This window comes from Hemicordylus capensis, chromosome 3, assembly GCF_027244095.1.
Source record: "Hemicordylus capensis ecotype Gifberg chromosome 3, rHemCap1.1.pri, whole genome shotgun sequence".
In the NCBI taxonomy this organism is placed as follows: domain Eukaryota; kingdom Metazoa; phylum Chordata; class Lepidosauria; order Squamata; family Cordylidae; genus Hemicordylus; species Hemicordylus capensis.
The window spans coordinates 354,937,945-355,224,894 of NC_069659.1; the positions used below are offsets into that span (position 1 = coordinate 354,937,945).

At 47.8% G+C, this 286,950-nt stretch overlaps 5 protein-coding genes across 13 annotated transcripts; 4 read left to right on the forward strand and 1 right to left on the reverse strand.

Annotated features, from left to right (window-relative positions):
• The first annotated feature begins 51,268 nt into the window (after positions 1-51,268).
• On the forward strand, positions 51,269-56,122 carry LOC128351081 (receptor-transporting protein 3-like). Its single transcript, XM_053310210.1, has 2 exons — positions 51,269-51,551; positions 53,746-56,122. The coding sequence occupies exons 1-2, from the start codon at positions 51,376-51,378 to the stop codon at positions 54,311-54,313; spliced, it is 744 nt and encodes a 247-aa protein (XP_053166185.1). The 5' UTR covers positions 51,269-51,375; the 3' UTR covers positions 54,314-56,122.
• Positions 56,123-58,946: 2,824 nt separating this feature from the next.
• Positions 58,947-62,666, forward strand: LOC128351794 (receptor-transporting protein 2-like). The gene is made up of 2 exons (XM_053311663.1): positions 58,947-59,254; positions 61,581-62,666. Exons 1-2 carry the CDS (start codon positions 59,094-59,096, stop codon positions 62,152-62,154), a joined length of 735 nt encoding a protein of 244 aa, XP_053167638.1. The 5' UTR covers positions 58,947-59,093; the 3' UTR covers positions 62,155-62,666.
• A 2,795-nt stretch (positions 62,667-65,461) lies between these two features.
• On the forward strand, positions 65,462-88,134 carry RRM1 (ribonucleotide reductase catalytic subunit M1). 2 transcript variants are annotated; one of them, XM_053312130.1, is made up of 19 exons: positions 65,462-65,961; positions 68,645-68,733; positions 69,783-69,960; positions 70,915-71,015; positions 71,668-71,727; positions 73,571-73,610; positions 74,948-75,110; positions 76,083-76,224; positions 76,401-76,484; positions 77,369-77,530; positions 78,270-78,349; positions 79,032-79,233; positions 80,156-80,305; positions 81,730-81,951; positions 82,930-83,006; positions 84,285-84,420; positions 84,782-84,904; positions 85,727-85,915; positions 87,103-88,134. In XM_053312130.1, the coding sequence occupies exons 1-19, from the start codon at positions 65,943-65,945 to the stop codon at positions 87,286-87,288; spliced, it is 2,403 nt and encodes an 800-aa protein (XP_053168105.1). In that variant the 5' UTR covers positions 65,462-65,942; the 3' UTR covers positions 87,289-88,134. The 2 variants fall into 2 exon arrangements, with proteins under 2 accessions (XP_053168105.1, XP_053168106.1); XM_053312131.1 differs by having other exon boundaries at positions 65,465-65,961; positions 84,809-84,904.
• A 2,072-nt stretch (positions 88,135-90,206) lies between these two features.
• On the reverse strand, positions 90,207-208,084 carry MASP1 (MBL associated serine protease 1). Of its 8 annotated transcripts, XM_053309739.1 has the most exons (18): positions 207,851-208,084; positions 207,585-207,682; positions 203,920-204,145; positions 158,818-158,995; positions 157,735-157,866; positions 155,262-155,458; positions 154,390-154,537; positions 148,975-149,093; positions 147,462-147,540; positions 120,182-120,319; positions 118,790-118,864; positions 109,721-110,248; positions 103,650-103,784; positions 98,655-98,768; positions 97,862-98,047; positions 96,635-96,702; positions 93,442-93,541; positions 90,207-92,150 (listed from the first exon to the last, which is right to left on the reverse strand). In XM_053309739.1, exons 2-18 carry the CDS (start codon positions 207,629-207,631, stop codon positions 91,960-91,962), a joined length of 2,661 nt encoding a protein of 886 aa, XP_053165714.1. In that variant the 5' UTR covers positions 207,632-207,682; positions 207,851-208,084; the 3' UTR covers positions 90,207-91,959. The 8 variants fall into 8 exon arrangements, with proteins under 8 accessions (XP_053165714.1, XP_053165716.1, XP_053165715.1 ...); XM_053309741.1 differs by lacking the exon at positions 207,585-207,682; XM_053309740.1 differs by lacking the exon at positions 207,851-208,084 and having other exon boundaries at positions 93,481-93,541; positions 207,585-207,824.
• Positions 208,085-239,060: 30,976 nt separating this feature from the next.
• Positions 239,061-251,520, forward strand: SST (somatostatin). Its single transcript, XM_053304728.1, has 2 exons — positions 239,061-239,322; positions 250,989-251,520. The coding sequence occupies exons 1-2, from the start codon at positions 239,182-239,184 to the stop codon at positions 251,199-251,201; spliced, it is 354 nt and encodes a 117-aa protein (XP_053160703.1). The 5' UTR covers positions 239,061-239,181; the 3' UTR covers positions 251,202-251,520.
• Positions 251,521-286,950: the final 35,430 nt, after the last annotated feature.

Below are 286,950 nucleotides of genomic sequence, written 5' to 3' on the forward strand. Positions count from 1 at the left end.
CTCCCCGCTTCTCGCCAGGGCAGTCCAGGCATGAGGTTGCCTACACAGGGGCATCCACCACTGCTTGCTTCCTCTTTCCAGGTGAGGAGTGGGTTCGGGTGGTGTATTTCTGCAGGGCCATCCTTGGCCTTCTAGGTATGGCTCCTGGTTAGTGGTGGTGTGATCTTCCGGTATTTGCTCTTGGCTTGGCCTTCTGTGGAGGAGGCATCTGGACCGCCACTGGGGTCCCTTCCCCCTGAGTCTTGTGTGGGGGAAGCTGCTTTATACTAGGGATGTGCACGAAGTTTCTTCAGCACCAGCGGGGGTAGCCCTTTAAGGGCGGGGGAGGGTGCACTTACCCCTCCCGCTGCATATCCCCCGCTGGCGCTCCGTCACTGTTAAGCCCCTCGGGGCAGCAGCGTTCCTCCCTGCCGCCCCATTTCTGTCATCGGCCGGAAGTGGCCGGAAGAAGCAAGCGCGTGTGCGCCCGTCGTGTGCACGCACCTGCACGGCAGACGTGCGCATGCACGCCCGCAACGGGCGCACGCGCGCTTGCTTCTTCCGGCCACTTCTGGCCGATGACAGAAACGGGGCGGCAGGGAGGAACACTGCCGCCCAGAGGGGCTTAACAGTGACGGAGCGCCGGCGGGGGATATGCGGCGGGAGGGGTAAGTGCACCCTCCCCCGCCCCTAAAGGGCTACCCCCGCTGGTGCTGAAGCACCGAAATGGCCCCCGGAGCCGAAATGTTTCGGAGGCCTCCATTATGGCCTCCGAAACGTTTCGAGCACAAGCCTACTTTATACCATTGTCAAAGCATTGGTCCATCAAGCTCAGTATTGTCTACTCTACACAGACTGGCAATGGCTTCTGCATGGTGGCAGGCAGGAGTCTCTAAGCCCTGACTTGGAGATGCTTCTAGGGAGGAAAATTAGAACCTTCTTAATGTAATCATGCAGATGCTCTTCCCAGAGTGGCCCCATCCCCTAAGGGGAATATCTTACAGCGCTCACATGTAGTCTCCCATTCAAATACAAACCAGGGTAGACCCTGCTTAGCAAAGGGGGACAATTCGTGCTTACTGCCATATGACCAGCTCTCCTCCTCGATATGATATCTGCCCATGATTCGCACAGGGGTTGAAGCCGGCTTCCCTGACACGAAAACAGGGCTAGCAGACCCATGCCCAGAATGTGCACCCGGTTGGGGGCATCTAAGGGGAGTTTCAGGCATGGAGAATACATGCCCCGCCTGTTGTGCCCTTGCCGTGCCCTGGGATGGGCCTGGGGTGTGTGTGGGCCGCTGCAAGCTCCTGGAGGGGAACCATCACATGCTCCTGTTGTATGGGTGTGTGTGTGCAGTGGGGGTGCTGGCATTCATATAGGCCCCTGAAATGAGCATCTGGGCACTTTCCAGATTAGACTCTGCAATGGGGTCACGGCAAATTTCTGAAGTGTGCTTCCGTACTTCCTGCGTTGTGACACCGCAGTCCCTACGCAGTCAGCAGGGTGCCGTTCGCATTTCGGATGCCTTGTTTCGGATTCAGTGGCTGCAATTTATTGCTATAATGTTGTATGTCCGGCGTAAAAAGGTTGCTGTTTTTCCAGGTTGTTAGTTTCCGCGAGACAGCTCCCCCTGCTGGTAGCTTTGCTATTTATGCTTTGAATGTGATTTGCCCGAACCGAAGCATGTTGCCGCTGTTGAGTGCCTAATCTGGAAAGCGCCCTGGTGCGGGTAGATTGGTGAGAAAGGCTTACAGCTGGTTTCCCAGCTGCTCAATGGCGCCTACCATACATTCTAGGTACCCTGTGTACCACTCAAACCGCACCTCTGCAGCCTCATCTCAGCATTCGAGGGTGCTCACCGTCTTCCTCACTGTCCACCCACCACCTCCTGTACTGCGCTCTTGTCCTTCCTGTGGCCGCCTCAAAGACCTGCCATTCCTCCTGATGCCATTCCCCCTTCCTCCCATCCAATTTGCTCAGCACCTTGCAGGTGGCCGGGGAGGTCTCGGCATGCTGTGCCACAAGGTCCTTTGCCAGCTGGAGATGGTCCATCTCCCTCCGGTTACAGAGCTGTGCCACGCATTGTGCGTTGGTGAGGGGTCTTGGCGGGGCATCAGGTCCAGGGGCTGGCTCGTCCAGATGGCTGTTCCACCGGCAGAAGCAGCGGCTGAGCAGGGTCTCCCCTCGGCAGTGGCTCTGGTGAGTGGGGGGGGTATGGGGCGGAAGAAGAGTTTTAGAGTTGGGGTCCTGCACAATATCTACCCCAACACAACAAACCAGAGCCCTGGCAGGATGCCCATTTCAAGCCAGCACCCACAGCAGCACACCTATCACTGCCCTTAAGACACCCAACATACTCCCCCCCACCACAAAAGCCACTCTTAGCCATCTGGCCACCCACCCGTAGGGTTGCCATATTCTGGCTTTCCAAATCTGGTTGCCTAATTTACATGTCATGTAAATTGGCTTGAAAATAATTTTTGAGCAGAAGAGTGACGACACGTTTTGCTCCATAACTTCGCTTCTCCAAGGGCTGGAGCTCAGCTTTTTTCTTTTTTCCCCTTTTTTTACAAAAATGAAAGCTGAAATCTGGGTGAATCTGGGTGAGATGCTTAAAATCCAGGTGAAACCTGGAATTCTGTGGGGGCACGGAAACTCTAGCCACCCGCCAGCAACCCTGGGCACCTTAAAGAAAAGAGCTGTGTGACTCTGCACTCACTGGTTTGATCTGGCTCAATGTCAGGCTCATCACGATCAGGAGAACCAGCCCAAGGTCTTCTGTTCAAGCTGCCATTGAAGGTGCAGGTGTGAATAACACATCTGACAACTTTAGATTTGATGGTTCAGATCTGGAACTGGCCCTGTTTGGGCTTTTTGGAGTCTTAGGAAAGCGTCCAAACGGTCAGTTTTCATGAAAAGCATTCTGGGAAGGTAAATAATATTGCATTGTAATAGTGCAAAATGCCAACCTTCTGCACTAACACCCACTCTTAACAGTCTGTAGAAATAATCAGTTGGAAAGAATCTTTTTATCAGGCAAGGGATCTCTACTTGATTTATAGTTGTTCTGTGAAAGCTCACATTGTTACAAACAACTGTTCCTTTTGTTTTATTCAAATGTCAATTGGGAGTGAAAGCAAGAGCCAGTAGTGAGAAAATCCTGCTGATCAGAGAGATGCTATCAGATGTGAACTCAGGAAGGGGAGCTGCTGCGATCTCTTTCTATTCCTTTTTGATATCTTGCAGAACCTCTGGTGAAAATGACAGCATGCATTTCTTTCAAGTTTTGTTAGCTCAGGTTGCAATCCTATGTATGCTTACTTGGGAGCAGTGGACTTCATGCAACTTGCCCCTGAGTACACATGCATAAGATTGTGCTGTTAGTCTCTTTCTTAAGGATGGTGGATATTATGGATGTGCGTGAAACAGATCTTGCGTTTTGTTTTGAGCTCAAAACAAAATGAGGATGGCCGAAATATTTTGCCGAAACAGCGATTGAGCCAGTTGTTTCAACGAAACAAGACTTGAAACGTTTCAAGTGTTCTGGCCAGAGGGAGCATTGGTGAAACTCAAAACACTCCATTGTTCCCCATGGGTAGCTTCTAGGGACACCAAAGTGGGTTTGTTTAAAAATGTGTTTAAAAGTGCCTGCTTGCCCATTTCTTTTGTGGGTTGGGTGGTAGGTAGCACACATCGTGCCCTACTACCCAGCCCAGTTTAGTGTCCTTAGGAGCTACCCATGGGGAGCAATGGGGTGCTTCAAGTTTCCCCATTGTTCCCTATGTCTGGAACAACCTGCACTCACAGAGTGCACACAATTTGCAATGCCAGAAGGCCTGCAACAGAGGGAGAGACCACCTGCTTCCTGGACAGCCCCCAGGGTGAAAGGCTGGTGTTGGCTATCTGTTGCTGCTACCCTTGAGTGCCTGCCTGCAGGAGAGGGAGAGGGTGAGACCACCTGCCAGCCCCTGCTTGACCTGTGGGACTGTGGCCACTCTGTGGGGAGTCTGTGCAGGATCAGGGCTCAGGAGTGACTTAGCAGTCTCTGCACACCATCTGACCTATCTGGGCCTATAAAGGGATGCTGCTTGTGGTGGTCGGCCCGCCACTGGCCAATTTTGCCTCTTTGGGGGAGACACTTCAGGGGTTAATGAGGGTGAGGGCCAGGCATCCTGGCCCAGGAACCTGGTAGTGGTGGTTGAGGGGGTGGATATAACACCTGGGCTTCTGTTTTAAGCATTCCTTGGGTGAGACATGTTAAATGTGCCTAGGGCTGTCTGAAGATGGGGAGATAGGGGGCATATCCACTAATTATGGGGTGGCAATTCTGGTGTGGGGGGGAACAGAAGTAATGTTGGCAGGTCAGCGGGCCATTACAGGGGAGGGGAATTGGAAATCTAATAGCTGTTTCCCCTTCCAGCTGTCCTGCTAGCTCTTTGACCTTGGGGAGCAGTGCCAACCACCCTTGGAACTTACCTTGCTCCACTGTAATGCCAGGTCGGTCCAGAACAAATCAGAAACCATCCATGATCTGATTCTGGATGAAGGTGCTGACCTGGTATGTATTACGGAAACCTGGCTGGGGGAGGCTGGTGGTCCGGTCTGGTCCCAGCTTCTCCCTCCAGGGTACTCTGTTGAGGAGTGGGTGAGGGACCGAGGGCAGGGAGGTGGAGTGGTTGTGGTCTATCAGAATAACATCTCCCTTACCAGGTTCCCTGTTGAAGTGCCAGACCATATCGAATGTGTGTACTTGACTTGGGGGGATAGATTGGGACTTCTGTTGGTGTACTGATCGCCTCTCTGCTCAACAGAGTCCCTAACAGGGGTGTGCATGGAACTGGCTGGCCCGGTTCGGTCTGAGTCCAGACCGGACTCGAACCTGACTGGCCAAGTCTGGTGCAGCCCCCCATTGAGCTCCCTGCCCCCAGTCCAGTCAGGGCGGGACAAGACCGCAATTTTTTTTTTAAAAAAAATTGTTTAGATAAATTAAAAATACCCCTAGCCCCTTTGGGGGTCTTCCTGTAGGCTGGGGGGTGGTGGGTTCCATGAAGGTTCCCCCTTCCCCACCGGCCTCTTAATTCACCACCACGGCGCAGGAAAATGGTTGTATTTGGCCTGTTCAGGCCTCTGTTAGTGCGCTTGGTGGCCATTTTGGCCACTGCTGTGCAGGCGTAAATGGCCCCTGCAAGCCCTGGCATGACCCAGGGCCTCACAGAGGTCATTTGCACATGTGCAGCGGCCAACATTTTTTTTAAAAAAAAGTTCATGTACTTGTCCGGACCGGACCGGACCGGACCGGGGGGTGGGGGAGTTCGATGGGGGCTGGACCAGACTTGGCTGGTCAGGTTCAAGTCCAGCCTAGACTCGAACCAAACCGGGCCGGCCGGTTCCATGCACACCCCTATTAGGGAATCTGTTGAGCAGAGAGGCGATCAGTACACCAACAGAAGTCCCAAACCTCCGAACCTCCAGACTGAACCCTCGAACCTCTGGACCAGTCTGCACATCCCTAGTCCCTAACTGAGCTGACAGACTTGGTCTCAGGCTTGGTGTTGGGAGTCCCCCAGGCTTGTGGTGCTGGGGGACTTCAATGTTCATTTCGGGACCAATCTGTCTGGGGCAGCTCAGGAGTTCATAGCGGCCATGACAACTATGGGCCTATCCCAAGTGGTCTCGGGACTGACGCACTTTGCTGGTCACATGCTAGATTTGGTCTTTTACTCTGATCAGGGTGGTGTTCCGTGGGTGGGGACTCCTGTGATTTCCCCATTGTCATGGATGGACCACCATCTGGTTAAGGTTGGGATCACAATCACTGCCCACCTTTGCAGGGGAGAGGGGCCTATTAGGATGGTCCACCCGAGAAGGTTATTGGATCCATCAGGATTTCAAGAAGCCTTGGAGGGATTTAGTGTTGGCTCTGACGGCGATCCTGTTGATGTCCTGGTGGAGAACTGGTACAGCAAATTCACTGGGGCAGTAGACATGATCGCTCCTAAGCATCCTCTCTGACCCACTTCAAAACTGGCCCCTTGGTATACAGAAGAACTACGGGGCTGAAGTGGCGAGGTTGATGACTGGAGCGCAAGTCGAGAAAGATTCAACCCGAATCTGACTGCAACATGGAGTGCATTTGAAGATCTATGCTCAGGCAATGTGCGGCAAAGCAGTGATTCTTTTTTGCCCATATTGCATCTGCATGTTCACGTCCGGCGGAGTTGTTCAAACTTGTGAGATGGCTAGTATGTGCCCCTCCTCCCTTGAATCAGAATCTGGAACCATTGATTACCCACTGTGTCATATTTAATGAATTCTTTGTGGGGGGAAATCTCTCGTATTTGGGCCTACTTAGACTCCGTCTCCACAATTACTTCAGTGTCTGAACTGAAGGTGTCCAGCAACTCCTCTTGTGTGGTTAGGTTGTATCAGTTCCAGTTTGTGACTCCTGAGGATGTGGACGAGCTGATTGGAATGGTACGGCCTACCACCGGTTCTCTTGACCATTGCCCAACATGGCTTCTACTGTCCGGCAGGGTAGTTATTGTAGAAGACCTGGTAGAGATTATAAATGCTTCTCTGAGGGAAGGCAGAATGCCTCCTTATCTTAAGGAGGCAATTATTAGACCACTTCTGAAGAAGCCTACTATGGATCACTCAGAGTTGAGCAACTACAGGCCTGTCTCCAACCTTCCGTGGCTGGACAAGGTAATTGAGAGGGTGGTGGCCTCCTAGCTCCAGACAGTCTTGGAGGAAACTGATTATCTAGATCCATTTGAGACTGGCTTTCAGGCAGGCTATGGGGTGGAGAATGCCTTGGTTGGCCTGATGGATGATCTCCAAATGGGAATTGACAGAGGAAGTGTGACTCTGTTGGTCCTTTTGGACCTCTCAGCAGCTTTTGATGCTATCACATAGTATCCTTCTGGAGCATCTGAGGGGGTTGGGAGTGGGAGGAACTGCTTTGCGGTGGTTCCGCTCCTACCTCATGGGCAGGTTCCAGATGGTGTCCCTTGGAGACTGTTGTTGTTCTTCCAATCTGCACTTTGGTATGGTGTCCCTCAGGGCTCCGTATTGTCTCTGATGTTGTTTAACATCTACATGAAAACGCTGGGAGAGATCATCAGGAGATTTGGTGCAGGGTGCTATCAGTATGCTGATGACACCCAAGTCTATTTCTTTATGAAGGCATAACCTCCCTAAGTGCCTGCCTGGAGTCAGTAATGGACTGGATGAAGGATAACTAACTGAGACTGAATCCAGATAAGACGGAGGTACTCATTGTGCGGGGTCAAAACTCGGGTGATGAGTTTGATTTGCCTCATGAGTTTGATGAGTTTGTTTTGGATGGGGTCGCACTCCCCTGGAAGGAACAGGTACACAGTCTGGGGGTGCTTCTGGATCCAAGCCTCTACCTGGTGTCCCAGGTTGAGGTGGTGGCCAGAAGTGCCTTCTATCAGCTGGGTCCATTTCTTGAGATGAACAACCTCAGAACAGTGGTACATATGCTGGTAACCTCCAGACTGGATTCCTGCAATGTGCTTTATGTGGGGCTGCCCTTGTGTGTAGTCTGGAAACTGCAGTTGGCCCAGAATGCGGCAGCCAGGTTGATCTCTGGGTCATCTCAGAGAGACCATGTTACTCCTGTATTGAAAGAGCTACAAGTTGTTCTCTCTCACACAGAGTTATGACTCCTTCCTTCCTAGCCTTGAAACAGCTGCCACAGCAGCACCCTTAGCAGCAAGCATAGTCATAAGCCAAACTAGAGCAACTTCAGCCACATTTTGACTGAGTACACTTTGCAATGCAGATTTCAGAGCAGACCAGAGCTATCAGTGAAACACAAGTTAGTCTCAATGCTACACATGGAGCTCATCACAGCAATCACCAAGAAATATCACACACACACACACACACACACACACACACACAGCTGCCCCTGTCCATTTCTTGCCACAACACTATCTCACAAACCAAGCCACAACTTGAGGAAGGCAGGCACCCAAATTCTGCCTTTGTCAATCTGAGGTCCAGCAAAACCAGATAGTTATAGGAGCAATAGCCCAGAGTTGTGAGGGGATTGACTCAGGTCTCCTCCTTTCTGAATTTAGATTTGGATTTTTCATCATCCTGCTGTGATGCTAGTAACAAATTTGTTGCGGGTAAAATCTCTTACATTTGAGCCAACTTGGACTCCACAGTTATGGAGGGATCAGTTGTAGAGGTGTCCAGTAACTCCTCTGGTTTAATTAGAATGGATCTGTTTCAATTTGTGACTCCTGAGGATGTGGACAGGCTCCTTGGAGCTGTTTGGCCTACCACTTGTCCTTTGGATCCATGCCCAACATGGCTTATAAGCTAGCAGGGTGGCTGTTAGAGATGGCTTAGTTGACATCATAGTTGACCCACCCAAAGACGTGAGTTTTGGGTGGTATAGAAGTGTGTTAAATAATTAAATTAAATTAAATTAAATTAAATATTTGAAGGAGGCAACTGTGAGACCTTTGCTTAAGAAGCCTGCCCTAGAGCCCTCAGTGATGGATAATTATAGGCCACAACCTCCATTGAGTGGGCAAAATAATTGAGAGGGTGGTGGCTGATCAGCTCCAGGCAGTTTTGGATGATACTGATTATCTAGATCCATTTCAAACTGGTTTTAGAGCAGGCTATGGGGTGGAGACAGCTTTGGTCGGCCTGGTGGATGATCTCTACCAAGGAATGGACAGAAGGAGTGTGAATCTGTTGGTTCTTTTGGACCTCTCTGTGGCTTTCGATACCATCAACCATGGTATCCTTCTGGATCGCTTGGGGGATTTGGGAATAGGTGGTACTGCTCTGAAGTGGTTCCGTTCCTATCTCTCAGGTAGATTCCAGATGGTGTCACTAGGAGATAGTTGCCCTCTGAAATGAGAACTATTGTATGGTGTCCCTCAGGGCTCCATCCTATCTCCAATGCCTTTTAACATCTACATGAAACCACTGGGTGAGATCATCAGGAGATTTGGAGCAGGGTTTTATCAATACGCTGATGACACCCAAATCTATTTCTCCATGATTTCATCATCAGAAAATAGCAAAAAAACCCTAAATGCCTGTCTATAGGCAGTAATGGTCTGGATGAGGGATAATAAATTGAAATTAAATCCAAACAAGATGGAGGTACTCATGGTAAGGGGACATACTTTGAGGGACGTGATAGATCTTTCTGTTCAGGATGGGGTTGCACTCTCCCTGGAGGAACAGGTATGTAGCTTGGGAGTGGTTCTGGACCCAGGCCTCGCTCTGGAAAGCAACATGGTGATGGAGTAACAGTTTAGTCAGACAGCTCCTGCATTTTCTTTATCCTCTAATGTCCAAATTGTGTTGAAAAGAGTGATTTTTGGCTCTCCAGCTGTTGTTGGACTACAACTCCCATCATCCCCAGGTACAGTGACCAGTAGTCAGGGATGATGGGGACTATAGTTCAACCCACCTGCAGGTACTTGATGCAATCAAGATGCTGTTTGAATAGCTCCACATGGAGGCTTTACACACAGGGCTTCTGCCCTGAATCTCCTTTGGGACAGAGTGTGTGTGTTCACACACACTAGCCAAACTTACCCTGAACTCCCAATGAGATCCTTGGACCCAGTCCACACACAAGTTGGGCATTGTGATGGGAATTCTAGCTTATCTGGACGTATTTACAGATTTTTTAAATGCTGGTTTTGAGCTACTTTTTCTGAAAATGTCGGGGCAGATGGGAGAGGCACTGACGTAGAATCATTAGCATGATAAGAGGCATGCTCTCTTCAGAAATGCAGATCTGTCTCTGCAGGGAACTCCCCTAGGAAAACACTGACGCCTGCCTGCCGTGTGGACTTGCAAAAACGAAAGCCGAGAGCAGAGGGGAGGGGCTGCTTCCCTCAATACCGCGAGTGTGATTCGAAGTGGCTTCACTCAACATTTACCACGGAGCCTGAAGCCAAGTGTGAATAACCTCATGCGCTTGATCCTCCCAGACCAGTGTGTTTTGGTGGCTAGAGCAGCTCCTTGAAACTGAACGCCTCATTTAGTTCTCTTTTTCAGTTGTTTCTTCCCTGAACCCTTTCTTCCCATTTGGACAAATGATTCACTCCTCCCATTACTTCACCCCCTGCGTGCAACTCTGCCTTTCTGTGTCCTAGTCATTGTGGGAAGAGGAGGGATCATATAGCTATGAGTTATTTTGTGATGCTTGAACAGATGAGCTATTTATTCCTCGTGCTTTGACCAAAAAATACCAGTGCTTTTGGGGCCTGTTGTTGATCATTGCAGTTGCTGCTTCTCTTTCCACTGCACTCATTACAGTACCGAGCTGGAAACAAGATTATCTTGTGGGAGCAAGCATGAATTGTCCCCTTTGCTAAGTAGGGTCTGTCCTGCTTTGCATTTGAATGGGAGACTACATGTGTGAGCGCTGCAAGATATTCCCCTTCGGGGATGGGGCCGCTCTGGGAAGAGCACCTGCCTGTTTGCATGCAGAAGGTTCCAATCCCCTCCCTGGCAGCATCTCCAAGATAGGGCTGAGAGATTCCTGCCTGCAACCTTGGAGAAGCTGCTGCCAGTCTGTGTAGACAATACTGAGCTAGATAGACCAATGGTCTGACTCAGTATATGGCAGCTTCCTATGTTCCTATTATTCTAAGTAATGAACATGTTTTTAGGGAGTGAGGTTTGAGGCAAAGTGTGTGTGTGTGTGTGTGTGTGTGTGTGTGTGTGCGCACACGCACGCAAATGTCCTAGAGAGTCTCTAGCACTACTGGGCTGGTTTAGATGAACACCCTCCCACTTTGCGCGAGAATGAGGACAGAGTTGTGCTCTGAGTGTGCCTGCCCTGCTGACATTAAAGGATGTGCCAACATGATCTCAGCACATCCTTGACTCACCTATAGTAGGTAGGTGATTCAGATGATCACCCCTCCCGGGCGAGTAAAGGACATGTTGCTCCTGCACCGGCATGCCGTTGCATGACTCCAGGGTGGGCGCTCACAGGTATCCCTGTCCTCCTCATGTGTCATGGCCCTTGCTCATCTGAGCCATCCCTTTATGAAGTGTACGGCTGTGTATGTACACAGATCTGTACATGCATGCACTGTGCACAGACTGTATGGGTGTTAAGCATAGCATGTGAACAGGGATTCTGTTTCACACAAAAGGGCTGTTTCACACAAAATGCAGGTCAAGGCTTGCCATTACATGCACATTAAACAGAGAGCTGCACGAATCCTGGCTCCCTGAAGAGCATGCTCATATGGTAGTTTGCAAATGACTGTGTGTCAATCATGATTCCTATTTTTGTGTGGGGTGGTGGTGGTAAGTATGCACTTTAAAACATCTTAGGACCCAAGTAATGTTCAGGGCAGGGGAAGGTGAATTGGCTCAGGGCAGAGTGTTTCACCCCTCTCCTCCCTCTCAACTCCTGTTCCACGTCCTGGATAGAAATGAGAAATTACTCCCTTCCTGAAGGCACGGTTGGCCTCACTGTGTGGGGGAAAAAGCACAGGTGGCTTGCAGAGTAAGCAAGCTGCAAAAAACTCCAGAGGCTATTTTGATCCTCCTGTTCTAGGTGGGGCCACATTTCCCCAAAAGGAACAAGTCCGCAGTCTGGTCTGGATCCACACATCTCCCTGGTATCTCAGGCTGAGGCGGTGGCCAGAGGGGCTTTCTAGCAGCTTCAGCTGATATTCCAGGAGGCTTTGCAGACAGGACCTTCTACCCCAAATCTGGGAAACATACCAGCGGGGATTTGAACTTGCAACCTCTGGCTTGCTAGTCCAGTCATTTCCCCACACCACCCTTAGTATTTAATGCCCTGTGTATTTAAAAGATTGACTTTTTCATTATGAGCTCCAACCCATCTCTTCACCCAAGACTTTTCAGCTTTGTAAATTTTAAGTTTTAATCTGTTTCTACTTTTAGATTTTCTAAATTGTTTTAAGATTTTTGTGTGTGTTATAACTTGTTTTATGTTATCGTTAACCACCCAGAGACTGAAGTTTGGGGCAGTGTACAAATTTGATAAATAAGTAAGTAAGTAAGTTGGGTGGAGGCGTGAAAAAGCAAACCTGTCACTGAGCAGCTGCGTCCTTCTGTGATCTCATCTTTTCTTCTACCAGCCTCCAGTACGGCACATGAAAATGCAGGCAGCATCTGCTCTTATTGGAAACAACTCAATAGGAACCTTCCTATCGACTCAATAGGAACCTTCTTGCTTGTTTGTGTACTTCTCTTTCGTGGTCTTTTCCTGCACGAGCAACTGAATCATCACATTGTTCCTAAATAAGGGGAAAGAAAAGTGTCACCAGTTGGTGGATGCTACAAAAAGAGAACTCTTGGCGTCTTTTTAAAAAATAAACTGACAAACCAAAACTAAAATGATTTTATTAAAAACCAGCAACAATATATGCACGCACGGTAGCGAAATAACAGTTCAACTTGCTTGATCATCAGGAGAGGTCCGTCTCTATTTGCCACCGGCTCGTCTGGTGGCTGTTTAGGGATGGGCCTTCTCCGTTGCTGCCCCGAGGCTTTTGGAATGCGCACCAGTCGTTAGTGAAATAAGAGCCTCCCCATCTCTGACAACTTTTAAAAAGTCTTTAAAGATGCATCTGTTCACCCAGGCTTTTAACTGATACTGTTTTGATTGTTTTAAATGTTGTTTTAGAATATTGTTTAATTTTTTAAAAATTGTTGTGTTTTAAATTTCTTGTTTTTATTTTTAACTAATGTTTTAATGTTTTTATCTTGCTGTAAACTGCCCAGAGATGTAAGTTTTGGGCGGTATAAAAATATGTTAAATAAATAAATAAAATAAATAAACTGGAGCACTGAAATCTATATAGATTATTGTTATACATTTTAAAACTGTCTTATTAAAAACCTTGGAGTGGATAGAGAGCCAGCGTGGTGTAGTGGTTAGAGTGCTGGACTAGGACCGGGGAGACCCGAGTTCAAATCCCCATTCAGCCATGATACTCGCTGGGTGACTCTGGGCCAGCCACTTCTCTCTCAGCCTGACCTACTTCACAAGGTTGTTGTGAGGAGAAACTCAAGTATGTAGTGCACCGCTTTGGGCTCCTTGGAGGAACAGCAGGATAGAAATGTAAAAATAAATAAATAAAATAAAATAACAATAAATTTAAAAAGGTGTGCAACAAACAGTTACTGTATAATTGGGGCTGGCAACTAATTCAAGATTGTATAGTTGGTGTACCAATTGCTGTGCCAATTCCCCATCTGTCCCCAGATGTTGTTGGTCCACAACCCACTTCATCCCTAGCCACAATGGCCAAAGGTTAAAAAAAAACCCAACTTCATGCATGTACTGATGGGGCCTGAGCTGTCAGTGACCAACCAGGCAGCTCTTGGGGTCGTTGTGGACAGCTCATTGAAAGTGTCCACTCAGTGCATGGCGGCAGTGAAAAAGGCAGATCCCATGCTAGGGAGAATGATATTCTATCTATCTATCTATCTATCTATCTATCTATCTATCTATCTATCTATTTTTATTTATTTATTTATTTATTTGACTAACATATTTTTATACTGCCCAAAACATACATCTCTGGGCAGTTTACAACAAGATAAAAACAAAAGTAAAACATTAATTAAAAACAAAACGAAGAAATTCAAAAACAAGAAATTTAAAACACAACAATATAAAATTTTAAAACAATATTCTAAAAACAACATTAAAACAATCAAAACAATATCAGTTAAAAGCCTGGGTGAACAGATGCGTCTTTAATGACTTTTTAAAAGTTGTCAGAGATGGGGAGGCTCTGATTTCACTAGGGAGCGCATTCCAAAGCCTCGGGGCAGCAGTGGAGAAGGCCCGTCCCTCAGTGGCCACCAGACGAGCCGGTGGCAAATGAAGATGGACCTCTCCTGATGATCTCAATGGGCAGTGCGTTCATAATGAAGAAGATGTTCTCTTAACTACCCAGGGCCCAAGCTGTTTTGGGCTTTATAGGTTATGACCAACACCATACTGGGCCCCCAACCTCTCCCAGCCAGGTCTCTGTAATACATACCAGGTCGGCACCTTCATCCAGAATCAAATCATCGATGGTTTCTGATTTGTTCTGGACCAACCTGGCATTACAGAGGAAGAAGGTGAGGTTCCAAGGGTGGTTGGCACTGCTCCCCAAGGTCAAAGAGCTGGCAGGACAGCCGGAAGAGGAAACAGCTATTAGATTTCTATATCCCCTTCCTCTGTAATGGCCCGCTGACCTGCCAACGTTACTTCTGTTCCCCACCACGACCAGAATGGCCACCCCACAGTCAGTGGACACTCTGGATTTAAGATGACCTCCTTAAAAGGTAGAGTTTAAATACAGGTTATACCAGCATTTACTCAAAAGGAACAGGATGCTGAATTTAGGACTACCTCCCGATTTCTAATATTAAAAAAAAAAAAACTTGGGGGAAAACCTAGTCTTGGATTCAAGTAAATATAATTGATAAAAACAAGCAAACCAATCCAGCCCCAATAGAAAGATATATGAATATGATGAATATTTATATACCACTTTTCAACAAAAGTTCCCCAAGTGGTTTGCATCGATATAAATAAAATGGCTCTCTGTCCACAAAGGGCTCACAATCTAAAAAGGAAACATAAGATAGACACCAGCAACAGCCACTGGAGGGATGCTGTGCTGGGGGTGGAGAGGGCCAGGTGATCTCCCCTTGCTAAATAAAGAGAATCACCACTTTTAAAAAGTGCCTCTTTGCTCAGATCCCACAGTGCTTCTAGAAGATGTTCATGCCTGAGCTTTTGTGTGTCTCCATCCACAAGCCAACTTGCCCCCTTAGGCCCCCGTTTGCTGACCTCTGAAATATCACATTGGCTACATCCCCCCCATCTACTAATCCAGAGATAGGTACAGTGTAGGTTTGGCATGGTTAACTAGCTCAGCACATGGGTTCTTAAATGCCCTTGCTGATATTAAAAGAATCTGAAGATGGGTTTTTGGAAAGGGTATTTAAAATAAAATAGCAGTCTCTCTCCTTGGACTTTAACAGGCATCATGCGGTTGAGTGTAAATATATTGATGCCATTCATAGTGGAGCATTATGCAAATTTATTATTCTAATTTCTGAGAAATCATTAAGTGCATGGAGTGATGGCTATGAATCATATCCTGTTAACTGCACCATCAGCCTTTTCTTGCTGAAGGAGTCACTTCCTTTTTAGAGAGTGAAAGAGAGACACTGGAACACGCATCTGCTCTTGATTGGCCACAACATATTATGGTATACTATCTCTGTAAATGGAGGTTTTAGTTAGCTATAATAACTAACAGCTGCTGATTTAGACCTTATGAACTAGGCCAATCCTTAAAAAGCCATTATGTTAGATTCCTTCCACACTTTCCATTTAGGCTGGGATTTTTCAGACCTTCTTTCACTCACTTTCCATGAAGAACAGACTTCCTTACTCTCTCTCTCTCTCTCTCTGTGATTTCCACCTATTGAGGCTTTTTAGGGCCACTATCTCTTTTAATTTTTTTTAAAAAATGTCCTGTCCTCTGGAACTCCATCCCGCACGAGTCTCTCCTAGTCTATCTGGGTCTATCTGGATTTTGTGTTGATTTCTGTGGCATATTAATTTTTTAACATCTGCCTGCCTGCTGCTTTGAACAACTGATTTTTCACGTTGCTTTTTATGTTTGTTGTTTAATGGGTTGTTTGTTATAAAGGGGGCAGCAGCTACAAGGAGAAAGCGGCTGGATAATCCCCAGTGCAATAAGAGCCTCCCCATCTCTGACATCTTTTAAGAAGTCCTTAAAGATGCATTTCTTCACCCAGGCTTTTAACTGATATTGTTTTGATTGTTTTAATGTTGTTTTTTAGAATATTGTTTAAAATTATAAATTGTGTTTTAAATTTCTTGCCTTTAAATTTTTTGGTTTTTTGTTTTGTTTTTTAATTAATGTTTTACTTTTTAATCTTGTTGTAAACTGCCCAGAGACATAAGTTTTGGGCAAATAAATAAATAAAAATAAATAAATAATGTTGCAGGGGATCTTTACTGAGCAGGGCTGGCTTCTGAGCACCAAACTGCCCCTGTGGTAGCAAGCATGACATGTCCTCTTAGTTAAGCAGGATCCGCCCTGGTTGCATTTGAATGGGAGACCAGAAGTGTGAGCACTGCAAGATATTCCCTTCAGGGGATGGAGCCGCTCTGGGAAGAGCATCTAGCTTCCAAGTTCCCTCCCTGGCAGCATCTCTAAGATAGGCTGAGAGAGATTCCTGCCTGAAGCCTTGGAGAAGCTGCTGCCAGTCTGTGAAGACAATACTGAGCTAGATAGACCAATGATCCGGCTCAGTATATGGCAGCCTCCTATGTTGCTATGTACAGTGAGGGAAATAAATATTTGATCCCCTGCTGATTTTGTCCGTTTGCCCTCTGACACAGAAATGACCAGGCTATAATTGGAATGGTAGGTTTATTGTAGCTGTGAGAAACAGAATAACAACAAACCCTCAAAAGCCCAGTGCCCAAAAGTCAGCGAGTCCAGATGTTGTTGGAGTCTACAACCCTCTTTGGCCATTGTGGCTAGGGGTGATGGGAATTGTAGTTCAACATCTGGGGACCCTATGACCACGGTGACGAACTTTTCAACAAAAGTTCGCAAACGGTTTACATAGAAAAATAAAGGATAAATAAGATGTTTCCTGTCCCAAAAGGGCTCACAATCTAAAAAGAAACATATGGTAGAAACAGACAGCACCTTCAAAAGGTGCCTTGGGTTAGCAGGAGTTAGTTAGACCTAAGTTTGAGATCCCCTAGCACAGAGGCTTGTCTTTACTCATTAGTAACAGCTGTGGACAGCTCCATTTAAGGGTGGGACCATAACAAAGAGGTAGAGGTATTTTATTTATTTATTTATTATTATTGTTTACATAGTCAGGTGTTATTGACTGGTTTGTTTTATCCAGACATCGAGTCCTTCCCAAGGACCTGGGATGGCTGAATTTTATTTTCAGTATTGTTGCTGTTGTTATAGATATCGTCGCAGAATATAGGCTGTTCCCAGTAAAGTTGCTTTTTGTAATTGGCTGATGGTGATTTCTGTGGCCCCGATGGTGTTGAGGTGCTCTTCAAGGTCTTTTGGAACTGCACTCAGGGCACCAATTACCACTGGGATTATTTTGGTCTTTTTCTGCCACAGCCTTTCAATTTCAATTTGTAGATTTTTGTATTTGGTGATTTTTTCTATTTCTTTTTCTTCTATTCTGCTATCCCCTGGTATTGCTATGTCGATTATTTTGACTTGTTTTTCTTTCTTCTCGACTACAGTGATATCTGGTGTATTGTGTGGCAGATGTTTGTCTGTCTGTAGTCGGAAGTCCCATAATATTTTTAAATCTTCATTTTCTTCAACTTTTTCAATTTTATGGTCCCACCAGTTTTTGGCTACAGGTAGCTTGTATTTTTTGCAGATGTTCCAGTGTATCATCCCTGCTACCTTGTCATGCCTTTCTTTGTAGTCAGTCTGTGCAATCTTTTTACAACAGCTGATTAGGTGGTCCACAGTTTCATCTGCTTCTTTACAAAGGCGGCACTTGCTGTTTGTGGTGGATTTTTCGACTTTTGCTCTTATTGCATTTGTTCTTAGTGCCTGTTCTTGTGCAGCCAGTATTAAACCCTCTGTTTCTTTCTTCAAGTTGCCATTCTTAAGCCATTGCCAGGTCTTGGTGATGTCTGATGATGATGATGATTTATTTGATTTCTATACCACCCTTCCAAAAATGGCTCAGGGCGGTTTACACAGAGAAATAATAAATAAATAAGATGGATCCCTGTCCCCAAAGGGCTCACAATCTAAAAGAAACATAAGACAGACACCAGCAACAGTCACTGGAAGTACTATGCTGGGGGTGGATAGGGCCAGTTACTCTCCCCCTGGTAAATAAAGAGAATCACTACATTATAAGGTGCCTCTTTACTTAATTTATCTCTTTATTTAACTCATTACATCTGTTTCATTTCACTACTAAATGTCCCCACATTCTCCATAGGGTTGCCATGTCCCCCAGAATTTAGGGTAGCCCCTGGATTGTGGCTCCTCCACCTGGCTGCTAAATTCCACCCGGGTTTACATGGATTTCATATGTGGTGCCCAGATTGCCCAGATTTTACGCTGGATCCGATCATATGGGAGGGCAGAGAAGGAGGGGAAAGTATACAAACCTGTCAAATACATACATACATGCAAATTAGTTGCTGCATAATTTGCATAACATGCAAATTTAACCCTTAATTGGCATAATATGCAAATTCGGCCACCTGGATTTGGGAAGCTTGAATATGGCCATCCTAATCTTCCAGCATTTCAGTGATGGAAATAGGCTGTCTTATAACATCTTTATTAGTTTACCACTAAGGATGACTTCATGAGTCACACGTTTTCCCCTGTTACACAGTGGGCCGAATGGAAGACTGCTCATGCAAGGGGAGTGGGTTAATACTCACACCAATCTCCCCCTTCCTTCTGCTGTCCTTTGGATCCCCCCGCCCCCACCAAGTCTGCTCTTAATGTTCTCCCAGCCCTCAGGGACGTATTTCCAGGGGACACAGGAGGCTGCAGACAGATGGAGGGAGCCATGAAAATGGCTCCTTGTGCTAGCAGGACATCTTCCATTCATGGAACTGCTAGTCTGGATGCTCTCTTTGCTGGCATCTCTTTACTGCCTGTTGTACGATGCTTTCATTGGCTGCAGGGATTCTCCAGCTTGTTTTCCCCAAGCTGGGTCTCCAACCTTCCACCATTGTGGATGACGGGAGCTGTAGTCCAGTAACATCTGGAGACGCAAGTTGGGGAATCCCTGGTTTATCAAGACTCTGTAACAGCCCACCCTCAGCTGACTTTAATGCCAGGAGGGCAATTGTTCTTTTGGTCAAGATGGACAAGAAAAGCACCATTAATTATCCTACCATACGATATCAAGGAATGCAATATATATGCCGCACAACATCTGCAGTGTGTGGAATGTCAGGCTAGGTACGGCTAGTTGCCTTTGAGCAGGGGCCCCGCAGTTTCTAGGCACCGGCTTGCCAGGTCTCCTGCATATGTAAGCATTGTGCCAGAGCCAGGCAATGGATGGTCTCTGGGTCATCTAGGAGAGACCATGTTACTCCTGTGTTGAAGGAACTACACTGGCTGCTGATATGTTTCCGGGCAAAATACAAGGTGCTGGTTATTACCTATGAAGCCCTAAACAGCTTAGGTCCCAGGTATTTAAGAGAACGTCTTCTTCGCCATGAGCCTCACTGCTTGCTAAGATCATCTGGAGAGGTTCGCCGGCGGTTGCTGCAGCTACTCAGGAACGGGCCTTCTCCATTGCAGCCCCTGGACTTCGGAATGCGCTCCCTGTTGAAATAAGAGCCTCCCCATCTCTGGCAACTTTTAAAAAGGCACTGGAGACACATTTATTCACCCAGGCTTTTAATTAGATTTGTAGTTTTAATATTTTTAAATGTTTTCAGTGATTCTAATTGTTAATTGATTTGATGTTTTAAATGATTTTAATGGTAAACCACCCAGAAACACATGTTTTGGGTGGTATAGAAATATTTTAAATAAATTTTTAAAAAATGGGTGGTATAGAAATATTTTAAATAAAATTTTAAAAAATGAATGAATGGATGTGACCAGAAGGCGGAGTGAGCCATCAAGGTGGGGCATGTGTGAGTGGCTCCCTTGGTCTTTCTGGTCACATCTGTCTGGCACGTGATGGATTGACATGGCCAGGAGGAGGAGGGAGGAGCAGCAGCACACTCCCACTTTCCCCTCGTCCTTCTGGACATGTCGGTCCATCACTTGCCTGAGCCGGATGCGGCCAGGAGGAGGAGCAGGCAAGGCGGGGAGCGGAGTCCATGCCCCCCGCCCCCAGGAAAAGCGGCAGTCTGGCTCCTAAGTGTGGCAGCTGGCTCCCAGAGGCAAATAAAATGTGCCAAGGCCTGCTTGTAGTATTTGTGCGCATGGCAGTGAGGCTCTCACCCCTGGACTTCTGGGCTGAAGTCCAGCACCTGCATACCCCCTGGGGACCCCCAAATCCACACCAAGTCCCGAGTAGTGTGGTCACCACTGGCCTGCACTGTGCCAGGCAGGCGGCCAAATGTGATTGTGACCTGTGTTGGGTGCTTTAGAGATAGAGGGCTGGGGGTGGGGAAATAAATATGTGGGGTGGCAATATGTGATGTGTTGAAATGTTTCTGCTAATGCATATTTGCATAAATATTCCTGTTTTATATACTTACATTCTTGTGAGTTCAGTTCTCTTTGTGCCCTCAAGAACCCATGTGTTAAAAATACTGTGTGTGTCTGTGTGTGTGAGTGTAGGGGGATGATGCAGTGGGGACTTGCAGTGGGGGGGGCGCTTTTAGGTCCAGGCTCCAAAATTACCTCGTCGCACTTCTGGCACATGCATATGCACTTTCATGTGTGACTCAAACAGCATTTCAACAAGGCATTCCCCAAATGCAAAAACAAGGTCTGTGATTTTACCAGGGCCCGGAACCGGAAAACAGGGACTGTCCCTGCTAAACAGAGAGAGAGTGGAGGGTCAGCATTTGCTTCCCAAAGTGGTTGTTTCACCCTGAACATGACGTTGATGGACTTTACCTCTATTAATCTATTATATACTTTGGAAGTTTTGTTTGTGAGTGTATTTGTGCCACAGAGAGCCACACTTCCAATTACCTACAGACACCAAAGTTTGTGTAAACAATGCTGTCCCTGAAGTTAGTTGAACGCAAGGAATTTTACACCAGAATATGCTGGGTGAATGGTTTATTTATTTTTTAAAAAAAGAATAAATTCTGAATGTAATCATTTTAAGTATTTTTTTTAACTATTATTTTTCTCAACAGATTTTTACACTCAATTATCAGATCAATAATTCTCCTTTCTTTCTTTCTATCTATCTATGTAGCCAGAGGTTGCCGCTTCAAATCCCTGCTGATATGTTTCCCAGACTATGGAAACACCTATACTGGACAACAGCGATACAGGAAGATGCTGGAAGGCATCATCTCATACTGTGCAGGAGGAGGCAATGGTGAACCCCTCCTGTATTCTTCCAAATACAACTACAGGGCTCTGTGGTCGACACTGACTCGACAGCACACTTCACCTTTAAACCTTTGGGACCTTTTGTTGAAAAGTGGTCTATCAATAAATATTCGTCGTATTCATATCTGTAAAAGCAGCATCATGCCCAGGGGAAATAAGATCTTTCTCAGATTCAAATTTACGATGATTCAGATTCACTATGTATGGTAATTATTCAATAAAATGAATAATGTTTGAAGTTGAAACCCTACAAATTTCAAACTGCTCTTTTACTTCCCTTTTGCAAGCATATTAATAAAAATTATCTTACATATATAGACACATTTTTTTATTATATACTTTTAAGAGTTTGTGGATTTGTTTGTGCAAAATAAAGTCACGCTTCCCAGTTACCTGATTGATTGATGATTGATTAAGTGCCGTCAAGTCAGTGTCGACTCTTAGTGACCACACAGATAGATTCTCTACAGGATGATCTGTCTTCAAATTGGCCTTTAAGGTCTCTCAGTGGTGCATTCATGGCTGTCGTCATCGAGTCCATCCACCTGGCTGCTGGTCATCCTCTTCTTCTTTTCCCCCAGCATGATGGACTTCTCGAGGGAGCTGGGTTTTCACATAATGTGTCCAAAGTATGATAGTTCCCCAATTACCTACAGATAGAAAATTTTGCTGAAACAATCCTGCCACTTACAAGTAGCTGAATACATTACTTTTTACACAGGGATATGCAGGGAAAAATTGGAAATAACATTTTTTAATGCAAAATTACTTTGCGTGGTCAATGATGGGCCTCAGTTTGTCACATTTATATTTATTTATTTAAAATTTCTTATATACTGCCTCCTCCAAAGACTCTAAGCCGTGTGTGTGTATCTACCTACCTACCTACAAATAACTTTTTGTTTAAAAGCAGTGTGTGTGTGTGTGTGTATATATATATATATAAAAATTATAATTATAATTATAATTATAATTAATAAAATGTGCTACTGTGGCATTTCCAGAGTTAAGAGGGCTTCCTTCAGAGCGCTGCCATTTTTGCCAGGAAGAACTCTTGGGTTTCATACTCGCAACATTTGCACTGTAGTCCTGATCCAAACTGTAGCCTTGCATGACAGCAACTCATGAGTAATCTACCTACATGATGATACATGATCTAGTTTGGCCCTAAGCAACTATTATAGTAGGCTGTCTTGACCACATGAATGGGCACTGCTGCATACATGTAGCACTACATTTAAGTGCCACATTGAATCTCCATTTAAATTCCCTTTCTAGCTGATTGCAGAAAATCAATGCCTCGGCCCTACTAAAGATCTGTAGCCAGCAACACCACACATTATGGCCATGCATTTAATAAACCGATTAGGCGGTATCTAGACAACTTTGGGCACCATCCCGCCAACATTAAACCCTTAAGGCAGAGATCCTGTTGGGACCCAAGGTTGGGAACCCCAGAGTTAGAACAAACCATGGAGTTAGAACAAAAACCATGGACTACACTGGGACCAGCTATAACTTAAGGAACTTGTTCCTCCAGTTCTCAAGCAGCGACTTTGTCTATTGGTCTGTTCTGGGTACAATTCCAGCTTTGCTGGTGGATCACCTTTGAAGCCCTAAACGGCTGGGGACTCATGTATCTGAAGGACTGTCTTCTTCCATAAGAACCAGCCCCAAACACTCCACTAATCTTCAGAGGCCCTCTTCTGCACCCTGCTTTAAATTTTTTTTAAAAAAATTCACATGGATAGTGACAAGAGCAAGAGATATCTGAATTCTGATGTGCCATCTCTGGAAAGACTTCCCCAGGGTGGGGAAAACTGGATGTCTTTTCAAAGCTGAGCAAAGCCCTTTATATTTCCCCCCAGGCTTTCCAGCCTGCTAGTAGAATTTTGGTCACTGAATCTTAAGAAGGACATTGTAGAACTAGAAAAGGTGCAGAAGAGGGCTACCAAGATGATCATGGGCCTAGAGCACTTCCCTTATGAGTCAAGGCTACAGCATCTGGGGCTTTTTAGTTTGGAAAAGAGGCAACTATGGGGAGATATGAAAGAGGTTTATAAAACTGTGCATGGGGTAGAGGGAGTGGACAGATCTCTATCTCTATCTCTATCTCTATCTATCATAACATTAGAACCAGGGGACATCCCATGAAACCAATGGCCAATAAATATAGGACCAACAAAAGGAAGTACTTTTCACACAATGCATAATTAATCTATGGAATTCTCTGCCACAGGATGTAGTGATGGCTGCTAGCTTGGGTGGCTTTAAAAGAGGCTTAGACAAATTCATGGAGGAGAAGTCTATCAATGGCTACTAATCTGGTGGCTATAGGCCACCTCCAGCCTCAAAGACAAGATGCCCCTAAATACCAGTTACAGGGCAGCAATATCAGGAGAGAGGGCATGCCCTCAGCTCTTGCTTGTGGGCTTCTCAGAGGCATCTGGTAGGCCACTGTGGGAAACAGGATGCAGGACTGGATGGGCCTTGGGCCTGATCTTCTTTTATTCTTATGCTAGCTAACTGGTTTAAGAAGCAATGGTTTGTATTTTCCCGCCACCCCCCTGTTCCGTTGTTGTTCCTGTGGTTTAAAATTGTTTACTGTAAATTGCATAGACATTTGAAAAACTACTGGCAGGTTTTAATGACGATCATGACAATTCTGGCGGAAGGGAAACGGGGAGATTTCTGCCGTGTGTGTGCTCCTGGCTTCCCATAACAAGAACCGGGAAATTTTTGTCAGTGTCAGTTTGGCACTGCACCAACTTGACATTTAATGGAGATCCTCCACCACAGATCAAATCCCAGATGACCAAACTCTGTTACATGTTGGATTAGCATGGTGCCAACCCAACACGGGCAAAAATTTCCAAGTTCTTACAATCAGAAATGGGAAAAGTAGGTTCTCCTGATTCCCTTTTCTGCTGGGCTCATCATCATGATCATGAGAATATACACATTGTTGTATTTATCAATTTTTGTTTGCTACTCTGGGGGGTCTTCAGCTGAAAGAGATTATATTTCTAAAAAATACAAAGAGAATAATTTATCCCACACCAGACTATCCACCATGCTGTTGATTATCTGTGAAATGCATCAGGTCTTTCAAAAAGGAGGCTTTTTAATGCTCCGTTTTTGGTTATATCTGGTAGGTTCTTTCGCTTTTAGTTTTTATAACTTTCCGTTTTTAGCTTTTGAAATATTTTGTAATAGGAACTTTATACTAACTGTGGTTTTTAACCTGACTTTTAACTTGTGTACTCAATTTGGTTAATTGTACTACTTTTATTGTATATTGTATCATTTTACTGTTGTGAGCCTCCCCAAGCAGTAGTGTACTGGAAGGGTGGGGTATAAAAATTTCCAATAAACAAATAAAAATAAATAAAACCAGCTGGTTTGGTTTCTGTTCATGGAGGAACGGCCAGGTGGGGAGAAGTTCCTCTTTTCTCCCTGCCGGGTGGCTTCCTGTGTGAGCAGATGCCTGGGGTGCCTCTCACCAGAGCTGTTCAGATGTGCCGGCGCAGCAAACAGCCAAGCTGTGTGGGCTTGAAAAACACACAGCGTGGATGTTGCCTCCTCTGTGTTTGTGGTCTCGTGCTGCGTTCCGCTCTTCTGGCTGGGGTGCTGTTGTCGTTTCCTTTGAATGCACTGAGTGTGTGAAACTGGGTGTCGTGGGAGGCAGAGGAAGAAGGGGGTAGGAGGCCACTGGGGGTTCCCTGGCAGACAGAGATGGCTCAGTTCTACCCAGGCTGCCGTGGGGCCAGCACTGGAGGGAGAGTGGCGCAAACGCAAAGGCCACCTCGGCGGATGCCCTCGGCCAGAACATCGTCACCTGCTGATGCTCCTGAGGCTTCAGGCTGGCTGGAATGCCAGGACAGGCAGGTGGAGCTGAAGGGGGCCCATGAGTGGCTCTTGCAGAAGTCACAATGGAGAAGCAGCCGCAGGCGGTCTTGCTTAGCACCTGCGTGTTGCTGCTGCTTTTCTGTAGGTCTGCCCTGCAGGTCCAGGTTGGCCAATCTGGTAGGTAGCAGCAGGGCGGCGGGGGGGGGGCTCCTTTGGAATTAGGATGGTGCTGCTTCTTGCGCCCCGGGGCCAGGGGTGGACATGTTTGGGGAGGAGGGGGCAGGTTGCGCAGTGGCCGCTCTCACCAAGTTTGATTGATGATTGTTTTGATTTGCTTATATGATTGTAGGTTTTAATGGTTGTTGGGTTTTCATTGTAAACCGCCCGGAGATTTTATATGGGGTGGTACAGAAATACGATAGGTCTACCTATCTAGCTAGCTAGCTGTCATATTTCTATACCACCTGATATGTGTATCCCTGTTTTGGTGGTGCACATAATTTAAAATACAAGGAGGATAAAACAGGATAAAGGTGTTAAAACCATTTTACAAAATAAAACAAGCAGTTCAAAAGGAATTACGTTAAAGTTAAGTTAAAATGAATTAAGTTAATTAAGCTCAGCTGGTGGCCACATGGGGACGGGCCTTCTCGGTTGCTGCCCCGAGACTGTGGAATGCGCTCCCTACTGAGATACGATCCTTCCCGTCTCTGGCAATTTTTTAAAAGCACTTGAAAACCCACCTCTTCACCCAAGATTTCTCAGCTTTTAAAATTTTCAAGTTTTTAATCTGCTTTCGACTTTTAGATTGCTTAAACTGTTTTAAGATTCTTGTGTATGTTTTAACTTGTTTTATGGGATTGTTAACCACCCAGAGATGAAAGTTTGGGGCGGTGTACAAATTTGACAGATAGATAGACAAACTATTAGCCATGTTAACTACATGTTAAGAGGAACTGGGTCTCTGAATGCCAGTTGCGGGTGGATAGGGGAAGAGCGGCAGTGGAGGGAGGTGATGGCTCCTGCCTCCATGCTCTGCTTTTGGGCCTCCTTGCTAGAGGTCTCTTGCTTGGTCACAGTGGGCAACAGGATGCTGGAATGATGGATGTTTGGTCTGGAGGAGAGAAGACTAGGGCTGGGGGTATGGTAGCCGTCTTCCAAGATCTGGAGGGCTGCCCCATGGATGGGAGAGCAGGCTGGGGTCAGGACCGGAGCCAATGAGCTGCATGACAGGGAAGCTGATTTTGGTGAGGCATTAGGGGGATGTCCTGTTGCAAGGGCTGTCTGACAGTGCAGGATTCTGCCTCGTGCAGTGGCGGGCACTCCTTCACTGGAGGTTTCCAAAGGGAGACTGGATGTTCATTTACAGCAGATTCCTGCACTGAGAAGAGGGTTGGATTAGAAGATCTCCGGGGGTGCCAGTGGCTCTTTGCTACAATAGCTAAAAACAGAAGCTCCAGCAACAGGAGATGGTGTCTCCATCACATCATGAGCTTCCCAGGAGTATCTAGCTGGCTACTGTGGGAGACGCATCACTAAAAGCCCTTTGATCTGATCTGGCCTTTTCCTGAATGGAAATGCTTCCTGCATAGCAAAGCTACAACTTTTGACAATGGCCCTCAGCTTCTTGCCCCTGACAATAGGGTCAAAATAGTAAAGCACTTTTTGTACACTGAAAAATGTCCATAGAACTGACAGGTGCAATGAAAAATGTCACAGAATTGAGAAGGAAGAATGCCCAGAACCTGCCAGAACCCTAACTGGGGTATTCCTAGGATTGTGCATTTGAGCAATCAAATATTTAAATGCATTTATTTGATTAGAACACTGAAAAGGATACTTCAGTAATCAGCAAGTTGTATACTCATGCCAATTACAAAAACAAAGTACCTATTCCTGGGAAACAATGAAATTTACTTAACGAATAAAGAACTATTAAGACTTTTAACAATGTTACCCTTAACAATGTTAGGTAAATTTTCTGTGAATTGAATGGTTCTATGGTCAGCGCTTCTCTTTGGCTTTTATCCTGGAACATCAGCATAATCCCACAATTACAATATTTTAAATGAAATTTCAAATAGAAATAAAGTGAAGTAACTGCGACTATTAAACAACAAAAGTCAGTTTTTAAGGGGAGTTTTGCTAACTAGGCAGCAAACATTATCAACTTAACGGCTTCATAGAAGGTTTGACAATATTTTAATGCCGTCAATAATGTCGTATTCAGACATTATGCTATATGAGTGTACAGATGATTGTACATTTGTACATATGTTTGTGTGAATGACTGTACCTGTGTTTATTTTAAAAGTAAGCTTGGATACAGGCCCTTCAAATGCATGGTACAAATAGGAAGTGTACTGCTGTACCTTTGTTCAACATAACATGTACTGGGATCCGTGCTCTTTAAATTGTTCATAAATGATCTAGAAGTTTGGGTAAGCAGCGAAGTGGTCAGATTTGCAGATGACACTAAGCTATTCAGGATAGTGAAATCCAAAAGAGATTGTGAGGAGCTTAACTTTTGTGCTGGGTAAATTGATGGAAATCATACTTAAGGACAAAATTGTTAAACATATAGAAGAACAGGCCTTGCTGAAGGAGAACCAGCATGGTTTCCACAAGAGCAAGTCTTGTCTCACTAACCTTTTGGGGTTCTCTGAGAGTGTCAACAGGCATGTGGATAAAGGTGATCCAGTTGACATAGTACACTTGGACTTCCAAAAAGCTTTTGACAAAGTCCCCCACCAAAGGCTCTTGAGTAAATTTAGCAGTCATGCAGGGGCGTAGCTAGAGAAGAGGGGACCCTTGTTCACCCCTCTCCCTGGCGGCCGCTCAGAGTAAGGGGAATAATGAAGATAATAGGGAGGGGTGGGCCTGGAGGGGGGCAGGTTCTTTGAACCCATTCACTCAATTATAGCTACACCCCTGCAGGCATGGGATAAGTGTACAAGTACATGTGTGGATTGCTAATTGGTTGAAAGACAAGAAACAGAGGGTAGAATAAATGGAGAGTTTTCACAATGGAGGGAAGTAAGAAGTGGGGTCCCCCAGGGATCTGTACTGGGACCAGTGCTCTTTAACTTGTTCATAAATGATCTAGAAGTAGGGGTAAGCAGCGAGGTGGCCAAATTTGCAGATGATACCAAACTCTTTTGGGTAGTGAAATCCAAAACAGATTGTGAGGAGCTCCAAAAGGATCTCGTCAAACTAGGTGAGTGGGCGACAAAATGGCAAATGGGGTTCAATGTTGGCATGTGTAAAGTGATGCCCATTGGGATGAAAAACCCCAACTTGAAGTTTACGCTGGTGGGATCTGAGCTGTCGGTGACTGACCTGGAGAGGGATCTTGGGGTCATGGTGGACAGCTGGTTGAAAGCGTGGACTCAATGTGCGGCAGCTGTGAAAAAGGTCAATTCCATGCTAGGGATCATTAGGAAGGGGATTGAAAATAAAACTGCTAACATTATAATACCCTTATACAAAACTATGGTGCGGCCACACCTGGAGTACTGTGTACAATTCTGGGCACCGCATCTAAAAAAGGACATTGTAGAACTGGAAAAGGTGCAGAAAAGGGCAACCAAGATGATCAGGGGCCAAGAGCACCTTTCTTATGAGGCAAGACTACAACACCTGGGGCTTTTTAGTTTAGAAAAAAGACGACAGCGGGGAGACATGATAGAGGTCTATAAAATCATGCATGGTGTGGAGAAAGTGGAGAGAGAGAAATTCTCCCTCTCCCATAACACTAGAACCAGGGGTCATCCCTTGAAATTGATTGCCAGGAAATTTAGGACAAGCAAACTCTTTTGGTAGTGAAATTCAAAACAGATTGTGACGAGCTCCAAAAAGATCTCGCCAAACTGTGGGAATGGGCAACAAAATGGCAAATGAGGTTCAATGTAAGCGTGTAAAGTAATACATATTTCGGCAAAAAAAACCCAGCTTCACCTCTCTACACTCATGGGATCTGAGCTGTCAGTGACTGACCAGGAGAATTTCCAGATGGGGCTTTTAGTTTGCTTCTCCTCTGGAATGGAGGGTGTGTGTTCACATATTGATTCACTCCAAGATCCCTGCAAGCTATTGGAGAGCACTATACACACAATTTGGATTTTTTATTAGGCATTGGAACGTAGCCCAACTTATGTCCAGGGTAAAAATATCCACTTTTTGTGTTGGGTTTTTTGGGCAAATTTGAATTCGCAGTAAAGGCTCGCAGTAAACCCACAGTAAAACCTGCTGTGTGGAAATGCTCCAGGAGAGAGATCTTGGTGTTGTGGTGGACAGCTTGTTGAAAGGGTCAACTCAGTGCGTGGCAGCTGTGAAAAACATCAGTTCCATGCTAGGGATCATTAGGAAGGGGATTGGAAATAAAAATGCTAATATTATAATGTCCTTATACAAATCTATGGTATGGCCACATTTGGAGTACTGTGTGCAGTTCTGGTCACTGTTTTTTCACTGGAAAAGGTGCAGAAGAGGATAACCAAGATGATCAGGGGCCTGGAGCACCTTCCTTGTGAGGCAAGGCTACAGCATCGGGGGGCTTTTTAGTTTAGGCAATCAGTTTCATGGGATGCCCCTGGTTCTATTGTTGTGAGACAGGGAGAAAAACGTGCTCTCCACCCCATGCATAATTTTATAAACCTCTATCCTGTATCCCCTTAGTTTTTTCTAAACTAAAAAGCCCCAGATGTTGCAAGGAAGGTGTTCTATATCTGTCTGTCTGTCAATTATATTTGTACACCACACCAAATTTCCACCTCTGAGTAGTTTAGAAATCTAGCCCCCTGATCATCTTGGTTGCCCTCTTTGGCACCTTTCCCAGTTCTATAATGTCCTTTTTGAGATGTGACCAAAACTATACACAATATTCCAAATGTTTTTGTACCATATATTTGTATCAAGGCATGATAACATTAGCAGTTTTATTGTTATGCACAGATAATTATACATGCATAATTTAGCATAACACATACATAATAACATAAGAACAGCACTGCTGGATCGTGCCCCAGGCCTATCTAGTTCAGCATCCTGTTTCCCACAGTGGCCCACCAGATGCCTCTGGGAAGCTCACAGGCAAGAGATGGGGCATGCCCTCTCTCCTGCCAATGCTCCCCTGCAACTGGTTTTTAGAGGCATCTTGAGTCTGATGCTGGAGGTGACCCATAGAAACCAGACTAGTAGCCATTGATAGACCTCTCCTCCAGGAATCTAAGCCTGTTTCAAAGCTATCCAAGCTGGTGGCCATCACCATATCATGTGGCAGAGAATTCCATAGGTTAATTATGCACTGTGTGGAAAAGTACTTCCTTTTGTTGCTCAGTTTTGGCCATCAGTTTCATGGGATGGCCCCTGATTCTAGTGTTGTGAGAGACAGAGAAAAATTTCTCTGTCCACTCTCTCTACTCCATGCATAATTTTATACACCTCTATCATGCCCCCCTGTAGTTACCTCTTTCTTAAACTAAAAAATCCCAGATGCTGTAGCCTTGCCTCATAAGGTGCTCCAGCCCATGATCATCTTGGTTGCCCTCTTCTGCACCTTCTCCAGTGCTACAATGTCCTTAAGATACAGGTGAAACTCGGAAAATTAGAATATTGTGCAAAAGTCCATTAATTTCAGTAATGCAAATTAAAAGGTGAAACTGATATATGAGACAGACGCATTGCATGCAAAGCAAGATAAGTCAAGCCTTAATTTGTTATCATTGTGATGATCATGGCGTACAGCTCATGAAAACCCCAAATCCACAATCTCAGAAAATTAGAATATTACATGGAACCAAGAAGACAAGGATTGAAGAATAGAACAATATCGGACCTCTGAAAAGTATACAGTGTACTGTGCTTGATTGGCCAGCAAACTCGCCTGACCTGACCCCATAGAGAATCTATGGGGCATTGCCAAGAGAAGGATGAGAGACATGAGACCAAACAATGCAGAATTGCTGAAGGCCGCTAATGAAGCATCCTGGTCTTCCATAATACCTCATCAGTGCCACAGGCTGATAGCATCCATGCCACGCCGCATTGAGGCAATAATTGCTGCAAAAGGGGCCCAAACCAAGTACTGAATACATATGCATGCTTATACTTTTCAGAGGTCCGATATTGTTCTGTTCTTCAATCCTTGTCTTCTTGGTTCCATGTAATATTCTAATTTTCTGGGATTGTGGATTTGGGGTTTTCACGAGCTGTACGCCATGATCATCACAATTATAACAAATTAAGGCTTGACTTATCTCGCTTTGCATGTAATGCGTCTGTCTCATATATCAGTTTCACCTTTTAATTTGCATTACTGAAATTAATGGACTTTTGCACGATATTCTAATTTTCCGAGTTTCACCTGTATGGTGACCACAACTGAACACAGTACTCCAAATGTGACTGCACCATAGCTTTGTATAAGGGTATTATAATATTAGCATTTTTATATTCAACATAATGGCGTGGAACTTTGCTGTGCAAGTCTAAATGAAGTGAATTGCTGTGCTCTTGCAGATCTCTTATTAAATTCTATAGGTCTTGTACAGGTAGAGAGAGTGGGCAGTGAGAAAATTTTCTCCCTCTCTTGCAACACTAGAAGCAGGGCTCATCCCATGAAACTGATGGCCAGGAAATTTAGGACTGATGAAAGGAAGTACTTTTTCACACCACGCATAATTAATCTATGGAATTCTCTGCCACAGGATGTGTTGATGGCCACTAGCTTGATTGGCTTTAAAAGGGGCTTAGACAAATTCATGGAGGAGAGGTCTATCAATGGCTACTAGTCTGGTGGCTATAGGCCACCTCCAGCCTCAGATGCAAGATGCCTGTGAATACCAGTTGCAGGGGAGCAACAGCAGGAGAGAGGGCAAGCCGTTACTTCTTGCCCTCTGTGGGCTTCTTGGAGGCATCTCGTGGGCCACTGTGGGAAACAGGATGCTGGACTAGATAGGCCTCTGGCTTGATCCAGCAGGGCTGTTCATATGTTCTTAGGAGAGTTTTCCAGGGGATTGTACCTTAAAGTTTTAGCTGAGTAGTCTTCCAATTACACTGAGTAAAGCTTGCCGTGCTTATTCAGTCTCTCTTTCCAATTTTTTTGGCAGTAACCTTTTCACCCGTTGAGTTAACCAAACCCATTGGCATGGCCGCTGTCTTCAACTGCACCTTCTCCCATGTGAATGTTTCTGTTCCTACCTGCAATTTGTACAAATCCGAGAATGGCCATCCACGGAAGATCAGTGAATTCACAGCCAAATGGGGCGTTGGAGACAAAAAGTACCTCATTAAACGTGTGAATCCGCAGACGCTAGAGATGAAGATCTTGAACCTAACAAAGAATGACAGTGGGACATATTACTGTGGGCTCATCTCATTTTCTTCAGACCGGACAATACACGAAAGCAACCAAGCCGAGCTCATAGTGACAGGTTTGACAAAATTGTTCTGAATTGTTCCGGAGTGTCCCGTTTCCCCAAGGGCAGTTACATTTGACTCTGTCTTGCCAGTACGCTCTTATTTCCTCTCTTCTGCACTCATTTTCTCCCTTTTCATACTTCATGCTGAGAATGACTATCCCAAACATTTCTGCAGAAAGCAAAGGTTTTCTTCTATACCTAAGATCCAAATTATATGTGACATGCAGTCATGTGTATTTTGTCACTGACTTTTCCCATTTAAACCCCAAAGCATAAGACATAAGAAGGACATGCTGAATCGGACCCAAGGTCTATCTGATTCAACATCTCCTTCTCACAGTGGCCAGCTGGATGCCTCAGACAACACAAAGGCAATAGCCCTTTCCCAGCAACTGTGATTCCGTGGTAGCCTGCCTCTGAACATGGGGGTTTTCTATAGTCAACAGTCAACTAGCCAGGGATAGAATTCAATTTCCTTGAATTTTTCTACTTTCCTTCCAAAGCCATCTAAGCCTGTAGCCATCACCACATCCTGGGGCAATGAATTCCATCAGATAGCACTGCATTACATGAAGTAGTAGTATCCTTTGTCTGTCCTGAATCCCCTGCCAGTCAGTCAGTTCCTGCCATGGAGGCTGCAGTCTTTGTTCAAAGAGGAGATCTTAATTCTTAAACCTCCAGCCATTATTCCATTCAAAATTTCCCCAGTTGCTTTTTGCCCCATTGGAATAGCTTTTCTCTTGTGGGTGGAAATGCATCTGGGAACTAAGATGAGCAGAGAAACGGTAGGAGGCAAAAGGGTTAAAGCAGCCCCTTCCCCACTCCTGATCGGTTCTCTGCTCCAGCTTGCAGGATCTGCACTTACTTTTTAAGGGGAGAGGGAAGGAGAAGGAAAGGAAAGGAGAAGGAAAAGGGCAAGGAGGAAACACCCAGAGAGCAGCGGAGAGAAAGAGCAGTTTTGCATTCTGGAGGCAGAAGGCATTTTGGCTTCTGAGACAGAAAATGCAAGTGGTGCTCTCCATAAGTAAAACTGAAAGCCACATCCAATGACTGACCATTTGCGGCCCTCCCCAAACCTTGCTCTGCCGATTGGCCACCCCATTGCAGACGTGAAATTTGGGCTGCAGGACTTCCCAGACTGTACTTTTAGCAGCGACACTCTGTGCAATTTCTGGAAATCACTTTTGTGTGGTTCTTTGTCTTGCAAGAAGAGTGCTGGGCATTGTGGGTGTAATTGCTACCCCAGCTCTTTCCGGAAACTTACAGTTCTTGCCTGAAATACCCCAGCCTTTGAAATAAATTGTAAACCATTTTTAAATGATCTGCTAGTTCTTGTAAAAGTCCCAAGCATGATCTTATTCCCCATACACGCGCTGCTGTAGCCTCCTGCACTACTTCTCAGCACAGTCTTACCCTCTGTAAATATACTCAGCAGGGAACTCACACGATTTTTACAGTGCCACCTGCTGGCCAGCTGTTGCATTCTGAATCCATCCTTTCTCCTAGTGGCCACAGAAGTAGTAATGAAGAGGAACAGGTTCTTCTTGGAATGCAAGAACTGGCTGACTGGTGGTGATGTGAAAATCACAGGAGGTTCCCTGCTCGGCGTGTGTGCAGAGAGCAAGGTTGTGCTAGGAAGTTGCGTGGAAGCCTGCAGCAGTGTGTGTACAGGGAGTAAGATTGTGCTTGGAACTTGTGTGAGAGCTTTGCATATCCCACACTTGGTTGCCATATGGAAGCGCCCTTTGGGCTGAAAGGACTCCAAGGTAAAAGTGAAGCAGATGCCAAGCTACAGGAAATGCAGGAAGGGATGGGTCTCAGGAATGCCCCAGGTCAAATTAACACCCCCTGTGTATCAAATGGCAGATGAATAGAGCAATGCAGCACAAGGGTTATGATGACAGAAATGTTGACTCTTTCGGCATAAAGTATTCCTCCAGCTTTGCACAGCCACTTATGTGTATGTCTGAATGTGCCAAAACTAAGGTACTAAGTTGGTGCTGGCCCAGCTTTTTAGCACATGTGCCACAAATCAAGTCCAAAACATGAGGCAGTGCCCTCCGTGGGTAGCTCCTCTGTGGCTTGAGGTGGTTTTGCCTCCACCAGCTGTCTGCTGAGCTAGGCAGCAGCACACTGCAGAAACAGGCCAAAATGAAAGCCTGCCTTTGTCCCATAAGCAAACCCAGGAGGTTTCCTGCACCTTCCATCCACATCTGTCCTGGAGGCTATTCACACATGGCTTTATGCCTCGGGGTGTCTGAAGAGTGAATCTGCTTCACAGAAGATTCGCTAGGTGTTTAATTCGGGGCATTAAACGGACAGTTCACATAGTGTCGGCTTCTCTCCGCAATCCCTGGCAGATCTTTTTCCTGTGTGTTCCTACCAGCTGCTCCTGGGCTTTTCCTCCAACCATTCCTTGCAGAGGAGGAGGTGAAAGAGCTTTTTGTTTTGTTTTGTTGTTGTTAGTTTGAAAGCACTGAGGAAGAACAGCATGACGAGTTGCCAAGGGATCAAACAGCAGAACGCTTAACCTAGCCTGCTGAACCTGACCCAAATCTTTGCTGATTTTTAGAATGATCTTGCCTGTGGGAGTGAATGCCTTCATCATCTCATGCCCCCCCCCCCCGCCCCCAGAGGCAGGGAAGTTGAAAGTTTAACCATTGCTTTCTCTGTCATTAAGAAAAATGCAGGTGAATCAGTTAAAAAAAGGGGGAGGCTCACTCAGGTTACATCAGGCTGTGGTCTCCATTCTGCATATCTAAAGCCTAGGTTTACATTTTGCAGTTTGTGCTTGCATTTAACTCGGGAATTTCTCCCTCCCCATCCTCTGGACTCCGTCCACCGAATTTCACCAATCTGCTAAAGACCCTCCCCCGCCGTGCTTGCAATTGCAAATACTCAGAGCAGACCATCCCCAACAGCTGTCAAACTCCCCTTCAAAAACACCACTCCACACATGAAAGGAAATTGGCAGGGCATAACAGGCTTTTTTCAAAAGCCACTGGAAATAGAGGATTATTTTAAGTCGGGCATAAATCGGGCTAAGCTAGAATGTGCAGCCTCGATTCAGGGGGAAACAGAGTTCTGTCTATACTGGTCCCTGATAGCCCGAAGGGACTTCAAAGTAAAGGCAGCTGATATGTGGACTCACCATCCCAAAGGAGATTCAAACTAAAAGCCATGTGTGAAAAATCTCCTGCCAGTTTTGTCCCTTGTGACAAAGTGCATCCTTGGCGCGTGTGTTACTACTGCCCTCTGCTGGATCAATTAAGAGTGTCAGGCTGTTTCCCACTTCTCAGTTATAAGCAGGACTACAGCCACATTTAACCCTCCTGGCGAGAAGGTTCTTAAAATATGAAATGATTATGATCAAAACTGAAAGACTCTAACCTTTCATTCAGGTTAACCCACTCTGCCCTTTGGGCCTGGCGACTGAACTTAGCAGGAGGAGAAGCAAAGCTCTTCTCGCTCATTCTGTTTTTCCCCACTTCCTCTTTCGTTTGCTACTGAAGAAGCCAGATGGGACACGAGACAGCCACCAACAGGTGACCTGGAAGAGGCACCTGTCTGATGCACCTGTCTGAGTTCAGTTGTTTGCTCCCTCCCTCCCACATTTTTTATAGAAATCGAATTAATAACAACAACAACAGCAACAATAATAATATCTTATTTTAGGTTTGACAGTTTTAAAATTGCTAAACATTGTTCAAATTTTCAATCCACAAATGCGGATGATTCATTACTTGCACCATGTAATTTATTGACTTAGTTTTTGGCATGGGAACAAGCCTTTCCTCAGTGCTGGATAATTGATGGATATTCTCAACATGTCTTGCTTCTGAACATTTCTGTGGCATCTGGCTGGACATCATCAGTAGATACAATGGCCAGTCTACATCTGTCTCCCATTGGTTTGACTTGGCGTAAATTGTCTTTGAGTATTGGGCCATGCAATTCTGTAGGCTCCCTTGGGTAGAGGTCCTCAAAACTGGGTCCCCAGATGCTGCTGGACTTAAGGTTGCCATCTTCTGGCTTTCCAAATCTGGGTGCCTAATTTGCATATTATGTAAATAGGCTTGAAAATAATTTTTGAGCAGAAGAGTGATTGCACGTTTTGCTCTATAACTCTGCTTCTACAAGGGCTAGAGCTTAGCTTCTTCTTTCTTTCTTTTTAAAATGAAAGCTGGAATCCAGGTGAATTTGGGTGGTCTAAGCAATCTGGATGAGATGCTTAAAATCTGGGTGAAACCTGAACTTGCAGGGGGCATGCAACTCTAGTTGGCCTACAATTCCCATCTTCCCCTGCCACAGTGGCTAATGGCCATGGTGGGAGTTGTAGCCCAACAACATCTGGGGACCCAAGTTTTGAGAGCTCCTGTGTTAACCTGTTGGATTTGCTTTGGGATGCAAGGGAATCAGCAGCTTTGCCTCTCTGCCTCCATTCCCCAGAAAGAGCCAATATCACAACTGAGCCTGAAGATGAGGAGGAGGAGGAGGAGGAGGAAGAGGATGGAGGGAGAGGCCATGACAACAAAATCCCTCTGGCCATCATCATCGGAGTGGGGCTGCTTTTGGTCCTTGCGTTGCTGTGTTACTTCCTCTCCCACCTCATCAGGAGAAGGCAAGGTATGCATTAGGGCTGCTGACCTGACCAGCCTCACCCCTCCCTCCCTCCCTCCCTCACACCCTTGCTGGGCTTCTGTGCTCACCAGTGCCTGCGTTTGTTTTGGAGTGCATTGATTATGGATTGCAGGGACAGTCAAACTCATCTGGGCAACTGGGGTTGTGTCCCTCTCAACTCCCCACCTTTTGGCAGAGAGCTGGTCTTGTGGCAGTAAGCAGGAGCTGTCCCCTTTGCGAAGCAGGGTCTGCCCTGGTTGCATTTAAATGGGAGACTACATGTGTGAGCACTGTAACATCTTCCCCATAGGGGATGGGGCCGCTCTGGGGAGAGCACCTGCCTGCTTGCATGCAGAAGGTTCCAAATTCCTTCCCTGGCAGCATCTCCAAGAGAGGGCTGAGAGAGACTCCTGCCTGCAACTTTGGAGAAGCCGCTGCCAGTCTGGGTAGACAATACTGGGTTGGATGGACCAGTGGTCTGACTCAGTATACGGCAGCTTCCGGTGTCCCTTCTTCCAAATGGTCATGGAATGCCTTGAATTTCTGAATGGCTAATGGCTGTTTGGAAATTCCATGCATTCCGATGGCCCTTTGGAAGGAACCAGGGCTTTTCAGTGGGCATTCCCTGTCATTCATTTTAGTCCATTCTAGAGCATCTGCTTTGATGACGACTGAGGCGGCTGTAGGCCTCTGGTGGTCAGATCCCGAAGCCAAGCCTCAAGAGAAGGGCCTCTCCTTCATGCTCTCCTTGTGAGCTTTGCCAAGTGTCTGACCAGCCATGCCTAGAGATGGGATTCTGGACCTTTTGATCTGACCCTGCAAAGCAAGCCTTGCAGTCGTGCTAGAGCCATTTTTATTCCACCCTTCCTGTTATTTTTATTTATTCAGAAGACATGAAACACTGGCATAATAATAATAATAATAATAATAATAATAATAATAATAATAATATTGAATCCCAGTAGTAATTGGCGCCCTAGGTGCAATTCCAAAACACCTTGAAGAGCACCTCAACACCATAGGGGCCACAGAAATCACCATCGGCCAATTACAAAAAGCAACTTTACTGGGAACAGCCTGTATTTTGCGATGATATCGATAATAACAGCAACATTGACAATAAAATTCAGCCCTCCCAGGTCCTTGGGAAGGACTCAATGTCTAGATAAAACAAACCAGTCAATAACACCTGTCTGACTGTGTAAACAAGAAACAATACATTGCAAAAATGGTGCTCCTTGTGGTTGCTGTAGAGGGGACTGTTTGTATGTAATGCGATTTGCTGTCAAGGAGATGGCTTCTTCACGGACTCACTGAACAACACATTATGTTGTGAGCACTCTGGTGAATGTGGATATAGATTTGATTTCCAAACACTGGCTGACATCCAGACTCATTGACTCAAAGGAGCTACTTAGGAGGAGTGTTTAATTTGAGCAAGACTTCTGTTGAGCAATGTAGTCAGGATGCCAGCCACAGGAACCACGAGACTCTCGGGCACTTTTGCAGCAAAGTTGAAAGCAAGCAGTATTGATACCGTTGGATGGTTGTGGTAACGTTCTGTTGCGAGGGCCTCTTGTGTAAGCAATTAATGCAATCTGATCACCTGTGTTTTGCAGCAGAAAAGGAAGTGCAGGAGCAAAACGCCCCCTTGGTAAGTCCTTTCCTTTCCTCAAAGTTGTTGCGGGGTGGGGTGGGGCTGATGCTTCTAGAAGTGGTTTCCTTCATGTGGACTTGGACCTTTGCAGCCTGCAGAGCTGCAGCCCAGACACAGGCTGACTGCTTCGGTGCCCACGAGGTCAGAGTCTGCGGTCTGAGGAGGCAAGGCAGAGCCTCCTGCCTTTGGCCAGGCGGCTGGAAGGCTGCCTTCGCACTCGGGGCCCAGCTAGATGTGACAGGAGTAGCTATATTTGTGGTTGGCGTGTAGGTAACCTGGGGCGGGGCGGGGCTGCTTGAAAGAGACATATTGCTGCTACCGGGATGCTTCGTGCCGGGTTTGGCCTCGACTCAGCGAGAAGCTTCACTCTCCGAAGACAGATTCTGAGCTTTAGGCAGGCACAGAGTTCCTTAATAATCTCAGGCCGAGGCGAGATCTTTCTCAAGAACAAGTCTTTGAGGCTGTTCTCACAAGCAGCACAAGCAGCCAAGGGTTTCGGCAACCAAGCGTGGGCTTGGCTGCCCGTGAGAACCACGGGGGTCCATGTGGATTCCCCCTGCTGCCCAAAGCGGAACCTGGCTTTCCAGCCAGGCATTTAGCTGGGGTCAACGAAGCAAGTGCTCTGTTAACCGTGGTCAGCGCGGGTGGGTTGCAACCCATTTGGATATAGAGAGGGGTGCCTAGAGCACCCGACCCCCTGGGGGAAACCGCCCCCCCCAATGCACTGTGTGCGTTGTGGGATACCCCGGCCTCTGGAATGCCGTATGTGTGTGGTGGTGCAGCACGGCTGCGGCCAGTCTGAGATCGTCTGCGGGGAAGGGAGGCTTAACCCTGCCTTCCCCACATCTGCCCGCCTGCATGATTGTGTGAAAGGCCCCTAATTTCAGAACTGGCCACAATTCAAGCTGAAAGCCACAAGCTACCCATTCTCAATGCACAGGGCAGAAGAGGGACAGGCTGGTAGGCAGACGTAGGAACAGCCCTGCTGGATCAGGCCCGAGGAGGCCCATCCAGTCCAGAATCCTGTTTCACACAGTGGCCCACCAGATGCCTCTGGGGAGCCCACAGGCAAGAGTGCCCTCTCTCTTGCTGTTGCTCCAGGGAAACTGGTATTTAGAGGCATCTTGCCTCTGAGGCTGGAAGTGGCCTATAGCCCTCAGACTGGTAGCCGTGGATAGGCCTCTCCTCCGTGAATTTATCTCAACCCCAATTAAAGCCATCCAAGCTAGTGGCCAACACCACATCCCGTGACAGAGAATTCCGTAGATTAATTACATGCAGTGTGAAAACATACTTCCTTTTATCGGTCCTAAATTTCCCAACCTTCAGTTTCATGGGGTGACCCCTAGTTCTAGTGTGGTGAAAGAGGAAGAAAAATGTCTCTCTGGCCTTGTTCTCTATTCCATGTATAATTTTATACACCTCGGTCATGTCTCCCTTTAGTCGCCTCTTTTCCAAACTTCCAAACTTTTGTAAAACACCCTGAGCCATTTTTAGAAGGGTGGTATATAATTGAATGGATGGATGGATGAATAAAAAGACCCAGATGCTTAGCCTTGCCTTATAAGGAATTCCTTGGAATTAGAAAACCAACACATCAAAGTCAAAAGGGAGAGGAGATGCTTAACTCTTTTCTCTGCCCACCATCTGCAAATGCTCAACAGCTGTTTTTAATAGCCCCCCCCCCACAGCTGGGTTCTGAAATCAGAAGAAAACTAGCCCCACCTGCTCCTTGCTGGTCTCGTCTTCTACCTGCAGAGCTTGTGTTGTTTTTACATAAAGTGCAGGTGGTTTTGCTGGTCCAAAGGATGCCCATCTGCCCAGCATTTCCATTCCAACAGCAGCCACTTGTACATCTAAGGGAGCCGACCAGTAAGGCACAAAGGGCGTTGCCTTCCCTGTCTCTTGTCCCCAGCATTTGAGACTCAAAGATACACTGCCTCTGTACACGGAGGTTCTGTAATGATCCTTATTAATAACCATAGATGGACCTTATTGTCTATTAATTGTCATATATATGTATTTTTTTTCTTCTTGTAAGATTGAGCATCCCTTTGGGGCAGGGGATAATCTTTTCATTTCTTTCGCTTTGCAAAGTGCTAGGAGAACTTCTTTGCTGAAGAGTGACCCCAAAGCAGGGGTTCCTAACCTTGAGTCCCAAGGTGTTGTTGGACTACAAGTCCCATCGTCTCTTTTGCCTTTGGCCATTGTGGCTAGGGATGATGGGAGTTGTAGTCTAATAACATGGGGGGGACCCTCAAGGTTGGGAACCCTCGTTCTGAATAATAAAAGAAAGATGCGATTTAAAAATCGCATGAACATTTATCTGCATGCATCCATGAAACTCTTCCTCTCTTGATTTAAAGGAAGAAGACCCCCCTTCGCTGACGGTTTTCACCGTGGATTATGGAGTGCTGGCGTTCCATGCAGCCGAGAGCGGGAGAGCCCCTCATACTTGCTTCCCATCAGAGAAGACGGAATACGCCACCATCATATTCCCACCACAAAGGCCAGTCCCTGCTGACATGGACAAAAGGAAGAAAAAACAGGGCAGAACAGAGTGGCGCTGAAGGGGACCCCCAGGCAAGACCACCAGATTCCTCTTGGCTTTGGTTCCACTCCTGCTCCGGGATCTTGGGACAGGGTCATGAATGCCAGGGGTGCAGGGTGCGGCCAGGGGCCAGTGTACAACCCTGGACCCTTCCAGCCACCTGGGAAGCCCCTCCTCTGAAGGGCAAGCTCTGCCTCAATGGGAGGAGTTCCAACAAGTGCTCAGAGGCCCTCCCTTCGCATTGGGTGCTTCCCGTCTTCTAAGACTGAACAGGAAAAAGCTACAAGCCTATGAAGCTGGTCCCGATTGAGTAGGACTGTCGGCCTCAGGCATTCCCAACCTTGGGTCCCTAGCTGTTGTATGGGCTGTAACTCCCATCACTCCCAGTTACAATGGCCAAGACTATCATGGTTAGCTGCATGCAGGGAACAAGAAAGACCTCCATGGGACTAAGACCTTGGAGGGCCACTGGCTGTCAGAGTAGAGACCAGGGGTGGTGGTTGGACTACAGCTCCCTTCATCCCCAGCCATGGTGGTTTTGGAAATTGTGGCTGGGGATGAAGGGAGTTGTCGTCCAATCAGCACCCCTGGTGTACTCTGACAGCCAGTGGCTCTCCAAGGTCTTAAGTCACATGGAGGTCTTTCTCGGTCCTAAATTCCTTGTGTGCAGAGGATGTGCCGGACAGCTCAGCTATAGGCTGTCTTGATTCCAGCTCAGCTCACATCAGGGGCATCCTGGACTTTGGTCATCCATGTCCTGGACACATATGTATGTTTAGCTTATCCTGAGGGTTTCAAGAGGGCCCAACCCATTTTGTTACTCCTGTTAACCCACCAAAACTGGGGACTGTGGAGTTGCCCTTGGAGAGTGTTTGGAAATTGCTGCAGAATATGCCCACCTATCCTCTGATGGAGGTGGGATGATGAGAACAGATAACAGCTGATGCATGGGGATTTGACGGATGCCAAGTTGCTGTGCACATAGTTCAAGGTGCTGTTGAGAAAGCCTTCTTTGGCTAAACTAGCTTGTATCTCCAAGCAGAAGTGGGCAGAATTTACACAGCAACATAAGAAGCTGCCTTATACTGAGTCAGACCCTTGGTCCATCTAGCTCAGTGATGTCTGCTCTGACTGGCAGCGGCTCTCCAAGGTTACAGGCAGGGTTACTCTCTCAACCCTACTTGGAGATGCTGCCAGGGATCGAAAAACCTGGGACCTTCTGTATGCAAAGCAGATGCTCTTCTCCACTGAACTACGGCCCCCTCTCCAAGATAGATTGTTGCCCTTCCTCGCCGACTTCCTGAAGCCATTGTTTGGGTTGGACGTGGCTCCCATGACTGAAGAGAAATGGAGAAGAAGGGGGATGAAGGAGGGAAGAGAATGGAGAGAGTCAGGGAGATGCTAAAGAAAAGGGGTCTTTCCACCTCAAACAAATCACTCTCTACCCCACCTGTGGAATTCCATGGGGAATTACCTCGTCTAACACCTAGTTGGGATTCCATTGTCCCATGAAGTGGGATTGGACTGAGGTGACATCCTGGACTCCAGAGATGAGCAGGGCGTTTTTGATCATAGCTAAGCACCCCAATTCTGGACCAGGAGTCACTTCTGCAAGAAGCCTGCCAGAGCCTGATGGACATGGCAGTTGTTTTAGAAAAGCTCGTTTATTCAGATAGGGTTTGGGGGAGTTATTCTGATTGCTGCTGGATTCTGTTTTACAGAGTGTACTTTATGTTCTGTGTATTTTAATTGAATTATTTTATGAGTGTATTACTCTATATAAAATGTATATGTTTTAACTACCTTCAGCTTTCTAGCAGTGCAAAGGCAGGAAATAAATTCCACCAATAAAAAAACCTCACAAGTCTCTCTGGTGCTGAGTTTATATATAAGTTCAGATGCCACTCCAAACCACGGTCTGTTGTGACATCTGAACCAACAAACCCTAGTTTGGGACCACCTTGCTCCACCCTCAAAGACCACTTCTGGATATCATTCAGGGATTCTCTGGGCAGGCAGGAGAAGAAGAAGGACACTGCACTGACCATGCTCTGCCTTTATGTCGGGAGACTGGAACACAAATCACAATCTAAACTCTGGTTAGTGCAAGCCATTTTCGGTGTTTTGTCTGAACCAGCCCATAGTTTGTGCATTGCAGAAAGGACTCCAAGAGGCTGTTCTCATGGCTCCTAGAGAAAGGACTCTTAGAGGCTCGTAGACTCTAGGAGCTCCTAGAGGACTCCCATAAAGGACTCCTAGAGGCTGTTCTCTCGCTGTCCTAGCCAGGCTAGGACAGCCTTGCCCGCTCTAGGTGATCATGTGGAGCGTCGGGATCCATGTGGATCCGGTGCTCCTGCCCAGCCTAACCCCACTCCCAAGCCCAGCTCGTAGCCGAAGTTAAGAGAGCAAGCACTCCCTTAACCCAGCTGCCAGGATCATGTGTCTCCTCGGGCTCCATGGAGCACGAGGAGACACAGACAGGGGCCTAGAGTGCCCATCTGATGGGATAATCTCCCAAGGCACCACCCTCATCATGCGGTACCTTGTGGGGTATCCTGAGGCTGGGAAAACGAGTCCTGGCTTCTGTTGATCCGTGCTGCCAGGAGCAGCACAGATTGCTCTGTGCTACTTCCGGCAGCACAGGCCGTGTGGGTGTATGGCTCGTGTGCCGAAGAATCGACTATCAGTCATCTGGGGGAAGGTAGGTTGAACCCTGCCTTCCCCCGCCCGCCCACATGGTCATGTGAATAGCCCCCTAGTTCTTCAGGCACTTCTGTGTAATACTCACCTGTGTGTGTGAGGAGCTTCCCAAATCTACCTGGCTACTGGCCGCTTCCTCACAGGCTTCAGCGTTAGAGGGGTGGACCCTGCTTAGCCAAGGGGGCAATTCATGCTTGCTACCACAAGGCCAGCTCTCCTCTCTCTTCCCACCTTTCCAGGAGCCAGTTCGTGGGTTGGAACCCAGTTCAAGAAGAGGAGCAGAGAGCGAGTGGATTGTGGATGGATGAAAGAGGAAAGGGTGGAGCAAGTGGAAGTGCACGGGAGCAAGAGGAGCTCCGAGGGGAAAGGCTCTTCCACAGGGGCATAGCTATAATTGAATGAAAGGGTTCAAAGAACACGGGCCCCCAGCTCCTGAGGGCCCTCCAGCTCCACCCCTCCCTATTTTCTTCATTGTCTCCCTCACTCTGGGGGGCCACCCAAGAGAGGGATGAACACGGGCCCCCTCTCCCCTAGCTACGCCCCTGCTCTTCCACTCCCCCTTCAACAAATCAGCTCCTTCCCCAACTGTGAATTTCCAAGGGTGATTACTTGGTCTAAAAATATTTGGGATTTTGCTAAAGATTTAACTCAGTCATGCATTCTTAAAGAACATGTCTTGAAACCTTGATGTTACGCATTGGTAGAGTTGCCAGTTAAGCAGAAAAAGTCCACTTTGCTTCACTTGTGTCTTTAGCAAGTGCCTGGGAGTTATCCACATTTGGCTTCAGGCTTCGGGGTAAACGTTGAGCAAGGCCACTTTGAAGTACACCCGCGACATTGAGGGAGGCAGCCCCTCCCCTCTGCTCTCAGTTTTCTTTTGAAACAAGTCCACATGCAGGGATCAGTGTTTTCCTTCTAGCCAATGGGAGGTGAGGGGGATAAAGAGAGCTCCTGCAGACATGGATCTGCATTTCTGAAGAGAGCATGCCTCTTATCATGCTAATTATTATACACCCTCCTTTTGTTGGGGGAGGGCGCCTTGCACTGCACCGCCCCCCTTCCCCCTGTTCCAAATTTTGATCTTTCAGCTTTGCCGTTGAAATAGTCACAGATGCTTCCTGAAAATGTCGCTCAGAATCAAAGCTAAGCTTTGCAAGACCTGATCTTGCGAGAGCCAAGCAAAGTAGAGTCTTCTGCCAGGTAGTTAAAAATGAGTCTCGTAAAAGCTGATCTGCGAGAACCAGAGCGCTTTCTCTGTCTTGCAACTAACTGTTTTAGTATTCTGAATAGCAGCAGAAGGAAGAGTGTGGGTCAATAAGATGTGTGGGGCCCTAAAGTATGACATGGGGTCGATGGAGATAAGTATTCCTCACATCATTGAACAGAATGCACAAATACAGATGTTCTGGCAAACTCCACCAGAAAGGGTCTGGACGGTCTCCAGAATCCAGTGTTCTGAGTCTTTTCCTTGCTTGTCATTTTTTAGAGCAAGTTTCTAGACCTTATAGCTAAGCTTACAAACATGCATTGAGGATGCCTGATGGGTCTCTCAGCGGCTCCAGATTGGCAGTGGACAGGGACTTTCTCTCGCTTGATGGCTCACAAAAACAGAAGTATGCAAAATAAACGTAGCAGATCCATGCAATATGCATCACTTCTTCGACATACTGAATCCTGCTTTCCATAGCATGGAATTCAGGCTGCATCCAGCCCTGGTGGTGCAGTGGTAAAAACTGCTGCCCTGTAACCAGAAGGTTACAAGTTCGATCCTGACCAGGGGCTCAAGGTTGACTCAGCCTTCCATCCTTCCGAGGTCGGTAAAATGAGTACCCAGAATGTTGGGGGCAATATGCTAAATCATTGTAAACCGCTTAGAGAGCTCTGGCTATAGAGCGGTATATAAATGTAAGTGCTATTGCTATTGCTATCCAGCCATGGGCCTTCTCTCCATGCTTTAAGCTCCTCTGTCCCAAAGATCTGGCTTGGCAAGGTACTGAGCAAGTACAGCTGAATAATTCTAACAGGCAGGAGGTGTCAAAGGTGGTGACCTGTTGTGGCTGCTGCTGCTGCAGTAGTGGAAAATGCTGACATGAAAAATCTCCAGCTGCTTCTCAGAGCTGTAAAATCTGCACCCCAGGTGCACACTTTCCGAAGTCTGTGTGGGCAGACGGGACTCTTGCCCAGGCCCCGCTGCAACTGCCAGTACACATCTGAGGTACTAGTGGTCGGAAGCGGTTGTTCTGCTAGACCAAAGGAAGTGCAAGAATTTGATGGTGGTGCGATCTGGTTTCTCTGTAATAACTGAGTGAACGAAGGATGGCCAGTCTAGAGAAAAAGGCTGGTGTGTGCAAGCAGACTGAGGAAGGGGTTAGAAGCCTACCTGCCAGGGGCGTAACTCTAATAGGGCAAGGGGAGACAGTTGTCTGGGGGCCCACTTCCTTGGGGGGCCCCCCAGAGGCAAGTCACATGACTGACTCCCCCAGCTGTGGGGTTTCTTCAGTTGTATTCATCCTCCGAAACTGATGGGAGTGTTCAGACCTGGAGCTACCAGAACAGCATGTCTTTCTCTAGTCCCATTCAATGACTAGCATCGTCCATAATTTACAAAACCTTTGCAAAAATAATTTAGGGTGATCTATTGTGGCACAAAGGTTCTATCTATCTATCTATCTATCTATCTATCTATCTATCTATCTATCTATCTATCTATCTATAAATATATAAAATTTACTATGCTTTTTGTTACTACTATTCAGCCTCATTTAAGATTTCTTTACTTGAGCTGATTTCTTTACATGAGCTGAGCTTCAGTGAGCGGGGGGCGGGGAGCATTTTAAAATCTTGCCTCTGGGCCCACTCCAACCTTGCTACGCCCCTGCTACCTGGAGATGCTGCCAGGGATTGGCAATCTGGATTCTTCTACATGCAAAGGAGATGCTCTTCCACCACTGAGATTCATCCCCATCCCTTCCACCTCCTCCTCCATGTACTGTGCTAGAAAAAGAACCCTCCCTTGCTTTTGCCTTCTGGCAACTCATAGCCAGTGGCATACTGCAGAAGTGTAGGTACCCACCAGCTGTCAAATTCCATGTGCGTTTATTTACAAACAGAAGCACATGGCTGGGGAATGACATCATGGCGCCCACGTGGGGTGCTGATGTCATGGGAACTGTCAAAATGTGCTCACGTCACCGGAAATGGTCAGAGGAGACCCCTACATGACCGGAAAGGGTCAGAACTAGGGGTATGCCCTCACCTCTAGAAGTTTGGCCCCTCACTATTATGGCTTCACGTGTATACCCAGACCCCCCATATTCAAGAGGGGGTATCTGCTCCAACAGTGTCCCCACAGTGTGGGCACTGTATCTCAACCGGTCCCACTTCCATTCCCCAGGAAGATCCCGGGACTTTGCTAATTGGGTAGTAAAGGCCGAATTAGTGTTCTTGCTAGCATTACAGGAAAGGGTAATGTAAAATTGCCTGTCACCCATTTATAGCAGTTCCAGGGGTTTAAGGGCAAAGTGGGCACAGTCCCAAAGATCTCCACCTGCAGGTGGCCTGTTACCCACCTTTGCAGGCATCATTTTGAATTCAGTAACATATGCACCCCTCTGTCTCTCAGCTTTACTGCTCCAGGACCTGCAATTTGTGTGGCTATGGTGGGGCTCCAGCTTTTGCTGGGAGCTTTTCTCTTTTCCTTTCCTCCCAGCCGCTTTTAAAATTTCACTAGCAAATCTTAGTAACATTCAGAGATCTAGAACGTGGGCGGGGCGGGGGTATGGTGGATTGACACTTCTTCTGGGGAGTTCTTTTCATAACAAGCAGCCACCTCCTTTCTTGAGTTTCTTCCTCATTCTGGGGACTTTAAGGAAAGCCTGTTGCTAGCTCCCTCAGCTTTCTCTTACTCGGTCTCCTCTTGGGTGTTTTTTGGTGTTTTTTTTTTTTAAATGCATAATATTTTAACTGAAATTACTAAATGGACAATTTCAAACCTATCCTGTCTGATATGTGTCTTTAAGACAGTAATACTTGTTTTTAATTTTTAAGAATTCTGACATTCTTGCCTTCTATTTATGAACCAACCTAACAGGCACAGCTTAGAAACCAGGCAAGCCCAAAATATTCAAGTCGCTGCACCTCTCTCTATAGTCCTCATACCAGTTTTTGTTTTGTTTTGTTTTGTTTGCTGTTTGCTGGTTATTATTATTATTTTTTTAAACTTTGGTGACTGATAGTAGTATTGAAAGGAGAGATCTTCAGCATAAATTTTGTCTTTATAGTAAATGTTGCATAGAATTGCAGCCAGGGTTGATAGAAACCAATGATATATACTGTATCCCAGAAATGTTTATATTGTGAGACAGAGAGAAAAAAATCTTGCTTTAAAAAAAGTGTGCATGTGCGTATTTGTGAGAAGAAAGGAAATTAGTGGGCTTTGGTGGAAACTTCTCATCATCAGAACCTGTGCTAATAGAATGCTTTCTTGGGCTAGGTTTTACAACTGTCAGTGGTACAAGCTGGCTCCAATGATCTCTCTGGGGACCCCCTGAGTCTGCAAAAACAAGATGGCTCAGAGGGACACAGCCTATTCACCTGCCCCTTGCATTTCTTTTGCCAGAGTTTGTGTTCCTTTCTGTTCTCTTCATTTGGGCAGGCCTTCCAATTTCGGAAGGGAATCTTCTTCCCCTCTAAAGCTTCCTTGACTTTATTTGTTAGCCATGCTGGCAAAGTGGTGGGGCCTTGTTCATAGGCCCTGGGTGGTGGGTTTTGTTCATAGAGGGGACACTTGACGCCGTTTGGGCCAATAAAGTTACACAAAATGGCCGCTGACCCATTATCACATCTGTGCGGCCGGGCCTTTAAGGCTCTGAAACCTGTTCCTATTGGTCCAGGATGGAGTGGCGTGTTCATAGAGGAGTCACATGCCCACCTTTGGGGCATGCCCGGGCATATTCTGGGGTAGGAGTGGAGGGTGAGGGGCCAAACTTCTAGGGGTGAGTGTGTACCCCTAGTTCTGACCCTTTCTGGTCATGTAGGGGTCTCCTCTGACCATTGCCTGTGACGTAAGCCCCTCCTTTGACCATTTCCAGTGACGTGAGCGCATTTTGACAGCTCCCATGACGTCAGCACCCCACGTGGGCACCATGACATCATTCCCCAGCCATGTGCTTCTGTTTGTAGACAAAAGCACATGGAGTTTGACAGCTGGTGGGTACCTACACTACTTACTGACCTTGAACATGGTGGCTCATTGAGCTATAAGGGCTAATTGCCATTGATATAGCTATCCCCCTGAATGGGAGAGAATTTGGAGTTTAGTGTTCGAATGATGGGTCAGAACGGAGCTAATTCTCCTACCTTGTTAGCCTCTCAGGCTGTTCACACAACCGGAAACTGGGTAGGGCAAGTGTCCTTCCCAGGTTTGGGAGCTGTGTGCGCTCCCAGTTTCCAGTTGGGTGGGAGCAAACAATTAGGGAAGAGGAAGGAGACATGACTGTGTGGGAGGCAGGAGCTGGGCAGGACCGCTTTTCCTCCAACCTTGGTCAAGGGCTGGGTATGAAAGCTGGGCAGGATACCTCTGTCCCACCCAGCTTCTGCCTCCCACACAGTCACTTCTCCCTCCTCCTACCTAGTTATTTGCTAGTTGTGTGAACAGCCTGTCTGTTTTTAGGAGGCCACAGGGGGCATGGCTGAGCTTAAACTGAGGGGGGGTCAGAGGCTTTGAACTTCATTCAGCCCTCCTAACCTTTCTTCCACAATCTGAGCAGTGTTTGGGCTTCAGTGTTGGCAGCTTTTTAGCTCCTTGAAACACACACCTTGGCTTGAAATGAAAGATTTCTCTGTATTGTTTTGAGGGGAGTTTTGCCCCGAGGATACGGCTGGCTATAAACAGAAATGAAACTACTAAAATACCAAGGAGTGCTCAGTGACTCAGAAGGGCAACAAGAATTCATTCATTCATTCTTTCATCCATTTATTTTTATTTAACATATTTCTATGCCACCCAAAACGCAAGTCTCTGGGTGGTTTACAACAAAACAATAAAAACAACAGCTCAAAAGATTAAAACATTACAACTATTTAAAAATTAAAACATTAAAACTATTAAAAACACAATCAAAACAATATCTAATTAAAAGCCTGGGTGAACAGACATGTCTTGACTGCCTTTTTAAAAGTGGTCAGAGATGGGGAGGCTCTTATTCCAGCAGGGAGTGTGTTCCGAAGCCTCGGGGCAGCAACGGAGAAGGCCTGTCCCTGAGTAGCCACCAGATGAGCTGGTGGCAACTGCAGACGAACCTGTGAATGAAGTCTGGATGACGGGGTGTTCTCTTGCATTACTGATCTGTTTTTGACCTTTGGCATAGCTTTGTCTCCTGGCTTCTGTCTTGACTTCCGGACTGGATGACTATTTGGTTTGATCCTCTGAGTGCTCCTGAGCCCTGACTCCTATCTCCGTCCTTGGCACTGATTTCTGATGGATTACATGGCTTCATCCTCGGCATGTGTTTGATTTTTGACTCCTGTCTCAACCCTCCAGTCCTGAGTCACCCAGCCGGCCAGCTCCGGATTCCTGATGCTCTCAGTCCCAGCTTCGGGGCTCATATCTCCAGATACTGCTGAAGCCAAGGAGCTCATTCTTTCAAAACCATGGAGCTGGAAGGCAGCAGATATACGGGACCCACTGTTAACCTTCAGGTTTGCAGCTACATCATCAGAAGAGAACCACAAGTTGTGCAACTCTGAACATCTGCTCAGCTATGCAATCATCTTGCATGTGTGCAATTTTGTCTGTTACCCTACCATTAATGTGGATTTCAGCTGTTGGACTGCAACCATTTTATGATAACGAGAACTGGATTCTTTGTAATAACCAAGTGCACAAAGCAAGCATGCCCATTCTGAAGGAAAGCAACTTGAGGAAGTGGATAAAGTCATTCACTTCTGCACATGTGGCACCAGCAGCTTGTGGCTTATAGTCTGATGAAAGCTGAGCATGCAGGAACAAAAGAGACACACAAGTCACAAGTCATAATTTAATTGAATTTGAACTACAACTGGAGAAAGAAATCCAAACAGTTTGAATCCTCCTATTCAAACTCTTCTTCCTCTGAGCCCATTATCTTTAAACTTCAATGCCATAGCTAAATATATGTGTGTTGTAGCCTGGGATGTTGACAAATATTGCTTGCCCAGCTGTATAGGGGTCATCACAGAAAAAAGCCAGGCTCAAGCAGCTGAGAGACTTTGTGGAGGAACTCCGGGTGGTTGACTGTGCACAGAAGGAAGTGCAGCATGATAAACAGAACACAGCTGCCCTTCCTTACTGGCCATAGGTTGTCCACGCCCACGTTTGGAGCTTAGTCCAAACAAACAGATTCAGGCAGAGAGAAAGAGCTGAACAGCCCATCTACAATGAGCTGGGAGAACCACTCCTTGTCTTGAAAATAAAGTTACCAAGTGGGAGCTCGGAAAGCAGCAACTGACAAGATGCCGACCTGGTGGACGGAGGAGGAACATGACAGTCCACCAGACTGGAGGAGGGAGTTTATTAGGAAGATGAAGGAGCACAAGCCACAAGACAACTGGGTCTTGACTACTGAGCTAGAAATCAGCCAGACACCAGGGGGATGGTACCAGTATGAGCAGAAGCGTCTGTTTGCCAGGTGAGTTGCTGGAGGGCACCAAGGCAGGGAAACCTCTTTAGCCACAAAGCCTGAGAAGGGGGGTGTAGGCGGCAGTGCTGGAGGAGTGTCTGTCCATCCCTCTTCAGGGGCGTAGCCACCGTTGTGCCAACGAGTTCAAAGACCTTGGCCCGCCAATGAAAAGGGCCACCGAAGCCCCATGGCTCGGGCTCTGGAGGAGTCCAGAGTGAACTCACCCCTCCCACGCCCAGGCTGCCGAGAGCCCAGGTGAACTCTCTGTCAGTTATTTCAGACAGCGCCGGCTGCCCGGTAGGACATTTTTCGGTAGGGAGAGATAGGGGAAAATGTCCTATCAGGCAGCCGGCACTGCCTGAAATGATGAGCTGAGAAATAACAGGTGGAGAGTTTGCTCAGGCTCTTGGTAGTCTGAGAGGGAAGGGGGAGTTCGTTCTGGACTCCTCTGGAGCCTGAGCCACACCCCCATGCACGTGACGTCACATGCATAGGCGTATGTGGAGGGGGCCGCTGAGTGGGGCTGGATCCAGGCCACTGTTTGGCTGGCTCTCCGGCTGCCTCTTTTACCTTTTCTGGGTTGCCATTCAGCATTGGGGGAAAGAGGGTGTGCCCAATGTGTGCTCCCATGTGCCTGCTAGGTCCTTGCTCCCCACTGCCGCCACCCCGGTGGTGCTGGGCCACTCAAGAAAGGCAAAGGGGGAGCAGATACTAGCTGGTCCTGCCTCAGTGCTGCTCCAGCACCAAAGAAAGAGCATCCAAGATGCCTTTGTGCTGGAGGCCTCCTCACACAGGTAAGCAGGAAGCAAGGTGGCAGAATCTGTCTTTAGCTTGCCTCCCAGTTATGCTTCAGCCATAGTTGCCTTGATAAAGCCGTGAGAAAGGAGATATGTGGGCCAGCCAATCTCTTCTGGCAACAACGAAAACAGCGGGTGGCTCCTTGGCAACCCCTGAGCCAGGTATGAATTCTTAACACAGATACAGGAAGGAGTCTGTTGCCTTGCTCATTGGAGTGAAATGTCTTCAAGCCAGAGAAACAAAATGGGAGCTCTGGCCTGGGTTGAAAGGGAACTCTGTTCTTCACACTTCCCATCAGTCCTTGTGACCAGGGATGCCAGGGGTTGAACCTGTGCTATTCTGCATGTAGAGCAGGTGAGCTGCTACTCAGGACATGGCTCTGCCCCTGCCTACACCTGAAGGCATTCCATTATGAGCCCCTGGTGGCACAGTGGTAAAACTGCCGCCCTGTAACCAGAAGGTTGCAAGTTCGATCCTGACCAGGGGCTCAAGGTTGACTCAGCCTTCCATCCTGCCGAGGTCAGTAAAATGAGTACCCAGAATGTTGGGGGGCAATATGCTAAATCATTGTAAACCGCTTAGAGAGCTTCCAGCTATAGAGCGGTATATAAATGTAAGTGCTATTGCTAAGTGCTATTGCTATTATGGTTTGGAACAGCATTGTGTTCCCACCATAGCCAGCATGGTTTGGGGTTGCAGAAAGATCTGAGGCCAACGGCATGGCAAATAAATGGGGATGCAGCTGAACTTGGTGCCTCATTCCTGGCTCCTTTCCCCGACTACCTAGTTGTTGGAAGTTCTCTGTGGTGAGAGAATCCCTTTCTCATTATAGCAGAGTGCACAGAAGCACAACACAGCGGAATTTACTTAGGCATGTGTGTATGCTGAGAGTAAAGTAACTTGGAGCCGATTCATAGTTTCAAATCAATATATAAGGCATTTATTAAGGAACTCTATTCTAGATAGGAAAGTGAGGAGTTAGGATCTCTAATCTATCTAGCTGGATGCAGATGGATTCTGCATCTTCTCTGCACACATGGTGCAGGGAGAGGAGCTTGCCATGTTGCAAGGTAGAAGGACAGGTAGGGAAGAGAGAGAGGAAGGACGTTAATCCCTAAGAGTACCAATCTACATTTCAAAGGGATAGTGTCAGAGCAATAGAGAAGGGATGACCAATGTCTTGACCCTCTAGCCCTCTGACTTACTAGTCTGTCCTCCACTGTCTGAGACAAGAGACAGCACAAAGTCCTTTAACTTCCAACACTAGTAAGGCTATGCCAACTTCAGTTCCATATTCAGGCTGCTCACTCAGCTTTGTGCCTGCTTCAGCCTCGTTACTACGGGGATGTTTGAGTTCTCAGGGCTGCTCATATAAGTAAACTGTCTCTGTCTCGTCTCCCCTCAGCTTCAAGTGTTCAAATTGCTCTCGTGACTGGAAATCAGCTCAGGTGGCCGTTGTCTTCCGCATGCGCCTGGAAAGGAACAGGAGACAATGGGACCAGGGAGAGGGCCAGGTGAAGATGAAAGCGTTGAGACAGAAGTGTAACAAGTGCCAAGGTCGGTACCAAGAGCCCATCTTCAGCGAGAAGATGGTTCAACTTGCCCTCCACAATTTGGTGGTGAAGATCCTTGAGAAATGCTATAGAGAATCCAACCGAAAAATGGTCTTGCAGGAACCTGAGCCTGAGGAAGATGTGGAGGGCCCACATGATAAAGCCAACTGCGAGGCTTGTGAGCTGGGGCTCTGCTCCGTGAGATCCACTTCCTGGGGTCAGACTGTTCGGCCGGAGTGTAGCTTTATAAGACCCGCCTCCCTGGGTCAATCTGGTCTGTGGGAACAAAGTTTTCAAAGACCTTCTTCCCTGCCTCAGTCAGAGAGGGGGGAAAGCATGGAGAGTTGTTGCAAAATGTTGCTGTTCCTTTTTATTGTGGCAGTGGTTTTATTCCTTTTTGCCTCCTTCAATAGGAATTAGAGGGAAATGCTCGCACCCAAAAATGTTTTTCCTTTTTTCACTTCATTGTTACCCAATAAAATGTCTTTAGGCCCAACTTTTGCTCTTAATAAACATAACGATGAATTGGCCCAACTCCAGGCAATGAAGGGATCCTTGTAGCGTGATGTAGGACCATCCACCTCACCACCATTCAATGCATTCAAACCACAGTGGGGTCTCCTTGGTGTGTAACATACTGCAATCCGCTTGCATGAAGCAGAGCTCAGATTGAGCAAACATTTGAATAATCTGTGCCTTCACTGCTCAAGTCTATGATCATACCAATATCATAGATCCTCAGCATCTGAAAAGTAGCCATGTAGAAGCTAGCCCCTCTACTGAGAATCAGGGGGCATCCCCCAAAGACAGGCAGAGGAACCTAGAGGGCATCACAGAGCTTCTGGTTGCCCTTCTCCATCCATGCTTATCCTTTTCTCTATCCATCCTTATCCTTTAGCAGCCCCCCCTTTTTAGGGGAGGGAATAGATGTAATCCCCAGCTAAGCAGAGATAAGAGAAGCAAAGCTAGAGAGAAAGAGGACCTACAGTTTCCACCAGCCTCCCCTGCCTACAGGGAGACCTTTAGGGTTGCCAGAAGTTGGAGCCTGCCTGACATGTGGCTACATTTCACAGTAGAATACACAGCCCGGATCTCTTTATCTGCTTATACTACTCTGCCTGTCACAAGGTTGGGTCAACTGCGCAGAAAAAGTGGGGCTGTTCACACAACCGAAAACTGGGTAGGACAAGTGTCCCAATTTTCGGTTGTGTGGAAGCAAACAACTAGGCAGGACGGGGGAGATGTGACTGTGTGGGAGACAGGAGCTGGGGAGGGCAGCTGTTCCTCCTACCTTGGTCAAATGCTGGGAATAAAGGCTGGGTAATACGGCACTGCCCTACCCAGCTCCTGTCCAGTGTGCCTTGTAACAGGGATTCCCAGACGTTGTTGACTACAACTCCCAGAATCCTCATGCAAAAGCCATTGCAGTTGAGGAGCCTGGAAGTTGTAGTCAACAGCAGCTAGTAATCCCTGTTAGAGGGAACACTGTTCCTGTCTCCCACAAAAGATGGGAGTTGGACTACAGATGTTGTTAGAGTTGGACTACAGATGTTGTTAGAGTTGGACTACAGATGTTGGACTACAGATGTTGTCAGTTCCCATCAAACCCAGCCACAATGGCTGAACTGGAGCACAGATGTTGTGGGAGTTGTAATCCCACCACATCTGGGACCCACAGCTGAAAAGTCCTGACCTATGACTTTTGGAAAGACTGCAGGTCTTTCATGGCATGCAGTGGGGAACGCTCATTCCCTTCCTGCCCACAGTCAGCCATTCACACAAGGCTTAATGTTTGAATGGCGTCTTCGCATCTACAGTCTGGCATGTGTACGATCCATGTGTTGGATTTCTGTTTAAAAACTCTGGCCAGAGATTCACTGGCTCATCTTGGGCTCGTCCCTAAATTGCCGCGCTTCACCTTTCCTCAGCACTAAAATGGGACCAATATCTTGGACGTGGCATAACTTGTATTTGCAGCTAAACCTAGCTAAGTGTAACTGAAACAATGCCTTGCCTTTCTTCTGCTGTCTTCCCTGTGTGGAATTTTAGATTGTAAACCTCTCGGGGCAAGGACCTGTCCTCATGCAGGCATTATAAAGCATTGAATATAAAGAACAGAAACATATATACAACATATTGTAAACTGCCTTGAGATTATTGAAATGAAAAATTAACAATTAAAAAATAAGGCATTGAAAGCATTATAGAAATAAAGAATAATGCATGCAATATTGTGTCATCTGTGTGTACGATATATATTTGATGCTGTGTGGTGTGCTGCTTGCCTCAGTGCTTCGGTCACCTGATATCCACTGCTTGCCCTTCTCAATCCTGTTTTGTACTTGTGACAATCTGAACTGGATTGTGTTGCCCACACCACCACTGTGCAGCTGGTCATAAGAAAACTGGAAGCTGCCATATACTTATACTGAGTCAGACCATCGGTCCCTCTAGCTCAGTATTGTCTACACAGACTGGCAGCGGCTTCTCCCAGGTTGCAGGCAGGAGTCTTTCTCTCTCAGCCCTCTCTTGGAGATGCTGCCAGGGAGGAGGGAACTTGGGACCTTCTGCCTGCAAGCCTGCAGTTGCTCTTCCACTGAGCAATGGCCCCATCTTCCCAGTTCACTGCTTACACATGAAGTGAGTCTCCCAGCCAAATACAAACCAAGGCAAACCCTGCTTAGCCAAGGGGACGGACAGTTCATGCTCGCTACCTCAAGACCAGCTGTCCTCCCCAAGAGAGCAGCAGCCCAAAAACCTTGCCCTTAGCTCCTGGCCTGTAAAGGTAAAGTGTGCTGTCGAGTCAGTGCCATCTCCTGGAGCCCACAGAGCCCTGTGGTTGTCTTTGGTAGAAGACAGGAGGGGTTGACCATTGCCTCCTCCCACGCAGCATGAGAGGATGCCTTTCCGCATCTTCCTGTATTGCTGCTGCCAGATAGAGGTGTTTCCCTTAGTCTGGGAAACATACCAGCGCAGCATGGATTTGAGCCTGCAGCCCATTTTCCCTGCTGTGCCATTAGTTGGACAGGCTGAAAGTTTAGTGTGGGCCCCAATGAAAAGGGGGAAAGGGTCCCTCTTTTATGGGCTGTGCCAGGCTGCTTATATAGCCTTTTAAATACAATTTGCGCTAGTTATACTGAAGCAGTGCAAGAGCTGACATAAATTGCAATTCTCTCAGTCAATAGTTTTAGAAAGTCAGTAAAAGTTCTCTTACTGGAGAGAACTGAGAGGGCTTCAGGAAGACATCACAGTCTGCCTTAGGCAATATTCAGTGGAAGAGATGTGTCACGCCTAGTTTAGCTTCAACTTGGGTGGGGGGTGGGGGGTGGGGACTGGAGGGGGCCAGCCCAGAGATTGATTGGGATCAGGGCTACAGAGTTATTTAGAGCGGGCCTTGTCTGGCAAGGAGCCACCCAATGGTGCAGCAGGGAAGTAACCTGCCTAGAGAGCAGGAGGCTGTTGGTTCGAATCACCACTGGTTTGTTTCCCAGAATATGGGAAACACCTCTATCGGGCAGCAGCGATATAGGAAGATGCTGAAAGGCATCATCTCTTACTGCGCAGGAGGAGGCAATGGTAAAACCCCTCCTGTCTTCTACCAAGAAAACCACAGGGCTCTGTGGTGACCAGGAGTCGACACCAACTCGACGGCACAACCGTTCCTTTCCTTGTCCCGCAAGGACACAGCCTGGCTATAGGCCTCTTAGCCCTACCAGTCACACAGGAGTGTCCCTGTTTTCATGAGTGAAATGTCCAATGGAATGCAATCTATCCCCTTATTTGCCACCATTCATGAGAGATGCAGGACATTTTTTTCTGCCTGGGAGTGAGATATGCACAGGGGTAGCTCAGCCCCTGCCTTGGCCTTCTGCATCATGGAACTTCTTGGAAATATGCAGAAAGAGTGTTGTAATATTTGGGGGCCCACAGTTTAGACAAGAGGAATGCATTCAGTATTATTTATTTATTTATTTAACATATTTGTATACCACCCAAAACACAAGGCTCTGTACAACTGGGATCTTCAGAGTGATTCGACAATTTATACAGTAAGTGTAAGCCTTCCCCTGCTCTGGGGGAAGTTCTTCTGTGATCTTATGGATGCCCACAAATTATTTAAACATTGTTGACTAATGTTCCCTTATCAAATAATGTCTTTACAGTATAAACTCTTGTCACTAGGAACATAGGAAGCAGCCTTCTATGAAGTCAGACTCTTCGTCTAGCTCAGTATTGTCCACACAGACTGGCAGCGGCTTCTCCAGGGTTGCAGACAGGAATCTCTCTCAGCCCTATCTTGGAGATGCTGCCAGGGAGGGAACTTGGAACCTTCTGTAGGCAGGTGCTCTTCCCAGAGCGTCCACATTCCCAATACCTTACAGTATGCACATATCTGGAACATAGGAAGCTGCCATATACTGAATCAGACCGTTGGTCTATCTAGCTCAGTATTGTCTTCACAGACTGGCAGCAGCTTCTCCAAGGTTGCAGGCAGGAATCTCTCTCAACCCTATCTTGGAGATGCTGCCAGGGAAGGAACTTCCCAGAGCGGCTCCATCCCCTAAGGGGAATATCTTACAGTTCTCACACATTAAGTCGCCCATACATATGCAACCAGGGTGGACCCTGCTTATCTAAGGGGACAAGTCATGCTTGCTACTTAGGGTTGCCAACTGTCCCTCATTACGCAGGATGTCCCTCATTTCAGGGATGAAATGTTGGTCCCTATAGGGACAGTATTTGTCCCTCATTTATTCAATAGCTTATAATTCAGTTACATATACATCAATGATACTCAGGCTCTTGATTACCACTGCATACACCTCCCAGCCCCCACAGCCAGCCCCCATAAACTTGTGTCCCTCATTCTGGTTATGAAATGTGTGCAACCCTATTGCTACCACAAGAAAGAGCCTTGGCTGCTTATCAAAGGTTGCTTCCTGGTTCTGTTGCTGTTTGCTTCTTTGGAAACCCTTCTTGGAGAGCTCTCCGTCCAGTTTCGTTTCTCAGAGCTCTCCCTCCATTCAGTTTCGGTTTGGGGCTTGGGGCTTGTGTGAGGAGAGGGACCAAAAGAGAGACTTCGGCTTTCCTAATGAAGTTGTGTTGGTTGGCAGGAGGGGCTGCATCCCTTGTTTCTTTTCTTCAAATTGCTTCTATTATTATTTGATTATTATTAAGCAAAACTCGTCCCAAAAGGAACATGAATAGGCTGAACATGGATTTTTGGAGAGAGGTCTTTGAAGAGCTGGTCAGAGAGGTAAACCCAAACGATGCCTGGAGACTAACCATGGACCGGCAGCTTGACTTCCATCATGTGGAGCCTGGGTGGGAGCAATCGCTACTGGAGCATGCCCATGCCAGGTAATACACTGGCTCTTGCTTTCACAAACGACAATAGCAGGCGATGAGGCCATAGCTCAGTGGCAGAATCTCTGCTCTGCACACAGAAAGTCTCAGGTTCACTCCCTGCCTGGTAGCATCTCCAGGTAGGGCTGAGTGAAGAGAGAGTGCATGGTCAGAAGGAATGCTTGCAAATTGAAAGCCCTGCCTTTTATGTGTGTTTGTGTTTGTGTGTAGAGCGAGAGGGGTTTTTTGTTGTTGTTTTTTTAAGGGCACACAGTGCCTGTAAGCTTCAACAGATTGCTTTGGTCTTCTGCTGGGAAGCAGATTTAAATACATCAATGTCACGACAAGAGAGCTTTCTAGCATATACAGAGTGCTACTGAAGTGTACAATCTTTTCTTTTAAAATATATTTTTTAAAGTAGTAAAATAACAAAACTCCTGAATGCACATTTTCTAATGCTGGATTTGGCCAACAATTGGCCAAAATTATCTAGACCCATTTCAAACTGGTTTTTGGGCGGGCTACGGGGTGGAGACTGCCTTGGTTGGCCTGATGGATGATCTCCAATTGACAATTGACAGAGGAAGAGTGACTCTGTTGGTCCTTTTGGATCTCTCGGCAGCTTTCGATACTATTGACCATAGTATCCTTCTGGACCGTCTGAGAGTGTTGGGGTGGGAGGCACTGTTTTACAGTGGTTCCACTCCTACCTCTCAGACAGTTTCCAGATGGTGTCGATTGGAGACTGCTGCTCTTCAAAATCTGAGCTTAAGTATGGCGTCCCTCAAGGCTCCGTACTTTCTCCAATGCTTTTTAACATCTACATGAAACCGCTAGGAGAGATCATCAGGGGATTTGGAGCTGGGTGTTACCAGTATGCTGATGACACCCAGATCTACTTCTCCATGCCAACTTCTTCAGGAGTGGGCATATCCTCCCTAAATGCCTGCCTGGAAGCAGTAATGGTCTGGATGAGGGAGAATAAACTGAAGCTGAATCCAGATAAGACGGAAGTACTTATTGTGCGGGGTCAGAACTCCAGAGACGATTTTGATCTACCTGTTCTAGATGGGGTCACACTTCCCCAAAAGGAACAGGTTCGCAGTCTGGGAGTACTTCTGGATTCACATCTCTCCCTGGTTGAGGCGGTGGCCAGGGGTGCTTTCTATCAGCTCCGGCTGATACGCCAGCTGCACCCGTTTCTCAAGATCAATGATCTCAAAACAGTGGTACATCTGTTGGTAACCTCCAGACTGGACTTTTGTAATGCGCTCTACGTGGGGCTGCCTTTGTATGTAGTCTGGAAACTTCAGTTGGTTCAGAATGCGACAGATTGGTCTCTGGGTCATCTCGGAGAGACCATGTTACTCCTTTACTGATGGAGTTACACTGGCTGCCAATAGGTTTCCGGACAAAATACAAAGTGCTAGTTATAACTTACAAAGCCCTAAACGGCTTAGGCCCTGGGTATCTAAGAGAGCGCCTTCTTCTGCATGATCCCCACCGCACATTAAGGTCATCTGAGGAGATCCATCTCCAGTTACCGCCAACCCATTTGGTGGCTACACAGAGACAGGCCTTCTCAGTCACTGCCCCGAGATTGTGGAATGTGCTCCCTGCTGATATACGATCCTCCCCATCCCTGGCAATTTTCAAAAAACATCTGAAAACCCATCTCTTCACCCAAGCTTACTCAGCATCCTAAATTTTGGGGGTTTTAAAATCTGGTTTATTTTAAAATTTAAAACCTGATTTCGGGGTTTTTAATTACTGTAATGGTTTAATTGTTGTTTTAAAATGTTTTTAAATTGTTAGTTGTTATATTGTTTTTAATTTGTTTTAGCTCTTTACTGTTTTAGTGGTTTGTTTTAACTGTAAACCGCCCTGAGTCATTTTGGAAGGGCGGTATATAAATCAAATAAATAAATAAAAATAAATAAAATGATGACATTCATTCTAGCCTGTACATATAACATATATATAAACTGGTAAACCATTGGTAAACAGAACTGCCCTGAGCCATTTTGAAAGGGTGATATAGAAATTGAATAAATAAAATAAATAATAAATAAATACATGTAGAAACCTATCTCAGGCTGTGGTAAACAAACAAAAAAGGACATCACATTTGACAGGGTCCATTTGATAATGCTGCTGCTACTCTGCAAACAAATATGAGTATTCCCCTCATGGAAAGTCTGGAAAAAGTGGAGGAAAAACTTTCTGAAGTGGCACAATATACATTGGGAGAACAATCTCCCCGAGAGGGGTTGAATCTCTGACCCTGCCCGCCTTTGTTCATGCAGTCATTTCTCTTCTTCCTCCCCTCTCTCGCTATTAGATTTACATGTTCACGATGCTTCCGTAACTGGTCCTCACATCAAGTTGTTATCCTTTTTCACATGCACTGGAAGAGATATGGGAGACAAGGGCAGGTCAAGATGAGATTCTTCGGCCAACAATGTCAGCAGTGCTCTTCAAATTATGAGGAACCCCTGTTCAGTGAGAAGGATGTTGACAACGTCTTGAGTCGCTTGATCCTTGACATACGGGAGAAGTGCTACGGAGAGAACGTTGATCGTGGAGAACTCTCTGAGGTGATATGGGGACACAGCGGGCCCCATAGGCCCCACTATTGTCAAGCTTGCTATTTGGGGATACACCACAGGGATCATGGATGGCCTGCAGGTACAGGGCATCATGGGAGACCCCAAAGTCCAGGGCATTCCTGGGCCACTACAAAGGAAAGCAACAAAGCTAGTAAGATAGACTCCAGCATTCGAAATTCCTCAACAGTACAACAGACCCAGCCACCCACAGAGCACCCAGATCTCCGTATTTTTAAGATTATTGTCATATTCATATTCATATTCATATTCATATTTATTGCCTATTTGAAAGACTGGTTCAAGTGATGGCAAAATGGTTTGATAAATTAGTGCATGTTTAGACATGTATATTCAGAAATTATTCTAATCAAGCCACCTGTGCAAAATATTGTTAGTCAGAACCTTTCTGGTGGAGGTGTTTGCATTCCCCTGCCCCCACACTTCGATTGTTTTGCTCTATGAATAAAGTTTGATCCACCCAAATGAACTACTGCTTGTGACCAACCACCAAACAACAGTTGTAGTCGGATTTAAGTGTCCAGATGATTTTAGTGCAGGACCACAAATACCCCTTTTCAAGTGGTCCTTCTCTTGAAGATAACATTTCTTAGATCATATATTACTCTGTACTGTTTCTGCAAAAATAGGATTTTTCTCCGGCAGTTAGGTCCATTGCAATTTGAGCATAGTACAGAATGAAGCTGTAAGGAAGCTAATTGTGGGCACGAATTAGCCAGAGACAAGAAACATAACTCCTTCCTCATTCCATCTTGTGCACTTAGATAGGAACACAGGAAGCTGCCTTCTATTGAGTCAGACTTTCAGTCCATCTAGCTCAGTATTGTTCTTCACAGACTGGCAGCAGCTTCTCCATGTTGGAAGTGAAGGACTTTGCGCTGTCTCATGTCTCAGTGACAGAGGGGGACAGACTAGTGAGTCAGAGGGCTAGAGAGGTCAAGACATTGGTCATCCCTTCTCTACTGCTCTGACACTATCCCTTTGATATGTAGAATGCTACTCTCAGGAACTTCCACCCTGCCTGCCTCCCTCCCTCCCTCCTTCTCTCTTCTCCCAACACACACGCTTGCTTCTTTCTGCACCTTGTGTGCAGAGAGATGCAGACAGCATCTCTCTGCATCCAGCTAGCTAGCTAGATAAGAGATCCTATTCTCCACTTTACTATCTAGAATGGAGTTCAGTAATAAAGACTCCTTATATTGATTTGAAACTATGAACTGGCTCTGAGTTTCTTTTGCTCTCAGCAAACACGCATGCCTGGGCTCCATGAAATTGATTGCCAGGAGGTCTAGGACCAACAAACAGAAGTACTTTTTCAAACAACGCGTGATCCACTTGTGGAACTCTCTGCCACAGGACGTAGTGACAGCCAACAACCTGGATGGCTTTAAGAGGGGTTTGGATAACTTCATGGAGGAGAGCTCCATCAATGGCTACTAGTCGGAGGGCTGTGGGCCACCTCCAGTCTCAAAAGTCAGGATGGCTCTGAGAACCAGTTGCAGGGGAGTAATGGCAGGAGGGAGGGCATGCCCTCAACTCCTGCCTGTGGTTTCCAGCAGCATCTGGTGGGCCACTGTGAGAAACAGGATGCTGGACTAGATGGGCCTTGGGCCTGATCCAGCAGGGCTGTTCTTATGTTCAACTCCACTGTGTTTTGACTCTGTGTACTCTGCTGTAATAGAAGGGTATCTCTTGCCAGAGAAAATTCCCAACACTCCAAGCTTGCAGACAGTCTTTGTTTAGAGTTATGTTTTATTTTGGGGGAGAGCACTTGCACTCATTTAGCCATTAAAAGACACAGACAAATGGAAAGTGGTCAGTACTAGGAAATCTAGTGTTTTCCCCAAAGCAATTGGGGCTTTCTTTCCCCACACCTTCAGATTTGGGGCAGGGCCAATTCCAGGTTTGTAGGGGGCACAGGAAGGTGGGCCCCCTCTCCTTGCCATGACAGCGGGGTGCAGGTTTGTTTCATTCTTGGCGGGCCAGCAACAGAATCAAGCAATAGCTTGCTAGCAGACTGCTGCCACCTGCTGTGCGCCCCCCCCACCAATGCACCATGTAGTGTACATGGGGTGCGATGGTGGGGAATACAGCAGTTCCACACTCACAGCTCAGATGCCATGGAGATGTTGGGAAGGACTTGGATTGGAACTGGACAGTCTGATGTACAGCCCTGGTTTTCAGTTTCTTAATTCCTGCATGCATCTCTATACTTCACCCCCATTTCTCCACTTTCCGTATTGTGTGCAACTCTTTCCCCCACCCCTTGCTAATAAAACCCATCTACACTTTTTAGAACTGGTTTCAGACTGGCTTTAAAGGGTTCTGGTGCTGTACTTGCAAAACGCTCGCCCACATGCTAATTAATGCAGCTCTTCACTTAGGGCGAAGTGGGCAGCGCCCTCCCCAGATATCAATGCCCCCACCATTCTTGAGAACGCATTGCCTCTGTGTGGCTGTCCTCTACCCTTCCCTGCCTGCAGCTTGCCTGCCCAGCAATGTTGACATAGAGTGGGCGCCGGTAGCAGGCTCCTATTGAAAAGACTGAACAGTGTTCCCCCTTCTTTTAAATATTGATGAGGCAGCAGCCAATGAAAAAGGAAAGCTATTTTATTTATTTTAGTTATTTATTTGTCAGATTTGTACACTGCCCCAAACTTTCATCTCTGGGCAGTTAACAATAACAATAACAATATATGTCGCGGCAGGTACATGCGGCTAGAATTTTGCTAGAAATGCGGCTGTGTTTCTTCGAAATGGAACTTTGTGGCAGTAGGGTTGCCACTGGGCAGCCCACTTTCCGTCCTCCTTTTCTAGGCATTGAGCCCTGTGGTGTAGTGGTTAGAGTGCTGGACTAGGACTGGGGAGACCTGAGTTCAAATCCCCATTCAGCCTCATGATACTTGCTGGTGGGTGACTCTGGGCCAGTCACGTCTCTCTCAGCCTTCTTCACAGGGTTGTTGTGAGGAGAAACTTAAGGATGTAGTACACCGCTCTGAGCTCCTTGAAGGAAGAGCGGGATATAAAAAAAATGTTAAAAAACAAAACAAAACAAAACAAAATACTCTTTGCATGTTTGAAATGCACCCTCCCAGCAGAGGGGGAGCCGGCCAGGCTGCCAACCTGCAATATCTTGGGAAAGAGGACTGCAGCAAGCCAGGCTCCACAGAAGAACAGGCTTCATTCTTCAAGCACACTCAGCACCACCACAAACCAACCACGTCCATGTCAAGAGGGTGTCTTCGTCAGGAGGAGCCCCACCGCCCATTGAGATCATTGTGGTTTCAAACTTTTAATTTTTGTTTTTTGAAATATACAAATAAGATAGATAGATAAATAAATACATCAATAATTTATTTGATGTTTCCTTAAAATGGAACTTTGTGGCACTAGCAGGGTGGTTGCCACAGGCCAGGCCAGCAGGAGGAGTCCCCTCTAACAGAGATTCCCAGAGGTGATAGACTACAACTCCCAGAATCCCCAGGCCAAAGCCGTCTCAGTTGGGCATTCTGGGAGTTGTAGTCAACAACATCTGGGCTCCCTGTTAGAGGGGACACTGGCCGTGCCCTGCTAGAAGAAGCCTTTGGAGGCGGGAGCGGCTGGAGGAGGCGACGAGAAACACTCCCAGAAAGAAGAGCAGCGTCAGGCCCCGCTCCGAGCAGAGCGCGAGCTTGTCTCACCCGCCGCCCCGCGCTCGGCCTGGCCTGACCAGGCGCGACTTTCCCACCCTCCTTCAGGCTCCTCTCCACCAAAGGGAGGGAGGGAGTCTCCGCCGCCATCTTTGTTTCGGGCGCAGCAGCCGTTCTTCGTCGGGGTGCACGCCTTGGCCCCGCCCCCCGTGGGGCCTTCCCTTCCTCCTTCCCTCCGCCTTGCTGCCAGACCTCGAGATGGCGCCTGTGGCGTCGCGCGGGATGGGTCGGGCTACGGCGGCGCGCGAGGGCCAGCGGCGGTTGGCGGGAGAGCGGGAAGGCAGGCAGTCGGCGGGCTGACGGATTGGAGGGAACTGCGCGCCGCTCTCGCTCCGCAGCATCCACCGGCGCCCCGCACGAGCAGCAGAGCCGCTCCCCGTCGCCACCATGCACGTCGTCAAGCGAGGTGAGGAGGTACCCCCGGCCAGCCCCCTCCCCACTTGCCTTCCCCTGATGTGCAGGGCTCCCCAGGGGCATTTTCTATTCAAGGGCAGCCTAGAGTTTTTTGTTTAAAAAATATCTGTTGAGGCATTGCTGGGGTTCTCAGGCTTGTGCCCCCAGACGATGTTGGACTACAACCCCCATCACCCCTAGCCACAGTGGGTCCCCATGATGTTGGACTACAACCCCCATCATCCCCAGTGGGGCCCCAGATGATGTTGGACCACAGCTCCCATCATCCCCAGACACAGCGGGGCCCCAGATGATCTTGGACTACAACTCCTATCATCCCCAGTGGGACCCCAGATGATGTTGACTTTTGGTCATTGTGTATGGAGATGATGGGAGTTGTTGTCCAACAACATCTGGGGACCAGGTTTGACAACCCCTGGTATATTGGATTATTATGAACAGGGATTTACCAGCTTTGGGTACCCAGGTGTTAGACATCAATCAGCATCTTTATTTTGGTCTTTGATGGGCATAATGTAGAAAGAACAGAAAAGCTATAAAGTTAACAATCAAGATATTAATAACAGTAAGGGCTATGGGCAAATAATAACTATAGAGGAAAGTCTACATAAAGCTACTAAATTAGAACAACAACTATAAGCCATAATAAAAATAACATAAATAGGGTGATGCTCTGTGCCATCAAAAAAGCTGAAGAGATAAGCTATAATGGCACAAAAGAGAAGCTGTAGTAGCAAAAGCTATAAAACGAAGTAATGGAACATTAGAGGCAGCAATACAGGTATGGGTTGAGCCAGGCCAGGTCCCATATGTTAGACTACAACTCCCATCACCCCCTGCCATAATGTACAGAGACTATTGTGGCAGGGTTTGATGGGAGTAGTGGTCCAACATCATGTGGAGACCCCCGCTTGGGAGCTTCTGATCTAGAAGTCCTGCTGGCATACTGGTTTTAGAGCTATCTAGTTCTCTCTCTATGTCTGTCTATATAGCTGTATGTATCTGTTTATGCACATATATGCACACACCCATCCACACACAATTTAAATAGTGCCTACAGTTTGTCTCTTCATTTAAAAGGGCTTGAGATGCTGTATTAAAACTTTTTTTTTCTTTGCAATAAATCCACTTCAACAATAATGTTACTTTTCCTCTTAAGAAAAGGCTTGTGAGACAATACTAAGGCGATAATCCTAAGCATGCACTTATTAAGGCCTAAGCTCAGTGAGACTGTAAGTAAACCTGCTTTGGCTTGTACATCTTGCCTGGCCTGATCTTTCCTTTAAATCAGGGGTTTTCAACTTTGGGACCACAGATGTTGTTGGACTTAAGCTCCAATCAAGCTGGGAGTTGTAGTCCAGCAATGTCTGGGGACCTCCGGTTTGGAACTTCTTCTTTAAGTTAGCAGGTGCCCCCCGTGTCAATGCCTTTTCCATGTATAAGTTTATTTCAATGTGTTCAGTTGTTCAGACAGCTACACTGGCCCATACAGGGGGAACTGAGCAGGCAACAGGAACAAAAGTTTAGGCATGAAATGCCCAATCAAGATCAGGGTTAGATAAATAAAATCATTAAAGCAACTCCCAGGTAGGTAAGGGGCTTCACTTTGAATATTGGATGTCCTGATTTTTCAAGTTCTGTTGCTTAATTTGAGGCTCTCTCCATCCATGGTCGTCTGCATTGAAAATGAAATAGAGCAGCCCCCTTCCTAGCTGATGCAAAAGAATGAGGAGATAGCACAAGCATCTTTGCCTGCAGAGGCAGAGCAGTGGGGTGTGGGGTATGTGGTGTGATAATTTGCCTCCTTTTTGAGAGATGCTGTGGAGCCGCTGTCTCTGCAAGGTGTTGACTCCCTTGCCAAAAATGTCCTGCTGTGTACCCCCCACCCCTTGTCCTGCTAGCAAGGTGGACGTTTCTCGAATTGAAACTCTTGGCATGAGCACACTGCCTGTTCCAGAAGTGGGGTACAGCATCTAAGTGGGCAGGATGAATCCTTAGGAAACTGCTGTATACTGAGTAAGACCATTAGTCTATCTCGCTCAATATTGTCTTCACAGACTGGCAGTGGCTTCTCCAAGGTTGCAGGCAAGAATCTCTCTCAGCCCTATCTTGGAGATGATGCCAGAGAGGGAACTTGGAACCTTCTGCTGTTCCCAGAGTGGCTCCATCCCCTAAGTGGGGGAATATCTTGCAGTGCTCACACTTCTAGTCTCCCATTCAGATGCAACCAGGGCAGCCCTGCTTAGCTAAGGGGACAAGTCATGCTTGCTCCCACCAGACCAGCTCTCCTCTCATGAACAAGTGACTGGCGTTCAAGCACGCTAGAAAGGGCGGGCAGGGAGACAGGCTCCTAGCTACCTCCCCACACATGATCACCCTTCCCTGACAGGACCTGCACATGAGCCGCTGGGGGATTTGCCTGCTGCAGGCGCTCTTGCTATATGGCTTTGTGCACACAAGCAGGGGGTGGTTTGGAAGGGTGTGCTTGTGCTCTTCTGCCCCACTCTTAGCCTGGTAAAATACCTGGCATTCCCCAATCCTTGGGAAAGGGGGATGGCAAGATGTTCTAATATTGCAGTCCTGCCCCGTTACCTAGGAAGTGATAACAGTCTCTCTCTCTCTCTCTCTCTCTCTCTCTCTCTCTCTCTCTCTCTCTCTCTCTCAATCTTGGGCAGATGGTCGCCATGAGCGCGTCATGTTTGACAAGATCACCTCCCGGATCCAGAAATTATGCTATGGCCTCAATTTAGACTTCGTTGATCCTGTAAGTTTTGTGTGTGTGTATGCTTCTTCCAGTGGGGGGCTACCTTAAATGAATAAGAAAGAATAGGGTTTTTTTTTGTACACTAGGAACATTTGCCAGATGGTAACTTTGTACATTTGAAGTGCCAGTTTACACACAGGAGCCTCGTGGGATACCTTAAGTTGAAATGGAAACAAATCTGTCTATGGACCTTACCACTGCCTTAGATCAGCTTGATATGTGAGCATAGGTTTATGCATACAGTCTGCCACTCAGCATGTCTATATCTGGAAATTTAATCTTGCAGGTTTGAAACCTTGTATCTTACAAAGAAATCACTGATCAGTTAAATAATTCCACTTTCCAGCCTTCTGGGCTATCATCTCTTCCCTAAGTTGTCCATCTGTTTATTTTTAAGATCCTTCCACCCTTTTTTTTTTCTTGTCAAGGCAACCTCATTATTATTCATGGTGAAAGGAATTGAGTAGAAAGCTTTGCATCATTTTCGAGAAATATGTAGATAAATAAATAGAAAGGCACACCTCAAGCTCTTTCGCCTTCTCTTCCAGCGGGGCTTATAACTTGCTCTTGTGTAGCAGGTGAAGTTCATGTTCTCTCGAGGTAGGAAAGCAACTGTAGCACATTCCCTGCAGGTCACTAGAGCACTTCCCCCTCTTCCCATGTTGCTTGGAGCTCCTGAGAGCTTGGCTTGCCTCCCTCACAAAGGTCCCTTATTCTTGTTTGCAATCTCATGTTGACACACTCCCAGATATGTGTCTGTCTTAAGTATAAGTTGGCCTAGAGTGAATCTCCCTCACCTAACTAACGCGGCTGCACCCCCAAGCTGATCGGTGACTCATTAATGACTCACCTTAGCAGCAAGCTCAATCCACCCTACACAATTTCACACAGAAAGGCTTGCAAAAAATTCCTTGTGAGAATTCATGGAAGAAACCTGGCATGTGCTGAAATGCTGTAGAACTGCCAATCTCTTGTCATCTTTCCCCCAGGAGAATTGTTTGTGTAGAGCAGGACAGCTGCTTAACTTGGTGCTGTTTTGTTTTGCCCAGGCTCAGATCACCATGAAAGTGATCCAGGGTCTTTACAGCGGGGTCACGACTGTAGAGCTGGATACTCTGGCTGCTGAGACAGCAGCAACCCTGACCACCAAATATCCTGACTATGCCATCCTGGCAGCGAGAATTGCTGTCTCCAACTTGCACAAGGAAACCAAGAAAGTATTCAGTGGTGAGTGGAGGATGCTGGCGCTGACACAGGCAAACTGTGTGTGCTCCGTTAGGGGGCTTTGGAGGTGTGGAAGGATACTACTGGCAAAATATTCTTGGGTAGGAGAGCTTCAATCCCACTTAAAAGAGAGATATAACTGATAAGACAGGGACACATCAAATGTGTGTGTCAAGCAAGTGGTTACAAATAATTTGTAACGATGCATTCCTGGGTAAAAGTAGTGTCCCAGATGAGTAAGTGTGAGCTGAAGTCTGCGCTTAAGCCATTTGGATCCAGCCCCTTTTCATCGGCAGTGTAGGGGTCATTGTACTGCTCTCTCGTAATGATTGCGAGATAATGTGTGTGAGCATTTTGAGCACTTGGAAGTTTGCTATATAACTGCTGACAAAATGTCTCTATGATTAAACATTGCCCATACTGATAACAGAATAGGGAAGGATGGAAAGCGTGATTTTATCTGAGGGCAGAAGTCTTAAGCATTTTGGGCCAAAGAACAGAACCCGCTGGGAAGATTCTGCTGCACAAGAACACTTCTGTTCCACATGACCCAGGCGGTATCTCTTCTTAATGTGTACTTGCTTACTGTTTTGTTTAGAGTAGGGATTCTCAACCTTGGGTCCCTAGATGTTGTTGAACTTCAACTCCTATAATCCCCAGCCTCAATGGCCTTGGGTTGCGGATTATGAGAATTAAAGTCCATCAACATCTGGGGACCCAAGGTTGAGAACCTCTGGTTTTGAGTATTTATATACCACTTTTCAACAACACGGTTCTCAAAGTGGTTTACAGAGCAAAAGAAAGAAGATAATCCCCTGTCCCAAAGGGTTCAACATCTTCTCTATTTATGCTGTATATGTTTGGAAGGGAGTATATGGGACATATCTGCTGTGACTACCATAGATAATTTGACAGTTTCCCCTTTGATCCTTCATGTCTACTCCGCTTCCTTTTTAGATGTCATGGAAGATTTATACAACTATGTGAACCCTCACAACAAGAAGCACTCGCCCATGATTGCCAAAGAAAGCCTAGACATCGTCTTGGCCAACAAAGATGTATGTAGTGTTATGGCACAGCTGATGTGTGAAGGGTCTTTCAGACACATTGAGAAAAAGTAGACCAGGCTGCTTTGGCCCTAGGGAGAAACAGAGAAGATGGTAACAGATACTAGCCTTGCAATTTGGATGCAAGGCTAGGTATCTGTGACACAGTGGAATGAGATTATGCACACAGAAGCAGTCATGCATTTGCAGTTAAATTGTCAGCATTTTCTGAATGGCTGAAAATTCAGTATTTTCTGAATCCCTCATGAAAAGAGTTTCTTGCTGTCTTGCATACTTCATAGAGCCTCAGGGCTGCAGGAAGAATGTGGCTGCTTTAAGATATGTCAGTGGATGTGCAAGTTAGATTTTAGAATCTCAGGTAGCAGAGCAATGCTGCCTTTTAGGAACATGTCAAATATTCTAAATATAGCTGTACATACAAAGCTAGGATTCAGCTTGTAGCTTGCAATCAAGAATTCTTTGTCTTGGCAAAGAGACAAAGAAACTGAGCTCCAAAATATTGACAACTGAGGGCATTTAACAACGAGCAGGCTTCTTATTTTATTTTTTAAAAAATAATATATATTGCAGTGCCTGCAGTGTTAGATGGGGAGTTGTGTACTCTGTCTAGACACTGAATCTAACTTGATATTTCTTCCCCTAGCGGCTGAACTCTGCTATAATTTATGACCGGGATTTCTCCTACAATTACTTTGGCTTTAAGGTAAGGAGTTGATCCTTCTGGAAGTGTGATAATTAAGACATGGCATGGGAAACCTGTTTTATCTGTAGGTGCCCCAGTCAGTAAATAAGCAGAATAATGTCTTGTCATTCCTACAAATCAGATGGCAAAGGCAAAACTCCCTGTAGTGGGAATCTTGATAAGTTAAACTGAAGGCAGGGATTCTCAAACTTGGGTACTCAGATGTTGGACTACAACTCCCACAATCCCCAGGTGCAGTGGCCTTGGGCATATGGGGACCAGAGTTTGAGAACCCTTGCCCTAAGGCTATCCTTTTCAAAGAGAGTTCTTAAGAACATCCTGTGTCATTTCCCCTGGCACCTCTGTGTGCTGCAGAGGATTCCAGGCAAGGTTTTGGGGTACACTTTCAATGTGAACAGGGTGCCTGCTGGCCTTTGCTACCCACCTCCAGTGAACAACTGGGGTGCATAACTCCAATGCCCTGATGGGCCGGAACCAACCATGACTTGGAATGTGGGGGCCAAGGTTAGTTTTCAGCACAATACTTATCACCTTAAAATTAATTATTAAAAATAGTTAAATAAATTTTTTAAAGTGCACAATTTAAGACATAAACATAACAAATTAGAATGTAAGTTGTAACTGAAGACTCAAAACAAAATTTATATGCAGACTGTTGGTAGGCAGGGGGGAATTTTACTGGGAATAAAATCATCATACCAATGGCTTTTGAATAGTGATTCGAAAATTCAGATAAAAACAACACAAAAACATGTTTTAAAAAATTTGGGAGGGGGGAAACGTGAGCAGAGGTGAGAGAAAAAGCAAACCAATCAAGTATTCCACACTGCCAGGCCCAAACAGTTTTTCAGCACGACTCCCCCTTGCAACCACCAGATGGGTCCCAGCAACATATTGTGTAACACCAAAGTTTTGCCAGCTCTCAGGAATTTGGGGATGGGAGAAAAAAAGGAAAGAAACCTTCAGTGATAGAAGCTGTGACTTCCAAGGTGTCCTTTCCTCCCATGTATGGGAATAACCCCCACCCCTCCTCTTCTCACTCATAGCTCAGAGTTGAAGGGGGTGGGTGCATCTTAATCCACAAATGGAGCAGCAGAGAGAGGCTTTTTCTCTTCCAGGCCCTCCCCTCAGCTGCCTCCTTACTCTTGCGTTGTACTGAGCCATTAGGTTCCCCTTCTCCTTTGTCGGTAGTTGCTCCTCCTCTCTCCCTACAATAATATAGGTTAGCCTCCAAGGCCTGAGTAACCACAAACATACATGCCTTGCCCTCTTCTGAAGGTCCCCGAGTCCAGCCCCGAGCTGAGCTTGAATTCTATCAGGCCTGCCTGTGTCCGCGGCATCCCCACAGCCCAATACTGAGTCAGGTGGAGCCCGGCTCATTTGCCAGTAGTTTCATGTGTTCTCGCTTTTGATAGGATCCCCAGACTTCCCTGCAAAGCAATTGAAAGCCACGGACCTAAGAGATCTTTGGGTGCTTTTGTTTTTGTTTTGTTTCTGTCCGACTCTTTAGCTAAGGCTGGTTCCCAAAGCAGCTTTTAATTACGATCCACAAAAAGGTGCAGTGTGTTAGGGAGGCCTGGAGATGGGCGCGTCTGTCTTTCCTGGTCTCTGGCAGTTGGTGACGCAGTCCAGGCTCTACACTCCAGAGAGTGGGGCAGAATGCAGGTGGATGCTGGGCTGGCTGATGATCAAGATGCCCTCCTGGCAGTTGATAATTTAGTTCAGGCTGGCCGTAGAAACAAAAGGAATGGTCTGATTTTGGGTGGTAGATTCTTTGCCCTTTCATTATGCTGGTGTGCTGTGACTAATGTTGTGTTTTGTGTCTCTCTCCTTTTTTAAAAAGACACTTGAGCGCTCGTACCTGCTGAAAATCAATTCTAAAGGTATGTGGGGGTGTTCTTGTGTGTGAATGCCTACAGTGACTGTTCAGAAGGGATGACTGGTGGCCTCTTGGCTCCTAAGAATGGCCCTCCATGCTCAGAAGCTGTATTTAGGACAGGAGAATGCCTTGGGCGGCTATGCTTCCTGCTGAGTGGGCTAACTAGTTCTGTCTCTAAGCATCGTCCAAGTTGCTGGCTCATGGGAGGAAGAACGTTCTCTTCATTTTCTTAGGAGCTGGAGAAGAAGACTGAATTTATTTATTTTATTTATTTTGTGCATTTTTATACTGCCCCATATACAAATCTCTGGGTAGTTTATCTTTTTATCTTTATTGATATAGCCACAGACCTTTTGGCTAAGATCAAGTGTAGTACTACCCAAACCCGTAGGGACTTGCGTACAGTGCTATATTCTCTCTACCTTTGCAACCACACATTCGTTAGTACGTGGCCGTGTTTTATCGGGAAACTCTATTCACTATTGCTTTTGTAAACCATATGTTAAACATTCCCTAATAAAAGTCAATCTGGGCGGTTTACAATTTTAAAACACAAACAATTAAAATATTAAAGCAATTAAAACAGTTTAAATATAGATAAAAATAACTTTAAAACCAAAATTTATGGACTAAAGGCCTGATTAAACAGGTATATTTTCTTAAGGATTCAGTGATAAGGCTTAAACAAATTCATGGAGGACAGGTCTATCAATGGCTACCAGTCTGATGGCTATAGGCCACCTCCAGCTTCAGAGGCAAGATGCCTCTAAATACCAGTTGCAGGGGAGCAACAGCAAGAGAAAGGGCATGCCCACACCTCTTGCCTGTGAGCTTCTCAGAGGCATCTGGTGGTCCACTGTATGAAACAGGATGCTGGACTAGATGGGCCTTGGGCCTGATACAGTAGGGCTGTTCTTATGAGGTGGCTTTACTTTTGTTTGGAAGTGTGTTCCAGAGCCTTGGGGCAACCCTAGAGAAGGCTCGGTTTTGGGTTACCAGCAAACCAGCTGGTGGCAACCACAACCAGACCTCCCTTGATGATCTTAATAGGTGGCAGGGTTCATTGAGAAGAAGCTATTCTCTAAAATACCTTGGACCCAAGCTTTTCAGGGCTGAATAGGTAATATCTAGCACTTTATTTTTCACCTGGAAACTTATTGGCAGCCAGTGTAGTTCCTTGTTGAAATTTTTTTAAACTCATGTGCAGCTGTCCCCTTGGGAACTGGTCAAATTGGACTTCTGCAATGGTTGGATGTTGGGTGTCTGATTAGGATTGTTGAGAATAGCTTTTGCAAGCTGACAGACTTGTCCTTTTGTGGCCCCCTCCTTTCTGGCTTCTAGTGGCTGAGCGTCCGCAGCACATGCTGATGAGGGTTTCGGTGGGAATCCACAAGAATGACATCGATGCCGCGATTGAGACCTACAACCTCCTTTCTGAGAAGTGGTTCACTCACGCTTCTCCCACTCTTTTCAATGCTGGTACCAACCGACCCCAGCTCTCCAGGTAACCTTGGCGCTTAAAAGCAATTCACTCTAAGGGACTCAAAATGAGCAGCTACTGTTTGCTTGCTTTGGAGTAAATTGACCAGCAGTTTTTAAAGTTTTTCCTCCAAAGTACAATCGTGGCTAATCAGTGGAGCTATTTGCTTGCTGCTACTGATGAACAAAATTCTTTCTTTACTTGTGATAGTTGGTGGTGTGTGTGGTGGAGAAAAGTTCCTGAACATTAAGGGAAGTTTTTTTTGGTTCGGAAAAGCCATTCTTGAGATAATTAATGTTGATCTAATGACCTATAAAGTTAAGTATTATTTTGAAAGTATGACTGCTGAAAATCTCAGTTTTCAAGAAATGGTACTGCATTTTTGCAAATACCAGTTCTCTTTCCAAAACACCTGCATGATTTTGGATATCAACTTGAGTGTTTCATCCTGTCCAAGCCTATACTGAGTCAGACTCTTAGTCCATCTAGCTCAGTACTGACTGCTCTGATTGGCAGCAGCTCCTCAGGGTTTCAGGCAGAGAGGGGCCTTTCCCAGCCTTACCCTGGAGATGCTGCCAAGGACTTTCTTCATACAAAGTTGGCACTCTACCACTGAGCTACAGCTCTTACTACTACTACTAATGAGCCCCTGGTGGCGCAGTGGTAAAACTGCTGCCCTGTAACCAGAAGGTTACAAGTTTGATCCTGACCAGGGGCTCAAGGTTGACTCAGCCTTCCATCCTTCCGAGGTCGGTAAAATGAGTACCCAGAATGTTGGGGGCAATATGCTAAATCATTGTAAACCGCCTAGAGAGCTCCGGCTATAAAGCGGTATATAAATGTAAGTGCTATTGCTATTGCTACTACTACTACTACTACTACTACTACTACTTATATACCGCTCTTCAACAAAATTCTCAAAGCGGTTTACAAAGAAAAATAAATAATACATAAATAAGATCTTACTCTGGTAACCTTCCATTTGCTTCTGTTCAGCTGCTTTCTGCTGTGCATGAAGGACGACAGCATTGAAGGGATCTACGACACACTCAAGCACTGTGCGCTGATTTCCAAGTCGGCTGGCGGGATTGGTGTCGCAGTGAGCTGCATCCGAGCGACAGGCAGCTACATTGCTGGGGTGAGTTTGCCACTGGGCAGCCCAGCTTGGCTTCTATTTGCCACAAAATGACAGAGCCTTTGGCAGCTATTTCGGTCGCACCTGGTACTCAAAGCAGGCTCTGTGAGAGACAAAGAAAGCAGTTCTTTGTGCCTTAGTAGCTAACTAGTCGCCTGACTCAAATCTCCTTGTTTCAGACCAATGGAAACTCTAATGGGCTTGTCCCAATGCTGAGGGTATACAACAACACAGCTCGCTATGTAGACCAAGGTGGTAACAAGGTAGGCTTCCTTTTCCAAGAGTGTGTGTGTGTGTGGGGGGTAGATACTCAGAGTTCAGGTTCCTAGGGCCACACTGACTCTTCCTTTTCCCTGGTCTTGTTCTGTGTCTCGGGGAGGTGGTCACCTTAGGCTTGCGGATGTGGCAGTCTCATGTTGCAGAAGTTTGCATCTGTGCTTTTGACAGCGTAGGGTTTTGTAGGTGGGCCCTGAGAAGGGGTGCCAGAAGTTCAGGCACTTTTTGATACTTCTCTGAAACTCTCCTAGGCTCATCTTAGGAAATTACAGGAAGCTCCGTGAAGAATGGTACCCTGTATTGAACCTTCACCCTAAGTTAGGTGTGCAAGTCTTTTTTCTGAAAATGACCTATTTTTATGGATCTGTTCTTGAAACAGATCTCGGTGCTGTTTGTGCCAATCAGGCAGACATATAGGCTTGAAACCAGGGGATTGTTTTTGGAGATTCTCTGTGCCCCTGGGGCTTCAGAGTCCCGCCCCCCCGCCAGCCCCACTTTGCTGAAAGTTGAGGGGCCTTCCAGTGCAGTGTGAGGAGCTGCATCTGGCAGTGGAGCAAACTGCAGGACTGGCATGGAAGCCCAAGGGTGTGCAAGTCATGTTCCAGAAAGTGGTAGGAAGCTTCTCTCAGACAGATTTATTTATTATTTATTTTTTACATTTTATATCCCGCTCTTCCTCCAAGGAGCCCAGAGAGGTATACTACATACTTATGTTTATCCTCCCAACAACCCTGTGAAGTAGGTTAGGCAGATGTTTTGCTAGAAACTAAACTCTTTCCCACTGCAAGAACAAGGCAGTCCACACCTAGGGACAGAGAGACCGACCTCCCTATGGGTGTGGTTCTGACCTTGGCTTCCGTTGCTCTCTCAGAGACCTGGGGCCTTTGCCATCTACCTGGAGCCATGGCACTTTGATATCTTTGAGTTTCTTGACCTGAAGAAAAACACCGGCAAGGAGGAGCAGCGTGCCCGCGACCTCTTCTATGCCCTCTGGATTCCAGACCTCTTCATGAAACGTGTGGAGACCAACCAGGTGGGGAGCTCTGCTCAGGTCACAATTACAGAAGGCAGAAGCCTTTCTCTGGCGTGAAGTGTCGGGCGTGTGTCTCTTCCAAACGGTGAAATGGAGTTGTAGTAGCTTCTCTGCCCAGACACATTCATATCCCCTCTGGGGCTACTGGTACACCTTGTGGAGTAGCACTGATTTGATGGGCCTTTCTGTATCCACATGAAGTATGTGCCTGTTGGTATAAACTAATGTGTGTCTTTTAAAAATCCCAAGCCTAAAGCAGTGTTAGACCTAAAAAATTATCCATTAATTTCTGGATTAGTTCAGGCAGTGTACTGACTCTAAAAAGTTAGAAAATGACACATTTGTTTTAAATGGAACACCCTCCTCCCTGTAGGTTCTTTGTGTCTGTTCTTAAGTCTATGAAGTATGTTTTGTTTAAGATGCAAGTCTTAGCTTGGACCAAATGAAATCCAAGTTAAAGAATTCTCCAGCCTATCCGTATCATGTGACACTCCTTGCGTGTTCAGTTGTCTTTCAGGGTATTAAAAATACCTGTATCCTTCGCCCCATCTGATCCTTTAAAATGCTGGAGCTGACATCATGTGTTCTGAGTTGAAGAGGAAAAATGCAGCCCTCAATCCTTGCAGAGCACAGGAAGTCTTTGGGAAGCTGCATTCTGCGTGTTCAGACTTTCTCTGTGTGGAAGGGATAGACTTCCTTTTTGGGCTGCTCTTGCTGACCTTCAATCCTCCTTTTGTAGGACTGGTCTCTGATGTGTCCCAATGAATGCCCCGGCCTAGATGAAGTCTGGGGAGAGGAGTTCGAGAAGCTTTATGAGAGGTATGAGGAACGGCCTGGATCCTGAGACGAGTACCCTGCTTGTTAGAGCTGGGGCTAGGAGCATTCTCTGCACTTCTGGCCACTCAGCTTAGAGTAGACTAAATGATCCCTGGCAAGAGGCGCACATACACTCTTGTTCAACACCGCGATGTTGTTTCTTCACTCTTCTTATGCTCTGAGTGATGATTCATAGTCCACTTGTTGCAACTGCTAAATGCCAAAATTAAAGTTCATTAAGGTTTATGTTGTTGTTTTTTAAATGGGCTGTCTTGCAGGAAATTGGAAGGGGAGCTGATTTGGGTGTTCTTGGTTGGCTGGCATTAGAAACATGTCTCTACTACAAACTTAAACTGGTTCCAACTGCTGTGGCTTCCTCCATGGAACTCTGGAAATGTTATTTCTGTAGGGCGGTCCAGGAATTTACAACAAAACATTCAGAACTTGCCTGATTTACAGCTCCCAGGATTCCCTGGAGGAAGCCATGTTGGTTGAACTTGTTTGTATGGTAGGTGGGGTTTTTATCAGACAGTTGTGGCCAAGTTGGTGTGCACTTGTGGAACCCATTTTATATTCTTCTGCCTTGGTTTGCAAGTGAGAATAGGAAGCTCTTTAGACCCCCTCTTTCTGAGGGGAAGTTTCAAACAAGTTACCTGTAATCCCCATAGTTGACTTTGTGTTGTAGCTATGAGAAGAAGGGGCGTGTGCGCAAGGTGGTGAAAGCACAGCAACTCTGGTATGCGATCATAGAGTCTCAGACGGAGACGGGGACCCCTTACATGCTTTACAAGGACTCCTGCAATCGGAAGAGCAACCAGCAGAACCTCGGGACCATCAAATGCAGCAACCTGTGCACCGAAATTGTGGAGTACACCAGCGTTGATGAGGTAGGCTGGGCAGAGACGTGGTTGTGGCTCAACAGCGTGGCTTTGGGGAGGGCTTGGCCTTCTCATGATCCACATTTTGGGAGGCTGATGTTCTCTGTGTCTGTCAAAGGCAAGATAAGTGGCAAATCCCAGCCTGTTCTGAGGAAATGCTTTTCCGATATAAGGTAAAGGTGAAGTGTGCCGTCGAGTCGGTGTTGGTTCCTGGTGCCCACAGAGCCCTGTGGTTCTCTTTGGTAGAATCCAGGAGGGGTTGACCATTGCCTCTTCCCGTGCAGTATGAGATGAGGCCTTTCAGCATCTTCCTCTCTCGCTGCTGCCCGATATAGGTGTTTCCCATAGTCTGGGAAACATCCCAGTGGGGATTCGAATTTTGAACTGGCAACCTCTGCCTTGCTGATCAAGTCATTTCCCCGCTGTGCCATTACTTGGCTTTCCCCGTATAAGCTGCAGCTACATAATCCATTACCAGATAAAGAGGATATACATGTGAGATATGATGTTGTGGTGTTAACCTCTTTGAATTTCTTCTCTAACTCAGGCTTTATTCAAAAGCAAACAATTCTATAATAGGAAACAGGATAAGGTAAAGCTTGAGTTAGAGAATGATAGTGTTGCTTGCTTGCTTACAGCTGCAGAGGAAAAAAGGAGTGAGTTTTCTCCTTTGGCTGTTTTCAAAGCAACCAAGCCAGGGAGGCTGTTACCTGGAGGGTGCTCAGGGCAGGTGGCTGGGCTGTGTGGGGCTCTGCAATCCCTAGCAAGTGGTTTGGTGGGCACAGGCTGAGGTAGGTCAGCTCGTTGGCCTTCTCGCCTTTCCTCTCCCATGTAGGTTCAGTAGGCCCTGCCTGCACTTGTAGGGCTCAGCATAGGGAGGCTTCCTCTCAAGGTGGCTGGCTGACCTTGCTTCCCTCCCCACATCTTCCAGGTTGCGGTTTGTAACTTGGCCTCCATCGCCCTGAATATGTACGTCACTCCAGAGCACACTTACGACTTCAAGAAGTTGGCCGAGGTCACCAGAGTCATTGTCCGGAACCTTAATAAGATAATCGACATCAACTACTATCCCGTGCCAGAGGTAGGAGGAAGGGCCTTGCGCACAGTGTTGTGTTTCACTTTTGTTCATTATGTGCAGAGTGAGTTCTGGGCGGCAGTATCAAGGCAATGTGTGCATACATGCATTCAGGGTGGGACCTTCCAGATTCAACCTGGGCGGGATCTAAAATTAACTGAGCGGACATTTTTTAAAAAGTGAGCACGTGCACGGCTGAGAGGGAACGCTGGTTGGGGGCTGTCTGGCAACAGTGACTGAGGAGCTGTTGCCCACTGCAGGACCACAGAGAGCCAGCACTGGCCCTCTGGATATTGTGGCCGTGGGTCAGCGGAAGCCTAGGCCTACATTACAGCTCACCTGCATGTTCCCAGTGTGGCTAGTTCTCCAAGGAGGAGAAAGACACTGGCTGAACTTGCAGGACAGTTAGGAATATGGCTGATAGGTGAATGGGGAGAGAGTTATTGTGAGCCAGAGAGGTGATATTCTGAATCCTTATTAAAAAAGAAACTGAGGACCTGATACGAGCCTGTATAGCCCAGTGGGCAGAGGATTGTATTTGCACCCTGAAGAAGAATAGAAGAATCGGGAAGGACATTGCTTACCAAAGAAGAGCCTATTTACTTTCTTCTGTAATTTATATAATTCTTTTTTTCAATGGAAATGTTCTCAAAGTGGTTTACATGGAAAAAGAATAATAATAAGAAAAGGGCTCACATTCTAAAAAGAAACACAAGGTAGACACCGGATACCTTGAAAGGAAGGTGGTGATTGATCTTGTCAAATGAGATTGATTTAAGCCCCTTCACTGCACTTCATTTGCCTCATTTAGCATCCTGACGTGTAGACATCCTTTGGACTAACTGCTTGTTTCCCTGCTAACTGAGCAAAGAGGCATCTCTTAAAAGTGGTGATTCTCTTTATTTGGCAGGGGAGAGCAACTGGCCCTATCCATCCCTGGCACAGCATCCCTGTAGTGGTTGTTGCTGGTGTCTATCTTATATTTTTCTTTTCAGATTGTGAGTCCTTTGGGAACAGGGAGACATATCTGTCTGTCTGTCTGTCTGTCTGTCTATGTAACCCCCTTCAGAAACTTCAGTTGAAAAGCGGTATATAAATATTTGTTGTATTATATTGTATTGCATTGTATCTCCCCCCACCCCGGCTGCTCCCTAGAAGCGCTTGTTAAAGTACATAACTTCTGAGGAAGAGCTTGTCTCGAAGTGCACGGGGTTTAGTCCTGCTCAGATAACATTTCCTAGTTAGCTTGGCATCAGCTAGTCGGCTGGAGTCAAGGGGTCAGGATGAGGGAGACTCAAGATAGCTGTAAGCAGTGCTGTGGATTGGTGCTGGAAAGGAACTTCTTTGGGTTGTGTGTCTGAAATCTGAGTTGCAGGTTCTGGGTTACTTACTTGCTTTTTCTCTGCTCTCTCCTTCATGTTGTCGGCTAGGCTGAGCTGTCAAACAAGCGCCATCGCCCCATTGGGATTGGTGTGCAGGGCCTGGCAGATGCGTTTATCCTCATGAGGTATCCATTTGAGAGCCCGGAGGCCCAGCTGCTTAACCAGCAGATATTTGAGACAATCTACTATGGGGCTCTAGAAGCCAGCTGTGAACTTGCCAGAGAACATGGACCATATGAAACCTATGAAGGCTGCCCCGTCAGCCGAGGCGTAAGTTAAACATGCTGTTAAGTCAAAGGTCATTAGGGCAAATCTGTTGGAGCAAGATTTTATTTAAAAAGAAGAGATTCCAAGAACAGCTAGAGCCACATGTTGGGACTCTTACCCACTTTACTGCATTGAGACTTGATCAGTTCTAAGTGTGAATGTCCTTAGTTATGCTGCTCTTCTCCTGGGTCTTCTCATGCATGAAGTTCCCAGTGGAATCGTGGCTCTTTGGCACAGAATTCAGATTCCCATGATTTCTCACATTCATTTTGTTTAATTTCTAACCCTCATAGTAGTGAAGTTAATTTTGAGATGTTCCTTGTGGGCCCTTGAGCACCCTAAAGCTCTCTCCCTTTGCAAGCATTTGGACACTTGAGAGGAATGCCTGCTACTTCTGGATTTGCTAACCTAATAATAATAATAATAATAATAATTTGATTTCTATACCGCCCTTCCAAAAATGGCTCAGGGCGGTTTACAAAGAGAAATAACAAATATCTTTAGGCATGTTTTCCAGCTTTTAAGTTCTCTGCTCCTTCTCCTGGCTTTTCATACATTCTACTTAGTCTTTACAAAGGCCTGGTTCACACAATTATCTGCAATTAGTTTTAATGTGGGTTACCAACATTTAGCGCAGTTGTGTGAATCCACGCCAAGGTTGGAGTCTCAGATACATCACGGGCCATAAACTACCTTGGCATGGGTTCACACGATCATGCTAACGTCAGCAGTCCACATTAAATCTAGATTAGAATGACTGTGTGAACCATTCCAAAGTGGTTTCTAGCCAGGAACTGAAGCGTGATGCATGAACAAACTGGAAGAAGTCTCTCTCCCGCAAGGAACTTGCTTATCTTTCTAACCCTCTCTTGTTCTGAGGCCTTTTGCTGTGATATCTGGCGGGCCACTTTCAGGACCAAGTATGCCTTACCCGGCGGCCTGTTTGGTCTGATGTGGTGTGGATTTTCTTGCATCCTTTAGATCCTTCAGTATGATATGTGGAATGTGACCCCTACTGACCTTTGGGACTGGAAGGCTCTCAAGGAGAAGATTGCAAAGTGAGTAGAAGCCCTAATGCTGAGCCTTTTGGAAACGGGTGAGATACAGCGGTCCCTCTGATTTTTTTTTTTCATCTCTGTGCAGAATGAGTCTTGTTCTGGGTGGCAATATCAAGGCAGTGTGTGTGCACCTACATTCAGAGTGGGGCCTTCCTGATTCAGCCTGGGTGGGATCTAAAATGAACTGAGCGGGCATCCACAAACTTGTGAGCGCACGCACATGCGCATGCCTTAGAGGGAACAGTGGTGAGAGAGAGACTTCACCAAAGGACAGTTTCCTTGTGAACTGAGAAAGAGAAAACTGCAGCTTGTGACATGAGGCACCGTTCATGGGGTAGTTCTCCTGCACAAGCCCCATATAAATGGGAGCTGTATATGAGCTCAAGATTAATTTCACAGGAGAACTTGCAAGTGGATTCTGATCTTGGTCTTTTAATGGCAAACTTGCTGTCACTGAATGCTGAGGCATTTGGGGCATGTTTTAGTCATCTGCAACCTGGCAGACAACATGGTTGGTCAAGAAAACCAGGGCAGAGTTTGACGGCCTGAAAAGGAAACTGATTATTTTTAAAACTCACATCTCATTTCAGCCTGGAGTTTCCTGCTTCTCAACAAAATGATCTTTTCTTAGCAGTTCTATTTAGGATTTCAGAATACACTTGGCCCTTAGTCTTGTACTTCTGAAGTTACTTCTTTATTTCTGTTCCTTGTGCAGAGTGTGGTCTCTACGTCCGTTTTTGGTTTAATGTCTTTGAACAACTTCCCGCCTCTGTATTCCCTGTATCTGAATTACGCTGGAGTTGTATTTCTGAGCCTCCACCCCATTGTTTGCATTGGTTTACACTCTTGCTCTCCTGTTCGTTTGTCTTTGTGTTAGTTGTGTGTGTGTGGGGGGGGGAGGGATGCTTGCACCTGCATGGGAGGTGGATGGGGGTGGCTTGGGGGAGAATGGAGAGGGCATTAAGAGAATGTGGCAATATGATGCTGCCATACTGACTCCAAGCATTGATCTGTCCAGCCCAGTATTGTCTGCTCTGACTGGCAGTGGCGCAGAGGAGGGTCTTTCTCATTCTCGCTATCTGAGATCCTTTAAATAGAGATGTTGCGATCTGAACCTGGAACGTGGACATGCAATCATGAGCTCTACCATCGGTCCTTACTAAACCCTTGAGTCAATGACAGCCGTTGTGACTCCTTTCGCTAGTCTTTCTTTTAATTGATTCTGAAGGTTAAATATCCCTCCCTCGCCTTAACAGCCCGTTGTCCTGTGTGAACTAGGTATGGTGTTAGAAACAGCCTGCTGGTGGCGCCCATGCCGACCGCTTCCACCGCTCAGATCCTGGGCAACAATGAGTCCATCGAGCCCTACACCAGCAACATCTACACACGCCGAGTTCTCTCAGGGGAGTTCCAGGTAAGAAGCAAAAGTGGCTGGGATGATCCAAGGAGCTGTCCCTGAGGGTGACCCAGGGCCCGAGAGTCCTTGCTGCAGTTTCTAGCATGGCAGCAACTCTGAAAAAGGGGCCACCCCCCCGGGGTCAAGGCTGAAGTAGGGGAGGGCAAGCTTGACAACTCCAAAAAGTGTCTTGGGGGGAACTGGCAACAAAATCCAAAATGTGCATCAAAATTCAAGATCCTTTGACGAAAAGGATTCTGAGATGCTGACCAGCATGTGGGGTTTAGATGGGTTACTTGGCTGTGATCCAAATCGGAAGAGTTCTGGTGTAGAATGGGGAGGGATTTTGTTACTATTAAAGTCATTGTTCCCTTTGAAGAGAACGGAAGGTGTTCTGGTCTTGCAGATTGTGAATCCGCACTTGCTGAAAGACCTGACTGAGAGGGGTCTGTGGAATGAGGAGATGAAGAACCAGATCATTGCCTACAATGGTTCTATCCAGGTATGTCAGGGAAGCACCTCAGTGCCTTTTTCAAGGACAGTGTCTCCCCTGGAGCATCTCTCCTCTTGGACTCAGCTCAGAGTGGGGCTCATACAGGAATTCCAGTGTGCTCTTCACACCAGTGTATCTTGGCAGAAGAGGAGACCTGCTTTGCATGTAGGTTGCCTCCATGGCACTTAAAACGCATCCCTGTACTTTATCTATGGGATTGATACTCCATCTCTCTGTCCAAAGGCACCTGGGCATGATGCTCAGCTGTAAAAGCGCCAGTAACATCCCTGCTATTGAGCAAAACTGCCTGGGTGGCAGAGGGCAGGGTCCTTGCTTCCCTGGGGATGCACATTATTGCAAGAAGAGCTGGGTCCCTGTGGATTTTGCTAAGGCTTCTTCTTGTTCCTGTTTTTGAGACCCTCTGTGGGGAAGGCCAAGAAGTTCAAAGGAGTGAGTGGTCTTGATGCAGTCCTGCAGAGAGACAGTGAGACTCTTAGTACTGCAGTCACACGATAATGAGGTCTTTTCTCTTTTGGCAAAGTTTAATGGTGGCTCTAGTGGAAAGTGAACCTTTAGCATGATGCTTGCATTAAAAACAAAAAACAAAACCTATTTTGCCATGACTGGTTGAGGGGGGAAAAAAAATCCTCCTCCACTTTGTTTTCTGGATGTGCAAGAAATTTAGCCCCCTCTCCCGCCGGCCCAGTACTGGGATGATTGTTTTCTGAAATGTGGCATTGATGAGGCCTGGCTGAGCCTTCCTGTTGCCCCAGATCATGAATGGATGGCTGTCTGTCTGAAGCCTTCCTAAGCCACAGTACTTCTTTTCAGAATATCACTGAGATCCCAGATGACTTGAAACAGCTCTACAAGACCGTGTGGGAGATCTCCCAGAAGACAGTTCTCAAGATGGCAGCGGACCGCGGGGCGTTCATTGACCAGAGCCAGTCCCTGAACATCCACATTGCTGAGCCGAATTACGGCAAGCTGACCAGCATGCACTTCTACGGGTGGAAGCAGGTGCGTGGGGTGCTGGGGAGGGAACACTCTTCCCCTGATGGTGTGTTGTGGAGGTCCAGAAATGGACCCCAAGGGGCTCCTTGGGTGTTGAGAGAGCTCTGTGACAGCTGCCCCCTTTCTGCTGCCTGTGGTGCCAGGTCTTTTTCTCCAGGGATCAGGAAGCCTCTTCTGCACAACTCCAATTTAAACAGACAGGGCTTTCACTGAGTGCAGGGGGCCTTCAGGAACATGGAGGCATTCTGGCAGCCCCCTCCACTGGTTTGCTGATGACGGGCACACAGCAGCATAGCTAGCTGGGACTTTCTGCTGCCCCAGCGACTTAAGTTTAGAAGTACAACACCAGCAGGCAGGAAGAAAGTGCACCTAGCAACACCGGCAGGTATCCTCCAAGCCCCTGGCAACTAAGCTGCCCCCCTGCCCCAACTGCACTCTTGCTCAGCAGCTGTGCCCCTTGGCGAGAGGAGTGGATCGCTGCCTTCTGCTCCCGCGCTCAAGCCCAGAGAGAGGGGCACGGGAGCTGGCAAGGGGCACCCACAGCACGGAATGCAGTGGGAAGGTGCTGGTGGCAGGAGGGTGAGCAGAGCCAGCAGGACAGGGAGCCTCTGCCTTCATGAGCAGAGAGACTGCAAGGGGGACGCTGGGTGTGAGGGGCCCTTGGAGGACACGGCTGCCCCCTCCTCCTCCCACTGGAGCTGTGCTTGTATCCTGTGTGGGTTCTGAAAGGCTCTTCCGGCCACTGCCCCAGCAGATGGCGTTTTTGGGAGCAAAAGGCGGTGGGGCTCCAAGCCAGGCCGCTTCCACTCCCGAGGGTGATAACTAGTTTCAGACCTCCCCTCTGAAGTCTTGCCCCTTCTCGCGTCCTCCATTCTGCACAGGTTCATTCACTGCAGGCCCCCTTCCTGCCTCTCCGGTCTGTGTTCTTCCTGCCGTGCTGTTCTCTGCGTCCTCGCCCTCCTTTGCCAGATCAGCTCTCTCTAAAGCCCCTCCTCCGATCCAGCCTTCCCTCTCCCGACTTCTTGCCAGTTCCTTGTTTCTTCCTCCGCTCCCGTCAGAAGAAGCAATCTGCACAGGGCCCTAAGGACGGGAGCTGTGGGCTCCTTCCCCCCAAATGGAGTTGACCTATAAGCTGGGCTTGCAGGTGTCGGGAGTGATTTTTCCCTTCCACATTTCCCTTTTGGTGCCTGCAGGGCCTGAAGACTGGCATGTACTACCTGAGGACGAAGCCCGCGGCGAATCCTATCCAGTTCACCCTGAACAAGGAGAAGCTGAAAGAGAAAGCCGTCGAGGAGGAGGAAGAGAAGAAGGAGAAGAACAAGGCAGCCATGGTGTGCTCCTTGGAGAACAGAGAGGAGTGCCTGATGTGCGGCTCTTAACAGAGGCCAGGCTTGGCCCAGCACCCCGGCTTCTCCCATGGCTAGGTTAGAAAGGTCTGGTTTCCTTGGGAACATAGAGAGGTTGCAGTGCCCTGCCTCGTGGCAGGGGAGAGCCAACATGTGCAGAACCCAGCGGTTTCTCTGGCTTCTCTCTGGCATGTCTCTGAGCTGACCGAGTGGCCTGGTATGCAATTGGAGCGCGGGGACAGGAACGGGACGTTGTAGCAGTGTTTTCTGGAACCTTTTAAGTGTCTTCCTTATGACCTTCCATTAGCCTAGGTAGAGAGAGGATGTTCCTAAATAGGCATATGGGGAAAAGATCCTGCACGTTGTTATACTTGGGGAATTGGGGCTCCTTTTGACAATCGCCCATGTTTTGGGCTATCTGAACTAAGGTACTCTGCATTTTGTAGACTGGAATCCTTTACACAAATTTAATAGTGTTAATAAATTGAAAGGTAGAAAGCATGTGTCCAGTGCTCTGGTGAAAGAGCTTGTGCATTCATATGTTTTTATTTAGTTTCATTTTTGAAATAGCACCCTTTCACTATTTTTTTCTTCAAATTAAAGCTTTCTACCCGCGCCCCCCCATGCAAAAGAGGCATTAGGGCCAGAGGCCACAATGGCTGAGGATGATGGGAGTTGTAGTCCAGCAACATCTGGGAACTCGGGTTTGAAAACGCCTGCCTTGAGAAGTGCATGGCTGGAGTGTGGGAAGTTTTTATATTTTTTAGCTTAATATTTTTATTGTATGTTTTAACTTTTGTAAACCACCTTGGGGGGGGTGTCTTTTAATGAAAGGCGGTATATAAATGCAACAATAAATAAATAAATAAACAAACCCAATGGGAGCCCTGAGGCTCAGCCTTTCAGGGGCCAGCTACCAGGAGAGCTCTGGGTGGAACTTGGTAATCGCCCTTCTCACTTAAGGAAGCTCCCGTTGCCACCCACCCTCACCCCCAGAGCAAGCAGTAGCCTTGCTGCCCAGGAGCTAAAATATTTGGGGGAGACGTGCCCACCAATTTCAGGGTCATCACTTCAATCGATTACAGAGCAAGTGTTCCATGTTGTCAACAAGGCTTTGCCCTGGGCTTTTTGAATGGGTTCTTGATAGGGGTTTAGTGGCAGGGGTGCTCATTAAGTTTCAGAGGTTCACAGGATACCCTAGGTCTCGGAATAACTTTTACATATTTTAAATTGGCAGCAGGGAGATGTGAATGTCTGGAATTATGTCTGAATTATGGAAATAAATGGGAACAGAAATGGTGGGGGTGGGGGGATCTTCATGTAAGTTGGCTAGGGTGGAGAGAAATGAATGGGAGGGAAGACATGGGAATAATTAAGCTGGAATAGGAAAGGGGGTGAAATGAACTGAGAAATGGAAGGCAAAAGGTGTGTGTAAGCATGCCCCTTTTTGTTCTGCATGCCAGGCAGTGCTGATAATGTGAGAGCAGTGATCCCTCTAAAGGGTTCCCAGATGTTGATTACAACTCCCATAATCCCCAAGCAAAAGCCATTGCAGCTGGGGATTCTGGGAGTTGTAGTCAATCGCATCTGGGAATCCCTGTTAGAAGGACCACTGCGTGAAAGTCCAGGTGCTCATGGTAAGCAGAAAGTCCAGAGAAGACCTGGAGCCTATGGCTCTGGACCTATACATTTTTACTCAGAAACGTCTAATGGCACTTGATTTCTTCCTGCATCCTGAGAGACGATGTATGTTTGGAACCATGCTTTTAGAAGCACTGGACTTTAACTTACCATAAAGATAAGAAACTCTGAACTCTCAATCCAAACCAAACTAGAATAATCCAATGCCCTCTAATAATGAATGCAAAACTAAAATAATAACCTGTAGTATAACTATAAAGCCTATGCATGTGCTCTAAAAGAAATGTGCTACAACATTATTAGAGAATTGGGTGACCTACTCATATGCTAACAATGTGAGTAACACGGAATATAGCCCCCAACATAATCCTGGGGGCAGAGACCCAGGATGATTGACGGCTCACCTCTTGTTTGCCCATCTAAGATTTGCCCATTTGAACGTTCGGCTCCATACCCTAACTGGCTCCCCTTCCCCACGTTTGGCCTCATGGCAGCCATTTTGGAGGCCGTCACGCATGCGCCTGGGCCATTGGTCCCTGCTGGAGCCGGGCCCGAACTTGTTTGGACTCAAGTCAGATTGGGTCTGGCTCTAGTGTGCACAAAACCGAACAGGACCCGGTTCAGCTCGAGTCCAGTTTAACTCGAGCTGAATCGGGTCTCCTGGTTTTGTGCATACCCCTAATTCTGTTGATGCTGCCTCTGTCTGTGATTGACTCTGGACCAGCCTTCAGTGGGTAGCAGCTTACCTTGCAGCAGTGTGCTTAAGTGGGATCTGAGCATCCCTCTACGGAAGGTGGATCCAGGGAAAAGCAAGAGCCCGCTAGTGACTCGCACCTCCACTTCCCAGGAAGCAGCAGCTGCAGCTGTTCCAGTGCTTCTGAGAACAGGACTAGAAGTCCTAGCATCCCTGGTGGGGAAATGAGGCTCTGAGTGCCCTTCCTAGAAAGGAGAAGCCTCTCAGACTCGTTCAAGCATCCCGGTCTAGGCCCTGGCAGGAGAAGGGTTCTCCATGAAGGCCGAGTGCCTGCAGTCATCTCTGCTGCCTCTTCCTTTCCCCAAGGAAAGAAACTTGATTGAGGAGGGGAAAGTAGAAGCGGTTCTCTGCAGCAGGGGAAACTCATTTCTGCTTGCCTGCTCCCAGGATGCTACCAGCTGAGCTGCATTTGTCCCAATATTGATGGCACGCATTCAAGCAGGAGCATTGGCTTATTTGGTTTTGGTCTTATTTATTTACCTCGTTTAATGCTCAATGCCCCCCCCCACCCCCCCGCCGCTCATTTGTGTTCTCAGTGCTAAAAAGAAGTCAAAAGTATATCAACAGATTTCAGTTTCTTAAAATGGAGGGCATATCCATTGAGTCACATAGGATCTGCAGACCTTTGGAATCCACCAAGCCTTCTCCACTGGCGTTGTATGAACAGAGGGAGCTGCCTTTTACTGAGCCAGTCCTTTGATGCATCTAGCCCAGAGGTGCCCACCCCCTGTTGGGTTGTGTGAACCGGCTCAGATTCGAGTGGCTGTGCGAGCCGGTCTGGTTTGAGTGGCTCAGCCTCGAACTGAATGGGGTCCGGTTAGGTAGGATCAGGTCCGAACTGAACCAATTGGGCCAGTTTGGGCCCGGTTCAGAGCCCTACTGGCAAAGGGGACTCTGCCGAGTATTCCCCTTTGCTGGAAAGGGGGCAGCGGGAGTGGGGGGCTTCTAAAAGTGGTTTTTTAGAAGTGGGGGGCTTCTAAATGTGGCCCTGGAAACAGAGGGGCAGGCTGCAGGGGTTGGGGGAGCCACCGCCCCCCCCAGCTGCCTCAGCCACCACATTTAAACTTCCTTTAAAAATTTCACTTTAAAAAACATTTTTAGAAACCCTCCACTCCCGCTGCCCTTTTACCGGTAAAGGAGAATCCTCACTGGATTCCCCTCTGCCGGTAGGGCTCAGAACTGGGCCCAAACCAGTTCAAATTCAAACGGAACCCTGCAGGTCCCGGTCCACAGGGTGGGCAAAACTGATCTGGCTCCGCCTGGTTTGAATCCAGTGCAGACTCGAAGTGATCCGGGGAAACTGGTTTTGTGCACATCCTTACCACCCTGACAAGCAGCGACTCTTTAGGTCAAGGGTTCCCAACCATGATGGGTTCCCAGGTGCTGTTGGACTATAACTCCCATCACCCCCAGCCATAATGGGGCGGGAGATGATGAGAGTTGTAGTCCAACATCATTCGGGGACTCTAGGTTAGGAACTTCTGCTTTTGGTCTCTTAGAGCTCTGTCTTTACCTCATTGCCCGAAATATTAGCTGGAGATGCCGGGGCTGAACCTGGGACCTTCTGCAGGCAAAATATGCCTCCTGTTGTGGGATGGCCTCTTCTTCCCCCAAAGTCGTGTCCGAGGGCCATGTCACTGTATTTTCCCTGAGATTTCTTTGAGTCCTAGTTAGAGAGTTTTCTTTCCAAGAATAGCGGTGGGCTGCAGAAGGCGGGTTTGATGTGTGAGAGCTTTTGCAAACGGCCCTATGAAAAGAGGTGCTAAGCACCTAGATCCTGGTCTGTTGGCCTCCTGTCAGTCAAAGCATCCCTGGATTACGGAGGGGCGTGCAATCCAGGCTCTCGGAGCAGAATTCAGTCTGGCTGAGTGCAGGACCCAGACCTGCCCTCTCCTGTCTCTGTGCCCAGAATGAATCAGTGGACAAGTTTTTCCCCTCCAGTCAGGGGCGGATTAAGCTTTTTGCTGCCCTTTTATCTTAAACAAAAAAGGTTTGCCTTTTTAAAAAAAAGGGGGGGGAAGTGGGGGGGGGCGGACTTTCTCCTCGCCCACTCCACCCTTGCTGCAGCAGCTGCTGTCCACAGAGAGGGGCGGCAAAATTTGAGGGAGAGCAAAATTTGCTGCTCCTGAAATTTTGCCGCCATAGGCAAATGCCTCCTCTACCTCTCCGTTAATCCACCCCTGCCTCCAGTCTAATGCCAAGTACTTCCTTGGGAGAGATGTCACAGCTAGAGCCTTCTGGAGGACCCGGAGGACCCTTCCGCTGGAAGCTGGCGCTGTTCTTCTCGCATTCGGTGTGGCCGGGAGACTTCAGTATTGCACTCCAGTGACCTGTTTAATCCAAGGCAGACTCAGGAGCACGTTGGAGTACACCCCGTAGCGATCGTTCAGGCCGCACCCGTCACCCCAGGACACGGTCCCTATGAGCTGCCACTGGCCCGTCTGGTTGCCCAGAGTGACCATGGGGCCTCCCGAATCGCCACTGCAAGCGTCTTTTCCTCCTGAGTGAGAAAGGGAGAACACACATCAGTACAATGGTATCTTTCAGCCTGAATAAGGCACCGACTTCTGTGTAGCATGGGCAGATGGAAGAACCGGACCCTTGCTTTGACTCCCTGCCTGGACCCTGTTGTGTCCAAGAGACTTTCCCTTTTGCAAGACTGGTGAGGAATAAATCCAGTAGTGGCAGCTGGGGTATTCTTAGCTGGGTAACACAGGAAGCTGCCTTCTACTGAGTCAGACCCTTGGTCCATCTGGCTCTGTAAGGTCTACGCAGACTGGCAGTGGCTTCTCCAAGTTCGCAGGTGAGAGTCTCTCCCAGCCCTATCTTAGAGCTGCTCCCAGCGAGGGAACTTGAAACCTTTTGCATGCAAGCAGGCGCAGGTGCTCCTCCCAGAGTGGCCCCATCCCCTGGGGGGTGGGTGGGGATATCTTACAGTGCTCAGACATGTAGTCTCCCATTCAAATGCTAACCAGGGTGGACCCTGCATAGCAAAGAGGACAATTCATGCTAGCTACCACAAGGCCAGCTCTCCTAATTAATTAATAATTAATTAATTAAAACATTTCTATACCACCCAAAACTTGTGCCTCTGGGAGGTTGGGAGTATGGGATTGAGAGGGGGGAAAGGCATGCCCCCGTGGGGTGGAGAAGGGCAGTGGCAGCGAAGCCCATGGTCGTGGGGAGCAGTGCTTGCTACCATGCTGTACCCCTCTTTGTGACTATGCCTGAGGTCATCGCTCCCCCCTGCGTCATGGAAGGGCCACCCCTATGAGCACAGGCCTTGTGTGCAGAACGTTCCAGCTTCAGTCCTGGGTATCTCCAGGGTAATGAACCCCAGGCATTAGGGCTGAGAAGGACTTCTCTTTCTGGAGAGCCACGAGCAGGGGAAGTGGTTGACACTTGCCAGGTGGGCCTCCCATCTGTATCCACATGACTGCCGTCCCTGGAATGCCAAACTCAAGATTTGGAATACTTAAGAAATATTTAGAAACGGTACGGTCCAAACGGTGTGTGACGGCTGCAGACCCATGCCTTGAAAAGTGAGTTCTGTCAAATGATGTGTGGATTTCAGGAAAAGAAGCGGCAGGTGGACAGGTAAGCTTGGATGTTGACTGCATCCACTGCTTCCCCTTTCCCATCTTTACCAGCAGTGGTGGGAACATCACAAAACCTGAGGTTTGGATAAAGAATCGCACCCGCACCCACACCCACCCACCCTAGGAAGCAAAATGGCTTCAGAAGTTGGAATGGAACTCTTGACTTCTTAAAACCAAGTGCTGGGTTTTTACCTTGTTTTTCTCCAGCACAGATCATATCTTCTGTTATACCTTTCTGCAGCTTAGCATAGGCTTCCTTGCACACTGCATGGTCTGTCAAGGGGATCTCAATCTGCAACACACAAGGTGGACTCTGGGGTTAGGCCATTGGGAAGGAGGAGTTGCTGGGGCCAATCAGTGCCCCAGGTGTGCAAGAGGGGCCAATAGGGCTGCAGGTGGACTTGGGGACTGGTCAAGATGCCAACCCACAGAAGTAGCAGCAGCAGCAGCTTCTCCATCTATTGGCAGAGCCTTCTGGTCCGTGGTCATTTGGTGACACCATGTTCCAGGTCTCCACTATCTTGTGTATTTTCAGCATGTCCATCACCTTAAGTGGCGCAGCGGGGAAATGCTTGACTAACAAGCAGAAGGTTGCCGGTTCGAGTCCCCACTGATATGTTTCCCAGACTATGGGAAACTTCTATATCGGGCAGCAGCGATATAGGAAGATGCTGAAAGGCATCATCTCCATACTGCGTGGGAGGAGGCAATGGTCAACCCATTTTATCAAAGAAAACCCCAGGGCTCTGTGGGCGCCAGGAGTCAAAATCGACTTGACGGTACACTTTAGGTGGAACATATTTGATGTGACCCATCCCAAAGCCAGTGCAGAAAGCTGAGCCAAGGCCAGCTGCACCCAAGAGCCAGACCCCCTAGCTCTAGCCCAGTGCAAGAACTCTCCTTCCAGCTGGTCACCAGCTGCCTCCTGGCCTTTCGGTCATGCTGTATCCACACCCCAAGAAGCATGACTGGAGTTTGCCAGCTCTGAGGAGCCATCACTGCAGGGCTGAAGGCTTCTGAAGCTCACATTTATATATCCAGCCTTCTGTGGAGCTCTGAGTGGTGCAATTTGAATGCATTAGTTATTTATTTGTTTGGTTTGTTTGTTTGTTTGATTGATTTCTAAACTGCCCTTCCAAAAATGGCTCAGGGTGGTTTACATTAAAATAAAAACAACTAAAATCATTTAACTTCAAATCAGTAACTATAAAAACAAAACAAAATCAATTGACAGTTAAAACATTTTAAACAGTTTTTAAAAACCCTGGAAAACCAGGCCAAACGTTTACAATTTAAAAACCTTGGAGGGCCAGGCCAAACAGATAAGTTTTAAGGGCTGTCCTGAAGGCCAATAATGAACTCAGGTTATGGATTTCTGCTGGGAGTGCATTCCACAGCCCAGGAGCAGCTACAGAGAAGGCCTGCCTCTGAGTTGCCGCCAGATATGCTGATGGTAACTGAAGATGGACCTCCTCATATGACCTTAATGTGCATTGGGGATCATGAAGAAGAAGGCACTCTCTAAGATAACTCAGACTTAAACTGTTCAGGGCTTTAAATGTAATAACCAGCACTTTGTATTTTGCCTGGAGACATATTGGCAGCCGGTGTAACTGTTTCAGAACAGCCATAATATGGTCTCTCTGGGTTGCCCCAGAGACCAATCTGGCTGCTGCATTTTGAACTAACTGAAGCTTCCGAACTACGTACAAAGGCAGCCCCACGTAGAGTGCATTGCAGTAGTCAAGCCTGGAGGTTACCAGATGGTGCACCACTGTTTTGAGGTCATCCTCTTCAAGAATGGACTCGGCTGTCAAATCAGCCAAAGCTGATAGAAAGCACTCCTGGCCATGGCCTCCACCTGAGATACCGAGGTGAGGCCTGGGTCCAGGAGTACTCTCAAGCTGCATACCTGCGCCTTTCAGGGGAGTGCAACCCCATGCAGCACAGGAAGGTCTGACTCATCCCTCACATTCTGATCTCCTACAATCAGCAGCAGCAACCACAACAAATATTCCATCTTGCTTAGATTCAGTTTCAATTTGTTATCCTTCATCCAGCCCATTACTGCCTGTAGGCAGGCATTTAGGGAATGAAAGCCATTTCCTGATTATGCAGATGAAAAGGAGAAGTAGATTTAGGTGTCATTGGCATACTGATAACACCCAGAACCAAATCTCCTGATGACCACACCCAGTGGTTTCATGTAGATATTAAAAAGCATTGGTGACAGAATGGAGCCCTGAGGGACTCCATATAACAGCTCCCCTTTTGAGGAGCAACTGTCACCAAGCTCCACTATCTGGAATCTACCCTATTGATAGGAGCGGAACCACTGCAAAGCAGTGCCCCCTATCCCCAACTCCCCCAGGCAATCCAGAAGGATACCATGGTTAATAGTATCAAATGCTGCCAAGAGATCCAGAAGAACCAACAGAGTCATAGACAGACAGTCATAGACAGAGTTTACTGTCTATTCCCCAGTAAAGGTCATCCATCAGGCCGACCAAGGCTGACTCAACCCCATAGCCAGCTCTAAAGCCAGTCTGAAATGGACGTAGATAAGCAGTTTCCTCCAAAACTGCCTGGAGCTGGTTGGCCACCACCCTCTCAATCACTTTGCCCAACCAAGGGAGAGCTGGCTTCATAGACTGTGCAAGTGTCAACCTTGAGGATCTCTGATCATACAAAGAAGCTAGAAGAGGGACAAGGAGATATGTCTCCCACACTTCTTCCTTGAGTATTGTTGTGACTTTCTAGGAGTTTGCTGGCTGACTCATCTTTTGTCAGTTACTCTCTGGGTAAGTGGCAAGGAGTCCCAGAGGATGTTTTGCCAACAGCTCTGACTCAATGAGTGACACCATGATAGGTCTGGCAAAAGCAGTTGGAAAAGAATATTCGCCATTGCATTAATTAGAATTGAAGAGAATATTTTGGAAAATTATTCTATCCATTCTGTTAAACACTGTGGAGAACGTTCGTTTCCACATCTGCAGGACCCACTCAAAAGAAGGGGCTGAAGATGACACCGCAATCCCCCCTCCCCTGCATGGCTTCGTGTATTAAGCAGACTAAGAAGAACAGGCAAGCTAACGAGAGGGGAGAGAACGCCTGGACTGGAGGAGCCAATGTAGAGCGCTGTGGATGCAGAGTTTGGCCCATCGGCTCCCACCTGCTGCCGATTTCTAAGAATCTTCCCAGCTTCCTCCAATGCTCAACCTGCATATTGGGGTCAATAAAACATATGCTGCAAAGACACCATCAGTTGCCTGTGGCTCTCCTTCCCAGGGAAACCAGAATCCAAGGTGCACTACAAACCCCTGGAAGGAGGGAAACCGGAGTGGCATAACTGTATTCTCAGGTATATAATGAATGCCAGCATCACCTCCACCAGGGCCTCCGGGAGACGGTGCAAGAACTGCTTCCCCCATCCGCTGACAATGACCATGGCGTCTGGGGAAGGGAAAGAGACAGCTGTTGCGTTAGGGATCCAGCACATCTGCCCGTGAGCTCTGTGACCTTGCACAGCTTGATAAAGCAAATCTTCAGACCCCCTAGGCACCATCTTTCTTTCCCCACTAATCAAACACACACATTAGAATGCTTTATGGGACACCGAAGGCAGGTCCTGTTTCCAGGGAATAATTGTTAACAATTAAGCAGGGATGTGTTCAAAACACAATTTGGCTGCCGAATCGCAGGCACATTCCTTTAAAAATGAGGGCTCACCTAGCCCCTTTAAAGTGGAGGGGAGCAAGTTCATCCCACCTCTGCCTCCGCCTCTGATCGCTGCCATGGCTATAATCCCAGCACCCCGCCCTCCCCCAGCTATGCTCACACGCTGGTGGGGCATCTCCCAGCTGCCCCGCGTGGTGCCAGCACACATATGGCCTCCATGGCATGTGCATGATGGTGCCGTGTGGGGGCAGCTGGGAGGCGTCCCACTGGCATGTGGGCATGGCTGTGTGGGGTGCCGGGATTATGGCAATGGCGGCGCTCGGAGGCAGAGCAGAGACGGGCCTGCTCTCCTCCACTTTGCAGGGGCTGGGTAGCCCTCATTTTAAAAGGGATGTGCCCATGATTTGGACACCAAATCAGATTTTGGCACATCCCTACTATTAAGCATTCAGCAAAAGCCAGTACATAAAACAACTGACCATATATTTAGGAACATACGAATCTGCCTTATTCAGAATCAGACCCTTGGTCCATCCTGACCGGTATTATCTACACTGACTGGCAGTGGTTCTCCAAGGTTTCAGGCAGGGGTCTTTTCCATCCCTACCTGGAGATGCCGCCAGGGAGTGAACCTGGGACCCTCTGCCTGCAAAGCAGACAGTTTCCCACTGAGCTTTGGCCTCATCCCCTAAGGGGAATATCTTACAGTGCTCATGTGTAGTTCCTCATGGCTCATCCAACTGCAAACCATGGTGGGCACTGCTTAGCAAAGGGAGCGATTCATGCTCACAGTCACAAGACCAGTTCTCCACCCCATCACAGAGCAAGTGACTTGCCTTAAGACCTATGCACTCCACTTGAAAAGGCCCCACCCTGCTCAGTTTAGTGGGTTCAGTTGCCTTCTCCCCGAATCAAGGATGGGCCCTCTCCTCACCTTCTTGGTGTGAGCCATCTGGGAAGCAAACAGGCATCACGTAATCATTCAGCCGGGCTGCCTCGGAGAGCTCCAGGAGGGCGATGTCGTACTGCAAGGTGGCTGCCTTGTAAGAGGGATGGATGAAAATACTTTGGGGCTGGAGACGCTGTTCCGTATCGTCTTGCCTTTGGGTTCTGTATTTTCCTGCACGCAGAGAGTGTAGGAATGCACATTGGGTCTCCACCATTTTGACAGGCATGCCTCTCCCTTACACTAAAAGCCCCACCTGGGTCTTTGACTTGACACTACAGAAACAGTTTGCTGGCATGATTTACTAAATGCAGTTGGATCTTGTGCAGTAGTTTTACAGCCATATTTGTCAAGCAGTGTTTGTTTCTGGAAGGATTCCTTCTGTCTTTATCTGAACAGCCTCTTCCAAGGGGATTTACCAAGCAAGAGTTCTCTGTTTCTTAGAGCAGGGGGTCCCAACCCGGGGGCCTCCAGATGTTGCTGAACTACAACTCCCACAATCCCCGGCCACAATGAATGGTAGCTGGGGCTGATGGGAGTGGTGGCTCAGCAACCTCTGGAGGCCCCCAGGTTAAGAACCATGGTTTTAGAGCAAAGATTTTTTTTTTTAAGGGCATCGCTCACTCCTAACAAGCATGCACTCCCCAGGAAGCACAAGGAAGATGAAGGCCTTGGAGGGCATTCTGCTGTTTGGTGGGCAACTCAGCTGACAACTGTTAGAAAGGATCTCACCAAACCCAGGTGAAGAGGAACCAAAGCTTTGCAATGGCCATCCACTTACCCAGGATAACTGTGAACGAGGAAGGGCTGATCACGTCAGAGCTTCGGAGAACAGGTTCCTCCGGATCCAATTCATGGTGGAGGCAATGAGCAGCGGTCACAATCCATTTGTTGCCTGGGAAAGAGAGAGATGCTGAACGTTTGCTCCATTCAAGGTCAAGCCCTCCTCCCATAATGCCCTATGGGCAATTCTGTTAGCGTTCGGAGGGGTTAGATGGTTTCTCTACTCCACCTGCTGCAGAAGTGCACAGGTAAGAAGAGCACTGCGAATTAAAATTGTCAAGAGACATGGAGTTAAAGCTCGAAGTAAAGTCGTTTATTTAGGAAATACACCAGTGAGGTTGGAAAGGCTGAGCTGCTTGCTAGATTGGGAAGGGGAAGGGGAAGGAGACAGGAAGAGGAAGTCTGTCTCTCAGGTGAGAGGACGGAAACTGAGACTATCAGTCTAATGAAGTCAAGTCAGGACCAGTGGCGCACCTAGGCAATTTGAGTGCCCAGGCTGCCCCTGCCGTGAGGCTCCCGCCACCGCTCTGATGCTGCTATGGGAGGGGGGGGGCCTGCTCGGCTCACCCCCTCACCCGCGCACATGGCGTCTAGTGTTGGAAAGTTAAAGGACTTTGCGCTGTCTCTTTGCCTCAGACAGTGGAGGACAGACTAGTGAGTCAGAGGGCTAGAGAGTCAAGACATTGGTCATCCCTTCTCCACTGCTCTGATGCTATCCCTTTTGATATGTAGATTGCTAATCTCAGGGAATTCAACTTCCTTCCTCCTCCTCTCTCTCTTGCTACCTGGCTACCTACCTTGCAACATGGCAAGGTTCTCTCCCTGCACCATTTGTGCAGAGAGGATGCAGAATCCAGCTGCATCCACCTAGATAGATAGATTAGAGATCCTAACTCCTCACTTTCCTATCTAGAATGGAGTTCCTTAATAAATGCCTTATATATTGATTTGAAACTATCAATTGGCTCCAAGTTACTTTACTCTCAGCACACATGCATGCCTAACTAATCTACCGCTGTGTTGTGCCTCTGTGCACTCTGCTATATTGAGAAAGGGATTCTCTCACCACAGAGAATTTCCAACATCTAGAATACTATGAAAGTTTGGCAGTTTGGCCTCACAGTGGCAGGGGGGAGGGCTTGTGTTGGTTGGGGGCTTGTGTCATTGGCAGGAGGCCCCCCCCCGGGCCTTTGAAGACCACCCCTGGACCTTAGAGGCCAGGGGCTAGGGCCCCAAGGTCTGGGGGTAAAAGCGCCTCTGGTCAGGACAGAGATAGCGTGATCAGAGTGGAATCCTGTACTCACCATCTCTATTCCCTCATGCCCCTAGTGGTCAAGAGGGTTGCTGGTGCTAAGAGTCGATGCCTTCAGAAGCTGCATCTCCAGATAATTCAGGGCCTCATCCTGGCTTTCCCAAGCTCTTGATCTTGGAAGTGCTCGACTCATGGAGCGAGCAACCTTAACAATTGGACGGGGTAGCAATTTGTCTATATACTGTCGCAGCCGTGGATAATCAGAGGGGGGCATCTCCCTCCCCAGGAACCCTTGCAAGGTTGCAGAGGGGGGCTAACACTCAGATTACAAGCAATAGCAGATCACCCAAGGAGTGCCCCTCGGAAGAGGGGGGCACTGGAAGGAACCCCAGGGGGCCACCTCTCAGATGGTGCAAAGCACAGACTGAGTGTTCCTGGCCTCCTGCTGCCAACCCCAGTCTCCATCCCGTGGGAAACGAGGCCTCAGAGAGGAGAAGCTGCTTCATACGGTTCCAGCAAAGGCCAACGTCCCACACCGCCTTCACCTGGAAGGCATCTCTCACCAGCTCTACAAACAGCCTTTGCGTGATGGAAACTGCACCTTTTGAGATGTCTTAAAAAGTACTTTAATTTTCATCACTGATGGCCCAGTAGATGAGGCCGTAGCTAACGTTGGCAGAGCATCGGCTTTGCATGCAGAAGGTTCAACCCTGGCAGCGTCTCTGGTTAGGGCTGGGGAATAGGCATGTGCACGGAACTGGTGGGGGCCGGTTTGATGGCGTGGGGGGGATTAATTTAAGGGCAGGGGAGGGTGCACTTGCCCCCCCCGCCACGTCCCCCCCCCCATGGGCACACGCTGAAAAATCGATCTGGCGGGGCGGCAGTGTACCTCCCTGCCACCCCATCCACTCCCCGGGCCAGAAGTGACAGGAAGTCACGTGCACGCATGTGCACACACCTGACATGCACATGCCGATGTGCTCATGCACGCTTGTTACTTCCTGTCACTTCTGGTCCAAGGAGCAGATGGGGCAGCAGGGAGGTACCTCCCAGTGTTCGAACCAGTTTGGAGGCCCGTAAAAGGGTGCACATCCCTACTGGTAAAGACTCCTGCCTGAAACCTGGTTGCTGCCAGTCAGTGTAGACAATACTGAGCTAGATGGATCCGTAGCAGGCAGCTTCCTGTGCTGCCTGCAAATGTCCAGCAGATGGGGCTGTGAATGTGTGCAAGGTCCCTGCTGGCTGGCCGTGTGACCAGCCCAGGAGCTCACTCTGGGGAAGGAGTTGTGAACCTGCGGGAGTGTCTGGAGGCAGAGCAAACTCTTGCTTCCAACCCGTGGGCGATCTCTTCAGGCCGCCCAGTTTTTTGCAGTCTGGAAGGGCCCTTCATGCCATTTGCCCCTCAGTCACAGCTGCTTTATTGGGACTGCAAAATCTCTTAGGGTGGGCCTGCCCAGGAGTCTCTGTGCCCCGCTTTTGACTATCTGTCTCTACAGATGGTGATGGAAGTTCAGCCCAAGTTCAGCAAATGTCTCCGCTTGTTGTTGTTGTTGTTCCATTTATTAATTACATTTCTACACCACCCCATCCAACGGCTCTGGGCGGTTTGCAAACTAAAACAAAACATTATCATTCAAAAATCAAACTTAAAACCATACAATCTGAACAATTAAAATAGATCAAAAGAGTTAAAACAATTAAAACCAGCTTAACAAGTTGTAACAGGCAATTTAATGGGGCAGTGGGGAAGCAACTTGACTAGCAAGCCAGAGGCTGCCAGTTGGAATCCTTGCTGGTATGTTTCCCAGACTATGGAAAACACCTCTATCGGGCAGCAGCAGCGATATAGGAAGATGCTGAAAGGCGTCATCTCATACTGCGCAGGAGGAGGCAATGGCCAACCCCTCCTGTATTCTACCAAAGACAACCACAGGGCTCTGGGGGCAACAGGAGTCGATACCGACTCAGCAGCACAATCTTTCCTTCTTTCCTAACAGACAATTTAATTTGCTGCAGGCTGTTTGTTTGGTCTGAGTTGGCTTGCCAACTACTGTGGCTTCAGCTTGTCAATGCCTGTTTTTCCACCACTGCCCGAACAGCCAATAAACTTGCTCCATGCAGGGTGTCTGTGTCTGTGTGTGTGTGTGTGGTTGGTTGGTTTCTGATGCCCAGCTTGCCAGCAGAACTCTGTTTATGGCAAGCAGCTGTTGTCTTACATGCCCAGCTGTAGAGGGCCGACATCCTTTGCCTATTACGCCAACAATTGCCTCACCGTAAGGCCAGTGAGGGCCAGGGTCAGTGATGGAGGGCACATGAAGGTAGGTATCCTAAACTTTCAGACATGTTGCATGCTCTTGAACCTTGTGTAATGAAAATATTTGTTTCTGTTGTGTCTCCATCAGATAATACCCATGCAGATGATATCATGAAAGGAAACATATCTTTGTGTAGCTGCATCCCAGAGTCTGACTCCTTGCTCCTCTTGACTGGTGAGTTGAACCTTCCTAACTAATCTGCCCAGCAGACCCTTACATATCACGAGATATTTCTTTAAGACCTTCAAATTTATTGTGTAAAAAACAGATGATAAAACTTGTAAAAATATTGTTTAAAATGTTGCTAAAAGCATAATAAAAACAGACATTTCGGCGTCAAACGCCAGCCTCAGTGTCAAATGCCACTGTAATCACAGTGGCAGTAATTTACTGCCAGAGTGTGTGTAATTAAAACTGTGAACCATAGAAGCAGGTTATCCACAGAAGAAGTAGGAACAACACTGAGGCTGGCGTTTGACACCAAAATGTCTGTTTTTATTATGCTTTTAACAACATTTAAAACAATGTTTTTACAGGTTTTATCATCCCTTTTTTACGCAATAAATTTGAAAGTCTTAAAGAAATACTTGGGCGTCCTTGGTAATCAGGTTCAATTTACCCCTAAATCTTGGGATGGAATCTGGGACCCACTTTCCCATGGAAAACTTAGACTGGTGTGTGTGTGTGAGACAGAGAGACAGAGAGAGAATGGTAAATAAGAAAAATAGGAGCATTATTGTATGAATATAAAAGGTGACTCTAACAAGTATACATGTTAAAAGAAGTGTTTCCGAGCCAGGGGAATGTGTATGCGCAAATGTTTGTATGAAAGTGTCTCTGTGAGTGTGGAAAATGTGTGATATTATTTTCACAGACGCAAGAGAGAAGGGGTGTGCCCTTCCTTTTGTTTTTCACCATGGCTCTTTGCAGATTAGACCCTGCAATGGGGTCATGATGTATATCTGAAGTGTGTTCCCGCACTTTCTGTGCTGTGACATCGCAGTCCCTACTCTGACAACAGGGTGCTGTCCCATTTCCGGTGCCTTGTTTTGAATGTAATTGCTGCAATATAGTGCTATGGTGTTGTATAACTGGCGTAGAGAAGTTGCTGGTTTTTCGGGTTGTAAGTTTTCACGAGACTGCTCCCCCTGCTGGGCGCTTGCTATTTATGTTTAGAATGCGATTTGCCTGAATGGAAGCATTTTGCTGCTGTTGAGCGGCTAATCTGGAAAGCGCCCTTGCAGTTCTTCTGCAGCAAAGACAGGGGACAGAGGAAGGTAAGGTAAGGGAGAAGGCATATCTGCGAATCGAGCGACTTGGTTCTCAGATAGGCAGAATGCAAGCTTCTGGGGTGCATGAAAACATGAATGACACTTCCGTCAACCTGTCCTTCCTGCTAACCCACCTAATTCTAAGAGGTTCTTACCTAGGAGTGACCCTCCACAGAAGGGGAGTCCGTCCCTGTGCAGCATGGCGATCCACGGTGAGATTCCTCTCTTGGCGTAGCGTCCATTAACAATATGGGCCAGGAGGCTCCTGGAAAACTTTGGTTTCCCGCACACTGAAAAAGAAGGGAATGGCAAGGCTTAGCGGGAGGAAGACCTGGACCCTCCTGGACAGGCTGGTGGCCTGATTCCGTGGGTGCCTGCAAAAAGTGGGGCGTCAATGCCAGGCCGTTGGCATCCTGCGTCAAGCTGGTATTCTGCAGGCTCGTTTGGGCTTTGGTGCTGCACCATCAGCTATCTTTGCCTTTAGCTCTTTGCTTGGTGTCTCCATGCCTGATTTTATTCCCCTGATAATTCAGTGGTAATTACCTCACATTGGGGGAGAAATCACATAAAAGGCAGTGGGCTCCCCATTTGCAGTGACTTCAGCCCCCCTGATAAAAAAGCGTCTTTCCTTCCCCCTCCTTGGCTGGGGGTTATGGAGCCTCATGCTTGCTGGCTACTGGAATAGCTGTGCTGCTCCCGGACAAACGCACTGTGCTTGTGCAAGGACATTGTGCTAGCACAAGGCTGTGGAGCTGAATAGTTGTGCTAGGTTGTGCTAGGTTGTGCTAAGTCTGCAGCTTGTGTTCCAGTGTGGTACTAGCACAAATATCTTTGCACTTGTGCAACAATGTGCACAACATAGGAAGCTGCCATATACTGAGTCAGATCATGGGTCCATCCAGCTCAGTATTGTCTGCACAGCCTGGCAATGGCTTCTCCAAGGTTGCAGGCAGGAGTCTCTCTCAGCCCTATCTGGAGATGCTGCCAGGGAGGGAACTTGGACCCTTCAGCATGCAAACAAACAAGCAGATGCTCTTCCCAGAGCGGCTCCATCCCTTAAGGGGGATATCTCACAGTGCTCATGCATGTAGTCTCCCATTCTTATGCAACCAGGGTGGACCCTGCTTAGCAAAGGGGACAAGTCATGCTTGCGACCACAACATCAACTTTTGTGCAAGAGTGCAATTCCAGAAATCCCCATGATTTAGCACAGCCATACCATTTTAAGACCATAAGGCCATAAGAACAGCCCTGCTGGACCAGGCCCAAGACCATCGAGCCCATTCTTGCACTAGTGCAACTGTGTTCATTGTGCAAGCACAGCGTCGGCAATAAGTCAGGATGCCTGCCCAGGAGGTTTTCCACACATGGCTCTATGCCTTGGGGGATCTGAAGAACAAATCTGCTTGCAGCAGATTCGAGGCATTTTAATTTGAGGGATTAGACGGACCATTCGCATAGCCATCAGAACCTCCATCAACACCTTCGGAGAAAGCACAAGCTCCGGAGTTTTTTTCAAAAGCTGCTGGAAATAGAGGATTTTTTTTACCCCGGACATAATTTGGGCTAAGCCAGAATTCGCAGCCTCCCTTCGGAGAAAAACAAAGCCCTGTCTGCCCTGGTAGCCCGCAGGGAGGTCGGGTTAAATCTAGCAAATATGTGGACTGGCACACTTCAATTAGGAGTGGATTCGGGGGGAAAGCCCTTTCTGTAAAACCTCCTGGTAACTCTTCCCACCAGTGGCTGACTGGACCCTGTTCTTTGCGCTGGATATTCTGCTCTAGGTCTTTTGTCACGAGAGGTGGGAAAATACGGTTGCAAATGCCAACTCCAACTGAAACTCTTCCCGGAGATTTTATATCCCAGTAAATGTTTTCCACACTATCAAGCTATTAAAATCTTCGGGATGACTTTCAGAAGTCACCTGCAGACTGGTGTTGATTTCTGTAGAATAAACAACATGACTGCAAAATGTACTTCACGGTTAGAGGAGAGGGAAGTGGATTGAGTCATAAGGTGAGATCAGGGGGAGAAGAATCTACCTGAATGGTGGTGGATGGATCTCACCCCTGCAAAGGAGGAAGAGCAAGAGAGAAAGTGAGTGTGTGGGTGTGTAAATGTGTGGAGCCAGGGAGCAGCCGCTTGAAACAAAAGGGAACGGGTGTGTCTGATGGAGGGGCAGCATTTGGCAATCTGCCACTGGGGCACAGAATAGCTGGGCCGTTCCTGAGTCCAGCAGAGCCGACACCAAAAGCATGGCCAGCTGTCCTTTCTCCACGCTGTTTTCTGACTTTGGGTGGTGAATTTTTGAGATGGATTTACAATTAAAATCCACGTTTTAAATTATGGAGCAGAAACCATCAAACTGATCCTTGAGTATGCCATTTCAGGTTCTTTGAGTTGGATCCTAAATAGATTTTAAACGCTGAAATCATTTTAGAACTGTCAAGAACCAGGGATAACGGACTATTTTGTGATAATTGTCCCAAACAGAATTCTTGCTTCACAAAAACGTTATATGTAACACAATGATTTTATTCCTTTCGCACTAAGGATTGAAATATAAAATAGTAGGAATATTACAAAACAGAGTACACAACTCATAACAAATAGAATAATATAATATCTCTTAAAAAGGCAATAGAGCCAGGAATATTGTTCTAAGCATGTACTGTAAAGCACAATCTTTCTTTGTTTTATTTCTGATGGCTTCATTTCTATCCATGCTGTCTGCTACTCAGCCAGGTTCCTAACGGATACATGAGCTAGCAAAACATTTAGGTTTGGACTTGTTAGGGAGATTAAAAAGAAATGTATTCTTGGTCCTAGGAGTGTTTCTGAGGTGTATAAGCATAAGAAAAAGACCCTCAACTTTAAGGGTGGGTACGAATTGAGATTCAAGCAGAGGTTTGGTGCCGAACTGGTTTAAAATTGCACTTTATTTTGCTCTGCACATGTGTGTCTGATAATGGTCTTTGTGTATGTGAAAGCTGGCAGCATCAAACAAGAGCTAGTGCCATAAGAAGAAACTGTCTTTCAGTTCAGGGGTTCCCAACCCTGGGTCCCTGGATGGTGCTGCTGAACAACACCCCCCATCATCCATTGGCCATTGTGACTGGGGATGATGGGAGTTGTAGTCCAACAGGATGGGATTCCCTGCTCTAATGCTATAAGAGAGGCACAGTGAACTGAAGAGCCAGAGATCCAATGCAATGTTCTTCCTCTACAAGGAATTTGCATCATTTCCCCCAATCTAACAAAAGCTGCTATATTTCCCCTGGGGGAAGCATGGTATTGAAATCTGCCTATCATGCTGTGAAGCAGTAGTGCAGCAATGAATAATTGCAGGAATCTGAAATTCACTGAATTTATAAGGATTGGTTTAAAGCACTCAGGACTGATCACAAACCTGATTTTTGGGGACGACAACCACAAGTTCTGGGAGGCTCTAAGTGAGAATCCTGAGTCTCTGGGTGCAAAATCCCTCCAAGAAACCTCATTGTTCACCACAGAATTAACATTTTGAGCCAAAGTTCAAATTTTACAGGTACAAAACTCACAATTTCTTAACTGCCCAGTAGAGAGGTTTGTGACCAGTGGAGAGGTCTTCATTCAGATACTATTGGAGAAAACAAAACAAAAACACACAAGCGTTTCTTTCCCCCTGTAAATACAAAAGAGGCCACTAGAGGGGGATAGAAGGAGGGAGTATGTGTGCTTGCCATTCAGATGAGCAACATACTGGCCATTAGACAAAGTCAAAGACAGGTTGCATTCAGATGGTGGCTTCTTAGGCTTTCAGTTTCAGGCTTTGGGGTAAGTTAAGCTGAAGGCAAGCAAGATGTGCCCTTTGACAAGACAGGCAATGTTTTGTGGCCTCAGCAAATGCCTGCTGCAATGTCCAGAGTCAGGGGGAAATGCCAAATTCAGTGCTTATAAGGGCCCCTTCATTCATAACAGTCTCTTAAAAGGTGCTTTTAGATTTAAGATTCTGGACACACCCTGCACATATTAAAAAATCAAGGTGATGTCTTTGCCTACAAAGGACTCAGGTGCCCTGGGAAGACTCGGTTTCCCAGAGACCATCCTGCCATAGCAGCATTCCAGCCGGTGTTGTGGGAGCAGGGAAGCCCCACTTCCCTCCTGCAGCTGCTGGTTGTCAGCACTGATGTCGCCCGGCCAATGAAGCAGGAAGTGGGCGGGATGCAGGCTACAAGGATCATGGACAGTGGCGCTCTTCCCCAGGACTTCGGGGACGAGGTCCAGGGCCTCCACACCCTCTGCCCCCCCCCAATCCTTTTTATTCTGTCCTGGGTGGTGTGGTCGCTGCTGGCCCACACTGCGCAGGGCGGCCGAGTGTGATTTTGACCTGTGCCAGGTCACGGTGCTTTAGAGACAGAGTGGGGGAGTGGAGAAAGAAATATTGGGATGGGGATATCTTAAGTTGCATGTTGAAATGTTTCTGCTAATGCATATTTGCATAAATATATCTGTTTTATATAACATTCTTGTGAGTTCAGTTGCTGTTTGTACCCTCAAGAACTCACGTGTTAAAAATACTGTGTGTGTCATGGTGTGTGTGTCTAGGCGGATGGTGCTTAACTTGCAGGGGCAGGGGGCGGACTCCAAATGCCTTTAGGGCCAGGCTCCAAAATACCTTAAGCGTACCTCTGATCACGGATGGGAGAGACTCGGAACTGAGTGTTGCTGGTGGACTCAGAACTGAGTTCAGTGTTACCTGCTTTTTTTTAATATAGCACAGTTTGTTGAGGCTAATTCCAAGGACTGGTGGCCGACATGTTGTGCAGCTTTCCGTCGACCTGATGCTCCACCCTCAGGTTGCTGTGGAGTCCCAGGGCAGCATCGGAGCTGCTCAGAATGAACAGTTGTGTTGGCAGTCTTTCCGCTGAAGAAAACAGTGGAAGCGCTACCAGTGCAGCTTCTAGTTCTGAGCAGCCCCGATGCTGCCTTAGGATTCTGCAGCAGCCCCAGAGTAGTGTGTTAGGCCAACAAACAGCCACTGTCACTAAACACCACTTTCCCTCCCAGCCAGCTTCACTAATCTAGACTCCCTCAAATCTCCCTTTTCTCCTTCAAGTATCAGACTTGATCCATTGGACATGATGCCCTTCTAAGTTCAGTTGATTTCAAGGACAGAATCAAGCATACATTTAACTTGCTAGGACACTTTCCTGGTTAGCCGCTCAACAGCAGCAAAATGCTTTTGTTCAGGCAAATTGCATTCAAAATGTAAACAGCAAAGCGCCCAGCAAGGGGGGGGGGAGTTTTGAGAAAACTAACAACCCCCGCAAAAACCCAGCAACCTTTTTATGCTGGACATACGCTTTATCAATAAATCGCACTGATTAAATCCGAAACAAGACAAGGCCCATCGGAAGTGTGGAAGCACACTTCCGAGATTTGCTGTGACCCCATTGCAGGGTCTAAGCTGGAAAGTGCCTTGGTGTAGGCATTGGAAAGGTGGGGGGAAGTGTTGTGTTGCCAGTGATGTTACAGGCACTAGCCAATAGGGAACTACAATGTTTCTTCTTCCACATTCCATGCAACATTCAAAATTGCAATGGATACACTATTTTGTTTTTGTGGGGCGTGGTGGAAGAGCATTATCCCACAAAATATTGCAATTTGAGTGTTTGAAAAAGGCAATATCCTTGTAACAGAAGCACTGCTTAGAGGAAAGAGGTCTGCATCTCACTCCCCTCCAGCTAATAACGATTTTACATTTACTTGTGTAAATATGATCTGTTGGTTCAGAAAGCGCCCCCCAAGTGCCTTCAACATGACTGGACTTTGATACTCCCTTGGCGCCAGATGGCAGAACTTCCCCAGTCCTTGTTCAGGCCCTCAGCTCATCTCCCCACATCAGCATCCATAAATGTCCACCCAGTTTTCTCCTGGAGCCAGTCCACATAGTTGGAGACCTTGGTGTAAACCCCATAGACCTGTTTGCTCCCACACTCTTCGGGGCCACCCCATGAAACTAGTCCTTGGGCCACCCATCGCCGGCTGTCAAGGTCTTGGATGACGAACGCTCCCCCGCTGTCTCCAAGGCAGGTGTCCTTCCCACCTTCATAATAACCGGCGCAGAACATGTTCTCGGTCACACTGTAGTTGCCCGAGCGGGATTCGTAGCTCGTCTTGCACTCGGCATGCAGCACCACTGGTAACTTGACATACTGCAGGATGTCAGAGAGGGTCCGCATACCTGAGCTGATGACCTCGTCCACCGTGATGTTGGGACTGGAGATGCCCCAGCCGGCCACCAGGCCCAGGGTGTTGGGCTGAGGTCCTTCTAGCTCATGTTCGTACCGTGGTAGACACACCGGCATGGTGTAGGGTCCCATGGTCACCTTCTCCTTCAGCTTCACTAAGGCAATGTCATGGTTGTAGTTCTGGATGTCAAAGGCCTCATGGAGGATAATCTTCTCCACAGTCCGGTTGACGGCATCCATCTTGTTCCTCACATCGTGAAGACCCAAGTAGACGGTGACATGCTCCTTGGAGACGGGGATGATGGTGTTGTCCCGACGCTGGGAGCGAAGGACATGGGCGGCCGTCAGCACCCACGACTCAGAGAGAAGGGCTCCGCTCCCAAACCACCGGTCATTGGGCACCCGGGACGTGTCCTCCACCACAATCAGTGCTTGCCAGGGGAAAAAGCCGGGCTCTGCGTTCCGCCCACCAATGATACGCTTGACCAGGGTGGGCAGAGAGCGGGTTGGCTGACCACATACTAGGAAAAGAAAATAATAGAGCAGGTGGTTAGTCTACCATGGCTGGACTCTTCACCAAAAAAGTGCTTAACTGTGACTCTCTAGTAGATTATGCCAGGTTTTTTCCTTGTTAAGACTCGGATGGATTTTCAGATTAGAGTGCCTGTGGATGTATGTCATGCAGCCAGTCAAATTTCAGCTGCAAAAAGTAGGCTATCCTACAACACAGCTGACCAAATTTTTAATCCAAATGTCAATTTCTGGGAAAGAGTTAATCTCCATGTGTAGGTAGATAGCAGATGTCTAGGCCCATCGGCTGACATCTGGACTAATGAAGCTCTCGCAGAACCAAGTTGTGCGTGCACAAGGAAAGAGCATAGCTACACAAAATTTCGAAGCGGTGCTCTTGGACAAATGTTCCCTGCAATGGGAATGTTGTGCGCGTGGGCAGGGCTGTTTGCGCAACACTAGCCTGGAATGCAAGCTCCCGACACAGCACAACCAGCAGCCTGTTTGTGCAAACGCTTCATTACTCCTGATGTTGGCGGCTGTATTGGCAGCGGCTGGTCCTAAGGCGCTGAGGGGGGTGGTGCCCAATGTTGCTCCTCCCTCTCGCCTGAGAGCCATGCTGCCTGCTGGTTGGGCATTCATTAGGTAGAGCTGTGTGGTTAACAGAGTAGCTCTACCTGACAAATGGCCACCCTGCGGGTTGCACAGCTCTCAGGCAAGGCGGGGGAGAGAGCAGAGCAACATTTGGTGCCTCTGGCTCCTTAGGACAAGCCGCTACTGTGCTGTATGTCACCACTAATGACCTTGAGGTGCACAGCTTGTTTTTCAGGCCAAAGCAAACCAGCTCAAAAGAGAACCTGAGTGAGTCATATCTCTCCTTCTTGTTTCCTTCTTGTTTTGATTAGCTCGTTTTCGACGAAAAAGGGCTTTTTCGTGGTAAAGCAGTGTATAAATAGTAGAAGTTGACAGAAAAGTCAATTTCACTTGGGACAGATACATGCATCTCAGTTTCAAGCCAGCCCACCAAAGCCCAAATCTCCCACTCCTCCTAGTTGAGGAGGGTTGGTGTTCGGAAGCTGGCATAGCTCTGGGGACCCCAGTCACTGCTGAGAAGCTGCGAAGTGGAAGGTGAGGGCGTGATTGGCAGGAGGCAAGTGCTGGATGGCATGTGTCTGTGTTAGGGCCATTGTATGTGGCCTCTCTTCAGCTTGAGGGCTACCTCAGTGCGTCGGGGCCCTGCAATTTGATTTGTGTTTCAGGAAGGGCTCCTGCTTTGCTTTGGCTGTATCAAAGGAATTGCTTTGCTTTGGGGCTCAAGCTTTCCTCCTCTCCCATTTGCCACTCTCTTGACCACTGTAGGAACTTATTGGCATAGGCGAGAGACAGACAGACAGACCCTGCTTTAATTTTTCCTGGAGTGCAGCGAGGGAGCAGTGACTTCCGCAGCTGCATTTAGAGAATGAAACCCAGAAGACATTTCCCCTGAAGTCCTGGGGAAGGCACAGGGTTTTTGTTTTGTTTTGTTTTGGGAATTGTAGTCTTTTCTGGGGCCATTGCCACATCCCCAGAAAAGACTACGGTTCCCAGAAAATCCTGCACTTGCTCAGGACTTCAGGGGAAGAAGAAAAAGAACCATCTTCTGGGATGAAAGTGGAATTGTGGGATGTATTGCTTCCTTGCTACACCCCTAGAACAATAGAAGTACAGCCAATCTGTCTCCTGCCCATCATGCCAGTAAGTACCTACAGGGGCCAAGGGAGGGTGCCAAGTTGGAAGGAGGGGCCAAAGCAGCTGGATCACTTTTGGAAGTGAATTGGCCAGATTTGGCCAGTACTTTTTCTATTCAGGCCACACTGGCAATCTGCCAGTTTGGATCTGAATCGAAGTTCGGGTGACTGAATCGGCCTGAATTGCTTCAGTTCTAATCAGGCACTGATGCTTTGCACAGCCCTAGTGGGATCCTGCCCTTACTCACTGCTTGTTTCCTGCAAGTTGCTGTTCTATCTGCTTTCTGCACAGGTGGGGCTCCCAGGTAAATGCTCCCTGAATCACGGGGAAAAGCAGCTTGAGGGGGAAAGCAGTGGGAGGGTTGTCTCCACCCCCCCACTGTTTTGCAGCTGTTTGATGTGACTAGGATTAGACCCATGTCTGCTACCAAACACCTGGCTCTGGATGTGGTGATGGCGACCAGCTTGGATGGCTTTAAAATGGGCTTAGACAAATTCATGGAGGACAGGTCTATCAGTGGCTACTAGTCCAGTGCCTTTAGGCCACCTCTGGCCTCAGAGGCAAGATGCCTCTCAATCCCAGTTGCAGGGGAGCCACAGCAGGAGAGAAGGCCTGCCCTTACCTCTTGCCTGTGGGCTCCTCAGAGGCATCTGGTGGGCCACTGTGGGAAACAGGATGCTGGACTAGATAGACCTTGAGCCTGCTTCAGCAGGGCTGTTCTCATGTTATGACCTCTGCCACGATGGCCGCTTAAGTTCTTTAGCTTAAGACGGTTGTCAAATCAAATCAACATCCAGATGTTGCTCTTCTGCTCGTTGGCATCATCTGGAAGGAAAAGTGAGCCATGGCATAATCTACCGGCAATGATGCACCCAGGCCATGCAGCGTGATCCATCATTGCGCCTTCAGACATCCAGAATACCTTCACGGGGAGGGAAAGGAGGTGAGTGAGCTCCCGCTGTCCCCACCAACATGCACAGTGAGGTCAGGCAGCGGTGCCGGTCCGGCCGCTAGCTAGGCCAACCTGCCCCTTCTTCGGAGAGAGCCTAGGCTGGCAACGAAACAGAACACAGACAAGTCGGACCAGCATTGCGAGCACATCTGGGGGCCTCGGTGCGGGTGGAGCTCTGACCGCGTTCCAGGGTGTCATCACTGGGAGATATGGGGACCATGGGAGAAAAGGCCGGACTTCAATCTGGGCGCATGGAGGTTTGACCCTGGAACGCACCTATCTAGTGTAAAAGCATCAAGGTGCATTCAGCCCTTCGTTCTCATTGTTCTTTCTTTTGTTTCTTTTGTATATTTATGCACTGCCCCAAACTCTCATCTCTGGGGGTTTACAACAAACATAAAACAAATTAAAACAGGAATCAAAGCATTAAAGCAGTTTAAAACCACAATGATAGTTAAAAAGCTTGGGTGAATCCATGCATCTTGAGCAGCGCTCCCTGTAACAAGGACTCCCTGATGTTGTTGACTCCAACTCCGATCATTGCCTTTGGCCATTGCAGCTGGGGATGATGGGCATTGTAGTCAACAACAACTGGGAATCCCTCTTTCAGGGAACACTGGTCTTAAGAGACTTTTTTAAAATGGCCAGAGATGGGGAGGCTCTTATTTCGGCAGGAAGCACATTCCAGAGTCTTGGAATTGTTATGCAAACTAATGCAAACTATGTAGATCATTTTCCCAAGGGAAAGCAAACATGGGTGGCAGAGAAGACTCCACAAGCGACCGCCATTTGTCACGAAAAACACTTCACCAGGGTGCTTTCCAGATTAGACCCTGCAAAGGGGTCACAGCAGATCTCTGAAGTGTGCTTCCACACTTCCTGTGTTGTGACACCGCAGTCCCTGCATGGACAGCAGGGTGCCGTCCACATTGCCGATGCCTTGTTTTGAATTTAATTGCTGAGATATATTGCTATGACGTCTTATATCCAGCGTAAAAAAAGTTGCTGGTTTTTTTTCGGGTTGTTAGTTTTTGCGAGACTGCTCCCCCTGCTGGTTATGTTTTGAAAGCGATTTGCCTGTACGGAAGCATTTTGCCGCTGTTGAGCAGCTAACCTGGAAAGTGTCCTGCAGATTTCATTCTGAGAACAATGTATCTTGCAATGCTTTAGAAATCTGAATCTGAAAGAGGGAAGGATTTGGGCCATAGTTTTGTCTATTACAGAAGCTTATTCATTAAGTTATGAACGTGCTCATTGAGATAGGCACAATGGGTCTGCAGAATGAGTGGAGCGTCACCTGTGGAATTTCTTCTTGTTGTGCAGCTGTGAAAGGCACAAGAGCCCCACCAGAAAAAAAAGTTGGCTATCCTAGATCAAACTTCAAACAAACAGTTACATGAAAATAAAGCCAGCCACCCCATGTGCACAGAAATCTCTGCATGTCCCCGGAGAAGGTGACCTCATAGCAACAGGAGCAGCTCATCCTAACAACCTGGGGGGTGGGGTGGGGGGACCAAAGGAGGCACAACTGTCTCTGCTTCCCAGAGCTCCATTTTCCCCTCTCACTCCTGCCCTGCCCCATCCCAGCATTAATGAGTTTTGTGCTGCCTGCAGGCTGGCCATTCGTCAGGTAGAGCTGCACAGTTAACCACTCAGCTCTACCTGACGAATGGCCAGCCTGCAGGGAGTGCAGCTCTCATTAACACTGGGGTGGGGAAGCTCATTAGGATAAGCCATTCCCGCATAGCAGACTCTCTCTCTCTCTCTTTCTTTAGCCAGCAACACAAAGTCAGCTGGCTGGCGGTCTTTCTGCTTTGGCTTACGTTGCCCTGGAGTTAACCAAATAGCACTCAAGAGCTCTGTAAAATGCATCATGTAGTCATTTGTGTCTCTCTCAGTGAACGAAGGTCTTGCTTTGCTGAACGAATACTGATTAAAGGGTTGGCAAGGTTAGAGCCAGCCGGGGGGCTAAAAGGCTGAAGGATTATGGGAGGCGAATCTGAGGGCTGCCTAGATTGGCACCACACTTAATGTGCCCAGGGAGTTATTCACACTTGGCTTCAGGCTTCGGGGTAAACATTGAGCGAAGCCACTTTGAAGGACACTCGTGGCATTGAGGGAAGCAGCCCCTCCCCTCTGCTCTCGGTTTTCTTTTGAAACAAGTCCACATGGCATGCTCCATGTTTTCCTTCTAGCCAATGGTGGGGGCGGGGGGGGGGAAGCGAGAGCTTCTGCAGAGACAGATCTGCATTTCTGAAGAGAGCCTGCCTCTTATCATGCTAATGATTCTACATCAGTGCCTCTCCTGTAGCTTAAAACCAGCATTTTAAAAACCCCGAGGTACAGATAAGCTAGAATTTGCATCACAAAGCCTGGTTTGCATGTGGAGTGGGTCCAAGAGTCTCGAAGGAACTTTGGGGGTAAGTTTGGCTGGTGTGTGAACACACTCTCTCTCCCCCAAAGGAGATTCGGGGCAGAAGCCCTGTGTGTAAAGCCTCCAGAAGTTATTGCTGTCTGTGAAGCTCATTCCTATTTAATTCCCACCCAATTTGTCACTGTTATGGGAAAGTTGCATAGCGATGCGGTCCTAATGCCCACTGCTTCTGCACCACCTTCTCCCTGCATGACTGGTTGAAGATCTCCCCATCAGCTTTATGGCTGAACAAAGAGTTGAACCAGATCCCTCTAGTCTTAAGTCCAACACCAAACCACTAGGCCACACTGTTAGCCTTAAACTGGCTCGCCTTAAATGTGTCCCAAGACACGTTTGCTTAAAAAACCACCACCACATGAGCACCTCCCCTGTTGCTGCTACTCTTGTGGAAGCGACTTAGAGTTGTCCCAGTTTGTCACATGGGCCTTCCTCCCAAATCACTGTGCCCAGGATTGCAGTACAAGCCATTCAAAAAGAATGACATTTAAATGCTTGTGTGGACTGTATATAAGTCAGGGTGGCGGGTGTGCAGTGGAAGGCACAGGGAGAAGAGAAGAAGGGCTTCCTCCCAACAGGCAGCAGGCTTGAATAAAACCGGGAGAGAACGGGAGCGCCGTGAACGCCTTCCTCTTGGCCAACTCACTCTGACCTCTGGGAAACTTTCCCCAAGAACTGCCAGCCTGCCTGGATTCCATCAGGACCAGAAGCAGACACAGATGGAAAGTGCACCGCCGCCGGGTAGCCCATGTGGGAAGGAGCAGGGAAGCTGGTTCGATGCCTTCCGATAGGCCCAGTTTTGCCAGCCTGAGTGGGACTTTTAGAGACCCATCTGTGAGCTTGGTTTTCTCTTGGGCTGGATACCACGTGGGACAGAGCTGGCTTGCAACCTGCCTTCTCTTGACTAGGATTAACACAACAGCTGAGAAATCAGATGTCCCGCTACCCGTCCCTGTCCCCTTTACCAAGCCTGGCTGGGCTTACCGGGTCCGGCCTCGGAGCAGGGACGGGGAGGGGGTTGAGTGTCACTCTGTGCCTCCTCTGTCCCAGGCGGCTTGCTCCTTGGGTCTGCCCCTCTCAGGGGGGCCCCTGACACTCTCCACCAGCCAGCCACTCATCCCTGGCCAGCTCCTTATATGCCTCCTCCGGGCTATGCATTGCCTACCCCCAATTACGGGGCCAACACCCCTCTTGATTCCCTGTAATTGTCTACCCTTTACAGCTGCTGCCAATGCTCTCCCCCTCCTCCCTCCTCCTGCTCAGACCCCCTCCCTTTGGGAGGCATGCTGCTGATGTTATCTTTGCATGCCTTCCCCTCCTCCTCCTCCTCTGGAGCTGGGTCCCTGCCCGTCCCTCTGCTTCTCCCCAGCCACCCCCCCGTCCCTGTCGCCTTGGGCCCCCTCACCACCCTGCCCTCGGAGGTAAGGATATCAGGGCAAGTACCCCTGGCCCAGCTGTTGGCAGGGGAGCCCATGGGCAGGGCTGGAGTCTTGCTTCGTATGCCGAAGGGCCCCTGAAGAGGACCTCATGGCCAAAAGAAGCACGTTGTGGGACTGAGGAGCAGAGGAAGCTTCCTTCTGTGGAGTCAGACCCCTGGTCCATCCAGGTCAACCTTGTCTGCGCTGATGGGCAGGTCTCCTCCAGGGTTTCAGATGGGAGTCTTCCCCGGCCTTACCTGGAGATGCTGACAGGGGTCAGGGCTGGGACCTTCTGCAGGCAACGCAGGAGTTCTTGCACTGAGCTATGGCCCCATCCCCAATCTAACAAGCGGGACACAGCCCACCCACCCATAAATGCACTTTGCCCATTCTGTGCCCCCTCCCATGTTCCTGGTGCCATCACTGGGTAGATGGAGCAACCATGTCTAACAGAACAAGGCAGCAGCAGGGGGCCATCCGATGCCCATGGAGGCATGCCGTGCTAGAACTGCCACACTTCCTTCATGGAACTCCTCCTCCGCTTGTGACCCGAAGAGCTTCTTCCTCCTCTGGGCCCCTGCAGCTGTTCAGCAATGGCATGGAGGCACCTTCCAGATGGTGCCAGCCATGCTCTTCTTTGCCGACTGACCAGAGGAGTGGCATCTCGAACAAGAGCCCGTAGTCTAGGAAATCTTTGCACCATGCCCATGTCTGGTGCCACTGAATAGTGGTTCATCCTAATGAGCCAGGGGGGTGCCCAAAGAGCAGAATTGCCCCCCCCCAAGAGGAGGGGTGACCATGAAGGCACTCCTTAGCAACTCTTATGGATATGCCACCTGAGATAAAGCTGGAGACGTTTTTGGCTAACACATTGGGACTTGTAAGAGACTTTGCTGAATGTCATTCAGTGTTGATTGATTGATTGATTGTTTAGTGCTGTCAAGTTGGTGTCGACTCTTAGCGACCACATAGATAGATTCTCTCCAGGGTGATCTGTCTTCAACTTGGCCTTGAAGGTCTCTCAGTGGTGCATTCATTGCTGTCGTAATCGAGTCCCTCCACCTTGCTGCTGGTCGTCTTCTTCTCTTTCCTCCAACTTTTCCCAGCATTATGGACTTCTCCAGGGAGCTGGGTCTTCATCGCATAATGTGTCCAAAGTAGGATAGTTTGAGCCTGGTCATTTGTGCCTGGAGTGAAAATTCTGGATTGATTTGTTCTGTGATCCATTTGTTTGTCTTCCCGGCTGTCCATTGTCTCCTCAAAAGTCTTCTCCAGCATCAAAGTTCAAAAGCATAAATGCCTTTTCTATCTTGCTTCTTCAAAGTCCAGTTTTCACATCCATAAAGTGTCACAGGGAAAACCATTGTCAGAATGATCCTAATCTTTGTAGGTGTTGACACATCACAGCATCTAAATATCCTTCCCAAGGCCTTCATTGCAAACCTACCAAGTGCTAGTCTGCGGCATATTTCTGGACTGCTTTACTGTTGATGATCGATCCTAAAAGGCAGAAGCTATCCACCACTTCAATGTCTTCAGTGTTGCCCCTTCTTTTAACCAGTCCACTGTTTTACTCAAGACCCATTCACACATTACTTTCAAACACATACAATGAGTGTACAGTGTACACAGGTACAGCTCTATACACAGGTACCGTTATTCACATGTTATGCTGAATGCAGGTGCAGCAGTGCACTTCCTATGCATTTGAAGGGCCTGTATCCAGGCTCACTTTTTAAATGAGCACAGGTACAGTCCTTCACACAAACACATACGGCATAATGTCTGCATTGGCTGTCAGACACCCTTAATTCTGTGGACCCCGAACCAGATCAAACCACCCACCTGGTCCTGGAGAACGTTTAGTTAGGAGGCTGGCTGCAGAACCTGGGACTGAGATAAAGAGAGACACCTTTTGTGCCTGATGAGGCATTCTGTATATGTTTGCATCAGCTTTAACATGTGAAGATGGAACTAGAAGAGAAGAGACTAGGTGGAGATTATGTCTGTGCAGTCTAGGTACCTGCTTGACAAGATGGCAGACGTGTCCCCAACTCTGGACTTTTCCAGACCCCACCGGCGTCACAAGTGTAGGTACCTGGGAGAGACAAAAATATTTGCTGTAAACATGAATTGCACCACCAGGTGGTGCTGTGATAATACCTGACCAGCTTGCTGGTTCAATATTGCTGTATACATGCAAATTTATTATTAGGAGCAAACATCAGAAAGTCCCTTTCTCCGCAAGCTTACAATCGGAAATTGACAAGGGGGAGGAGATGGCGGCGGTGGCAGGGTGGAGAGAGAAAGAGGATGAGGGAGCGATAGTAGAGGTGAAGGTGAGCAAACGAAATCAGTGCCATCCGAAGAGCCCTGCTGGGTTAAGCCAAACTGGGGTGGCCCTTTCATGAGGCGAGGCAAAGCAGTTGCCTCAGGAGGCAGATCTATTGGCGGGCCAGCAGGGCAGCAAGGTGGTGCCCCCTCCCCCCCACCGCCGGTTGCCATCAGAGCAGGCTTTTGGGGACTGAGGAGCTTTGCAAGGAGCCTGGAGAGAGAAAAGGAAGTGCTGGGCAACCTCACACACCACTGCAAACCCCTGCAAGGGTTGGTTTTGAAAGGGGGCTGGCTCCCACCAGAGATATGGGCTGTTGTGGCTGGGGATGATGGGAGTTGTAGTCCAGCACCAGCTGGGGACCCAAGTCTGAGAACCCCTGGCTGAGGCAGGCCCTTTGGCTGGGACCCAGCCAGGACATCTTGATTAGCCACGACGGTCAGGGAGGGAATTTCTGTCTGCAGAGACACGGTACCTCTGAGTGTCAGATGTTGGGGACCACGCGCAGAGGAAGGCCACTGCCTCCATACCCTGTTCCTGAACTCCGAAGAGGCATCTGGACGGCCACGTGACGTGGTTGAAAACAGAAACGTGAGGTGGTTGAAAACGTGACGTGGTTGAAAACAGAAGAGGAGGGCTGACCTAGCAAGGAAGTTCTCCTGCTCTTCTGCAGCAGGGAGGAGAGCTGGTCTTGTGGTAGCAAGCATGACTTGTCCCCATAGCTAAGCAGGGTCTGCCCTGGTTGCAACTGAATGGGAGACTTGATGTGTGAGCACTGCAAGAGATTCCCCTCAGGGGATGAAGCCGCTCTGGGAAGAGCAGAAGGTCCCAAGTTCCCTCCCTGGCTTCTCCAAGATAGGGCTGAGAGAGATTCCTGCCTGCAACCTTGGAGAAGCTGCTGCCAGCCTGTGAAGACAATACTGAGCTAGATAGACCAATGGTCTGACTCAGTATTTGGCAGCTTCCTATGTTCCTATGTTCCTACTCCCCAGTAAAGCTGCTCCCTCCTCCTCCTCCTCCTCCTCCTCCAGCTGACACCCCCCCCCAACACGCTGGCTGGCTTTCCAAGGCAACCGGCCTCACCTGTGACGTTGGGGACCATCTGGTAGTATGGATGTTGGCAGGAATACTGGATGCCCGACTGGTAGGTGGTCCGATTGTGTGGCGTGGAGAAGGTGACCAAGCCATAGTCTAGCTCAGGCGGCGTCTTGCAGTCTGCAACTGGGAAGCCGGACAGAAGGGGGACATTTTGAGAACGGGGTTCAGGCCTCCTCCTTATCTTTTGCCAAGCCCCTTTTCAGAAATCTGGTGCCCCCAACACTTGTGATGGACAAACTAGCACTTGACTCTCTGGCATTCAGCTCTCAAATCCTACGAGGAAGCTGGCTGGGCATTGCAGCTGAAGATCTCATTGGGCGGCCTCTCTTTATTTTGCCTTCACCTTTAGTATGAGAGCAAAGGATAGAACAGGCGTCCCCAGCCTTAGTACCCCAGGTGTTGTCAAACTACAACTCCCATAATCCCCGCAGGCCATTGGGGCTGGGGATGATGGAGGCTGTAGTCTGACAGCATCTGAGCACTCAAAGTTGGGAAACCTTGGAACAGAGCAAGGCTGCACAACTTTGGCCCTCCAGCTGTTTGGGGACTACAGCTCCCATCACCCCCAGCCACAGTGACTAATGGCCATGGATGATGGGAGTTGTAGTCCAACATCTGCAAGGGGGCTGAAGTTGCGCAGCCATGTGGCAGAGAATAGAAGCCGTTTAATTCTGCAGGGTCTCATTTAGATGGCAGTGAGAAGGAGAGTTGTGGTGTAACCCAAGCCCACCCAGGATGCCTCAGGCTTCCCAGAAAATCCCACAGAGGTGCTGGGGAGCAACCTCCCTCCCTTTTTTACACATGAACTGCAGCCTTTTGGCTAGGAAAGGCAGAGGCCGGCTGCAGCCAGGAATGGCTCCACCAAGAGCAACTGGCAACGCTCGCTTGAATGATGTTTCCTATTATTGTTTCTGACGGTTTGTATGGCAGAGGCTGGATTCTGTTTTGAGGAGGATTAAAAAAAGAACCCCGGCACGCCAAATGCTGTGCTTCAAATGAAATTCGCAAATTAAGGTTGCATGATTTGCTCACATGTATTTGGGATAGGTTAATTTGCTCCCTTTCCCTTTAATTGATTCCACTTGCCTGCTTTTTCTCTAGCTGCCAAATAGGTTTAAAAGAAAGCATTTTTCAGAAAGGCCCATTATTGCTTGATTTGGGTTCCAGTGTTTCCCCTCCCTTTTGAGGAACAAAAGGAACTGCCTCCCCTGCCCCCCCCCCGAGTTGGACTAGCAGCTCATTCATCATTCATCTTCTACACAATCCAAAACTGTGTTCTACCTGGGCAGGGGAGCTGCATGCGCTCCCAGTTTTGGGTTGTGTGGAAGCAAGGGAGGAGGAAAGCCAGGGTGGCCTCTCCCTTGCTGCCACACAATCACTTCCACCTAGGTTTTCCTCTGACCTTGCTTCCTTCCACACAATGAGCCCTTTCCACAAGCGGTGAGAAAAGGCAAGCGGGCCAGCTAGTGAGGAGGAAGCCTGAAAAAGCTTACCTCCCTGCCGACGATCCATTTCTTTCCCTGGGGCGGGTGGATCACCTGCCCAGACCATTACCAGCTGCTTCCGGTAGCTCAGAGGCTTGGGGTGCTAGATGCATCGCTCTGCGTCGCTGTGCCCCCCCGAACTCCCATAATGCACTGCATTAGTGTGCATTAGGTTAGGAGTGTATTTTGGAGGGAGGCTCCATAGGTGGGTTTGCCGCCGTGGCACTGCCAGGATTGGGCTCGATCCTGGTGGTACACATGCACGTGCAAAACCAGGCTGGGCTTCCTTAGCCCTTTTTTGCACACCCGTGTGAATAGCTTCAATCGCTTCTACCCAGGTTTCCCTCCTACCTTGTTTCCAAACCATCGAAAATTGGGAGCCCACACAGCTCCCAAACCCGGGCAGAACACAGTTTTGGATGGTGTGGATGATCTCACTGTCAGCATCTCTCCAGGGCAACTGTATTTTGTGGGACCCCTTGGTAGCTTATTAAGGGCCCCTCAAGGAGAAGATACAAAACGGTGGACAGGCCTTCCTTAAAGACAGCTAGCATGATGCCACAAGCAAACGTCTTTTGTCATATGTAGCTAGAGCGGAGTGCAGATTGTATTCCCTGTAGGGCTAAGCCAAAGCCTTGTTTTTCAGGAGTCCAAAACAAGCCAGCCTTTCCCAGCAGTTGCCAGCAATGCCTGCAAAAACGCCCATCTATTTATTGACATTGCCCCCTTCTGTCAGTTGACTTTGTTTTCCTTTGGTGTTATCAGCAAGGAGCCAGATCTGACTGACGGAGGGGCTGTGAATGATGTTATCCTGTTTCCTGTGTGATTCGTGACTAACTGGGATCAAATTAATTCAGGGGCCCGTTGAGCGAATGGGTTCAAAGAACCCGGGCTGCTACCCTTCAGGGGCCGCGCCTCGTGCCCTGGACACGCCCCCCCCCACATTTGACGTCAGATGCAGGGGGCGTGCTTTAGCTCCCACACCTGACATCAGACATGGGGGGCGTGGCTAAATGATCCCTGTGTCTGATGTCAGTTGCAGGGGGCAGGGCTAGGAGGGCCGTGGTGGCGGCAGAACCCAGGCTGCCACCGGCTTCCCTCCTCACCGGAGTGCCCTCAGTTTCAACTGACCTGATTTGCCCTCAGTGATCTAATCATGTAGCCAAAACTGACTGGCTACATAGAATCATGACGTCCTCCTATACACCAGATTCCTGACTGATTGGGATCACCCATGTAATCCAGAAAAGACAGAGGCAGTATCCAGCAGGAAAATAAAATAGTGTTGAAGCTGCAACAGCTGGGGAAAAGAGTGGCATAAAATGGGAATAAAAAGGTGGATTCCTTGCAATCAAGGTATGTGGGGGAAACACTTTTATAGCCCAACTGCACTTTTGACCCAAGTGTAAAAACAGGAGAATATAGGGCATTGCCCTCATAAGCACATTCTCCGTTCACGTGGGGTGGCGGTGAAGCACCTCAAAGGCCTGACCAACATGCTATGTGAATGCAACATTTGCCCTCAAAGAAGACCCAGAATCCTGTGCAATGTGCTACAGTTCTTGGGCAGCCAAATCACTGCAGAAAGGCCTTCCTGGGGGTAGAAAGTCTGAAAACCGTTCTTCTAATTTGGGAGAAGGTGTAAGGAATTCAGGAATGTGCGAGAGGAGAGGTGAGATGCACAAAACGGCATTCTTTCTTTCACAAACAAGGACAGCACAGCCAAGATATGTGACCTATTTTAAATTGCCTTTAGTTTCGGCATGGAGCAGGAAGTGAAGACGGACGTATTGCATGTGGTAAGGAAGGCAGTGACGCTCTTCTCACGACCCATGAGAAGAGCTTCTGTCGGGTCTGTGGGGAGAGCGGGCTTAGCCCATTCTCTCCGCCGATGATCAAAGTGCAGCCCTGGATAAGCCACCCACACGACTGCCGGCTCCGTCATCCTGGCTGCTGGCTGCAGCCTCCTGGTCGGGGGTCTATTCATGTGTTGCCACAACACATGAGCAAAGAATGGGGATTTATTTAAGAGGAGGGCGTTCGAGGCGGGCTAGCTGCTGTGGGAGCACTGGGCTTGCCTGTGAGCCCGGTGGTTCCCACGAGCACAGGAAAGTGGGCGAAGCGCCTGCTTCCCAGTGATCGTGCGAATAGCCTCAGTGAATGGGGATTTCTAGGTCAGGGTTGTGAAGCGTGGGTTCAGAGGTGACTCCAAGGGTCATCAAGTGCTCCTCCCAAAATATTTTCCACTCCTCCACCCACCAGACTGATACTTTAGAGCAAAGTGGTAGCAAGGCTGCGCAACTTCGGCCTCCCTACAGATGTTGGCCTACAACTCCCACAATCCCTGGCTACTGTCCACTGTGGCTGGGGATTATGGGAGCTGAAGTCCAAAAACAGCTGCGGGGGCCGAGGTTGAGCAGGCCTGTGTTAGACAATACGGTCATAGTGCAGAATGGTCCTATAGCTCGAATCAATGAGTTCTCCATTGTTTAAAGAAGCCTAATCCCTGCCCACAGCCACCTCATGGCACAGCGGGGAAGCAACCTGCCTAGAGAGCAGGCTGGTTGGAGGAGGAGAGGTTGTTGGTTCGAATCCCCACTGGTGTGTTTCCCAGACTATGGGAAACACCTATATCGGGTAGCAGCAATATAGGAAGGTGCTGAAAAGCACCTTCCATCTCATACTGCACAGGAGGAGGCAATGGCAAACCCCTCCTGTATTCTACCAAAGACAACCACAGGGCTCTGTGGGTGCCAGGAGTCGACACCAACTTGATGACGGGAGACCCCCTTTCCTTTCCTTTCCTTTCCTTTCCTTTCCTTTCCTTTCCTTTCCACTCCAGAAGAAGCTAGTGCAGCCAGATAGGCCAGAGGCTCCTCCAGCCTCCCAGGAGCAAGCCAACGCCTTCGCTTCCTTCCTGGCCAGGAACTTGGCTGCGTGAGGCCACGGGTCCTTTCTCATGATCAAGCGTGAGGGTGCACGTGTGAGTGGGGAGGAAGCCTTAGGAAGCTGACCTCCCCGCAGATGAGCAACTTGGTGCTGGGCATGCATATTGCACACCCAGACGCTCCACCGCTCCTCCCCGGCAGTGCAGAGGCACGGGGCCTGGGATGTGTTGTCCTGGCCCCCAGAAACCCCACAGTGCACCACCGTGCAAGTGTGGCGTGCATTGTAGGGATTCCCCCCGGCAGTTGGCTGCCGACGGTTCCCGGCTGCTAGTGAGAACAGCCTCCATGTCTGGGGTGGGGGCGTGCAAGTTCAGGTCCCCTGCAGATCCCAGCTGCCTCTATCTCCACCCCAGTCTTTCCTGCCACATGATCTTGGACAGGAAGAGGATGTGTTGCCGTGAGGGCATCGGGGGCTTAAATTTCATGCACAGCAGAGAGTAGTATGATTACGGAATTAGCCTTCCCAGCAGTTTATGTAATATTCAGGAGAATCCCTGAGGATGAGTCATAGGTTCATCAAGTATCCTTGTTTGTGTAAGCAGAAATCTTCTATTCAAGCCTAATCAAATTCAAAGTCAGGGCACCTGACTTCTCAGGTAAATTCTCAGACTTTTTGTCTCGGAAGGAACTTTGAAATACTCTTCCAAATACCACTCTCTAAACAATTTCAGTGCCACACATAATTGTAAGGAGCATTATGCTCTTGTGCTGTGGCAGAGGAAGAGGGCACCATCTCTCTAGGCCTCTATGTATCTCAGTGCTTCCATAAGGGCCTTGATGGCTGGTGGATTCTAGCTATTGGACACCCCCACAAGCCCCACTGGCTTGGGTGTGAGCAAGAGAGAAATGCAGGCAGTGAAGGAGAAAGGAGCTAGTTTGCAAGAAGGCGAATGGGGAGGGAATGGATCTCTATGGTCAGGCTGTTTGCTTGGAAGATTAGCTCTGTCTGGTTGCTTGCTTGCTCTCCACTCTTCAGCTTGCATATTTGCAAATAAATATTGCGAAACACAATGGGCATGACCCAGCCAAGGCTGAACACTTTAAAGCCCAATCAAACTCAATTGAAGCATGTGCTTAACACCCCGATTGGAATCAATGGTTCTTTAAGGTGCATTAACCTTGGTAGGTTTGGACCCTATATATCTCCAATAATGTCTTTTCATAAGGAAACTGACCTAACAACAGTTGTCCATTATGCATATACAGCCATCAAAATGGAGAAGATATCTGCGTTTGGTTTCCACAACAGCCTGTGGCAATGAGTTCCATAGAACAATTACGCTTTGTGCATAATTTCATTTTGTTAGCCTTGAACTTACTGGCTGTTGGTTCCATGACCAGAATTCTGGTTTCATCCTACATTTATGCTGCTATAGGCTAACATGGGCTACTAGTTTAAAATTCAACTGGTCAAAGTTTTTGTAGGATCCGGAGCAATCTGCCAGCCGGATCTTTTACTCAGGATGGCAAAGGGAAGACCAGGTGGGTGCTATGGAAGAGAATCAGGCCAGTTCCATTAAAACAAAATAGCACATTCATTCTAGCACTTATTTACCTCCGTTTGGTTCTTTCTCACACATTTCGAAGGTGAGTAGGCACCTCTGAGCTGAGGAAGGAATTTGCAATCTTTTCCTTCCCGCTAACACGCTCTCTTGTTCTGCTTTTCTCCATTAACAAACATTTTTGGGGAAGAGCAAATAGTGACTGGTGAGTGCTGGGAATGGTGGCAAAGGTTGGGAAGGCCAGACCAGTTCACCACACAGATTTCCAGAAGCAGCACAGAACGCCTCTTGCGTAAGAGGGGATTGTCGGAGATGCCATCAAGGCTGTTCTCCTTGGTAAGGTTTTGCTGTTCACCCAAGGTAACTGGAAAGGGCAGATGTTGATGTTTGACTCTGTGTGTGTGCGCGCAGACAGAGATAAAGTTTACAACAGGGACATCCTGAATTCCTTCATAAGGTTGATCCAGCATCATGCTTGCAGCCGGCTTACAAACAAACAGCCGCCTTTCCCCAACTTCAGCAAAGAAAGATTAGGTTGCACCATCCCACCGTTATGCAGAGTTTAAAGCATTCAAAGATCTAGCCTGCCACATTGCAGGTACTTGAGGAGAGAAGCCACCACCAGTAATTATACAACCCTGCAGTATCAACTCATAGCCCATGGCTTCCTTGCAACAGCTGAGTTGTCGCTACAGGTGTGTACGGACATTTATATCTCGAGCAGCAAATCAGCTGCAAATCATCCCTGCAGTTTTTGAAATGCACCCTCTTTTGCCCTGGATTGAAGGGGAGAACTCGTAGAAGCAGGGAGAAGCACTTCTGCATGGTTGCAGGAGAAGCTGCCTGTGCACAGTATGGATCGGTTGGAACTAGTGACAGCACTAATCCATCTCCCTCCTCCTTGCCAGAAGAGTTTCCCCCCATTTAAAAAATTGATCCCACTTTGCTGCTGTTTTAAAGAAGATGAATGTACACTGAACAAACGTGCCTGTGGTGATTTAAAAGTGAAATAATATGAATAAGAAAAAAGATAGCCATCCCAACTGAAGTATGGGAGGAGAAATCAGCCCCAGAACGGAAGCAGGCAGCAAACATACAGTGGTACCCAGTCCTGTCCATAATGCGGGCAGGAGCTGGGCGGGCATAACTCTGGGTGGCAAAACCGGCAGAGAATCCTGCATGCCCAGCACATCTGCAGGCACCTCAGCTCACCTCATTTGGGACTGGGCTATTAATGGAATTTGTTGCCACAAAATGTGATGATCTTAAAAAAAACACCCAGATATTTTTTTAAAAATCCTAAAATTTTTAAAAATCCTAAAACCCCCACAATTGCTTGATGACAAGAGACAGACATTGAGGGGGATCATGGTCTCCATAACCTATGCTGGATTTAGGTACAAGCTACAACTTAGGGCCTCACATTATGAAGGCCCTCTGAATATTTTTTTTTTAAAAAGAGAGACTAAATTTCAAATTTTACATAATTGACTGGCAAAATAAGGGGTCAATTAAAAAAGTAAAACAGACCGTTTCATTCTGATGAGACAAATATATGCTGATATGGCTACACAATTATAGGGATGTGCACGGAATGAAACGTGCGATTCGATTCGAGTTTGATTCAAATCCACAGTGTGAATTCTCGGTTGTGAAATTCCCTATGAAGAAGTCATTTCACAACTGAGAATCCACACATAAAATTCCTATAAATTCACCCCTGGCAGTGATGGCAGAAGCTTGGAGGGAACAAAATGGAGATTGCTGGGGACAAAATAGAGGCTTGAATCGCCGAATCAATTTGAGCTTGAATTGAGGGTGATTTGATTTGACCTAGAATCTGGTAAGCATCACCAAGGGTGATTTGATTTGAGGTAGAATCACTCAAATTGCCCAGATTTGAATCGAATCGATTTGGCCATGAATCAATTCACACATCCCCACACAATTATTCATCATATTGGTTCCATTCACACATAACGGGAAACTGGAGTTAAACGAGGCAGAGGTTGGAATTCTTGTATGTCTAAATGCATGGAACCTCTGCCCAGTTGGAAAAGTGACCTGAGGTTTCCCTCCCCAAAGTCCAATTTGAACCCTCGGTTTGTAGTAAGTTTCACTGCTCTTACTTGAGTTAGCAGCTGGCTGCTGTACGTCCGAATGCAGAGGATTCTCCATAATTGGAGCTGAGGGAGGAAGCTCCTCCCGATTGGCTGCTACGGCTGTCCTTCTTGTGAAGCAGGAAGCCTGGCAGCCAGTCCCCCCTCCTCTCTGCAATTTCCCTGATTGCCGTTTGAGTCCTGCACGATACATCCAAATGTGGACAGGTAAGTGTGCAGGAGGGTGGAGTGTGGAACCACAGTTCCATTGGAGCCTTGGTTCCGCATCACATGTGAATGCGGCCACTGAGTCTATAAAGCTGAGCAGAACTAAATGTAAGTTTGACAAAATTTCAATAGACCAGGACCTAGTTTACACCAGCATGGTTGCAGGCAGCATTTGCCTCTTCAGGTGAACATGGCTGTAATTGTGAGCAATGGTGTGTGTGTGTGTGTATGGGGGCGGTGGCGGTGAGTGATGTGCTGCAGTGGGACTTGGGACCCCTTTTGTAATTCTATGGGGCCTTTTAAGATTGACGTTCCCTAGGGCTTCAGCAGCATGCCATAATCCAGCCCTGTCCATAATGCTCTGCTGGTGGGTCTCCCAGAGGGATCTGGTTGCTCACTGCTGAGTTGAATGGTCCTCTGAGTTGGTTCAGGAAGGCAGCCTCCAGGTTCTCACCAATTGTAGACTTGGACCACTTCAGACAGAAGGTGCTCGGACTGCCCCACCGCAAGCCTCCCTCCACTGTGAGGCCCCCTTGCTGCCACTGCTGCAAGGCCCAGCCGCGCCCAACCATGCACCATGTAATTTTACCATGTAGTTTCCGCTGCCATGTGTGTGGCTGGGGGGTGAGCCAAGCAGCACGGGCTTACAATGCTCTATTCAAACTGTGCAGGAGTGCCTTGCAATTTTCAAGGGCTGCTGGGCTGGACGGACAGGCCGAGCAGCCGCTCCGCCCACCGCTGCCGTTGGGGGGCAGCAGGCCTGCTTGGGTCAGTGGTGGAGTAGGGCACGGGGTGGTGCTGGGAGCCCCCTCTAGTCATCTGGAGGCCACGGACCGGGGTCTGAGGGTAAGAGTGTCTCTGTGCACATGGGTGGTTTGCCCCAGGGCTCAGTTGGTTTGGTACATTGGTGTGTGTCCCGCCCCTTCGCATCTATGATGTGTGGGTGGTACTGATAAAACACTGCAAAAAAGCCACCTTGATGTGGCTATACATAGGACGGCATCACAATACTTTTTGTATGGAGTTTTACCAAGGGGCAGGAGTGCATGTGCACATCAGTAAAACACTGCACAGAGTGATGCAATGGCTTCATGACCCGGCCACACAGGGTCCCACTGCACAGGTGTGTCAGCCACCCCAATAGCTGCCATGCCAGGGAATAGGCCCGGAAAGGGCTGAAGACGTCCCAACCGGGTGCTTTCTAATAGAAGGAAGGCCGGTGGAGGAGGGGGGTACCTCCACAGACCCTCCTGCCACTTTGGAGAAGCCCTCCGGAGGGGGGAAAGTTAAAGAAAAAAGTTTTTTTAAAGTTGATTGAACCCCCGAACTGGGGGGTGGGTTTCAGTTCGGGGTTGAGCCGAATCAGGGGTGGTTCGGCTTGACCCCGAACCTTTGAACTGAGCCAGTTTGATGTCGAACTGGTTTGGATACAAGCTGGTTTGCACAGCCCTACTGGGGAAGGCCCTTAAAGGGAAACAGAGCTACAGGAAGCCTAGTGGCATCTTGGAATGGGCATGGGGAGTGCTGGGAAATGGCTTATTTGTTTATTTATTTGAAACATTTAATATACCGCCCACTCCGAAGATGCCAGGCGGTGCATAAAACATGCAAAACAAGACAACATTAACAATTACATTCGAAATTAAAAACTAAAGTAATTAACCAAAAAAGAAAAAAAGAAAAAAAAATAGGTAAACTACAGGGCAAAAGCCTGGCGAAAAAGAAAAGTCTTCAATAGAGATTTGAAGATCAGTAAGGAAGGGGCTAAACGAATCTGAAGGGGAAGAGAGTTCCAAAGAAGTGGGGCAGCAACCGAAATGTTGCCCTTCCTGGCACTTTCCCCATCAAACTCCATGAGGAAAGTGTTGGGAAGGACTATATTTCCTGCTAATGCACCCTGCCCACCTTTGCTGATGTCAATGGGGTTTCCTTCAGCTCTGCTTCCATTTGACGGCCCTCCCCACCAGCATTCTGTGCAGGGCCGTTCTATGCACATGATTAAGCTCTGAAGAGGAATGGCCTTAATGCTATCATACATATGATCAGATCAAGAATTAAGGACAGCAATGAATGCACCACTGAGAGACCTTAAAGGCCAAGTTGAAGACAGATCATCCTGGACAGAATCTATCTATGTGGTCACTAAGAGTCAACACCGACTTGATGGCAATCAACCAACCAACCAATCAGAAGCTCCCTAAAACATTTCACTTCTCTTCTGGAAACATGTTTGGTGCCCCTTGAAAGTGATCAGATGCTTCTCCTTGGGAGCAACCCTGAAATATGCTTCCAATTTTGCTTTTTGGACATTTCAGAACGACCCTAATCAAATTTATGTTTTCCCAAGGTTTTATATGTGTATCCGTGCAAATTACTGCTGCAGACGGACGAAAAAGACACAAGAGAACTGAAGGAACTAGAAGCTGGGGCAAACTCCATGTGCTCCAAATTCAGAATTAATTTTAGAAGTTCTTCTAGTTAAACAGGAGTTGAAGAGTAGAAAAAGCAAAGCAACACCCTGAAACGCTAAAGGAGCCGAACAGGGGAAGTCTGGAAAATGTCTGAGGCAGATATTTCCCTGCAGGGAGGAAACACATCCAAAGCTCAGCTTGCAGGCAAGCACACAAAATTCACATCTTGCCTGGTGGCATGTTTTTCAGGTGCCTACACAGACTCAGTGCACCTCTGAGGGCAGGCAGGAGCCAGGGAAAGCAAGCATAAAATGACTGTGATGGATAGCCACAGAAACAGCATTTGATTACGAGGCCATGTACGTCATGCACACTGATAAAATGACTGCTTTAAAAAACAACAATTGTCACCATTGAGTAATCAACATCTCTCTACATTTTTCCCTAAGAGGGGGCTGCATTCATCACCCAGCAGAGTAAAACAGATGGGCTTCCATGTGTCATGAATGTTGGGGAGGCGGCGGCAATTGTTTTTCTTTCAGAGACCACATCCCTAGGGTGTCGTTCTAGGGATGGCTTCTTGGCTTGCTTTGCCAACTGAATGGAGGTGGGAGCTTTCATAGTGGGCCAAGCAGATGGCTTGTACTGAAGGGTTACTCCTCCACCACCTCCAGATGTCTGGTGGGAATTCCTAAGGCTGAATTAACACATTTTTTTTCAAGTGCTTGGATGATTACTCGGGAATCTTCCCCCAGCTCCATTAAGGCACATTTGCTGCTACTCATAAATGGTGCTTTCCCCACATTAAATGCAGCTACACCCTCTCTAGTGTGTGTGGGAGAAGACACTCCTACATGTGCGTCTCTGGATTGTGTGTCCATATTTATCTGGAACCAGACTCAGATGGAATCCTATCATTAGCAGCTACACCTCTTGCCAGACAAGTTGTATCTGGCTACTGTAATACATGCCATGGGCACATCACATTTAGACTGGTATCTGGTAGAACGGATGAAGATCTTCTTGTCAATTTCACTAGTGTTCCTCTCTGTTGAAAAGGGCATATGCTTAGATGCTCTGAGACTAGTGTAGTTCATAGGCCTCTGCTGCATGCGGGAAATTGTCAGATCTGATCCAACCCAACCTGGCAGAAAAATTGTTGGGACGGACTGACGTGTTGCTCCACAACTGCTGGGTGGGATCAGGAATCTTACAGAGGAGAGGTGACCTCTGTTTTGCTTGGTTAAATGGCCCATGTGGCACCACTCAGCTGAAAGGCACCGCAGGGGTAATTAAAAAGTTAAATGGGCTGTGAGCCACCTCTCAGAGGAGAGGTGGCTTTTTGGCCATTTAACTTGTCCTGACATGAGTTTTGGACCTCCAACTTAGTTCTGCTATGACAGGAGGGACTTTAGTTGGAATTCTGACCATTGGGGTCCCTCCTGGCATGATCAAACTTCTTCCGATAATGCCCCACATGATGGCACAGCCCTAAACCTGAGTACGGAATGGTGCAATTGACCAGGTTTAAGCAACCTTGTCAGTTTCTCCTACAAGGGAGAGGGGAGAGTGAAAGCAATTAGCATCAGTGAAATCACGAACTCATGGATTTCACTAGAGACCAGAGAGCAAGGTGATGGCCATGGTCATACAGAAAGGTTCTGTCATGGAAAAGGAGGAAGAACTGGATAAGAAGGTGGTACTGTCCTTCTTAACTGTGACCCAAAGGACACTCCTTCGTGTGTGTGTGTGTGTGTGTGTGTGTGTGTGTGTGAAAATGTGAAAAGAAACCCTTCCCAGATGTGTAGAACCCTATGCGGGAGAACATTGGGCAGAGGTCTGAAAATTCACTCCGGATCAACACATCTGTTCCCATGTGACACTAAAAGACAGGAAGTTTGAAATGTGATTGTAAATCTGCCTTGCTGCATGCATGCAACACCTAAAAACTGGATATAAATGCATTTCACACTGCGTCCCTAACTTTCACATATGTATACCGGGTGGCTCCCTGGTGCTTTTATTGGCCAAGGGCCAGCCCTCCCTTGCCGCAAAGTGAAACGAATCACTTCAGGTGTCAGATTTGGAAGAGGGGTAGACAGTGGTGGGTTAACAGAGAGGCAGTGTAGGCATTCGCCTATGGTAGCAAAATTTGAGGGGCAGCAAATTTTGCCCCTCCTCAAATTTTGCTGCCCCCCTCTGTGAGCAGTGGCGGCAGCAGCAGCAAGGGTGGAGTGGGTGAGGAGGAAGTCCCCCCTTTTGCCTTATTTTTTTAAAAAAGGCAAACTTTTTTTTGTTTAAGCTAACAGGGTGGCAAAAGCCTTTTTGCCCATGGGCAGCAAAAAGCTTAATCCGCCCCTGGTGGTAGATCTACGGCCACCCACCCAGCTTGCTCACCTCTGCTGCAGCTGAAAGCATCACTTAGCTGCTGGCACCAGTCCAGCCAGCCTAGCTCTATGAGCCTTGAGTCCCCAGATGTTGTTGGACTTCAACTCCCATAATTCCCAACCAAGGGCCATTGGGGTTGGGGATTATGGGAGCTGAAGTCCAAGAACATCTAGGGACCCAAGGATGAGAATCCCTGTATGTGTGGAAGCTCTTCCTCCTCTCTCTGCCTGCTCTGCTGCTTCCTCTCCCACCTCTATAGCTGCCACTGGTGCCTGGCACAGCAGAGCTTTCGCTCACCACTACCCCAGTAACAAAAGAGCAGAGGCTGTGGTGCAAGAACAGCCACACAAAGAGGTGAGGGGCAGCATATGAGAGAGAGAGAGAGAGAGAGAGAGAGAGAGAGAGAGAGAGAGAGAGAGAGAGAGAGAGAGATGGGGGATGGTGATCGGCACCCTGTTTGAAGAGCCAAAATGGATCACTTCTGAACAGGCATGTGTGAAATTGGTCAAAGACCTTGGGATAAGCTGCAATTGTACGAGGCTTGCTACTTTTGCAGTCTTAGCCCATCAGCACCCCCCTAGGCATCAGACCTCCCTTGAGTATCTCCTGCTGAACCTCTTGGTGAGATGGGAGTGCCCAAGGGGGACAAATGTGGCCGTTTCTGTCTTGGAACCTTCTAGGCATTCACAGATGCTAGATCTGCCCAAATGTAGCCAACATGGTGGCAACTACACCCAGTGACAGTACAACTAGAATGAATATGGGCACCACAGTCAGGCTGATATATGTGTGTGTGTGTGTGTGTGTGTGTGTGGTGCAGCCTTGTGTACACACTCTGGAAATGAGCCAAAATGAACTACTCGAATGAGCCGAACTCGAGTGACCCGAAATGAATTTGAGTGGAGAAAATATCACGTTCCAGATTTGTACGACATTTCCTCCTCAAAAGCTTGGGAATTTGCTTATGGATATCAAAGTCTGATTTTTAAATGTGAGTGAATGTGGATGAGTGTCTTGAGGTGGGGAAGGATAGATTTTTCTCTTTTGGTGAGGCTGTGTGAGTGTGCATGTTGGCTGACATCCAAAGTAAATTACTCACAAGTGGCCCAAGTCTCAGCCAAATAAATTAAACTAGCTTAACCCGTGCAGAGCACCTGCATGCTAGTCCTGGATTGCTCCCCCCCACTCCCTGCCACAGCCCCCTCACCTCAGAGATCTCTCCACCCTCACCTGAGCCTCACTCTTGCTCCTCCTCCTCCATCCTGTTGCTTCCATCCTCCTTACTCCTCTTGGTCACTCCTCCATCCCTTGACTCCACCCCCTTCACTTCTCTTGTTCGTAGCTGCAGCGCTGCTGGCGCCTATTGGCCAAGCTGCAGCCCCCTAACCCTCACCTAAGCCCTGCTCCTGCTCCTCCCCACAGGAGGAGGAGGAGCAGCAGCAGCAGCAGCAGCAGCAGCAGCAGACTCACCTTTCCTCACTGCCATGGCCACTCATTCCCCTCAGGCTGTTGACAGGCCCGGGCCCATCTCTTGCCTGCTTGCCTCCCTCCGCCAATGGCCTCGGTAGCCCCAAACAGCAGCAGTGGTTAACTGGACCCTTCCTTGCTGCCAATAGGCACTGCCATGGCCACTCGTTCCCCTCAGGCCACTGACAGGCTCGGGCCCATCCCACGCCCTTCCTTCTTTCTCTCTTCCCCTCCCTTCTTTCTCTTTCTCTCTCTCTCCTCCACCTGCTCTTCTTCTCTGTCTTTCTTCCCCTCCCTTCTTTCCTTTCTCTCTCTCTCCCTTTCTGAGTTAACAGATCTTGTTCATCTTGTTTCCTCATCTAATTCACACAATGGCAGCCTCTCTCTCCTGGAGGCTCTTTCCTCCCTCACGACTCCTCTCTTTGCAGACCCCTGCCTGCTATCCTTTTATATATAGACAGATTCCTCTCCTTACAATCAAGAACATCTTCCGAACAGTAACAGTTGCATTCCAAATGACCTTAACCATCACAGGTTCCTCCTCCCTATCTGCATATTGAATCCCCCCTGACCAATCAGGTGCTTCTGCTTGCGAACTCTCGCAAGCTATGTGAATGTCTCTATGTACTGGCTTGGGAGTGGAGTCACAGTTTCTTTGTCTGCTCCTGACTTGCTGCCTTGAATTCAAACTGACAGGTTCTCCCTCTCTCTGCATAAGAGTCTGTTTATTGTTTTCTTAGCCTATGTTTAGTTAGTAATACATTGTTTCCGAGTAACTTGTCTCTCAGTTAAAGTTGGCTTCTTGTTCAATTACTTATAGATGGGAAGGGAACGGGGAAGGGTAATTACTCCGGGGAAGGGCAATTATGTTGGGGGAAGGGTAATTACTCCGGGGAAGGGTAATTCCTCTGGGGAAGGGTAATTACTCCAGGGGAAAGGTAATTATACCAGGGGAATTAAAGTCTCCACAAAAGCAACGGAGGCATGCCACAGTTGCTTGCAGCCTGGAACACAGGCTGAAGACAGCAGGGAAATTAGTAAGCACAACAGCTTTGCAGTAGCGCGGTGTCCTCCCACATGCACATCACTGCCCTGGGTGTTGGCTGGTGAATGTACAAAAAAAATCACAAAACACAAAAGGCGACTTTCAACACTCATGAAAATAGACATGAAATGAGGCAAGAGATTTTGGATCTGCCTCAGTTAATTGCTCCCTGGCTCATTAACTGTGATGCTTTGCAGCAAGAATTATAATAGTTGCTGTTATTTATAATTATTTTTAGCAGTGTGATACAGCCTGAGGCTTCCAAGCACCCAGCCCAGCATTCCCATATTGAGGTCATTCACAGAAACAAAAACTGGCCACATTTGCATGTAACGTGAATCCGCAGTTAAACAGGGCAGAGGTTGGAACTCCGTTATGTCCAAATGCGTGCAGCTGCAGGTTTGCATCAAAAACAACCTGTGATTTGCCTCATCAAACTCCAGTTTGAACCTTCAGTCTGTAAGGAGTTTTGCCACCGTAACCTGAGGCTTTTCAGCAGCAGCGTAATGTCCAAACATGGACATTGCCATAACGGCAATTTAATTCCCTTTCTGGAACTGTAGTCATAGAGATGACAGTGAAGACCTGCCTTGGATTGCACCCATTCCACACCTGCTTTGCTTCTCGCTGGCTGCCTCTCCGAGCACTTGGCCTGCCACCCCCATCTCTGATCCAACAAGGTAGTTGCCCGGCAACAGGGACGCCACCACGTCCCATCCCAAGTTTGTCAGCCTATAAACCGGCAAAGTCACACAGGGACATGCCATCTTCCCACCTTACTTAGAACCCCTTACTCCCTACTCCTGGCAATCAGGAGAGAAGGGGGACGGGATGGCAAGAGGGGCACTATTTTATTTACTTGTTATTGATCACACTGTGTGCCTTGCTCTCTGAAAATGAAGTGACAAAGACGTATGTTCACAAGCACATTCACTCGAGGTGGCAACATAAGTCGGGCAACCCCATTAGAGCGCTGGGACCGCAGCATATGGCAGGGCCGCGATAGCAGGGTCGGGTTTATAAAGCAGCCCCAACTGGAAATTATTGAATGGCTAAGGTCTATTTTTTGAACAATGACGTTAGGGAAGTGTGCAGTCCCAAGGCTTACTCATGAGAAGGGCTGGGCAGCAGGATCCGCATTGCCTCCAGGGAAGATTCCTCCAATGTGATGAGGATGGATGTCGTCCCTGAGCAAATCTCTCATTCATGAGAGTGTAAGGCCATGGGTTTACCCCTCGAAATTCATGAAAAGAACCAGCTGTGGGGACAGGGGTGTTGAGCCGAATTGCTAATAGTGTGTGATGACATCCCCTTCTCCCACGGACGACTCTCTCACAAGAGTGTCAGGCCATGGGGGCCGGACAGCAGAGGCTGCTCAGCCGGGTTGCTTTCTACAAGCTAGCTGTGGGAACAAGTACCCTGACAAGCACTCCCTCTGACTGGGTGACTGCCATGAAGAAGCGGTCAAAGCATGCCCTCTGCCCATTTGAAAATGTCCATCTTTGTTTTTGCTTGGAACAGCAACCCCACTCCCCCAGGGTCACTGGAAACTGGGGCTCCCCTCTCCTGCAATTCCCTGCGGCGGCAGATCCACATACTGTTGGAACCTGAGAAACCTGAATGAGAGTAAAGATCCATCCCCGGTCTTGGTATTTCCCCCAGTCTCCCCACCCAGCCACACCCGGACAAATGGAGCAACAAAATCTCCTTTGACTGCATGAAAGGCTTCCCTGGCGGGGGTGGGTGTAACTGCAAAGGTTACTAGAGTGAATGGGGCCCCCAAGCAGCTGGGGCCCCCTTTCTGGGGTTAGCTCAACTCATGAGCATGCAGTCCAATGGAAGACTGAAGGTTGGGGAGCCTAAGGTCCTGCCCAGAAGACTGGCCCTTTCATGAGAGTGCTAGTCCCCCGGTGGCAATCTGCCATGGGTGCAGGAGTGTGGGTTTGGTCTCCATGGACTGCTTTGCCAGGGTGAGCCTTCACAAGAGCATCCAGGAGAGGAGAGCTGGTCTGGTGGTAGAAAGCATGACTTGTCCCCTTAGCTAAGCAGGGTCCGCCCTGGTTGCATATGAAAGGGAAACATGATGTGTGAGTACTGTAAAATATTCCCCTCAGGGATGGAGCCGCCCGCTCTGGGAAGAGCAGAAGATTCCAAGTTCCCTCCCTGGCGGCATGTCCAAGAGAGGGCTGAGAGAGATTCCTGCCTGCCACCTTGGAGAAGCCGCTGCCAGTCTGTGAAGACAATACTGAGCTAGATGGACCAAGGGTCTGACTCAGAATAGGGCAGCTTCCTATGTCTCTATCCTTGATCACAGCGGGCCAGACCCCAGGATCCTTTACCCTCCCTCCTATACATACCCCCTCTTAGGAAGTCACCACGTTCCCTTCCCTTTCTCGAGTAACAGAAAAATAGTGCCCCCCAAGTCCCCTCCCCCATGATAAATTGCATTTGTGCGAAACAGTTTTCTTTCAGGGCTCTAACAAAAGCAGCGGTGCAATCGCTGTCAGAAGAAGGGCGGGCATGCCATGCCATTTAAAGGGATTTAAATGTCCTTTCCTTGCTGATGGCGGGAGGAACATTCCAAAAAGGCATGACTGCATTCGACACTCCCCCTTGAAGACTGTAGTCAATGGCTGCTACTCTGCAGATGTGCCGATGCCTTGCCCACAGTCCGGCAAGGCGAGCGCTACGGAGCTTGCTGGGATGCCGCCTTGGCAGATCAGGAAGAGGGAGAGGCTCCCCTGCCCTATAAATGGATCTTGCCAGAGAGCGACTGGATGAATGTCTGTGATGCAATTCATATTCTGAAAAATTAACCACAGGTTCAGCAACCTCTGGTTTTGCATTACATGCGAATTCAGCCACTGTGTTCTACCTTGGATTGGGAGTTGTGTGTGCTCCCAATTTGTCACTGTGTGGAAGCAAGGCAGGAGGAAAAGCTAACCAGGTTTTCCTCTTACCTTGTAGGTACTTTCGTTTTTATAACTCTCAGTTTTTAGCTCTTAAAATATTTTTAATTTGAACTTTATACTAATTGTGGTTTTTAACCTGACTTTTAACTTGTGTACTCAATATGGTTAATTTTATTGTATATTGTATCTATTTTATTGTTGTGAGCCACCCCGAGCAGTAGTGTACTGAAGGGACGGGGTATAAATATTTTAAATAAATAAATAAATAACTTCTACCCAGGTTTTCCTCCTTGCTCGCTTCCACATAACCGAAAATTGGGAGCACAAACAGCTCCCAAAGCCGGGTACACAGGCAATCTTCGATTGTGTGAATGACCTCAGCGTGTGAATAAAGCATGCTAAGATGCTCCCATTCCAGATGCTGTGTGTGCGGTAGCTGGTTGTGGCAGACAGCATCAGTATTACATGGCAAAAAGGTTTTAAAATGCATGCACACGAGGACCAGTTCATAACTGTGGCTTGGTGGCTAGAGTGCTGGGCATTGTTGCAGGAGCCCTGAGTTCAAATCCTGCCTTAGCTAAGGACACAATGTGGACAGCCTTGAATAACTCCTGTGGGCTGGCTCACCCAGACAGCTTCCTCACTGGATGACTCCAGACTCCGGGGTGCTTAGATAAATGTGTGGATGTTCCCCACTGAAAAGTCCTCTCTTGGATTGGCTGCCCTATGAACATGACTCTGCCTTACACTCAGCCAAGCCATTGACAGGCATTGAGGCTATTCTCACGAGCAGCAAAAATTGGGCTAGGAGAACTTAGCCCGATTTTTGCTGCTTGTGTAAACCACTGGGCTCACAGGTGAGCCTGGTAGTTTACAAGCGGCTAACCCACTTGCGAAGCCCTCCCATTAGCCTAGGTTAACGGAGCGAGCGCTCAGCTAACTGGGGTTTCCGGATCATGTGTTGCCACGGTGCGGCTCCCCACCGTGGCAACCCACGAGGAGACCCCCGACCGGGAGGTTAAAAAGCAGCCTCCTGGCTCGGCGGTCTCTCCAGCATGCTCTGCAGGCTTGCACAGAGCATGCTGGAACTCCCGGGGGCTGCACAGCCCCCAAACTCCCAAGCCCCCGCCGGCTCCATGATGGAGCCAGCAGTCGTGTGGGCGGCTGATCTGGCCGCCCGGGGAGGGCTTAATGATTGTCTGCGCGGAGAGCGGGCTCAGCCTGCTCTCCCTGCAAATCCTCTGGTGGCGGGTCTCACTGATTGTGAGACCCACCTCAGTGGCTTTCTGAGGCCTTTGGTGAAGGAGGTCTTCACCAGAACGTCTACAGGAGAGCCTCCTAACTGGCCCCATAGCTCTGGGGTAGAGCACCTGCTTTGCAAACACAAGGCCCTAAGCTCAACCCCTGGTGTCTCCAGACAAGATATCTTAGGTAGCTGAAGGGCTGGGAAAGGCTTCTGCCCAAGAATCCAGAGGCCTGCTCCTGGAACTGGACAGGAGCAGCTGAAGGCCCTGTGGTGTCTGTGGCAATGTGTAGAGTGCTGCCATGCCCCACGCCTGTGTGGGGAGCCAGGCTTTTGAAACAAGCCCTTGCAAGCAATATAGGAGGCAGAGAGGAGGGAGAGCTGCCAGAAGAAGTACTCCTCTCCTTGTGCTTCTTGCAAGTTTTGCAAGGAACATTGTTTGCAAGCGTCAGGTCGGTCCCAGAGAGCTGCTCCGATGGGGACAGCAGGGGGTGGGGGAAGGCACCTTGGTGCACTGCTGGCTCCCAAATAATCTCTGCCTGAGACGACCCTCTCACTTGGTCTCATGAAAAGACTGCTGCCCCTGGCACTGGACCATGAGGACTAGTGATTATCTACAGCAGTGTAAGGCCCAACAGACTTTCAATAGCACAGATTCCTGAAGCTAGCATGCCATGCAGAGGTGGAGCCACCATTGGGCGAATGGGTTCAAGGAACCCGGGCCGCCGTCAATCAGGGGCCACGCCTCGCAGCCCCGACATGCCCCCCACGTCTGATGTCAGACGCGGGGGGCATTATTTCACTCCCAAACATTTCTAGACCTGGTTTCTTCCAGTAGGATTTTTTGGCAGGATTGCTGAGATATTGAGATAACAGCTCACATCCTTCTCAACCCACTCCAAAGTTTCTCCAGGTTCTGCTGAGCTGTAACATCAACATGCCAGGAGAGGAGAGGAGAGCTGGTCTTGTGGTAGCAAGCATGACTTGTCCCCATAGCTAAGCAGGGTCTGCCCTGGTTGCATATGAAAGGGAGACTGGAAGTGTGAGCACTGTAAGATCTTCCCCTTAGGGGATGGAGCCACAGCTCTGGGAAGAGCATCTGAGGTTTCAAGTTCCCTCCCTGGCAGCATCTCCAAGACAGGGCTGAGAGAGATTCCTGCCTGTAACTTTGGAGAAGCCGCTGCCAGTCTGGGTAGACAATACTGAGCTAGGTGGACCAAGGGTCTGACTCAGTATAAGTGTCACGCCCTCGATCTCAGACAGCGAGGAGGAAGGGGAAGCTGTCAACTTTCCAGCCAATGCTGGGGTGTCTGAGGGGCAGAGCCCGGCTGTCAGTTTCCAAGAAACGGCTGAGGCAGATCCAGCTGATGATTCAGAGCAGGCATAACAACCTGAGACAGCAGAAACCGTGACGGACCAATCAGAAGAGGAGCTATGCAAGCAACCTCCACTGACTCCACAACAGAGGCGTGTTACAAGGCGAAGAACTCAGCTTGAAACTATCAGGAGGAGTAAATGCCTCTTGCAGAGGGCTGATAAGCCTTGAATTCCTGCCAGCTGGGAGCTCTCGGCTTGTACTATAAATTACGTCACCAGCTTTCTATTCACTGCTGGAAAGCAACGTTTGTCAACTTCCGTGTCGACAGCTTGCAGCCAAGCCCGATAAAGAAGAACTGTGTCTGAGCCGTATCTGGTTCCTGCAGCTCCGTTTGATACTGTGGACCTCCCTGCCTGGTGGCCAGATACTGACAATAAGGCAGCTTCCTATGTTCTGATGTCCACGTCACTACCCCCACCCCCAATTTTCGCTGAAATGTGGCCATTTCCCGGGAGTGCTCATGGGGCTTGGAGCCTGGCTGGACACTCCTCCTACCCAGCTCCTAATCACGGCACTTCCCTACAAGCTTCCAGTTACTGTTTTGCATTTGTGTGCTTCAAACGTGGTCCTCGTGAGGGCAGCACCAACGCAACGCCAGCCTGCATCCTCCGTGCCCATCCTGCCCCGAGAAAGGGTCCAAGCTCCCACCCTCTTGGAGAGCTAGCAGGACCAGCCTTTTCGTCCTCCAACCTCTCTTTTCCCTGGGGGGGTGGGAATGCTGTGATGTTTGCCTCTGCCCTTTCTGCATCGTGTCTAAAAGACACGGCCTGCATATGTGCCTGTTAAACGCACACTCAGCTAGAGCTGCCAACTTTTCCCTGCCAGGACTCCCGTGCCTTTCATGTCTGATATGCAGATGTTTAGCAAGATCAGCTTTCCTCATCTGTAGATCTCCCTCTCAGGCAGGGTGGGCTCCTGTCATGACCCCCACAGGGATCGTGGAGGAGGATTCCTCAGAAGAAGACCCAGAGCAGGGGGAGCAGGTTGAAACTCTGGTTGACTCAGCAGAGCTGGAGCTGGCAGGCTTGCAGGCCCCTCTGTCTCCTTCTCTTCCTCCTCCCGATAAAGCCTCTGAGGCCTCTGAAGTCGAGGTGCCTGTCCCAGATCCCTGGCAGCGATGTGTGGCCAGAGTACAGGCTCAAAGGGAGGAATGCCACAGGTAGGAGAGGCTGGCCAGAAGGAGCAGGTATTCCAGCTCTGACCTGACTGCATCTTCCTGACAAGGCCCAGCTGCTGTGATCGGCGGGGTTCTCAGCACATAGCCTATTTAGAGCAGCCTGAAAGCTGCATCTGTGCTGCAAACAACATCTGTGGTGACCAGCCTTTACTCTGAGTTGTCTTGACCCTGGAATCTGGACCTGTTTTGTTTTGACTGACTATGATTCGTGTCCGCACCCGATCCTGATGTCTGTGGAATTCCCAGTGCTGACCTTGTGCAACATTTGAACTACACTTCATCTCTGTTCCTGTCTGACTGTTGGCTCTCCCTTCTCCTCTGGAAGGAGTGATTTTGGAGCCACTGGGCAGCTGGCCAATGCAGGCCATTACAGTTCCATGTTGCGAGGGGCCCTAGGACATGGCCCTGCACTGGGCCCCCTGATGGTGTGCTGGGCCCTTGGTGTTGCCTGGTTGCCTGGGAAAGCTAACTGGGCAGTGGATGGATGCTCCAGCTTCAGCACCACTACTGTTGCTGGAGCCAGTGGTGCTGGAGAAGGGGCATCTCAGGGGCGGCCATTCTAGGAGGCAAGATGTGGCTGGCATCTCAGGCAGCAGATTCCTGGGGCACCAGGATGATGCCCTCCTGCCCCTAGCCTTAAAGAAACAAGGGCAAGGAAGGGAGGAGGGTGTGTGCTAGGGGAGCAACATTTGGAGTTCCACCTCAGGCACACAGAGGTCTTGAGCGACCACTGGTGTATCTGCTGCTAATTCCGTCTCCTGGGAAGCCAGGAGACCAATAGGGTGGCTTACCTTAATAGGGTGGCAGCACTGCAGCAGTGGATGTGCCTTAAAGACAGGGCTGATATTCTGACTAGCAAAGCAGAGAAAGTGCAATAGCAGAGCCCCTGGTAGAGCACCTGTACTTCTGAAGAGTTCCAGACTAACACTGCACCAGTGCTGCTATAGCTATGTGGGGGAATGTCAACTTTCTCCACTTAGGAACATAGGAAACTGCCATATACTGAGTCAGACCATTGGTCCATCTCACTCAGTATTGTCTGCACAGACTGGCAGCAGCTTCTCCAAGGTTGAAGGAAGGAATCTCTCTCAGCCCTATCTTGGAGATGCTGCCAGGGAGGGGACTTGGAACCTAGATGTTCTTCCCAGAGTGGCTCCATCCCCTAAGGGCATATCATATAATGCTCACACATCATGTCTCCCATTCATATGCAACCAGGGTGGATCCTGCTTAGCTAAGGGACAAGTCATGCTTGCTACCACAAGACCAGCTCTCCTCTCCTCATTTCTCTCAGAAGCGCTTGGTATCACCCCAAAATATGTCCTCCATGGACACATGGCCCTCAGGGACATATTTCCATGTGGCACAGATTGCTTCTTGCAGAATTTGCCTCCGCCACTGAAGCAGCAGCTGAGCTGAGTTAAATGAGCTTCTCAGAAGCACAGGTTAGGCATCATTAGGCAGGATGTCAGGCAGGGACTTCAGGGGAAACTGGATGGAATCTCTAATGTGTGTGGACCCTTGGGTCTGTGCCCGACCTGACCATCCCCTGATGCCACCCCCAATGCCAGGAAAAGTTTCACTTGCTAAATTTCTGCCTGTCTGGCACAGAAGTCCTGACAGAAAAAAAGAGATTCTGCAAGGCAGCAAACTAAAAATGGTGGCGACTCCTTCATTGATCAACGGAGGGTTGCCCCTGTTCAGACACTCAAATCTGGGGAGAATCAATAGACGGAGGGGGAACAGGGTGGCATCTCCACCAGCCTTGGCCCCTGGGTGTTGCTCAGAACACAGGCCCAGAGCATACCTGCTGGTGCTGCCACACTCCCGATGTCCCCGGATTTAGAATAAAGAACATCGTCCGCCCTGTATCGTTCCCCCCTTCCCCTCCCAGCTGCATTTCTGCTTGTGGGTGTTTTGCAGCCAAGGGGACAATGCTGGGTTAAAATAGAGCCACTCAGAATCTCCAACAGCCTCGAGAGCAAAGGCACACCAAAGTTAATACTCAGCAAGCGGGGCTGGGGGACCCACCACCAAGGAAAGCACATTCAGCTCAGCCGATCCTTGTGAAAAAAAACTCATTTTCATTTCTGTGGGAACAAAGAGAGAGTGCCCCAGAAGAGAGAGCCAGCCAGGGGTATGCAGAGGGCATCCAAGGAAGAACAGCCAACGCCCCAGCTACCCCCAGGGGAGTGGTCTAGTTGTTTCTATCAGCAGCATTCTCGTTTCAGGCCATGCAGGGGTGGCGAGGTCCCGCTTTTCTCGCCCCCATCAGTCCTGGAGTTAACAGCATGCCTAGGCAGGAAGAGTTAACCGGTCCCAGGCCCGAGTGACAGCAGACATGGGAAAGGGAGACTATTGGTGCGGCCTCCACAGACATTAGGGGAGGTGCTGGGGAGTGGCGCCCCCAGCGTAGCCTGAAAGGTCCCCCTGGGTAGGGCTACGAGGCCGAGGCCCGGCGTGCTCTTAAAGGCACAGTGCATCAGGCCCGCCTGTCATCCTGCCACTTGGTCCGGATCCTCTGTGACCTCCGTCCTGTTGTCTGTTGTTGCAATTTCAGCCTCTGTTCCAAAGGCAGAAGGAAAAGAGAAGCAGGAAAGGGGGAGTGGGGGCGGGGGGTGGGGGAGCAGAAAGAGAGAAACCAGGAATTAGTCGTCAGGCAGCAAGGGAGCATGCAAGACAGGCAGCCATCAACACCAGGAGGAGGCATTGATAATTATGCAGCCCATAGCCCCAGTTCACCAGACACGGAGGACAGGTGTAGGTTGTTACTGCCTTTCATTTGGCCATAGAATTACAGGGTTCAGGGGGAAAAAATAAATAAATCTCAGGCATGCACTCTGTGTCCATTAACCTGCAATGACCCGCATCTCATTCATGCATCCTAGTTCAGTAAGGGAGAGGCATCTGTCAAAAGGAACCGAGCAAAGCAGTTTCCATGCTTATCCAGAGGCACCTCGTCGGAATGGCAATTCCTGTCCAGGTTCCACCAAACTTTCTGGGGTGCTTTCCACATTAGACCCTGCAACAGGGTCAGGATGTATTTCTGAAGTGTGCTTCCACACTCGCTGTGTGGTGACACCGCTGTCTCTACACGGTCAGCAGGGTGCTGTTCACATTTCCAATGCCTTGTTTCAAATTTAATCGCTGCGAAATAGTGCTATAGTGTCATGTAACCGGCATTTAAAAGTTGCTGTTTTTTCTGGGTTGTTAAGTTTTCACTGCTCCACCTGCTGTTTAGGTTGCGAATGTGAGTTGCCTGAACAGAAGCATTTTGCTGCTGTTGAGCCTGGGTAAACATTTCTTTCTGGCTGGATACAGATGGAAATGCACATCCCATCCAGAACCCAGCAGCAGTTCATCCTCTTGAGACGGAGGGGAGGGGATGCCCAAGGGGGCACAGCTCCCTCTGGTTCCTGGCAGCTCAGGTTGCTCCTCTCTCTCCTGCCCTGCCCAAGAGCCTGCAGGCTGGCCATTTGCCAGGCTGACCATGTAGCTCTACCTGACAAACAGCCAGCCTGCAGGTAGCATGGTTCCCGGGTGGGGTGGGAGAGAGAGAGAGAGAGGAGCAAACTGGGCTGCCAGGAACCAGAGGCAGCTGTGTCTCCTTGGGTGCCCCTTGGTTCCTTAGAACAAGCCGCAACTGCCAGAACCACTAGGTGTGGTATGGAACTTTTGCTGGATTGGGGTCTGTATCTCTTTGGTCTTGATTATCTTGCAGTGATGAGACAGTGGATACATGTAGAGACTGGTGAGGGCTGGAATAATGGTGCAATTGCTCCTATATGTTTACAACTCTGAAAGCTGCCAGAACTGGCAGGTAGGAAATATGGTCGCCAGGTCAGGATGACCATTTTGTTTGTAAAAGCTGGCTTGGGAGGTGGACTGGACGTTCTGCAACTCTGGCTTCATCATTTATTTACCATCTTGGGAGTTTGGGTGGTGGGAGGAGGGAGCTAGTGATTTGGATCCGAAGCCCACCCACATGAAAGAAGCCGCCAAGTTTGCACTCACAAGTCTGTCTGGGCTATGTGTTTCGTGCATTTGTGATAACACCAGCCGGCCGAAGAGAATGATATAGCCAGGGAACCTCAGATAGCAGGTAAAATATCTGTGGGGAGGCCGAGTCAGATTTCTGAGACTAGGAGTAAAGGGTTTCTATGTCTTATGTAGCTTCTGGTCTTTTCGGAGGTGGAGCAAAAGCACTGTAAATTATACAAAACATAGGCACTTATGTGTGGTCTTTTTGGGGAATCCGTTCCTTGATCCAGGCCAGCTTTTGAATGGGGCTTTAGTTACGTGTACTGCAGTCCTGGAGCAGAGGCGGGACTAACAAACAGCCAGCAGCAAGAGCACTGAAGGCAGATTGCACGGGCCTCTCTGTAAATAATAACTGTCTCATTAAATCATTAATATTCCTGGTTCTACTCCACTGCCTTGTCCTTGCATCGCACAACTCTATCCTCCGGATTCTACAATATGCAGATTGTCCTGGGAGGCAAAGCTGCACACAGGTCCATTGATTTCAATGCATGAAAACCTGGGACAGCAGAATAGCAGACTTTTTCTTTAACCTTGTGCAGAATTTCAGAAATACAGGCTTCTTAGCTTTATTTGTAGCAGTCCCATTGGTTTCCTAGTTACAAGGACCATTATGAAATGCATCTTTAATAACCTGCCTGTGGAGGATCCTGAGAGCTAACCCAAATGGGTAGGCAGCCAGGTACTTGATACAGTCTTTCTGGATGTGGGGGATTACCGGTTGGAAAACACCCCATTTCAAACTCTCTCCTCCTGAAAACTGGCACACCAAGAAGAAGGTCTGTCAGCTTTCCATCAACAGAGAATTTCTGTGCAGAGTGCTTTTAAACCAGCTGTCCCCCCATGTATATTTTAGAAGTGGTATAGGCCCATCAGAGGAGTGTTCCCTTCAGGTAATTCGGCTTTTAGGAAAGAGCTTTGCAGAATGAAAAAGGGACTTACTTTTGCAAATGGGGACCTTGTTACTCCACATCCCGCCCTTCATGCACTCAATCTGGAAAGTTTCGCTCTCCACGTCATCCTGCACAGAGGAACAGGAATTAAAGACAGGAAAGTTGCAGAGCAGAGATGGCTAACGGGCGGCCAATTACGGGTAACCGCTGTTCTGTGACATGATTTTGTTTGGCCCTTGCAGTCACACCTGTGGAGGAGCGCAGGGGTGTCGGCTGGACTTTTTTCAGGTGGAGGGTTGCAAAGCCAGCAATCCAGTACCCCCACCCCTGGGAGTATGCCCCACTGAATTCCACTGAATGGGGAGCATACCCCATTTGGTTCCCCTGAATTGGAACTGGCTCAATCTGGAGAGGGGGGGAGGGAACTGACCCCTCTTGCCCCCGCTAGGTGTCCATGGAGGGAGCGTTCCTTGAGCATACACATGAGCCCCACTTGGAGTAGAGGGGAGAACAATAGGAAAGCCCCCTCAATATGGAAGAAATGAAAGCCAAAGTTAAGTCTTCCTTCCTTCCTTCCTTCCTTCCTTCCTTCCTTCCTTCCTTCCTTCCTTCCTGTGGCTCTCCTCCAAGTCTGGTAGTTCCTTTGCATGCCCAGGGTACATGCCTCCTGCTCCACACCCAAGAAAGAGGTCATGGCTTAGGGTGGTCTGGCCCATCAGGCCGAAGAGAGCCATCCTTGCTGGATAATGTTCACCCACGATCAGCTGCCCCTGAGTCTGGAGATGCATCATAAGAGGAAAGTCAAGAAGGAAGGAAGGTGTTGATCTTAGCTGTGGCTTGCTGGGCCCCAGTGGACAGCCTTCTCGGCGGTCACATTCCCTCTGACAGCCACAGAACCAAAAGAATGCAAACATGTAAGAAGAGCCCTGTTGGATCAGACCAAAGTGGCTCCATCTAGTCCAGCATCCCATCTCCAGCAGCAGCCAAGCAGACACCTCAAAGGAGGGCATGGAAGCAACAGCCCTCTTCCACTGCTTGCTCCCCATTAACAGGTATCCAGTGATGCTTCCCTGTCCCACAAGGACTCACAGTCTAAAAGGAAACTTAAGGTAGACACCAGCAGCAGCCACTGGAGGGATGCTGTGCTGGGTTTGGACAAGGATCGTGGCTCTCCCACTGCTAAATATAAGAGAATGGCCACTTTAAAAGGTCCCTTTTTGCACAGTGTGGCAGGCTGTCTCTGAGCATGGAGCTTTCATTGAGCGATCCTCAGCATGTCTCCTCATAACAAAGGTCCAAAGTCAGGGGTACCCAACCTTGGGCCTTCCATTGGTGTTGGACTGCAGCTCCCATTATCCCCAGCCATGGTGGCCGGAGACAGTAGGGGATCACAGGAGTTGTGACCCAACAACATCTGGGGAGCCAAGGTCATTCAAGCCAATGGGAGCAGAGTCCATCCAAGGCTAGCAGCTATGTCTGAGCCAGCGTGTTGACTAAGGGAAGCAGGACTCAACCCACAAAGCGGTTACCAACAGGCTTTGGTGGTCCAGTGATGGCTGTACCTTGAGGATGTGGTATCCTGTGCTGCAGCTGATTACCACTTGGTCCTTGAAGGTATAGGTTGCCTGGGAAGGCTCGATTTTGCCGTTGATGGGAGGCTCCACAAGTGGGCAGGGGTCCCCTTTTGGGAAAGAGAGAGAGGGAGGTGAAAAAGAAAGAGAACTGATGGGTAAACAGAATGCATCATTGAAACGGAGCTTCAGTTCCCAGATCGCTGAAGCCAAATGGCATTCCAGCCCACACACGGCAATCATTTACTTCAGCAAAACATGCTACCTGCTGTTTCCTGGCAAAAGAGAGCTGCAAGGAGAGAGAAACATACTGCAGAGATCTCCACATCACTTCCTTCTTTCCTTCTGTGTGCTGTGCACAAAGAACGATCACACCAGCATGCATTAAGATGAGAGAGCGCTGGGGGAGGAGAACCACCTGAGAAAACGATCTATTTCTCCTCAGGATGAGCCTTGAAGTTTTCTTCAAATTTCAGATTCTCCTTAGAGGAACCCTCAATTCTCTTTCAAATTTCCATTTGGGGAAAAACCCAGTTCCTTTCTAGTCTAGTATCCCATTTCCCCATATCTAACCAGATGCCTCTAGGAAGCCCACAAGCAGGTCACGAAGGCAACAGCTGTTCTCTGCTATTTGTCCCCTAGCAAGGGTAGACTGTTTCTGAACCTGCACATAATTAACCTATGGAATTCTCTGCCAAGGGATGTGATGATGGCCCCCAACCTGGATGGCTGTAAAAGGGGCTTAAACAAATTCATGGGAGGACAGGCCTGTCAATGGCTACTAGTCTGATGGCTATAGGCCACCTCTGGCCTCAGAGGTAAGATGCCTCTGAGTACCAGAGTTGCAGGGGAGTAACAGCAGGAGAGGGGGGGCACACCATTAACAGGTATCCAGTGATGCTTCTTGCCTGTGGCCTTCTCAGAGGCATCTGGCAGGCCACTGTGTGAAACAAGATGCTGGAGTGGATGGGCAATGGGCCAGCAGGGCTGTTCTTAAGTTCAATTTAGCCATTATGAACAATTGTCATCCTCCATGAATTTCTCTTAAACTCCCTTGAAAGCCATCTAATAGGGATTTTCACATTCCCTGCCCCTCGTTTTGGGAGGTCAGTTTTAAGGCTCCACCATGTTTTGTTTCAAGCCCACTTAGGCCTGTTTGTTAGGGACCCATCCAGAGATTTCCAGCTGATGCAGGGGAACATCAGCAGAAGAAGTGGCATGCTTCCTTCTCCTGCTTGTGGGCTTCCCAGAGGCATCTGGTGGGCCACAGTGGGAAACAGGATGCTGGACATGGGCTCCCTTGATTGAATTCAATGGGGCATACTCCCAGGGAGGGGGATATTGGATTGCTGGTTTTGCCCCCCTCCCCCCAGAAATTACCTTGTTTTGAAACCCCATTCATTCCCCCCATTTTTTAAAGGAACAAATCATTTTTATTTATTCATTTAAATTTATTTATTTGATCTCTATACCACCCTTCCAAAAATGGCTCAGGGCGGTTTATGTTAAAACAAACTAAAATCAATTAACCATTAAAATCAAGCACTGTAAAAACATAAAATCATTTTTAAAACAATTAAAACAGTTTGTAAAACCCTGGAAAACCAGGCCGAACCTTTACAGGTTAAAAACCATTTAACTTGTTTAGAAACCTTTAACCTTGATGTTTGCTAGCACTATGTCAGTGGTGGCAGGACATGAAATATGCAGCTGTCTCTTGGCGTGTGCCATCTTGGCTACCGATAACTACCCCAGGGGGATGCAGCATCTCCCTGGGTAGCTTGGGCAAAAAAATAAAATAAAAATGGTGCCATCATGGAAAAAAAATGGCTAAGGGACCCCAGCTTGGTTTTGCACACGTATGTGTACCATGGCAGCAAACCTGACTATGACGTCTCCCTTTAAAAACAGGTCAAGGGAGCAAGCACTCTCTTAACCTCGTTTTTAAGACTGACTAGCAGACTCGGGGAGGGGACCAATGTTAATGTAGGAGCCCATGGTTATGGTTTGAAAAAGCAAGCGAGAAAAAGCGGGTGGGAACATTGTTGTTCCCTCCTCTTACAACCTGCTTATCCTTTAGAATGAGACCCCCCAGTCTTAGGTCTTCAGAAGTTGTTGGATTACAACTCCCACAATCCCTTTTTCCACTGCAGTCGGGGAGGATGGAAGGTGGCCGACAACATCTGGGGATACCAGGTTGGTAACCTCTGCTTTAGAAAGCTCAGAATGGCCTTTTGTGGTTTCGCACCCAATCACAGGCACATAGAAAGGAACAAAGGAAGCTGCCTGCTGCTGAGTCAGATCGTCGGTTCATCTAGCTCCATATTGTCAACACTGACTGGCAGCGGCTCTCCAAAGTTTCAGGCAGGAGTCTTTCCCAGCCATACCTGGAGATGCCAAGGATACCTGGAGATGCCAAGTAGATGCTCTACCACTGAGCTATTGCCCCACCCTCTAAGGGGAATATCTTACAGCAGACAGTGCTCATGTGTAAACCATCCAACTTCAAACCAGGTTAAACCTTGCTTAGCAAAAGGGATCGCTCCTGTTTGCTACCACAAGACTTTTCAGCCCTTTAGAACATAACAAAAGAACATAAGAAGAGCCTGGCTGAAGCCGGCCAAGACCGATCTAGTCCAGCATCCTGTTTCACGCAGTGGCCCATCAGATGCTTCTGGGCAGCCCACACAAGTGAGAGGTGAAGACATGCCTTCTCTCCCTGCATTGCTCCCCTGCAACTTCGAAGGCATAGTGCCTCTGGACCAAGAGGTATGACCTAGCCATCAAGAGCAGTAGCCATTGATAGGCACTTCCAGGGGTTCGTCTGATCCCCCTTTAAAGCAGAAAGCAAGCTCACACCAGTGTAGCTTCAACAGAGCTGCAGGGCTGGCTTGCTCCCAAACCATTTGCTGGGCCAGTGAAGAAGCCACAACACCACTGTCCCCCGCAAAGGAGGAAGTAGCGCAGAGGAGCCTAAGTGACATCTGCATTGTTCTTTTCTTTTCTATATCACCATGTTGACATGGCAGGAAATGAGACTAGAGCTGCAAGATGCCCAGTGCTGAAATAGGGGAGATCTTGCAGTGATACCATTCCAGAATCCATGCAGATGCTAACAGATGCAAGCATGCTAATCTGGGGGTCTACATGCCAGGTTTGGTTGCTCACTGCCAAAGAGCTAATGCTCAGCCAGCACACAATTTGGCACAGACTGAGTGTGTCTGCTGAACATGAATATGTGGCCCTGATACCAAACTTTTCCAGGTAGTTAAATCCAAAATGGATTGTGAGGAGCTCCAAAAGGATCTCTCCAAACAGGGGGAGTGGGTGACAAAATGGCAAATGTGCTTCAGTGTTGGCAAGTGTCGACTCAATGTGCGGCAGATGCACATTGGGACGAAAAACCCCAACTTCAAGTATACGCTGATGGGTGACTGACCAGGAGGGGGATCTTGTGGTCGTGGTGGACAGTTCATTGAAAGTGTCGACTCAATGTGCGGCAGCTGTGAAAAAGGCCAATTCCATGCTAGGGATCATTAGGAAGGGGATTGGAAATAAAACGGCTAATATTACAATGCCCTTATACAGAACTATGGTGTGACCACACCTGGAGTACTGCGTACAATTCTGGTCACCACATCTTAAAAAGGACAATGTTGAACTGGAGAAGGTACAGAAGAGGGCAACCAAGATGATCAGGGGCCTAGAGCACCTTCCTTATGTGGCAAGGCTACAACACCTGGGGCTATTTAGTTTAGAAAAAAGACGACTGCGGGGAGACATGATGGAGGTCTATAAAAGCATGCATGGTGTGGAGAAAGTGGATAGAGAGAAATTCTTCTCCCTCTCACAGAACACTAGAACCAGGGGGTCATCCCATGAAACTGATTACCAGGAAATCTAGGACCAACAAACAGAAGTACTTTTTCACACAATGCATAATCAACTTGTGGAATTCTCTGCCACGAGATGTGGCAGCCAACAACCTGGATGGCTTTAAGGGGTTTGGATCACTTCATGGAGGAGAGGTCTATCAACGGCTACTAGTCAGAGGGCTATAGGCCACCTCCAGCCTCAAAGGCAGGATGCCTCTGAGTACCAGTTGCGGGGGAGTAACAACAGGAGAGAGAGCATGCCCTCAACTCCTGCCTGTAGGCTTCCAGCAGCATCTGGTGGGCCACTGTGCGAAACAGGATGCTGGGCTAGGTGGGGATTCTTGGGCCTGATCCAGCAGGGCTGTTCTTATGTTCTTATGCCAATGAGCCGCCCACCTCTTCATCCTATTCCAGGCTGAGCCCGGGTCTCCACAAGGGCAGATGGACCATGGACAGCTCCGAGGGCCAGACACAGAACCTCAGCCAGAGCTAAGCAGGGGAACCAGGCTAGATAATGCGTCCTAAGACAACATTGTTCCAGCAAAGTCTAGCAGTAGACTGCTGGTACTTACAGCTGTGGCCTAGGCAGGGTGAACTGGCCATGTGCCTTTCCTTGGAAAGGATCTGTTCTTCAAAGGGGTCTTTCCCACTTGCCCAGGTGTTGGCTGAGGTGACACTAGGGGGCTTACATGGCAACCAGCACACCCTGACTCCCCTGTGACCTTGTGTAGGGTACTGATGTGGGTTCCCCTTGGTGTGGAGGGTCCCACTGGCAATGGGTCCCTCAGTGTCTGGATTCTAGGTCATTCCCAGCCTGTCTCATCCCCCAAGCATTTGCCTTGTCTCCTAAGTGTGTGTGTGTGTGTGTGTGTGTGTGTGTGTGTGTGTGTGTGTGTGAGTGTGTGGTCCTGGAGCGAGGGTCATGACACTTTTGCTTTCAGCAAGTGCACAGCTTAATGCTTTTAAAAAGAACATTGCAGTTACATTCAGAAGACTGTTCAAAGCAACCCTTGTGAAGATATGTGTAGAAGAGTATGTAAGGTAAAGGTAAAGTGTGCCATCAAGTCGATTTCGACTCCTGGTGCCCACAGAGCCCTGTGGTTTTCCTTGGTAGAATACAGGAGGTGTTTACCATGGCCTGCTCCCACACAGTATGAGATGATCTTATATTGCTGCTGCCCGATATAGGTGTTTCCCATAGTCTGGGAAGCATACCAGTGGGGATTCGAACTGGCAACCTTCTGTTTCTTAGTCAAGCATTTACCTGCTGCACCACTTAAGGTGGTCAGAAGACTATGTAAAGTATGAATGGTTATCTTATGCTTGTATTTTAAATATTTTTAATCAGATCTATGTTTTTATATTTTAGCTTAATATTTTGTGTAATTTTTATAATCTTGTTTTAATTTTTGTGTGAACCACCTTGGGATTGTTTTAATGAAAAGCGGTGTATACATTTAACAATAAAATAAAATAAATAAAATAAGAGACCTCACAAGCTTGTGTGCAAAATAAAGGGACGTCACATTACCGACTGCTGTGTACATCAGCTTCCAGCCTTCGTTCTCTCCAGAGTTGTCGCTGTGGAAGAGGATTTGGATGCTGTTGCTCCGGGTTTCGATGCGCCCTGGAGATTTTTCTCCACAAAAGGGCCCAAACTCCTGATTTCCAGCTTTTATCTGTCAGGAGAAAGAACCAAAGGCTGAGCAGAAAAAGGGTAGAGTGCAACGTAAGGAGCTGTTCTTTGCCAAATTTTAGCATTGAAATGAAATATTCTGCTAGTTTTCTGAAAGAGCTGAAATTGTACCTTGAAAGGGACAAATGCTATTTTGGTAGGCCTGGGGCATTTAATTATTTAAAAGGTTTCTATGGGAGGAGGAATATCAAGGAAACCAACATCTTATGAAAAGCACAAGACCTCCGTTGATATGCCCAGGTATGATTCTAAGGCATGTCGTGCAGCAGCCAGGTTTCGAGAGGTTGGCAATTGAATCTGGAACCCTTTGCCTGCAAAATATGCATTCTGCCATTAAACTGCAGGCCCTCCTTGCCCTGTTGTAGCTCCAGTTTTCCAATGCATGTCCTCTTCAACCTGAATTGAAATTTGACTGTCCAAGGAAATATGGCTGCCATCAAGGTTTGTGGTGATAGGGCAGCCATTTTGAGTGAGGCAGCCATTGCAGGCTGTGGGTGAGATGAGCAGTGCAGGAATAGTGGCTGACCGCACACATTTATTTGGTCTCAACACTGCTCTAGGATAGATGGATATAATGGGGAAGGGTGGTGCCGATTCTTTGGTATTCCCACTCATCTAAAACCTGAAGGAAAGAAGATGCTATTTCTCTCTACTCTACCAGTTCCTTTCCCCACAGAACATGGGCTAGGTCAGCCTACGGTGCTCACCTTGATGTAGTCATAAGGACAGGAGACTTCTGGGTGATCTTCTATGTCAAAGTTGTCTTCGAACTGCAAGGAAATGAAGAAACCTTCCTCCAGCTCAATGCGGTACAAGCAGTCAGAACTCTTGGGATAAGATCTGGGGAAATCCGGGCTGTTGATCACACCATTTCTCTGGGTGAAGAGGTTGTCACTGCATTCCACTGCAATAGCGAAAGGTGAGGGATGGACAACGATCGGACTACATTATGACTGGCTGGCTCAATATATCTGAAGTCAAGGTGTTCAGACGGCAATTCCTTTATCCGACAAAGATGACTGGATGTTCCTTCCTAGAGAGGAAGGTTGTTTTATAGTTCTCATTTTAGATGGGAGAATTGGAAATTTCTTATTATGTCAGCACTGCAAACTTAGTAACGGTCATAGGGGCCCATCAGACCTTTACCTTCAAGAGATGAAACTTGTGGCAGCAAGTTGTGGTTGACCATTCTGTGTGGCCTCATTAAGCTACACTTCCCATAATCCCTTGTAGAAAGTCACAGACAGGTGCTGAACCTGGGTTCAAATCACTGATCAGCCATGGAGCTCATTGGTTAGCTTTGGACCAGTCACTCTCTCTAACACTGACTGCACAGGATGGTTGTGAGGATATGAGGTGGGTTAACCCCATATGTGTTTCTCTGGGCTCTTTGGAGGAAGAGAAGAATGCCCATAGGATTAACAAATGCATAAGTTAAAAACAAAATTACATTTACATAATTTAGAATGGAATAATAAAGTTCTTCAAATATTTGTTGTGTCAAGGGATGTGGAAAAACTGAGAAATTTTTGAGATGTTTCTCATTGGAGGAATGCTGAAAGGCTCTTTTGAATTTCACTTTGGAGACATTTTGATACCTATCTGAGTATCTCTCCTCCTAATACATTTAGCCAATGGACATTTAGCATAAAGCTTCTATCTCCATGGATAGAAGAGAATTATCTTCCTTGGAGGCCTGCAGGAGAGCCATGAAGACCCATCTTTTTTAGCCTGGCTTTTAATGATATCTCGTTTTACTTTTAATGTTCATCTGGTTTAAATGTGTTTTGAGGTTAATTGTTTCATTATGTGTTTTTGATTTTAATATAAACTGCTCTGAGCCACTTTAGTAAGGGTGGTATATTGAATGAATGAATGAATGAATGAATGAATGCTAAAAGCTTGACTAGCATTGGAAAGCTGAAGGAGGAGCTGTAGGTCAGTGGTAGAGCGTCTCCCAGTTTAGGGAGGAAAACTGCAGGTCCATTTCTTAACAAAACTGCAGTTGACCACATTTGGACGTACAGTTTCTGAAACTGGAGGTGAAGGGACCTTCGGCTTCATGTTACTTGCAAATGTGGCCTCTCTCTCTCCCTTTCTCTCTCCCTCTCTCTCCCTCCTGGAGATCCAGCAAGAGTACATAGCATTGAGCTAGACCAGGCCTGCTCAACTTAGGCCCCCCACCTGTTTTTGGACTACAACTCCCATAATTCCCAGCCGCAATGGGCAATAGCCAAGGATTATGGGAGTTGTAGGCCAACATCTGCAGGAGGGCCGAAGTTGAGCAGCCCTGAGCTAGACCAATGGCTTGGCTCAGGATAAGGCAAGACCTCTGGGTTGCATTTAAGAACTGACCTGAGAAGAAGGAGGTCTAATGGTCAAGGTTTGCAGCCCTAGTCAGCATGCCTGCACAGCTTGAGATCCACCAAGCCAAGAAGAGGCCACCAGTCATGCATTGCAGCCTGCCAGGTGCTGGAAACTGCCCCCACCCCATTTTTACAACCCCAGAAAGATTGCAAAAGCAAGAGGTTTGTCAAGGCCTTGTGGGCTACTATGTTTATCTTGGTGGCTCATAGGTTGCACAAGCCTGCTTGCTGATTGGATCTCAGCAAAAACCTCAGTTGTATTGAATGAAGGGCTACAGAGAAGCCCTATTCAGACATTGTGTTGCACATGCATTCAGGTGTCTTTTAGCATGTATGTATTTGTGTGTGTGAATGACTGCATACACTCATTTCAAAGTGAACCTGGGTATGGGCCCCCCAAATGCACGGTACAGATAGGAAATCAGGGGGGCACAGCTACGGGAGAGGGGATTCGTGTTTGCCCCTCATCCCGGTGGCCTCTCGGAGTGAGTGAGATAATTAAGAACATAGAGAGGAGGTAAGCTGGGGAGCCCTCAGGAGTGGTGGGCCCTGGGTTCTTTGAATCCACCCGCTCAATTATAGCTACAGTTCTGTAGGAAGTGTATCGTGTGTTCAGCATCACATGTGAATACCTGTACGTGTGTACCGATCTCTACGTGCATATGTTGCACACAGATTGTACATACAGTGAACATAACATGTGAATAGGGCTATTTAAATCCGAGACATTCTACAGTGAAGCAAGCACTATGCCACTGAAAGCCACCGAGCAACCTTCCTGGCCTGCTACAAGTGTGGTCTACAGGCGATATACCTTTGCAAGTCCTGTTATCAGTGTGGAGGATGTAGCCAAACCTGCAGGAGCAGTAGTACCCGCCGATATAGTTGTGGCAATGATGGTCGCAGGCCAGCTCTTCGTCACTCTTCTCCAAGCACTCGTCTATGTCTGCGATGGAACAGGAAGCAACAACAGGCTCAGATAGAGAACTCTCAACTTCTGCCTCATTGATTCAATGGTGCTTCATCGTGGCTAACTTAGTCTGGATCCTGCCCATGGGCTTTTAGAGTTGGAAGGATGTTGGAGGTCTTCTGCTCCAACTTCCTGCTCAGGGGTAGGAATCTTCCCCAGCAGCCCTGAGTCTGTAGCCCTTCTCCCCAACATGCTCATTTTCTGTAGGGTAAAAATAACAACAACTGGGGGAGAATTAAGCAATGTGAGCTTAAGTGAAGTGGGGACTATAACTTTGAAAATAGATGCTAGAAAGGGAGCTGGGGATGTGCAGGGATGGGGGAAGAGGGTCTGTCTGGCAAGGGAATTTTGAATCAAAAGGAGGAGGGAGATCTGGCAAAAGGGAAACTTAGACAACAAATGGTCACTGAGTGGTTTTCAATTTGAGTTCTGGAGAACTGAGGAGCTTATTAAGGCAGTGTTTTTTCACAATAAGGCCCGGGGGCCAATGTTGACCCCATCTACCTTAAGTGTGCCCACCTGACTAATTGTTTACTGGGCCTCTGTGAAGCTTTTTCCCTCTGGCACCATGCAGAGATGACCATTCTCACTATGCAGTGCTGTGTTTTGCCCAGTGCGGGGAGCTCCTTTAAGGGACATGGAGCCCTCTTGAGCCCCAGAACCACCTTGGAAGGCCTGCACAGAGTCCTGGGAAGTTTAGTCCTTTCCAGCACGATCCCCAAAGAGCTCTTAAGAGAAGGATCCTCCATCTGTCTTAAAGAGCCCTCCCAGCACGGAGTTCAGCACAGTGGAAATGGCTCTCATATCGAAGGTTTTTTAATTTTTAATTTTGCCAGAATGGCCACTTGAAAAACAGTGAAGATAATCCTATTAGGGGTTGCTCTGTGTGAATCCTGGCAACTATATCCCAATCAACTAGCTACTTACCTACTGCTGTATAATGGGCATCAAAACCCGTGAAGCGTTCCTCATTGGAGAAGTCCGATCTGAACATGAGGCTCATGTAGGAACCTGGGGAGATGATCGACTGTTGCCCTGGGGTCTGTTCTGTGTCTGTAGCCTCTCTTCCACAGAAAGTAGCCAAAACTTGGTCTTCAGACTCAACCTAGCATAGCCCAACAGAGAACAGAAATAGTCACCAGTCCAAAACTGGAGATATATTGTTCCTTCAACAACCATGGCAAGCGTTGTCAGACCGCAGGTGGGGATCACATATTTGAATATTCTTCTGCATGGAACCGGGATTTCTCAGCTTGGGTCCCCAGATGTTCTGGACACCATACCACAAAAAGGACATTACAGAACAGGAGAAGATGCAGAAGAGGACAACCAAGATGATCAGGGGCCTGAAGCAACTTCCCTACGAGGCAAGACCACAACACCTGGGGCTTTTTAGTTTAGAAAAAAAGACAACTGAGGGGAGATATAATACTACTACTACTACTACTACTAATAATAATAATAATTAGATAATAATATCTAATATTATTAGATAATAGGACAGGGAGATAATAATAACCCCTGCTAACTTGGCAAAGAGGCACCTTTTAATGTGGTGATTCTCTTTATTTAGCAGGGGGAGAGTAACTGGCCCTGTCCATCCCCAGCACAGTGACTGTTGCTGGTATCTATCTTATGTTTCTTTTTAGATTGTGAGCCCTTCAGGGACAGGGTTCCATCTTATCTGTTTGTTATCTCTTTGTGTAAACCGCCCTGAGCCATTTTTGGAAGGGCGGTATAGAAATCGAATGAATGAATAAATGAATGAATGAATAATAGAGGTCTATAAAACCATGCAAAGTGTGGAGAAAGTTGATAGAGAGAAATTTCCCCCCTCTCTTACAATACTAGAACCAGGAGCTATCCCAATGAAACTGAAGGCCATAAAACTGAAGGCCATAAAACATGAAGTCAGGAAATTTAGGACCAACAAGAGGAAGTAATTTTTCACACAGTGCATAATTAATCTACGGAATTCTTTGCCATGGGATGTGGTGATGGCCACTAGCTTGGATGGTTTTAAAGGGGGCTTAGACAAATTCATGGAGGACAGGACTATCCATGGCTACTAGTCTGGTGGCTATAGGCTACCTCCATTCTCAGAGGCAAAATGCCTTTGAATGCCAGTTGCAGGGGAACAACAGCAGGAGAGAGGGCATATCCTTTCTATGGGCTTCTCAGGGGCATTTGGTGGGCCACTGTGTAAAACAGGATGCTGGACTAGATGGGCCTCCTTGGCCTAGTCCAGCAGGGCTGTTCTTCTGTTCCCCTTTACAATAAAGGGCAATCCCTAATCTAAACTTCAAGGCAAGGGGTGGAGGTGGGGCATGAGGAAAAGCGACCTCCGAACCTTTAGTGGAGGCCACAAAATAGGTGGCATAAGCAGGTGGCAAGGCAGTAGGGATGTGCACGAACAGCCATCATCAACAGCCATCATCCCAATCCAGCTGGGAGTGATGCCTGTAGTCCATTGACATTAGAACATAAGAACAGCCCAGTTGGATCAGGTCAAAGCCTATCCAGTCCAGCATCCTGTTCCCCACAGTGGCCCACCAGATGCCTCTGAGAAGCCCACAAGCAAGAGGTGAGGGCACACCTTCTCTCCTGCTGTTGCTCCCCTGCAACTGGTATTTAGGGCCTCTTGCCTCTGAGGCTGGAGGTGGCCTATAGCCACCAGGCTAGCAGCCATTGATAGAACACCATGAATTTGTCTAAGCTGCTCTTAAAGACATCAAAACTAGTAGCCATCACCACATCCTGTGGAAGAGAATTCCATAGGTTAATTATTTGCTGTATGAAAAAGTACTTCCTTTTGAGAGAGGGAGAAAAATTTCTCTCAGGATTTCTCCTCAAGGATTCCCCTTTACAAGTAGACCCGAGCCGGTCTGCGAGCTGGTTCTTTGAACTGGCGGCCGGTCCGGTTCAAACTCAGATGGGCCAAAACGGGCTGGCTCGATGTCAAGCCCAGCTCAAAGTGAGCCGGCTCACGCATCCCTAATAGAATGGTGTTGTAAGGCAGTTTCTGGAGAGGAGAGAGGACTTGAGAAGAGGGAACTGACCGAAAGAGTGCTCTCTGCCAGTTGCCTCAGCGGGGTGCTCTTGCCACACGCAGCCTGAGCACACACGACTGGGGAGCCAGGGAGAAGGGCGTGCTTCATAAAAACCTTGGGCTACCTGTCAGGGCAGCACCAGAATCAGCCTCAGTCCCTGCGCCTCACAGAAGCAGCTCTACCCTGGTAGAGCTTGTGAATAGCTTGTGTGAATAGCCTTATTGTGATTTGTTTGTTTGTTTGTTTACTTAATACATTTATATACCGCCCCAAACCAAAGTCTTGGGTGGTTCACAACTATAAAGCAACAATACAAATAAATAAAACGTTAAAATCAACTAAAACTCCAAAAAGCTGCTTAAAACAAAAGCAATTTACAATATTTAGAAATACAGAAGTTAGAAGGCCTGGTTAAAAAGATGAGTCCTCAAAGACCTTTTCAAAACCGCTAGAGATGGGGAGGGTCTTATCTCAACAGGAAGGGCATTCCAAAGTCTTGGAGCGACAACTAAGAAGGCCCGTCCCTGAGTGGCCACCCAACGACTAGAGGGTAGCCACAGACGGGCCTCCCCTGACGAACGCTGTGGGAGATGGGATTGTGCAGAAGAAGACGCTTAAGGAGTCTAAAGAATTAATTTGCCTTTACTCTGGCACAGCAGTTATTATAACTCCAGAGCCAGCCAACCATCAGCATCTGTACTTGAAAAATAACTTTTTCCGATTTAAAAACTATCATTGTATCCACTTTTAAAAGCCAAAGATTGCATAAAACAATAAAAATGACCCATTACTCCCAAGAGGCCCTAACAATACAGTTCTCTGGTTTCCATCTTGGCCACACACCCCTAAAGAGTTTGATACAAGCCCATTTGACTGTGTTTCTGACTTTCAGTCCTGATCCCCGATAGTGGTGAGCATGAAACTGGCACCTGCTGGTTTGGAGTGGGGCGATCTTTAAGGACTGGGGAGGGTGCTCTTACCCCTCCTGCTGCATTTCCCCCACGGCGCTGTCTTTTAAATCCATCCAGTGAGGCAGCAGCGTACCTCCTTGCTGCTCCAATGCCTCCAAGGACCAGACATGACCAGAGGTGCCTGGTGTGCATGCGCACGTCATGCATTCATGCGACGTGCATGCACCCACGCATGACATGCGCATATGCACCACTCACTTCTGGTCACTTCTGGTCTGAAGAGGCACAGAGCAGCAAGGAGGTATGCGAGGAGGTTTGCTGCCACCCTGCTGAACCATTTAAAAAGACATTTCCAGTGGGGGAAATGTGGCGGTAGGGGTACCCTACCCCGGGAAGAGCACCCCACCCCGCCCTTAAAGATATCCCCCCCACCTTCGAACTGGCCGAACCGCTGGACTTTTGAACAGGTTCAGAGGTCCATAAAGGGCCTGATGGGGAACTGGTAAGGAAACCTTTGTTATGTGTGAGCGGCCATGTGGACATTTGTTATGAAGTGAATGACCTCCTGCTACACAGCTAACAGCTAGAGTCACCTTTTCTTGTGCCATGCCCAGACAAGCATCTACAGGATACCATAATGGGCCTGCTAGAGGACCATCAACCATATACTACTTATATGGTTTCCTTATTTGTGCTAGCTGCAAAGAAACTATGAACATGTTACATTAAAAATCTTAATAGCTAATTGTGGAGGCCATCCACACAATCAAAAACTGTATTCTTCCCGGGTTTGGGTGCTGTGGGTGCTCCCAATTTTTGGTTGTGTGGAAGCAAGGTAAGAGGAAAACCTGGGTAGAAATGATTGTGTGGAGGCCAGGGAGGAGGAAAACCTGGGTCACATTTCTTCTTCCTCCCTTATTTCCACACAATCACTTCTATCCAGGTTTTCCTCTAATGTTGCTTCCACACAACTGAAAATTGGGAGCACACACAGCTGCCAATCTCGGGTAGAACACAGTTTTTAATTGTGTGAATGATCTCTTGGTGTTCTTTTTTTTAACAACGAAGCTCTGCATTGGAAGTTGATTTATTACTTTTTTATGATAACTTGGTTGACTGGTGCATAAGGTTGTCTTCCTTGTAATTTTGACATGGCCTATGGCTAAATCCTTGGGAAGCAGTGGAGAGACCCTGGCTTCAGGCTGCTTTGAGCATTCAGCCAGCAAAATGAGAGAAGAAGGGTGCAATTCTGAAAGAGATGTAATATTTTAGTCTGGCCACAATTGCTCTTTTATATCCAGCTTGCATTCTGAAAGCCTGCTAGCCACCCCAACTTCTGAGGATGAGGCAGTCCCAGATGCCGACTCATAAATCACATTTGGCCATGCAGTTTCCTGAAGGAAACGACCCTTCCTTGGTAAACGGCACGCAGGCCAATAACATGTGGTTGAACTGCTGCTTTTCGAAAGAACAGACCCATTCTGAGCTATGCCAGGGATTCAGTCTTCCAAGGCGCCCACCACACCCTGGCCCTCTGTAAACTGTTTTTTCTCCCTTTTTGGCCACAAGACTAGAAAAGAGAAACCCAAACGTGCTGTGGCATCAAACACCAGTGAAGTCATGCAACCACTTGAAACTTTCCATCAGGTTGTCTTAATTAGCACTGCTTAGGAACAGCTGAAGACAAACTCACTCAGGATGTAGGAGCCAGTAGGCAGCTAAGGGCTTGTGAAATCACCCAGAAGGACAGTTTGGGAGGTTGGAGCTCTCTTCATTGGGGGGAAAGAGGCTTTGCATACAGAAGGTTCCTGGGTAAAATGATGGCAAGCCACAGTCAAGGAAAGTGTCTCTGCCTGGGACTTTGGAGAGCTGCTACCAACCAGAGCAGGAAGCACTGTGTCAGGTGGACCAATAGCCTGACTCAGTATTGGCAGCTTCATATGTTCTGTGCCAGGCCTGGGTCCCCGGATGTTGTTGGGTCACAACTCCTAGCATCCCTTTTGGCCATTGTGGCTGAGCATGATGAGAGTTGTAGTCCAACCACATCTGGGGACTCAAGGCTGGGAATTGCTGGGCTGGATGTCAAGCAGAGAAGGGGGATCTTGCAGGAGGAAAAAACTCCTCCCCTCTCTACTGAGGAGCAAAGGGAGAGTGAGACAGTGGAGGACCGGGGTGAGCAGCTGTGATGATATGGGGCCAGGAAAAGGCCTTCTCCCCAATTTCTCCAAGGATTCCAGCACATTTTTATAGCTGGCGCGAATGCTCTTTTATGGCTTTGCTGGATCTCCGTGTTTTTTGCTGTTCCTCCGTGATTTCCTTGTTATGCTTTTATCTGATTTGATAGTATCTGTTTGTTTTGAATTGGACATTGCCCTAAGAATCCTGTTACTGATGGCCGGTTTATAAATCTACAGAATAAACAAAAAGGTTGCCTTGGGTGTTTTATATAGAGAAGTTAACGTTGTCCCTAAAATTAACCATGTGATAAATAGTGGTCCCTCTTCCATGTTCCATCTGCCACCCTCTCCTCTCCCCACTGCTGCCCTCCGCCTGCTCAGATAACATTCTCTGTCTCAGGGGCAGAGTGATAATTGAATGTGGTGGGGACGGGCCTGCCGAGAATGGTCTGTGTTCACACAGGGGTGTAGCTAGGGGAGGGGGCCCTGTTCACCCCTCTCTCCGGTGGCCCCTTGGAGTGAGAGAGATCATGAAGAAAATAGGTTTAAATTTTAAAGACACAGGGAGGGGACCAGGGAGAAGAAGAAGATCGGGGGGCCAGGGCCCACTTCAACCTTGCTTTGCCCCTGCTCTAAGCAACCAGTGCTTCTCCACTGAGATGCAGTGCACACTTGCCAACTGGTCATTGGTGCTTGCTGTGACGAATGTGTGGACAGAGGCGCTCTTACCCCTGGACTTCAGGGCCAAAGTCCAGGGCCTACACCCCCCCGCCCCCCCCCCCCAAATGTCCTGGGTGGTGTGGTTTGTGTCCTCAAGAAACTACGTGTTAAAATTTATGCTTAACTTGCAGCAGGGGTGGGCTAGCCTTTAGGTCTAGGCTCCAAAATTACCTAGGTGCACTTCTGTGAGGGGACATCGGACCAGCCCATGACATGTGGTGGAGAGCTGGTCTTGTGGCAGCACGTGTGAATTGTCCCCTTTGCTAAGCAGGGTATGCCCTGGTTGCATTTGAATGAGTGACTTCATGCACTGTAAGATCTTCCCTTAGGGCAGGCCTGCTCAACTTAGGCCCCCCCAGCTGTTTTTGGACTACAACTCCCATAATCCCCAGCCACAGTGGACAATAGCCAGAGATTATGGGAGTTTTAGGCCAACATCTGCAGGAGGGCCAAAGTTGAGCAGCACTGCCTTAGGGGATGGAGCCGCTCTGGGAAGAGCATCTAGATTCCAAGTTCCCTCCCTGGCAGCATCTCCAAGACAGGGCTGAGAGAGACTCCTGCCTGTAACCTTGGAGAAGCCGCCGCCAGTATGGAAGACAATACCCTTCCCTTCCAATTCTCCTCCCACCAATTAGAATCACAACCCCTTCCTTCTTCCAAAGCCAGTAGCCTCGCTTGTCCTAATGAGCCCAAGGGGGCCCAAACACAGCTGCCTCGTGTTCCTGGAAGCCTTGCTCCCACCCCCTCTCCCATTCAGCCTCTCTCTCCGATCCCATCCAGTCATTGGCCAGAGGGGGAGCTGACCAGTCTGGTCCCCTGACGAATGACCAGCCTGCAGGCAGTGCATCTCTTGTTAATGCTGGGGCTCCTGGGAACCAGAGGCAGCTGCGTCTCCCTTGACACCCCCCCCCACAACCTGGCTTGTTAGGACAATCTGTGTCCAGGGGAGGGAGCACTTGAAAATGTATCACCCATGGAAGGAGAGCTCTATGGCCACACAAGTCAACTTGGCCAAGGACCTTGAGCAAGAGGTGGGTCTTGGTCTGATGTCTAAAGGATGGGAGGGAGGCTTTTGCGGGAGCCTCCCAAGCAAGGGCATTCCATAATTTGGGGGCAGTGCTGAGAAAGCCCACCTCCTGAGTGCTCTCCAGATTAACCCTTTCAACAGGGTCACTAGGGATCTGCCCAGTGTGCTTCCGTACTTCCCGTCTTGTGACACCGCAGTCCCAACAAGGTGCTGTTCGGACTTCCGATGCCTTCTTTCGGATTTCACCTTTGCGATTTAGCGCTACAGCATTGCAAGTCCATTGCAGAAAAATAGCTTAATTTTCCTGTTGTAGGAGTTTGAGATTCTGGGGGTCGCTTTCAATATGATCTTGCCAAGCCAAAGCATTTTACCCCTGTTGTAAGGTGTCATCTGGAAATTGCCCTGGTAGTCTTCTGCTAGATCTCAGGGGCAGAGGCATCTGGGAGCCAGGCCTCTGAGGCTGAACAGAGCACCTGATTCTCCAAGTACCTGCATCCCAGATCATTCAGGGCTTTAAAGGTTACAACCAGCACCTTGAACTGAGCCTGGAAGCAAACAAGGACCAACGCAATGGCCAGGGTTCAGTGCTGACGAGTCCTGAAGCAGGCTCTCACCAGCTACTTCAACTGTGGTGGCATTTTGCACCTGTTGAAGTTCCTGAGCCCGTTTCAAGGGCGGACCAAGGCAGAGTGTGTAACAGCAGTCCCCCCCCGGTTATGATAATGCCAGAGTGACCCTTAAGAAGTGTATGATCGATACGGGGCACCAGATCGATTTAGGTCGGGCATCAAGCTACAGGTGGTTTGGAGCAGTTAAGCCCTTGCAAAAACTAGCCAACTATCTGTATAATTTGACATATCCAACCCACAGAAGAGCCCGGACGCCAGCCCGGATGGATGTGTTGCCCTCTGTGGTATTAGGGTAGATTTAGGAGGGTTCCTTTTTTGGAGAGATTGTGTCCTTGCGGGAATGGCGATGTTGAAACAGTAAGTCATGTACTTTTGTATTGCTCATTTTATCGTGATCTGCGACTTAGATTTATTGCTCCTCTTGTTTTTAGATATCCAAATAATTCAGATGAGTTTTATACATAAACTTATTTCTTTCTGATCCGTATACTGATGTTTCGCTTCTGGTGGCCAAATTCTGTACATCTGCAATTAAGACCCGCATACGGTGTGTTGGAGATGGTTAATACAGGTTAATACTCGTTTTGTTTTTATTTTGTTATCTTATTCCATTTTATATTTTATGTAACTTAACTAGCTTAACCCACGCAGAGCATCTGCGTGCTACTCCCGGTTTGCTCCCCTCACCCCCTGCCACAGCCCCCTCACCTCAGAGATCTCTCCACCCTCACCTGAGCTGCACGCCTGATCCTCCTCTCCCCTCCCTTTACTCCAGCCCCTCACCCCTCTTGGTTACGGCTGCAGTGTTCCTGGTGCCTATTGGCCAAGCTGCAGACACCTATCCCCAGAGACCTCCTCACCTGAGCCCCACTCCTGCTCCTCCCCACTGGAACAGAGGAAGCAGTGGTTGAGCAGGCCCTTCCTTGCTGCCGCCACCGCCATCTGCTCGTTCCCCTCAGGCCGCTGACAGGCTCAGGCCCGCCCCTCGCCCTTCCTTTTTCTCGTCTTCCCCTCCCTTCTTTCTCTCTCCTCCACTCGCTCTTCTCCTCTGCCTTCCTTCCTTCTTTTTTTCTTTCTCTTTCTCTCTCTCCTTCTTCCTGAGTTAACAGATCTTGTTCATCTTGTTTCCTTATCTAATTCACACAATGGCAGCCTCTCTCTCCTGGAGGCTCTTTCCTCCCTCACGGCCCCTCTCTTTGCAGACCCCTGCCATCTATCTATCTATCTATCTATGTTTATTCCTCTCTACAACAATCAAGAAATCTTCCGACCAGTAACAGTTGCATTCCAAATGACCTTAACCATCACAGGCTCCTCCTCCTCCCTATCTGCATATGGAATCCCCACTGCCCAATCAGGTATTTCTGCTCAGGAACTCCTGCGAGAGCTGCCACGCACGGGATTAGCCATGGGTACGCCTTAGCAAATTATATATATAAGAAGATTGTATATTTTGTGTGTGCGCGCGCGTATGTGTGTGTATACGCACTTGTATCAATGTTCATTTTCGGGAACTCTTGTATCTGGATTTGATCTGTGTGCTGATCATTGATTGTTATAAACTGAACTGAATTGAATTGTAACCGCTGTCAAGCCTTGAGGTAACTAGAGCATGGATGACTGTGGCAAGGTCTGACTTTTCCAAGAAAGGAATCAGATGTCCACCTTTTGTCCATGAGAGTTCAAGGATTATTAAGTATTGCATATAGATCCCTTCCTTCCTCCAAAGTTCTCTTCCCCTAGCAGTTTCTTCTTCTCACCGTTGGTTAGGCTTAGAAGCAATAATGGGCCCAATGCAGACCAGAGAGCTTGTGGTCTGAGTGGTGACTGTTTTCTGGCATTTTGTTCCTAGTCCAGCATTCTAAGCACTACTCTGGGATTCTCAGCTTTGGGTCCCCAGAACGACTACTACTACTGCTGCTAGTAGTAGTTGGTTGGTTGGTTGGTTGGTTGGCTGAAGTACAACTTGCATCATCTCCATCCACACTGGCCTTCTCAGTCATTCTCAACCTTGGGTCCCCAGATATGTTGGACTACAACTCCCATCATCCTCACCACAATGAGGATCTACCTGTTGTGGTAGGTTTACACTCCCCATGAAAGATCAGGTACAGAGCTTGGGAGTGCTCCTGAATCAAAAACTCTCTCTGGTTTCTCATGTTGAGGCAGTGTCCAGAAGCGCTTTTTATCCACTCCTGGCTGATATGTCAGCTAGGCCCATTTCTGGAGGTAAATGATCTTATAACGGTAATACATATGCTGGTGACCTCCAGGCTTGACTACAGTCATAGGAACATAGGAACATAGGAAACTGCCATATACTGAGTCAGACCATTGGTCTATCTAGCTCAATATTGTCTTCACAGACTGGCAGCGGCTTCTCCAAGGTTGCAGGCAAGAATCTCTCTCAGCCCTATCTTGGAGATGCTGCCAGGGAGGGAACTTGGAACCTTCTGCTCTTCCCAGAGCGGCTTCATCCCCTGAGGGGAATATCTTGCAGTGCTCACACATCAAGTCTCCCATTCATATGCAACCAGGGCAGACCCTGCTTAGCTATGGGGACAAGTCATGCTTGCTACCACAAGACCAGCTCTTTCATCCATGGCCAACCACGAGGGTTCCATTCCAGGAAAACCTCGCGGTTGGCAAATTCGCTGTTGGAGAGCCATTGGAATCAATGGCAAACAGGGGGTTAGGGGAATCGCAGTCGCAAAAGGACCACAAAATACAGTGAAAAATAGAAAACATCCTCCCAAGTCTCCCCAAATCACCAGGAGTCAGTAAGAGGAGTGAAGGGAAACCCCCCAAATGACCCCCTGACCCCTGGAAATCACAAACCCCACAAATTGCAAAAAACCTCAGGTCATGGTTGGTGAGACCTGCCACAATTTCCTGGTCACAGATACTCAAAACCCGCGAGAAACTTGTGGCTGGTGAGGGATAACTGTACTGGAATGCGCTCTACGTGGGGTTGCCTTTGTACATAGTCCGGAAACTATAATTGGTACAAAATGAGCAGCGGGACCGGTCTCTGGGAACAACTCAAAGGGACTATATAACACCGATTCTGAAAGAACTGTGCTGGCTGCCAATATGTTTCGGTATGAAATGCAAAGTGCTGGTCATTACCTATAAAGCCCTGAATAGCTTGGGTACGGTGTACTTAAGAGAATGCCTCCTTTGTCACGAACCCTGCTGCCTATTGCAATCCTCTGGAGAGGTGCGGTTATGGGTGCCACCAGCTCGTTTGGTGGCAACTCAGGACCGGCGGGGCCTTCTCTGTAGCTGCCCTGGGGATTTGGAATATGCTCCCTGTCAAAATAAGAGCATCTCCGATTGCTTTTAAAAAGACCCGCATTTTCTCAGGCTTTTAATTGCAATTAATTTTAAACTGCCTAATTATTTTTATCCTGTGAAATTGCTTTAACTTTTTATTTTGTGAAATTGTTTCTACTCTGTTTTATATTTGTTGTTTTAAGAAAGAAAGAAAGAAAGGCTTTTAATTAGATATTGTTTTAATTGTGTTTTTAATCGTTTTAACATTTTAAATTTTAAATTGTTGTAATGTTTTAACCTTTTTATTTGTTGTTTTTATTGTTTTGTTGTAAACCGCCCAGCGACTTGCGTTTAACACAACACATGTGTTAAATAAAAAAGGGAACAAAAGAGAAAGAAAGAAAGAAAGAAAGAAAGAAAGAAAGAAAGAAAGAAAGAAAGAAAGAAAGGCCTTCTCAAGGTTCTCAACATTGGATCCCCAGATGATGTTGGACCACAGCTCCTTTTTTTTACAACAACAGCCTTTGTAGCTGGGGATGATGGGAGTTGTAGTTCTCAGGGCTTGAAAGCCCCTGCACTACCCCATAATGGCTCGCAGCTGTGTTTTTCACACTTATAATCACCACAGTAAATATGGATGGATGATTACCACATCAAATATGAGCCAGCCTTGAACACACTAAATAACATCCATTGTTCATTTTGCATTTTGCTTCTTGGATGAGAACACGGACATGGCCTTTCCTATGCAAGTATGGTTTTTATTCTTATTTCAAGGGCTCTGGTATTCAATATACTACTGTGTGTTTCCCCCAAATGGTACCTCTCAAGCCACAAATCCCTTCCTTTTAGCAAAGCTCCCTTCTGGTGTTGCCTGTGTTTCATGCCATCTTCAGACCCATGAAATGCAGTGCCAAACACAGAAAATAAAATTTTAAGCACTCATACGCTAGACAATTCCCACACTCTTTGCAAAGAAATGACATGACCTTGCTCAGTAAGCACCCATCGTGGGCTGAACTAGGAACATAGGAAGCTGCCATATACTGAGTCAGACCATAGGTCCATCAAGCTCAGTATTGTCTACACAGACTGGCAGCGGCTTCTCCAAGGCTGCAGGCAGGAGTCTCTCTCAGCCCTCTCTTGGAGATGCTGCCAGGGAGGGAACTTGGAACCTTCTGCTCCTCCCAGAGCAGCTCCATCCCCTGAGGGGAATATCTTGCAGTGCTCACACATCAAGTCTCCCATTTATATGCAACCAGGGCAGACCCTACTTAGCTAAGGGGACAAGTCATGCTTGCTACCACAAGACCAGCTCTCCTCCCCTACTCATCTGCTGCTCACAACATCAGTGTGGGGTACTGGGTGAATCGTTTCACCTTGTCAACCCTGTTTCCCCTTGATGTAGAAAGAGAGCCTTTTCATGGTGCTTGCATGCAACTATTTTACCCAGTGTGTTGATTCCCACTGAGATGGTAAACCCATGTCTGGGCTGTACTATTTCAGACTGCAGGTGGGGACTCACATGATTGAATGCACCTCCATTTTTAAAAAAAACTTAGAAAATTAGTTTTCTAGAGCAGAAAACTAGCGGGTCAAGGAGTATGAATTTAGCTTAGCATTTTTCATGACACACTAGTTTTCTCTGTGTGGGGTGTATTTTATATGGAGGAGCATCCCTCAGCAACACCACATGTAGCAGCAGCAGCGTAGCGAGGCTGGTGGGGGCCCGAGTGTGGCCACTGCCCACTGGCCCCACCCCCGCGTCTGATGTCAGATGTAGGATCCCAGCTAGCCACGTCCCCACATCTGACATCAGACATGGGGGGCATGGCCTCCCTCCCAAACGGGGCTGCGTGGCCCTGTTTGGGAGGGAGATTGACCCGCGCTGCGTTGGGCAGCGTGGGCCAGAGCAACTCTCCTTGCCTTAAAGGCAGGAAGAGCCGTTTCAGCTGCACTGCCAATGCAGCGTGGGCCAATCTCTCTCCTAAATGGGGCCACGCGACCCCGTTTGGGAGGGAGGGCGATCGGCCCCACTGCATTGGCAGCGAGACCAAGAGTGTCTCTCCCCACCTTTAAGGCAGGGAGAGTCATTCTGGCCGCGCTGCCAACACAGCGTGGGCCGATTCTGGCTACAAACGGGGCCACGCTGCCTGGTTTGGGACAGAAATAACACCCCCACATCTGACGTCAGATGCAGGGGGCATGTTTAGTGCTGCGCTTGTGGCCCCTGATTGGTGGTGGCCTGGGTTCATTGAACCTGTTCGCTCAATGGTGGCACTGCCCTTGACATGGAGTCTGGTGTGGTAGAGCCCAGACAAGGGCTTTTCACTTCACTGAGAACTAGGCCACTGCCTGCAGGCAGCTCAGGAACTGGCAAATGTGGGGTAGCCTGGAGACTGCATGGAGGGCTTGGAGGAGTGCCTATTGCTTAGTTCCTGCTTAGTTCCTGTTTGAAAAGCGTTCCTGCTTTTCATCCATCTCCAGGCTGAAGGATCTCAAGCAGTCAGGCTTGGAAAGAGAATCTGCAGAGGAACCTAGGAAGCTGCCTTTTCCCCAAGAGTAAGACCCTTGGTCCATCTAGCTCAGTATTGTCTACTCAGACAGGTAGCGGCTTCTCTAAGGTTGCAGGCGGGATTCAGGAGTCTTTCTCAGTCCCATCTTGGAGATGCCAGGGAGGGAACTTGGGACCTTCTGCATGCAAGCAGAAGCATGCAGATGCTCTTTCAAGAGTGGCCCCATCCCCTAAGGGGAATACCTTAAAATGCTTACACGTGTAGCCTCCCATTCAAATGCAAACCAGGGTGCACCCTGCTTAGCAAAGGGGAAAATTCATGCTTGCTACCATGAGACCAGCAATGCTCCCATGAAGCAGAGAGAGCTCTCCTCTCCTCTGCTTCAGACTTGCCAGTCAGCTGTACAAAACTTGACCACTTCAGCAGGACGAAGTTTCATATGGTGAGGACCCTCACTTAGAGGCTCAGGCAGAATGTATGAACAAGCCCAATTTCTCAGCTGAAAAGCCCCCAGAGGAACAACTGAAAAGCCTCCAGTGGCACGACTCTTGCTTGAGACTTTGCAAAGCTTTGGCCAGCTTATTAACCAAAGTATCATGAGGAACTTTGTCAAATGTGTTTCTGAAATCAAGATAAATTATATCCATAGCATTCCCACAATCCACTAAGATACTGACCCTTAAAAAAAAAAGCAATTGATGCTTGCAGAATTGTAGTTGTGTGTGTGTGTGTGGTTTTTTGTGTGTGTGAGGGGAGGAATTTTCAGCTTCTTCGACGCCAAAACTTCAATTCCCTTTGGAGTTTGGAGTTCCTCCTTTGGAGGAAGCCACAAAAATTAAACTGGCAGACAGCTGATCTAAGTTAGTGACATAGAAAGTTCAGCTTTTTTAAAAAAGAAAGTTGCTTGCACTTCTGCTTAAATGCAGTACATAAAACTGGGTTTGTGGATGATAAGGGGAATCTACCTGCAAAGAGAGCTTTTCCGTACACTCTTGACATCACTGCCAAATTTCACCAGCCCATTTCTGAGCATTTCCAGCATGGCCAGAACTCTACACAGCAGCTCCGGGAAGTGAAGAAGCCTTGTTCCAAATTTCTGGCAGACAGGGTGGAGCGTCTCGCCAAATGCCAAAGTCCTCCAGAAACCCAAAGTTCAGTTTCCCAACATCTCTAGCCTTTTGCTAACCCAATTAAAGATCTGCTGCAACGATCTCTTGTTTTCTTCTACAGACTGTGCCCTGGCAATGGGATGAGCAGAACATGCAAATGGATTTCCTGGATCAGAACAAAGTCCGTCGAGTCCTGACCTAAATGAGCAGCAAGTGCCTCAACTGGGACCAGAACCACGGCTTACATGTAGCTAAGAGACAAACAGGTTAAGCCAAAATGTTACACCCACAGCAGCAGAAGACACTTAATCTGCAGTCATGTGAAGGTTGCTACTTCTTGGAATCAAAGGTTCTGATTCCTGGCAGGGGCCTGGGGGCAGAGCTTAGCTGGTTTTGGCAGGACTGGGGGTGGACCCCAGGGCAAAAGTGATCTGTTCATAGAAGGGGCAGGGTTCAAGGCAGCAAGGCAAAATAGGTGGAGGAGGAAAAGGCTGGCATGGCCCATAGTTTTTCTAACATCTAGCCCAGAGGAAAACCTTTTTCTCCCTGCCTAGCTGGCAACCCTCCTTGTGGGGTAGATCTGTCAAAATGTTCTCTAGCCCATGAGCTGCAAGACAAGTGTGCAGGGGCGTAGCAAGGTTGGAGTGGGCCCAGGGACAAGATTTTAAAATGCACCCCGCCCCCTCACTGAAGCTCAGCTCATGAAGTAAAGAAATCTAAATGAGGCTGAATAGCGGTAACAAGAAGCATAGTAAAATTATATATTATTTTTAAAAAAGTTTTGTAAATTGTGGACGGTGCAAGTCATTGAACGGTACTAGAGAAAGATGTGCTGTTCTGGTAGCTCCAGGTCTTAACACTCACAGCAATTTCGGAGGATGAATACAACTTAAGGAAGCCCGGGCGGGTGCGCGGCTGGGGGAGTCAGTCATGTGACTTGCCTCTGGGGGGCCTCCCAAGGCAGTGGGCCCCCAGACAACTGTCTCCCCTTGCCCTATTATAGTTACGCCCTTGCATGTGTGAGTTTTCACAATGCCAAACCAGTAACATGTCACCCCCTCTGGGATTTCTTACAGTTACAGTTACAGTTACAGTTTCTTACTCTTGTTTAAAGTTCAGGGTTTGTTTGTTTTTTGAGGGGTGGGAAAACAGAAAATATATGGATCTGAGTTCCATTACTTTGTTACCCAAAGCACCAGGGCTCTGTCAAAAATATTCTTAGAGCATGGCAGAATATCCATGCACCAAAGCTGAGATGGCATTCAATGTAACCTGCACTGGGTGCAAAGGCAGAGTAAAAGAAAACTTCCTGAGGAATTATATTGTCATCCCTTCAGGGAAAAGATGCTCATACCTGTATAGTGAGAAAGTACATTGTAAATAAAAGTTAAATCCCACTGGGCATGAGTTAGAGAATGTGGGTCCTCAGATGTTGTTGGACTACAACTCTCATCATCCCTTGCCACAGTAGCCATGATGGGAGTTGTAGTCCAAGAAGATCTAGACTGAAGTGGCTTGTCCCAACCAGCCAGGGTGTTCCAAAGAACGCAAGCTCTCTCTGATTCCCCATAGCTCTGGTGGCTCCTCTCTCCCCCATCTCACTCTGGTGTTTATTTAAATTTATTTATTTGTTTGTTTGTTTGTTTAACCTATTTGTATACTGCCCCAAACACAAGTCTCTGGGTGGTTTAGGTTAATGAGAACCATTCAGCGTTAATGAGAACCATGCTTCCTGCAGGCTGGCCATTCATCAGGCAATGCCACACAGCTGCACAGCTCTACCTGACAAATTGCCAGCCTGTAGGCAGTGCAGCTCTCATTAACACCGGGGCAGGGTGGGAGAGAGAGGAACCACCAGAGCTGCCCAGAATCAGAGGCAGCTGCGCCTCCTTGGGCGCCCCCTGAATTGTTAAGATGAGTCACTACTGCATCTACAAATAAGAATATGATGAATATTTATGCATATGGCTCCCTGTCCCCAAAGGGCTCACAATCTAGAAAAAGAAACATAAGACAGACACCAGCAACAGCCACTGGAGGGATGCTGTGCTGGGGATGGATTGGGCCAGTTGCTCTCCCCCTGCTAAATAAAGAGAACCACCACTTTAGAAAGGTGCCTCTATGCTCAGTTAGCATCTAGGGACCTAAGCGTGAGAATCCCTGCCACAGGAGGTCAGGGACAGATGGGTTGTTGTGGCTGTATCCCTTCCCCCACAGCCTTCTTCCACCGTCTCTTTGGTGCAGTAAGTTGCCATCTGGAGCACTTTAAACGAAAGCCATAGTCATTTCCTGCAGACAAACACAGAGACTCCAATCTCTGTTCTGCTTCTGGCTTCCTTGGGGCAAATTCTTTCTCTTCCAGGACTGAATCCATAGTCCACCCACCCCACCCCCGGCCACACCAAGTAGTTGCCTCTGTTTTAAGCAAAATGCCGGTCACATTGTGACCTTGGACTCCTCCTGGGGGCAACAGCTTCCAGACAGCAACCCTGTCTGAATTCGTAATGAAATGATTTGAATATGAATATCTATTGTCCTCCGCTTTCCTCTTGGGGAGATGAGGAGGCTATGAGAGATGAAAGATGCCACTTTGTTCTGGAGAAGCCAACAGCCTCTCTGTCTCATGGCAAACACATCTGATTAGTAATAAGTTGGATCTGAGGAGGTCCCTTGAGAGAAAATGAGCCCCCCTGCGGCTAGAGTCTTTAGCCTTTTGTGCTTCAGCTGGTTCCATTTTAGGTTTTTGTCATGTTAGGGTGCTGTGACAGCAACCTCGTCCTCCACCTCTTGTTCCAGAAGGCTAGTTTAAATATGGAGGTGTGAAAAGTCCTGGGAGCTTTCCAGATTAGCTGCTCAACAGCAGCAAAATGCTTCCATTCAGGCAAATCGCATTTGAAACATAAACAGAAGGGGGAGCAGTCTCGCGAAAACCAACAACCTGAAAAAGCAGCAACTTTTTTACACCAGATACATGACATCATAGCACTATATTGCAGCGATTAAATTCGAAACACGGCATCGGAAATTTGAACGGCACCCTGCTGTCTGTGGAGAGACTGTGGTATTGTTTTAATTGTGTTTTACACAATTAGATATTGTTTTAATTGTGTTTTTAATAGTTTTAACATTGTAATGCTTTAATCCCCTGCTAACTTGGCAAAGAGGCACCTTTTAATGTGGTGATTCTCTTTATTTAGCAGGGGGAGAGTAACTGGCCCTCTCCACCCCCAGCACAGTACCTCCAGTGACTGTTGCTGGTGTCTATCTTATGTTTCTTTTTAGATTGTGAGCCCTTTGGGGACAGGGATCCATCTTATTTGTCTTATTTGTTTGTTATTTCTCTGTGTAAACCGCCCTGAGCCATTTTTGGAAGGGCGGTGTAGAAATCGAATTAATAATAATAATAATAATAATAATAATATTAATAATAATAAACAATGGCTAACAACTGGGAAAACTCACCTCATCATGAAAGACCCAGCAAAAGGTGCAGTTCCAAGTCATTATAGACCGATAACCTGCCTGCCAACCGTGTTCAAATTATTAACTGGAATAATAGCAGATGAAGTGATGCAACACTTATAAACTAACAAACAGCTTCCAATTGAACAGAAAGGAAATTGCCCGAACACCAGAGGCACAAAAGACCAGCTGCTGATTGACAAAATGATTTTAGAAAATTGCAAGAGAAGAAAAACCAATCAAAGTGTTGCATGGATTGACTACAAGAAAGCCTTCGATTCATTGCCTCACACATGGATACTAAAATGTTTAGAAACTGGTGTCAGCAAAAACATTCAGATATTGATAAAAAAAGCAATGAGCATGTGGAGTACACAGTTAACAATCAATGGCGAGACACTTGGACAGGTTAGCATTAGAAGAGGCATTTTCCAAGGGGACTCACTATCCCCTCTGTTGTTTGTAATTGCCATGACCCCACTTTCACAAATACTAAACAAAACAGGCCTCGGATACCAAACATCTAAAGCATCAAGTCAAATCAACCATCTGCTGTACATGGATGATCTGAAGTTGTATCGAAAGTCCCAGTCAGAAATCGAATCACTGCTAAACACTGTCCGTATATTCAGTAGTGATATAGCAATGGAGTTTGGACTAGACAAGTGTGCTGCATTAATAATGAACAGAGGGAAAATAACAAAAACAGAAGGAATAGAACTGCCCAATGGAAGCAAGATCAAGAACCTGGAAGAGAAAGAACCTTCCAAATACTTGGGCATTCTCCAGGCTGATAACATCACACACACTGAAGTTAAAAGAAAAATGGGAAGTGAATACATCAGGAGAGTTAGAAAAATCCTCAAGTCCAAACTCAATGGAGGGAACACCATACAAGCCATCAACACCTGGGCTATACTTGTTATCAGATACACTGCAGGAATAATAGACTGGACCCAGGCAGAGCTAGAGACGCTAGATCGTAAAACCAGGAAAATCATGACCATCAATCATGCTCTGCACTCCCGCAGTGATGTCGATAGGCTATACCTCCCTCGCAGCTCAGGTGGAAGAGGAATGCTGCAAGTCCATCAAACAGTAGAGGAGGAGAAAAGAGGCCTTGAAGAATATATCAAGGGCAGTGAAGAAGATGCACTTCAAATGGTCAATAATGCGAAACTATTCAACACCAATGAAACAAAGCAGGCCTACAAGAAAGAACAAGTCCAGAACCGAGCAGAAAAATGGAAAAAGAAGCCACTGCATGGTCAATATTTGCACAATATAAGTGGAAAATCAGACATCAGCAAGACCTGGCAATGGCTTAAGAATGGCAACTTGAAGAAAGAAACAGAGGGTTTAATACTGGCTGCGCAAGAACAGGCACTAAGAACAAATGCAATAAGAGCAAAAGTCGAAAAATCCACCACATAACAGCAAGTGCCACCTTTGTAAAGAAGCAGATGGAACTGTGGACCACCTAATCAGCTGTTGTAAAAAGATCGCACAGACTGACTTCAAACAAAGGCATGACAAAGTAGCAGGGATGATACACTGGAACATCTGCAAAAAATACAAGCTACTTGTAGCCAAAAATTGGTGGGACCATAAAATTGAAAAAGTTGAAGAAAATGAAGATGTAAAAATATTATGGGACTTCTGACTACAAACAGACAAACATCTGCCACACAATACACCAGATATAACTGTAGTCGAGAAGAAAGAAAAACAAGTCAAAATAATCGACATAGCAATACCAGGGGATAGCAGAATAGAAGAAAAGGAAATGGAAAAAATCGCCAAATACAAAGATCTACAAATTGAAATTGAAAGGCTGTGGCAGAAGAAGACCAAAATAATCCCAGTGGTAATTGGCGCCCTAAGTGCAGTTCCAAAAGACCTTGAGGAGCACCTCAACACCAGAGGGGCCACAGAAATCACCATCAGCCAATTACAAAAAGCAGCTTTACTGGGAACAGCCTATATTCTGCGACGATATCTATAACAATTGACAATAAAATTCTGGCATCCCAGGTCCTTGGGAAGGACTCGATGTCTGGATAAAACAAACCAGTCAATAACACCTGTCTGACTGTGTAAACAAGAAATAATCTTTTTATCTATTGTTTTATTGTAAACCACCCAGAGACTTGTGTTTTGGGTGGTATACAGATGTGCTAAATATTAAAATATAAATAAAATATAAATATAAGTATATATAATATAATATAAATATATATTTAAAATATATTTGTCTCTGTTGCAGCAATGCTTGACAAAAAAAAGAGAGCATGACAACTGGAGCAGGTGGATGGAATCTGCTTTTAATTCCTAATAATTCAGAACATTTGTTTTCCAGAGGAAATGCTCTGTACAAGTAGCAACCCACATCCTTTTGCTGGTTTTTCTCTGTGCCGTATTGTTTTCTTTGTTGATTCCACTTCTCTCCCTTAATCCCCACCCCCATTCAGAAACTTGCACGCGCTGAACCTGAGGGGTATACTCGTGAGTCAAATGGGCCGTAACCCAAAGTTTGGCTTTAAAAAAGCCAAATCTGGCAACAGAGTCCCACACATAATGCTCATATTCATTCACACATATTCAGGGAGGTTTCTCTACAGAAGCTCACAGGTTCAGCCTGTGGCATCTCCTGAGAGATTGGAGAAAGCTCCTGCCTGCAGCCCTGGAGAGAGGTCTTCTGGTGCCTTCTCTTTCATTTATTGGCAAACCCACCAGTTCCACATCAGGTAGAGGCGAACAACCTGCACTCCTGCCAGGCAGCAAATCTGTTCCTTGCAATCCCATCCTCAGAGAGAAGACCTGCTCCCCGCAAGTGCCTTGAGTCGGCCTCTCCCAGCTTCCCCTTCAGTCTGACTCTAGCTCTGCTCACATGTTATGATGTTCAATGCATGAACAATCTGTTTATGGTGTATGCGCCTAGATCTGTATGCATGTACAGTTATTTTACATGTTTTATTGAGTGTGTCTTTGAGGGGGTTCCCAGGTTTGCTTCTAAAATGATGGCAAGTACAGTCATTCACAGAAAAACCTGTACTTGTGTACAGACACTGAAAAGCACGTACAGCATAATGCCTGAATAGGGTTTTTGTCTCATTCAGAAGCTGCTAATTGCTGGGATATTCACACTAGGCCCATTCACACGTTATGTTCAACACTCGTACGACGAGTGTGCAGGTGCCCCTCATTATCCATGGTACCGGCACCGGCAGTTTAGCCATGGTTGAGAAAATAGTATGAATTTGCCTATCCATGGTTCCTGGGTGGCTGGAAATGACCTCCGAGGTCATTTCCAGCCATCATTTCCCTCAAAATAGCCATTTGGTGGCTCTTTTGTAAAAATAAAAATTAAAAAATTTCCCCAAAATTTTTCATGGAAAATCGGTGGCATTGGGGGTTTGGGAGTGCATTGCTGGAGACCTGGAGTCCTGCATAGCTGGTACGACACTTGCCTTCATTTCTATTGCTACCTTTTAAAGCCCTTTATTGCCTCTAGGAACCTGTCTCCCCAGTTCCCATTGCCTCAAGGTCTCATTATCCACAGTTTCATTATCTGCAGTTGTAGGCAAGAATGGAACCCTCGCGGATAACAAGGGTCACCTATACAATGTACACAGGTACAGATCTGCACACAGGTGCAGTCATTCACATGTTATGTTGAACATAGCTACAAAATTACGCTTCCTTTCTGTACCATGCATTTGAAGGGCATGTATCCAGGTTTTAAACATGAACACAGTTACAGTCATTCACACAAACACATGAATGAGTGTACAGACATCTGCACACTTGTCCAGCATAATGTCTGAATAGGGCCAAACACACACAGACATACCCTTTACATCAGAGCTTGAGAAATCCCAGGAGCCAGGGAGCCATGGTGCCTAGAAAATTAACTGGGATGCCTAGACTAGGATATTCAGAGGTAATTTATTCCCTCTTTGCCCCAGGAATCCTGTATCTATTCCAAGCATGTAAAAGGGATAAAGAAAAGCACATTTTACACCCCCACTCCCACACAATGTCCACCACTAAATCCAGTAATTTTGTCATCCATTGTCCAGCTCCCAAATTTTGGGGCTCACTCCTTGATCCAAAGAAACTCCTTCCTGGTTACCATACTTACAGATTAACAGCATAATTCAGGAAGAAGTTCAGAAGCAAGGTGGGAAATTAAGAGATCTGACAGAATTTGAAATTTTAATAACAAAGAACTCAGACACATGCTAGGCTTTATATATAAACTTCGATTGAAGTATGACTTAGAATCTGAACAGGTGAAGGATTGTATGGTAAAATGGATGCAGAACTTAAACAGAACAATAGAGATGCAACAGTGGGAATTTCAGTGGAAGGTGAATATAAAATTTACAGTGAATAGTACTCTAAGGGAAAAGTGGTATAAATAAAATGTACCTGCGTTGGTATCCTGCAATGATTTCAAAGATGGACAATAACTATCCTGGAGATTGTTAGAAATGTTTGGAGCAGACAGGTACTTTCTATCATATGTGGTGGGCATGTAAAAAAGCTCAAAATTTTTGAAAAACAATACATTCCAAGATGCAGCAAATTTTGCATACAAACTTCCCTTTTCTCCCGGAAATTTTCTGGTTAAATTTTACTAAACCGTATATTCCTGCAAAACATACTGAACTTTCTTTATATATGACGGCGTCAAGAATCCTTTATGCTTCCTGTTGGAAAACAAATTTGATTCTGACTTTAGATGACTGGCATCTCAAACTTGGGGAATATGCATCAATGGCCAAAATAACTGCATATATTAAAAATAAATCTGAGGATTTTTTCTTTCAAGTGTGGGAACTATTTATTCAATATAATATATCGCAGGGGTTGGTACCCCATCGAAACATGGTTTTTCTTTGTAGAGGAAATTAATGCAGATAGCAAGAATATCATTGTTGTTTCAGTTCTGTACTCAATAATGTGTAGAGTGCGGTGGGGGGGAGAGATGTTGGCTGAAGGAATTTAGGTCGACATATACAGACTATATTGAGAATCTTTGTACAGTAATTGCTGGGTTTGATTATTCTATTTCTTGTTTCTTGTTTCTTTTCTGTTTCACATTTCTCTTTGTTTATATATTTCTATTTTAAAACAATAAAACAATATTAAAGAAAGAAAAGAAAACGTGTCAAGGCCTGCCTTATGTCAGCTCTTCCCCATAGCTGGGGTGTGGGCACCCCACCAGCTTGGTAGGGGTTTTTTGGTGGTGGGGGGATTTGGCATTCCAGACATTCTAGATTCTCTGTGTATCTCCCAACCATTTAACTCCATCACAGAACATTTACTGCCCCCTGGGCTATTGGTCACGAATTTCACTAACAAAGAATTGACTGAGGGGCAGCATTACAATGATTTCCAAAAGTGACTTTGATTTCACAGATCAGATAGGCAGGCAGATATATAGACAGACAGACAGACAGATTGACAGACAGAAAGCTGGATAGACTGATAGGCAGGCTCCTTCTGATAGCAGTAGTACAACTCGAATAATCAGAAACAAGTGACAGAGGCCACAAAAGTGGTGCCAAACCAGTTTCCTTGGAACTTTTAATGATTAGGTATGCATCCAGAATCCAGTGGAAAACATCCAGGATGGAAGGAATCAAGAAAAAGGCATCAAGCAGGCAGGGCAGAGAAAGCAAAAAGAGGCTCTTGTGTTTTCTTGTACAGCAGTGAACACGTAATCAGAGGTGACTTTTAACATGGTTGAGTTACAGGGACTGGAGAAGCTACTGCTGGCAGGAATTCTCTGCTTCATGCAACTCTTAACATAAGAACGTAGACTCTGCCCTGCTGCATTAGACCAAAGGCCTATAGTCCAGCATCTTGTTGCCAGCAGTCAGAAGCAGGAAATGATGACATGCCCCCTCTCCTGCTGCTGCTGCTGCTGCTCCCCTGCAACTGGCATTCAGAGGCATCCTGCCCCTGAACCGGGAGGTAGCCCTCTTAATTCGTAGAGGACAAGTCTATCAAAGACGACTCCCTGTGCTGGCTATATGCTCCCTCCATGCTACCGTCATACCAGATGAAGAGGTACTGTACATACAAGATAAAGGGGCTGCTCATGTGGTGCCCTGGAATTGAGCACGATCCTGGCGCTGCCCTGCTGGGTAGGCCAAATTCTCTGCCCGGGCTTTTACTGAGGTAGAAGGGTGTGAGTGTACCCTTCCACCCCAGTTCCCGGTAGTGTGGCTGCTTTGGCTGCCTACAGCCCAAGCAGCCACGAAGCTGGACAGAGCCAGGCGCTAGGTCACCCGGCAGTGGGGAAATCCCCAGGGCACCACACTCCTCATTATGGGATGTGGGAGGAAGCAGCCTGTTTGCCCCCTGCCCCCTTGCCACTCAGTGATCACTTGCCCCCTGGTCGTGTGGGCGTGCGGAAGGAGTGATCGCAAAGTGTTGCAGATCATGTGGAGGCAGGGAGGCTGTGTCCTGCCTTCCCACTTGCCTTCCCCAGCCCTACCTGGAATGGTTGTGAGAATGACCTTACAGTCGATTTGCCCATCTATGGGGTTCCCAGAGGCAACTGGTGGGCTACTGTGGGGAAGAGGCGGCTGAACGAGATGAGGCCTGGGCCTGATCCAGCAAAACCTTTTTGGTGGAAGTTCTGAATGGTTTCAGGAATTGTGGGGAAGTGCAAGCAGAGGGGTCCCCATTGAATGTTTGGCTTAGCTTCCCCTCATCATTTCCCAGGGTGCATCCCTTAAAAAGTCCCCAGTCAGCACCAATGTAATGCAGCTTGGGGCCTCCCATGGCATTAAGAAAGGAAAGAATCAGCAGTTTTCTACTCACATTATAATTGGAGAAAAATCCAGGGGTTTGCACACTTTGCCTCATGTTCAGGTGGGTATTGTAAGGCCTTAAATTTCTTTTCTGAGCTTTGCATAAGAGGACGCTGGACTAGATGGGCCTTGGGCCTGATCCAGCAGGGTTGTTCTTATGTTCTTTGGCTGGGCATGCCCTCGCTCCCCCGCAACTGGTATTGAGAGCCATTTTGTCTCTGAGGCTGGAGGTGGCCTGATAGACCTGGATGGTCAAATTAGAAAGTATATTAAGTATGTGATTTGGGCAAGTATGTTCTTTATTTAACAAAGAACAGCAGGATCAGGTCCATCCTGAGTCATGTCAGGGGTTGAGAGGGAGTTTAACCCTCTGCACACACCACAGTCCTTAGCTACGTTGCTCACCCTGCCCCCTTCCAAGGCCCGGGGCAAAAGGTTCTCCTTGGTACCAACTGGTTCTGTTTATACAGGTTAATACAGTCCCAGAGCTTAAAGTAACTGACTAAACAAATTGATCATGGGAACATAGGAAACTGCCTTCTACTGAGAGAGACCATTGGTCCATCTAGCTCAGTATTGTCTACACAGCCTGGCAGCAGCTTCTGGACGGGCCCCTTAATATTTAGGATTTTGCTGTCTCACATTGACTTAGGATGCACCTCCCGCCCCCAACACCACCACTAAGTGGACCATTCAGCCACCAGCATTACCACACATATTCTGGCTGTGTGCCCAGTCTCTCCTCTCGACATTATGTACCCAAGAATGCTTTTAGTCCAGCAGTGGAATTTCACGGCTTTAATGAGCAGTTTATATATACATTACAAGGGGTGGATTATATCCTCGTCAACCCAATTAGTACATTCCAGGGCAGGCCAGGAAGAGGTTGATGGCCGCTTTTCCTGATTGCTTGCTGGAGGGGTTGCTGTGGATAACACCGGCATCTACAGGGTTCCCATGAAATTCCATGGACTGATTTCACAAACAGATCCCTGCACAATGTCCTTGTGTCCAGGCTTAAGAAGATGCATTGTGTGGCTCAGCTGCACAGCCTGATGCTCATAGGATGGAGCTCCTAGCAAAAATACTCATGGCAAGCAGACGCTCGGCTGAGCCTTGGTTTTCGGCCACTCACCCTGAGATCAAACTCTTTCCCCTGGAGGCCCTGAGAAGGAGGATGCTAAGCATCCAACTAGATGATTAGCTAAACATGTAATCCCCTCTACCCTGCCTGTTTTTGCTTTAAATCTGTACAATTTTGGCCCATTAGCTGTTGCTGGATGACAACTCCCATAATTCCTGACAAATTGCCTCTATGGCTGGGGATGATGGGGGCTGTAGTCCAACAGCAGCTGGAGGGCTGGAGTTGTGTAGCCCTGCTTTAAAGAAATACCCGTCATTGAGAGGCAATCTGGATTGGGACTAGGGATGTGCACAAACTGGTTTGTGCACTCTCGGGAGGTGGAGGGGGGCCTTTAAGGGGCAGGGAGGGTCCCCTTATCTAACCTGCCACTTTCCCCCTGCTGGTGCTCTCCCCAAAATCATTGCTTTGGGCCTGCAGTGTACCTCCCTGCAGCCCCGCCCCGGTGAGCGTCGTATCAGAAATGGCTGGCGCACATGCACACGGCATGCATGCACACACGTGTGGGCCACTTCCGGCATGACACTGGCCAGGGCTTCAGGGAGGTACGCTGCAACCCCACGGAAACAATTTTGGGGAGAGTGCCAGCATGGGGAAAGCAGCAGGGCAGGTAAGAGAACCCTCCCTTCCCCTTAAAGCCCCCCCCACCTCCGAACCGGTTTGAATGTGGGACTTCTGAACCGGTTTGGCACTCCAGAAAATGAGCACTGAACCAGTTTGTGCACATCCCTAACTGGGAATACGGTGTGTGAAGAACTGGGTCTCACCCTCCCCGACTATGCACTTTTCCGAATGAAAATCCCCCAGAAGCTGCTCTTGGCTTGCAGAGAAGTCACTTGCTGCAATGGCACCTTCAGGGCAAACAGCAGCCATCTATCTTCAGAGGGGAAATGGCATGGGGGAATGGGGGAGACTCCCTTCTCCTGCTGCATGATGGTCCTGCTCTGGATAAGATCCCTGCGGCAGCTATTTCTGAAGGACAAACAAATGTGGGGAGGGCAATGATAAGTTTGATGCAGAGCTGCACAACTTCAGCCCTCTTGCATATGCAGACTACAACTCCCAACATCCCTCACAATTGGCTACTGTGGTTGGGGATGATGGGAGCTGTAGTCCAAAAGCAGCTGGACGGGTGAAGTGGCACAGCCCTGATTTAATGTATTGTCCGGACCAAGGGCCCCCAAGTTTGGGCCCCCAAGTGTTGCTGGCCTGCAACTCCATCTCCCCCGGCCACAATGGCCTTGAGTCCCAAACAACATCTGGGGGCCCGAGTTTAGGGACCCCTATCTTACCCATGCCTGTTTGTCTCTATTAGGAGTGGAGACCAGCATTCGATAAAGCTGTGAGAAATTTGTGATGGCTGTGCCAGTTTCTCCATTAGGTCAGTCATGGACTGCAGGTCCTTGTTCAATGGCTGGTAATGACGGAAAGGCCTTGGAAAGGATATTTAGATGCTGTGACATGTCTACACCTACAAAGATTAGAATTGTTCAGACCATGGTTTTTCCCGTGACACTCTATGGATGTGAAAGCTGGACTCTGAAGAAGCAAGACAGATAAAGCATTGACAATTTTGAACTCTGATGATGGAGAAGACTTTTGAGGATACCATGGACAGCCAGGAAAAGAAACAAACGGATCATAGAACAAATCAATCCAGAATTTTCACTCGAGGCACAAATGACCAAACTCAAACTATCATACTTCGGACACATTATGCGGAGACCCAGCTCCCTTGAGAAGTCCATAATGCTGGGGAAAGTTGAAGGAAAGAGAAGAAGAGGATGACCAGCAGCAAGGTGGATGGACTCGATTACGACAACAAGGAATGCTCCACTGAGAGACCTTAAAGGCCAAGTTGAAGACAGATCATCCTGGAGAGAATCTATCTATGTGGTCGCTAAGAGTCGACACCAACTTGACGGCACTTAATCAATCAGTGACAGACTCCTCCATGTGTTCACAATTTCTGCCCTAGCTGCCAATAGGCGACAGGTAAGAAAATATGTTATGTGCTCGTGCACTGTTTGCATAGATTTCCAACAGAGCATAGTTTTCTCAAATGGGAGTCCCCAGATGTTGCTGGACCATAACTCCCTGTGGATGGGAGTTGTGACTTCCAGGACTCAAGTTTGGGGACACTTTGTCTAGGAGCACAGTAAGCTGCCAAACTGAATTGCACTGGTGACTCTGGGCCAGTCACTGATCTCTCAGCCTAACCTACCTCACAGGGTTGTTGTGAGGGTAAACATAACCATGGACAACTTTCGGGATTCTTGGAGAAAGAGCAGGATATACAGGTTGAAGTAACGAACTAAACAAACAGATCATAGGAACATAGGAAGCAGCCTTCTACCAAGTCAGACCCTTGGTCCATCTAGCTCAGTACTGTCTACACAGACTGGCAGCGGCTTCTCCAAGGTTGCAGGCAGGAATCTCTCTCAGCCCATAAGAATATAAGAACAGCCCTGCTGGATTAGGCCCAAGGCCCATCCAGTCCAGCACCGTGTTTCACACAGTAGCCCACCAGATGCCCCCACAAAGTTCTTAGGAAAGAGGTGGGGGCATGCTCAATCTCTTGCTTTTGCTCCCCTGCAATTGATACTTAGAGGCATTATGCCTCTGAGGCTGGAGGTGGCCTATAGTCACCAGGCTAGTAGCCACTGATAGACCTGTCCTCCATGATTTTGTCTAAGCTCCTCTTAAAGCCATCCAAGTTAGTTACCATCACCACATTCTGTGGCAGAGAATCCCATAGATTAATTACATGCTGTGTGAAAAAATATTTCCTTTTGCTGGTCCCAAATTCCTGGCCTTTAGTTTCATGGGATGAACCCTGTTGTGAGAGAGGGAGAAAGATTTCTCTCTCTCCACTGTCTTTGCTCCATGCATAATTTTATACACCTCAATCATTTCTTCCCAAAGTCACATCTTTTCCAAATTAAAGAGCCCCAGATGCTATAGCCTTGCCTCATACAGAAGGTGCTCCAGGCCCCTGATCATCTTGGTTGCCCTCTTCTGCACCTTTCCCAGTCCTATGATGTCCTCCTTAAGATATGGTGCCCAGAAATGAACACAATACTCCAGATGTGGCTGCACCATAGTTTTGTATAAGGGCATTATAATATTAGCATTTTTATTGTCAACCCCCTTCCTAATGATCCCTAGCATGGAATTGACCTTTTTCACACCATGTACTGAGTTGACACTTTCAACAAGCTGTCCACCATGACCCCAAGATCTCTCTACTGGTCAGTTACAAAGTGTTGTAAAGTGACGCATATTGGGGCAAAAAAACAAAAACAAAACCCAACTTCACATATATACAGATCCCAGTACAGATCCCTGAGGGACCCTACTTCTTACTTTGCTACATTCTGAAAAATGTCCATTTATTCCTACCCTGTTTCCTTTCCTTCAACCAATTACCGATCCGCACATGAACCTGTCCCCTTATCCCATGACTGCTAAGTTTACTCAAGAGCCTCTGGTGGGGAACTTTATCAAAAGCTTTTTGGAAGTCCAAGTGTACTATGTCAACTGGATCACCTTTATCCACATGCCTGTTGACACTCTCAAAGAACTCCAAAAGGTGAGTGAGGCAGGACTTGCCCTTGCAGAAGCCATGCTGCTTCTCCTTCAGCAAGGCCTGTTCTTCTCTAGGCTTAACAATTTTGTCCTCAAGTATGTTTTTCATCAATTTACCTGGCACAGAAATTAACCTAACTGTCCTGTAATTTCCCTCCTGGATCCCTTTTTGAAAACTGGAGTCACATTAGCCCTCTCTTGGAGATGCCACTTTGAAGGAGGCTTGGACCCTTCTGAATGCTAGCATGCAGGTGCTCTTCCCAGATTTGCCTAATCCCCTAAGGGGAAGATCTTGCGGTGCTCAGACATGTAGTCTCCCATTCAAATGCAAACCAGGGCAGACCCTGCTTAGCAAAGGGGACAATTCATGCTTGTGACCACAAGACCAGCTTGACCTGCTTGATTCAGAGTTATCTTCCCTAACTGGGAACAGCTCTCCAGGGTTGCCGGGAGGATCTTTTCCAGTTCCTACTGAGAAAACACTGTCAGGAATCGAACCTGGGCCCCCTGTTGCTGAGCTCTTACCCTCTTCTCTTGTTTGTCTCTAGAACGCTGGATCTTCAAATCAAGCCCCCTGAGACCTAACAATTCTGTGAGACACCAGAGTCTGACTGGCTTGCTAAAAATGGAAATGTCTATGTTGTTTTTAAAAATATAAACCCAGCTTCCAAAAGAGCCAAAGCAATAGCTATTGTTTCCGAGGGCCACATATTTCTACAATGCATCTCCCCCTCTCCAGCAATGGATGCTCCTCCCTAGGGATGAATCTTCTCTAGTGAACATGTCGACATCATGACCCCGGAGGGGAATCCCGCCAAACAAACAGCCAAGATTTAATTATCAGCCAGCTCTCGGGACGTAAATGATCTATGAAAGAGTATACAGTCCTCAGCAGAGGCAGCACACATTAACCAGACCAGATGACCCCTTCTGTTTAGTTTACTGTCAGAAGCCTGTCCTCAGTGCTTTGAGGAAGGGGGGTGGGTGGGATTGTGGCGGTGGGGTGGGGGCATAGAGCCTTGGTCGGAAACGCTTTCTCTGAAGTACAGGGGCCGATCTGGCAGCCCAAATGTAAGATGGCTCTAGGCCCTTTCACACATTATGCTCTCAACACTTGTACAATGAGTGTACAGTGTACACAGGTACAGCCATTCACACGTTATGCTGAATGCAGGTGCAGAAGCACACTTCCTATCTGCACCATGCATTTGAGAAGGGCCTGTATCCAGGCTCACCCTCAGCATGAACACAGGTGCAGTCATTCACACAAACACATCTGTACACTCATTCAGCCCAATCTCTGCATGGGCTTCTGTGTGTGCTGTATTCAGGCATCAGATTGCACTGTTGCCTTTGAACTCCCCCATCCCTTGGACTAGAAGAAACCCTGAGACAGGCCTGTGCTTTGAAAACCCTGCTAAGGTTTAAACCAGCCGCACAGACCTCAGATTCAGGGTCAGCCTTCTCATGAGGCAGTTGCCTCAGCGGGCTTAAGTGGAAGGCCGGCAGGCACTGTCTCCTCACCCTTGCTGCCATGGGCCCCACCCCACCAGCCCACCCTCACTGCCACCTCTCCCCGCTCCTCTTCCTCACTCTGCCTAGATAGGGTGCGCTTCCCATAGGAATCACCCGCCAGTTGTCAGCACTGCTGCCTCAACGGCCCCACATCTGGTTAAGCACCCCCCCTCCCCAGGGCTGCTGCTCCCATAAAACGTGGAGCCTCCCCCAGGGATGCTTTCAGGTAAGAGTGAAAACGTTGGCAGATCCGATTATCAATCTCCTGCATCTCATCTGATGTCGCCTCCGTAACTCTGTGTGTGTGTGTGTGTGAGAGAGAGAGAGCGAGAGAGCGAGCGTGAGCATGTGTAAGGACGGATCTTTTCACAGGAGCAGAGGAAGTAGCTTAGGCTTCACTCTTTTCAGATGTTGAGTTGCGTAATTACCTCCCTCCTCTGGCTAGCGGTAGAAGAAGGATTATCCCAGAGGAAGGTTTTTTTAAAATCTTATTTTTATTTTTTGTTTTTATTTTAGTTTTTTTTAATTTTTATTTTGTTGTAAACCTCCCAGAGATGTAAGTTTTGGGCGGTATAAAAATATGTTAAATAAAATAAAAATAAATAAGTGGGGAGGAAAGCCACCACTTTTGTGGGGGGGGGGGGGCGGCAGCATGGCAACGGCAACCCACCCCAGCAAGTGGGAGGGAACCTCCCCAATTGGTGGGGCTGGCTGCTGCCACAGCTGCTGCCACACTTCTCCCCCCACTGCCCGCAGAAGCAGCGGCATTCCTCCCCACTTGCTGGGGCAGGTTGCTGCCGCTACTGCCGAGTTTCTTCCCCCCCTTCCTGCCCCCGCTTGAAGTGGCAGCATTCCTCCTGGAGCAATGCCGCTGCTTTGGCGGGCGGTGGTGGTGGTGGTGGGGAGAAGAACCAGGGTGGGGTGGGGTGCAGGAGGGCGGCTGCTGGGGGACGGGCAGCTGATTCCAAGCACTGGAAGCTGGTGACAACTGGATGTCCGGGACTTGGCTGGGACTGCAAGGGTGGGGGGGTAGCAGGAGTCTCCTGCTGCCACCCGCATAAAGTGTGGGGCCTCGGGCTTGGGCTCCAAAGTCCGGGCCCAGCAGCAGCATCACTAAGGAGGATGCAACAACAGGCAAGAAGCGGGGGCGGTTAGCCCGTCTTTTCTGGGTTTAAATAAATTGACAAGGAGTTCTGCTTTTGCAGGAGGCAGCTATGGCTTGGCCAGGCAGCTCAGCTCTTGCAAAGCAGATGTTGCTTGTTTTAATAACTAGAGACATTTGCTTTGACGGCCTCTGAGAAAAGAAAGAAAGCAAAAACAAAAATGGTATTGCAAATGTTTCAGTATTGGTAGTGGAGAAGAAAGCACACAGATGAATTGCCTACCACCCCAAAAGGAAACAATTAATGGGTGTGACGTTAACGGGGGGGGGGGGGGGGGAGGACAGGTCACAGGATTGTGCATGTTCTGCTGTTCTACAATTGTACTGGGAAGTGCAGAAATCAATATTGTCAGCGTGCAAAAAGTCAGTCTTCATGTTAACAAGTTTCTGGGTCTCATGAGTGTAACAAAAGATTAAACAAGATTTCCAACAGTGGGGGTGGGGCAGAGGTTCCACACCTTATGGAACTCTTTGATCCTCCCTGTGGTGAGCATAAGCCAAGTTATAGCATGCAAACGTATGTAAATAGACAGCACTCAAGACTAAAGCTTTTCTCCAGGCAGAGTTTGTATTCCTTGGGTGCCAATCTTTATTTTTTTATTTTAATCACAGAGTTACACATGGCCTTGGCCACACCCCATTCAGGACTGCTAGGCAGAATCACTGTAAAATCACAAAGAGACAAATCAATGATCAAATACAACACCATGCTTTGCAAAAAACCCTTGATCTGTGAGTGGGTGACGGCAGTGTTGAAATCCCATGGAACTGAGAAAAATGTGCAGAAGGGACCAGTGGCAAATGCTGCGGTCCCCCCGGGGAGTGAATCCTGTCAGTAATAAAGGGGGCTTGGCTGAAGGCATGTTCATTCCATGGCATTCCACCAGCTGCCAAAGCCACCGAAATATGGAACCATTTAGTTCTTCCAGACTCCAATCCTTCCTCAACTGCTTCCATGGAATGTGCAAGGCCGGCTCAAGATGTTCCTTCCTTCTTGCGCCAAAACGAATATTGCTTTTCTGATTCATGAATCAAACGCTACAGTCTGTATTTCCTTTGCTTAACTTTCAGTTCACGCTTCTGAGAACTTGGAACACATCCTTGTTTGGGGGAAACTGTCTCCTTTGATCCAGCTTGCACAACATGTGGCCCATCAAGCCAAATGCATCTCACCAGCTCCATCAGCACCAAACCCAAAATGGGAATCCACGCCTGGATGGACCAAGTGGATGGATCTTTTTTCTTGGGCATGTGCGATCATTTCTGGGTTGATGATCTTCAGCTTTATTGTTCTACTTTTGTTCTTATACCTCTCCTTGGCTAAGGTTTCTCATGCTTTCTCTGCTGTTTCCTCCTGGGTGACTCCTCATTTTAAAAGACTGAATTTTGATAACGCTGAACTTCACACTCCTCACTGCTGTGGCCCATTCTTCTCTCTCACTTTCTCTTCAACCAGGAACTCCTACATCCTCCTCCACCTCTCAAGGCCATATAGAATTGCCACATGGAAAAGACGACAGGTCTCTTGTACCTTTAATAGAGGCACAGAAGAGGGAATTTCAGGTGCAGCTTTTCTTCCCTCTGCATAACATGCTGCACCTGTTGAAATGTAGCTGCTGTGCATCTCTTAAAGGTACAGGAGACCTGTCCTCTTTTTCCATATGGCCACCCTAAGGTCATACAACCCCTGTGTAGTGTTCGACTCTTCTCTTTTGTAGTATCTACAAAATTATCCTTTTGTTTTATTACTTCTCATGTTGACTATTGCAGCATTATTTGGGTTGGCCTTCCTGCCTCTTCCTCCTGTCTAGAATTCTTCAGCTTGCCTAATCTAGTTTGCTCATTGCTTTGACACGTTCACCTTCTTGTTGGCTTGCTAGCTTGGCTCCCTCTTTCTTCCTTTCTTCTGTTTAACTATGTACATGTTAAGGCCATGGAGCCAAACAACATAGAGGGACCCAAGGCAGAGAACCTCGGCATTCATGTGCAGAAGAGGCAGGGCCTCCTCAGTGGGTGGCACCAAAACTCTGGGAGTCCCTCCTGTGGAGAGTGGCCAGACTGAAGTATGTATGAAAGCCTTTAAATTTCAGCAGTCATTTCATGTTTAATGATCTGCAGCATTTTTGACTGCTTTTTAAGATGATATAGTGGCAATGATATATGCATATTCCCCTACTCCAGACAAGATTGAAGACCTCTTTTAATGCAAAGATAAAACAAATAAAAACAAACAAGCAAACACTTTTCAGTGTTAAAATATCATTGTCAATGCTCTGTCTCAAACAGCTGAAGACTCTTACAATTAAGTGTGGCAACTGAAGCTAAATAACCAATCCAAGAACAGGAGAAAGGAGGGAAGAGAAGATGAGCATCCATGAACCTGAAACAGCATCTGGTTAAGTCCAGGCTTTAAATGTTGAGGGAAGGGGGATAGTTTGATTTGTGAGAAGGAAGAAGATTGTTGCCAAATTAAAGGAACAGTGTATATGTCTGGAATGTGAAGAATTTTACATTGGGGAGACAGGGAGAACCCTGTTGAAAAGGTATAAAGAGCATTTGGCAGACATGCAACATAATAAAAATTGATTGTAACTCTGGGCAAAGCATATGAAAGAAAAATATGAGAGGAGAATTGTGAAAACAAAGATGTTTATTTTGGCTATTGAAGGGAATACAGTAAAGCATAAGATAAAAGAGGCCATGTATAGAGAACAGCTGCAAATACCTATTAATATTAGGGAAGAAATGAAAGAGACAATGAACTTTATTGGTTTATAAAGGGGTCAAAATTTGTTCTGTAGCGTCATCTCCTCCTCCCTCCTGTTCTTAGATTGGTTATTTAGCTTCAGCTGCCTTTAATTTTAAGAGTCTCCAGCTGTTTGAGATAGAGCATTGATAATAGTGTTTTAACACTGAAATGCGTTTGCCTGAGTTTGTAAGATCTTTGTTTTTATTTGTCTTATCTACATACTCAAAAAGGTCTTAAATCTTGTTTGACTGCTTTAAACAACCACCACCACCTGATAATGTATTGCTGCAATGTATCTTTTGTTTGTGTTTAGTCATTTTGCCTTCTATGTTTGGTTGTTTTGTTTGCTTCTCTGCAAGCAGGTTTTGGGTAAGTGGGGGGATAATAATAATAATAATGGCTTGTCTCCAAAGCAAGTTACTCCTCATGACTAAGTCCTATTGAAATGAGTGGGACTGGAGTTAGTAATGACTAACTACGAGGCACTTCACACAAGCAGTGTGACGTGCCGAGAGGAGGTTTGCGGCTTTGACCCGTTCTCCCTGCAGATGATCACTTACCCATTGCTGAGCGGGCAGATTGCAGACAAACGGCAGGTCTGGGGGTTGGAAAAGACCTGCCCCCAGGAGGAAAGCCCCGCCCCCGGAGACCCCCCAGAGCTCCAGTAATGCACCATGTGAGTGTGTGGTGCATTCCTGGGAATCCGCCCCCCCCGCCCTCGGCTTGCTGTTGTGAAGCCACAGGGTTCGCACTTAAGCCCTCTGCTTCTCACGAGCATGCAAAACCGGGCTGGGCTCCCTTAGCCCGGTTTTGCTCGCTCGTGAGAACAGCTTCAAAATCTCATGGTCTCCCTTTTTCTAGGTGCTTGGCACAACTCTAAGTTTAAAACTCAGAGCGTCAGTATCATGCCTAGTTTGGTCCTTAGATTGAGACCACTTTGGGTAGGGACTGGCCTTGTGTTACACTATAAAGTGCCAGGTACATTGACGATGCAATAATAATGATGCAATATTAATGAATGAATAAAAAGCTCATTCCCCAGATTTGATACATAATAATAATTAATTTATTTTCCGAAAGACGCTTGAAGTAGCAGATGCCTGCCTGAGTAAGCACTGAGACTACCAAGAAAAAATGACTATTAATATCAAATAATAATAATAATAATAATGATAATTAATGAAGCGGCTAATTTAGTTCACCCAGAAATGCAAAGGACATCCCATTAAATATGGAAGGAAGGTGGCAAATGTGTCAGAAGGAAGGCACAGTACCTAGCTTGGGAATCATGCTAGTCACAAAAGCAATGGAAAGAGATGAGATGTCAAGAATTTATGGAAGGCCACTGGAGAGGACAAAAACTAAGGTCTAACTTAAGACTGGATGCTAAATGTACACTTCCCACCTCACATGGCAGCCACGTACCCAGCCATGCATTCCTCCAGAACAGCTGGCAAACTGAACTCACAAAAGCCCTAATTCACACATGGAGGTTGTTCTCACAGTCAGCTCTACCCTGGGAAGAAAGCTGCAGCCCGAGTCGGGCTGGTCATGAGGACTGCCAGGATCTCTCCCAATCCTGGTGCTCCTCCGCCAGGTAGCTTGGGTTTCAAAACTGGACTAAAAGTGAGGTAGGAGGAGGCGTGCTTACCTCCTCCCTCACTGCCCAGTCATGTGGCAGCTTGGGGTGCCAGCAGCATGAACTTCCATAGAGCAGCGGGGAGGAGCGGCCCGGCAATGGGAAATCACAGCCTCCTTTTTCTCGGCCGCCTCACCGCTCCGGAATCACTTGTGCACTTGGCCATGTGTGTGTGCGGCATGGCAGAGCCCAGGAGTGGCGAGGATTGTGTGTGGGGAGGTAGGTCGTGTTCTGCCTTCCTCCCGGCCCGCCCCAGCCCATGATCGTGTGACCTTATTATGTTCAACGCACACAATCCGGGTACAGCATACACACATAGTTATTCATACATTGTGTTCAGCACATGTAGAGTAGTCCACATCCTATCAGTACCATGCCTCTGAGGGGGTCTGGTTCAGTTTTGTAGTAGTAGTAGTAGTAGTAGTAGTAGTAGTAGTAGAGCAGCACATTCAGTCTGGGAGGAGAGCTGGTCTTGTGGAAGCAAGCATGCATTGTCCCCTTTGCTAAGCTGGGTCCACCCTGCTTTGCATTTGAATGGGAGACTACATGTGTGAGCACTGTGAGATATTCCCCTTAGGGGCTAATGGGGCCACTCTGGGAAGAGCACCTGCATGTTTGCATGCAGGAGGTTCCAAGTTCCCTCCCTGGCAGCATCTCCCAGATAAGGCTGAGAGAGATTTCTGCCTGCAACCTTGGAGAAGCCGCTGCCAGTCTGTGAAGACAATACTGAGCTAGATAGACCAATGGTCTGACTCAGTATAAGGCAGCTTTCTGGGTTTCTGTGAGTCAGTTTTATAAAATTATGTACATATATACAAACACCTGTACCTAGCATAACCTCTGGAGAGGGACAGGGTCACATCTGATCTGATCTTTTTTCTAGGGTTTTCATCATGACGTGTGTGTGTGTGTGTGTGTGTGTGTGTGTGTGTGTGTGTGTGTGTGTAGGCACCATGTTTGAAAGGCTGGGTCAGGTTGTATTCCAATAAAATCTCCTTATGCTATTTCCCAATAATTCCCAACTATTTGTGGGTTACTATCGAAAGAGCCACATGGATTTTTCTGGAATGCTTTGCACGAAAAATGTAATCCCTCCCCCATTTGAAAACTGGCAACATGACATTTCATTTCAGTCAGAGAGCAACCGAACTGGAATAGCTGTGTACAATACCAGTTTCTTAGGAGAACCTTCCAGCCAGAAAAATGATGCCAAGAGTCACTAGTGAGGTGTGAATCATCCCCATTTATATGGAAACAGAGCAGCATGGAGATAATTAATCTGTCTAGTTGGGGAAGGTTCCAACAGAGGCTCCCTGATGGCTCCCCCTTTTTAAAGCAACAACAAGAACAACTGATCTATTTATATATTTCTTTTTAGGCTCTGACCTTTGTACTTGGAGACCATCCAGAGAAAGAAAGAATAATAAGCAAAAAGAGCAGGCAAGCTGTTAGAAGAACAGGCCGTGCCAGGGTGCCAGAAGTTATTAAAGAAACACAACTCAGGAAAGAAGACCAACCCCCCCCACCTCCACCCACACACATATCATCATCATCATCATCATCATCATCATCATCATCATCAACAACAATAGCAATAACAATAACAATAATATATAGTTTTAAAATTATTTTTGCAGAACAGAGTATCCAAGGGGAGAATTACACATTCATTTACCAGACAGGGGCTACTTAGGGCGCGCTCCATGGCAGTCCTAACCACTTAGAGCAGTGGTTTTTCAAAATTTCTGTCCTCTGGGAATTATTTCAGCGTTAGCTAGTGGAGAAACAGATTTTATTGTGGAGGAGTGGATCTAGAGGATTTTATTTTGCCATGAAACCTCTTGCATGTTGAATGTGGGCTGGATGTGATGTGTATGTTAGGTAATATAGATAATATGTTAGCAAGTTAGGTTGGACTTTGCCATTTCCTTGGCGAATTATCAGTATTCCTGATGCTACAGCCATGTCTCGCAGCTGTGTTATAAAGTTGAGTGCTCACTAACAGTCCAGGTTGGTCAGTTGATAAGGCATGGTCTCCTGATAGCTGGGGATTGCTCTCCAGCTTTTGAAATGAGCCATCAGAGGTAGCTAGCTGACATCACCCCAGTTGAAGGAAGGGAGCAGAGAGATGACAAAAAGCAGTTTTGTAGTCTGAATTTGGATAGGATGAGACTGACAAAAAGAGAATATTTGGAGTGCTGAATGGAGGTGAAGGATCTTGGAGTATGGTATGGGCTCTTTCTGGGAATTTTCTGATGCAGCACACATTTGCTTTCAACCTGCTCCGCTTGCATGTTTATGAATCACTCAAATATCATGAAGGTCTCTTGAATCCCCCGAAGAAATAAAACCTGCATAATGTTGTCCCTGGAACTTCTCACTGCTAAGAGAATTTGGAGCATGTAATAGGAGTGTGCGTGTGCGTGTGTGCACAGTCTCATTTAAAAAACAAACAAACGTGATCTACCAAGAGTTTTAAATTTAAAAATCAAAAATACATCCTTAGGCTTTCTTAATAGTGAAGGCATAACTGATCTGCGCTCTTGCATAAGAACTTAATTCAGTGATTGTCACACTTGGTCCCTAGATGTTGTTGGACTACAGCTCCCACCATCCCCAGCCGGAATGGAAAGCCATTCTGACTGGGGATGATGGGAGTTGTAGTTCAACATCTGGGGACTCAAGTGTGACAACCCTTGGCTTTTGCACTGGTGTCTGCTGAATCAGTCACCTGCACAAGAAACCCAGAAACTAATGCAGTAGACACAGTAGGGATGTGCACAAAACCAAAAAAGCCAGTTCGGTTTGAGTTCAAACCGGACTCGAGCTGACCTGGCGCGGTTCAGTTCCGTGAACACTCAAACTGGACGTATGTTACTCCTCCCTTCTCCTCATAACAACCTTGCAAAGTTGGGTAGACTGAAAGAGCCTGACTGACCCAGGGTCACGCAGCAAGGTTCATGGCTGAGTGAGGATTTGAACTCACTTCTCCTCAGTCCTGGTTTGAGACTGTAATCACGATAATTGGATGTTAGATTTGGAAGGGACCGTTGAGGCCTTCTAGGTTTTCTGCTCAGTGCAGGAAACTGTTATAGCATGCCTGGCAGATGGCCATATATATATATATATAAACACTAACATCTTTATAAATGCTGCTGGGTAGCGGCAAAGGCTCCGCCCTCCTCCTAAACCATCACAGGAGGTGAGGTCGGGCACTGGAGGACGGTGGCGAAAGAGGTCCTCACTCAAGCCCGGCTTACTCGCAAATGACACTGAGCAGGGATTTCGGGCCTCTGTGCGCCTGCTCTGTCTCATTTGCGAGTAAGCCTCCGCCGCTACACAGTGGCATTTGAAAAGGGAAAAGACAGAAAAAAGTTTCCCTCCCCACCAAGCCCCCTGGCTCTTGTCCCTGGGGCGGCAAATCTTTGGCTGTCTATGAGTGGCCAAAAGATTAATCTGCCCCTGTAGAGAGCAACAGAAAACAAATCTGCTCCTTCATCCACATGACAGCTCTTAAAAACATATGAGAATTGCAGCCATAACTCCCTTTAGCCTTTGCAGGTAACACATACCCAATTCCTTCAACTGCACCTCAGAGCACTTGGTTTCCAGACCCCCCACCATCTTTGCTGACCTCCTCTGAACCCGTTCCAGTTTATCATTGTCCTTAAAATGTGGAGCCTGGAATTAGGCACAGTATTCCAAGTGGGGTCTGATCAGTGCCGAATAGAATGGAACAATTGCTTTTTATGATCTGGAGACTATGCTTATGTTAAGGCAACCTCAGATTGTATTTGCTCTTTTAGCAGTTGCATCACACTGCTGGCTCGTGTTCAGCTGGTGGACCATAGCATTAGAGATACAGGAGCACGGTGCTCTGTAACGCCTGCAAACAAGGTGAATTGGGAAGCTGTCGTCCAGTTGAAAAAATCCTCAGAATGTCAAAGGAAGTCAGAGGGATTTCAAAGGAATGGCAAGGTTTGTCCGGGGTGTTTTGTGCAACTTTGCCTGACTGGAGAGGCAGCAACGCGGGCTCCATTTCCCCCAATGTTTCAGGAACTTGGGGGATGCCCCTCAACCCCCCACTTCTCTCCCACACATGCTAACTGTCTTAATGTATGAACAGGGGCCCCATGCCTTGAACGACGATCACAACCCAATTTAAAAGCTGCCTGCTGTCTTTTATAGTTACCTGGCATGCTTTATTTCATTCTTTTTAAAACACATTTTGTCACTGTTTAGGCTACCTTTGGGCTCCCCGTATCAAAGCCAAACACTATGTACTTTCTGGAATACCACTCGCAAACCATTTGTTCCCACAAGTGTGGACTTGCACAACATTCTTGGAAATAGTAATTGATCACAAGTTTAGAATTTAAAGTCATTGTTTCATAACAGAAGTCAGCTACCTTAAGAATGGAAGAGCTGCCCTGCTAGCAGAGATCAAAGGTCCTTCTATTCTATTTTGTGTATGGGTCCCCAGATGTTGGACTATAACTTCCATCACCCACAGCCATCATAGCAGTGGATGATGGGAGCTGTAGTCCAACAACATCTGGAGACCCAAGGCTGGGAAATAATGTACTAGTAATGTGGGATGTTTGCCATGTAGTACTGACAACTAGGGGTATGCATTTTGGAATTTTTTTGTTTCAATTTGTATCTGAATCAAAACACCCCATTTTGTTTTGTACCCCAATTTTCTGAATCCGAACCAGCCCTGTTTTGTTTTGTAGCCAAATTTTCCAAATCTGAATCCGAATCGATTTGGATTTTTTAAAAGGGTCCCAGGGCAAAAAGAGTGGGTGGTGGTGGTAGTGTCCAATGGGTGGAAGCTACCATCCAAATTTAAAAGGAATTAGGCAAAGGGCTAATTTTTTGTGAATTTTTTAAGTTTACACATCTTTAAGAATTTTCCCATAGGGAATAATGGGGATTCCAGCAAATGTATCGCTTCAAATCAAGGGGAAAGGGATGACCCAGAGCAGAGTGTGGTGGGTGGTAGTGCCCAATGGGGGCAAGGAAACTTCCAGAATTATCTCAAAAGAATTAGGAACATAGGAAACTGCCATATACTGAGTCAGACCATTAGTCTATCTAGCTCAGTATTGTCTTCACAGACTGGCAGCGGCTTCTCCAAGGTTGCAGGCAGGAATCTCTCTCAGCCCTATCTTGGAGAAGCCAAGGAGGGAACTTGAAACCTTCTGCTCTTCCCAGAGCGGCTTCATCCCCTGAGGGGAATATCTTACAGTGCTCACACATCAAGTCTCCCATTCATATGCAACCAGGGCAGATCCTGCTTAGCTATGGAGACAAGTCATGCTCAACCACAAGACTAGTTCTCCTCTCCATTTGGCAAAAGGCTGATCTTTTGTGAATTGTTGAAGTTTACGTGTCTTTTAAGATTTCTCCCATAGGGAATAATGGAGGTTTCAGCAGCCCCATAATTCCACTTGGGGGGCACTGGGGTTTCCCAGAGCGAGGGGTTGTGTAGTGCACATAGGGTGCCAACCACCTCCTTACCCACAAGCCCTTGGGGTACTGGGTTTTGTCTTTCTGAGGTGTTCATTGTAGATTCTCTGGTAGCATATGAGATTTTCAGTGAAAAACAAGAATCCACTCTCATATGCTACCAGAGAATCTACACTCAGAACACCACAGAAACAACAGAACCCAGCACCCCATAGGTTAGCAACCCTTCCCCTGGCCAATGTGGGGTCAGTAAAGAGTGGCAAGAAGCAAAAGAGCCATTGGGGAACAAGGAGGGAATTGTCAGCAGGTCAGCCCATGATTTAGGTCACCGATCAGAAGGCTGGAAGGGTGGGAAATTCAAAGAGATGTCAAATGCAAAATGGAGACTGACTCAGAGATCACCACAAAATGGAGGTCGTTTTGTAGCCGAAACAGGGACGTTTTGTTTTGTATACAAAACTTTTGGATCTGGAAAATTGGTGTTTTGTTTTGTCTACAAAACACCTGAAACAGGCTGTTTTGGGTACAAAACGTTTTGTATCCGAAACGTTTCGCACATCCCTACTGACAACTGCTGTCAGGACTACTGCACCTGTTGATTCAGCTATTTCCCCATGAAAACATAAGAACATTCTTACTGGATCAGGCCCTATCTAGTCCAGCACCCTGTTTCACATAATGGCCCACCAGATGCCTCTGGGAAGCCCACAGGCAAGAGGTGAAGGCATGACCCCTCTCTTGCCTATGCTCCCCTGCAACTGGGATCCAGAGGCAGCTTGCCTCTGAGGCTGGAGGTGGCCCACAGCCACCAGACTAGTAGCCACTGATAGACCTGTCCTCCATGAATTTGTCTAAGCCCCACTTAAAGCCATCCAAGCTGGTGGCCATCACCACATCCCATGGCAGATAATTCCATAGATTAATTAAGTGCTCTGTGAAAAGGTACTTCCTTTTGTCAGTCCTAAATTTCCTGGCCATCGGTTTCATGGGACGGCCCCTGGTTCTAGAGTTGTGAGAGAGGGAGAAAAACATCACCCTCTCCACTCCCTCCACGCCATGCATAATCTCTCTCCCCCACCCCTGTCACATTTCCCACTCAGCAGATGAAAACACACACTTCCCATTCCTTCTCTATGTCATGAAGATCAACCCAGGACAGGATGGTGGAGAGGTGTTTCTAACATGTGATCTGCGTCTTTATTTGGACTTTGGCCTTGTCTCAGAAGCAGAAAATGAGCCAGTCAACCTGTGGCAGCAAATGGCTGGGTTTGAGGAGGTCCTCAGCATAGCGGCAGCCCTTTCATGGGGCGAGGAGAGGCAATTGCCTCAGTTGGCAGATTAACGAGGCACCAGCCGGGCAGCAAAATGGCCCTGACTGCCATCAGAGCAGCCCTTTGGGACCAAGTTGACCCTGGCAAGCTTTGTAGGGAGTGCCACTCCTCACACTTCTTGCAAAGGTTGCAAGAAGCCAGAGGAGAGAAGAGGAGGCTGCTGGAGAGCTCGTACTGGGGCCGCAAGCATGCATGGTCCCCTTTGCTAAGCAGGGTCCACCTTGGTTTGCATTTGGATGGGAGACTACATGCGTGAACACTGTAAGATCTTCCCCTCAGGGGATGGGGCTGCTCTGGGAAGAGCACCTGCCTGCTTGCATGCAGAAGGTCCGAGATCCCCTCCCTGGCAGCATCTCCAAGGCTGAGAGAAACTGCTGCCTGCAACCTTGGAGAAGCCGCTGCCAGTCTGGGTAGACAATACTGAGCTAGATGGACCAGTAGTCTGACTCAGTATAAGGCAGCTGCATTTGTCCCTATGTAACCTGCCCTCCTCCCTGCCCCCAGTGCCACTTTCAAAGCTTGCAAGGGTTGGTTTGGAAAAGAAGCTGACCCCCACCAGGGCTGTGGAGCAAGGCAGTATCTGGCCCATCATCACCTCAAGCACTGCAGTATTCTGGGCCATCCCCACAGGCATGCAATGATAGCTCTCAACTGCGCAGGCACATCTCGCAGTTAGTAACGGTTGCTGGGCTAAACGGAGAGGCCTAGCAATCGCTCTGCTGCCGCCGCCGGGAGGCAGGGGGAGAAAGGCTGCTTGGCTCACTCCCTGGCAGCCACCCCTTGGCCACGCGGCGACTGAAATGAAAAGACAACAACACACTTGGAGGGTTGGCATGGCAGGGCTGTGGTGGGGTGGGTGTGGGGTGGCTGCAGCAGGCCCCCTGGCCATTTGGAGGCCCCCCGGACCTTGGAGGCCATGGACTGGGGGCCCAAAGTTCAAGGGGCTAGAGCGCCTCTGCTCCTGGGACGGAATGCTCCTCATGGAAGCAGAGAAACTAGCCCCACGCCAGTCAGACCTGGACTAGAAGCCATTTCCCAGATCTGCGGGTTTTCTACGCGTGGGGATATGGAAAGGGGCGTATGAAGGAGCATTCATCTGCAGTTCACCTCCAGTGGCTTTCAGGCGGAACTCCTAGGGAGCCGGACATTCCTGGCAGATTTCCTTCTTCCACCCAACTGGGTACAAGAGCTCCCACCCCCCTCAGCACTGGCCCTGGAAAGGAACAAACACTCAGTGAGGCCTAGAAGCCCCAGCGCAAAGTCAGCGGAGGAACTGTCAGCAAAGGAGAGCTAGTCTTGTGGTAGCAGGCATGCATTGTCCTCTTTGCTAAGCAGGGCCCAGCCTGCTTTGCAATGGAATGGGAGACGACATGTGAGTACTGCAAGATAGTCCCTGGAGGGGACAAGGCCATTCTGGGAAGGCTTTCTGCATGCTGAAGGTTCCAGGTACCCTCCGTGGCAGAATCCCCAGATAGGGCTGGAGAAGCCGCTGCCAGTCTGGGTAGAGAATCCTGAGCTAGATGGACCAGTGATCAGACTCGGTAGAAGGCAGCTTCGTCTGTTCCTAACGTGACCCCATGCATTGTCGAAGATCAGTTCCTTAGCCCTCTAGTCATTCTAACACGTCACTTGATGTGACCACTCAGCCTGCAATCTCTGTTTCATTGCTTCTAGGCTGACTAGCCCTGATACCTTCAAGAAGAGGCCGAGACCTGGGCGGCTTACCTTCACGTAGTCATATTCACAGAGATAGGAGGACTCCAGGTCAAAATGCATGAAGTACAGCTTGACTCGAAACCCATCTGGCACTGATATATTCCAGTTCACTTCCGAATCACTGGGATAAGAGTCTGGAAAGTTGGGTGACTGAATCTCCCCAAACATGTCGGTCAACTCGATGGCGTCTGCTTTGATGAGATGGAAAGCACAAAGGGACCAGACCAGAAAATACCTGCGAAAGACACACACAGATGCTATGATGTAAGACAAGCATGTTCAAACTTAACTCCCCAGAGGTGGCTGGACTACAACAGCCATCAGCCTTTGGCCATTGTGGCTGGGACATGATGCAAGTTGTGATCCAAGAGCATCTGGGGACCCAAGTCTGAAGACCCCTGCTCCAAGAGGTCACACCTGCACCTGCAGACACCAAGACTTCCACGAAAACCAGACATGAGGTCAAGTTGGCCAAGTTGAAGACAGATTATCCGGGAGAAAATCTATCTATGTTGTCGCTAAGAGTCGACACCGACTTGATGGCACTCAATCAATCAATCAATCAATCAATCAATCAATCAATCAATGTTTCTGGCAAGTGGTTGCTGAAGTTGTTATTGAAACTCTACTGAGCACAATAGAACAATTACACTAAGCAGGTCCCAGCAAGAAGGGTTTACAGTCTAATGGATATGAGACAAAAGGAAGAAGGGACAGGGAAGAAAATTAAGCAAATGCTGGTAGATTAAGTCTGGAGACAGACCACAGCTTGGAGTGGGAAGCAGCTGAAAAGAGGGATTGTTGCCTGTGGCGTCTGGGGATGGTGGGAGTTGTAGGTTGCAATCATCTGGGCACCCAAGGTTGGGAACCCCAACAGTATGTTCATCCCAGGCCTGGTGACAGTAGCTGCCCTGTATGGGCAGCTGCTGTTGCGAGGAGAAGAGCCTTGCAGGATCCGAGTAAAGGCCTATCTCGGTCCCTGGGTTCAAATTCCCACACCGCTTTGAAGCTTGCAGGATAATCTTGGGTAAAGTTGAACTCCTCCATCAAGAGCAGACTTGACAATATTCAGGAGATGCTCGAACAGCCTCCCCATTTTAAAAAAATGGAAAAACAGCTCTGAGAGGCTTCTGGCTTTGGTGTGGAAACCCCCCACTGAAAACTGTGTGGGCTCGAAGTGGAAATAAATCGATGCAGCAATAGAATAAATGGGAGCATCTGTACATTTGTAGGAATTGGTAGGATCAGCACCCAGATGAAAGCAGCCGAAAACTGGGGCTACAAACAAGCGACGTGCTTATTAGAGGAATTTATTTTTGTGTTTGATTTTATAAACTGATGGCCACAATTGGAATGGGTTGATCTGGCTCCCAGTTCAAAACAAGAACAGCTAATGAGAAAGAGTGAAAGGCCTGGCTTCTCTCCCTCCAGATGAGTTGAGGTTTGTAACCAGCTCTCTTCTGAGAGGGCCTCTCCGACCGCAGCAGCCAGGAGCCAAAGGAAAAATCTGCTCAGAATATGAAGGGTTGCAGCCTCCACAGGGATAAGATGACATCTTTCTTTCTTACTAACACGAGCCCATCAGGGCAACTGATGCATTCAACTGTTAGGCCCTCAAGGCCTTTTACAAAGGTTGGGGGTGCGGGACCAGACAGACCCCTTGGCCCCAAGCAGCTTACACCCTAAGAACATGTAAGGCACAGGGACGCAGGCTCCTGAGGATGTTCTCGCCCTTTCCTCTGATAATAACTGCAGGACTGGTAAAATCATTTTTTAAAAAAAACAACAGGTGCGGTTGGCTACCTTGTGAGAGGGAAGATGCACCTGTTGAATTTCTGCCTCCACAGATTCCACTACCAGGTTGCTAGAGGTGGCCCTAACTTTGATTCTGGTGACATGAATCCATCGAAACTTTCTAAAGACCAAAAGCAACACAGGAAGGCAGGGAGTGCCTCTTTCAACATGGCACCTGGCTATGCCACGTGGGGGCAGTTCTATGCATGCAAATACATACCCTATAGATATTGCCCATTGCTCCCTTGTAAATGCCCCCCCCCCCACAATAGATACATTGGAGCAGGAAGCAAAAATGCCAAAAACCTTATTGGTTTTCGAGCCCAGCTAATGCCTAGCAAAGAGTTATGGAGTCCCCTTTCTGGTGAAATAAAAGCAGACCAACTTATCTGAAAGTTACTGGTTCTCTCTGTATCAGTTTCATGCAGATCCATTGGTCTTAAACTGCCATTGTACAAATGGTTTTTAGCATATTCATATTTGCTTCTGGGTTGCAAACAGAGATGCCACATTTTTATGGAAAGGTATCTGTGCCTAAAGGGCAGAGATTCAACAGGTGAAGCTTGCATGGGGAGGGGGTGTAGCTCAGCGCCAGAGCATCTGCTTTGCACGCAGCAGGTTCCAGGTTCAGTCCCTGGCAGCATCTCCGGTAAGGCTGGGGAAGACCCTTCTCTGCCTGTAACCTTGGAGAGCTGCTGCCAGTCAGTGTAATCAATACTGAGCTAGATAGACCAAGGGTCTGACTCTGTAGAAAGCAGCATCACATATTCGGAGTCTCTGTCTGAAAAACTGAAATAAATATTCTTTGAAAAGGCTACCACCAGCATTAAGATGGTTAATTAAACTCAAAATTATTATTTACTAAATATTATTATTATTTAAATATTATTTATTTATTATTTATTTATTATTTACTAACTCAAAATTTATTATTTATTCATTATGTCTGCTTTTCTCCCGGAACCGCCTTCTTCTTTGTATTGAAATCAGAATGGTTTCATGCACTGTTCTTTTCTGGACCAGGAGGTCCAGAGGCAAGAAGAATATTTCCAAAAGAAAGATTCTGTGAAACCTGAAAGCTTCACCTCCTCTGAAGCCTGGGGTGAGTGTGAAACCTGAAGGCTTGCTACTTTCTTAACACAGCCCTTAGCTTTCTGTGAATCTCTTGGTTTTCTGTTAATCTCTCCAGAAGTAAGGCAGACTATAACCTTGGGGGACAGCACCAACTTGGGGAACAGGTTGAGAATGCCTGTGAACAGGAGGACAGATATATGGACTCTTTTTTAGGAATGCAGGAGGTTGATGTTTTTACCAAGGACTGCTCTGTCTATTTTAAAACTTTTGTTCCACTTTAAAATCCAGTTGCACTTTAACGCCAAATCAATGCATTGTAGTGCTGGGAATAGAAGGACCCCAAATCACATCACTGCAGATATAAAACTTTCTGTGGCTCACTCTCTGTCATGATCATAGAGGAAAGAGAAAGAAATCGATATTTACAATGGCTTTGCAGATGGGAGGCTGTTTTCAACAGTGAAAAATTGCTGTTTTCCCATTTCCAGCGCCACATCCCTGAACAGAAATGTCCTGAAAAATCTGACAACAAACCTCTCGTTGCTTAGAGCTACATTCAATAAAACTGTCCCTCTTCCAACCTACACAAACAGCATTCACAAGTGGTGCATTTCAGCATGTTCAGAAAGAAAGGCAGTCCAAGTTGTGAACACATGTCCAGAAAACACAGAACGAGCAAGTGGCAGAATCAAAGCCTTTGTAGGAATGGAAACCTCTCCTCTGCCCCTGACAAGCATGCTGGGGATGTGGAGAGAGGGGGATATGCCCTTGCCAGCCCTTCATGACAAGCAAATAATCAAACTCACCTCATTTTCCCCCCTGTGGGCTCTGCTCTTGGTGCCTCCTGATTCATTTGGAGTTGGAGAGAGGCTGGTTGTCCCAAATCTTGAGCTGTCTGGCTTATCTTTGTTCAGAGATTTGTGTGTGAGAGAGAAAGAGAGAGAGAGAGAGAGAGGCAGGCTCTCTGTGTGTCTGGGGTTCTCTGGCATTCCCTATGCAGATCACGCCTTCCCCTCTCTGCAATCGTTCCTTCCCCCTCTACACACACACACACACACACACTCTCACAAACCTGCTGCCAGGGCTCGATCTATCTTCCTTTCAGCCCGTCTGTCCCGGCCAGTGCCACAGTGTCTAATGAGGATGTCTCAATCACAGCAGCAGAAGCTGCAGAGAAGTTAGGAATCCGTCCTCCTCCATCCATCCACACAGTTGTGTCTTGTCAAAATCCTCTCCTTGAGGTTGTTTTGCCAGATGGCTTCACAATCATCTAACAGTTGCTTCTCAACAGGGTACAAGCTGCATTAGCGCAAGGCAAGACTTCAGAAACCTGCCTGGCATTTTCACATACTTTCCTGCTCTCCCACATGATGAATATAATAAAGAATGGATTAAGGGCCCAAAGAACATTGTGAGCCCAAGTGCTTAGCCGTTTTGAAGGGAGCAGATGTGTATCGAATGCAACCTTTTCACTCTCTCCCCAGGAGTCTGGAAAGTGCCCGTGACTTCAGTCGCCCCAGGAAAATTTACGGGGAGGCTCCCAGGTCCTTTGCAGAGCAGAGAGCACTTGCTTGGCCTGTTGGGTTGTCCCTGTCTGGGTTGTCCCCAGCGTCATCAGTCCAAGCAGGGGCATAGCTATAATTGAGCAAAAGCGTTCAAAGAACACGGGCCCCCAGCTCCTGAGGGCCCTCCAGCTCCACCCCTCCCTATTTTCTTCATTATTTCCCTCCCTCTGGGGGGCCACCAGAGAGAGGGATGAACATGGGCCCCCTCTCCCCTAGCTACGCCCCTGAGTCCAAGGATATTCCAAGGATGGAAAAGTAGCAGCCCATGAGCCAGACTTGATCCCCCAAGGCAATCGTACTTGGCCCCAGAGGGCCTGCCCAATTCTAAGCCAGGCATGGCTAAAATGCTTGCTGGAGGTTTCTTGTGCAAGATGTGCCCTTGAAGAATTTCATAAGGAAACCCTGGAGCTTTGAACCAAGAAGCCCTTCTATGCTGATGCCTGTGGCTGTGAGTCCCTCAGGCCCCTGGACAGAGAAAGAATGGAGGATTGTTCAGTCCTCTACTTTGCCGGTCTGCTACGTTAGCGATACGCTTCTGAGATTTTTTTTTTTTTAAATCCATTTGCAAAAATGTTAAATGGACAGAGATGCTCTTGATGAATGAAGAGTTAATAAATGATAGCATATAGCCGACTGGCTGAAGCGTACAGATTTCTTACAAATCAGAAAAGAAAAAAATAAGAAAATATTTGTTCTGTTCTATTTTGTGTCTTTTCATTATTTTTGACGCGAAGCCATCAGTTTATGAATCCAGAGATGTATCATCTATCTATCTATCTATCTATCTATCTATCTATCTATCTATCTATCATACTTTTATATCACCTGATATGTACATCTCTAGGCGGTGGACAAGATTTAAAATATTAAAAAAATCAACAGAGACTAAAATACACAAGACACAATAAAAACAATGGTATAAAACAATTATTAAAACAAATTATTAAAATTAATTCTAATTTAAAGCTTGCGAGAACAGGAAAGTCTTGAGGGTCTTCCTGAAAACAAACAGAGAAGGAGATGCTCTTATTTCAGCAGGGAGCATATTCCAATATGCTCATATGAGCCTCTTAAATTAGAATTCAGTTCTCTTAGGAATGAGATTCTCAATTTTCAAGGAGCTGTACGTCGCTCAGAGGAGGAACATATTTTCTGTATGCAGGAGCTCCAGAACTAGGAAACAGCAGCCTTCAATTGGGACAGTTCTGGGGATAGATGGGTCAGGATTATGACTCACAACACACCTCCAGGGGGTTCCATTTTCATTGCAAATAAAAAAGCGACTATAACTTTTAAAAAGCCAACAGCATTGCTTTAAAAAGAAAAGAAAAGAAGGAAGTGTTGAGCCAAATATCTGCTTTTATTCCAGTCCCAGGATGGCCCGCTAAGTAGACGACTTCTCCTTAACAACAAAGCCAGAAGATTCCATACAAGATCAGAGCAGACGTGCTGCTTGGAGGGCGTGTTGCCAGCCGCCCCCCCCGGCCCCTGCCTCTCCCCTCCCTCCCATGCTTCTTCCAGACAGAATTCAGGACAAGCTTGAGTGCATAAACAGCTATTAAAGTTTTACTTCTGCAGTCTCTAAAGAATGGCTTTGTCCCCAGAGGTGCCACCCAGAACTTCCTTGGATCGCCTTCTGCTCTGCCCCTCATCGTCCAGGCTCTGTTCCTGTCGCCCTTCTGAGTCACTGAGCACTCCTTGGCATTTTAGACATTGCATTTCTGTTTATAGCCAGCTGCGTCCTTGGGGCAAAACTCCCCTCAGAACAAAACAGAAAAATCTTTCGTTTCAACCGGAGGCGTGTCAAGGAGCTAAAAAGCTGCCCATACCGAAGCCCAAACACTGCTCAGATTATGGAGGAAAGGTTAAGGAGGGCTGAACGAAGTTCAAAGCCTTTGGACTCCCCCTCGCCCCCCCCCCCGGTTTAGCTCAGCCATGCTCTCTGCAGCCTCCTAAAAACAATGGCTAAAAAGGTAGGAGGATGATCCCCTCGGCCTCCCCCGCATCCCCGCAATTCAATGAGCCTCCATGTTCAAAAGCAGTATACCACTGACCAGGGCCGGACTGGGGGCACTGAGCGGGCAATGGAATGTATGTGGGGAGGGCGCCGGGTTTTGAGCAGAATGGGTACTTAAGGGTGGGAGTTGGGGCGCGGAGGTGCCACGCGGGTAGGGCGCACCGGGAATATGCCCTGTGGGCCAATCCGAGCCTGCCACTGACGATGAGTTGCTGGAGGGCAGCAGCCAGGGAGGGTTCTTGCCTTCACATCCTGCTTGTGACTTGTGGGCTTGCGAGGCCCTAAGCTGTAGCTTACTTGGCTTGTGCCTAAACCCGGCATTGCCCAGAAGCATCTGGCTGGCCCCTTTTGGAACAAGGATGCTAGGCTAGATCTGATACAGAAGGGCTCTTCTGATGTTCAGAAGAGTCAGTTCTACTGCTCTACAGTATGAGCAGCAGAAGAAGGGTGAGGAGGGAGTTGGAACTCAGTGGCAGAACATCAGCTTTGCATGCAGAAGGTCTCAGGTTCAATCCCTAGCAGCATCTTTAGGTAGGGCTGGGAAAGACTCCTGCCTGGAGAGCTGGGAAAGACTCCTCCCTGGACAGCTGCAGCCGGTGACTGCAGATGATACTGATCTGGAGGGACCAAGGGTCTGACTCAGTATACGGCAGCTTCCTGTGTCCCTAAGATTTGGATTCAGCCCATCTGTGGAGAAGAGATAGATGTTAGACAATCTCCAAACATTGCAGGACTTCAATGCCTATCATCCCCAGGTTGGCAATTCCTCAGTATTACTGTCTGCTCCATGGCGCTTTCCAGATTAAACCTTACTACAGGAGTGAAATGCTTTGGCTTGGCAGGATCGTATTGAAAACGACCCCCAGAATCTCAAACTCCTACCACGGGAAAATACAGCTACTTTTTTGCGACGCACATGCAAGGTTGTAGCACTATAACGCAGAGATAAAACCCGAAAGAAGGCATCAGAAATGTGAACGGCACCTTGCTGGGACTGCGGTGTCACAGCACAGGAAGTACAGAAGCATACTTTGCAGATCCGTAGGGACACTGTGGTAGAGTTTAATCTGGAAAGCGCCCAGCATGGAACACACACATGCAAGAGCGTAGCAAGGTTGGGGTGGTCCTGGGGACGAGATTTTAAAATGGGCCCCTTGCTGTGGGCTGGCGGAGTCCCTGCCTGCCACACTTGCGCCTGGTGCTCACATGTAGTCTCCCATTCAAATGCAAACCAGGGAGGACTCTGCTTAGCAAAGGGGCAATTCATGCTTGCTACCACAAGACCAGCTCTCCTCCCCTTCTGTGAGTTCCAAAGGAAGCTTCTGTTCCAAGCTTAACCATTCTTGTCAGGGCTGTAGCATGGCGGGATTTTTTTAAAAAAACCAAAACAATATTATGGGGTAAGAGCACCTCTGTATGGGGGCCATGATCCTTGCCTACCTAACCAGCTGGCAGTAAGGATGGCAAGATAATGTATGGGCAACATTGTGGACACTTTAAGTCAGGGGAGGGCAACTTTGACCCTCCAGCTATTGTGGAAGTACAACTCCCATCATCCCCTGCCACTGTGGCTGAGGTGGATGGGAGTTGTAGTTCTACAACAGCTGGCGAGCCAAGGTTGCCTCCCCCTGCTCTCAAGCAGAAACAACTTCTATTTCTATTTGAGGGACAGCTAAAGCTTGCTGTGTTTCTCTTTCCAGCCCAGTCCCACCAAATGCTGCGTTTCTTTTGTAACCCATGGCTGAGTTCCTGGATATTTCAATAAAGGGCAGAACTGATACTGAAAATAAATGTTTACAAGGCTCCTTGTAAATGAATAAAATAAAAGAAAGGGCTTCTGCACAGTCAGCCAACGGGTGAACCTAAGTTTCAGGGAACATTCTGTGGCGAATCTCTCAGCAGGGGTTGGAATTTTCTTGCCTTCCTGCTTGGCATGATTTCACCCTCTTCTGACTAAGGGGCTGTGCATCAACTAGGGTGGCAAATTTTACATTTTAGATCCCCCCCTCTTTAATTCCCCTCTTTGAGCTGGAGCTCGCCTGATTCTCTCCTCTGCCCAGCCCTGAGAACACACCTACCTATTACCTTTGCACGACAAACATCATGATCACCCCCTTTATTTCCAATTATTACCGACTCCGAGCTGCACATGATTTGTCAGGCAACCTCCTCTCAGCACTTTCTGCCGGCAGCGGCTGGATTTAATTGCTTGGTTTGCTGTCGCCGCCTGCTCGGAAAGCACCGCTCTCCATAAGTTTTGCTGCTGTCCGCCTGGGTGATCTGCATCTCTGAGCACGCAGGCGAGAAAGTCAGCACCGCCACTCAGCACCCTGCCCTGAGCAAACCTGCCTGCTAGACAGGGTGGTGGGCAGCCCCTCTTTGCATGTAGACTGCACAGCTGGACTTTGATGGCCCCGTGCCCTCTCCAAGGTCACCGCCGGCCCGGCCTGCACCAAGGCCTGTGCACATGGCCGGTGGCGCAGGGACAGGACAGAAGCAGCCGGTCGGCAGGGGGTTGGGGCAGAAGGAAGCACCCAGCAGGCTGCTTAGCTCGCAGCTCTCTGAGCTAAGCAGCAGCAGAGGGTGACTCTTGGGCAAGGGGGGGCTAGCCTTGGGGGCCCTTGGAGCCCCTTCAGACCTGTTGGGCCAGGGGACATGTGTCCCCCCTTGTCCAATGGACCCTACGCCCATGCACACATGGCCCTTTGTGGGATAAAAAGGAGAAGCAGCACAACCGCACCCCTGACAAGGATGTGACCTAATCTTGTGTTTGCCGGGTGGGGGACACTTTCTGTCGTTTTTCTCTGGGAGATCCCTAATTCATAGTTCTTCCCCCTACATACATTTCACATCATTCGCAATGTTTTTGCAAGGGATAGTGCAATGTTTGCCAACTATATTTATAATCAACGGAATCTGAAGATTCCTAAAAATTCTTCATATCTCCTGGGAGGAACCTTAGAAAATGATATGAGATGTAAGAAAAAACTTCTGTATGGTGTGAATAGAGATCTATTTTCCCCTCCTTCTTTCATAACACTACAATTGTGGGGTATTCAATAGAATTAATGGATTATTAATTCAGGACAGGCAAAAGAAAGGCCTTCTGAAGGCAGAATTAACCTATGGAATCCACTGCCACAAGGGCCTCTTCTAGATGGCAATAACGGCATTATGTGCAAAGCTTTCATGAAAGATCCAAGTGCAACCCTACTCCCCTCATACTTCGGCTGTAGCAAGCATCTTTCTAGCACAATCTTATTGTTTGACCACACACTGAACAGGGATCTTGTGTGGTTTTCATAGCACCCCCTGCTGGCCAGCTCTTGCATTCTGAGAAGAACCGCCTCCTTTTCCTCACTAATTTTGTGGTTTCTGAGGAGAGGAGTGGGTTCTTATCAAAATGCAAGAGCTGGCTGGCAAGTGGTGCTGTGAAAATAGCACAATGTCCCTGCTCAGAATGTGCACAAAGGGTAAGATTGTGCTAGCAAGCAGTATGGAGGTTTGCTATTGCATGTGTACATGGAGTAAGATCATGCCTGGAAATTGTGCAAAAGCTTTGCATGCCCCACAGTTGACTGTCGATGTGAGGGCTGCCACAAGGGGCACATAATAGACCAGCGTTTCCCCGATGGGGCACCCACAGCACACATCATTTGTGGTGGCATGCGTTGGGGAGGGATGCATCCTTCCCAGTGCACTATGGGGCAAGTCAGCTCCAAAAGCAGGGGTTTAAACCCACCTGGACACCTTCCTTTAACATGGAATCCTTTTGTTCTGAGTGTGAGTGTTCCCCAGGGATCGTGGTTGCTCAGTGGTGATGGAGTGGTACTTAGCATATGTCCAAAGGTGTGCCCTTCTTTATTCTTACTCGGTGTGTCCTGGCACTTCAACCAGATTCTGGGGCTAAGCCCTAGTGATCCTTGGCTCAGATAAGCTTGGTTTATGATAAGGGTTGCTGTGTGTTTGTGTGTGTGTGTGTGTGTGTGTGTGTGTGTGGTGGTGTTCATTTGTAGTTGACTAGGGTAAAATAATGTGCTGCTTTTGCAGTTAAAATGTATACAAATTAGATTTAATTGACTTTTTGGAGTTGAAATTAGGGATGGGCAAACAGGTTTGGAACTGAACTGGTTCGAAGTTGAACTGCTTTGTTCGAAGGTTTGAGGTTGAGCTGAACCACCCCGGTTTAGCTTGACCCTGGACCGAGCCCCCCAGCCATGCAGAAGCCCAGGCACCCTCCAAAATGGCCACCATGCTGGGGTAAGGCCCGAATGGGCCAAAGGATGGCCGAACAGGGCTGTTTTTGAGGGAGGGAAGGCTGGCGGGGGGAGGGCGAACCTCTGTGGACCCCTCCCTGCCACCTTGGAGAACCCGACCCAGAGGGGGCAAGCTTAAAAACTACTTTGTTTTTTTAAATCCCCCCTAAAAAGGTTAACAAACTCCTGGACCGAACCAAACTGGGGGGGTTCAAGGGGGTGCCTTACCAAACTTGTCTGGTCCAGTCCGGGTCTGGTTCGGACTCGAACTGGACCAAACCAGCCGGTTCTGTGCACACCCCTAGTTGAAACAGTATTTTTCTAAGTGCTGAATCTGGCACAGTCCTAGAATTGAAAACTGTGAAGCTCTGAATGTATATACATCATCTCAAAACAAATAAATGTTGCATTTCTTTTTTTATTTACATGCAGATCTGTGCTGATGCAATCAATTGATGAATCACTGATCAATTAAGATTTCTCAGATCCATTGACAGTCAAAGTATCTATAGTTTTTAGAAAGCACCACCTGACATGGGGGGAAAGAAAAACCTAATTACACTCCTGCTTCAATCTTTGCTTGGACAATGGTGCCACCTACAGGCCATAGGAAACATGCAGATCTTCTCCATTCTCCACTGTTTGCTGTCAAGTACCGTGTGTTGAAGTCCAGGCATCAACTGTTGTCATTAGTAAAGCTGGCTCTGAGGCATATGAAGCAGGAATACATGAAGGTGCCCTTGAGCAGCTGCAGCCTGCTTTCATAGAAACATAGGAAGCTGCCATATACTGAGTCAGACCATTGGTCCATCCAGCTCAGTATTGTCTACCCAGACTGGCAGCGGCTTCTTCAAGGTTGCAGGCAGGAACCTCTCTCAGCCCTATCTTGGAGATGCCTGGGAGGGAACTTGGAACCTTGTGCTCCTCCTAGAGCGGCTCCACCCCCTAAGGGGAATATCTCACAGCGCTCACACTTCTAGTCTCCCATTCAAATGCAAACCAGGGAGGACCCTGCTTAGCAAAGGGGGCAATCCATGCTTGCTACCACAAGACCAGCTCTCCTCTCTGGTCTGCACACATCAGGGACATGGGGGTGGAATTGGAATTCTGCTTAATTCCTGTAAACTTTATTTCATTCTGTGGCAAGTCAGCTGTTTGGCGTGGATTGCTGCTGCTACGGCAAGTCGCTTTTAAGTCTGGCCAAATATCCATGGCTGCATGTCTGAGACTGTTCAGTATCCCCTCTGGGATCTTGGAATCCTCGGCAGCCTGCTGGGACAGTTTTGCTGAGTACTGCTCACAACTGTTCTGGTTTGGACAACACTCTAGGGACAGAGTTCCCTAGACAAATCACTCTAGAAACCATTACACTTATTTAAAACCACAATAATAGAAGCTCAGTTGGAATGTATACCAAGAAGGAGGAAAGATACCACCAAGTTCAGGAGGACGCCAGCATGGCTAACAAGTAGAGTCAGGGAAGCTATAAAAGGGAAGAAGACTTCCTTCAGAAAATGGAAGTCCTGCCCAAATGAAGAAGCGGGAGGAAGGAACATAAACTCAGACAAAAGAAATGCAAGGAGTCAATAAGGGATGCAAAAAGAAAGTTTGGGGAGTATATTGCTAGAAGTGTCAAGAGGAAAAACAAAACATTCTTTAAATATATCAGCAGCAGAAAACCTGCTAGGGAGGCAGTTGGACCCTTAGATGATGAGGGTGTGAAAGGGTTTATTAAGGAGGATAAGGAGATTGCAGAGAAGGTGAATGAGTTCTTTGCATCTGTCTTCACGGCAGAGGACACTGACCATATACCCTCTCTGGAACTGAGCTTCTCAGGTTTAGCGGCTGAAGAATTTGGCCAATTTGAGGTGAAAGGAGAGGGTGTTCTAAACTGTCTTGAAAAACTAAAAATTAACAAATCACCAGGGCCAGACGGCATCCACCCAAGAGTTCTGAAGGAACTCAAATGTGAAATTGCTGATCTCCTAGCAAAAATATGTAACACTCAGGCTCTGTACCAGAGGACTGGAAAGCAGCTAATGTAACTCCAATTTTCAAAAAGGGATCCAGGGAGGATCCAGGAAATTACAGGCTTGTTAGTTTAACTTCTGTGCCGGGTAAATTAATGGAAAACATACTTAAGGACAAAATTGTTAAATACATGGAAGAACGGGCATTGCTGAAGGAAAACCGGCATGACTTCTGCAACGTCTTGCCTCACTAAACTTTTGGAGTTTTTTGAGAGTGTCAACAGGCATGTGGATCAAGGTGATCGGGCTGACATAGTATACTCGGACTTCCAAAAACCTTTTGACAAAGTTTCCCACTAAAGGCTTTTGAGTAAACTTGGCACTAGCAGTCATGGGATAAGGGGACAGGTTCATGTGTGGATTGGTAACTGGTTGAAGGACAGGAAACAGAGAGTAGGAATCAATGGACAGTTCTGACAATAGAGGGAAGTAAGAAGTGGAGTCCCCCAGGGATCTGTGCTTGGACCATAACTTGTTCGTCAATGATTTAGAATTTGGGGTAAGCAGCAAAGTGGCCAAATTTGCAGATGATACTAAACTATTTAGGGTGATGAAATCCACAACAGACTGTGAGGAGCTCCAAAAGTGGCAGGAGAGCTGGTCTTGTGGTAGCAAGCATGACTTGTCCCCTTAGCTAAGCAGGGTCCACCCTGGTTGCATATGAAAGGGAGACTAGAAGTGTGAACACTATCAGATCTTCCCCTCAGGGGATGGAGCCACTCTGGGAAGAGCAGAGGGCTCCAAGTTCCCTCCCTGGCTTCTCCAAGAGAGGGCTGAGAGAGATTCCTGCCTGCAACCTTGGAGAAGCCGCTGCCAGTCTGTGAAGACAATACTGAGCTAGATAGACCAATGGTCTGACTCAGTATATGGCAGCTTCCTATGTTTCCTATCTCTCCAAACTGGGTGAGTGGGTGACAAAATGGCAAATGCGGTTCAATGTTGGCACGTGTAAAGTGATGCATATTGGGGCAACCACCCACCCCCCAACTTCACATATATGCTGATGGGGTCTGAGCTGTCGGTGACTGACCAGGAGAGAGATCTTGGGGTTGTAGTGGATAGTTTGTCATGGTGGACAATATCAAAGGATATTGTGGAACTGGAGAAGGTGCAGAAGAGGGCAATCAAGATGATCAGGGCCCTAGAGCACCTTCCTTATGAGGTAAGACTGCAGCATCTGGTGCTCTTTAGTTTGGAAAAGAGGCAACTACGGCGGGGATGGGACTTGATTGAGGTTTATAAAATTATGCATGGAGTAGAGAGAGTGGGCAGAGATATTTTTCTTCCTCTCTCACAACACTAGAACCAGGGCTCATCTCGTGAAATGGAATGCCAGGAAATTCAGGACCAACAAAAAGAAGTACTTTTTCATACAGCACATAATTAATTTATGGAATTCTCTGCCATGGGTTGTAGTGATGGCCATTAGCTTGGTTGGCTTTAAAAGGGGCTTGGACAAATTCATGGAAGACAGGTCTATCAATGGCTACTAGTCTGGTGGCTGCAGGACACCTCCAGCACTATGCCTCTCAATACCAGTTGCAGGGGAGCAACAGCAGGAGAGAGGGCATGCACATACTTCTCCCATGTGGGCTTCCCAGATGCATCTGGTGGGCCACTGTGTGAAACAGGATGCTGGACTAGAGAGGGCTTGGGCCTGATCCAGCAGGGCTGTTCTTCTGTTCTTCTGTAGAATTCCAGAGGCTGATCTTGCCCTGTTGTATCTGGAGAGTTTCTGTTGTTGACATGCAGCAGTGGTCTCTTCATGAGGTACAGAGTGAGGCGGTATCAATAGGGTGGTGGCAAGATGCCCTCCATGGCAGCCGCTGGAACCATTCTTTTGAACCAATCTGACCCTTGCAAGCATTGCAAGAGGCCCATTCACACATTACAGTCATCCCTTGCCAATCATGTCTTTACCAATTGCGGTTTTGAGTATATGCGAATAGGAAATTGTGACAGGTCTTGCCAACCATAACCTGAGTATTGCGGTTGGTGGGGTCTTTTAGTGATTTGGGTGGGGGTTCAGCAATCTGGGGGGGGGCATGGTTTACAGGTCCTATCTTCTCATTTCTCTCAGTGAGCCTTGCTGTCCCTTGCTATCCCTTACCAATTTAAAGTGCCTTTGAGTAGGGATGTGCAAAATGATTCAGGTGCAAAATGATTTGTACCCGAATCTGGCTGATTTGGGTGATTTGTAGACAAAACAAATCACCCCTGTCCTCAATTGCCCAGATTTGGGTACAAAATAAATCACCCCAGATTCAGACCCAAACAATTTACAGATCCAGACTTCTATTTTGTGGCCAAAGTGGGTTGGGTGGTAGTGCCCAATGGGTGGAAGGAAGCTACCACCCATATTTTGAAGAAATTGAGCAAAGGGGTGATTTTTAAAGAATTTTTTAATTTAGCGCACCTTTAAGCTTTTTCCTATAGGGAAAAATGGGGATTTCAGCAGCCTTAGGGCTCCATGTGGAGGGCACCAGGGCAGTTCAGAGTGGGTTGTGATGAGTGGTAGTCCCAGTGGGTTCAAGGAGGCTACCACCCATATTTAAAAGAAATTGAGCAAAGGGGTGATTTTAAAATGATTTTTGAAGTTTACTCATCTTTAAGCTTTTCCCCATAGGGAATAATGGGGATTTCAGTAGTCTTAGTTATAACTCCCTGGTGAGGGACAGGGTAGACCAGAGTGTGTTGTGGTGGGTGGTAGTGCCCAGTGGGTGCAAGGAAGCTACTACCCAGATTTCAAAGGAATTGGGCAAAGGGGTGATTTTTAAAGAATTTCTGAAGTTTGCACGTCTTTAAGCTTTCCCCCCATAGGGAATAATGGGGAATTTCAGTAGCTCCATAACTCCACTTTAGGGGCACCAGGGTGGCCCAGAAAGGGGTGTGGTTTAGTGCACATAGGGTGCCAACCACCCACAAGCCCACAAGCCCATGGGGCACTGGGTTTTGTTATTTCTGAAGTGTTCTTCTGAGAGTAGATTCTCTGGTAAGTGGATTCACTGTTTTTCACTGAATGGGGGTGGATTCAATGTTTGGATGGTAGCTTCCACCCTTTGGGCACTACCACCTACCCCAGTCTTTTGCCCCTGAGACCCCTTTTTCCCCCTGAATCGATTCAGATTTGAAAAATTTGAGTACAAATCGAATCTGGGGTGATGGGGGGGGGGGAGAGGGAGATTTGGACCCAAAACAAATCAGTTAAAAAAAAAATCAATTCATGCACATACCTACCTTTGAGTGATAATCGCTGCCACTGCACCCATATTATTAGAGAGTTTGCCCTCCCTGGATTTGGGTGAATGTCCAGAGAACTCTCCTCAAATGGAAAAATACAAAAACCTCCTATGTGCAGCCTACGCATGAGGAAAAAAAACTTGGTAGTGTGCTGCTGAGCAGTCAAACTTGAGGCATGTTTGCACCAGAGTAAGACCCCTTTCCAGTGCCACCCTTTCCTGAGTTGAAAATCCACTCAAAGAGACTGGTTAAAATTGTAAAGGACCAAAAAGAAAAATAAATTTTATTCAAAATGCTACAGACTGCTTCAGTCTGAGGCTCTCTCTCTCTCAGCTTCAGTTACAGGTAACAGCAAACAGTACTTTACAAGATTACTTCCAAAGAACACTCTGCTGGTATTTGGAGTGGCACATTTTAAAGATCTTGGTTACTCAGTTGCATAGAACATAAATGCAAGAAAATACAAAAGAAAACACCTCCAGTTGTAAGGAACATTTAAAAGCACCTTTACAAGGTACAGAGACTTCTACAGAGCCCTAGTTGGATAAAAGGGCTCAGGCTAGGGTTTCTTAGAAGGTTATGTTACAAAATAAAACACAATAGACCAGTTGTAAGGACTGGCAACGCACTACAATAAAGAAATCTGACACCAGCTACCTAACACACAGTTCCCTGGCTAAACCCTTCTCCGAAGCCAAGCTCTGGCTTCTTCCCTGAACTCACCAAAACCTTCAGGCCCCTGCAGAGTTCCTGGCTGCTGCCATGGCTTGGCCAGCCAACCTGTTGCTTCCCTTGCCTGGCTCCAACTGAATGAGAACAAAGAACCTCTTCACTTCCTGCCTCAAGGCCCCTCTAGGTCCCAGTCACCGTGTGCTTAGTGGCTGATCCCTAGAGGTCAACTGCCTGACAGACAGGACAGGGTTCACTTCCAGTTCACTTTTTAGGGTAAGGAAGGGTCGATTGCTATACTCGCCAACCACGAATTTGCCAGTGGCAAGGTTTTGCTAGAACGGAACCCTAGTGGTTGGCAAGGGATGATTGTATGTCCATCACTCGTACAGCTCTCTATACGGGTACACATCTGTACACAGGTACAGTCATTCACATGTTATATTGAACGCAGATACAGCAGAAGGTTGCCGGTTTGAATCCCCACTGGTATGTTTCCCAGACTATGGGAAATACCTATATTGGGCAGCAGTGATATAGGAAGATGCTGAAAGGCATTATCTCATACTGCACAGGAGGAGGCAGTGGTAAACCCCTCCTGTATTGTACGAAATAAAACCACAGGGCTCTGTGGGTGCCAGGAGTTGACACTGACTTGACAGCACACTTTACCCTACAGCAGTACACTTCCTTTCTGTACCATGCATTTGAAGGGCCTGTATCCAGGCTCACTTTAAAAATGAACATGGGTGCAGTCATTCACAGAAACACTTGGGCAAAGTTTCTTGAAGCTACAATACCGTTGGTACTTAACCCTTGTGTGGGTGTCTCATATTTGTAAGTCTGGTGAAAATAATTGTTGGCGATGTCAAGGCCCTAAAGCAGGCATTTACCATTTGTTTTGGACTTGTCCTTTAATTGTCCAGTTCTTGTTGAACATTCGGGATATTATAAATGAGATAACAGGATGCAGCTTAACATATGATCCAAAAATTGTCCTCTTTGGTTATGCCAAAGAGGGAGTTTTAAGGGATGATTTAGAGTTGTTTTTTGTTGGTTATCAGCTGCAAGACTCTGTATTTCATCTTTTAGGAAATATTCATATCCACCCTCACTAACAGTTTGGTATAAATGCATTTGGGACATTGCATTCCTTACAAAATTAACTTATTTTAGAAGATCAGAACTGAATATAAAAGCAGACAAATATGTATAACGATGGGTGCTTTCTGTTCATTACTTTTTGGAATTCATAATTTAATGATGATGTACTCCCTTATTCTTTGTTTTCTTTGTTATAATTGTAATTGTATTAATTAAATGATTGATTGTTTTCATATTAATTTTTTTTAATTAGGGTAGGAGAAGCCTCCTACCCTAAATCAGGAGCAGAGCTTACTCTCATTTGCCAGTCATCTGCAGCTTGAAACCAAGGTTGGAGGGGGAAGGAGCAGCTGGGTAGGAAAGGCTTGTCCTACCTAGCAGCTGTATTGGGGTAGGATGAAAACCTACTTCTAATCATGTGTGAACAAGCCTACAGAGTTATTAAACCTGTATTTACACACATAGCTGAATATGATTTGTTTTCTAAGCAGGCCATTCCTGTCCAGAGAGGTTGAGTAGGAAGTGTTGGCTTACTAGCTCCAGGTCTTTTGGGATGAAATGGATTACCTGGAAGCAAACATCTCAACCTGGTTTCTGGCTGGGATTTGTGATGGAAGCTGCTTTGTTGGGATGTGCAGAAACGGTTCTATTCAAATTCGGTTGGAATAGAACCGGGCCGATTCAACCAGTTCGAACATGAACTGGACTAGCCCTCCCAAAAAGTGTGCCGGTCTGAGTTCGAACCAAACTGACCCTGGTTCGAATGGAACCAGTTTGGAACCGATTTGGCATTTCGAGGGGTACGCTTGTAACAGGGAATCTGATGAGGATTCCACTTTACAAGCAAAGGGGGGAACCCTGCCTTTAAATCATTTCCCATGGCAGCTGGAAGGGGCAGCAAGAGGACACCTGAACATCAGTGGCAGCGGCAGCTCCTCTAAACTTCAGACCAGGTCCGGCTCTCCAGGGTTCTGTGTCTTTCCATGTGTGTGTCTGTTTCTCTGGACTGAATGTTGCTCTTGCATTTCCACTGCTTGCCAGCAGATGGCCCTGGCTGTTGGTCTTTTTTCTAAATTCCTTTGTAAAGCCATTTCCTCTCTCTTTGGGTGTCCAATGGGATCCACTGCTCCCAAATGAAGTAATTACCATACTTAGTCACTACCCAAACTGCATAATTAATGCCTCCGCACCAATCAGGATGTACCTTTCTTTTCTTTCCCCCCTCCCTAAGTGTGGGCAGGGGCTAGCCCAGCCTTTAACCAATCAGAAGTCAAAATAGCTTACAGGCACCCATTCTGACCAATAGCCAGCAAACACGGCCAACCCAGTCATCTGATTTCCCAGGACCCTTCTAGGCAGACTGAGGGGGCTCTCTGAAGACCTATGTGCAAAATGGGAGCACTCAGTCTGGAAGCAAAAGGTGATTAGAACAGGTAGGAGGCACAGCTTCCTTTCTCCAGCCTCCCCTTCTCCGGAGGAAAACCCATCTTTTTCTCCTCACTCAGCATCCCAACCAAGCCCTCAGGAGGCATTGGATTTCTCTAGCATTTGCTGGAATCTCTTTTCTTTTCCTTTAAAAAAAATGCCATTAGCACATCTTAGCAAAATCCAGAGATCTAAAGAATGAGGAAAGTGAGGGAGATGGTGGAGAGGCACTTCCTCTGGGTAGTACTTTTCCTAACAAGCAAGCTGCCTCCCACCTTCCCTCCTCTTCTGGGACTCTAAGCAAAGCCTCTCATAAGCTCCTTTGTCTTTCTCGTACTCTCTCACCAATCTTGAGGGTGAACGAGAGGGAGGATTTTTTTAGCTTCCAAATTAAAAAAAAAGCATTTACCCAGCTGCGGAGCCAGCTGAACGGCGGCCTCGTTCCGGCCCCACTTGGCGGCCCCCTCCAGTTACGCCCCAAGCACGTGATGTCATGCACATGGGGGCGTGGCTCGGGCTCTAGAGGAGCCCAGAGCGAACTCCCCCCTCCCATGCCCGGGCTGCCGAGAGCCTAAGCAAACTCTCTCTTTTGTTATTTCAGGCAGCGCTGGCTACCCGTTAGGATGTTTTCCCTTTAGAGAAAGGAGAAAACGTCCTGTTGGGCAGCTGGCGCTGCCTGAAATGACAAGCTGAGAGCTCATTTGAGCTCTTGGCAGCCTGGGCGTGGGAGGGGTAGTTCACTGCCCCCTGGAGGAAGAGAAATCCTATCTGGTAGCCAGCGCTGCCTGAAATAACAAACAGAGAGTTCGCCTGGGCTCTCGGCAGCCCGGGCATGGGAGGGGGGAGTTGGCTCTGTGCACCTCTGGAGCCCAAGCCATGCCTCCCTGCAGGCTTTGGTGGCCCTTTTCATTGGTGGTCCGGGTTCTTTGAACCCGCTCTCACAGTGGTGGCTACGCACTTGCATTTACCTGAAATTGCTAATTGGACAACTTCAAACTGACACATTTCCTGTTGAAATGTGTCTGGGTGTCATTTAGTGCAGAGAAATGTCTTTAAAAAAACAAAAAACAAAACAAAACCCAACGAATTCTGAGATTATTTCCTTCTCTTCATGGACAACCTAACAGGCAGGCACAGCTTGCAAACCAGGCCAGTCCAAAATGTCAAGTAGCTCCAACACTCTGGTCCTTATGCCAGTTTTTGTTTGCTGTTGGGTGGCTACTTTCTTCCTCTTCCTCTTCCTGTTTTTCAGTGGTAGTAGTACTGAAAGGAGAGGTCCTCAGCATACGTTCTTTGTACAGGTTTGTGATTTTTATGGTTTAATTTTCAAACCTGATAAATGATTCTCTCAAGTAAATGTTGCATAGAACTGCCACCAGTTCTATACAGTTTATTCAGGGGCGTAGCAAGGTTGGGGTGGGCCCGGAGACAAGATTTTAAAATGCTCCCCCCCTCACTTAAGCTCAGCTCATGAAGTCAAGAAATCTTAAATGAGGCTGAATAGTGGTAACAAAAAGCATAGTAAACCTATAAACCTATGTTTATATAAACCTATGTGCCACAATAGAACATCATCCTAAATTATTTTTAAAAAGGTTTTGTAAATTGTGGACGATGCAAGTCATATAATGATACTAGAGAAAGACATGCTGTTCTGGTAGCTCCAGGTCTTAACACTCACATCAGTTTCGGAGGATGAATACAACTGAAGGCAGCGCAGGCGGGTGTGTGGCTGGGGAGTCAGTCATGTGACTTGCCTCTGGGCCCCCCCCCCAAGGCAGTGGGCCCCCAGACAACTGTCTCCCCTTGCCCTATTATAGTTACGCTCCTGAGTTTATTCCAGGTAATGCCTTAGTGAACCCATGGGAGCTTACTCCCAAGTAATTGCTGTGTGCATAGGATTGTAGCCCAAGGACATATCACCATATCCCAGAAACATTCATATTGTAAGAAAGCAAGAAATAAGGCTTTTTGAGCTTGAAATGATTAGAGTTCAAGCTCTGTTTAGGAAATTAGGAACATAGGAAGCTGCCTTAAGCTGAGTCAGACCGTTGGTCCATCTAGCTCAGTATTGTCTACACAGACTGGCAGCAGCTTCTCCGAGGTTGCAGGCAGGAATCTCTCTCAGCTCTATCTTGGAGATGCTGCCAGGGAGGGAACTTGGGACCTTCTTCTCTCCCCAGAGCAGCTCCATCCCCTGAGGGGGAGATCTTACAGTATTCACACTTCTAGTCTCCCGTTCATATGCAACTAGGGCAGACCCTGCTCAGCTAAGGGGACAAGTCATGCTTGCTACCACAAGATTAGCTCTCCTCTCCTTTTGAGTGTTTCAAGCTTGAAAACACCCTTTATTTTAAGGGCCTGTTTTGCTCCAGAATCAAAAGGACCAGGTTTTGAGCTCGAATCATTTCACATGCCATTTGGGAGGGCTGTTTTCCTCTTGCTGATTGCTATCCAAACTGTGCAGGTGTGCTGGAGCGCCTCGCAGTTGTCAAGGGCCACTGGGCCGGATGGTCAGGCTCAGTGGCCGCTCCCGCTATGCCCACCACTGCCACAGGGGGGTTGCTCAGCTCATCCTCCACCCCCTGGCCACACACATGGCAGCTAGAATTATTTTAAAGATTGATGGTTCGGCCTCACGGTGGCAATGGGTCGGGTGTGGGGTGGGGTGGCAGCAGGAGGCAAGACAAAAACATATGCAACATAGTTGGGCCCCAGGCTCCCTTCCGAACTGCTCGGCCCTAGAAATTTGTACAGGCATTCCCTTGTCAGCCCTGCAAGGTTGGGAACTCCTGGTCTATGAGACTACTGGTCATGATGGCTTAATGGAACCTCCAGGTCCAGAAGCAGGATTCCTTTGAATGCCACTTGCTGGGGGTGGGAAAACTGTCTGGAGGAATTTGCTTTCATGCCCTGTTGTGGCTCCTCTGTAGCCTCTGGCTGTCCTCTACTGGAAACAGGATGCTGAGCTAGATACAAAGGAACCTCTTCTCCAGATGTTGCTGGACCACAACTGCCACCATCCACAGCCACAATGGCTGAAGGGAGCTGCTGTCCAACAGCATCTGGAGACCCAGGGTTGGGATCCCTGCTCTAGCACAGGGGTGGGCTGGTGGGCTGGTGGGCTGTTTTCAGTGTGTGCCTGTTGGGTTGCTGCTGGGCTAGGTAGATCTCTGTTTGCTCCAGCGATATCTTTTTGATGAGCTACATTCAGATTAATTATGATGCATGTTCAGAGACCTGAGGGTACATTCTTGTTTTGCAAAGTTAGAAAACATGAGCAGACCATAGGGATCCTTGCTTTTTTTTTTTTTAAAGAAAAGTATGAGATGATGCTTTTCAGCATCTTCCTGTATCACTGCTGCCCGACAGAGGTGTTTCCCATAGTCTGGGAAACACACCAGCGGAGATTCGAACCAGCAACCTCTGGCTTGCTAGTCAAGTCATTTCCCACTGTGCCATTAGGTGTTTGAAAAGCTCTGTGATCACCAGAGTCGACACCGACTCAACGGCAGACTTTACTTTAATAACAATCCCTTGAATGTCAGAGGCAGAAAAACCCTGGTGGTGGCAGCCCCCTTCTGCTCTTTAGCAGTCACTTGATCCAAGCAGCAGCAGAAGGCTCCCCTCTGGGTTGTACCACTTCAGACAGCAGGTGGTTGAAGGTTCCTCTATTTAAAAAACATCCATGACATAGAAAACTGGCATGTCAGGGGAAAGAATATTGGCCAAGACTTCTGCCTGGCATGCTAGTTTTCTATGTGCTGGGGAATTTTTTGTTGTATGCGAGCAGAGGCACTCTTATCCCTGGACTTCCAGGCCAAAGTCCAGGGTCTCCACAGCCCCTGGGAGCCCCCAAATCCTCTTTAGTCTGTCCCGGGTGGTGTGGTCGCCTGACCAAGCATGATGATGCTTAATTTGCAGGGGGGGGGGGCTCCAAGGGCCTTTAGGTCCAGACTCCGAAATTACTTAGGTGCATCTCTGTATGCGAGCATTCAGTCATTGGCCACATGGTGCATTGGATGGGAAGGAATAACCCAGTTGTTAAAAAAGGGAGGGCTTGGTAACTTCAGCTCAAACCAGGCGTTCCCAGACTTGGATCCCCAGATGTTGTTGGGGGAACAAACCTGGGGACCCAGATTTGATAACCCCTGGTTTAAATGGGAAGGCCAGTTCTGTGTGCCTTCAAAAGGGCTCTGAACGGGTGGCAGAATTTGGGGATGGTCTCCAACTGCAGCACACCAATGGGGCTCCTCTGCTACTGTTCCCCACTTCCAGATCAGTGCCATATCAGGCCCTCCACACACACATTTGTTCCCAGAATTATTTGGGTTGGGATAAGTTGTTTATGGATCAGAGAACTCTTCTAGGGGAGATGGAAAAAAAGAATGCTGATAATATTGATCCAGCCTTGTCTCTTTCATTTCCTGTCTTCTCAATTCATTACCTAGCTGGGCACTTACATGTACGCACAGCTTGACTAGAACAAGGTAACATAAATGCCTGAAAATGAAACCTCCATTGTTTTAGAGCAATACACCTTGAGCAATACACCAAATTATGTATATAATTTGGCTAATATAAGACTGGCCAGCTTCCAATTGTCTAATTAAAGATGCAAAGCAGAAGTATCAATCTTTAAGCAAATATTAGTGTGTGCATATGGTATTACTAGATGATTATTGACATCCTGGGAAAGGACACTGAGATCAATGCGTAATGCTGTATAATAGACTCAATTAATAACACAACTGATAAGAGAAGGGAAGTTGGTAGAAAATATTCAGAAATGTCAAGTCTGTGCATGTGTGTGTGTGCATTCTATTTGAAAGGAAAGGCTGAATGTGATGAGTAGCTTGCTCTAGTCCAGAAGTGGAATGAACAGGACGAACAATTTCACAACAATGGGGCTCACTTCCAAGTAGATGTATTTTGGACACAGAACCATTTCGGGTTGATTTACACTGCTTCTCCTTCGCCGTTTGCAAGCTGACCTGCAAGTGTGAATAAAACAACAACAACAACAACAACAACAACAACAACAACAACAAACTGCCCAATGGAAGCAAGATCAATAACCTGGAAGAGAAAGAACATTACAAATACTTGGGCATTCTCCAGGTTGATAACATCGCACACACTGAAGTTAAAAGAAAAATTGGAGGTGAATACATCAGGAGAGTTAGAAAAATCCTCAAGTCTAAACTCAATGCCGGGAACACCATACAAGCCATAAACACCTGGGCTAGACTCATCTTTAGATACACTGCAGGAATAATAGACTGGACCCAGGCAGAGCTAGGGATGCTAGATCGTAAGACCAGGACAATAATGACCATCAATCATGCTCTGCACCCCCGCAGTGATGTCGATAGGCTATACCTCCCTCGCAGCTCAGGTGGAAGAGGAATGCTGCAAGTCCATCAAACAGTAGAGGAGGAGAAAAGAGGCCGTGAAGAATATATCAAGGACAGTGAAGAAGATGCACTTCAAATGGTCAAGAACGTGAAACTATTCAACACCAATGAAACAAAGCAGACCTACAAGAAAGAACAAGTCAAGAACCGAGCAGAAAAATGGAGAAATAAGCCCCTGCATGGTCAATATTTGCACAATATAAGTGGAAAATCAGACATCACCAAGACCTGGCAATGGCTTAAGAATGGCAACTTGAAGAAAGAAACAGAGGGTTTAATACTGGCTGCACAAGAACAAGCACTAAGAACAAATGCAATAAGAGCAAAAGTCGAAAAATCCAGAACAAACAGCAAGTGCCACCTTTGTAAAGAAGCAGATGAAACCGTGGACCACCTAATCAGCTGTTGTAAAAAGATCGCACAGACTGACTTCAAACAAAGGCATGACAAAGTAGCAGGGATGATACACTGGAATATCTGCAAAAAATACAAGCTACTTGTAGCCAAAAATTGGTGGGACCATAAAATGGAAAAAGTGGTAGAAAATGAAGATGCAAAAATATTATGAGAATTCCGACTACAAACAGACAAACATCTGCCACACAATACACCAGATATAACTGTAGTTGAGAAGAAAGAAAAACAAGTGTAAATAATCAACATAGCAATACCAGGGGATAGCAGAATAGAAGAAAAAGTAATAGAAAAAAATCACAAAATAGAAAGATCTACAAATTGAAATTGAAAGGCTGTGGCAGAAGAAGACCCAAATAATCCCAGTGGTAATTGGTGTCCTAGGTGCAATTCCAAAAGACCTTGAAGAGCACCTCAACACCATAGGGGCCACAGAAATCACCATCAGCCAGTTACAAAAAGCAACTTTACTGGGAACAGCCTATATTCTGCGGCGATATCTATAATAATAACAGCAACAACATTGATAATAAAATTCAGCCATCCCAGGTCCTTGGGAAGGACTCGATGTCTGGATAAAACAAACCAACCAACAACACCTGTCTGACTGTGTAAACAACAACAACAACAATGAAAAAATAATAATAAACTCAATTTGTTAGCCGCCCCATAACAAATTGTTCTCTGGGAGGCTCACAATAGAGGATTAAAACATACAATAAAAACACATAACACATTAAATAATAACAGATAAAAAAGAAGAAAAGAAAAGAGAAAATACATTACAAAACAGTTTATAAACTCTTTCCAAAATTTGTTAAAAATCAGATAAAATATGAGGACCAAAATTTAAAAAGCCTGGATGGACAAAAGGGTCTTTACCGGGCATCTAAAAGAACAAAATGATGAAGCCAGGCAAACCTCATTGGGGAGGCTATTTCATAAATGAGGTGCAACCACCAAAAAGGCCTCTCCCTGGTAGCCAACCACCTCATCTAATTTGGCAGGGGCACCTGGAAAAGGGCCTCCGAAGAAGATCTTAAGGTTCGGGTAGGGACATATGGGGCAAGGCGGCGCTCTCTCAAGTAACCTGGTCCCAAGCCAATATGGGCCAAACGATATGGTACTCTGGATTAAATTCTGTGACTGTGCCATGAATTTCACCCTGGAAAGCCAGGACCCTGTGTTTGCATACAGCATTCCCAAGAGTGTACTTTGAAGCCACAACCTCATGCTGAAACCCTCAGGAGCCCCCTCTCCCCTGTGCTTATGGACAGATCTGCATCCCCCTCCCAGATGACAGTGACTGGGAGTTGCAGGAGGAAATCAGGGAGGTGTCAAGGAGAGGCAGGGCTGTAATAATGGGTGACTTCAATTACCCGCACATAGACTGGGTAAATTCACAGTCAGGTCATGACAGAGAGGTGAAATTTCTAGATATGCTGAATGACTGTGCCCTAGAACAGTTGGTCTTGGAACCAACCAGAGAGAAGGCGAGCTTGCTGAGTGGCACCCAGGACCTGGTGCGTGATGTCAGTGTCATCAACCCTTTAGGGAACAGTGACCACAGTGCCATCAAATTCGGCATATATGCGGGGAGAGAATCACCAAGGATGTCAAACACAGATATTTTAAATTTCAAAAGAGGAAACTTCTCCAAAATGAGGTCTATGGTGAAAAGAAAGCTGAAAGGAAAAATCAGGAGAGTCACTTCGCTCCAGAGTGCATGGAGTTTACTCAAAAACACATTCCTAGAAGCCCAGTTAGATTGTATACCCAAAAGGAGGAAAGGTACCACTCAGTCCAGGAGGATGCCAGCATGGCTATCGGGTACCGCCAAGGAAGCCATAAAAGGGAAGAAGACTTCCTTCCGAAATTGGAAGGCTTGTCCAAATGAAGAGAACAGAAAGGAACACAACTCTCGCAAAATAGATGCAAGGTGACAATAAGGGAGGCAAAAAGAGAGTTTGAGGAACATTTAGCTAAATGTATCAAGGGGGATAACAAAAACTTCTTTAAATACATCAGAAGTCTATAAAATCATGCATGGTGTGAAGAAAGTGGATAGAGAGAAATTCTTCTCCCTCTCACATAACACTAGAACCAGGGGTCATCCCATGAAATTGATTCCCAGGTTATGTAGAACCAACAAACGGAAGTACTTTTCCACGCAATGCATAATCAACTTGTGGAATTTTCTGCCACAAGATGTGGTGACAGCCAACAACCTGGATGGCTTTAAGAGGGGTTTGGATAACTTCATGGAGGAGAGGCCTATCATCTGCTACTAGTCAGAGGGCTATAGGCCACCTCCAGCCTCAAAGGCAGGATGCCTCTGAGTACCAGCTGCAGGAGAGTAAGAGCAGGAGAGAGGGCATGCCCTCAACTCCTGCCTGTGGCTTCCAGCAGCATTTGGTGGGCCACTGTGCGAAACAGGATGCTGAACTAGATGGGCGTTGGGCCCGATCCAGCATAGCTGTTCTTATGTTCTTATGTTCTCAGATGGGCCCAGGTACAACCCCTGAGTTATCCAGGTAGGACTGGGAAAGATCAGAGTCTGAAACCCTGGAGAGCTGCTACCAATCAGGGTAAACAATCCTGAGCTAAATGGACCGAGGGTCGGACTTGGACGTCAACAGTGCAGTGGTGGTGTGTTGCTGGGACGGGCAGGGATGCAGTCCTTGTCCTTTCCCCCCTCCAGGGTCTCAGCAGGGATGCAAAGCCCTTGGCTTTCTAAATGGAAACAACAAGATGTTGCTCTTGCTGTTCCAACAGCATGTTACATAACTGAATAGGGGACTACCATTTATTTTATTCCCGAACTTTCTATCTTCTGTTACAAGAAGTATCTTCCACCCTTTCTGGCTGATAATCCAGACTGCTCTTTGGGATGATGACTGTAGGGATGCCAGGTTACCTGGTCGCTTGGGTGGCCCTGTGGAGGCTGGAGAAGGGTGTGGTGGCATCCCTCCTCTGAGGCTTGAGTGCCCTTTAGGACGCAGTGGGGATGAGAGAAGGGCCCAGGCTGGTTGGATCAGGGCAAGGCAAGGAGAGTGGCAGGAAACAGCTCCAGGGAGGCAGCTCGGTTGGGTGGGGCAGGAAACGGACAGCCAGGGCAGGAAGGGGGCAGGGCTGGAAGTCGGCTTGAAGCCCTGTCAGCTCTGCATGGGGGTATTTAAAGACAAGGCAGCTGATGAGGAGGGGCGGCTTCTGAGTAAGGGAGCCAGGAGTTCCCCAGGAGAGGGAACTGGCTGAATGCAGCAAGCCAGGAGGTGGACGACTCAGGGGACAAGCTCACCTCCTCCCCTGGCTGTTCCTGAAGCTGACCTTTTTTTGGTGCTTACCCATTCATTCTGGAGTCCAAGAAGGGTTTGGAGCGCACCCTGACCCCTGGGAGTCTGACAAGAAGTATATGAGGTTCAAACTTTGTAGGGTGGTTAGAAAACAACCCTTGGCATCTTGTAACAGAACCCCTCAAATTAGTACATCTGTCTAAGTGGCAGGGGGAGGGTGTTGTTGGGGTGGGCATGGCTATGGGGGCTCTTCTAGAGGGCATTTGCACTACGGAATGTGTAAGAATAATACACTGCATAAAGCAGCTTCATATGGAGAAGAAAGCAAATCCAAACCACAAGACATTCTATTCACAGAACTCCTTTCTGACACCTGGTGTGTCCTTTAGTGCCTCCTCCCTTTCAGGTGACTACTTTTCTCCAGCTGATGAATGTGACACAGAAGATGCAGACACTTCTCTAATATCTCTTGCTTTAAATAAAGAGCTTAGCCAAAGCTAGAAGGTGGTCTCTTTGTTTGTATGTTTGCTGAATGGGCGTGATTAAAGGAAGGGGTGGGCCTACTAGACCAAGAGGAACAGCCCTTGTGTGAAGTGTTCAGTCCTACTTAGGACCAAATACTTTGCTCCTTTATTCTCAACATATTTGCTCAGAAGTTCATTGGCTGGTGTTAATTGTTTTCTTCTTCAGTGAATCTCATTTCAAAGTAGTAGGCTACAAAGAACTGTGATTAAGGCAAATCCAAGTTAACTTACTGGGGAGTGCATAAGAACATAAGGAGAGCCCTGCTGGATCAGGCCCAAGGCAGCCCATCTAGTCCAGCATCCTGTTTCGCACAGTGGCCCACCAGATGCCACTGGAAGCCTCCAGGCAGAAGTTGAGGGTGTGCCCTCTCTCCTGCCATTACTCCCCTGCAACTGGTACTCAGAGGCATCCTGCCTTTGATGCTGGAGGTGGCCCACAGCCCTCTGACTAGTAGCCATTGATAGACTTCTCCTCCATGAAGTTATCCAAACCCCTCTTAAAGCCATCCAGGTTGTTGGCTGTCATCACATCTTGTGGCAGACAATTCCACAAGTTGATTATGCATTGTGTGTGAAAGTACTTCCCTTTGTTGGCCCTAAATTTCCTGGCAATCAATTCCAAGGGATGACCCCTAGTTCTAGTGTTATGCAAGAGGGAGAAGAATTTCTCTCTGTTCACTTTCTCCACACCATGCATGAATTTATAAACTTCTGTCATGTCTCTCTGCACTTGTCTTTTTTCTAAACTAAAAAGCGTCAGGTGTTGTAGTCTTGCCTGATAGGAAAGGTGCTCCAGGCCCCTGATCATCTTGGTTGCCCTCTTCTGCACCTTTTCCAGTTCAAAAATGTCCTTTTTTAGATGTGGTGACCAGAACTGTACGCAGTACTCCAGGTGTGGCCGCACCATAGTTTTGTATAAGGTTATTATAATACTAGCAGTTTTATTTCCAATCCCCTTCCTAATGATCCCTAGCATGGAATTGGCCTTTTTCACAGCTGCCGCACATTGAGTTGACACTTCCAACGAGATGTCCACCACGACCCCAAGATCCCTCTCCTGGTCAGTCACCGACAGCTCAGACCCCATCAGTGTATACTTGAAGTTGGGGTTTTTCGTCCCAATGTGCATCACTTTACACTTGCCAACACTGAACTGCATTTCCCACTTTGTCGCCCACTCCCCCAGTTTGGAGAGATCCTTTTGGAGCCCCTCACAATCCATTTTGGATTTCACTACCCTGAAGAGTTTGGTACCATATGCAAATGTGGCCACCTCGCTGCTTACCCCTGCTTCTAGATCATTGATGAGTAAATTAAAAAGCACCGGTCCCAGTATAGATCCCTGGGGGACCCCACTTCTTACTTCCCTCCATTGTGAAGACTCTGCATTTATACCTACCCTCTGTTTCCTGTCCTTCAGCCAGTGAGCAATCCACACATATACTTGTCCCCTTATCCCATGACTGCTAAGTTTTATCAGGAGTCTTTGATGAGGACCTTTGTCGAAAGCTTTTTGGAAATCCTGTTGAATTCAGTGGGGCATACTTCTGAGACGACATGCTTAGGTTTGTTCCATTCGTGTCTTGTGGACAGCATGACCAATTGCAGGGCAGAGAGGAGAGCTAGTCTTGTGGTAGCAGGCATGAATTGTCCCCTTTGCTAGGCAGGGTCCACCTTTGAATGGGAGACTACAATATGACCACTGCAAGATCTTCCCCTTAGGGCATGGGGTTGCTCTGCATGCAGAAGGGTTCCAGTTCCCTCCCTGGCAGCATCTCCAAGACAGGGCTGAGAGAGACTCTTGCCTGCAGCCTTGGAGAAGCTGCTGCCAGGCTGTGAAGATAATACGGGGCTAGATGGAGCACGAGGTCTGATGCGGTAGAAGGCAGCTCCCTATGTTCCTATGAATGAAGCAGTTCACTGCAGGTGAGGTCTGCCAGTGGCTTTTAAGCAGGATAGCTTAATGTTCCCTGGTAATATCAGTTGTTAGGGGACCGACAGGGAAGAGCTGTTGCTTTTTTTGTCCTGTTTGTGGGTCTTCCTCCAAAGGCCTCTAGATCAGGAGCTCCTAACAGAAGAACCTGTCCTTTCTTCCTCTTCAGTTTGACCCCAAAATAGGTCACCTGTGCCTTCCCCAGAAGAGGGAACTTGTCATGCAGGGGGAAAGAAAACTGGCTGTTGCTGAAATTCCCTCTTCTGTGCATGGCTTATTAAAGCCGAGCTTCCTCGCCTTGGGTGCCCAGATGCTGTTGGGCTGCAAGGCCCATCTTCCCAGCCACAAAGACCTTCAGAAGGGAGGGGAGTTATACTCAGAGGGGCACCTAGGTAATTTTGGAGCCTGGACCTAGAGGCCTTGCAGGCCCCCCTCCCCTATAAATTCAGCATCATCATGTTTGGAGGCCAACCACACCATCTGGGACAAACTAGAGAGGATTTGAGGGCCCCTGGGGCTGTGGAGGGCCTGGACTTGACCCAGAGGTCCAGGGGTAAGAGCACCTCTGGTTCTCCTTCTTGTTCAATATATGGGGACCTTCGATTCGGAGCCCCCCTATTATAGATACACAGGGGTCCTGTGCCCTATTCTGAGGCCAAATATCCCCCTTGGTCACCGGAACGTGAATAACCAAAAAATGGACCGTGATATGCGCATCCATTTTCGTTACGATCTGGAGCAAAATTTGGCTGGCGGGGAGGCATATTTTGTGCGGTTGGGGAAAAGAAAACTCGCTGCCTTCTTTTCCTCGGCTTTCCCCATCTCTGGTTCCTCGTTTGCAACTGATTTCATTTCCACACCGCTCGAGGCGGTGGCGGCAATCCTCCTCCTCCTCCTCCTTTTTAGGGGATCTCGAGAGGGTTTGCTGCTGCCGAATAAAAAGGGCTGCGGGCGGCGTTGCAGCTACTGCGAAGAAGCTCATAGAGGAGCAAAGAAAATCCAAACTTTAGCATTCCGTTAATAAGAGAAAACAGAAATCTGGGAATCTGGCGCTTGCTAGAGGGAAGGGACAGTAAACACAGTGATCGTATTCAAATCGTATATATGATAAGCCGCACACTACCAAAATTAGTCCAGGCGCTGCTTTTTATGCCCCACCCCCCCCCGGCCGCGGCCGCCCCCGCAAAAGCCCGTCTCGCAAGTTTTGAGTCCCCGCTGCCCGTAAGCCGCGAGCTCCTTCCTGCCTTCGAGACAGAAGGTTCTTCCAAAGCGAAGCTCGAGCGGCCTGATTTACAGCACACTCTCCTGGGCTCTGCACAACCACTCCGTCAGAAGTCAGCTCCGCTGGGCTGAATGAGGCTTCTGTTCCCCGGTAAGTGGGCACAGGTGTACCGCAGCCAAAGACTGAGACACCCGCCGACAGCATTACTGAGGAGTAAACCCCACTGAGCTCGGTGGAGCTGCTGAAGAACACGCGCCATGAAGACCGCACCGCAGGCAATAAAGTCAGCTTAGGACTTTTAAAGAGGAAAACCTCTGCTATGTTTCCGGTGGCCTGGGTGGTGCTTTCAATACTCCTAAGCCAGAACAAAGAGAATCCTGTTGCTCCAGACCAAAGGTCAATGGCATCCACCCAGCATCCAGTCTCCAAGAACGGCCAGCCAAACATGCCTCCTCCAGAAGTGGAGCGCGCATGATGAAGGCACTTCTTCATTGCTCCTAAATTCTCCCCAGAGAGATACAGCTAGACTACTACTGCAGGTGGAGGCTCAATTCCTAACTAGCAAGAACGTGAGAAGATCCTCCTGGACCCGACTAAAGGGTTTCCTCTCTCTAGTCTCTTATTCTGCCAGGCAGATGCTTTTGCGGAAGCCAACACGCAGGGCGCTGGGAAGCAGCAGCAGCAGCCCCTCCCCCTCCTGGACCCTGAGCCTCTCCACTCATTTATCGATTCGAGAAAAGAAGGTGATCGATGAGCGGGGTCGAGTCTGAGGTGGTCTGCAGCGTGGAGTCCACGGGGAGGAGAAAAATCGAGCATTTCCTCCAGTGGCGGGGCCCGATCCAGCTAAAGCCCAGCACTCGAAGTCCCATCCAGTTGAGTGGAGGGAACGAGCAGCCGGAGAGGGCCTACATATATGTGTCCTAGGTGTAACCCACGCAGAGGTGCACCTAAGTCATTTTGGAGCCTGGGCCTCAAGGCCTTCGGAGTCCGCGCCCCACCCGCGCCCCACCCCGCGCACCGCTGCAAGTTAAGCATCACTTTTTAACATGCAGGTTCTTGAGGGCACGAACCTCGCCACCCAGGACAGACTAAAGAGGACTTGGGGGGGGGGTCCCAGGGGGTGTGGAGGAGGCCCTGGGAAGAGGAGCACCTCTGAACCCACGGGGCTTCTTTCCTCTCGTGTAAGCGCGCACAGGGTTGCAGCCGCCGCCCATAGGCAAGAAGTCCGTCCCACACTGTACGCGGAGGGCTTTGCCCGGAGGCATCGGAGCGCTGGCCGTTGTATTCTGTCCAGGCGTCTTTTATGTTCTGTGGTTTTAGAAGTTGAGGGGGGGGGGAGGGAAAGGAGAAGGAGGCCGGTGGAGAGGGGCTTCGGAATCAAGTCTGGGTCGTCAAGCCAATTGAAGAAGAAGACTCGGCCCTGTGCGGATGAGGAGAGGAGAGGAGAGCTGGTCCGGTGGCAGCAAGCATGACTTGTCCCCTTAGCTAAGCAGGGTCCGCCCTGGTTGCATATGAAAGGGAGACTTGATGTGTGAGCACTGGAAGAGATTCCCCTCAGGGGATAATGAGGCTGCTCTGGGAAGAGCAGAAGGTTCCAAGTTCCCTCCCTGGCAGCATCTCCAAGAAAGGGCTGAGAGAGACTCCTGCCTGCAACCTTGGAGAAGCCACTGCCGGTCTGTGTAGACAAGACTGAGCTAGATAGACCAGTGGTCTGACTCAGTATATGGCAGCTTCCTATGTTCCTATGGAGGGAAGCAGCTGGAAAACAGACTGCAGCAGCCCCAGGGCCGCGGGGCTTGGGAGTAGGGCTGCTGCTGGACTTTGGCACGATCGCGCCCCCCACCCCAACCCCGTGTGAAATGCGCTCCTTTCCCCCGGCGGCCTTGGAGAGCAGGAGAGAGGGCAGGCCCTCAACTCCTGCCTGTGGCTTCCAGCAGCATCTGGTGGGCCACTGTGCGAAACAGGAGGCTGGACTAGAGGGGCCTCCTTGGGCCTGATCCAGCAGGGCTGCTCTTCTGTTCTTATGGGAGCCCCGGCAGCGGGAGGGCGAGCGCCCTCAGGCCTGGCCTCTGGAGAGACCCTGGCGGCGGGGCGGGCGCCAGCTGGCGAACGGCCTGTGATCCAGCGCGCCACGGCGAGCCCTCTGGGTGCTGCCCGCAGTCGAGAAGGCTGCGGAGTGGCGCGCAACCAGCTGCCCGCAACTCAGGAAGGGAGGAAGGCGGACTTCTCCGGAGCCCCGCTGCCCAGAGCAGCAGCCCTCTTGCCCTGGCAGGCAGGGAGTGGCCGCAGCAGCCTCCGGGCGCTTCTGCAGCCCTCCTCGCCAGCCACGCACCCACTTATTGCGGAGGGAGGGAGCCCCACGGAGCGCAGCGGGACGGCGACCCACTTCTGGGCAAACAGGCAGAGCCTGCAGCTTGTTGCTGCCGCAAAGGGACGCGGCGCTCTGCCTCTGACCGCCCGAGGAGTGGCGGGCGAGCAGAGCGCCGCGCCGCCCCGTCCGTCCCAAGTCGCGGGCGTGTGGCGGGGGGGGAGCGAGCCCAGGGCCCGATCCAGGGAGAGGTGCTGCGCTGGAGGCAGGCAGCCCGCGGGCGAGAAGAGCGGCCGCCGCGCAGCAGCCAGCTCCCTCCCGGTGCCTTTCCAGGGGGCTTGGTTGCGCAGCAGAGCTCCGCTCGGATCGGGCCCCAAGTAAGTGGCGAGCGAGGCCCCTCGAGGAGCGCGTCGTGTCCTCGGAAGGCAACCCTCTCGCGATTCGGAGGAGCTGCTGTTCCCCCGGGCTGCGCAGGGGTGATGGGGCTGGTGGTCGCCGGCGCGCCTTCCCCGCTTTCCATCGGGGGTCCTTCCCGGGCCAGACCCCGCTCTTCGCTCCCACTGGGCTGAGAGGGCGGCACTGCCCGGCCGGGAAGGCAGCTCCCCCCGCTCCCGAGCCATTCGCGCGTCTAGGGCCCTTCAGGGCTAGAAAGTCACCCTCCACCCCACCCCCGAGAGTGAAGTGCTGGGGCGGGAGCGGGAGGCGGTGGCGCCCCAGTCTTCCTCCTGGGATTGGCCCCCTCCCTCCCGACACGTGTCAGCCCCATCACGTGGGGGCGAGGCGGGACCCGCGCACTTAATGGGGCGTGAAAGCGCAGCCACTGCCCCCCCATGCTTTGACGTCAGCAGAAGGGTTTATAAAAGAGGGTGTCGGTGGAGATCTCAGAAGCCAAGCTCGGCACCTGGCAAGTCGCCCCGTCCAACCCGCCTCCTCCTCCTCCGGCTCCGATCGGCGCCTTCTCTCTCCGCAGCTCCGCGCCTGCCAGCATGCTCACTTGCCGCCTCCAGTGCGCGCTCGCCCTGCTGGCCTCGGTGGCCCTGGCGCTGAGCACCGTGGCCGCCGCCCCCTCGGACCCGAGACTCCGGCAGTTCCTGCAGAAGTCACTGGCCGCCGCGGCGGGGAAACAGGTAAGCCCGTCCTAGGGACCCAGGAGTCCGGGGGAGGAGGGCTTGGCGCGGGCGCCCTCCTCAGGCCAGGGGCACAGGAGCGCGCCGGTGCTTCTGAGGGGGTGCGGAGTTCCTTTCTAGCGCCCAACAAGGAGATGGGCGGCAGCAGCACCCAGACGAAAAGTTCGCTGTGACTAAGTACCCTTGAAATCCACGGGACAAGCTAGTCACGACTAGATCCGATTCAAAGCCTAAACCGCTTCGAGGACATTTGTCCGTTGAGCAGCATGGAAATCCAGTCACTACAGAAAGAGAAAACAGCTTAGTCTGGATGCTACCCTATCAAACCAAGAGCAGCTTTGCCGGACCAGACCAAAGGTCCGTCCTCTCGTTTCCCACAGAGGCCCATCCGATGCCTCTGAAGCCCACAAGCAAGGTGTGTGAAGTGGGAAGGCAGCAGCCTCCCCTGTGGCTGTCAACACCCACACTACTGCCTCTGAACATGGAGGTTCCATTCCGCTGTCTTGGCCAATTTCTCCTTATAGAAAGACTGTCTGTCCACAAGTTTGTCTGATTCACCTTGGAATCCAACCATGGGCTGGTTCAGACAATAACTTACTGGCCCACATGATTTGAAAGGGGACTTCCTGTGGACATCCTGGCGCTCTCCAGGTGTGTCCCTTTATCACTGGAGGATGGGCTGTTTATCACATCCGAATGGGTGCTCGTGAACAACCTATCCTCAAGTCACACACCCCTGGAGGGCGTCAGCAGGTCCACAGAAGGCATCCTGACAGGTGCACTCTCTGGACAGAGGTCCCCTTTTGAATGGCTTGGACCAGTAAAGTATCATCCGAACTATTGCCTTTGACTTGCTGGTTCAGCCTTAGGCTCCCCAGATATCTACATGCAACCCCAATACTTGTCTAAATAAGTATCCTGGTTGCTATCAGCCCTACAGGATCACAGCTTAGGAGAATGAGGGACATAGGATGGGACCTCCAGGCAGATTGGAACTTCTTCATCTCTCTGTTCAAAACAGCCATGATCTTGAGGCAGGACTTAACCAAAGCATACCTAGCCCCAGGACCTCTTCTGAATGCCAGGGCAGGAAAAGGAAAAGGATGAGTCTTAGCATGTGTCGATCTGAATCCAAAGCATTCTGGAATGCTCTTTTGAATATATTAGAGAGAAAGAGGTGCTCTATGAAATCCGTAGCTTATGTTTTGCTTTAAAGGCTAATGTGAGGTTTAAGTAATCTGTTGAGCTTCAAAAAATAAATATTTGTTGATTTAGGGTCACCTTTCCTTACCAGTGTTCACAGTGATGACAAAAAGTAAAGAGGTAAAAACAAGCATTTTCTAAAAAGTCCAAAAAGATAAAACCCAGGAACTGTGAAAGCAGTAAAGAACCCGATACAAGAAACATAAGGTGGAATAGGAGCCATGCCGCACAAATCCAAAAAACTAGCAAGCAAAAGGTAAAGTGAGCTGTCAAGTCATAGGAACTTGAAACTGCCATATAGTGAGTCAGACCATTGGTCTATCTAGCTCAGTATTGTCTTCACAGACTGGCAGCAGCTTCTCCAAGGTTGCAGGCAGGAATCTCTCTCAGCCCTCTCTTGGAGATGCTGCCAGGGAGGGAACTTGAAACCTTCTGCTCTTCCCAGAGCGGCTCCATCCCCTAAGCGGGGAATCTCTTGTAGTGCTCATACATCAAGTCTCCCATTCAGATGCAACCAGGGCAGACCCTGCTTAGCTATGGGGACAAGTCATGCTTGCTACCGCAAGAACAGCTCTCCTCGATTTTGAAGTCGATTTTGACTCCTGGTGCCCACAGAGCCCTGTGGTTTTCTTTTGGTAGAATACAGGAGGGGTTGACCATTGCCTCCTCCTGCGCAGTATGAGATGATGGCCTTTCAGCACCTTCCTATATTGCTGCTGCCCGATAGTGGTGTTTCCCATAGTCTGGGAAACATACCAGTGGGGACTCATACCGGTAACCTTCTGCTTGTTAGTCAAGCATTTCCCCACTGCGCAAGCAAAAAGTCACCCTAAAAGCCAACTCACTCACAATATAAATCATTCCAGCCGGTCAAACAATCAGTATGAATTCTCCTTCTCAATGGAGGTCCCTGATGTAGCTGCCAAAGAGCCCCTAGGTTTTCCCCTAAGCATCTCCCCAGGTAGGTGGCAGTGGCACCTCTTCCAGAGCTCCCGGGACTTTCCCTGCAGTCCCTTTGCTTGGAACTCAAGCCTGCTGTTAGAACGGAGCATGTTCAGCTCTGTTCATCACCTCTGTCTGCATTGCACATTGGATGAAGAAGGCTACGGCACACCAAAGCTCAGGTCACTATCGCCCTGTCTGCCTTTGCAGTGCTCCAGGACTTGCCACACCTGCGAATCAAATAGCTCCATGTTCAGAGGCAGTGTGTAGCTCTGAATGTCAGATGCTGGAGAGATACAGTGCTGGAGGGCACCCCCAGCTTGTGGGCTTCTTGACTGACCATTGTTGGAAACTGGGTGCTAGAGTAAGTGGCCTGACTGAACAGGGTTTTGTTTTAGGACAAAGTAAACGTTTTCCTCTCATGCAGCTGCTTTTCTGGGACATATAGGAAGAACATAGGGACGCAAGAAGTTGCCTTCTACTGAGTCAGAACTTTGGTTCAACTAGCTCAGAGTTGTCTACCTAGACTGGCAGCGGCCTCTCCAAGGTTGCAGGCAGGAATCTCTCCCTGCCCTATCTTGGAGATGCTGCCAGGGAGGGAACTGGGAACCTTATCCATGCAGGCATGCAGGTGCTCTTCCCAGAGTGGCCCCATCATCTTAGAGTGCTCACACAGGTAGTGTCTCATTCAAATGCAAACCAGGGTGGACTCTGCTTAGCAGAGGGGACAATGCATGCTTGCACCACAAGACCAGCTCTCCTCCCCTAAGGAGGAGAGGATATTTCCCTCTAATATCTTACTTATTACATTGCAATTATCGTCAGAGGGTTTTTGCCATTTTCCAAACATAAATCAGCAAATGCTATGCTCAGAAAGATAATTGTAATTTTATCTTTGGAACCTCCATTGTCTCAAAAGCAAAGGCAGTTCAAGCTTTCCAAAGTGATGTGGAGTTCTCCAGAGTGCTGAAAAAACATCTGCCTCTAACAGTCCGAATGTAACCATGTAAGCTCCACTAGGTTCTTTATGATCCTAGTTAAGTGTGTTTAGAATTGCACGCTTTACAAAATTACCAGGGTAATTGCTGTGTTGGTCCTAGAACAAATTCAAAATACCGTAGGATCTAAAATGCTACAGGGGTCAGCTGTGTTGATTGGCAAGCAAACTTCTGAGTAACATGAAAATCTTTCACTCTGCAGTAAGAAATTGAGATGTACTGATCTCTTTTCAGTGAGCTGGTCCAATAATAGACTCGTGCGGAATATCCTTTTAGATATACTCCGGCTTACTTGCTGAAATTCTTCATCTTTGAAAAGAGCTGGTTCACATATGTTGTGATTCCCTTTTCGGAGTGGTGTGATCCATCTGATACTGGGTGCTTATCAGCTGAAGAAATCAAAGTCAAGTGTGGAAACCACACTTTCAATAGGCTGCAAAAATCCTGGGGGGGGGGGGATGATGACCAGAGTCCATTATATGATAGGTTTCTTTGGGGAACTCAGTTCTAGGAATGTGCACAGACCGGTTCGGAGGCCATTCTAAAGGCCTCCAGACCGGTCCGGTCACGGGGTGGTTTTGGTTCGGGTGGGGAGTTTGGGGGCTTCCATTAAGGGCGGGGGGGTGTCTTTACTTACCCCTCCCGCGCTTTCCACACACTGCCGCCGTAATTATTGAAAAAATTGCTCCTCCGATGGCTGTTCTGATTTTAAAAAATGGCTGCCCCCTTGAAGCCCTGGCCCCCTGCTGCTGCCTTGAAGCCCCCTCCCACCCCCTTAAATCTCGCCCCAGGCCCTTAAATCATGCCCCGATAACATTAAGACGCGGGCGGGCGGGCGGTGGGGAGATGTCCTCCCGTCCCCTTCCCTGCTAGGCTGCAAAAGACTTTAGGAAGGCTTCTGCGCGTGCGCGCGCAGAAGCCTTCCTAAAGTCTTTTGCAGCCTAGCAGGGAAGGCGGCGGGAGGACATCTCCCCACTGCCCGTTTCCCTGCCGGTCTGCAAAAGTAATTTTACTTTTGTAAAGAACTTTGCAAAGAACTGTTTCTTCTTTGCAAAGTTCTTTGCAAAAGTAAAAGTACTTTTGCAGCCTAGCAGGGAAGGGAGCGGGAGGACATCTCCCTGCCGCCCGTTTCCCTGCCGGTCTGCAAAAGTACTTTTACTTTTGCAAAGAACTTTGCAAAGAAGAAACAGTTCTTTGCAAAGTTCTTTGCAAAAGTAAAAGTACTTTTGCAGACCGGCAGGGAAACGGGCGGCGGGGAGATGTCCTCCCGCCGCCTTCCCTGCTAGGCTGCAAAAGACTTTAGGAAGGCTTCTGCGCGCGCACGCACAGAAGCCTTCCTAAAAGTCTTTTGCAGCCTAGCAGGGAAGGGGGCGGGAGGACATCTCCCCGCCGCCCGCCCGCCCGCGTCTTAATGTTATCGGGGCATGATTTAAGGGCCCGGGGCGAGATTTAAGGGGGTGGGAGGGGGCTTCAAGGCAGCAGCAGGGGGCCAGGGCTTCAAGGGGGCAGCCATTTTTAAAAATCGGAACAGCCATCGGAGGAGCAATTTTTTCAATAATTACGGCGGCAGTGTGTGGAAAGCGCGGGAGGGGTAAGTAAAGCCCCCCCCGCCCTTAATGGAACCCCCCACCCCAGTGCTGGACCGCAGCTCCGCGGTTCCGTGCACACCCCTACTCAGTTCTATGCAGTTCCTTCGGCAGTGAAGGAACAGAAATCATCATATGGTTAGTGATGGAATGAGAGTCTAAATACACCCCCTAATCCTTGAGTTAATTCCTGTGTTGTATTTAGGTGCATGCGTGAGTATGCATCTTGCAAAATAGGTCTGGCTATGCATGTGCCTCTTTTGCACATGTGTTGGGAAGATGAGTCTAGCATCCATTCCTTGATATACTATTAGGGAAAGAAAAAGACCCTAACATGGCTTTTATTTCATTCCAAATACAGGACTTCTGTCTGCAAGAAAACCTAATATAGGAACATCAGTTTTTAACAGCTACTATAATGTGGTAAACACTTATTTGATCTGCAAAAAGCTTTAGAACCCTTATTATGCTTTACTAAAAAAAGAAGAAAGAAAGCCCCAGCAAACTACCCGTGAGATTGATCATTATTATGCTTATTTCACAGATGGGGAATTGAGGCTGAGAAATAGCAATCGGTACCTGCCTCTCTAGTTGCTCACTTGTAATTGACATAATCCATGATTGAATCAACGCGTTCTAAATGGTGCATCAGCAGAAAGCCCAAAGAAAGGCTAAAAGGAAAGTTGAGGTACATACCCAGTGCAACAAAGTGGGGACCATGGACGTACAGCAGCCCAAGGCACTGAAAGAATTGCTCACAGTCGCTGCCCAAGGTACTGAAAAATGACAGGCTTCCCAAATTTGGGTCCCCAGATACTGTTGGACTTTGCCCATTGAGGCTGGAGATTATGGGAGTTGTAGTCCAGCATCATCTGGGGAGCCACATTCGGGAACTCCTGTCTTAAGTACTTCATAGAACTCCTAAGGATAGAAAGGAACCAAGAGCTATCAAGGCCCACCCACGCTTTTAGCTCTCAACCCTCCACGACTCCACATCAGTCTTTAATTTAGTCTTTAAGGGAAATGCTTGACTAACAAGCAGAAGGTTGCCGGTTTGAATCCCCGCTGGTATGCTTCCCAGACTATGGGAAACACCTATATCGGGCAGCAGCGATGTAGGAAGATGCTGAAAGGCATCATCTCATACTGTGCAGGTGGAGGCAGTGGTAAACCCCTCCTGTATTCTACCAAAGGAAACCACAGGGCTTTGTGGGCCCCCAGGAGTCAACACCAACTCGATGGCACGCACACACACACACACACACACACACACACACACACACACACACACAATGGGCCACAAAGATCTGCAACAGACAAGGAACAGGAGCTCATGGTGTGCTCTGTAAGGATAATTCCAGACAATTCAAGCAAGTAGCCAAGCCATACTCTAGAGGGGGAGTCAGAAACCTCCTTGATTCAACAGCCAGTTTGGTTCGGGGAACTTTGGGTTTCTTGCTTCCCATTCTTAGAGGGTAAGCAAAGCCAATTCACTGAGTCTCCACTAAAGGCAATTAGCTGGGGGCACATCCTGCCTCAGCCTGAGCTCAGTATGTTACAGTTAGAAGACTCGAATAAAAGTGACGTGTCTTTCAAAGCATCTCTCCTTTAGTTAATGGAGCATGCTTCATTGTGCTCATGGTCACTCTTTGGAGACTTGAAATGGAAAGGATTTTGTGTGCATCTGAAGGGGAACAGAGAACTGCCTGGCTGGATCAGACCAAAGGCCATTAGTCCAACATTTCAGTTCCAGCAGCAGCTAGCAAGATGCCTCTGAAAAGCTTACAAGAACATTCTTGAAGCAACAGCTTTTCCCTGTTTGCTTCTGGCGTCTGGTTATCAGACGTGTAATGCCTTGGTACCTGGAGGTTTCCCTTGGCTATCTTGCATAACATCTGCTGATTTATCTTTCCTCCTCCAAGCAGGGAATGAAGGCAATGACCAACTTGTTTGTTTACTTACTTACTTATTTGAATATTTCTATCCCAACCCTCCAGCACAACACTGCTCAGGACGCTAACAATAAAACACAATAAAACAACAGCAAAAACAAAATAATAATGCAACAAATGTATTTTTAAAAACATCCAAACAACTAGATAAAATAGCACAGGACTAATACTGAATGAACATAGGGGACTCAATTAAAAAACAATTAGTAAGCAACTTCTGTTGCTTGCTTCCAGAATCTAGCAGTCTGTGGTGCCTGCCTTTGAAAGGTTATGGTCCCATCTCTCCCCACTGCCTTCCTGAGAAGCAAGTCTTCTTCTGCTAGGTTGAGTCCTCCTGAAGCTAAGGGCTATCTTTCTCTAGATCTTCTGGGGGCCAAAAAAGCACAGTTTGTTTCTCAAGCTGAGCCTCTCATGAGTGGTCAGGCTCTTCTGCAAAAATTGTGATATCTAGCTGTCAAGTCTCCCTAGTTTTCTTTGGTTTCTCTCATTTTGCAAATTTATGTTCCACCTGTTCAATGTTCCCTCTAATATTTTTCATCTATGTGTGGAATGAGTTTTGTTCTGGGCGCAGTATCAAGGCAGTGTGTGCATATGCATTGAGAGTGGGGCCTCCCTGGCTCAACCTGAGTGGGATCTCAAATTGACTGGACACAAAAAAAACCCTGAGTGCATGCACACAGGTGCATGCCTTAGAGGGAACATTGTACCTGATTCCATTCTGGAGCAACGTTCAAGCCACATTCTCTGTTTTTTGCATATAGGCTCACTGGAATACTTTTGGCCAACTTGAATGCTGATCACAAGTTCTGATTTCAAATACAATGCACTTCATTCTGCTTTTGATGTGGGCTGCTCAGATATGACAACATATCCACAGGGAAAACCCTTCCATGTAGAAAAGCATGTGAAGCAGGCAGGTTGATCACGATGTGATGATTGCAAAGTTATTATGGGACAACTGTCTGTGCATGCCATGTACAGATTGTGGGAAGCTGTGGCCAATTGTAGCTTCTCAAATCACATGCACACGCATGCACACATGTCCATGTGTGAAATAATTGCATATGAGAATAAAAGGAAAAATAAGGTTCTACAAGTTGGATATATATATATTTTAAATCCAGATGCAAATTATGGCATGCTACATGTAAGACTTGAGCCACCTAATGGCGCTACGAGGAAGTAACTTGCCTAGAGAGCAAGAGGTTGCCAGTTCAAATCCCTGCTGGTATGTTTCCCAGACTATGGGAAACTCCTATATCAGGCAGCAGCGATATAGGAAGATGCTGAAAGGCCATCATCTCCTACTGCATGGGAGGAGGCAATGGTCAACCCCTCCTGTATTCTGCCAAAGACAGACACAGGGCTCTGTGGGCGCCACGAGTCACCACCGACTCGACGACACAACTTCACTTTACATGTAAGACTTAAAAAAGCATTAATAAGAGTATAATGTAGTGCCCTTCATAGATTTATAAGAGCTATTCCATGACTGTGATCACACAATTGCAAATACAACTGCCATCATTCTTATTTTATTATTATTATTATATCAGATTTGTAAAGCAAAGTTAAAGTGCACCATTGAGTCGGTGTCGACTCCTGGTGACCACAGAACCCTGTGGTTGTCTTTGGTAGAATACAGGAGGGGTTGACCGTTGCCTCCTCCCGCGCAGTAGGAGATGATGCCTTTCAGCATCTTCCTATATATAGGAGTCCTCCACCTCTGGGTGGTTTACAACAACATAAAACAAATTAAAAATGAAAACCTTAACACAATTTAAAATCACAGTCAAGTTAAAAGACTTGGTTGAAAACATGAGTCTTGGGGGACTTTTAAAAAGTTGTCAGAGATGGGGAGGCTCTTCTTCCAGCAGGGAGCACCTTCCAGAGTCTCAGGGCAGCAACAGGGAAGGCCCTTCCCTGCACAGCCACCAGAAGAGCTGGTGGCAACTGCAGACGAACCTCTCCAGTTGATCTCAATGGGTGGTGGGGCTCATGGCGGGTTTGCATGCTATTTCCCACTCAGACATGATTTCCTAGAAGGGCTGGGAAAGGCTGCAGTCTGAAAACCTGGAGAGGTGTTCCCACGGTGGGATAGATGGACCAAGCGACTGACGCGGTATAGGGCTGCTTCATATGAAAATGAAAGCAAAGCAAAACCACAGGACGTCCTGTTCACAGACCTCCTTTCTTACCCCTTTAGTGCCTCCCTTATAGGTGGCTTCTTTTCGTCAGCTGGTGAACGAGACACATGTCCAGGTACCTCTTTAATATCTGCTGCTTTAAATAAGCAGCTCAGCCAAAGATAGAAGGTGGGCTTAAAAAACAAACTAAGCTAAACTAAAAGGGCATGATTAAAGGAAGTGTAGGCCTGCTTGACCAAGAGGAACAGTTCCTGTATACCTACTGTTACTTCACAGCCACCTAATGGCGCAGCGGGAAATGACTTGCGTAGCAAGCATCAGGTTGCCGGTTCAAATCCCCGCTGGTAGGTTTCCTCCCAGACTATGGGAAGCACCTATATCGGGCGACAGCGATATAGGAAGATGTTGAAAGGCATCGTCTCATACTGCACGGGAGATGGCAATGGTCAACCGCTCCTGTATTCTACCAAAGACAACCACAGGGCTCTGTCGTCACCAGGAGTTGACACTGACTCGACGGCACACTTTACCTTTACTGTTACTTCTATTGCTCCTCTATTCTAAATACATTTATGAAATGTATGTTTAAAATCTAAAAGGGAGGAAAGCTGGTCTTGTGGAAGCAAGCATGTAGTGTCTCCTTAGCTAAGCAGGGTCTGCCCGGGTTTGCATTTGAATGGGAGACTGCATGTGTGAGCATTGTAAGATATCCCCCTTAAGGGATGGAGCCGCTCTGGGAAGAGCATCTGCTTGTTTGTTTGCATGCAGAAGGTTCCCAGTTCCCTCCCTGGCAGCTTCTCCAGAGAGGGCTGAGAGAGACTCCTGCCTGTAACTTTGGAGAAGCCGCTGCCAGGCTGTGCAGAGAATTCTGAGCTAGCTGCTGGACCAAGGGTCTGACTCAGTAGAAGGCAGCTTCCTATGTCCCTGTGAAAAAAGCAATTCACTGCAGGTCTGGTCTATTAGCTATGATTGCTTAATGTTCCCCGGTAATATCAGTTGTTAGGGGACACATAGAGAAGAGCAGTCGCTTTTGTGTCCTGTTTGTGGGCCTCCCAAAGGCCTCTAGATCAGGTCACCATTGTGGGTAGGGATGATGGGAGATGATGGGACCTGTAGTCCAGCAACATCTGGGGACCCAGGTGTGAGAACCCCTGATCTAGATAAACCTGAGGCCTAGCGGCCTTTTCCATGTTCTTCATAGACCCCACTGGAAAGCCTTTTGTTTGGAGTTATAGGGATAGAAATTCCATCTCTTGGTTATCTTTGGTAGCCCTGTTCACAGATACAAATTATCACACGATATTGCAGAATCGTCCGCCTTGGTTAGCAACAAGATAGCTTGTCTCAGAGGGCAACATTTATATATTCTCTCATTTCTGTCTCGTCCTTCCTCAAAGGAACTTAGGGCAGCACACAAAGGACACTCCTTTTTGTCCCCACAACAGCCCTGTGAGGTAGGTTAGGTTGCGAGAGAATGACTGGACCAAGGTCACTCAGTAAGCTACTCATCTGAGTAGGGATTTGAACCTGGGTCTCCATGCTTCTAGTCCAACACTCTAACCACTGCACCACACTGGCTCTTGAACCATGAAAAGTAATTGTTTTAGATCCTTGCTTGTTCTCTGCTTCTAGATTAAATGAACAGTGGGGTGTGCAGCTGTTCCATGAGTGGAAAATTGGACTGAATTGGGCCCATTCAGTCCAGTTTTGTTGCATCACGAAATGAATGCCTGTGAGATCCGAATGAGCCAAACGTCATATGAGTCATTTGGCCAGCTGGCGGCCATTCGTTTTCATGGTGAAGTGTGGCAGGAGGGATTACTTTGTGTCAGGGAAAAGCAGCAGGACTTTCCCCTTTCCTTTAAACTGTGTTTGAATTGCAAAAGGAGCATCAGAGCGCCTCCTGTTGGCCGCCACCACCACCACCTCCTCCTCCTCCTCCTCTCCTCCACTTCATCACAAAAATGAATGTGGGGCCCAAAGGCATCGGCAGGACTTTTTCTGGAGCAGGGCGGCAAAGACAGCAATCCATCCCCTCCCCAGGAGTAGGCCTCATTGAATTCAATGGGGACTGTCTCAATCCGGGGTGGGGGTTGGCCACTCCCTCCTCTTGCCCCTCCCCCCATGGACCAAGACCAGGGGAGATTCATGAACTGATTGTTAATTTAATTAATCAATGGGGTTTCAAGAACATAAATGAATGGCATTTAAAAATAGTCTTGCACACTCCTAATGTGTGATTAATCTTCTAATCAGATTTGTATTTTTATATTTTAGCTGCTATTTTAATTCTGTAATTTTTGTAGTTTTGTTTTAACTTTTGTGTGAACCACCTTGAGATTTTAGGAACATAGGAACAAAGGAAACAGCCATATACTGAGTCAAACCATTGGTCTATCTAGCTCAGTATTGTCTACACAGACTGGCAGCGGCTTCTCCAAGGTTGCAGGCAGGAGTCTCTCTCAGCCCTACCTTGGAGATGCTGCCAGGGAGGGAACTTGGAACCTTCTGCTCTTCCCAGAGTGGTTCCATCCCCTGAGGGGAATCTCTTCCAGTGCTCACGCATGGAGTCTCCCATTCACATGCAACCAGGGCGGACCCTACTTAGTTAAGGGGACAAGTCCTGCTTGCTACCACAGCACCAGCTCTCCTCTTTCTTAATGAAAAGCTGTATAGAAATTTAACAGTAAATAAATAAATGCAATAATGAACAGGAGAATAAATCTAGGAGAAGGCTTGTCCAGGGAAATACGCCGCCTTCTGCCCCATGGGCACACACCCCCCAGAATAAAATCCATGTTGACAAGAGGTTCTTTCCCCCCTGCTTTTTCTCCCAAGGAACTGGCCAAGTATTTCCTGACGGAATTGCTCTCAGAACCCAGCCAGACAGAAAATGAGGCCCTGGAATCAGATGATTTGTCCCGTGCTGCTGAGCAAGACGAAGTGAGACTGGAGCTGGAAAGATCAGCCAGCTTGAACCCAGCCCTGGCCCCCAGGGAGCGCAAAGCCGGGTGCAAGAATTTCTTCTGGAAAACCTTTACCTCCTGTTAGCTTTAGACGTCTCTTTCTTCCCCCCACCCCACCTCAAGTCTCTCTCTTATCCCCAGTCCTCTCCCTTCATGTCAGGAGCTGAAGACTGTAATGTATAAATACACTGTTAGTACAATGAAAAACACACAGGAAAAAAAATCAATTTGATTTTCAAGTTGTTTTAATAAAAACATTCAGTTTCAATTGTACACAATTTTCCTTGAGTTTGTGATTTCTGACTAATTCTCCATGACACATCAATCCCCCCTCACGTGGCAAGTCACTCTGATGTGCTATTTTTAATTCTTTCTTGCAATAAAGTTCATGTTTCAAAGTGTCATGGTTATACATTTTCTGGTCCTTGCAGCTTTCTTTCTTTCTTGGCAGAATTCACATGAGAAACCATGTCCCAGCAGCTAACAAGATCTTCGTGAAGTCCAGCATCTCTGAACTCAGTGGGGAAGCTTAATTCCAGGGTTGGTCTTGGAACAAGGGTTCTCAACTTCGACCCTTGGGGCTGGGGATGATGGAAGCTGTTGTCCAACAACTTCTGGGGACCCAAGGCTGAGATTATATGGAGAGCGTTCCTTAGCGTAGGTGCTTATGGGAATGGAGTTTTGGCATTTTAATGCCTCCCCCTGCCCCCCCTCCCGCCAATAGATGCAGGTTAAGTGAACCAGCTGGACGCTTTCCAGATTACATGCCACAATGGGTGAAATGCTCCGGCTGGGCAGGATTGTATTGAAACTGATACCCAGAATCTCAAACTCCTACAATGGGAAAATACAGCTACTTTTTTGCGCCACACATGCAATTTTGTAGCACTATATCGCAAAGGTAAACGCTGAAAGAAGGCATCGGAAAGGTGAACAGCACCTTGTTGTCAGCACAGGGACTGCGGTATCACAACACAGGAAGTACGGAAGCACACTTAGCAGATCCATAGTGACACTCTTGTAGGGTTTAATCTGGAAAGCACCCTGCTGTGACCTGAATGGCTTCCAGTTCAAATCTCAACTAAACTATGATATCAGTAGGTAGGCAGTGTATGACCTCCCAGGCTGAGTCTGCCATTGACCAAATGCAGATAATAATACTGGCCTAATTTATCCGACACAATGAGGTCATTCACATAATCAAAAAGTGTGTTCTACCCGGGTATGGGAGTTGTGTGTGCTCCCGATTTTTGGTTGTGTGGAAGCAAGGTAAAACGAAAACCTGGGTAGAGGTGATTGTGTGGAATCAAGATAGGAGGAAAAAATACCCAGGTTTTCCTCCTACCTTGCTTCCACACAACCAAAAAGTGTGTGGAAAAACAGCTCCCAAACCAGGGTAGAGCAGAGTTTTTGATTGTACGAATGACCTCAGTGTATTAGACACAAAAATGTTAGCAATTTACAGATTTATTGCAAGGCTTACTAAAATAGTCATTCTGAATCTGCTGACCCTTTACTGCTAAAATGACTAATATGAAGGTGAATATGGACACTGAAAACATGTTTATATTAGCGTCAGCATTATTCTGCATCATCACTGAATAAACATAGCTAGTTCCTGCCATTAAGTGGTGGGCTTTCATTTCAGGTTTTGCCTTTTCAACACGATTATGCCCTTTGAGGTGTTTTTTTTTTTAAAAAAAAAGATGAATTAAAGAAATCTGATATAATCCCTGGAAAGACTGATCTGCTTACAAGACTAAGCTGGGCTGTGCATTCGGAGGAATTGTGAGTCATTCCAATTCTTTAGGTAAGATCAAATGGGAAATTTCTTAGACAAATTCTTGGGGGGTGATCGGTTTGCCACTGGTGCTTAGGCATGGTGGCCCAATGGACCACCACTGGTCTTATCTGTCAGCTCCATCCAGGTGACCCACAGAGTTGGCCGATGGTAAAGTTAAAAATGTGGCTTCCTTGCCCACTCTTCCTTCTGAGCGGCAGTGCAGCTTCTCCACACCCTGTGCTGCCATGATGCAAAGGTCTGGTTGAGGGGAAAGCCCCCCCACACACCGGGTGCAAAGCTCTGATGTGTTAGGAGTGTGAAACTCCACACACCGCTGATCCTAGCTGGCATGATGAAACTGGGCACAGAAGAGAGAAGCAAGATGATAACCCACCAAGCCTCCCCACCCCATCCCTTTGGAGAAGAAACTAGGGAATAAAGGTGTGGAGCATTTCTACTCAGCTCATGCTCAACTTTAGTGCCCCACCCAGTGTGCCTTGACCGAGGGGCTGCAGACCGGCTTCTTTGCTTTGAGGCAGGAAAGGGGCGGTGGTCTTTGCCTGCATGCCTTGGCCTCTCTTTCAAAGCAGGGGAGTGAGGCATAACGCCTGTCCACTTGGCTGCTGCTCTGCACCAGGGTTCATTCTGCTCTGCAGCTGGACACATTCTGTGCATTGGGGGAAACTGTGCAGTGGGTTATTGTGCAGTTGTGAAGATGGCAGGGGTTTAAGGAGGAAGAGAGGTGTAGAAAGAGACAAGGGGGAAAAAGTCTCAGTCCTCAGTTGCAGTTTGGGAAGGGAGGCAATCCTGTCCGTTCTTGGCAAGGCACCTTCTGTTTTTCTCCTCCTCTTGTTTTCCTGTCATTCCTTCCCTCCTCCCTCTCTGTCTCTTTCCCTCTCTTTTTCTACTCATGTTCCTTTCCCCTTCCCTCAGTGATGTGTTTTTCTTTTTCAATTAGAAAAGGTCTGGGAGGTGCTCGTGGATTGCAGATGAGGGGGCTGCATCGGCTTCTTGTGCAGTTGCGGGGAAAAGCTTAGCATTAAGCCTGCGCAACTTGGCATCTCAGTGCAAACCACCGCAGCATTATCGAGTGCTCTGTCTAGACCCCAAACATTTCCCAAGAGGTCTGTGAAAAAAGCAGCTTAGCTGTGGTGGATTCCTGTACTGAACAGGAGGCTGGACTACACAATGAGGAGGAGGAGCAGGATTTTTCTTATATATCACTTTTCAACAAAAACATTTGCAAAGTGGATCATGTAGGAAAAAAGGACAATAAAATGATGATGGGGTTTCTGTCCCGCAAAGGCTCACACAGTTTAAAAGGAAACACAAGACAGACACCACAACCACCACCACTAGGAGGGGGAGGCTGTGCTGGGGCTGGATAGGGACAGTTGCTCTCCCTCTGCTAAAAGAAAGATCCACCACTTTAAAAGGTGCCTCTGGTCCAGTTAGTAGAGGTTGATCTCCAAGGTTCCTGCTGCAAGGGAGAATTTGAGTCAACCCAGACCTGCTCAACTTCGGGCCTGCTGAAGATGTTGGCCTACAACTCCCATGATCCCTGGCTATTGGCCATTGTGACTGGGGATTGTGGGAGCTGTAGTCCAAAAACATCGGGGGGGGGGAAGCTGAGCAGGCCTGAGTCAACCCCTTATTTAGCAGAGAAACCCAGACTGATGAGAGAACAGAGCTCATAGAGGAGATCTGAAGACACTTGCTTAAGGGCTAAAACGAACAAACCAAGCCAAGCCAAGCCAAGCCAAGCCAATAAAACAAACCATTACATGTATTTTAAGAAGTTACAGACTTAGATAGAAAAGTCTGCACCCTATACTAGCTACTGGTAGGAAGAAGAAGGAGCAGAGAGAACTCAGAAGAGGCTGCCCTAAGAATATCAGTCTACCACCCTGATATTGGCTGAGACTTAGATCAGCAGAGACACAGAAAGGTGTGAGGAGAAGGGGAATGTCCTACACTCTCTACCTCCACTCCTACAGTCTTTAGTGGTCCATAGGAGTTATTGGTGTTGAGAGTTGACACTTATTATTATTATTTATTATTTATTTGATTTCTATACTACCCTTCCAAAAAGGGCTTAAGGCGGTATACACAGAGAAATAATAAATAAATAAGATGGATCCCTGTCCCCAAAAGGCTCACAATCTAAAAAGCAACATCAGACAGACACCAGCAACCAGAGGCGTATCTAGGGCAAATAGCGCCTAGGGCAAGCACTGAAATTGCGCCCCCTGTCCAAACATCTGATACCCATCTTTTAGATAACTTTACTATAATATCAGCTCAAAAATACAAGTCAAGCTCGTTAATCTTTTAAAATTTCAAAAACTTTTTAGCAGTGGATGTAGCCAGACCAAAAAATGCTGGGAAACTACAAATTTCAGTATGTGGGGGCTCATGAAATACCCAAATACTATTTGGAGGTGTACTTGGAAAACTAAACAGAAGTGCCTGTCTAATTCTCTACTATGCATTCTAGCATCACTATTACATCAGTTTTAAAAATAAATGGAGAATTTGGCTTTTCCCAGATACTCTGAAAATAATTAAAGGATATGCAGAGTAGACTGTGTCACTGCTTGGAATATATTCTAGTATTTCAGAAAGATAGTTAAAATGAGAGAAAGACAGCAAGAAACTCCCAGTGGGCCTTAATACTAAGGATTTCACACTGATTCAAAGCCAAACTCACCATTAATAGCCATATTATTAAGACATCACATTTAACTCACTTATCACAAGAGGCAAAGAGCAAATGAATACAATCTTAGCTCATAAGCTTCAGCTCAGTATTCACAAGCCCTGATTCTTTGTACATAGTGCCAAACTGAATATGTGTACAGTGACTTATATTAAATTATTATTTTTTAACCTGTAGCTCCTTCGGGGCGCTTCCTATAGGCCGTGGGAGGGGGGCATCTGCAAAGCTTACCCCTCCTACCGCTGGCCTCTAGGGCCTTGCAGAGACCATTTGAGCATGTGCTGTGGCCATTAAAAAAAAAGGCTGCTGGAAACAAAATGGCCACCGTGCATGCTCAAATGGACTCTGTGAGGCCTGGCATGGCCTAGGGCCGCACAGAGGCCATTTGAGCATGTGCAGTGGCCATTTTGTTTTTGGTGGGCATTTTTTTAAAAAAAATATTTTTAAGAATTTGTGCCCCCCTTCAAGTGGCGCCCAGGGCACATGCCCTGCCTGCCCTACCCTAGATACGCCCCTGCCAGCAACAGTCACTGGAGGTCCTGTGCTGGGGGTGGATAAAGACTTATGGATTTGCATCTCCAAAACCTTCAAGTTCTAACATTTTAGGAACATAGGAAGCTGCCATATACTGAGTCAGACCTTTGGTCCATCTAGCTCAGTATTGTCTTCACAGACTGGAAGCGGCTTATCCAATGTTAGAGGCAGGAATCTATCCGAGCTGTGTCTTGGAGATGATGCCATAAGAACATTTATTTATTTATTTATTTATTTAAACATTTTAATACCACCCAAAACTTACGTCTCTGGGCAGTTTACAACAGAACATAAGAACAGCCCTGATGGATCAGGCCCAAGAACGCCCATCTAGTCCAGCATCCTGTTTTGCACACTGGCCCACCAGATGCCGCTGGAAGCCAGAGGCAGGAGTTGAGGACATGCCCTCCCTCCTGCTGTTACTCCCCTGCAATTGGTACTCAGAGGCATCCTGCCTTTGAGGCTGGAGGTGGCCTACAGCCCTCCAACTGGTAGCAATTGATAGACCTCTCCTCCATGAAGTCATCCAAACCCCTTTTAAAGCCATCCAGGCTGTTGGCTGTCACCACATCCTGTGGCAGAGAGTTCCACAAGTGGATAATGAGTTGTTTGAAAAAGTACTTCTGTTTGTTGGTCCTAGATGTCCTGGCAATCAATTTCATGGAGTGACCCCTGGTTCTAGTGTTGTGTGAGAGGGAAAAGAATTTCTCTCTCTCCACTTTCTCCACACCATACATGATTTTATAGAGCTCCATCATGTCTCCTCGCAGTCGTCCTTTTTTTAAACTAAAAAGCCCCAGATGTTGTAACAAGTTTTTGTTATTCCCCTCGATACTTTATCCCCTTGATAAATGTTCCTCAAACTCTTTTTGCCTCCCTTGTGCATTTCCTTGCATTTTTTTTTGCCAGAGTTTGTGTTCCTTTCTGTTCTCTTCATTTGGACAGGCCTTCCAATTTCGGAAGGAAGTCTTCTTCCCTTTTATGGCTTCCTTGACGGTACCCGTTAACCATGCTGGTATCCTCCTGGACTGTGGTACCTTTCCTCCTTTTGGGTATACAATCTAACTGGGCTTCTAGTATTGTGGTTTTGAGTAAACTCCATGCATTCTGGAGTGAAGTGACTTTCCTGATTTTCCCTTTCAGCTTTCTTTTCAGCACACTCCGCATTTTGGAGAAGTTTCCTCTTCTGAAATTCAAAATGTCTGTGTTAGACATCCTTGGTGATTCCCTCCTCGCATGTATGCTGAATTTGATGGCACTATGGTCACTGTTCCCTAGATGGTCGATGACACGGACATCACGCACCAGGTCCTGGGTGCCACTCAGAATTAGGTCCAAGGTCACCTTCTCTCTGGTTGGTTCCAAGACCAACTGTTCTAGGGCACAGTCATTTAGCGTATCTAGAAATTTCACCTCTTTGTCATGACCTGACTGTGAATTTACCCAGTCTATGTGCGGGTAATTGAAGTCACCCATAATTACAGCTCTGCCTCTCCTTGATGCCTTCCTGATTTCCTCCTTCAACTCCCAGTCACTGTCAGCGTTTTGATCCGGAGGGTGATAGCACGTCCCCAGTAGCATATTCCCTTTCAGGCCTTGTATTGTCACCCACAGCAGGCGCGTAACAATGATAGGGCAAGGGGAGACAGTTGTCTGGGGGCCCCACTGCCTGGAGGGGCACCCCAGAGGCACCTCATGTGACTCCCCATTGCCCCCTGCCCAGCCCCATAGCCTCTCAGCCACTTGCCCTCTTCGCCGTCTCTCCTGCTTGTTCTGCTGGCCGGCAATGGAAGCAGCAGCCCAGCTGCCAAGAGCTCCTTTTCTCCCGCCTCTCAGCTGATTGGCGGGTGGGCGGGGCTTCCACGGAGGCCTTCGTGTAGGCCTCTGTGAAGCCTGAACTCGAGTAGGGCCCAAGCCAGCCAGGAAGGAGGAGGCAGCCAGAGTGTTCTCTGCAGCAGAAGACCCCTTGCTGCCCTGCTTAACCCAGACCAGCATTTGCCAGGTAGAGTGTGAACTCCTTTTTGTGGTTACCTTTCCCGCCCCCCTCCCCCATATATAGGCATCTGCTTGCCATAGGGCTTGGATATGGGGGGGGGGGGAGGGACCGAGAAGTCTCTGAATATTTATTTTGAAACAGCTTGGAAAATTTGCTGACTTAAAAAAAACTATCTAAAAAGTCCTGTAAGTGGCTTGTTTCATGGCAGAAAATTGCAAAAACTTCTGGAACAGTATTTTATTAATTTTATTTATTCATTCATTCATTTATAAATGCACTTATGTTCAAGTTGTTTTGCAACCCAGAAGGTCTGAGTGAGAACTTGAAGCAGGTGTGGTGCTTTTATTTTATTTTTCTTGGGTGTGAACTGCTCCCCAATAACTTGCAGGGACTTCAGGGTAAATCTGGCCAACATGTGAATGCAGCATCTCCATTCCAGAGGAGATGTGTCTTAAAGGGCTTTAAAAGCCTCCTGTGAAAAACCTCCTGCAATCAAACTTGACTGAATTTGTTCAGAATTCTGAGAAAACAAACATAGGTTCACCCTGCATGGTTGAAAGTCTCCTTTGCTAATCTGTAGCGAGGGGCCCATTTTAATAATTCATCTTTCTAGTGTGTTCTAGGCATTAAAAGTAATACAAATGTATAGTACTCAATGTATATCACTATATATTGTGATGTGTGTGTATTCAGTGAAATGTATTTGCAGGCAGCATACTTATTTTGGAATATCAGACTTAAATCCTTGGGGGCCTGGGGTGTGCGGAGGCCCTGGACTTTGCGGGGGGGGGGCATTTTAAAATCTTGTCTCTGGGCCCACTCCAACCTTGCTACGCCCCTGACCCACAGGGTTTCTGAGGAGGACTCCAGTCCACCTAGGTTTTCTAGCTTGTTAGATTCTATGCCTTCTTTAACATACAGAGCTACCCCTCCTCCAAGGCGTCCCTCCCTGTCCTTTCTATAGAGCTTATATCCAGGGATAACAGTGTCCCACTGGTTCTAACTGTTCCACCATGTTTCTGTTATGCCCACTATATCTATATCTCTGTTAGCAACTAAGTACTCCAGCTCACCCATCTTGGCTTGGAGGCTTCTGGCATTGGCATATAAGCACCTATACACTGAATCTCTCACCTGATGTATGCTATTCTTTTGACTCTGCCAGGGAGGGAACTTGGAACCTTCTGCTCTTCCCAGAGCGGCTCCATCCCCTGAGGGGAATCTCTTACAGTGCTCGCACATCAAGTCTCCCATTCATATGCAACCAAGGTGGACCCTGCTTAGCTAAGGGGACAAGTCATGCTATGACTTGTTTTATGATTTTATGATTCTATGACCATTAAGAGCTACATTGGGATGATGTTCATCTGTGGTGGATGCTTTGATGATGCCAGCTATGCACAAAGATCAAACAGCAACAGGATGTAGAGAGTCACCCATGGCAGCCACACAACAGTTGTTGAACCCTCTTTCTCTAGAAAATGCTCTGAAGTTCCATCATGGTCCACCCGTGGACCTGTGGCCATTTCTGGTGGACCGCCTAAGTGTCTGCTGGGTGCTGGGGTTGTTGTAAAGAATGAAGGGGCCTTCTTGGAATCCAGTAAGACACCTTCTTAAGCAAGAGTTTCACACTCAGGATCATGAAACATAGAAGAGTTATTACTTAACTGTGAAGCGGTCTTGCTTTGAAAATTTAAAGTACACAATGGGAAAGTGGGAACCCTTGTTAAAAATAGAGCACACAAGACTGAAGCCAGCCACTTTGCACCAGACAGCCATCAAATCTGAGCCGGAATACTTTCCAGAAGAACAATAAAATTTGCCTTTTGGGGATAGTGATGGATACAAACATCATCAGACTACAGCTTGAACTATGGATTTAGGTACTCTTGTGATACTTGCATCAAACTGAGAAAAGCAGTACAACCATGAGAGTTCTTCTTTGGCTCAGGTTAGAATCCAAGATGGAAAGGAGTTTAAACCCTGCTTCCCACTTATCCACCCACACCATCTGCTGCCAACACCCACCTCTCCCTTCGTTGTTCTCTCTCTCTTTTAGCAGTGGAAGAAGGGAGGAGGATGTCTCTTCCCCTTCAGCTCTCTGATGATGTTACATACCAAACACCAGGAGCACTGGGAAAAGTAGTTTTCTCAGTGCTACTTAGCCATGTCAGTTGCACTGAAAAAACTACTTTTCCCAGCCTTCCTTGCATTTGACATGAAACTATTGCAGCATGATAGGCATCAGAGAGAGGAGGAGGAATGAGATTCCCCCTTCCTTTCTACATCGCTGCTTGAGGTGACCGACAGTGATCCATCCTGCCCCTCCTCACTAACCACATTATCACCTCCTTCTGGCCCTGATACCGCCTGTCTGCCTCCTCACCAGTCTCACCTTTCAGGTACACAATTACACAGGAACATAGGCAGCTGCCATATACCATATTATTTCTTGAGAAGGCAGAGCTGGCCACAGTTACCCACACCTTAGTCACATCAAGGCTGGATTACTGTGATGTGCTCTTTGTGGGGCTGCCCTTGAAGAATATTTGGAAACTTCAGCTAGTGAAAAATGCGGCAGGTAGGATTTGATCTGGAGCTGCCTGCTGGGATTATATTACACCCATTTGGAAAGAGCTACATTGGCTGCCAATTTGTTTCCAGATCCAATTCAAGGCACTGGTCTTGACCTTTAAATCCCTAAAGAGTTTCAGCCCTGGATACCTGAGGGACTGCCTGCTCCCAAGAGTTTCTGCCCACTTGATGAGGGCATCGGAGGGGGCTCTGCTCCATGTGTCGACGATGAGGGAGGCTCTTTTCTCGTGCACGTGGAATAGGGCCTTCTTGGTTATTGCCTCCAGACTTTGGAATTCTATCCTGGTGGGCATCCATTCCTCAATCTCCATCAAAGCTTTTAGAATGCAAGTGAAATCTTGGCTTTTAACCCAGGCTTTTGTATGAGTGTTATTTTTGTTGCTGCTGTTCTGTATTTTATGGACCTATTGGGTATGGTTTTTTTTAAACTTTTAATTAGATTTGTATTTTTATATTCCAACTTAATATGTTTATTGTGTAACTGTCTTATTTTGTTTTAATGTTTTGTAAACTACCTTGAGATTGTTTCAATGAAAGTTGGTATAACAATTTAACGATAAATAAAATAAATACCGAGTCAGACTATTGGTCCATCAAAGTTGAGCCAAACTTGCTGGTCTGGTCTGGGGCAGTTCATTTTTTAAAAAGGTGGACTTACCGCCATTGCTGGCCTCTGGGGGGTGCTGCCACAGCTATGTTGGATTCCTCCTGATGACCATCTCCCTCGCCAGCCTCCCCCCCCCAGTCATTTTCAGTCTTACAGGCTGATTTTGGCCCATTTGGGGCTGTTTGGGGGCTATGGGCCCTTTGTAGTGGCCATCTTGGAGGCAGCTGTGTATGCCCAATGGCCATCTGTGTGGCCGGGTCATGAGCCCCAGCCATGCAGATGGCCATTGGGCATTCGTGGCAGCCTCCAAATACAGCAAAAGGTCCATGCAACAAGGTCTCCTCTCAGGTAAGCAACCTAGCTGCTGATCAGCAGCAAAATGCTTCTGTTCAGGCAAGTCGCATTCGAAATGTAAACCATAGGGGGAGCAGTCTCCTGGAAACGAACCACCCAAAAAACCAGCAACTTTTTCACGCCGGATAGACAACATCCTTGCTCTATATCGCAGTGATTAAATTAGCAACCAGGCATTGGAAATGTGAACGGCACCCTGCTGTCAGTGTAGGGACTGCGGTGTCACAACACAGGAAGTGTGGAAGCGCACATCCGAGATATGCTGAGACCCCATTGCAGGATCTAATCTGGAAAGCGCCCTGGCTTCTAGCAAGTTGCTGCTGCTAACCTCAGCTTGTTCCAGCTGTTGAGTTTCTGCCAGAAGGGCTGTTTGGCTGGTTGCTCACCCCACCTCCTGTTCTTGGACTACTTAAGGCATCTGCAGCCAAAGGCACAGCTGACGGCCTGCCCGTAAGCAGCCACCGAAGCCAACTGCCAAAGGGGGCTGGGCCTTGGGTAGGGGGACTGAGGGCAGCAATATTGTTTTGAAAGGCTTGTCTGGCCTTGGGACTGCCTCTCTGTTGTCTGGCTGAAGGATGTGTTTTAGCTTATCAGGGGATGGAGAGGTGTGGGGTGTGTGGTTCCTCAGCAGGGGGTGGCTATTTAAATGGTAGTGGGGCACAGAAAGAGCAAGAGCATTGGCAGGTCAGCAGGCTGTTTTCAGAAACTTAATGGCTTTTGCCCCCTTCCAGCTGCCCGGTCAGGTCTTTGACCTTGGGGAGCAGTGCCAACTACCCGCAGAACCTCACCTTGCTCCTTTGCAAGGCCAGGTTGAAGTTTATAAGAACAGTATATCCCTTACCAGGATCCCTGGCAGGGCACCTGCCTACACACATACACACACACACACACACACACACACACACACACACACACACACTTTTTAATATCTATCTATCTATCTATCTATCTATCTATCTATCTATCTATCTATCTATCTATCCATCCATCCATCCATCCATCCCAGGGCAGTGTACTACATACTCCAGTTTCTCCCCACAACAACCCTGCGAAGTAGGTTAGGCTGAGAGAGAAGTGAGTCTTGAGACCAGGGATAGATTGGGACTTCTATTGGTGTACTGATCACCCTGCTGTCCAACAGAATTCCTAACTGAGCTGTCAGATTCGGTTGCAGAGTTGCCATTGGAGACACCCAGGTTGATGGTGCTCAGTGACTTCAATGTTCACTTTAGGAATGAACTGTCAGAAGCAGCTCGGAAGTTCATAGTGGCCATGACAACTATGGGCCTTTCCCAAGTGGTCTCAGTTCCAACACATGTTGCTGGTCATACACTTGATTTGGGATTTTGATCTGATCATGGAGGTGTTCTGTGAGTGGGAAGGATGCTGGTGATTTCCCCATTGTAATGGACGGACCACCACCCACTGAAGGTTCAATTTGCAGCCACTAGTCATCTGCAAGGGGAAAGGTCCTGTTAGGATGGTCCACCCAAGGAGGCTATTGGATCCAATAGGATTCCAAGAAACATTGGAGGGTTTTAATGTTGGCTCTGCCAGTGATCTCGTTGACACCCTGGTGGAAAATTGGAATAATGAGTTCACTAGGGTGATAGATTCAATTACTCCTAAGTGTCCTCTCCAACCCACTTCTAAATTAGCTCCATGGTATATGGAAGAACTACGGGAGCTGAAGCGGCTAGGTAGATGACTAGAGCACAAATGGAGAGGGACTCAGCTTGAATCCAACAGATTACAGCACAAAGCACAATTGAAGACCTATGCTCTGGCAATATGTGCAACAGAGAAGCAATTCTTTTCTGTGCGTATTGAGTCCGCAGGTTCGCATCCAGTGGAATTGTCAAGGGTGGTGAGAGAACTTATACAGGCCCCTTCCGTTCTGACTTGGAACCATCAGTTAGTCACTGTGAAGCTTTTAATGAGTTTTTTGTGTGGACAAAATGTCTTGTATTCGAGCTGACCTGGATTCCATTGTTGGTGTAGAGACTTTAGTGGCGGATATCCAGTAACTCCTCTTGTGTGATTATATTGGATCAGTTTCAATTTGTGGCTCCTGAGGATGTGAACAAGCTGCTTGGAATTGTGTGCCCTACCACCTATTCTCTTGACCCTTGTCCAACATGGCTTATATTATCAAGCAGGGAGATTGTTTTAGAGGGCCTGGTTGAGATCATAAATGCCTCTTTGAAGGAAGGTAGGATGCCTCCTTGTTTAAAGTTGCCAGAAGCCTTGTAGGGAGGAGGAGGCTGTAACATCTGCTTCCCAGAGACAGTGGCTGCCCAGTGGTGAGAGCCTGAGTGCTTACTGTCTGCTGTTGCCAGCTTGCCAGCTTGGCTGCCCCCTAGCTTGTGGGGCTGTGGCTGCCCTGCAGGTAAGTCTGAGTGGAATCGGGGCCAGAGGGGGTGAGTCAGCAGTTCCTGAGGGTCAGCTGCTCAGAGTAGCCATCTTTCTGGGCTTATAAAAGGACTCCTGCACTGTAGTGGCAGGCCTGCCACCCAAGGGATGACACCAAAGGGGGTCGCCCCTTTGGGAGAGCCACCTCAGGGGGCAATGAGGGGGAGGCCCTGGTGATATTTGTTGGCTTCTGTTGTTGTTTTTGGATTCTGGGTGTTTCAGATGTGCCTTGGTTTGTCTGGGGATGGGGAGACGGGGTGTGTGTCCACTGACTGTGGGACGGCTATTCCGGTGGTGATGGGGAATAGAGGAAGTAAAGTTGGCAGGTCAGCGCATCGTTACAGGGGAAGGGAAGTCAGAAATCTATTAGCTGTTTCCCCTTCCGGCTGCCCTGCCAGCTCTTTGACCTTGGGGAGCAGTGCCAACCTCCCACAGACTCTTTCCTTGCTCCTCTGTAATGCCAGGTCTGTCCAGAATAAGTCAGAAACTATCCATGATTTGATTCTGGATGAAGGGGCAGAACTGGTATGTATTACAGAGACTTGGTTGGGGGAGGCTGGTGGCCCAGTCTGGTCCCAGCTTCTCCCTCCAGGGTATTCTGTTGAGGAGTGGGTGCGGGGACGTGGGCAGGGAGGTGGAGTGGCGGTGGTCTATAAGAATAACCTTTCCCTTACCAGGATCCGTGTTAGAGTGTCGGACCATATCAAATGTATGTACTTAAGTCTGGGGACCAGGGATAGATTGGGACTTCTCTTGGTGTACCGATCACCCTGCTGCCCAGTGGAGTCCCTAACTGAGCTGATGGACTTGGTCTCGGGTTTGGCGTTGGAGTCTCCCAGGCTTGTGGTGCTGGGGGACTTCAATGTCCACTATGGGACCAATTTGTCTAGGGCGGCTCAGGAGTTCATAGTGGCCATGACAACTATAGGCCTATCCCAAAGGGTCTCGGGATCGATGCACATTGCAGGTCACAAGCTTGATCTGGTCTTTCACTCTGATCAGGGTGGTGTTCCGTGGGTGGGGACTCCTGTGATTTCCCCACTGTCATGGGCGGGCCACCATCTGGTTAAGGTTGGACTCATAGACACACCCCACCTTCACAGGGGTGAGTCCGCCCAAGGAGGTTATTGCATCCAATAGGGTTCCAAGAAGCCTTGGAGGGATTTCGTGTTGGTTCTGCCAGTGATCCTGTTGATGACCTGGTGGAGAACTGGAACAGCAAGCTCACCAGGGCAGTAGACATGATTGCACCTAAGCGTCCTCTCTGACCAGCTTCAAAATTGGCCCCTTGGTATACGGAAGAACTACGGGGGCTGAAGTGGCAAGGTAGATGACTGGAGTGCAAGTGGAGGAAGACTCGACATGAATCTGACAGATTACAACACAGAGCACATTTGAAGATCTATGCTCTGGCAATATGGGCAGCAAATAAGTGATTCTTTTCGGCCCATATTGCATCTGCAAGTTCACATCTGGCGAAGTTGTCCAGGGTTGTGAGAGGACTAGTGAGTGCCCCTCCTCCCTTGAATCAGAATTTGGAACCATCTATTACCCGCTGTGATGTGTTTAATGATTTCTCTGTGGATACAATCTCTCGTATTCAGGCCGATTTGGATTTAGACCCCACAATTACTGCAGTGTCTGAATCGGAGGTGTCCAGCGGCTCCTCTTATGTGGTTAGGCTGGATCAGTTTCAGTTTGTGACTCGTAAGGATGTAGACAAGCTGCTTGTAATGATGCGGCCTACCACCTGTTCTCTTGATCCTTGCCTGACATCAGACATGTAGGGAGGCTGGTGGCGGCCCGTGTGTGGCTGCCGCTGCGCCCCCTGCCCCCCGCATCTGATTTCAGATGCAGGGGGCCAGCTAGCCATGTCCCCAAGTCTGATGTCAGACATGGGTGTGTGGTCTCCCTCCCAAATAGGGCCTCGCGGCCCCATTGGAAAGGGAGATCATCCCGGAGCGATTCTCCCTGCCTTAAAATGCGAGCCCGGTGCTCCCAAGGTGGCTAGCCCCCTTAAAACACCCTCCCCTTAAATGAGGTTAACGGAGTGGGCTCTCTGTTAACTTTGTTTTCCTGCTTGTGTGCTGCCATGGAGCATGGCGACACACGAGTAGACCCCCGACCGGGAGGCTACAAGCAGTCTCCCCATATTGGGGATCCCCCCAGAATGCCCCATGTGCTTGTGCAGGGCATCCTGGGACGTCCGGGGGCTGAGCAGCCCCCAATCTCCACAGCCCCCACCGGCTCCGTGATGGAGCCGGTAGTCGTGTGGGTGGCTGATCCAGCCGCCCAGGGCTGCACAATTCATGTACGGGGAGAGTGGACTAAGCCCACTCTCCCCCCCAGAACCCTCCCAGGCTCTATACATGGGTCATGTGTAGAGCCTCATCGGCACACGAGGAGCACATTTCATTCCCACTGAAATGCTATGACACAAAGTTTGCTTGCTGTGGAGGAACTCTGATTAGTCCTACCTGTGTGATGCCACGTGTGGAGGGATTCTTTACCACTGCCCCCATTTAGACTTTTCTTTTATATGGCTGGGTCTACTACAACAGCCCTTACACCTTTGCAAAAAGCAAAAAGCAAAACACACCACAGAACCCAAAACCTCAGTAGAGGAGAAAGGCTTATATGTGTGGGGTGGAGACAATTAACCAAACTTCAATTTTTTTTTTAAAGCAACACAAAAGTTTACTTTGGAAAAATATACGGTCAATTTAAAACATTAGCTTTGGTTTCTAAATTTTAAAAGACACAGTTACCATCGGAGCATAAAGGAAGAATAAAGGGTTGGGGGAAAACACATCCAACTAAGTCCTCTGCAGTTGTCTTCTTTTGTCAGCAACTTGGCTTGTTCCTTTTGCAGCTCAGTCACTTTTACTGGCCTGTGGTTAAATCCAGACTGGTGGTTCTGTGTTTTCAGCCCTTCAGAGAGTCTCTACTCTCTCTAGTGATTTTCAGCTAATGCTTGTGGCTTCAGACTCTGAACCACATGGATCCTTCTTCTTCTGAATTGCAGCTCTGCTCAGAACTCCACTGCATCAACTCTGCCTTCTTGACTGCTTGACTCTCTCTTCTTGACCCTGATTCTGTCTCTGACTCTTTTCTCCACTGTGACTCCCAAAGCTTCCAGTCTCCACTGTCTGCTAAACTCTCTCATTCTATCTATCTATCTATCTATCTATCTATCTATCTATCTATCTATCTATCTACACACACACACACACTTACTTTTACTTATTTTTAAAAAACCAACCCAATCCAGGTAATGCAATGTTCCCTCCATTTTTTCAAATCTTCTCTTTCCTCCAAAACCAAACTGACATTCTCAAAATGAAACTAAAATACAGCAGGCATGGAATTTTGACCCTGCCAGTTTTTTCATGCATAGGGATCTCTCTCTCTCTCTCTCTCTCTCTCTCTCTCTCTCTCTCTCTCCATAGTTGTTACCACCCAAAACTTATGTCTCTGGGAGGTTTACAATAAAACAATACAAACATAACAAAAATAAAAAAGTTGAAAACATTACAATAATTTAGAATTTAAGACAGTGTTAAAAACTATTAAAACAGTATTTAAATAAAAGCTTGGGTGAACAGATGTGTCTTAACTGACCTTTAAATAGCAATAGCAATAGCACTTACATTTATATACCGCTTTATAGCCGGAGCTCTCTAAGCAGTTTACAATGATTGAGCATATTGCCCCCAACATTCTGGGTACTCATTTTACCGACCTCGGAAGGATGGAAGGCTGAGTCAACCTTGAGCCCCTGGTCAGGATCGAACTTGCAACCTTCTGGTTACAGGGCGGCAGTTTTACCACTGCGCCACCAGGGGCTCTGGAGATAGGAAAGGCTCTTATTTCAACTGGGAATGCATTCCAAAACACAGGGGCAGCAATGGAGAAGGCCCGTCCCCGAGTAGCTAACAGATTAGTCGGTGGCAACTGCAGAAAAAATTCTCATGGTAATCTTAATGGGTGGTGGGGTTCATGGCACACATGACCTTAAGGCTCTCCAGACTGCTCGTGTGCAGGCCAAGTGTGTGAGCCAAGGAGGGTTTGGCAGGGAGACCAGTTATGGCCCACTCTCCCTGCACATGAGCACTCTGCCCTCCCTGGGCGGCCGGATCGGTCACCCACATGATTACCGGCTCTGTCACAGAGCCAGTAGGGGCGGTGGGGATCAGGGGCTGCCTGGCCCCTGGAACTCCCAGGATGCCCTGCGTGAGTATGCGGGGCATTCTGGGGAGACCCCTGTTGCTGGGAGGCTTGTTGTTGCCTCCCGGCTGGGGGGGAGTCTCCTTGTGAGTTGGCGCGGCACAGAGCCATGCTGTGGTGACTCACGATCAAGAAAATGGGGTTAGTGGAGTGCTTGTTCCACTAACAGTGATTTAGAGGAGGGGGAATTAAGCGGGCTAGCCACCAGGCTCACCCACTAGCCCGGTGGTTCTCACGACTGCTGGAAAGTGGGCTGGGCTCCCTTAACCCACTTTCCAGCGATCGTGAAAATTGCCTAATTATCTTTAATACCCAGGGCCTAAACTGGTTAGGGCTTTATAGGTTACTAGTAACTTTCAGCCTGTTAAATTAATGGGCAGTAGTAGACCTTTGGGGCCACCTAACTTTCTCTCTTTCCCCCCCGTCTCCGGCGGGGCCGAGTGCGCCCGCTGCCACCATCGGGCCCGGTCTCCCCGCCGCCGCGGAGCCCGATGTTGGCCACCAGCCCGCCGCCTCGTCCTGCTTCCCCCGGGCTCCGGCTTCCCTCGGGCCCGCCGCCTTCTCCGCCCTCCCCTGCCACCTCCTCCCGCCCAGGCCCACCGCCTCCTCCGGCCGGGGCCGGTGCCACCTGGGGCCGCTGCCGCCTCGCCCGGCTTCCCCCGCCGCCTCCTAGCTTTGCCTGGCCATCTGGCATCATCGGTGGCCGCTTGTCCTCGGCCCGCCCACCCGGAGGTGGCTGCTTCTCCTCGGCCTGCCGCTGCTCCTCCCCCTGCCCGGCGGCGGCGGCCGCTTCTCCTCAGCCCGCCGCTTCGCTTCTCCTCCACCCAGCCAACATGGCGGCCGGCGCCCGCTCCATGTCTCTCTCACCGTGTTCTGTGCACGCGCGCAGCACACATGCGCAGAACACCCGAAAAAGACACAGACGCAGGTACCCAACCATTTTATTATATAGGATAACCAGCACCTTGTATTTTGCCTGGAAACTTATTGGCAGCCAGTGTAGCTCTTTTAGTATAGGAGTAATATGGTATCTCCAAGATGACCCAGAGACCAACCTGGCCACCACATCCTGTACCAACTTGGAGCAATTGGCCACTCCCTTACCCTAAAGAGTGAACTGGAATGGAACCCTGTCCTGTCTGTCAGCCAGTGACCTCTAGGGATCAGCCACTTAGCACACATTGAGGCGGGTCTCACGATCCATGAGACCCGCTTTTTTAGAAACTGCGGGGAGAGTGGACTAAGCCTGCTCTCCCCACAGACGAGCGTGCAGGGAGCCCTGGGGGGCCGGATCGGCTGCCCACATGGTTGCCAGCTCCGTGAGGGAGCTGGCGGGGGGTGGGGGAGCGGGGGCTACGCAGCCCCCACAAGCCCCAGTATGCCCTGCGTGAGCACACAGAGCATACTGGGGAGACCCCCGGAGTGGGGAGGCGGCTTTTCGCCTCCCGGCCGGGGGTCTACTCTTGAGTAGGAATGGTGCGAAGTCATGCCGTGGCTACTCACAATTGTAAAAAGCAGGGTTGCGGAGCAAACCTGCTTTTTACCAGGGGTTCCAGAGTGGGTTAGCCGCTCCAGAACCAACAGGCTCAGCTGCGAGCCCGGTGGTTCTGACAATCAGCAAAAATCGGGCTAGCGGAGGCTAGCCCAATTTTTGCTGATCGTCAGAATAGCCCTGGTGACTGGGATTTACAGGGCCTGGCAGCAGGAAGTGAAGAGGGTCTTTTTTCTTGCTCAGTTGGAGCCAGGCAGGGGAAGCAATAGGTTGGCTGGCCAAGCCATGGCAGCAGCCAGGAACTCTGCAGGGGCCTGAAGTCTCTACCATGGTTTTGGTGAGTTCAGGGAAGAAGCCAGGGCTTGGCTTCGGAGAAGGGTTAAGCCAGGGAACTGTGTGTTAGGTAGCTGATGTCAGATTTATTTATTGTAGTGCTTTGCAAGTCCTTACAATTGGTCTATTGTGTATTCTTTTGAAACTTAACCTTCTAAGAAACCCTAGACTGAGCCCTTTTATCCACCCAAGGCTCGGTAGAAGTCTCTGTACCCTATAAAGGTGCTTTTTAAGGTTCCTGGCAACTGAGGGTGTTTTTTCCCCAAGTATCTTTGCAACTGGGTAACCAAGATTTTAAAGTGTACCACTCCAATGATCAACTGGAGTGCTCTTTTTGAATTAGTCTTGTAAAGTACTGAGTGTTGGCTGTTTCCTGTAACTGAAGCTGAGAAAGAGCCTCAGACTGAAGCAGTCTGTAATATTTTGAATAAAGATTATTTTTCTTTTTGTTCCTTTACGATTTTAACCAGCCTCTTTGAGTGGATTTTCAACTTTCAACTCAGGAAAGTGGGGGCTGGAAAGAATGCATGTTGCACTCTGGTGCAAACATGCCTCAAGTTCGATTGCTCAGCAAAACACTCCCAAGTTTTCTCACCATGTGTAGGATGCACGTGGGAGGTTTTTGTATTTTTCCATTGGTAAATGAGGAGGAGAGTTCTCTGGACATTCACCCAAATCTGGGGCGGGGGGGGGGGGCTCTGTAATAATTTGGGTGTGGAGGCAGCAATTACCAGAGGGACAGCTTTTGTTGAGCAAACATGGAGGGAGTGAATCAGCAATTTTCTTTCCCACACGTGGATTTGCTCTGAGACAAAGGCTGGGCTTAAATCTGCCAGTTGCCAGTCACTATTTGTTGCACAACTGCAGTTTCTGGACTATGTAGAAAGGCAGCCCCACATAGACTGCATTGCAGTAATCCAGCCTAGAGGTTACCAGCGGATGTATCACAATTCTGAGGTTGCTTATCTCAAGAAATGGACACAACTGGCATTTCAATCAGAGTTGATAAAAGGCACTTCTGGGTACCACCTCAATCTGGAACACCAGGGAGAGCCTTGGATCAAGAAGCAACCCTAGACTGCATACCTGTTCCTTCTGGGGAAGTGAGAGTCCATCCAGAACAGGCAGATCAAACCCATCTCCCAACAATAAGTACCTCCTTTATCTGGATTCAGTTTGTTTGTCATCCCTCATCCAGCCCATCACTGCCTCCAGGCAGGCATTTAGTGAGGTTATGTCTTCTCCTGATGTTGAGATGGAGAAAAAGATTTGGGTGTCATCCGCATACTGATAACACCCTGCACCAAATCTCCTGATGATCTCCCCCAGTGGTTTTATGTAGATGTTAAACAACATCAGAGACAAAATGGAGCCGTGAGGGACACCATACAAAAGTTCAGATTTTGAAGAACAACAGCTAAGCCTGCTCTCCCTGCACAAGGCCTATCGTGTGAAGTGCCCCACAATCTTATTTACAATAAAGAAGAGTTTTAGGAATATCAACACAATGGCTTATTTACAACAAGAAGAGGTTGGGTGGGGAATATCAATGCAATTCATAATACCATGCATTTGAAATGCCTGGGCTTATTTACAAAACCAAGAAGTCTAGGCCTCGTTCCTCCACACTTGCTAAACAGGAACTTTTCTGAAGAAACCTGTTATTTGACAACAAAGGCTGTTGCTTTAGGATATACAGTGCAGTGACAAGAAAGCAACAGCTTTATATGAGCATTTCAGTGAATCTAATCAACAGTTTTATATTAGAAATATTTCCATTTCAAAGAATGAGAAATTAAAAAGTAATCAAAGTTCCAAAGAGGTATGTAGGCAAAATATAATTTGTTTGTCTGTAGAAAATTACTTATAAATAAGTCGAGACCCTGAGAGGTGTAAATAAATTAATCAAGTTGAAGAACACCATCTACAGATTTCCGGCTCAGTGCTTTAGCTGTTACATTATTTACTAAGCTATAAGCATTTTGTTTATTAAATGACAATGCATTTTTCCTGAGTCCCTGTTCTGGATTTTATTTTGTTGAATGCTGAATTTGTTCCTCATACTGTTGAAATCTAGCAGGTAGTCCACACCATTCTGGGTCAGAACAATTTCAATCTGTTTCGGTCTTTACGTCACTAGCATGCATTTCTTGTTAAGGACACAGTCTCAATCTAGTGTAGGGTCCACATCCGGAATGGTCCGGGGCAGGGGCACAGAACCCTTCAGCCTTGTTTACAGGAGCAGAGTGTCATCCAGTCCAGAGATGTCATTGTGCATCTGGAGTCCTCCCCTCTTTTGCATGTTAAGAGAGAAGGAACACAGTCCAGCTACTCAGAGATCTCCGGACTGTCTCTCAGATGTCTGCAGAATCTTCCATATTCACAGCGTGCCCCCTTAAATCAAGAAAATAAAGGCTCAAACCTTTACAAAGAGATGCCAAGAGACAGGAATTGAGAGCCAAACTAATTCTTAGACCCAAATTTTGGATGATTGGGGATGAATTTAATGTAGGCATTTTGACTTCCTTAAAGCCTATTTTGTGAGGGTGTTCCCCCCTCCCCCCTGCTGCCACCACGTATGATGCACTGATCTTGGATTTCATAGCCGCTTTGTCCTTTATCGCTTTATGTTTTAAAATTACTGGTTTGTTTTATCATGTTTTAAAATGTACTGGCAGACATCCAGTGTAACGCAGTGCTAGTGCAACAAACCAAGACGGGCATGAAGGCTGAATAGCTGAATGGATGCTCAAAGTTGCATGGTCTTTTGTGCTTTTTTCAGTCTCCTTGCACAAGTATTCTGGTTGCCCGGCCAGGAGAGTGGATACAGCTCTGCTGCATTCCCTGCACTGCATATGGACTGAGGAACATGAGAGGAGGCATGCCACTGGTTGCATAAGCCCACCCTGTGGCATCAGGGCAACACTCGTCTGGAATTCAGTCTTCTGACTTTGTAGAGCTAGCCTGTGCACTATTGCAACAGATTTGCACTACTACAGCATTGGTCTGGATGTCAATGCTGGATGCAAACAGCCTCTTTCTCTCTTTTTAAATGAAGGGGGGGATAAATGTCAATCTAAATAAATAACTAGTTCGGGGGTTCCCAACCTGTGGTACTCCAGATGTTGCTGAACTACAACTCCTGCCATCACCCCAGTAACAACATCTGGAGTACCACAGGCTGGTAATAGGGATGTGCATGGATCCGGCTGGGGTCGGTTCAAAGACATGGATGGGACAACTTTCAGGGTGGGGGAGGGTGCACACCCTTCCCCCCACTTCCCCCCCACTGGTGCTGGGTTTGTAAAGACTTCATTGGGGTGGCAGCATACCTCCCTGCTGCCTTGTTCCCTCCTTGGCAGGAAGTGGCGGCAAGTGGCGTGCCAGCTAGGGATGTGCACAAAACTGATTTGCCCAGTTCGGTTTGAATTTGAACCAGGTTCGAACCAGGAGGGAGTTGTTTGGTTTTGGTTTTGTTCGAACCTCCCCCTGGTTCAGTTCGAATTCAAACTGGTTTGAACTGATTCAAACTGGTTCAGACACCCGAAAATTGGTAGGGTGGTAGCTGGCACCCATGGGTACCTGCCAACCAAACCCCAAAGCAATCAGACACTCGTACGATTTTTTATGAATTTTTGAAAATTATTTCTATTTTTTTCTCATAGGATATAATGGGACTCGAACCAGACCATTACTGAAAATTATTTTAATTTTTTTCATAGGGTATAATGGGACTCGAACCAGCCTATTATTCCTTATTGTGGAGCACCCATGGGTGCCAACAACCATGCAAACCCTGAAGCAATCAGACACCCCTATGATTTTTTATGAATATTTGAAATATTTTTAATTATTTTTCTCATAGGGTATAATAGAACCCTAACCCTAACCAGCCCATATCCCCTATTGTGGAGGACCTAAGGGCACAAAGTGGGGTAGGTGGTAGACAACCAGGGGTGCCTACTATCCACAAAGTTCCAAGGCAATCGGACACTCCTCTGATTATTGGTGAATTTTAAAATTATTTTGGAATTCCTCATAGAGAATAATTAGGATTGCAGCAAATGTATAGCTTCATGTCAGGGAGCTTCCTTGCCCACCCTGGGAACTACCACCCACCACACTCCACTCTAGGACACCCCTTTCTCCCCGACGTGAAGCTATACATTTGCTGCAATCCTAATTATTCCCTATGAGGAATTCAAAAATACTTTAACAATTCACCAATAATCAGAGGAGTGTCTGCTTGCCTTGGGGTTTTGTGGGTGGTAGGCACCCCTGTCTACCACCCACCCCACTTTTGTGCCCCTAGGTGCTCCACAATAGGGGATATGGAGTGGTTCTGGTCCCATTATACTCTATGAGAAAAATAATTAAAAATATTTCAAATATTCATAAAAAATCGTAGGTCTGTCTGATTGCTTCAGGGTTTGGGTGGTTGTTGGCACCCATGGGTGCTCTACAATATGGTATAATGGCCTGTTTCGAGTCCCATTATACCCTATGAGAAAAAATAAAAATAATTTTCAAAAATTCATTAAAAATCATACGAGTGTTCGATTGCTTTGGGGTTTGGGTGGCAGGTACTCGTGAGTGCCAGCTACCATCCTACCAATATTTGGATGTCTGAAACAGTTCAAACTGGTTCTAACCAGTTTGAATCGAACCACCCCCTGGTTTGGTTCGAATTCAAACCTGCAGCTCGAACTTGATGGCTGGTTCGGTTCAAATTCGAACCTTCAAACCACCCTGGTTCGAATTCGAACCAGTTCGCACATCCCTAGTGCCGGCCGCGCACGCATCCCGTGCTAACTCTTGCATGTCCCTGACAAGCGGAGGGAGGGGTAAGTGCACCCTCCCCTGCCCTTAAAGTTGTCCCCCCCGCCACCTTCGAGTGTTTGAACCTGTTCAGAGGCCCATCAAAGGGCCTCCAAACAGGTTCATGCACATCTCTAATTGGGAACCCTAATTGGTAGAGATGCTGGCAAAGTTCATTGGGACATTAATTTCTACAGGGCTCTTTCCAGACTAGACCCTGCAACAGGGTCACGTTGGATGTCGGAAGTGTGCTTCCACACTTCCTGCGTTGTGACACCGCAGTCCCTATGTGATACAGAGCTAGGACATCGTATATCTGGTGTAAAGAAGTTGCTGTTTCTTCAGGTTGTTAGTTTCCACAAGACTGCTCCCCCTGCTGTTTATGTTTCAAATGTGACTTGCATGAACAGAAGCATTTTGCTGCTGTTGAGCAGCTTATCTGGAAAGTGCCCAGCCTGGCAATGCTCACCTCAGAGAAGAGGGGGGTATTGGAAGCTTCTGAATTCCTCTCCATTGATTTCAGTAGGCAGAGAGAAAAAATGGCTGCAGCCCCGGGAGGGAGCAAAGAGTAACCCACCACCACTAAAGATCCCCTTGACCCAAGGGTCTTCAGTAAGGCTGTGCATCCAGTTGCCTGATTTTGGTTCTAATGTAGTGCAAGCAGAAACAACGCTGATGAAAAATGTCCCCAGTGTATTGACATTTCATCAAACCTTTTGGAGGATCAGGGAGGTGTCACATTTCCTGAAGATTTGGCATTCCTTCTCCTGGAGGTTATTCACACATGGCTTTAGGCCTCAGGGTATCTGAAGAGCAAATCTACTTTGCAGCAGATTCACAAGATGTATACTTTGGGGGATTAAATTGACAGTTCACATAGCTGTCGGTTCCTCCCCGCACTCCCTGAGAGATCTTTTTCTTGTGCGTTCTCACCCACCTGGTCCGGGTTTTCCCTCCAACCAGTCAGAAATCACACCACAGAGGAAGAGGCGAGAGAACCTTTTTTTAATAGTTTGACAGCTGAGAGCACAAGACCAGCATAATGAGTTGCCAAACTGCTGGATCAAACAGCAGGACGCTTAACTCTTGCCTTTGTGAGTGACTGCCTTCATCACATTATGGTTACCCCCGCCCCAATAGAATCAGCTTAGACAACAAAGGGTTCAGGTTACATCCATTCTGCATCTCTAAAGCCTATGTAAAACATAGCAATACACTGCAGTCTGTGCTTGTGTTTAACTCATGAATTTCTCCCCCCTAGCAATTTCTCCCTCCCTCTCCCTCAACAGCCAATCTACAACAATAACACCCCCCCCCAGTGCTTACAATTGCAAATCACTTAGAGCAGACCATACCCCAAACAGCTGCTAAACTCCCCTTCACTGAGTTTTGAAAAACGCCAATTTACTGGAATGACCACCCAAAACATAACAGAGAAAACTGCGGGGCATAAGAGAGCCAGCGTGGTATAGTGGTTAAAGTGCTGGACTAGGACCGGGCAGACCCGAGTTCAAATCCCCATTCAGCCATGAAACTAGCTGGGTGACTCTGGGCCAGTCACTTCTCTCTCAGCCTAAGCTACTTCACAGGGTTGTTGTGAAAGAGAAACCCAAGTATGTAGTACACCGCTCTGGGCTCCTTGGAGGAAGAACGGGATATAAATGTAATAAATAAATAAATAAATAAATAAATAATAGGGGTACAACCACCAAAAAGGTCCTCTCCCTAGTAGCCACCGAGCTCACCTCATTTGGCAGGGGCACCAGGAGGAGGGCCTCCAAAGAAGATCTTAAGGTCTGGGTTGTGACACCTGGGGCAAGGCGCTTTCTCAGGGAACCCTGTTCCAAGCTATTTAGGATAGGTCAAAAGGAGGTTCACAGCAGCCCACCTCCACAACAGCTGTATAACGCTGAGGTTTCACTGTGCAGAATGTCGGGTTACAACACAACAGCAGCAGCAACAACTCAAACAGGAGCATCTCTTCTCTGGGGTGCTGTTCATTTCTGCCCAAGCTGGAACTAAACTCGATTGTATGTCCTACCTACAAATATAAAAACAATCAAACATTTTTAAGGGTTGCATCAGGGATAACTGGGCCCCTATCCAAGGACTTTTGATAAATATAGATGCCATCATGCATACTCTGGGGGAACACACTTTTCTATGAGATTTATGGCAATATTCAGCTACTAAACTTGGGGCTAGCAAATGTTTTCACCTTATTTCCAATATTACACAGTGACATTTGTGATATTTATGTCCCCCTCTCCCTGCGCCCCTGGCCACATAGTTATATGCAGCACAATCCAGCCAGAGTTTCAATCTTCTTTATCTAATTGGGACAGAGTTGAATACATGCATGGTTCTGATTAAGATGCAATCTGAAAGTGTTCATTTCTGGTTGGATTGTGCACACTGCTGTTTGGGGGACTGAGCTGTATATATTGCAAGTAATATCCACTGGGAGGTATGAGTATTTCCCTTCTCTCCCCTCCTATGTTTTTTGGATCATGTGCCTTTCCAAAGATTAATCTGTTCTTAAAGAAGGAAAAATCTTATAAGTTGTGGTTGCCCCATTACTCCTCACTTGCAAACACAAAAGAAGCGAACATTTTTAATGATTGCAGTACTCAGTGAAAGATATTCTCTGCCTCTCCGCACATCTCAGTTCAACTTTTAGAACATTTCTCCAGCCCTGGATGTTTGCAAGCGGGAGGAGGGAAATGATTTCGGCTTAGTATGCTACACAATGATGGACAGTCAGAAAGCCCCACGGAGATGTTTGCTAGTGAGAAAGTTGGCATGGCTTTTAGGGAATGACTTTTAGGAAAAGTCAGAGTTTTCCTCTGGAAAGAGCCTGTGTAAGAAATTGTAGTTTTGTTATTCTGCTTTTAGTAAATGTCTTTCCCCTGCTGTGGACTGAACAAGAATGGCCTTATCTTTCTGCACTAAGAAAGGCCAAAAAACACAAATAAACCCATCAGCTGAATTCAAGAAATGTCTTTGCAGGAAAAATTGTGCATTTTTATGGTTCTGTCTACTTTTCATAGGCTGAGTATGGAATTTTCTTATATGGAATTCTCTGCCATGGGATGTGATGATGGCCACAATGAATGTTTGTCATTGAATCCACTCTCATTTGCTATCAGACAATCTACTCTCAGAACACCTCAGAAACAACAAAACCCAGTGCCCCATGGGCTTCTGGGTTTGGGGGTGGTTGGCAACCTATGTGCGCTACACCACCACTCACTCGGGGCCACCCTGGTGTCCCCCAAATGGAGTTATGGGGCTGTTGAAATACCCATTATTCCCTATGGGAAAAAGCTTAAAGACAATCAAAATTCCAAAATTCTTTAAAAATCACCCCTTTCACCAATTTCTTTGAAATCTGGGTGGTAGCAGGCACCCATTGGGGCACTACAACCTGACCCACTCTTCTGCCCCCCCCAATCCCCTTTCTGCCCAGAATCTGCCCCAAAGACATGCCAACCTCAAAAATTCTTTAAAAATCACCCCTTTGCTCAATTCCTTTGAAATCTGGGTGGTAGCTTCTTTGCACCCATTGGACACTACCACCCACCACAACCCACTCTGGGACACCCTGGTGCCCCTGCCCCGGAAATTATAACTAAGGCTGCTGAAATCCCCATTATTCCCTATGGGAAAAAGCTTAAAGACATGTACACTTCAAAAATCATTTAAAAACTACCCCTTTGCCCAATTTCTTTGAAATTTGGTTGGTAGCTTCCACCTATTGTGCACTACCACCTAACCCACTTTGGCCACAAAATGGAGGTCTGAATCTCCAAATTTTTTGGGTCCGAATATGGGGTGACTTGTTTTGTACTCAAATTTGGGCAACTGAGGATAGGGGTGATTTGTTTTGTCTACAAATCACCCCAATTGGCCAGATTTGGGTACAAATTGTTTTGTACCCAAATCGTTTTGCACATCCCTGATGCCTCTGAATACCAGTCAGAGGGGAGCAATAGCAGGAGAGAGGGCATGTCCTCGCCTCTTGCCTGTGGGCTCCCCAGAGGCATCTGGTGTGAAGCAGAATGCTGAACTGGATAGGCCTTGTGCCTGATCTAGCAGAGCTGTTCATATATTCTTATGAGTACAGGGGTGTTCCTGCAAATGATCATGATAACAGTAATAACCCTATCTCAGATTTTCTGCCAAGCAACTGCCTCAGTTGAAAACCTCAATGTTCCTGAAGATACACGTAGAGTTCTTGCTAATTATGCTTAATGTTTATTTCTGGCAAAGTTTCCAAAACATGTTGGAGATGGGGATTCAGCTAAGCAGATCTTGGTGCAGTCAGTGCCTGAATGGGAGACCGACGTATGCCACCATAGCTCCGTGGTAAAACATCTGCTTTATATCCAGAAGGTCCCAGCCTCAGTCCTTGGTGTCTCCAGACAGGGCTGGGAAAGACTCCTGCCTGATACCTTGGAGAGCTGCTGCCAGTCAGTGTAGACCAGGCCTGCACAACTCAAATGACCTGGCGGGCCGAAACCAACTGTGACTTGGTTCATGGGGGCCGAGGTCAATTCCTAGGGTGCTGATTATTAGAATAACACTTAATATCAATCAATCAACCAATCAACCAAATTAAAGAGAAATGAATTAAAAATGAATTTAGTCAATATTTAACTTTTGATGTTCTGGCAGACCAAGATTGATTTAAATTAATATGAAATAAAATTCATTCTAATAATATAAATATTATACAATCTGTACAAAATACATAATAAAATGCATTGTTCTTCCTTTCCACCTCTGCCAAATCATCACACAAAACATGGAAGAGAACTTCTTCTCATAATTTTGGAAAAGAAGGGAGAAGGGGAAAGAAAGATGGAAAGGATGCAGCAGGAGGCTTGGCCTGAGAGTGAGCGAGAGCGAGAGAGAGAATGGAGCAGTCTTGATGGGAGAGAGAGAGAGAGAGAGAGAGACTTAACTGTGCAGGCGCACTTTGCAGTTGGGAAGCAACGCTGGGCCAATTATACCTGACTTGATATAAGGCAGCATCCTATGTTGACAGGTGCAGCACTGCTCAGGTTCTGGCTTCTTTGGGAGGATTGCTCACTGAAGGCTGATTTGTCTCTGATTAAAACAACAACAACCAAATATACAAGCTGCACATCAGATGGAGCTGAAGTGAGAGCACTCCTACAAGCAACAACAGATTATATCAGGTCCCCAAAGAAACATTTCTCCCCCCTAAGGTGCTTTCCATCAGTTTTTATCTCCCTTGCTTCTCTCAGCTTCTCCCTTCAGTCTCTGTCTGTCTCACTCACATCTTGCTTGGCTGCTATTTTTACACCAAGGATTCTCATCTTGGGCCCCCAGATGTTGGATTACAAGTCCCAAAGATAAACAATGTGTACTGGGATCTCTATATCAGAGAAACATAAACCAAACCGATCCCCACCATATTATACAAAGAACATTTAATAAAGAATATGTAACAGGCACTAATGATGTAAGGGAATAGTAACAAAATATCCTTTCTATTAACATGCAAAATTGTACAGAACTAGAAATACACAAGATGGAACAAAGTCTGATTCAACCTAAGATGTCACTTTAAGGAAATCACACTTAAAGAACCAAATGGAGCTATTCACACAACTGGTCAGATTACAAATGCCACCATCCCCACAATAAAAATCAGCAGATTATAGCATCAGCTGTTGTGGGCCAGACCCACTTTACCAGGTGCATAAAGGTGTGTCCTCAGCTGGAGGATCAACACTTCAGCTGAGATGAAAGTTCTTACAGCAAAACACTTGCCTCAGAATTGGGTGGACAGGGGTGGGAGGGTGTGTGGAAGAGGGCTGGGATGAACATTCTCCAAGGATAAGTTTTGGCTGAATATTTGAGGCGTGGAGCAAAAGAGATGATAAAATCTGCTTGCCTTTTTCACCGCCAGTTTCATAGCAAGAGTGAAAGATTTTTTAATTTTTTTCAGGATCTTTTAACTGGGGATTTACAGGGATTGAAACAATAGGCTTTTAGTGTAAGCTCTGCCTCTGCTAACTGAGCAAAGAGACACATTTTAAAGTGGCAATTCTCTTCTGTTTCTCAGGGGGACAGCAACAGGCCCTATCCAACCCCAGCACAACATCCCTACAGTGGCTGTTGGAATTATTGATCTGCATATGGAGTGATAAAAATATGTGGAGAACAGTAAGAGTTAAAATATGATGCTTAAATTCAGAATTTCTTTTTAAAATACCCACCAAATCATTTAAACCTCTCATATCCACTCCCTAACCCTAACCCTAACCCTACCCCTGCTAACTGGGCAAAGAGGCACCTTTTACCGTGGTGATTCTCTTTATTTTAGCAGGGGGAGAGTAACTGGCCCTATCCACCCCCAGCACAGTACTTCCAGTGACTGTTGCTGGTGTGTGTCTTATGTTTCGTTTTAGAATGTGAGCCCTTTGGGGACAGGGATCCATCTTATTTATTTGTTATTTCTCTGTGTAAAACGTCCTGAGCCATTTTTGGAAGGGCGGTATAGAAATTGAAATAATAATAATATCCAGGGGTTTTTTTTTTTCACACAGCAGGCTTTACCATGAGTTGGAAGTTGCCCCCCCAAACCAACACAAAAAGTGGATTTTTTTTTTTTACCCTGGATGACACTCAGGTGACACTCTTAACACACAATGAAAAACCTGAATCATGTGCAAAGTGCTCCCTGATAGCTCGCAGGGATTTTGGGGGAAATCAGGCCAATGTGTAAATGCACAGCCTCCACTCCAGAGGAGATGAGAGCTAAAAGCCCTGTGTGAAAAATCCCCAGGTGTTAAAAAAAAAGCAGTGCATTCAGCTAATTTCAGTGGCAGGATTGTGTAGGCAAAATTCAGTTTCTGTAGGTCATCAGCAAGTATGACTTCCCATAAACACACCCACAAACTCTTCAAAATATGTAATAGATAAGGAATGGAATCAGAGCAGTATCTAGATGGTTATATGAAACATTTGTGCCTTGTGTGGAGTATGGCAGAACTTGGCAGGTTGGGCAGCATCTACATAGTTGACTGGCTCTTATGTAACAAGTAGTGGTCACACTTTTGTCTGGTTTGGGAACTGAAATTTCTCTAAAGTGAACTTCAAATGATAACTTTAGGGTCCCCCCTGAAGAGAAACACTGGAGAATTTTCCCAGACTGTTTCTCTACATCTCTGGTTCTACCAGCACAACATTGAACCTATATAGATGGAAAATTGTGCCACCTCAAATGCTGAATCCCACAGGGGACGTTGGCTGTGTAAATGACATATGTGCCATGCCATATTTCTCTACCACAATTGGCCCTCAAATAAACAACAGCAGCACATATTTATATACCGCTTTTCAACAAAAGTTTCCAATGCGGTTTACATACAGAATCAATCAATAAATAAGATGGCTCCCTGTCCCCAAAGGGTTCACCATCTAAAAAGAAACAAAAGATAGACATCAGCAACAGGGATACTGTGCTGAGGGTGGATAGGGCCCATGGAAAAGGTAGAACAAAAAACATTAGATGTGTTGAATGCAACTGTAGCGCCTATGCACGTTAGACTTCAGATTGTAGTCACTTAAGGACAGGTTTCCTCACGAGAGATAGATGCGCCGATGGCTTTCTGTGGGCTGGGAGGGGTGGGTGTGCTCCCTCTCCTCCCCCCGCCCACAATTCTCACCCCTCAGCCACTGCTGCCATGCACAGCTCTCAAGTACCCAACTCTCTCCCTCCCTCCTCCCATCTTCTGCCCTTGGCATGCACCTAGGCTCCCCATGTGTTCTCTCCCCACCACTCCTCCTCCCTGTTCTTCTGCGGAGGCTGTGCTCCTTGGTTTCTTTCTCTCCTTCCCTTCCTCCTCCTGCTGCCACAGCTGACCATGGCTCTCTCATGGGCGTAATCTCCCCACCTCCTCCTCAGGGGCGGAGCCACCATTGGGCAAATGGGTTCAAAGAGCCCGGGCCGCCGCGCCTTGCGGCCCCAACACACACACACACCCCACATCTGACGTCAGACGCTAGGGGCAGGGCCAGTGGGCCACTGCCAGCCTCACTCCATGCCTGCTTCTCCTCTTTCTCCACTGCCAAGAGAGCGAGCAGGGAGGCAAGCAGGGCTTAGGCTGGCAGTGTCTATACAGCCCACATTAGTTCTGGATTAAATAAAGTGAGTTAATCTCTCCCTTGTCCAAAGTGCCAGGAAGCTTTATTGATGGCAAGGGAAGCATTTTGTGAAGGCAATCAGTCCCCCCCAATGAAGGGGCTGCTTGCCTCTCCTTCTTGTGGTTCCCTCTCCCCCCGCCCCACTCTCCGCTTCCTGATTTTCTGAGAGCTTTTCACTCTTTCAACATAAAGGGCAACAAATTTGCTCCATGCACCTGCGATTAAAATTAAGCCACATGGTATGATTCACTCTTTATTCTGCAAGCACATTTCCTAGAAGAAGGGACTGAGAAAAATGCTTCCGTTTCCTTGGAAGAAACTCTTTGCCTGCAGCCTGCATATTGGGCTTTCGGGAAGGTGGGATATATGCCTGGGGTGTAAACATCATTTGGGGATGTTTGTGCTTTGCCTGACAGAGAAACACAGAAACACAGTCCCACTTGGGAGACTGGCTGCTGAGAACAGCATTGCCAGATAGCCAAACAGGCAGTCATGGTGTGAAAAGGTTGTGGGCGTGGGTTGCCCCCCCCCCACATTTCCAGAGGAAATCTCCACTTTTAAAATGGTGATGGGAAAGGCCACTATTTGCCCTGGAAAGCCATTCCCAGTCGGAGGAATACTGGAGGAGATGGATCAATGGTGTGACTCCGAATAAAGCAGATGATATTCACCAAGGGAAGTTTTCTCTCTGGGGGACGAAACCAAGGCTTCCGCCACAGCAGTCCCCATTGCAAAGCAGGGAGGAGAGCTGGTCTTGTGGCAGCAAGCATGAATGGTCCCCTTTGCTAAGCAGGGCCCACCCTGGTTTGCATTTGTATGGGGGACCACATGTGTGAGCACTGTAAGATATTCCCCTTTGGGGGACGGAGCCACTCTGGGAAGAGCATCTAGGTTCCAAGTCCCCTCACTGGCAGCATCTCTGAGATAGGGCTGAGAGAGACTCCTGCCTGCAACCTTGGAGAAGCCGCTGCCAGTCCGTGGAGACAATACCAAGCTACAGGGGTGTAGCTATAATTGAACAGATGGGTTCAAAGAACCCGGGGCCCCCAGCTCCTGAGGGCTCCCCCCCAGCTCCCCCTCCCTATTTTCCTCATTATCTCCCTCACTCCGAGGGGCCTCTGGGGAGAAGGGTGAACACGGGCCCCCTCTCCCCTAGCTATGCCCCTGCTGAGCTAAATGGTACAATGGTCTAACTCAGTAGAAGGCAGCTTCCTATATTCCACGGAAACCCTGATTTGCTGATTCTAGAAGACTGCAGAAAAGTGACAGGGTTCTTTCCACCTCCCGAGAAGGAAAGCTAATCTCTTTATTTATTTGCAATATTATCAGCCGCCTTTTAAAAGATCATGATTCAGAAGGCAGCTCACAACAAAAAAACAATTCCTGCAAACGGGTGGAACAGGAGCAGCAGCGTGTGTAATGACATTGACACCATGAGAATCTCCACCTGTCAGCAGAGACCTGATGTCATGGGGTGGGTGGGTGGGTGGGCTGAGCTGGAATCCCACCCTTCAATTTTATTCTCAGAACATAAAGGGGGGGGGCATTTGGGCCTTGGTGGGAATGTGGATCAAAGGGGGCCCTACCAACTGTGGGAGCACTCACAAATGCCCCAATTTCCATAGAGTGGGCCAGTTCAAATGATGTTGCCAGCAGCACACACAAACTGGAAGGGGGCATGCCAAGAGCACAGTCTTCAGGATGCCCATCATGGACATCCTGACACGCCCCCAGCATGCCCCTAAGCAAGTGCTCCTGTTACGCACACCCCAGCCTTCATGGCCATCTCAACTCACATAATTTCCACTGAGTCAAATTCGGTTTGAATACAGGCATTGTTTATATCAGCAATAACCACCTAATGGTGCAGCGAGGAAGTAACTTGCCTGGGGAGCAAGAGGTTGCTGGTTCGAATCCGCACTGGTGTGTTTCCCAGAAAATGGGAAACACCTCTATTGAGCAGCAGCGATTTCGGGAGATGCAGAAAGGCAACATCTCATTCTGCACAGGAGATGGCAATGGTAAACCCCTCCTGTATCCTACCAAAGAAAACCACAGGGCTCTGTGGCTACCAGAAGTTGACATGACTCGACGGTACAACTTTACTTTATATCAGCAGCTGTGAAGAAGGAAATTGCACCAAGTACAAAACTGGCCTTGCTGACTGTAGCCGTGGCTCTGAAAGCTAGATTAATGGAATCCTGAGTCCCACGTTAGTTACATTTATGTATTAGAGCCATAGCTTAGGAAAGGATGAGCACAAACCTGTAACTTTTGTATTTCTGATATATGCTGCTGTTATTGCTCTTGGTACCTGGCATGGTCACCCTGTATGGAAAAATAGCCCAGTTGTGACCTTGCCCCACTTCTGCTCCCTTCCTAAATGCCTAAATCAAGTCAATAAAAGACTCAATGGCCAAAGGGCCAGGAAAGAGAGCAATAGTTGTTTGGCAGTTGGTGCTTATCAATCCAGGCTGAAGACCAGGGTGAGGGAGTGAATGGCAACAAATGTCCTGTACCAAGCCATGGGATGCAGGAGATCAGGAGTATAATGTGGAGCCATGTGTGGCAACCGGACCAGAGGGTGAGCCTAGGACAACTTTTTCTGTGCCCAGAAGGATGGCATCAGGAGGCCTCCTTCTTCATCAAACCCGCTGCCTATGAAGATCATCTGAGGCGGTCCGGTTGCGGTTGCCACCAGCTTGGTTAGTGGCGACTCAAAACCGGGCCTTTTCTAGAATTGGCCCAGGACTCTGGAACATGCTTCCTATGAAATTAGAGTTTCCCCTTCTCTGAATTTTTTTTTAAAAAGGACCAGAAAACATTCCAGTATAGCCAGGCTTTTAGTTTATAGTTTTCAAGTGTTGGGTTTTAGCGTTTGTATTTGTATTTTAAAAATTGTTATAATTGTGTCAATGTTTTAATGGTGTTTAGATTGTGAACCACCCAGGGACCTTTTTGTATGGGGCAATATAGAAATGGAAGGAAGGAAGGAAAGTGGGCATAATTATACCCCTGACCAGGCATGGCCCATGGACGCGCCTCCAGGGGGGCGGCGGGCAGCATCTTTAAGTGTAAAAGGAGCCGGTGCTCCATGCCACCCAGCAGCCCCCATGGCGGGGAATCTCCTCCGCCACTCACCTGGCCGCTGGCAGGAGCTCGCTTCCGTGGGAGCCAGGTGAGTGGTGGAGGCAATTGCCCGCCACAGGGGCTGCTGGGCAGCACGGAGCACCGGCTCTGTTTACACTTAAAGAAGCTGCCCACCGCCTCCCAGGAGGCGCGTTCATGGGCCGCGCCTGCCCCTGACACATGTGAGGGCTGACCCTGCAAGATCATCAAAGGACAGGAGGAGTATAAGTCCTTGGAGTCTGGTCCAGATCATGAGAGGGAAGGTCCAGAAGACGCATCTTCACCCTCTCCAATGCTGCATCATTCTCCGCACCCTAGCTTTGTGCATCCCATCTTTCTTTGAACCCTAGCATCTTTAGTCAACAAGAGAAGCCATGAACTGACCATTCATTGGTTTCCCTGCCTCTGGTAACACTTCCTCACTCTCTCCTTCTCTCTGTTCCCCACTCTTCCCATACTTCCCTCTACCCTTCCCTTTAGTATATAGGCTCGCTTGTATTTAGGTTAGAAGGATCCATTCATTCATTTCTATACCACCTGACACATTCCCATGTGCACATTCCCATGTGCATCCCTAGGCGGTATACATAAGTTAAGATAAAACAAACATAAAAAGAGGATAAAAGGATCAAAACATTTGATATAAAACCTATT

Coding starts and splice junctions, on each gene's coding strand:
- LOC128351081 (XM_053310210.1), top strand. CDS start 51,376: ATGCCGACCTGGTGGACGGAGGAGGAACATGACAGTCCACCAGACTGG. Junction 51,552..53,745: donor CAGAAGCGTCTGTTTGCCAG/GTGAGTTGCTGG, acceptor GTCTCCCCTCAG/CTTCAAGTGTTCAAATTGCT.
- LOC128351794 (XM_053311663.1), top strand. CDS start 59,094: ATGAATAGGCTGAACATGGATTTTTGGAGAGAGGTCTTTGAAGAGCTG. Junction 59,255..61,580: donor CTGGAGCATGCCCATGCCAG/GTAATACACTGG, acceptor TCTCGCTATTAG/ATTTACATGTTCACGATGCT.
- RRM1 (XM_053312130.1), top strand. Junction 77,531..78,269: donor AACGTGTGGAGACCAACCAG/GTGGGGAGCTCT, acceptor CTCCTTTTGTAG/GACTGGTCTCTGATGTGTCC. Junction 80,306..81,729: donor ACTACTATCCCGTGCCAGAG/GTAGGAGGAAGG, acceptor GTTGTCGGCTAG/GCTGAGCTGTCAAACAAGCG.
- MASP1 (XM_053309739.1), bottom strand. CDS start 207,631: ATGAATCAGGAGGCACCAAGAGCAGAGCCCACAGGGGGGAAAATGAG. Junction 149,094..154,389: donor GCTGATGTACACAGCAGTCG/GTAATGTGACGT, acceptor CTTTCCCAAAAG/GGGACCCCTGCCCACTTGTG. Junction 98,048..98,654: donor CTCGTTCACAGTTATCCTGG/GTAAGTGGATGG, acceptor CTCTGCGTGCAG/GAAAATACAGAACCCAAAGG.
- SST (XM_053304728.1), top strand. CDS start 239,182: ATGCTCACTTGCCGCCTCCAGTGCGCGCTCGCCCTGCTGGCCTCGGTG. Junction 239,323..250,988: donor CCGCCGCGGCGGGGAAACAG/GTAAGCCCGTCC, acceptor TTTTCTCCCAAG/GAACTGGCCAAGTATTTCCT.